Below are 242,280 nucleotides of genomic sequence, written 5' to 3' on the forward strand. Positions count from 1 at the left end.
GTCCCAACTGTTTTTTTTTCAATGTAAAGCCTTCTCTGGGGCCCCAAATGTATTTTGTAAAAATGTAAAACTTCTCGGGGGAGTCAAATGTATTTTTTTAAGAATGTGAAACCTTTTCGGGGGTCCCAACTGTCTTTTTTAAAAATGTAAAACCTTCTCTGGGACTCCAAATGTATTTTATAAGAATGTAAAACCTTGTCGGGGGCCCTAAATGTATTTTGTTAAGAATGTGAATCCTTTTCGGGGTCCCCATTGTCTTTTTTAAAAATGTAAAACCTTTTGGGGGGGGGGGGCAAATATGTTTTTTTGAGAATGTGAAACGTCCTCGGGGTCCCAACTCTTTTTTTTTTAATGTAAAACCTTCTCTGGGGCCCCAAATGTATTTTGTAAAAATGTAACACCTTGTCGGGGGCTTCAAATGTATTTTTTTAAGAATGTGAAACCTTCTCGGAGGCGTCAAATGTGTTGCTTTAGAATGTGAAAGCTTCTCGGGGGTCCCAACTGTCTTTTTTAAAAATGTAAAACCGTCTCTGGGACCCCAAATGTATTTTGTAAGAATGTAAAACCTTGTCGGGGGCCCCAAATGTATTTTGTTAAGAATGTGAATCCTTTTCGGGGTCCCCATTGCCTTTTTTAAAAATGTAAAACCTTTTGGGGGGGGGGCAAATATGTTTTTTTGAGAATGTGAAACGTCCTCGGGGTCCCAACTCTTTTTTTTTTAATGTAAAACCTTCTCTGGGGCCCCAAATGTATTTTGTAAAAATGTAAAACCTTGTCGGAGGCTTCAAATGTATTTTTTTAAGAATGTGAAACCTTCTCGGAGGCGTCAAATGTGTTGCTTTAGAATGTGAAAGCTTCTCGAGGGTCCCAGGTGTCTTTTTTAAAAATGTAAAACCTTCTCTGGGACCCCAAATGTATTTTGTAAGAATGTAAAACCTTGTCGGGGGCCCCAAATGTATTTTTTTAAGAATGTGAAGCCTTCTCGGGATCCCCATTGTTTTTTTTTTATGTATAACCTCCTCGGGGGCGTCAAGTGTGTTGTTTTAGAATGTGAAAGATTCTCGGGGGGGTCCCAAGTGCCTTTTTTAAAAATGTAAAACCTTCTCGGGGACCCCAAATATCCTTTTTTAAACAAGGCGAAACCTTCTCGGGGGCCCCAAGTGCCTTTTTTTAAGAATATTAAATCTTCTCGGGGCTCCAAACTGTCTATCTGTCTATTGAAAAACTGTTTAGTTTACTTTGGATGTGATTGTCATCTCATATTCTGCGGAAAATTATTTTCACCGCTAACCGTTTTCTGCCACGTGATTCATCTAACTGCACCTTTGGAGCTCTAGAGCATCCAGACAAGTTTATATTTAGATACTGCTGGGCCCAAACTACTGCTACTTTAGACAATTTCTCGTATTTATAGCTTTATCTTTAGCTTAATAATAATTTAAGTATTATTGTGGAATTTTAAACTTCAAATGTTACAATCCGACAAGTACCAACCACCATAAATTTCCCAAAATTTTTATAATTCCGATTTTTAGTTTAAAATTGAAAACAAGTGTGAGATAGAAAATAAAACATTCGTACTCTAAAATAACGTCTTATGAAACTTGTTTTTTAATAGCATTACAAGTTGTCGGCACACTCTGTACTTCGATTTATATTTATTCGACAAAAACAAAACTGGAATTACTATAAATATCAGGTTCAAAGACTAAGGACTTTTGATGTAACCATTTAATTACTTTCCGTATGCCGGTCATTAAAAATTAGCAAATATTGGTAGTGATATAACAACCAAATGATCTACGCTGTAGAAACTCATATGCACAGAAAATAAAAGAGTAATTACCTTTGCAACCAACCAATAAGTAATCACATCTCGATTGTTTCCAGATAAAATTAAAGGCCATAGCAGCGATTAATTCATTACAAATTATGGCAATAATGACGTGATTTTCGACTGCCATTACGATGATTACCACATTCCCGGATGCTGCAAATATTAGCAAATAATTATGAAAAGAAAAAGCGCAACAACAGGTAAAGCATTTATCTTAAATGAGAGAGAGTTTATTACGTACTTTTTTTCCAGAAATGAGCATAATTATCGCGCATACATTACCCGTCTGGTTTAACGACGTCATTATGCGACATTACCATAACGACTGTATCTGCCTTTAGTTTTTATTTCACCCAAAAACTTGCCCATATATCCTCACTCAACCTTGAATTCCACTCAACAAGACACACACGCTAAGTTTTCGTATACTTTTATTAAAAACAAATCACAATTCTTCATGTACAACAACAGGTGGGGCCACGTAGTTGTAGAGATCATTAGGAAGAGTAGCATTGTACAGTTGTGTCGCTAAAGACCAATATCGTTTGCGCAAGTGGTGGGCGCTAGCTTTAGGTTGGCGGCTTCTCGTGAAAATACCCTTTTTGTTTCCGCCAACTCTTGTGAAAGCTAAAAAAAATAAAAGTAATGAATGACGAATGATTGCATGGACTCACTTTGGGCCGTTTTAAAATCAGCAAAATTCCAGATAAATTCACCGATAAAGAACCCTCTTGTTCGCAGTTGATCGAAAGCTTGGAAGTGTTTTGACATTAAATTGACTTGGTACTCTTCGGACCAAATGAAATCGGGGGTCTGAAAAATACGGTTTGAAAAGTATTAGATATTCAGGTGGGTTCGTACGAAATGAAGGCCTTCGAGAGTATCTCCTCCGTACTCTTGCATGATCACCGGTTTGTTGAATTTTTCATGCCACGCAGTAGCTTCCGCGACCACACTCAATGGAATTACGTCTAAATTGCCCCCGTTGACGTACCATCCGTTGTATCTATTAAAACTGATAATGTCCACAAATTGTGACTAAAATTGTCGTTTTAGACTGGAAACTACGCAAAAGGGGGACTTACAGAGTACACGCTATTGACAGGTTGTGCTTCTACAATCGTCGTCGGTCGAGTAATGTCAAGACTTTTGATATGGTTAATCACTTCTTTAAAATATCCTAGTGCTTGTGGATACTGCGTTCTTGGTTCGTTAGCAGCCGACCAAATAATCACGCTTGGTCTATTCTTATCCCTCTTGATTAACTCAGTCAAGGAGTTCTTGTGTTTAATCAACAACGAGTCATAGAAGGCCTCCGTATCCACACTAGGACACTCATCGATAATCATAATCCCAAACTCGTCAGCCAAATCCATTATCTCTTCAGCGTATGGATAGTGTGAGGTACGATAAGCATTGGCCCCGACCCATCTGATCAAATTGTAGTCCCGTATTATCAAAGGTAAATCCAAACCTTTCCCTCTTATATCCGAGTCTTCGTGGCGACCAAAACCGTGAAGATACACAGGGCGGTTATTAATCAAAAGCGACGTGTTAGTCCAGGCTATAGATCGGATACCAATCGGTTGACTATACTTGTCGATCAAATCACGGTGTTCGCTTAACAATTCCACTTGTAAAGTGTACAAATAACCTGGATTGGGGTCCATCAAGTAAGGCCACCAAAAATTCGCCTTTGGGACTTCCAGAATTCCGTAAGGCTCGTCGCGTTCGTCACTTTTGGCCACTACGTTACCTTTTTTGTCGATAAGGCTGACCCGACAAGTGACATTAACGTCGCTTATGTAACTTATTCTATAATCTACGAAGCCTGAAATGAAATCGTGATCACACTAATTTATTTCCAGTGGAAATTCATACCTACGTCGCCATCTGTCTCAGTGGCAACTGTAATATCATCTATGTAGTTCTTTGGTGTGGTGTACAGCGTTACAGGTCTATCGATGCCTGCGTAATTAAAAAAATCAAAATTGTAAGTCTGCACCAGTCTTCCCGTTTCTAGTGTATCTACTTTGCCTTGAGGAACCGTGTCGGCTAAGAGAGTGTTGTCACAGGCTACCGTTACCAAATTTTCTTTGCCATAGATGAGAAAATCGGTGACTTCTGCCAAAAACGGTAGGTGCCCGATTTCGTGACCCATAACCAAGCGGCCGTTAATCCACTGGAAGACTTTAACACGAGAAAGACACTACAGGTGGTACTACTCACCACTTGAGACGCGTAAGACACCGACCCGAACCTCAACCAAACCCTACCGATTTGGTACCAGGATTTCGGCACGAAGAATTTCCGGTCGTACCACACCAACCCGACGTGGTCCCGTATTTTCCAGTTGGTAGTGATATCGTTGTAGCTGCTTGGCACTGGCATGATGTGCACTTCAACATCTGTTAACTAGGAAATTGTTACCAAGGAGCTTTGGTATGAGTGGAGGTTACCTCTTTCAGGTTCTTTTTGTACCAGTGTTCGTCAAAGCCTTGGAGAGGACGGTTGGGTTGAGGTACCACGAAATTCCAAAGACCATCCAAAGAGACCACCTGGCGAGTTTCGGACGGACGAGGGTACAAAATGCCGCCGTGATAAGTTTCAGATTTGACTTGCAGGAAGAGGGATAGAATCAGAAATCTTGTGTTCATGTTGTGGTCTCTGATAAAGATTGAAATTAGTTTCAAGTGGGAGATGACAATAAAATCACACGTGTGTGATTATCGTACGGAAATGAAGTCACACGTGTGTCACTATCGCAAATCCGTAGCTCAATTAAAAATTTTCTGATTAGAGTATGACAGGAAATTTCTCCCCTGTCTTTAATTAATCAGATTGTTATCTTATCTGTTCTTAAGTATTTCTTGACCACAGAACATCCTCGTTAGCGGCACGTGCTAGGTTTTATTGCTTATTTATGTGTTTACCTATCAATATAAATGATTATGCGAATCACACGTGTGGTTTTAGATAACTCCCGGAAAAAAAATGTTTCCTTAATTGTAGCCATTATCACGTTTGAAAGCACTCTTTCCATTGCTTAATACACGGCAACACTTCTTTTAGGCAATTTGTACATAGTCCTCGTTTCAAAACAACGATATTATGATAATAACCGCAAACCAAACAGACCCGAAGGGCGAAAAACTTAGGCCAAGGCGTATACGCTCAGTAATTCTTTTAACAATTAATCTTTGACCAATTAAATGTTTTGTGGTTTAACGGGTTTAACCGGTGCATTAAAATGATTACAAGGAGAATGGGTAGTTTTTGCTATATTGTGATAAAAATCAACACTAGACGCTTTTTCGAATTTTTAATAACGACACGTTTTCCTGGACAATTATATTTTACGGGGATTTGTAATGCATGTAAAATGTCAAACGGGTGCCCAACCTTGTGTACGTTGAAAAAAATCAAGTTCGAGGTCACTTTCGGAAGCAAATCTTATACAAAAACATCAGTTCATTGAATTGTTGATAATTGTATGACATCATGACTAGATCACTTCGAACAGTTTGTGCAGACAAATCCGTTTCAAGTAGGGCCGTCTTGATCTAAAATTCAGCTACCCGACTATTATGGATTCGATGAGATCATTTTATTCTCATGTAAAGGAAAATTATATACTGAGGAGGCAATCAATCGTACAGTGATCCGAATAAATCGTGTAGATGACCCTTTTGACAATACTAGCGGTAATTTTTGACATTAATTCCATTTTATAGCAAAGCTTAAAAAAGTACACCACCAGTTGCCCACTGTCTTATATTTATGATCTATATCGTGCAACAAGTGCCATTTGACATTTATTCCAACTCCGAAATTTATAGCAGGCGTAAATCAAGTCTTGGATTTCCGTATACAACTAAATATGAATAACTGAATAAAATATTTACCTAATTTTTGTTTTTTTTTCGAAAATTGCCAAGTTTGGACACCACCAAAACACACTCTTTACGCCAACATAAACAAGAATTTGTATGGTAATTATAAACAAAACACACTAAACACCTGATCTTGTACTATTCAGCACACATGTGCTTAACAAAATGCCTTTCTAATCGTAAGCACTGCTTATTTATATTCGCGCCAAAGTCACGGAACATAAAGTATAAACAAATATCCCGACCGATAACACCACAGTGCCGTTAAGAATAAATCACTATGATGTTAAAAATCAATCACAATTAAAAATTTTGTATTCCTGTGTGTGGGGAGCGCTGCATTCAGGATCCCCCCACGTTCATTACTCACCTACACACCTCTTATCTTGGTGGATGCGTGAGAAAAATCGGACAAAGATTAATTCATATCGGTGCAGAAACGCCAATTTTACGGTATTGCAACTACATTTACGAGTGCAATTTGAATGTGAATGTACAAAAAGGCCATTTAGGAGCGTCCGATAGCGCTGGAGGTTTGAGTGTTTCGCCCGGAAATGGAGGCAATTTTTGTTTGGTTAACGAAACTGTGAACAATCCAATTTTCCTTTTATTTGTTATAAAAAATGTTGTGTTCGTGTAAACGACGACATTTATGGTATGTTACATACAATTTTCGAGCAAATTTTAAAGTCAATTTTAACTACAGAATGCATTCGTTTTACAAGAATGAAACTCTTTGTATGGGTATTCTGTATGATCGAATTTCCGTGTAGTTGAGTGGAATTAAAAATTGTATCCTTCAGTCGAGATGAAACACCTGTAATATTAATAGAATCTACGGTATAGTCGCTGCAATAATTTTAGAATTTAATAATATATCAGCGCTGAAAGAAATAACTTTTAGTTTCCTGCTACTCGACCGTAAGTCTGTCTGTCATATCTCCGTTTGTTTATCTATTGACCATTTTATCTGACAGTTACTTCTAGATGTATTTTCTGCGTACTGTCTAAATTTCAAATTTGTTGTTCGTCCCCAACAAAAATTTAATGACGTCATCTTAAAATTTTGCAAGTAAAACCAATTTAAAATGTGCAGATTATACAAAACCAATTCGTTCGTCCCTTTCAAAAAATTGATGACGTCGTTGTAGAATACGATTTTTCTTAATTCGTTATTGTTTTTAAATTTACGCACCTATAGGTTTTTGAAAAAAGTAAAATTTTACAACACAACTTTTATCAATTCATCCCCTCCAAAAATTAATGACGTCATCGCAAAATGTTGCAAAGTAAATCTCATTTGAAATATGTAAATTTTCGGAAAAAATTCAAACTTTTTGTATGATTATATTGATTATCATAATGAAAAAATATCTAAATGATTAAGGTAAAAAATCAAATCATAAAATGCTATTCTATACAATTTAAATAGGATTAACCATGTAAAATTTTGAGGCGACGTCGTCAAATTATTGGTGGGGATGATTGGATAAATTTGGGTTGACAGGCAACAGGCAGGCGGAATCATGAAACCTGGAGAAAACATGAAAGTAACCGTTCACCGCATGGACCCCATTACAATACTTCCTTAGTTTACTTTCGAGAATTACAAGAAAAATCAAATTTATGTAAGAAACTGGGCTTCATTTAAATCTTTTAAAATTGATTTAATGATTACAAAGGATTAATAATTTAATTTAATAAATCTCGTTATCTGACAATTTTGTTGAGTTAATCCTACGTGAAATGCGTAGAATATTATGCTCCTTTATTTGTGGCTTAGTAATTCACCCTTACTCCTAATTTATTCAATAATACGATTTTGTTTTATTAATACTTTTCGATAGTACATCGGTAGAAGCTGTTTTTTACAATCTTGTCATCAACTTTTTGGTGGGGATAAATGTATATATTTTTACTTCCTGATGGAAAGCGATGTCATTTGCCAAAATCAGTCGTATCTTATGAAGTACTATCCCTCTAAGAAAATAGGGGGTGGGTGGGCGGGGCTAGTATTTGCTAAGATAAGACTGAACAATATCAAGAATAGTCACTCGAATGAAGAAGATGTGTAGAAAAAACTAAACCCAGACCCCCCCCCCCTCCCAACTCTTTTCTCCATTTCACTTATACATGTAAAGTGAGGAGAGGGAGACGTAGGTTCGAATCCCACTCAGACCGTGACATTTTTCCATACGTCCACAACTTCAACTGTTTATGTTCATTCATTGAAAGGATTCGACGATTAAGCACGTATAAAATTCGGTGTAAAATGTTTATTTTTTTGCGAAAATTTTGATGCCTCGGGGACAATATCAAGGCGGATTCATAAACAATAACTATAGGAGTATGTTATTTTATAGAAATTAAGTCCTACTTGCTTTAGAGAGTATGTTATCCCATTGTTGATGGGCATGATTAGGCAAATTTTGATTAGCGTTAAATATCTACAAAATATTCCTAAAATACACATAAAATTTGACCACAATTATTCTGGTAGTTTTGTGAATCGATACAAACAGTGGACAGACAGACACAGAGACGAAAACAGGAGACGTAATTTTTCGTACTCTAGGGATCATGAAAAGTCGAGAAAACATTAAAGTAGTCAGTTACCCGATGGACCCTATTACAATACTAGCCTTAGCTCGGAAAGTAAAAAGGGTTACTACACTAAAATTATTTTCAACTGTGTAGAGTGTTCTGTTTTTAAGACGTATCACACAAATGAGTTTTTTAAATGGAATACCCAATATATTTTTACATATTGTTACGAAATACACCCTTACGCCGCCTCGGTACGACACCTATGGCCGTCGAGAACTCTCTAGTCTTACGTCGGTGATGATTCATCCTCAATGCGACTGAGCGACGGAGTGCTAAAGAAACGCCTGGAACCGGAAGTCGCGAATGGGGATTCCGGAGAAGTCTAGAAGCGGTGACGTAGGGTTTCGAGAAGAACCGCGGACTGTTTAAATAAAAAAAGTCCACCTCTGGGGAACGGATTATTCAACTATTTGAGTTAAGAGCGTCCAGTGAAATTCGCCGTAATAAGTTTTGTACATAATTGCTGCAATAGTTAGTCGTGTAAATTCGAGTTATTAAGAAATCAATTGTTGAGTTTTAACCTACGCCGATTTTATTCGTCTGCTCATCGTAACAATATTCTTCCTGGCCTTGTAATAATAAAAAATGATTTTGAAATTACATTGCGACGTTGACAAGAATTGAATATTAACATTTATTTAATTAAAAATAAAAAAAAAATCTCGAACAAAATTTTTCATGGGTAAAGTTCTTTGCCATCTTTTTTTTTGAAAATTTTTAGCAATTGAAAGATTGAGAAAAAAATATTTTAGGGAAAGCTAAATAAAGGTACGCACTTTGTTGCGGTATAAATAAAATTTATACGGAATGTTTATAAATATTTTTACTTCCCGAGCGTAAGCAAAGGAAGTATTGTAATCGAGTCCGTCGGCCGACTCTCTACTTTTACGTTTTCTCGATCTTTCATGACCCCTAGAAGACGAAGAAATAGGTCTCCCATTTCCGTCTGTCTGTCCGTCTGTCCGTCTGTCCGTCTGTCCGTCCGTCTGTCCGTCTGTCCGTCTGTCCGTCTGTCCGTCTGTCCGTCCGTCTGTCCGTCTGTCCGTCTGTCCGTCCGTCTGTCCGTCTGTCCGTCCGTCTGTCCGTCTGTTGTCCCGGATTTTTATTAGACAGATAATCTCCGAAAGTACTCGACCGATTGTTGTGAAATTTTGTACTTATATTAAGAATATCATGTAGATGGTAAAACGCTAACCAAAATTTGTCTAATCATCCCCACCACTAATGCGATGACGTCACTTCAAAATTGTACATAGTAAATGGGTTTTCAATTGTATAAAATAACATAGTCCTACACATGTAGTTTACAACTCCGAATCGACTTTTCACCCGAAACGTCCAGATTTTTGGAAAAAAAATCAAAATTATAAAACAACATTTTGAAATTTAATTTTTAATCTGCTAACCAGAATGCTTTGAAATGTTGTAGATGTTTTAAGGCTATAAAGAGCATCATAAATCTTTAGTCAAAAAATATTTGCTTATCCCCTCCAAAAACTTGATGACGTCAGCTCAAAAGTTTGTGGAATAAATCATATCTAAAATGTACAAAATATGATGAGTCTGTACTTGTGATCTATCACTCCATTCATATTTTTTGGATTTGCATATACAGGGTGACTCAAAAAAATTAATGAATGCGTAAATTTATTTTACTGATTTACTCAGAAACTACAAAACCGAATGCTTTGAAATCTTGCAGATGTTTTAAGGTTCTAAAGAGCATAATAAATGTTTAGTCAAAATATATTTGCTTATCCCCTCCAAAAAATTGATGACGTCAGCTCGAAAGTTTGCCGAATAAATCCTATCTAAACTGTAAAAATATGATGAGTCTGTACTTGTAATTTATCACTCCATTCATATTTTTTGGATTTGCATATACAGGGTGACTCAAAAAAATTAATGAATGCGTAAATATATTTTATTGATTTAATCAGGAACTACAAAACCGAATGCTCTGAAATCTTGCAGATGTTTTAAGGTCATAAAGAGCATAATAAATGTCTAGTCAAAATATATTTGCTTATCCCCTCCAAAAACTTGATGACGTCAGCTCGAAAGTTTGCCGAATAAATCATATCTAAAATGTACAAAATATGATGAGTCTGTACTTGTCATTTATCACTCCATTTATATTTTTTGGATTTGCATATACAGAGTGACTCAAAAAAATTAATGAATGCGTAAATATATTTTATTGATTTAATCAGGAACTACAAAACCAAATTCTTTGAAATCCACTGCGAAAAAAAAACATAATAGGCATGCAGTCGTCACGTTTCCGACAGCGAGGGAAGTACTGTCTAAACTCTTTAGACCAATTTTTTTAATTGTTACGATTTTGAAATATCAAAATTTCAGTTTTTTCCAGTATTTTATTATTGCTTATTCTGTTTTTGATTTTTTATCCTTTTTGTTAAGTATTTCTGTATTTAAAGTTGACGTATTGAAAAAATAGAGTAAGATGCAATAATAAAATATGAGATGTTCTGTTTGAAACAACGGAAATATTGATATTTGAAAATTGTAACGTTATATTTTTTTTTATCAACACTCTGTATAATATAACTTAACATGATTGATACTGTAACAAAGTGCGTACGTACGTTTATCTTTACATAAAATGTTGCAACACAGATTTTAAAAATAACATTATTTGTTTTTTTTTATGAATCTATAGCTACAAAATCTAGAAAATTAACAACATGGCAACGTCACATCGGAATTTCAAAAATAAGCTATGAATGTCAAGTGTAAAAACAGGCTAATGGCACCACGTAAAAATTGGTCCAAGGTTTCTTCGACAGAACTTCCCTCGCCCTTGAAGTACATTCCAACAAATTCCGCTTCTTTGAAAAATTATATAAAATTTGTGTTTTCTGAGAACCTTTATATAGTAAAAACCAGTGGAGCAATTGACACCTCCAAGGTGCACCTTCCGCAGATATACAGACAATATGAAATGTATTCAAAGCAAATAACCAAGGGAAAAGAGTGTATTACTATCAGTGTACACGCTTAACTTCGAATGTTTATGTTTATACATCGAAAGAATGTCACGTAGAAATTTGTTTAATTTGAATGAGTTGTTCTCCTCAAAACAGAAGACTAAAATTATTAATTGTTAAGCCACAATGGAACGAAATGTTTTGAAATTGATTATTATTATTCCTATTTGATCATAATTAAATAAAAACGTGGGCATTTTACATTTTCTAGAAAATGAGGTTCGAAATTTGATGAATAAAAAATTGGTCGAAGGCTTAAGTATAATCCGACAAATCCAGTTGTTTCGACAGAACTTTCCTCGCTCCTGAAATACAATGATAATTTTTTTGGGTCACTCTGTATACGCAAATCCAAAAAATATTAATGGAATGATAAATCACTGAAACATCCAGAAACTGAAATATGAAGAGACCAAAAAATCGAAAAATCGAAAAGTCAAAAATTCTAGAAATCGAAAAATTGAAGAATCGAAAGATTGAATGAATTTCTCGCTTTTTCAACTTCTCGATTCTTCAGTTTTTGGATTTTTTGCCTTCAATTTACGACTTCTCGATTTTTGACTTTTTCCATTTTTTGATTTTTTGATATTTTCATTTTTCGATCTTTGGACTTTTTGACTTCTCAGTTTTAGATTTTTGGTTTTTCAATTCTCAATTTAAAAAATTTTTGAGTTTTGGTTTTTGAATTTTTTAATGTTTGATTTGATCTTCGACATTTTGGATTTTTTACTGTTTATGTTTTTGAATTTTTCTATTTCTCCAATTTTAGATTTTTTGATTTCTCTATCTTTGGATTTTTCGATTTTAGATTTTTTGATTTTTCAATTTATCCGTTTTTGAATGTTTTGTTTTTTTTTCTATTTCTCTGTTTATTGAGAATTCGATGTTTCGATTTTTTAATATTTTTCGAAATTTTCATTTTTCGGTCTTAGGATTTTCAGCTTGAGATTTTTCGGTTTCTCATCCTATTTTGTACATTTTAGATAGGATTTATTCAGCAAAATTTTGGGGTGACGTCATCAATTGTTTAGGGGGGATAAGCAAATACATTTTGACAAAAAAATACCATGTTTATGATAACTTTAAAACATCCCCAAGATTTCAAAGCATTCGGTTTTGTAGTTCCTGATTAAATCAATATAGTAAATTTACGCATCGATTAATTTTTTTGAGTCGCCCTGTATATGCAAATCCAAAAAATATGAATGGAATGATAAATTATAATTACAGACTCATTATATTTTGTACATTTTAGATGGGATTTATTCGGCAAACTTTTGAGCTGACGTCATCAATTTTTTGGAGGGGATAAGCAAATATATTTTGACTAAAAATTTATTATGCTTATCATAACTGTAAATCATATGCAAGATTTCAAAGCATTCGGTCTTGCCGATTCCGAAGTAAATTGCAAAATGTTGTTTCATAATTTTGATTTTTTTTTTTCAAAAAATCTGGACGTTTCGGGTAAAAACTCAATTCGGAGTCATCAACTACATGTGTAGGACTATGTTATTAAATACAAAATTTCAGTACTTTCGGAGATTATCTGTCTAATAAAAATCCGGGACGGCAGACAGACGGACAGACGGACAGACAGACGGAAACGGGAGGCCTATTTCTTTGCTTACGCTCGGGAAGTAATTAGGTAAATGAAATATAAATTCACACGGTTTTCAGCATCTCTTAGTCCTTTATGTGAAAACTTATTTAATATTTAAATGTTGTGTAACAACATACAGAAATTTACCCATTTATTTATAACAAATAACATTTTTATTATGTTCAAAATTTACTGCCACTTCACCATTGAGTTTATCCCCTTTGAGTTGGGGAGTTGGAATGTACTCGGTATGATTTATACACCTTCCAGATGTAACGCTTTGGAAAATCTAAAGCACATAGTTTTAACAGAAAAATTGCCGTATTTTAATGAACATACAGTGTGTTACCAGATTTTATTTCAAAGAGACTTTCATGTCGCTTTAACACAATTAATCATCACTGCGACTTTTCGCCCATAAACTTTCCTGACTCATGAATACTCCCTTTTCATTTTTCCTGACGCTCCTTAGATTCCCACACTATCAATTTGTCAACATACGCGAACCTCAATGTGTGCTCAATTCACCGTTAAATTATACCTAAACGCATTCATTCAAATCTAGGTGCTGAAACTATTATCACAATCGCAACAATTCCCGTGACATCGAATCATTTACTCAACAAATAAGTGTCACAAGCGTCGCCAAAAATTTACATAAAATAGGTAGGCAAATCGAGAAAAACTCCATTTGACCTGCCTGAAATATAAAAATTAATATTATTTCGCCACCCCTAACTCTGTTTGACACAAAACACGCGAAATTCGCGCACCATTAATTCATAAAGTGCGAAATTTTTCAAAAAATTAGCTATACAACAGGAGAACAAACTCAACTTCACGAAATCCCTAATTAAATAAATAATCCGCTTTATTAAACCACTTAAGCGACTGAAACTCACCTAACGCACTGTTTCACACCCAACTGAAAACTGAATATTTTCGCGTTTGTTTTTATTCAGATTAACTTGAAAAGTGTTACTAAACACGTTTGCTTTGTTGTCATTGATAATATCTTTAGCCGGCCGTTATCATTTAATTGGAGCCTTGTCGCCAGAGGAAGCCGGGGTCTGAACCAGGGGTTATAAATTGCTGTGGAGGCTTTGCCACCTCTGGAGAGATGGCGCGGGGATACAAAATACGTACAATATTAAGACTTACACTTCGCCTGCGACATATGCAACTAGACATTATCATTAATTTAAAAAAAAAAAGTTCAAGCGGCTCATTTTATAAACTAAAACTCGTTTATTTTGTTCAAAAATAGTTAAAAAGTGTCATAATTTTCATTAAATTTGGATTTCTGTGCAATAATATGTCTCCTCTAATATTCAATAGACCTGCTGGTTTACAAGCATATACAGTATATATTTCTGAATGTATGGTTGCATATCTCGCAGGCGTCAGCCCTCAACTTCAGGACCACATCTGTATAGCTCAGCCAAAAAACCAGACTGCTTTTGGCGAACACCACACGCGCTGTGGGCGTTTCGTCACTTCTCGTGAAAAACTATCATAATTTCGAAGATGAACGGAAGTTAGCGGATGTGGATAATGAATGAGGGAGTCATTTCCGGCGGGTCATTGTACCAGTCAGAAGACGGACGGCGCGCGACATTTTTTTTATTTTTTTGCAACACCTACGTGTTTTATCGCGCCAGCCTTCGGTCCTTTTTTTATGAAAACGGCAAAAGCAGCGAGTTGATAAAATTTATTTTTAGTCAAACTAATCGTATGGTGGAGTTTGTCGCCTTGCATGGTAATGTTCAAACAAAATGTAAATTCATGTCGGCGTGTTTAGGTTACCGCCTCTGGGCTGCGCGCTGGTCAGGCGCGGACTGGCTCAGACGACGAAAGTTCGTGGGGGACTTTCGACTGCATAATTTATTTAAATGCAAGGCAATGTTGACATGGGTGAAAGAAGGGAAATGGTGTAAAATCAAGCAAAGGGAATTGGAATTTTTGGAATTGTTATCCGATTTGGCTTTTCGTTTCTCGCTTATGGTTTGAACTGTGAACGGTTATTCTTTGTTTTTTGAAGATCTTTGTTGGGGCTATTAAAATTGCAACTTCATCGTCATAACATAATAGATCGCACGTCAAGTTGGCCTTGAAAATTCGTGAATTTTGCCGCCTCGTTGTGATGATTGATGACTAGTCGTCGCCTGTCACAAATGTCAATCATAACCCAGTTTTCTTAAGTGTGAGAATGTTCTTGCAGATAAATGGGGTCATTGAAACAAGGAAGCGGCAAATTCGTATTAAAAATGCAATTGAAACTTTTGGAATTATTAGCGTTCTTTAATTGAACTTAACCTGACTTGTAAGGAAAACTCCAAGGCTACTCAACTGTTTTACCCCACTATATAATATACGTATGGTAATTTTACCAAATCACTTGTGATACGAGATTTTTATTTTTTCGTCTGTATAATTTAGAATTTAAAATCAACGACTTTTTTTTAACAAAAATCACGCTGTTTCGCAATAACAAGAAAATAATTTAAAAAATGTGAAAGATTTAATATTCACAGGTGTTTTCTGCATGATCGAGAGATTGTTAGACTTTGAAAAGGTATGTGTTCTTGATGCACTCATTCACTGGAAGTAATCATGTGTTTATCACCCATTCTAAAATGAAATGCGGAAATACAGTTTTATTACTGTAACAGTATCGTGTAGATGATCACAATCAAACCAAAATTTGTAAGATTTTGCCGGAGTTCTCACTCTGCAAATTTTAGCATATGTGTCCTCTTACCTGTGCGTAAAGTTTGACAAAAAAATAGTCTAGTTTACTTAAACAATATTTTCCTTATTTAAAAAAAAATCCAAGGGAACGCACAAGTACGGACAATGTAAAATATATTTAAAAAGCAGATAGCCAACGGGAAAAAATGTCCTCTTAGTAACAATAACAAGCTTAACTTCAAGTGTTTATATTCATACTTACAAAGAGTGGCCGCATGCAATTGTGTTAAAGGAAAGGGGCATGCTATGCGATTTTTTCAAGTGAGTTTTCCCATAACAATATTTTGTCATCAACGTAGAGAATCCTAGTCACAGCGCATCACCAGTGCAATAGAAAAAAAAATTATCAAGTTTGGCGTGTCCGTAACTGAGTTAAAATGATATTATACCTTGTAAATTTTTTTGCGAAAATTTACATTTAGAATTGAATTTGTTTTATAAGCTCATTGTCACACTGGCTCTTTGTTAAAACTACAAGACATTCTGAACATCTACATATAATATTGCCAAAAGCGGTCTTATCTTAGCAAATACTAGCCCCGCCCACCCGCCCCATATTTTCTTAGAGAGTATGTCATTTGCCAAAGTAAGTCATATCTTAGCAAGTGCTTGCCCAGCCCTTGTTGTGAAAAAAAGTCTGCACATATTAAAATAAAAAGGCAAAATATATGCCCGCCCACCCGCCCTGTCGCCATTGTGATGATTTCTTTTATTCGCCGTGAACCAAAGTGGCGGAGCTTAACTGCAACACACTTGTTTCTTTATACGAAATTAAAAACATATTTCTGAGTATCGTGTTCAAAAAATACTATGTATATTAAGAAAAAAAGTCAAAATATAAACCCCGACCACCCACCCCATCTCAATCGTGATGATTTTTTATTCCTAGAAACTTGACTTTTCTTAATATACGTAATTGTAAAAATATATTAAAACATGCTCACAATTTTAAAGTTTTATAGAATAATATGGATCTTGCAATTAAGCCCCGTCCTTCGATCTGACAACGAATGAAAAATTCGTCACAATTGAGAATTAAGATCGGTGAGGTATGGGTGGGGCCTAATTTTTGGCTTTATTTTTTTCTTAATATAAATATGTAATTACATATTATTCTTTGAACTACACGATACTCAAAAACATGTTTTTAATTTCTCGTAGAAAAATACGGAATTTGCAGTAAAGCTCCACCCCCTTAACTCACGACGAATAAAGAAAAATCATCACAATTGAGAGAGGGTGGGTGGGCGGGGCTAATATTTTTCCTTTTTTTTTTTTCTTAATATACATATATTTCTTGCAGGGAAATAAGGTTTTTGTAATTAAGCTCCGCCCCTCGGCTCACGACGAATAAAAAAATGATCAGAATCGAGATAGGGTGGGTGGGCGGGGCTTATAGTCTGCTTTTTTTGTCTTAACATACATAGCCATCTTTTCACAACTTTCTTAGGGGATATATCATTTGCCAAAATCAGCCTTATTTTAGCAAATACCAGCCCCGCCCACCTGCCCTCTATTTTCTTAGAGGGTATATCATTGGCCAAAATCGGTATTATCTCAGGAAGTACTAGTCCCACCCACGCCCTCTAATTTTTTAGAGGGTATGTCACTTGCCAAAATCAGTCTTATCTTAGGAAGTATTGGCAATATAATTTAACAAAAGCTAGTCAGAAATTATTTGGCTAATAAAAATCGACACAGACTGATGATAGACAGACAGGCGACAGACAGACAGACAGACGAGAAACAGACAGACGACAGACACACACACAGAGAGAGAGAGGGACGACAGACAGACGACAAACAGATAGACAGACGACAAATAGACAGACGACAGACGAACAGACGACAGAGAGACGACAGGCAACAGACAGACAGACGACAGACAGATAGATTGACAGACAGACAGATAGACAGGTAGACGACAGACAGACAGACGACAGGCAGGCGGACGACAGGCACACAGACGACAGAGAGATAAACGACAGACAGACAGGCAGACAGACGACAGTCAGACGGCAGACAAACAGGCAGACGATAATACAGAGGACAAACCTACTTTGTCGTACTCTAGGGGTCATGAAACGTCGAGAAATCTTGAAGTAGTCGTTCGCTCACGCTCGGAAAGTAATAAAACGTGCAGAATTAAGCTACATAAAAGATTTCTTTAAATGTTTGGCAGTCAATACTTCACATAACAGTAACAATGATTTAGTGGTTAAAAGGTTTATTTATTCATTTCTTTCAAAAACTGATGATGTCATCTAAAAATGTTTAAATGACTTAGTAAAAAAATGCAGCAGCATGTGATCTTGCTTATTTATACATAACTTTTATAATTGTCTCTTATAAAAAGTGTAGAAAAAATAAATTTATTTATGTGTTCAGTTTTTTCAGAAACGTGATTTCAAATTTTTACAAAATTCTACAGAACAGTGGTATACACTAATCGGCAAAAAAAAACGGCCACTCTGAAAAATTTCGCAAAACCACTTTAAAAAGGATTAATTTAATTAGTGATCGTTATTTTGTTAAAATAAATTTATTTCTGCGTTTATTTGTCTTCTTTTTTTTACTAATTTATACATCATGCGTCAATAGTGAATGGCTCTTTAATAAAATAACTATCACTAGTTAAATTAATAATTTTTCAAGTTTGGTTTTGCGAAATTTTTCAAGGTGGCCGGTTTTTTTTGCCGGTCAGTGTATATTATATATTATATTGTGCATACATATAAAAATTTTTATATTAATTTATTAATGTCGCCTAATCATCTCCACCAACATTTAAATGACGTAAACTCATTTTTTTTCCTTTGTAACTCCGATTAAAATTTTAGAAAACAACATATTCGCGTACGTGTGGTTTATGAAGGCGCCTTAATTTTTACCACACTTACTTTACGAAAATATTTGTACAATATTTCGCCACAAATGTTACTTAGCTGATATTTGGGTAACGTGCAAAACGAATGGAGGATATGTAGATTTTTCCTATATCCATATTTTCTTTAGTACTTGCTTACATAAGACTGATTTTTGCAAATGATATACCCTTTAGGAAAGTAAAGACGGGTTGGCTGAGCTAGAACTTGCTAAGACACGACTGATTTTGACAAATGATATACTCTCTAATACAATAGAGGGCGGGTGGGCGGGGTTAGTACTTCCTAAAATATGACTGATTTTGGCAAATGACATACCTTTCAAGAAATTAGAGAGATAATACTGATTTTGGCCAATAATATATCCTCTAAGAAAATAGTGGGCGGATGGGCGCGGCTAGTGCTTCCTGAGATATGACTCATTTTGGAAAATGATATACCCTCTAAGAAAATACCCTCGTAACATTTTTTTTTCTAACACACTGAATTTAATTGAATGTTTGACTCAGCTGCGAAAAAAGTCCTGTAAGTAATAACTTTGAACCAATTCACTATTAACAATTCACTAAAATTTCATAACATGATTGTACGAGGAAAATCGTGTGTCGGTGACGGTCGTTTTACAGTCTCCCTGGCGGCGGCTCCTCACAGGAGGGGGCTACTTTGGATCTCGGGGAGGCGACGACGCTAAAACGGGGATCGGTTGGTGGTTGATGGCACTTGCAATTGCAGCTTCTCATTTCCTTCGGAAAAAGAAGCTCTCAACGCTCCTGAAATATGTATTGATACGACTATACACCGATACATATATACAGCGTGTTCATGAAAGGTACGTACAAAATAAAATCGGCAATTGGTCTCGAAGTATGGGTGCTAAAAGTTAAAAAAGTTCAGGTAAAAGTGTTCTCCTTTTAGAGATAAAAAATTATTAAAATTTAGGTCCAAATTCGTTGTAGGCCTATGATAAACTGATCATCTCTCGTTTCTATAGCAATATTTAGTCTTGACAAAAGTTTTATTGTTATAGTTGCTAGGATTTACTAAAATAAATTAATTTTACCTATTTATCCTTCAGTAGCGTCTGAAAAGGTTGGATAAGGGTTAATTTTCCACTTATAATTTTGATAACATATAATAAGTGTTTCAGACTTCGTAGACTTCGCGAAGAACTGTCAATTTTGTTGTACGTACCTTTCAATAACACCCTGTATTTATCAATAAAAATCGAATTTCAAAATTCGACGTCAAAATTTCAAATTGCTTAATTGTAGTTAGAATTTGAAATAATATAAAAAGCGGTGTTCATAATGGTTTTAAGTTCTTTTTTTATTTTAGGTGTTTATCACTTGCACTAAATCAAAATAGAGACAGAATCTTAGGTTATGACATTTTTACAGCTAGAACAGCTTTAGTTTCACTCCTTTCTGAATTATCTTAGCATTTCAATATTTGTAACAGTAACATTATGATTCAATTTAATTACAGAGTTGCAGAAAAATAAATATTGTATGATTTCTTACGTATGTGGTTTGACAACTCAGTGGCAGATATTAATATGGTAATTACACTGGAAGTAAGTATAATTAGATTCTTGTTTGCAAAAAATGCATCATATCAAGTTCTAAGAACTTTGCACATACATCATTATTCAAACTACATTTTTACATTTCAATGACGCCATATTACTGTTATGAACTAAAGATGACTAACACAATTCTGGCTTAGGTAGCAAACCTGACGATCTTCCTCTTGAGTTTCTGACTAGCATAATATATAACAATACTGCATAAATGTCCAAATGACTTGAAAAAAATAAACGTCATACAGTCATTTATTCACAACGTGTCTGAATATACAGTAAGACTACAATGATTGAAATGGGATTGCTTTAGCGCAGACAAAACATGTTTACTTGTAGCGAAAACAGCCAAGTTTGTATCAAAATGTTTCTCATTTATTACTCCGGCCAAAGCTCTCAAACAAAAACCGTATCACGGATCAACTCGTTAGTCTGAGCCCTTTTGCTTTGTTCGTCAGTCCGGCTCTGGCGTCTGTCTAGCGCATTGTCGGTCGTTCCCTGATGGTCGGCAGTCCGTTTCGGTTGTTTAGTAGCAGACGTCACAAAGATGTAAACAAATTAAATTGCACTTTCTGTTTCATTAGGCCAACGTCTGATTTGCATGTGCTTTGACCACATCTATGAGAGCTTCGCTTATTTGATAGTCGATGAACTTGTCGAGAGCGTAGATTGGCGTGAGCTTGTGGTCGGTAAAAAGTTTGAAGGGGCTTGAAAGACTCAGTCATTTACCCGCTTTTTGATCGTTAATCATTATTTCGTCAATAGTCGTGGCATGTTGACAGATGGGAGGAGGAACCCAGACGCCCGGGAACCGCATCGGGCTCACGAAACGTTTATTTTATTCTGTTTAATTTTATTTCAAATAAATGTTTCTTTTACGCTTTAAATAAGTCCTTTATTTTTATGTCGCATGCGTAATCGGATGAGTGATTTCTTTACATTAGTGTGAATCATGTGTGAATTACAGTGATGCGCTTTCGATTTTTTTTGTCGCAATGTGTTTTCGTACATTTTAAACTAAAATTGTTTATGTAGAAGTTTCCGCTTTTTTTTTTAGACTATGTTATCAGCACAAATTTATTACCTTTACATACGTTATACATATGCTATCAGAGTCATAATTTAATGTTAATACAAAACATAAAATATTACTCAAAAATATGTATTACATAACATATACCCTTTCTTAAATTAGAGTTCACCTTTTGCAAGTTTCTGAACTTGGTAAAACGCTCACCAAAATTTGTTGACGGCATTTCAAATTTTTACAAAGTAAATCCTACTTAAATTTTATAAAATAACATACTCCCCTACATACGAGTGGTTTATTAAGTCGCCCTAATTTTCTGTCTTTGATGTCCGGACTTTTGGGAAAAATCTATGCAACTTTGTCGTAAAAATGGTAAATTGCTGATCAAATTTTTTTTGATTGACTTGATAACGTGATCTCAAAATTTTGCTAAATGTAAGTACATATATTCTTGAAACAATTATATTCTTGTGAACGAAAAATTAATAATAATTTCCTTTATTATCTACAAAATTTTTATAGCCAGCTATTTTGACGAAACTTTAAAAATTGCTATATTTCATTAGCGATTTTGGAAAGATGGTAGGAATTTCTGAAGCCGCAGATGAATTTTGGTTATCGAAATCCACAAAAAAATGTCCTCAACTAATTTTTGGAAATAGATGAAAAATGGTCGAAAAAGTCAAAAGTGTCAAAAACAGTATTATCTTATCAAATACCAGCCCCGCCCACCCACCCTCTATTTTCTTGGAAGGTATGTCATTTGCCAAAATCAGTCTTTTTTAGCAAGTACTAGGCCCGCCCACCCACCCTCTATTTTCTTGGGATGTATGTCATTTGCCAAAATCACCATTATCGTAGTAAGTACTAACCCCACCCACCCCCCCTCTTCTCATTCTAACGACTAATTTTATTTTTGTTCAGTATAAGATTCATTTAATTCAGATCAGATAAAATCGATAATTGAAAAGGAGACAGGGTGGGTGGGCGGGGCTAATTATGTTCTTCTATCGAATAGGAGTGAAAGCTAATAATAGAATCAAAAGTGCCAAAATCAGTCTTATGGTATCAAGTACTAAAATTCCGACCTCATTTCTTCTACATAATAATACAATAAAGAATGGCTGGGCCAATATAAGACTTATTTTGCCAAATGATATAACCTCTACCTTTATTTTCTTAGAGAGTAGGTCATTTGCCAAAATCAGTCTTATCGTGGCAAATACTTTGGGTTTGCATTTCTTGTTTATCAGTATACTCATATATTTTATTGGCTCGTTTTTTGTTGAATTTTATACGTTTTTTGACACTTTTTTTCTCATGTTCTTTGTCTTTTTTGTCACTTTCTTTTTGTCGTGTTTTCGTTTCCTTTTTTTGTTACCTTTTTTTACTCGGTTTTCTTATCATTTTTTTTTATTGTTTATCTTGTCTTTGCTGAAAAGTGCATGATATCATAACATAGAAAAATTCAATTGAAACATACGCATTTTGTACTTGCAGTTTAAAAATCTACACGTCATACAAATTGTTCGGCTATTCGGCTATGACATGTACAAAACAAATCTTACTAAAGATACCAGATACTTTAATTTCCTCATTTTATAGTGAAGACAATACGAAAAAAATTTACTATAAATTATACATGTGTTGTGGTAAATATAGCCTCACCCACCCGCTCTTTATTTTCTTAGAGGGTATGTGATTTGCCAAAATAACTCGTAACTTAAGAAGTACTAGCCCCGCCCACCCGCCCTATATTTTTTTAGAAGTTATGTCATTTGCCAAAATTAATCTTATCTTAGCAGTACTAACACCGCCCACCTGTCCTTTATTTTCTTAGAGGGTATGTGATTTGCTGAAATCACTCCTATCTTAGGAAGTACTAGCCCCACTCATCCGCTCTTTATTTTCTTAGAGGATATATCATTTGCCAAAACCGGTTTTATCTTATCAAGTACTAGTCCCACCCACCCGCTCTTGATTCTTTTAGAGGGTATGTGATTTGCCAAATTCGCTCGTAACTTAGAAAGTACTAGCCCCGCCCACCCGCCCTCTATTTTATTAAAGTGTATATCATTTTATTAGCAAGTACTAATAATATCACAAATTTTCCACTAATTCTTTTGTTAAAATTATTCGACGTATTTTGAATTAATTTATGGTATATTTTTTTATATTAAAGATTATTATTATAAAATGTTTCTGAGAACAAACATTTAATATGGTGAAGGTCTTTAAAATACGTTACCTTTTCGGCGTGAAGATCTTCAAGCGATTCCGTGATGTTTCACACACAAAAAAGAGGCAAAACCAGAAGGAAATGGTGCTTTTTTACGATATTTCTCACTCACATTTTTTATTTGGTTGATTGAACTGTTTTCAGGGGTTTAGAACCAATTGTATAGTTTTGGAAATTTCATTCTACCCTATAAAATTTTATTGGCAATAACGCGACGGACAATAGCAAAAGATATTTACAACTTAAAGTTGTCGCGTGCCGGTACTCCCCAGATGTTAGAAAGCAGAATAATCCAGGTTCGGACAAGGACCATCGTTACCCACGAACGCAAATGACCATTATTTTATGAGTACAACTACCTACTAAATGTTCTCCGACAAATTCGGGTGAGTTGTCCGTCTCGTTATTGTCAATAAAATTTTATAGAGTAGAATGAAATTTCCAAAACTATACAAATCAACTGAAATTAGGTATAGGGGTACAAGAAGTTGTACTCTAATTATTCGCCAAAAAAATTTTTTTTTACTTGATTTACTACCATATAATTTTTGAATATAGCTTTTTTTTCTGAATCCATTGATATAACACAGTCATATTTTCTTTTTGATGGAAATGGCAAAATAACTTATTTTTTAATAAGAATAAATAAAAAAAGAAGATGATATAATTACCTTTGAAAATAATTTTAATTTGAGATGTAAGGTGTTTCTTACAAAAATTACTGTATTCTCCCATTTTCGAGAAAATGTGGTGGGTCGTTTTTCATTTTAATGAAAGTAAGCGAAGAAAAATGTTGCTGCCCCGGTGGGAATCGAACCACACGTTTCCAGCTTGCCGGGCGGGTGCCCTGACCACTAGACTACAGATCGGATTATCTTTCTTCGCTTATCAACCTATTATTGTGCCGCCACAGTATATTAAAATTTCTAGATTTCGAGTCTCTGAAATTTTCAAAATTTCTGAAATCTTTGAAAATGTTAATATCCCCACAATTTCAAAATCTATAAAATATATGTACCATAACCAGTTTTAAGAATCATGTACATGTATTAAAATATCTTAAATCCTTGAAATTGTTAACATCTTCACAATCTCAAGATCCATATAATGTATATATGTACAATATAATAACCAGAATCTCCTAATTTGTACAATTAAACTCAGAAATCTTGAAAATCTGTAGAAACTCTAGAAATTTCTGAAATTTCCAAAATTTTTCGTAGGGTATTTCTGACATCATAAAATCTCTTAAATTTCTAAATTTATGAAAATATCGAATTTTAAAAAATACAAACAATTTTGAAATTTGTAATTTACAAAAACCATGAGAACATTTTTAAAATACTACATGCTACAAACGATTTAAAACTCCCACAGTTTTTAGGACCATCAAAACGTCTAAACCTGTATAATATTTAAATTTCTACAAAATATGTATTAAATTTTTGAAATTTTCAAGATTTCAACACTAAGAAAACTTTAACATCTCTACAGTTTCATTAAAATAGATACTAGATATGGAAATTGAGACCAGTTATTTACGACCTGTCAGAAAAAAACAGTTCGAGGTTGCTTAAACAGAAGTTCCCACGCCCCTGAAGTGTAGTCGAACATTCAGCTACGAAAAATTGAATAAATCAATTTTGTGAATTTTATTTTTTAATAATAACCGCTATAAGTCAAAATAAAGCTGCGTGGACTGTTAAACTAGGTACAGGTAAAGAAGCATGTTATGAGTATGTTTCAAGTGAGTTTTACATAACAAAATTTTGTTAAGACGTAATCAACGTTTTAGCAAGGACTCTTACATCAAGTTGAATCTATGCAGTGTAATATTAATATTGTATTCTCAAATTTTCGGGAAAATAGAACGGACCGTTTGTGCTTTGATCAATAAAAAACTCTGATTCCCGGCATTGATGCGGGCGCACTACGATTAAATAATAAAAAAATATTACAATATGTAGCAATAAAGAAAATAAAGGTAGTTCCATAAACCACAAATACGGGAGTATATTAAATGATCTTATTCCAATATTTTCTTTATCTGTAGGTTGGACACAAAAATCTTAAATGTACCAACGTAAAATATACAGGTAGTCCATCAGAGGAAAATTAAACTCTAAAATACTCTTTAATGGTTCAATCATTTTTTTTTTGTGATAACTGTGAACATTCAGTTAAAATCTATTGTATGTCTATAAATTTCGTTTTCACGTGAAGGCATAGGTTAAATAGTGTGTTAAATTAACAATAAAATCAGGTTGAATTTGTTTATTCTAAACAGACTGCTTGCTTCTTTTGAAGTTTTAACATTAAAGTAATTCAGAAAAAAATATTGCAGATATAATGTTCTGTCGTGTTTATGGGATCTATTTGAACAAATAAACATTCACTTTTTCACGACTTTTTAAACGCAAAAGTTTTCAACTCTCAATATTTCGTTTACCCAGTGACCCAGTTATCAAGGACACCAATTTCTGCACCTTTATATACGTAAAACTTATTAATGTCTGGTGTGCTATAAAGACGATACTTTTTTAATTAGAAAAAGAAAGACAATTTTATGTTATGAGAGAGTAAGGAATCGAAGAACACCACACACGTTTGCGTATATTTTTAGAATGGTCAAATTTTCTCTGATAAATAATCAGACAAGCTTTAACAATACAGGGTGAGTAAATAAACTTGGAAATTTATTAATTATTAGAGACCAAAACTCTTTAGATGGCAAAATTTAAGGTACGTGACGCACTTTTAGGACAATCCCAAACTGCACACCGTGGAATTCCCTACTTAGACTATCATTTATGCTTATTTTTATAATACTTGTAAACCAATAATAAGCACTTAAAACTAAAAATAAAAAAGTTGCTGCAGCCAACGTCCGTCTTTATTTCAGAATTTTCGTCGTTATTAACAACTCTCCTTGGAATATTATCATGTTCTGTCTGGAATAACTTCTCTTATTCTCTAGTGGCGCCATTTATTATTTCATTATTGCTGGTCGCGTCTTCAATCGATAAAATAAGCTTTGTTTTGTTTGAACTCTCTTGATGCATTTCACTAAAGTTGTCGTTGCATATATTTTTGCAGTGTGTTGTAAAATTGGACAAAAAATGTCAAGGTTAAAGATAAAATTTGGAACCACTTTAGTCATAAATATTAGATAAAAGTTACATTAAGGTTATGAAAGAATGAAGTTAACATTTGAAGCTTCATTATCAATTAAAGACGTTAAAATTTATTTAAAAAATCGTTGTCATTCCACACAAGATAAAAGATTTCAAAATTAGTTTCAGGTATTGTCGGTTTACAATACCTCTAATTATCATAAAATTCTCATTATGGGTGATTCACTACATGTACGTATGTATTATTGTTCTAGATTTATAAATTTATGACAAAGAGACAGTTCTTCCTCCAAGAACCTTGGATGTCATAAATTAATAAATCCAGTTCTTTGAAATGTATGACCACCGGCATTGTGACCATACAAATAAAAGAGGACCTTCTGTGTCAAAAACCCCGCACTTTTAAATAAATAATAAAATCACAGTTCCCATCCTAATATTAGAAGCGTATGTAGCAATTAACTTCTGCTCACGACTGAACAAACCGATTCGACCCAAAACCAACAAACAAACACATCTCTAACTTTATATTTCATTTCCTCCGAATGAAAGACTTTGTCAAGAATTCGCATTTTCATTTCAACCAACCAGCTCATACCGTACTTATACTTGAAACAAGGAAGAATTTAATCAGAATTTGCAAATTCCAAGAGTTGCCAAACACCGCATAACACAGCTCAGGTATTTACACCTAAACCAAAACGAATGTTAGAACTCCCCATCAAGAATTTATCCATGGCAACTTTGACTGGGAAACTGCAGGGCAATATTTTAAAACGATAATAATACAAAACGATGTAAACTCGTGGAGCGTGTAATCGTGCGGGTATAAGTGAGTCAAATACGGCGTTAATTTCACCAAAATAAATCACCGGCGAACATTTGTCGTCTTTACCATCGCGGGGCATTAAATCTTCGGGCAGATGCCGTTAAAGGAAACGTCTTCTTCCATATCAAATGAAATCACTTGCACGAATCTTGGAAGAAGTCCTTTGCATCGTCTACCACCTCATTTGTGCGTTAGTACTTAACTAACGGCCGTTAATAGGTGACTTAAGTCGAGACGAAGACGTCGTCATTGCCGCTTTTCGGGTCTGAACATCCTCGAGGTGTCTCTGGAAGGTGGCTCAGATCTAGGGTGATGATGTGTGGAAAGAATTACAAGGGATCTCAACTCCTTATAGGACGCTGGTGGAACGCAGCTTCGCAAACAAGAAGAGGTATTATTGCTTTGTTTTAAATTAATCGGACGTTGGCTTCGCTTCTTGAGAAAATAAACTGGTAACACAGTGATCGAAAAATTTTATTGCTACTCTAGTGCAAGAGGATGTGCTTGGATAAATAAGATAACAGTTATTGCAATAATTAGTAACAATAAATTGTTGAATATCCTGCAAAATCTGGACAATGACAGGAGCGATATATGTCATTTGTTAAGGTCAATTGAGTCAGCGTTCGTATCGGACGTTGATAATTGCAGAATAAATAGTGACTATTAACGGTTAATAATTATGTTTAAACAATAAATAAAGACACCGGACTCGCGCCAATGGGTCGGGTAGGGTAATGCATGTGAAAAGGAAAGTCTGGCCTTTGGATTGCGCCTTTTACGGAATGATTGCATAAAATAATTACTAAGAGTGCTGCAGTTGCAGTTTTAGTAATTTATGTCAACAACAATGTGAATATCCATGCTGTGAGAACAGCGAATGCCGGATTTGACGAGGAAGGCGGCGTAAAAATGGTACTTGTCTTGTTTTATCTAATATTCATTATTCTTCCTAACATCTTCATGTTGTTGCGGTTAATGTAGAAACTAACAAGACACATTCTTGTAACTAACTTCATTACAATTCAATAGTTATGGCCCGACGTCAAATTTATCGCTGCGATAACTTAACAAGTTTTTAAAATTTTCTTTCAAAATTAAAAAAAAAACATTTAAATTGTTTATTAATCCTTTTATCCAAGTAGACATCTACATATTGCAAAAAATGTTATCGTTATAGATCATCAATAAATATAGTTACTTATATCTAACAAGCTGGTATATATCGGAAACACCATGGTGTAAAAAAATTGAAATGAACCTGACTTATTAGAGATCGAATCTCATTAATTCATTAAACTCCTTCATTCCAATCGTTTTTTGTACTAAACAGATCCGTTTGTTTGATTAATGGTGGGCTACTTTTTTTAGATAAAATGGCTCACAATAGCGTACAAATTAATCTTTTTTTTTTCAAGGAAAAAAAACAGTAGTAGCAAATTTGGCTTAAATGGAAACAAAGACGTCTAGGAAATTCAACGCTTTAATTGTAGCATGGTATCGAGAAAAAAAGTTGTTTAGCAACCTTTGATATTTAATGTAAAAAAAAATATGTTGCCAACACCAGTACGTTCCTTTTTTAAAAATAAATTTTATGAAGTTTTTTCAACAATATGAAATAGAGTAATAAGTATAATACGAGACCAAAAAGTTTTCAAATTAGGGTAGGCTATAGAAATATTTTTCATTTGTTTAATTAAACCGAGAAACGAAGATCAAAATGGAAAGCCACGAGTCCTTTTCGCCTCTTTACTCTAGGCAACCTATTCATCATTCGGAACACAAACATAATGTCGATATTTATTAGACAGATAATCTCCGAAACTACTCGTCTGATTGCTGTCAAATTTTACCTGTATTTTAGGAATATTGTGCCTAATTTTGTCTGATCATCCCCACCAACAATGGCATAACATTCTTTAAAAATTTTGTACTTTAAACATTTTTTTAATTGTGTAAAATAATATGCTCCTACCCTTCTAGGTTACGAATCCGCATTGAATTTTAATCTCAATTCGTTTCGAGTGAGTTCGAATTTCATCGTCGTTTACATTTCTTTTTTTCGAAACCATTTTTTTTGTTCATGCTGCATTTTGTATTCATCTAGATTTGACTGAATTTGAATCAAATTTGTTTAAGGTTATACATAATTAGAGCAAAAGCACAAACTCGTGAGCACACTTTGGCATCGTGGAAGTGATGCTGATTGCCTTCCGATCGCCAGCGCTATTGCAGTCGTGGCCTACAACTTCGGGAATTCTTAATAACAATGAGTACTTTTTCTAGGTTTTCCTCAGTTATACAAGTTCTCCTAGATGTTAGAATGCTTTAAAAATTAAAAATGACTGTTCAACATCACAATTTTCGTGATGATCTTGATCAGATAAACCATGAATTGCATCAAATGCCACTGAGGTTGAGACTGCACAGTCGGTCAGCCAAATTTATCGTCTGACGTTTTTAATGTTTGTCTTGTTGATTCCCCATCACTTCGGCTTTGCCGAACTCTGCTCATGAGTGTAATCATTAATTAATCATTGGTTTCTTGATATTCTTCTTTAAAAAAGACACTCGGGATTCCCGAGATTCTTTAATAATCTTTTCAAAGAATCAAACAAATATGAATTTTGCAATTAAGCTCCACCCTCGATATGAACAAATAGCAAATTCGGCACAACTGAGAAAGGGGCGGGTGGGTGGGGCTTAATTAATTATTGGCTTGTTTTTCTTAATATTATGTAGTTTTCTTTCACGATACTTAAAACATAATTTTAAGCTCAAAGTCACCATTTTATGTTTTAAATATTTTATTGGTGAACGAAAACTATGTATATTACGAAAACAAAATCTAAGGATACGCCCCACCCACCCGCCCCACTTCCATTGTGATCAATATTCTTATTGGCTATGAGACGGGAGGCGGAGTTTAAATGCAAAGTTCATAATTTTCTAAAGATTATACAATGTGAACTACACATATTAAGAAAAAAGGCAAGAAATAAGCCCCACCCACCCACCCCGATTTCAATTATGAATCCTTCATTCGTTATAAGGTCGTGGGGGTGGAGCTTAATTGCAAAGTCCATATGTTTGAGAAATAGTCTGTAATAATATTATATACAATAGACTATTTTGAGGATAAATAGGGCATGCAAATTTTTCAAGTCAAGGGGTTCTATTTGTCTCTTGAAGATTTTGTTAAATCGATAATATCCGAAATTTGAGTGACTATTGTGAAATTCTAAATGTTTTAAAATTATCCTGAAAGTGATAAAAGGCTAAATAAAATTTTATCCCCACCAAACATCTAACGACGTCACTTATTTTGTGGCAGAAAAAAATTGTAACGGTGTTAATTTCTGTTCTTAATACGCATTAATTTACCTCATCTTTATTTTAAGACTTAAGGATAAAAGAAATTGGTCCAGAATTGTTTGGACAGAACTTTCCTCACACAAGTTGAGTGTTTACTTTACATAATTTTGTGATGACGTCATCAACATTTTTGCAAGGACAGGTATATCAACTTGGACTGGAGCAGTGTAGTACTTGCTAAGATAAGACTGAGTTTCCATTGCCATTTTACAAAAGAATATATAATTCACCCCGCCCACCCACCCGGCTCCATTTCGGTGATTCATTTGATCTAGTCCGAATGAAAGGTTGAAAAGAGATAAAATCGTTAGAAAGAGAACAGCGTGTGTGTACATATCCTCTCAAAAAAATGGGTGGGTAGGCGGGGCTAAAACTTGCTTAGAAAGGACTGAAAAATATTTAGAGTAGTCACTGGAAAGAAGAAGGGGTGGATAGGCGTGGCTACTGCTTGCTCATAGAGATAGAAAAAAGGTAAATTTAGCCCGACTCACCTCCTTTCTCCATTTCACTGACTTATTACATTTAATGTAAAATGAAAATTGAAAAATAACAGTATGTATTTCCAAAATTTTCTGGAAAAATGGAGTGAGCCGTTCCTGATTAATGTAATAATATAATAAATAAACTGACTCATTCATTTTTTTTTTGAGCCACCTGTATAAGCAAATCAAAAAAATTTGATTGCAATGATAAATTACAAGTATAGACTGATCATATTTTGCACATTTTAGATAGGACTTATTCGGCAAAATTTTGAGATGACGTCATCAATTTTTTTGAGGGTGTAAGCAAATATATTTTGATTACAATTTTATCATGCTTATCATAATTTTAAAACATTTGCAAGATTTCAAAGCATTCAGTTGTGCAGATTCAAAATTAAATTGCAAAATATTGTTTTATAATTTTCATTTTTTTTCCAAAAATCTCAACACGGAGTCATAAACTACATGTGTGGGACTATGTTATGTTATTTTATACAATTTAAAACCGATTTACTATGTACAATTTTGAAGTGACGCCATCACATTATTGGTGGGGATAATTAGACAAATACTGAAATATATTTCTATATATACAGTCTGTTCCAAAGGTCTGTTCCCACGGTCTGGCAGCGGAAGATTACATAATCTTCACAAAATAAGTGTTAATTATTGACAAATTTTTTTGACGCCGTCTGAAAGAACACGTTAATTTAGGGTTACAATTGAATATAAATATAATAAAACGGACTCACGGACTCACCTACACGTCTGTTAAAAATATTGCGAAAGCTACAATTATTCCAAAAAGAAGAAATTACATGTGAGCTAGAATCTCCACTATACTGACTACGAACAAAATTTTTCATAGAGAGGAAGAGTAGATACAACGCCACCCACACAAACGCCGCTTTATTGTTCTAAGTACGAATAGAATTTTTCACACGAAAATTAAAGTGATGCCCCGCCCACCCACCCAAACTCCGTCTTAGTAACTGCGGAATTAGAATCCTTCAATAGCAGAACTCAGTGGTTTTTTACTTCCTGAGTTTAAGCTAAGAAAGTATAGTAATCGGGTCCATCGGATGAATGGCCACTTTTATGTGTTCTCGACCTTTCATGACCCCTAGAGCACGAAAAAAGTAACCTCCCATTTCCGCCTGTCTGTTTCTTTGTCTGTCTGTTTGCCTGTCTGTTTGTTTGTCTGTCTGTCTGTCTGTCTGTCTGTCTGTCTGTCTGTTTGTTTGTCTGTTTGTCTAACTGCCTGTTTGTCTGTCTGTTTGTTTGTCTGTTTGTCTGTCTGTCTGTTTGTCTGTCTGTCTGTTTGTCTGTCTGTTTGGCTGTCTGTTTGTCTGTCACTGCTTTTAGACTTGTCTGGAGCACCCATCGCGACTTCCGTTTCCAGGCTCTTCTTTAGAGAACGCCGTCACCGACAATGAGTCACTCATCGTCGTCGCACATACTATAAACCTCTCGATGACCCATAGGCGGTATATACCAGGGTGGCGTATGGGTTTTTTTTTTGTAACAGTATTGCTATGTAGATGGTAAAACTTTAACCAAAATTTGGTTAATCACATGTTTTAATGTTATACAGTATAAACTCCTATACTTGTGGTGTACGAATCCGCTTTGATTTTTTTTCCCAAACGGCCATATGTTCATAAAAGAATAGCCCAGTATAATAACATTTTACCATTAACTCAGGATGCCAAACTAGACCGTTTTTTTCCTCCTTTTCTCTCGCGCTGTGTTTATGACGTCATAACAAATTTTTATTGTCAAATTAAGAAAAAGTCACCCCATTTTCTCGAAAAGGTGTCCTTACTGAATAAGAATTATAATAATAGTATTCAGAACATTCTTTTCGACTGTGGCTTAATTAAAAATTTTAGTCCTCTGCTTTTAGGCGACAAACTCATTCAAATCAAACAAATTTCTACGTGACATTCTTCCGATGTATAAACAAACACTTGAAGTTAAAGCTTGTTATTATTGCTGAGAGGCCATTTCTCCCGTTGGTCATCTGCTTACATTGTCCGTACTTGTGCAATTTGCACAATCCCTTCCAATTTGCGTCCCCACCGCCGAGGGGCTACGGGGGTATTATTTATATTACTGGTTTTCACCTTCGTTGAAAAGATTTTAAAAGCTATAATTATTCCTAAAACAAGAAATTACATGCGAACCTTATACTATATCTACGAATACAATTCTTCACATAGAAAAAGATTAGAGAGATAAATACAAAAATAATTAAATATAGGAAAAGTTTCATTTGAAATTGTACACCACATTCAATTTTGAATTCTCAAGCGTAATCTAAGGAAGTATTATTATAATACGTTCCATGGACGAGTGGCTAGTTTAAAGTTTTCTCGACATTTCATGGTCCCTAGAATATGAAACAACAGGCGTCCCGTTTCCGTCTGTCTGTCGTTTGTGGCATGCTTGTGTGACAGATGATGTCCAAAACTACTGGACCGATTGTTGTCAAATTTTATATATATTTTAGGAATACCGTGTCGATGGCAAGACGCTAACTAAAATTTGTGCAGTCATCCCCACCAACAATTTGATAACGTCTCCTCAAAATTTTCTACATTAAACAATATTTCAATTTCATAAAATAATGTACCCCTACACTTGTGGTCTGTGAATCCGCCTTGAATTTTTCTCCTCGGCATTAAAACTTTCGCAGACTATTTTCAATTCCTTCAGAGGCTTTCTTTTTTTGCTTACACTGTTACTACTATTATCTATATTTTTTTACTTTTAGGGATTTTCATACAATAAATAAAATTTTTAAAAATCAATTTTTATCATGTTTCGAAAAAACTGAATTTGTTAGATTGTATTTAAGGGGCGAATGAAAGTCTGTCTAAAGTCTAAATAACTTTTAAAGAAAGAAAGTGATGCCACACACAATTTATATTTTGATGTAAAAAATAGGTGGTAGGTTATTTCGACAGAACTTCCCTCGTCACTGAAGTATAGTACTATAAATTCAGATTTTTCGAATTTTATTTTTTATGATAATGTATAACTTATAAGTTAACATAAAGACATGCATGTAACGTTGAAGTAAAAGTAAAGAAGCGTGTTATGCGTTTGTTTCAAATGAGTTTTTTCATTATAAAATTTTATGATGACGTCATTTTTTGATACGTATATTAATTTGGATAGATGCAGTGTAATACTAATAATAACAGTACTGTATTCCCAAATTTTCGGGAAAATGGAGTTCTTGATTTAATCAATACAATAAACTGCCTCATTCATTAATTGTACCTTGTATAAATAATTCTGAAAAATATGAGGGCATTAATAAACAACAAGTGAGAGTCATAATATTTTGCACATTTGAGAGAGGATTGTCGGCAAAATTTCACGATCGTGTCATCAATTTTTCAGGAAGGAATGAACAAATATTTTGTTTTACGATTTTCCCTGATTACGTTAACCTTAAACGGTTTGTAAGATTTCAGAGCATTCAGTTTTTCAGTTTCAAAATTAAATCGCAAACTTTGTTATGAAATTTTGATTTTTTTCCAAAAATCTGCATGTATAGGAGTATCTAAATAAAGAGTATAATATATAAATTTCACAATTCAGAAAACTTATGTTTATAACAACTAACTAACTATCCAATCTGTATGTACATTGTACATACCTATAAATAATAATCAATCTTTATAATAATTTTCTCTATCAAGTAATGTTCAATCGTTTCTCTTTATCTTTGACATTCTTTTACATTTCGGAGGTATGTGTATACTAGTAACTTAAAAGCTAGACGATCTATAGTTTCCTAGGCAATTTTCAGCAAATGGGCATACACAAACAAAAAATACTCAAGTGTGCCAAAGCAATTACATCCTTAATAAACTCAACATGTATCCTGCTTGACAATGAGCAAATTCAATATGACGTCCGAAAGCAACTTCAATGGCAGCTCCACTGAAAGCATTTTCGTATTGACGCCATCACAAGATTTCATAGAACAACCCGGTGGTCTAAGCATTTCGAGAAACAGACGTGTTGATCAATGCATTTCGTGAAAGGAATTCGTTATTAAACACATCCTATGTGATAAACCCTCTGGTTTAAGCTTTTCGTGAAAGTGGAACGTGAAACCACATCTTCATGATGTCTGCACCTTTTTTCCTATACTATTTCTGAAAATTTTTATACTTTTTCAGTCGCAGGTAACAAATCGAAAAGTAAAAGGTTTGCGGCTTCGGTTACCGCAAGGGGAATATTTTGTTCATCACTTTAACCACAACCTTCATTATTTTCCACATTTTATGAAAAAACGGAAATGATGTATTGTGGATATAGCTTATTTTTTGTACCGACGTCGAATGAGGTTTTATACAACGGTTAATATTTAAGTGTCAATGTGCCCGTTTATTTCACAAAACATCATTAATATAGCTCACCTAGACTTTTCCGTTTGTTGATTCGTATACAATTTCCTGCAGCTGTGCTTCCGTAAAATTTTTGCAAGTTATTTAAGTTAGCAAATGTGTAACGTCAAGCAGGATCAGTCTTCTCTCTATTTTCAGTTTATCGTAATATGAAATCCGTTTCATCATAAAGTGTTAACCTACGCTCCGTGTATTTTCAGGAATTTGTAAATTAAAAACCTGTAAAAGTGCCAGTTTTATAGTAGTCTGTATCTTTAAGAAAGTAGTTTTTCCCTAGTCTCTCTTACCACACACGACATCACGATAGCTCGATTAGAAACGAATTTATGAGACGAGTCAATTAAGTTCAATTTAAAAGCCGAAAGTGATCGAATTTATTAATAATTTCGCGATCAATGTTCTCATTTTTGATTAACTGAATGGCGGATAATCAAATATCAAGGTTAGATTTGGAAAGAGGCTACTTTGTTGTTGGTCCTTCGGTTTTCTTTGGTGTTTTCACATGTACCGATTTGCCAATTAAAATAAATGGTGTCAGACGATGTGAACGACACGTGAAAAGTGTCGTGCAACAATTTCGTTGATTGTCTATTGAGTGCGCTCTAAGGAATACTAATTTACGAACCGTCGGGAGATGCATATACAGGGTGTCGTCGGAAAGACACTCCCTGCGTTTCTTTGTAATGGAGATTAATGAATAGATAGAGGATGATAAACGATTTAATTTATCTTCATCACTTGTACCTTTCATTGCGAGTTTTTAAAGCCTTCGCCGCTGTTTACAATTACTTTCCATAGCGCATATTAAACGGAAACAACGTTTACTGGTTTACAAGGCTTATTTGCATCTTATTACGCTGGTTATAGACGCAGAATTATGAAGGAAAATATTGTGTAACGAAATTAGAATAATGGCAGTGTCGCTTTTGGGGGCTTTTCCTAACATTGTCCAACAACGCTCTCAAAGACACACACTCAGAGCATAAGAACGCTTTTGTTCACTTTGCACGTGTGCGCTTCCTTCATACTATAAAATGTTGTAAAGAATTTAATGCCACTTATTCACATTTTGGAATTTTATTACTTAGTTCCTTAAATGGAACAAGAGTGCATTTATTCGTCAACATTTTATTGCATACATCAAAAGACGAGTCGCGGCCAGCCCCTCTATTAAAATGTTAATTGATTCGTTTTCAGACACCGGCGAAAGCCGCTCCCACCCCTTTTGTGGAGGATAAAAACTGCTGCCACCCTTATAAATATTAATCGATTGATGCAGCTAATGCGCTAGATGACCACACTTTATTTCTCACAGGTAAGTGGGAAAGAACAAATTAAGTGGAGGCTTCTTAGCTTGAAGGAGTCGACGAGGTGTTTGTGTCTTAACTGTATCATTATCTTGTTATCTCCATAAATTTATGCTATAAAGATGAGATAACGAGACTTTTCGCGTGACTAAAACGCCATTATACGAAGGCTGAAACGAAAAATGGACGCACGAGCTTCAAGCAAACATTCAAAAGTGATTAGTTTGGAGGAGTTGAGCTCGTCGGGCTTGATTTATTTGGGAAAAAGTGATTTTTTGACCGAGGGAGCATCGGTCGGGAACTCCCCGGAATTGAAAGAAAATTGCCATGATACAGTTATAAATTGGCAAAATATTTCTAAACTGAATCGACGTTTTAAGTAATAGGGGATAATAGTTTAGAAAGTACGTTCACATTTGTTACAAGCTAAGAAATAATAGAGTGTGGGAAAATGGGCATAATAAACCCGTGACTGGAACGAGTACTTTTAAAAGTACGTTATTATAATTGCAAATTAGTGCTTTTGTTATTTTTCTAATAAAACTTAAACTTTCTTTATCAGGTGACGTTTAGCATTACACTCAAAATGATGGCCCACACTAATCGCAAACATCGTTCCAATCGAGAAATTACACTACATATTACAAATATGTTCTTAAAACACTAATTTAATTTAAAGTGAACTTTAACCAAAATTTGGCTAATCATCGCCACTGACAATTTATTATAAAATACCATACTCCCATACTTACGGTTTATGAATCCGCTTTGATTTTTTACCTTAGGCAAGGTTATTTTAGAGTGACTAGATTTGTGCAAACAGCGAGTTCATAGTTAGATTTTTACGGGGGTGACCTTCCTCCGAAAGCGCCTTCGACTCCAGTGTCAGTATTGTGTGCCTTCAATTAGCAAGCAAGTAATCAACAAGGGAAAATAAAACTAGATTCAAAATGTATCGCTTTATTACATGCTTTCTACGTCCGCAACATAGCTCTTCGAGCTCACTGTATACACAAACCTAAGCACTATAAAATAACTTTTTACTGACGTGTGGTGAACTAGCGTGAATGTCGATGGGTCACGATTTTTTTTATTGACCAAATGGAGAACGATTCACCTTATTTTGTCGAAAATTTGAGAATGCAATAATGCTGCAGCCGTATATATTTAATCTAATCAATGCATATCATTACTTGGTCTTAGTGCCCGTAATGATAGAAGTCTTGCCTGAATGCCGGTCATTTCCGGGTCAGTGGTGGGTCTTAATAGAATAAGAATTATCATGATAACAGCTACTTACCCAAAATAATATTCAGAACACTTTGCTCCATCGTAGCTTAATTAATAATTTTAGTCTTGGTAGGTGCTTAATCGTCGTTCTTTCTATGTATAAACATGAATAATCGAAGTTAAGCATGTACTGATAATACACTGCCAGACAAAAAATCCAGGACAATTTGATATGTGTAACTTTATGCTTTTAGTTTAGTGTTGTTAACTCTGTTTTACTTTTTTCTGTTTCCACATGTTTTAGAATAAAGTTATGTTTTCTGTTAATGGATACGTTAATGTTGTGCTTTTTGGGATATTTTTTACAAAAGTTCGACCAATTATAGGTAAATCACAAAAAACTCAAGTGTCTGGCAGTGTTATCAACGTTAAATATATTTGAGTCCTCCGTGTCTAAGGGTTGCGATTTTTTATTTATTCATTAATTTTTCTGTATCCTGTGTATAAGGTCCTAAAAAATAAAATATATGACTAAAGCTCTCGTAAACAAAAACGCCATCTCGAAGTCCGGATTTCCTCAAACATTTATTTTATAAATAAAACATCGTAAAGGAGCATGTCATACTGTAACTTTGAAGCAGGATTTACTAGGGTGACGTCACCAAATTTCCGGAGGGGATGAACATATAAATTCCAAGCGGCAAAGGGCTAATTTCATGTTTTTTGACGATTCTTAAAAATATGAGCCCTATAGTATGAAACACCAGGTCTCCAATTTTCACCTATCTGTCTCCTGTGGTCAGATTTATTAGACAAATAATCTCCAAACTGCTGGACTGGTTGTTGTTAAATTTATAATGTATTATAGGGAATATCATGTAAATTGTAACCAAAATTGATCTGATAGTCCCCGCCAACAAGGTCAAAACGAAGACGACAAATCAAAATTTTTTCGTAATATACGTAGTCTTCTTTTCACAACAAGTAACTTAAAACATGTTCAAAATAGTCAACTTCTGCAGAAAAATAAGGATTTGGCAATTACGCCCCGCTCCCTGGCTCCCGAGGAATTAAAAAATCATCACAATTGAGATAGGGTGGGTGGGCGGGGGTTAAATTTTTCCTTTTCGTTCTTAATATATGTAGTCTTCTTTTCACAACGAGAAACTTAATAAAGATGTTCAAAATGGTCAATTTTTACAAGGAAATGAGGATTTTGCTATTACTCTCCGCCTCCTGGCTCCCGGGGAATAAAAAAATCATCACAATTGAAATATTGCTTAAATTTTGCCTTTTTTTCCTTAAAATACGTAGTCTACTTTTCACATCGAGAAACTTAAAAGATGTTCAAAATGGTCAATATCTGTAGAAAAATGAGGATTTTGAATTACGCTCCGCCCCCTGACTACCGAGGAATAAGAAAATCATCACAATTGAGATAGGTTGGGTGGGCGGGGATTAAATTTTGATCTTTTTTTCTTTGTATACGTAGTTTTCTTTTCAAAACGAAAAACTTAATACATGTTCAAAACAGTCAATTTCTGTAGGAAACTAAAGATTTTGCAATTACCCTCCACCCCCTGGCTCCCGAGGAACAAAAAAAAAACATCATAATTGAGATAGGAGGGGTGGGCGGGGCTTATATTTTACCCTTTATTTCTTAATATACGTACTCTTCTTTTCACAACGAGAAACTTAAAACATGTTCAAAATGATCAATATCTCTAGAAAAATAAGGATTTTGCAATTACGCTCCACCCCCTGGCTCCTGAGGAATAAAAAAATCATTACAATTGAGATAAGGTGGGTGGGCGGGGCTTATCTTTTGCTCTTTTTTTCTTAATGTACGTACTCTCCTTTTCACAACGAAAAACTTGAAACATGTTCAAAATGGTCAATATCTGTAGAGAAATGAGAATTTGGCAATGAAGCTCCGCCCCCTGGCCCCCGAAGAATAAAAAAATCATCACAATTGAGATAAGGTGGATGGGTGGGGCTTAAATTTTGCTGTTTTTCTTAGCATACATAGTAATCTTTTCACAATAAGAAATTTAAAACATTCAAAATAGTCAATTTCTACAGGGAAATGAGGATTTTGCAATTACGCCCCGCCCCCTGGCTCCCGAGGAATAAAAAAAATCATCACAACTGAGATAGGGTGGGTGGGCGGGGCTTTAATTTTGCCCTTTTTTCTTAATATACGTAGTCTTCTTTTCACAACGAAAAACTTGAAACATGTTCAAAATGGTCAATATCTGTAGAGAAATGAGAATTTGGCAATGAAGCTCCGCCCCCTGGCCCCCGAAGAATAAAAAAATCATCACAATTGAGATAAGGTGGATGGGTGGGGCTTAAATTTTGCTGTTTTTCTTAGCATACATAGTAATCTTTTCACAATAAGAAATTTAAAACATTCAAAATAGTCAATTTCTACAGGGAAATGAGGATTTTGCAATTACACCCCGCCCCCGGCTCCCGAGGAATAAAAAAATCTTCACAACTGAGATAGGGTGGGTGGGCGGGGCTTATATTTTGCCCTTTTTTTCTCAATATACGTAGTCTTCTTTACACAACGCGAAACTTAAAACATGTTCAAAATGGTCAATTTCTACAGGGAAATGAGGATTTTGCAATTACTCCCCGCCCCCTGGCTCCCGAGGAATAAAAAAATCATCACAATTGAGATATTGCTTAAATGTTCCCCTTTTTTCCTTAAAATACATAGTCATCTTTTCTTAACGAGAAACTTAAAACATGTTCAAAATAGTCAATTTCTACAGGAAAATGAGGATTTTGCAATTACGCTCCGCCCCCTGGCTCCCGAGGAATAAAAAAATCATCACAACTGAGATAGGGTGTGTGGGCGGGGCTTATATTTTGCCCTTTTTTTCTTAATATACGTACTCTTCTTTTCACAACGAAAAACTTGAAACATATTCAAAATGGTCAATATCTGTAGAGAAATGAGGATTTTGCAATGAAGCTCCACCCCCTGGCTCCCCAGGAATATAAAAATCATCACAATTGATATGGGGTGGGTGGACGAGGCTTAAATTTTGCCCTGTTTTTCTTAGCATACATAGTTTTCTTTTCACAACGAGAAGCTTAAAACATTGAAAATAGTCAGTTTCTGCAGGGAAATGAGGATTTTGCAATTACGCCCCGCCTCCTGGCTCCCGAGAAATAAAAAAAAATCATCAGAACTGAGATAGGGTGGGTGGGCGTTGCTTAAATTTTACCCGTTTTTTTTAATATATGTATTCTTCTTTTTACAACGAGAAACTTAAACATGCTCAAAATGGTCAATATCTACAGAAAAATGTGGATTTGGCAATTACGCTCAGCCCCCTGGCTTCCAAGGAATAAAAAAATCATCACAATTGAGATAGGGTGTGTGCGCGGGGCTTATATTTTGCCCTTTTTTTCTTAGCATACGTAGTCTTCTTTTCACAACAAAAAACGTAAAACATGTTCAAAATGGTCAAATTCTATAGGGAAATGGGGATTTTGCAATTACACTCTGCCCCCTTTAAATACCGTACTTTACCATAATTCAATAACCCGACCTGACCAGACCCGACCTGACCTGACCTGACCTAACCTGCACTTTAACACACCAAACGTATTTTATTTTAACTTATAGTGGTTATCAAAAAAAAACAAAATTTTATAAATTTTGAAATGCGGACAGACCAAACGAAAACCTATTTTTCACATTCTAGAAACTATTAAATGTCGAGAAAACAATTAAAATACAATATTATCTCCAGCTTACGTTCTGAAAGTAAAAATGAACAATTAAACCCTCAATTCTTCAGATGTATTCTGGAAAAAAAGTACATATATACAAAATTGGATATTGTGCCGATTAGAGTCCTCGGCCTAAGAACTTTCTGAAAATCTTAATTTAATTTTTCTTTGTCTTAAAACTTTAAAAGGATTTTGACATTGAAAAAAAACTACCTACCTGAAAAAAATGACTTTTAGAAACTGAAACCAAACAGTTATTAATTTTATGTTTTGTTACCTTTTTTACGATTTCTGTTTCCAAATTCTTCTGCTGCGTTGTTCGAAAACTCGATATTTTCAATTTAACCCACTTTAGTTAAGGGTATTATTGCTTTCTGGGCTAAATTGGACAAACAAATTTTCAATAAGAATCAATAGTAAACCAAGAGTTCGTAGAACTACTAAAATATGTCATTGTTTTTAAGTTTGTGCTTACGCAATCCTATTATCTTCCCCGCAGCGGATTACACTTGCCAAAGCTTACGTCGTTCCCCTTCTACGACGAGCGAGTTGCTCAGAGAACCGCAATTCCCCTCAGACGGGACGCTACTTACATCTTTGTTATTACAAAAATAACACAAAACAGATAAAGTTTTTAAACGAAGTCAGGAATTTCTTTTTACCATTAACTCCTTCTAGAAGATCAGGAATAACTTTTTAAACGCTTTAACACCACTGGAACATGATAGTGACACTATTTAAGAGTCCTATTTTGAAGGTAATTACTTTTACGTAAAAAAATAGTGTACGTTAACGTTAACTGCCAACTACTAATAGAAATCAGTTTGACGCGACCCATTCGATTAGATGAAAGTGCAGTGTCTGCTCGGCAAGTCGCAATTTAATCTACTAGCCTAGGGGGGCACATATTAGCATTTCAAACATAAACTTAACACTACAGTTGCATAATTCAGTTTTCAATTAAGCAAAATAATTCAGAGACCCGACGCGACAAACAAAAATATTCATTCATAATTACAAAAAAAGTAAATTTAAATTTCATTTTATTTGTTGGTAGACAACAGAAAGATTCAAGAACAATGACGTAACAAAGTTACAAAAAATCATTTAAAGTTCTGAAAGTTAAAAACTAAAATTTGTGTCATGAATTTAGTAAACAACCTCGTAACCTTAAATTGCAAGAACGGAACTGAAAACAATAATAAGTGAGAATATTACAAATTGAACATTTTGGTGACGTCTGTTTATAGAGGCACCAAAATTACCACATTATTTGATCACACAAAATATCATGGAAATGGGTCTTCCTACCACGACAGAGGTCAAATTCTCCAAAGATAACGCATAATTTCAAGAAATTATGATAATAGTTCTCAAAATATCTCACCGGTTTGAACATGAATGTGTAATAAGTTTGAAAATGACTAAATCTCAGCAGGATTCTTTACAATCGCATTTAAATTCGAATTTTTGTTTTACGCTAAAAATTTGTGATATTACTCTTTCTTCTGCATAATTTAATCACAGAGGTTAACGTTATAAAAACGTTATTGTAACTAACAAAGATAATGGAAAGCTATCGACGACAACACATTTGTAATAAAATATATATTCATGCTTGAAAACCAGGCAATAAATTTTCTCTTTACCGCTGAAATAATATTTTAAAAAGCTAAAAATAATAATTGGAACATATCCTGGAATCATTATTTATGCAAATCAGAGATACAAATGCCACAACATACTCAACACAATCCTGCCTCTAGAATTCCCCCGTGTGTAAATTGCGCTACATTACCCTAATGAGTATTTTTTCCAACAAGAATAATAACAACTCCATAAGATATAATTAAAAACCACTTCGATTTAATTATGTAAAATTTAATCATGGACCGCATATGTCATTTAGTATGTCAGATTAAATGAATTTAGTTTAAGTGAGTGAATTATTTTATTAATACAACAAGGAGGTTAATGATCTGTTAAAGCTCGTCCGCACACAACACCGAATTTATTTTTCATTTGACAAAAGAAAGATGTTAGGGAAGATATTTTCGGCAAGCGGAGTTTTATTCACACGAATTTTCACAATGAACAATAGTTTCCATAACCTAATTTTGTAACTACTAGCGATTGGACTATATCAACAATGAAGCTTTCAGGTTGCTCCCTTGTTTATTTAGCGCACGAAAATAGACAAGAATGTACCAATTTCGGAAGGGACCTTCTCTGTTTTAGAACCGTAAATATTTTGAATCCGGACAACCAAATACTGTTGCTTGAGCAAAACTTTATCATGGTACGGCCAAATACCCAGAATTATGACAATATTTCATATCAAATAGTTTTAGTGATAGTCACTGATTGGGGGCGTTAGAGGAACAAGCAATTAAAAAACATTAAATGATAACAGATACCTAGAATTTCGGTCTGAGGCTGATCAGCTTATAAAGTTGTGATATAGATGATACACATGTAATTTTTTAGATTTTTGTCATGTAAGCATGTTATAAAAGCGAAAGAATATTGATTAAACCGAAAAAAGCGTAATTATTAAACCGAAAAAAGCGTAATTAATTGTACGAAAACATGTTGTAGTGTGGTCCCTTGACAATACAATATAAATCAACAACTTGTCACCGGCTAGGGAATGTGTAAAATATGAAAACGTTACATTTCATAAATATACAGTATTTCTACGTAATGGCGCCTTATTATTTATTAATTATACAGACACGTCTGTACATTTCCATTTAATCAGTTGACGTGAATCGTAAAAATATTATTCTGCGGTAAATTCCAAACCTCTAAAAATCAAGGTGTTCATTACTATAAATTTTACATGACCCTACAACAATTTACGATTTATCACGGTTCACTGATAATCGTTCAGAAATAAATAACCACATCATTTTAATAATAATTTACATATAAAAATACGTGGTTAAAACGTGTTAACAGCATTTTAAAATCTCGGCTGCATAAATTAATACAATAAACTGGACACCACTTCCATGTACGTCGTACGAAAAAAAAAATTACGATCAACTAATTTTCCAGCAAATTATGCTTAACTTCCGAGATGAATATCATTTTTGAACTTGTATTATTGTTGTGGTTATGACAACCTCGAATTAAGGTCAGACAACATTCTGGTAGGTCAGGAATGGAATATCAATATTTTGTTTACATTGTTTTAACACTGAAATTGGCCTCTGATTAGCTTTTTGGGTATTGTTGTGAGAGAAAATTCACAGACGACGATAAGGAGCTACAATAATAGTTGATAAGCGAATTGACATTAAAAATATCTTGCAACAACAAAGGAAATTGCCATGTATTGTGTCGGACTATTAAAGGTAATTATTGTCGGTGTGTAATGTGACTTATGTGGCAAGGTAGTAATTATCACAACTTCAAGAGATAATTGCTGGTGAAATTACAGCTATCAGAACTGACCCACTCAGGTCTAGTGTGAAGAAGAACCCGTTACCAGAGAATAATAATTACGAAATTTTGTTTGCAGAAAGAATTGCAGCGACTCTCGAGTACGTTTAACAAAGATAACAAGAAAATAAAAATAAACGCATCCTTTATGCATTTAAGTAGTTGCTTGTTCACAGAAGGAACATCATTATCCTTTTAACCCCTTTATTCCTATACTTAAAAGATGCAAAATTGCATTAACTTTATAATGGCCTAATTTAAACGCATGTACAGTGGGCATACAACAGCACTTAATAACCTTTTATTATCACCAGATTCTTTAAATTCCACAATTTATGGTTTACGGTTACCTCAAGCCCGTCTTCGTGTCACCACTTTTGTAAACCCCAGTACCATATTTTTTACTTTCAACGTCTTAACGATCTCGTGGTAGTTCCTCGTAATTATGCGAGTACTAAAGCGGAGCACTTAATTTAGTTTTATGGAACGAGAATTTAAAAGTAAGTGAAAACAAGCTCAAAGCGAGTGGTACCTGTTTTAAAGCGTCGAGCAGAAAAACAAAATGAATCATACCGTAGCAGAAACATATTTGTTTTCAAAATAAATAGCAAGTTTCTCAGAAATATTAGCTCTGCCCCGATTTTCATCCTCTCTTTGAATGTCAAGTTCAATGCATTCCGGATTTTAACGATATCCGGCGAAGTTGAAATTTTACAGGGGAAGTGTCAAAATAATATATGACTAAGTACGTGGAGTAGTAGACGTCGTATTTCATATTTTGCAAGTAATTATATTAAGCACGGTTTCCTAAACAAATAAATATATATATCGTCTATTGTGATGGCTTCAGGCCCAGAAAACGAATTGGTATGTAATACAGAGAATCGATGTCAAATAACATGTCTTTGTAGGTTCGTTTTTCTTCCTGCAACAGGTATTTTCCGTGTTGTGATTGTTACCCGCTTGTTCTACATATCCTGCTTTCTTTATGCTTCCAGGATTTGTTACCATTTTCTCGTACTGTTACATAAAGTGATAATAAAACATCCAAATGCAATAAAATTTTTACGGAGAAAGATAAAGATAAAATGCTAAAACTGTTCTTTAAAACAGATTGGGAGCATAAACCTCTCACACACTGATCGAACGACGTGCTGTGACGCTATCAAATTTTTTAACTGGAACCATTTCTTTTTATTTTCTTGATTTTGCAGTTTATAGTTTAAAATTGACAAAAGCATTTGTCGTATTACGACTTGGTCGTAAAATTTATTTACTTATACAGTCGAAGGACTACGTGTTTTCAAGTTCATTAAAAATTACTACGACAAGGCTCTATATGAAACCTCGTATGTTCATCATTTCTGTGACAGATGTGTTATAATCGAATCTCAAGAATATTAACATCTTAAGAGAAGAAATTATGTTGCTATTCAGTAAGTTATAAGGAAATCGTATCATTAAAATGTTACGTCGGATACTAACAGACGTGGAGTTAAATCTGGACAACAATGCACTGGTCAAATCTTCGGGGTGAATAAACATTGTCTTGGATAAGAGCCAGGAGTTTGAGAAATTTGCGCTGAATAATTCCCAGGGTCTTACAATGTACTTCATAAATCGGGTACCAAATTACAGTACTATTATCCAATTTGGAACCAACAACGGAACAAAATATTATCGGCATACGTTGATTAGACAAATTGTCTGCTCTATCGATGGAAGAGTTACTGCTACAAGATCATTGATAAAGTACAGAAACAGTAAGGAGCCAAAGTTGAACCCTGTGGAACCGCTGAGGATTGAATAAAGCACCTGGAGGTGAAATTTTGATCATAAACAGTTTATGTTCTAAATAAGAGAACAATATAATTAATGAGTCCGAAAAGCACAAGTTGTTTAATTTCTCAAGAAGTAAGCCATGGTCAGTCTGATCCAAGGCTTTGGTGAAATCTTTGTACACAATGGTTTCGGTAACATGGAATAATACATAATTAGAAAATCGGAAAAATCGAAAAATTCAAAGTGGAAAAGTTGAACCGAAGAAACAATGAGTTATAAAATCGATAAACTGAAAAATTCATTTTGAAAAATCAAAAAATTGAGGCGTTTTGAATTCAAAAGTGGAAAAATTGTAATGAAAAACTGAAGAAACGAAATATTGGAAAACCAAAAAATTAAAAATCAAGAAACTCAAAATTTGAAGCGCATCATCAAAAAATTCAAAATTCGAAAAATCGAAAAATGGAGGAAATGAAGAATTAAAAAATCAAAAAATTCAACAGCTGAAATACTGAAAAATGTTAACTTTAAGACTAGCAGAACTGCAGTTTGAAAAACTGAACAAAAAATTGGAGACTGAAAAGTTAATAAGCCGAAAAACTGAATAAATGAAAAATTAAAAAATCAAAAACCTTAAAAGTTGAAAATCGTAAAATATGAAATTAGAAAAAACGCAAATAAAAATATTGAAGAAAGCAGAAACTGAGATATGGATAAATTCAAAAATCTAAAATTTGAAGAAACTTGGAAAATTTAAACTTGAAAACCCAAAAAATTGAAGAAATAAAATCTGAAAGTTTAAAAAATTGAAAAATCCAAAGTTGAGAAACGAAAAATTAAAAAAATTTAAACTGAAAACTAGAAAAATCGCAAATCGAAACAAAAAATGAAAAATCGAAAATTTGAAGAATTTAAAAATTGAAGAAAGAAAAAGTAAATAAAAAATCAAAGGTCGAAAAATAAAAAAATCTGAAACTGAATTCTTGACAAACAGCAAATCGAAAAGAAAAAAATTGCAATTTGAAAAAATGAAGAAACAAGAAACCAGCAGAGTGAACAACTGTAAAAGCGAAAAATTTTAAAGTATAAAAATCGAAAACTGGAAAAATACAAAAAAGTTGAAAAATCTATAATTTATAAAAATAAAAAATTAAAAATCAAAATTGAAAATCTGAAAAATCCAAGAATTGAAGAAATGAAATATTAAAAAATTGAAAATTTTCGAGGTAATATATGTTATATGGTTAATAAAAACTTGCCTATTGTCAAAAATGATTCCTTTATCCTTAGCGCTATCTATTCTATGGATGAAGAGCATATAGTTTCAGATTATCAAAAACATTATTTTTCTATGCAGGAGCACTGCTGCAAGATAAAGTACAGAAACAATAACGGGCCCAAATTTGATCTCTGTGGAACCCCTGAGGATGGAATAAAGCAATTGGAGGGAAAGTTTTAATCATAAACACGTGATATTCTAAATAAGAGAAGAACAATTTAATTAATCAGTCCGAAAAGTTGTTTAATTTTTCAAGAAGTAAATAGAATAGAATAAAATCTTTGTACACTACATCACATTGCCGGTAATACTCAATGGTTTCGGTAACATGGAATAATACACAATTAGAAAATCGGAAAAATCGAAAAATTCAAAGTGGGAAAATTGAAAATCTAAAAATCTAGAAATTGAAAAATCGAGAACGAAGAGTTTTAAAATCGATAAACTGAAAAATTCAATTTGAAAAAGCGAAAAATTGAGGCGTTTTAAATTCAAAAGTGGAAAAATTGTAATGAAAAATTGAAGAAACGAAATATTGGAAAACTGAAAAATTCAAAATCAAGAAACTCAAAATTCGAAGCGCATCATCAAAAAATTCAAAATTCGAAAAATCAAAAAATTGAGGAAATTAAGAATTAAAAAATCAAAAAATTCAACAGCTGAAATACTGAAAAATGTTAGCTTTAAGATGAGCAAAATTGCAGTTTGAAAAACTGGACAAAAAATTAGAGATTGAAAAATCAAAAAATCGAAAAACTGAAGAAACGACAAATTGCAAAATCAACAACCTTAAAAGTTGATCGGAAAATTTAAAATTAAAAACTAAAAAACGCAAATAAGAAAATTGAAAGCAGAAACTGAGAGATCGAAAAATTGAAAATATGAAAAATCGAAGAATTGAAGAAATCAAAAATTAAAAATTTGAAGAATTCAAAAATTGAAAAATCTAAACATTTGAAATCGAAATTTAGAAAAATTGTAAATCCAAAAAGTTAAACAAAGCAGAGACTGAGAAATCGATGAATTGAAAAATCTAAAATTTGAAAAAACCCCAAATAAAACATCAGAAAACTGGAAAATTTAAACTTGAAAACTCGAAAAATTGAAGAAACAAAAACCTGAAAGTCTAAAAAATTGAAAAATCGAAAGTTGAGAAACGAAAAATTAAAACATTTTAAACTGAAAACTAGAAAAATTGGAAACCGAAACAAAAAATGAAAGATCAAAAGCTTAAAGAATTTGAAAATTGAAGAAAGGAAAAGTAAGTAAATAAAAAAAAAATCGAAGGTTAAAAAATAAAAAAACCTGAAACTGAATTCTTGAAAAACAGCAAATCGAAAAGAAAAAAAATGCAATTTGAAAAACTGAAGAAAAATCAAAGTTGAGAATCACAGAAATCCAAGAACTGAAGAAATGCAGAATTAAAAAATCGAAAATTTTCGAGGTAATATATGTTATATAGTTAATAAAAATTTGTCAAAAATTATTCCTTCAATTTCTAAACATCTTTAGAACATAATAACGTTGTCTCTTCTTTTTTATAAATATCCGGAGAGCTAAAAATTAAAAAAAATTCTTTGAAGTTGATATTATTGACAGCAAGAAACATCACACAAAGACACCTACGGTACTTACGGTAAGTAGGTATCACCATTCTAAAAGCCTCTGCGCAGCTGTTACTCAATGTGCGTTTACGAAAATAATTAAAACACCTCGTCGCCTGAGAACTTGTTTGATCTACAGACCAGAGCATGCTCAAGCCAATGTCGACTCTAATAAATTAACAATATTGTTGCAAACGTAATACATAATATAATGGATTTTTTTCCGGAAAATGTAGTTATTTTTGTTTTGGGAACAATTTTTGTGGTTATTTTCGATACATTGTATGATATTACCACTGAGAAAAAAATGAAAAATCAAAATAATCGAAAATTTGAAACATCGAGAAATCTAAAAATCGAAAAACCACGATGTTAAGAAAGCGAAACATAAAAAGATCGTAAAACCGAAAAATTGAAAAATCGAAAAATGTAAAATTTTAAAAAATCGAAAAACTGAAAAATAGAAATATCCAAGAACTGAAAATGGAAAAATCGAAAACATGAAAAATTCAAAAATCTAAAATTTAAAAACCGAAAAATTGAGAAATCAAAACTCCTAAATTTAAAAAATCGAAACACTGAAAAATCGGATAATTGAAAATCGAAACATCGAAAAACCGAGATATCGAAAAATCAAAAGATTGAGAAATCGAGAAAAGTTAAAAATTGAAAAATTGTTAAATCGTAAAATTAAACAATCGAAACATCCAAATCTCGATAAATCGAGAAATCAAAAAATTGAAAAATCCGAAAATTTAAAAAAAATTAATATTGAGAAAGCGAAATGTCATGAAGTCGAAAAATCGAAAAACTGAGAAACCGAAATAGCCCAAAATAAAAATCCGAAAAGTTATAAATTCTAAAACTCCTAAATCGAGAAACTGAACAATCAAAATATCGAAACATCCCATATCGATAAAACGGGAAATCAAAACATTGAAAAATCGAAAAATTTTAAAAATGAAAAATAAAGAAACCGAAGTTTTGAAGAAAGGAAAAATTGAAAAACAGACAATCTGAAACCGGGTAGTCGAAAGATCGAAAAATTAAGAAATCGAACCATTTGAAAAAAATTCGAAAACTTGAAAGATTGAAATATCGAAGAACTGAAATGAAAACTCGAGAAATCGAAAAATCTAAAATTTTAAAAATAGAAAAATTAAAATAAATGAAACATTAAAAAGTCTAAATTTTGAAGAAAGGAAAAATTGAAAAACAGAAAATCTGAAACCAAGGAGCCGAAAGATAGAAAGATTAAGAAATCCGAAAAGCACAAGTTGTTTAATTTTTCAAGAAGTAAGCCCTGATCAGTCTGATCAAAGGACTTGGTGAAATCTCTGTACACTACATCGCATTGCCTGTTATAGTAAATGCTTTCGGATATATATAGGGAGAATACCGCTACTTTTATGTTTTGTAGACGTTTCGTCTGTCTGTCTGCCGTCTGTGTCAATTTTTATTATTAGAGATACGATCTTCTAAACTACCGGACCAAGTGTCAAATTTGGTATGTGTATCAGGGATATCGTGTAGATGGTAAAAGGCTAACCAAAATTTGTGTGAAAATCCACACCAGCGATATGACGTCACATTCAATTTTTACAATAGTTATTTAAATTAAAAAATAGTATACTCCCCCACCTATAGTTTATGAATCCGTGTTGAGTTTTTACCCTTTGCATCCAGAAACAAAATTGTACAACAACATTATACTCATTTGCCAAAATCAGTCGTATCTCAGGAAGTACTAGCCCCACCCGTTCGTCCACTATTTTCTTTAAGGGTATATCATTTGCAAAATCAGTCTTATCTTAGTAAGCACTAACCCCCCCCACCCTTTTATTTTCTTAGAGGGTATCTCATTTACCAAAATCAGTCTAATCTTAGGAGGTACTAGCCCGGTCCACCCACCCTCTCTTTCCTTAGGGGCTGTCATTTGCCAAAATCAGCCTTATCTTAGCAGGTATTAGCCCCGCCCACCCACCCTCTCTTTTCTTAGAGGATATGTTATTTGCCAAAATCAGTCTTATCTTGGCAGCGACTAGCCCCACACACCCACCCTCTCCTTTCTTAGAGGGTATAACATTTGCCAAAATAGGTCATATCTTAACAAGTACCAGCCCCGTCCACCCGCCCACTATTTTCTTAGAGGGTACATCTTTGGCCAAAATCAGTCTTTTCTTAACAAATACTAGTCCCATCCCCGCCATTTATTTTCATAGATCATTTTCCAGATCAGTCAAATTTGACTTTGATATTACAAAACTGGATGCTCTGAAATCTTCCAAACGTTTTAAGGTTATAGGAAACATGGTAAATCGTTCATCAAAATTTATCTATTTACGACCCCCAAAAAAAAAAAATTCGCCAAATAAATTCTAATGTGCAACATATGATAATTCCATTAATATTTTTTTGAATTATTATACAGGGTGTCTCAAAAAAATGAATGAATGAGTCAATTTATTTTATTGATCAAATCAGAAGCTTCAAAAACGAATGCTTTGAAATCTTGTAGACGTTTTAATGTTATCGTAAGCATGGTAAATTTGCAGTCAAAATGTATCTGTTTTTTCCCTTCAAAAAATCGATGACGTAATCTCAAAACTTTGTCGAATAAACTCTACCGAAAATGTGAAAAATATGAGTCCGTACTTGTGATTTATCATTACATTCATATTTTTTAGAATTCCTTATATAGGAGGACGAAAATTAATGAATGGGTCAATTTATTTTATTCGTTAAATCAGGAATGGCTCACTCCATTTTCCTGAAAATTTGTTTGTAATTATGAAATTTTTTATTCAGTTTTTTTTTCAAGATACAAAGTAGCTCTTATTGGTGTTAATAGTTAATGTATTAATCAATTTCCATTCAGTAAAACGGTCTAAATCGGACTGTAATTTTTCGGTCTAGAACACCACTGACTTAAAAAAAATGTTTATACCATCAGCATACAAAAGTGGTTTAGAGTATTGAGATATATTAACGACATGATTTATAGGTAATATAAACAATACAAGACCTAATATTGGCCCCTGAGATACTCCTGAAGTTATGGAAGCAGGATTAGATTTAAAATCGCTTACCTTTACAAAAGCCGGCCTACTAGAAAATATGAAGAATAGCCTCAGATATAAACTGATTCATACACATTAGAAATATCATTGTTTGTCACTGTTGCAAACACGTAAAATACGGCTGGCCTGAATTTTATCTTTTTTCAACACATACCGGTTATGGGTGCATTACGGACAGCCTGCATATTAAACGACATCAGTTTTGCGTACACTACAGAGGCAAGATTCGAGTCTTCCTCTGCCTGGTATTAAAGGGCACTGTTTAATTATGGGAACTAGGGATGCCCACCTATCAAGATAAGAATAACAATAATTTTTCACATTTATTTTCTAGATATTAGAAAAACAATTGGCCAGAAATATATCGGTCACAAATAATAGAAATAATAACACAGCGCAAATTGTATTGCGTAGTTGGGAATAACGAACTTGGTGGACAAACTTTCGGTGTTGTGGGGGTAATAACGTAACGCAAATTTCCTTACAAATTTATTTTTCTGACCATTTGGCTTTCAACCTGAAAATGTCAACAGTGTCATTACCTGTACGAACACAATGCAAATTTCTTGAAGTCTCCACACCGCCCCTCTATGCAACTTGGGTTTGGACAAGTGGCCACTTTTACTTGGACGTGTTCGTTAGCGAACACGTGCCACAGCCACCACTCAGCTTTTCACTACCATGTATTATGTTACAGGTTTATTATTTTTACTACTCTTTACTCAATACAAGGCAAACAATACGCTTTGCATTCGCCTTTTTCATAAGGTATCAAAAACGGAAGTAATTCACTTGAGAAGTTTCAACACAATAAAAAAATTCTCATTTTCCTTGAGTCAATTTCAATGAAACTAATAATGTTACAGCGACTAGCAGTCTGACAATGAGAGGAATGTAAGTACAATGCTTCCAATACACACACTCAAGTTTGTTATAATAAAGATAATGAAGAACGGTCTGGAGTGTATAGATAATGTTATTAGTCCTGCCCTGTCCATTAGCAAATAAAGTTACTTTTAGAAGTGTCATTCCGTGTTGATGACATTGCAATATCGATTACTACGAGAATATGAGCTCTGGAAGTGTAAACAATCCTGTTATAAATGGCTTTAGCGAACTAGGAAAGACTGAATCCGTTTTCTTATTCTCTGAAATTAATTAAAAAAAAAAAAAACTGCAGCGAAGTTGACCCGTCATTTACAATTATGTACTGTATTGCCTGCCAAACTAACTTAAATCAAATCGATAAGGAAATGGCGCCAAAGAAAAAACAAAACAAGAGAAGAGATCTTGTAGAAGAACAAAGGAGCTGAAAATTTAAAAAATAGACTGTGTGATTAATTAATTTTTTTTGCGCATTGCAAGTGAAGATTGCTTTGTAAAACTTTGAAATGACGTCAGCAAGTTTTTGGAAGGGATGAACAAACCCTCCTATTTAGGGATTTAACATGCTCACGATAAAGCGTGTGCATAATTTTAGAGCAGTTGGTTTTGTTTTATTTTTCGAAATAAAATTTTCTATCTTTTTTGTGATTTGACAAAAAACTACAAAACAATCAAAGTGTAAGCAATCCTTTGTAACAGCCGAGACCGTCCTTTAAATATTTACAAAATAAATAATAAGGTTAAGTAGGAAACTTCGTGTTCGTTGATTAACACACTTATTCACGTCATCTAAAAATAATCACTGGTAAAAATACAGGATTAATGTGATTAACGCTTGCAGCTTAGAGGCCGGCGTGATAACGCAAATTATTTCTTCTCGCTTTTAATTAAGGACAGCTCGTTGCAACAACTGCAACAATCAGTTTCTCTGACATATTTTGCAAGTTGTAACGTTATCGTAATTAGATTAAGTATAAAGCTGCCACCCGCTTGGCCTGTTTATACAATAATGTCATTAACACCAGCTTATTAGCCACTGCTGACAATATAACAACTTTTTTCTTAGCAGCTGCCGGTACAGGAAAGTACCGACCTAATTTTTCACGTTCAAGAGGGTAGCCGATAATAGCCGTGTTGAATTCATCGAAGCTCTCGATTCGAGTGCAACACGTGTTTGGGTTTCGGTAATGGTTTTTTTCACACCTAATGTGATCACAAACACGAAGGAAAAACTTCCGTGACACATTTTGTTAATCCATTCGTTATAATGGATGGATTCAAGGCGCCAACACCCACAATAATCATCGCCAAATTAGAAATAGTTCCTAGGTCTGCATTGTACTTTTCAACACATTGTACGAAAATAGTCATGGTATGACTGCGGTTGAGACCTCCACTTACGATTACGTGTCTCACCTAGCCAATGGAGTGCAAGAGTGCTCAAATCCGGGTATGAACTTGACCATTTTTTTTTGAAATTATTAATTTTACCGGATTTATGAATATTAAATGATTTTTCCATATTTGTCTCGGTTTATTTATTGCTTTTTAGACTATAAGTATTTTTTTATTCATAATGTTTGTGTTTTCGATTAACATTCCACTTTCAGTTTTACGAAATCAGTGTTATATTTTTTTTAACTTTTACTTCTCGAGCACCAGGCCAAGATACGTTAAGCTAAATGCGTCAGGTATTATAATCGTCGTGACAAATATCTCATTACATATTTATATCTTTTTTAGCGTTTCATAGCTCACAATACATTAATGCACCGTTTTTTACCATTAGGAGTATGGATTACACTTCAAAAATAAGTCTGGATTACCAGGTTTTTTTTAAGATTACAATGGCTATACGTAACTTCTTGAAAGTTCTTATTAATGGCCGTGATCTCGTATAAGAAGTACATATAAAGTCAAATAAAAAAAAATGTATTAACAAAACGAAAACGATAATTTGGTCGTTCGTCCTCTCCAAAAGACTAATGACGTCATCTTCAAGTAATTTTAAATAAATGTGCAGCTTTGACATTCTGCTTTAGCCTAGGTACTGCAATTTCATTTGTAACCTGTCATTTAAAGTCATTGCTTGTATTGTTCCAACGTTTTCAAGTGTGAATTGCAGTAATTATTGTTGATCCAAACTCAAAACAACAGAGCAGTTGGTTTCAAAACTCTTCGTGCTTGCATACGAAAATTTGTTTTTGTACTAGGAAGCGAAGGCCGTGAAAATGGTTTTTTCTGTTGAACAAGATAATTGTTATGTAACAATGAAACATTCGTAAACGAAGAGAGGGTGTATTCTGTAACCGCTTGTAAGCAAGAATATCTGCCCATATACCGTGATTTCATAATTCAAGGAACATTTTTAGAGGCTCACATTAGACATGTAATTAACAGTTTTGTTCGAACTGACAGTGTCAACAAAAGGAAATCTCCTGCAAGACCTTCAGTATCTTAGGAAGTTATTGAAGATTCAAGACGACTTGAGCAGAATCTGCAAACATCTTTGACAATAAGCGATAAATTTGTTTCTTTTTATTGTAATGAATTAGTTTTATTTTTTATTGTCGAGCGTCTTTGGGCATTTAGCAAAGTCCAAAACTGAGAGGCGGCACGTTTTCATGACCTACTTCCACTTTATAATGATTTATAGAAATCCTGTAAAGCGTGCCTAGAGATGCATGCTGTGTTAGTTGTGCTTCACAGATGAGGTAGTATAAACTGATAGCTTTGTGCATCGAAAAATCTATAAATGTTAAAAATTATGAGTAAAAAACGACAAATTATTTTTAGATTATCAATTATCATATTGGTAAGACACTTCACTGTTTTATTACTGTGTAAATTTAAAGTCAGAATTCATTATGAGAAACAATAGGGTAAATGTGTACAAGAGTGCGCATATGTATAAGAGTACGCACTGATGATTTCTGCTTATTAGTGCCATCTGGGTAAGATGAAGTTATACCATTCAGAATTTAATGTTAAACCTGAGATAAAGGTGCAAAAGTGACCTGAATATAGTTTATAGTTTGGTCGTACTGACGATTTTATGTTCACACGTTGTGTGGATGTAATTTTTACCGCTCATAGTTTTAGTTTTTTGTAAGGTACGTACCAGTTCTTTTATTTTACAGTAATAATTTTCATTAGTTGTAACTTTTAAGGTGTCGTTATACACTAACAGTTTTACACTTTCTGTCCATCAAAAGCTTTTAACTTTGAAAACATTAGGTTATGTACAAATGTACAAGAGTGCGCAGCGAGGTATTGTATAAGCGTGCGCATTGCTTGCAATATGTAGTCTAATAGTCTTGGAGATACATATCATACGGTAATGAATTATTTAACTCTACTACTTTGTACTGCTTCTCGAGTTGTGGGGTGGTGGTTATGGTGATTTTTTTTTTATTTTTACTTCCTGAGCGTGTTGTAATCGAGTCCGTCGACCGACTTTCTATTTTTACGTTTTCTCGTCTTTTCAAGGCCCCTAGAGTACGAAGAAATAGGTCTCCCGTTTTATGTGTAGTCTGTAGTCACTTATTCCCATTTATTTTCACCTTAGAAACAAATATTTTTTCATAAAATGTAATGCGTACTCATAAGCGTTCAAATGCGCACTCTTGTGCAATGAACTGTCTAACAGTGCGCATTTACACATCTTGACAAAAATTGAAATTACTCTTAAAATATAGTGGTGTTGGGGCGTACAATTAAATATATCTGATCTCTAAACATGTATATAACGAACCCATATCATAAAATTTGTCTATCCAAAAAAATTAAAAAGTTGTTGACAGTTTTACACTAAGTGCGTACTCTTGTACACATTTACCCTAGTAGTAGTTTAGAATTCATTCTATAGATATTTCTATATGTATAGGGTGTCTCAACGTTCCGATGGCGGTAAATTCCCCGTGAATTATTGAAAACATCTTTGGACATAGTTTGATATAACCCAAGTGGAGTTAGAACTTAAGTTTTCAACGTATTTGTACTTTTAAGCCGAAATATGGGATATTTAAAAATTATTAACTTTACCATCTTTAAAAATGGAAGTCTGGAATTTCCGGCAAGGGAAGTTCTGTCGAAATAACCTTCGACCAATTTTTTAGAATTACTAATCAACAAATCGAGTGTCAAAAGAAAGTAAGTTCGAAAGTATTACAAAATATAGGGTGTTCAATTTCAAAAACATGAAAAGTCTGACAGTTTACAAAAAATTGGTCTTACGTTATTAGATAGAACGTCCCTTGCTTCTGAAGTACAATCAAACAAATCCGATTTTTCAGAAATATATAGATAATACAACTAAGTATATTTCACCAAATGTGAATTAGGTCTACGTCGCGTGTAACGTACGATATTCAAAATTTATAAATTACGTTGTTCGTTTAAAAAAAATGGATATTTAAGGCAAAAATAAAGGCAGATTGATAACCCGCAAGCATACTATGTTATTCTATGTAATGTAAAAAAAAATTGAGATGACGTCATTAAATTATTAGCGAAGATGTCTAAACAAATTCTGGCCAGCGTTCCATGTATAATGAATTCACGTTCGGTAGATGTAACTAGATTTGGTAACTTTTTTTTTTAAGCTGTGTAACTGCGGACATAATTGTTCTAGTGTATAATGTATTACTGGAATGTCAGAAAGTAGGTATCAAAAATGTGACATGTAAGTAAGTAAAGGTCAAATATCGAAAATGTGATGGTTTTGTGGTAATCTGGTGAATCTATTTTTGAACCAAGGAGAAAATCGCATCCCTCTAAAAGCCCAAAGAGCAACCCGCATGAAAAATTTTGAATCTTTTCCCTTCACTAGTTTTTTTAGGAGGACAAGCTTTGATGTCATCATCATGGATCCACAATTTCACTATGGATCCGTTCTGGTATATCCATGTCTTATCCAAGAAAATGAAAAGTAAATCTTCACCACAATCACGCAATTGGAGATAGGTACCGCCTTAGAAATTTGATTCTGGCAGCTATAACGTGTTTAAAATGTGAAAAACTTCGCCTTCGGAAACCTAAATTTATACGTGTATTACGTACAATTATTTTCAAAGCCGACAATACAAAACAATAACGATTATATAAAACTTAAAAACCAATTGTAGAACGGAACCAACAAAGCATGTAGGTATATAAATCTGCGCAGTCGTCTTTCTGATTCTGATTATAATATTAACGGCACAAGCGCCGCTGTATCTGTATTATTTTAAAATTCGAAAAACACTCGACAACACTAGCGAACTTTACGGAGAATATTTTTGCCACCAGTTTAACTGTTTCCGTTTTACCCAATTTTTTGAAAACAACGAAATATTTCTTGTTTCTTTTCCTTTAAAATGAGCTTTCTCGTGATTTCTTTTATGGAAATTGTTTCCATGCTGTATTTAAGGATTTTCTTGAAACGAAGCGTGTTGAAATTAGAAAAACTTCGTTTTTTTTTCACACAATTCAGATTTGACATTTGAATTAGAAAATTAGACAGTTGATGCCAATCTTAAATTTCTAGTGATCTTAAGATTGCAACTTAACCACAGAAAAGTTTCTGTCAGTTACTTCTACCGAACGTGAATGCTTATTACATGATATTCCTAAAATTCATGTAAAATGTTACAACAATCAGGGCAGCAGTTTTGGAGATTACATGTCTAATAAAATCACCAGCAGTCAGAAATGAAGGACTTACTTTTTCCATACTCTAGGAGTCATGAAACATCGAGAAAAGATTAAAACAAGCTTTCGCCGGATGGACCCTGTTACAATACTTCGTGTGTTTACACACAAATGTTTTTCGCAAAACTTGAGACTCCATCTTTAAAAATAATGGCGCTGTGAATTTTTACATTTGAACATATTTACTTTCCCAGGGTATGCTAAGGAAGTATTGTAAAGTTTGTCTAGAATTATAAGAATTTTATGGACTCCCAAATTTACAGCCCTGTTGTCAGTTTTATTGTTTAGCTGAAGAGCGGGGCGAACTCAGGTACAGAAAAGATCGGCTTTCCCCTGACAGGCTCTTTACCTGTACAATAGAATTGACGCCTGAGCTGTGAAACAAATTAACGTTGGGAGTCCATAAAATTCTTATAATTCTGGACAAACTTTAATAGAGTCAAGGCCCCGAATGACTACATTCTTGCATTCTCTACGATTCGTGACCCCTAGCTCTCGTTTCCGTTTGTCTGTCTATCATCTGGCCTCTTTCGTCAATCTGTGTCGTTTTTCATTAGACAGATTTATTCTCCGAAACTACTGGACCGGTTCTTTTCAAATTTTGTATCCCCACCAACAATTTGAAGACACCCCCTCAAAATTCCTTTTAGTAAACATCATTTAAGTTTTATAAAATAACATACTTGTAATTTATGAATCCGCCTTGATGTTTCACCCTCGGCATTCCGATTTTAATCAAAAATCCAAATTGTCTATATTTTTTGATTTATAGAGGTTATCACGAAAAGATTAAATTTATAATTTCTGAAGAGGCGGAATTTGGTGGACTGTACTTCAGGGAAAGAGGACAGTTTTGATCTTATCTTATATCTTGATCAAAAAACCCTTATGGATCAGTTTTGACCCGACCCACCGTGACCTGATTTGACTTGACTCTATTCGACTTAACCTGCTTTAACCAGACCTGGCCTGATCTGTTTTAAAAATCTCTGAAACTACCAACCGATTGTTTTTTATATTTATTTTATGAATATATATGGTGTATATGTGGTATGAAATATGGTAGATGATAAAACGCTAACCAACATATGTCTGATCATCCCTACCAACGGTGTAATGACGTCCCCTCAAAATTTGTCAAAATAAAAAGGGTCTAAATTTTCTAAAACAACGTACTCCTGTACTTGTGGTTAATGAATCCGCCTTGAGGTTTTTGGACTTGCAAGGCGAGTATTCCGCACGTTTCATTCTCTCATGGATTTTTTTTTGTTTCATACAGTCTTACTGTTATATATATCGGGGAAAAATAGTAAAAAATACGTTTTTGTAATAAAAAAAAATTATTGCTATTTGTTTCAAAAACAGATTAGGTATTATAACGACAAGGGTTTACGTTTTGCCCTTTTTTCTTAATATGTGTAGTCTTCTTTTTACAAAAAGAATGGTAAAACATGTTTAAAATGGTAAATTTTTGTCGGAAAGTATCGATTTTGCAGTTAGGCTCCCCCTCGGTCTGACAACGAATGAAAAATTCATCACAATTGAGCTTGGGATGGATATGGGTGGGGCTTAATTTCAGGCTTGTTTTTCTCTTAATATACATAATATTCTTTGAACAACACGATATTCAAAAACATGTTTTTTATTTCGCGTAGAAAAATAAGGATTTTGCGGTTAGGCTCCGCGAATAAAAAAATCATCACAATTGAGACATGGCGGGTGGGCGGGGCTTACATTTTGCTTCTTTTTCCTAACATGTGTAGTCATCTTTGCATAACAAGAAACTTAAAACATGTTTAAAATGGTAAATTTGTATAGCGAAATATCGATTTTGCAATTACGCTCCGCCCCCCGGTCTGACAACGAATGAAAAATTCATCACGATTGAGATCGAGACGGATGGGTGGGGCTTCTCTTTTGGTTTTCTTTTTTAATTAATATATTTAGTTTTCTTTGGATAACACAATTACTTAAGAATATATTTCACATGGTAATTCACGTAGAAAAATAAAGATTTTACAATGAAGCTCCGCCCCTGGCTTACAACGAACAAAAAAAAAATAATCAGAATTGAGATAAGGCGTGTGGGCGGGGCTTATATTTTGCTTTTTTTTTTCTTAATACACATAGTCATCTTTTTATAACAAGAAACTTAAAACATGGTTAAAATGGTACATTTTTGCAAATCTTTGTTATTCGCAATTATGGGGTGGAGCATAATTGCAAAATCGATAAAATTTTCCATTTTAAACATGTTTTAAGTTTCATGTTGCAAAGGAAGTTTACACATATTAAAACAAAATTAAAAAAAAATAAAAAAAATTTGTGTTTGTACTTCTTCAGTGCACAAGAAAATTTTTTTTTTTATAAAAATTACTGGTCCGATAACACTTAAATTCTAATCAATTCTTACCCTGTATATAAAATTTCATTAGAAAATCACGACTCCTTCTTGGTGTTCTTTTAATTTTGGCATTGAGTGTAATTTGATGAAATTCCATTTGACAACAATGTTTGATTGATATAAAGATACATATTAGCAAAAATTGGATAAGCAGTAAAAAATGTTTGACGTATCAAAAATTGTCAAAGTTTTCAAAACCTTATATTCAAAATGTTGCAATGGATTTTAGGTCCCCTGGTGTTTTATGTGGTATACAATCCTAAGGTTCTAGGTATTCCTGTTTGGAAAGAATTTGAAAATGCTTTGGAGTCTCTATTAGTATCTTTTCTTATAATAATTATGTCATTTGCCAAAATCAGTCTTAACAGGTACTAGCCCCACCCACCCACGCTTTTTTTTATTAGAGGGTATGTCATTTTATCTTAGCAGGTACTAGCCCCGCCCAGCCACTCCTATTTTCTCAGAGGATTATGTCATTTGCCAAAATCAGTTCTATCTTAGTAAGTACTGATGACTAAGTTTTAGAAAAAATGATTAAAATTTGGAAACATTACGACTTTACTTATATGCACAAGGCAGAAATTTAAAACATCTTCTCTAGTGTTTATTTAGTTTTGCTTTAATGGATTTTTCTTTTGTCGGTCTTGTTTTTGTTTATAATGTATAGGTAAATGTCTTATTCTTATTTTTTTTTGTTTATTTATTAATGAAAAATAACAGATTGTTTTATTAAGAATAATGCACAACGATTGATTGACTACTGGTTGCTATGGTTATTGTCCCAGAGAAAAAAAAGGTAGATTTCAGTCACCATCATTACTAAGAAATAGGAGTATTTTGTATGTATAGAGGTTTCCACAAATAAAATTTCGCAAAATCAAATTTTACAATTTTTCAAAGAAGCGAGATTTGTTGAATTGCACTTCAAGGGCGAGGGAAGTTCTATGAAAATAACCTTCAATCAATTTTTTTTACATAAAAATTTCAATATTTTTGAAAAGTCGACCAAAAAGCAACTGATATCGTTTTTTTTTTTTTATTTGCAAAGAAGCGAAATCTACACAAATTCTTAAATCATTAAAAAAATACAATTTTGATATGTACTTTTAAATGAAACACCATATACGTTTAAAAATAATTCGAAGTTGTAATTGTAATGTAGTTTATTTGAATATTCAAAGAATTTTCTCAATATTTCATTATAAATACCCCACCAAAGCTCTGGACACCCTGTATGTATGTACCAATGAACACATATTGCAGACTGGTTCGAGGAAAATTCTAAAACACCAATAGAAACTTGCACATGGAAGAAATGAAAGAAATTAATTCAAAGTTATCCATTTTTCCTCTGTAAATATTTCTTTGTTTATAACTTTAAACGTCCGCATTTTTTTATCATATTTCAATACATTTCATCGTGAGAAACAACACTTTTTGGTATTTATTTACTTGTCGCACAGACTTAAAATATGGGGATATTGTTACTATCGAACTGTTGTGTTATATTTATTCATTTATGTATTTACTTATTAAACTTTGGTTGTATTTGATATTGATGAGTAAGCAAACATAAACGGGCTGTGATTCAAAGGTTATTTCAAATAAAATTACTACTTACTCGTATATTGAAAACCTATTTTCTGCGGTCAGTTTAATCAAAGACTGGAGTGTGAGATGTGAAGTGAATTTATAGGGTTCTTACAAATTAGAAGACAATAAGAGCTGAAAGTAAGTTTAAAATGTTTTTAAAATTGCTATAGAAAAGTTAGGTGGCCTAGAATTTTCTCTGTGGCTTTGTTTTTAACATCTTGTTACATGTCACTAATTTGTAATACATACATTTTTGAAAAAAACTTCTTTTTAAGACAAGAGGTGGAACTAATATGATCAAACGCTTGAAACTACTAAGTATACAACGGGTCAGTTGTTTCAATTGTGTGGTAAATAAAAATAGTGCTGTGAGAATATACATATTTCACTTACAAAAAAGTATGTCTTCAATGTAGATAATTTTCGGAAATTAAAGAAAATCTGTAAAGCAGAAAACAAAATTGAATCGTTCAATATTTGACTCTACATAATGTACTAAAAAGAAAAACCATCCTCAAAAGAACGTAATTTTTGTATTCGCAAAAATTTTATTTTCGATATAAAGATAATTTTATTGTAATATTAATAATAATAACAGTGATAATAATAACTCAGTAATTTAATCCTAGTAATTATTGTTTCTGGTTTATGCATAAATCCTCTGTACATTTGATAAGTGATAAGCTTGATTATTAGAGCAATTTTGAACTCAAGTGTTCATAGAACAACATTGCATTGAATGATAGTAAACTTACAACGTCCTTGACTTCCTTTAATAAACTATCCAGCTAAAAATATACAGTGTGTGTCATCATCCTCATCACACTTGAATCATATTAAATCCATCTGGCCTAGCAACTTTCCCATCGCCGCGCCGTCCCGTCCGGGTCATCGATATTGCCACACCGAAGACAATTCGAGCCACCCTGTAAACGTCCTCGCCGTAATTTCGTCAGCACAAGTCCATAGCCGGTCAATAAAATCAAGTTAAATGTGCGGCAATAAATTCTGTCCCGGTCGAATTAAATTTTAATATACAGGCGCATCGATCAGTTTCTTGTCTCGTCCTGCGCAACAATTATTCACTGTCACGCCACTGGTTTATCACTTTGAAAAACAAATTGGCGGTTATAACAACGAAAACTTTAATTGGCCGTTCAATTGAATGCGAATTTTTCCCCGTCTCTGCTGTGTCTGCTCCTTCGCTTATTGCTCACTTCCTCATTCTCTTCTTTCGATATTTATTAGGCGGAGCGGCAAATTGGCAGGAAGTGCGGCAATCAGAGGCGAAAAGAATTATCAGCCGGTCTTTGTTTTATCGTTTTCTTTGTTGCAAGGATATTTGCCTTCGCACTCTTAATAAAATCAGCCGGCTCTATCGTCGTGCCGGCAATTAAGTTCAATTCGCGAATTCTTGATATTTGTTGTCAAGTGAGAAACAGCAGGTGATGGGAACTGAGAGGGTATTCGCAAAAGAGCGAGACGGATGCTATTGCGATCCTGTACAAGTTTCTATATTTGTGCTGAATTTATTCGCTAGGGTTAAATGGTTCGTTGCTTTGGACTTGCGTGTTTACATTATTGAATTTAAAAGGGCGGGAGATGTATTAGTATTACATTTTTATTCGTTTGGATAAATCGGTTCAGAAATTTTTGAAAATAGATCATCATCAAGGGAGAGAAATGCATGATTTTTCCTGAGGCGCCGTTTGTAGACAGAGGGCGAAGGCATTTCGCTCCTGAGGCGTATATACAATTTTTTGCACTCGCAAAACACTCCTACACACTTTAGTTTTATTTATAATACATATATTCCTAATTCTTTAGTGGAGTTTTCGTTTCTTCTGAATTGTTTTTTTTATTTGTCAGGTCATGTCAGGTCAGGTCAGGTCAGGTCAGGTCAGGTCAGGTCAGGTCAGGTCAGGTCAAATTAGGCCAGCCAGGTCCAGTTAAATCATGGTAGACCAAGTCAGGCGAGGTCAGGTCAAGTCAGGTCGGGTCTATGGTCAAATATTGAAATCGCCCCAACTGAAACAATGGCAGCAGCAGAACGTATCAAACTAAGAAAGACACTCGGACCGGATTATAGACTTAGGGCTGGAAGGTCCACAATAAATACGATTAGCAAAATTTTGGAAGTGCCAAGAAAATTAAGTACAAAAACATACAGAAATAGAGAATTATGTGTACTGATAAAATTAGATGTAAAAAATGCTTTCAACTCGGCACCTAGGATGAAGATAGTAGATACAACATTGTGGGATCAGCAGATATTTGATAAAAATAATACAATCCTTCAGACCCAGAAAAGAAGACCCAAATATTTTACAGAGTTCCACAGAGCTCGGTCCTCGTACCTACCCTGTGGAACCTATTCTATGACCAGATCATAAGAATACCTACAGAAAATGGAGTGAAGATCATAGCATATGCTGACGATTTAGTCTTGGTGGTAACAGCAGCCAACAAAGAGTCTCTAGAAGATAAAACAAGTTATGGCGTGGAAAAGATAGCCAAGAAACCAAAAGAAATGGGCAAATAGTATTAATGTCGTGATGAAGAAAAATTCGTCATATAGAAATTTCCATTTATGGCGATAGAATAGTTAATAGTAAGTCGCTAAAATATATGGGGGTGACAATTGACAAAGACTATCGGATGACCGACCATGTGAAAAAAACTTGTGAAAAGGCAAACAAAACAATTGCAGCTCTGTCAAGAATATTACCGAATGTAAGAGGTTGCAGTGACAAAAAAAGGACTGTGATCACAATGGTGGTATCGTCCATAATGCTATTCGGGGCTCCCATATGGTGTCATGTTTTGCGAAAACCAGTGGACACAATATAACGGATGGACCAAAGTATCCATTAAAGATGCAAGGAAGCCCGAAAATGGGGAAACGTAGACTGTTACGCAAGCAATACCGGCCACGGGATTTTTGGGACATATCTAAAGAGAAGAGACCAACAAAGAGAAAGCAAGAGAAGCAGAATAAGGAACATTGAAAAGTCAGGCTCGCTCCTGAAGTCTTTGAAGAAAAGAAATAAGAAGAAAAATCCGGCGACCAACCACTCCTCCTGAAATAATGCTAACGGGGTCCCGGCGGAGTTGAAGAACAGGTGGTCGAGGAAGGGGTTTCAGCCGGTAAAAGTCCTGGCACTACCAGGAATGATCGAACCTAAGTCCCTGGTGCCCATGCGGGTTTCCCCATATACATATAAAAAAAAGTTCAGGTCAGGTCAGGTCAGGTCAGATCAAGTCGGGTACACAGAGTGTTTACTAAACATGCGGCAAACATTCAGAGTTTCATACCTTCGCTTTACTTTTTCAAAACTACCAGAGTTGCTTCTTCTAGCATCTCACCTTCAGTCCGATTTCTGCAATCTTCTTCATTTTCCAATGGAACAACGAACAATGTACTCTAATGTTTTCAAATGGCTGCTAAATGAAAATTCAAGGGATTTAAATCTCGGAATCGAGTGGTTTTACTTTACGTTTATCGCCCCGTATCTTGGAAAAAAAGCATTTTTCCGAAAATTATTCAGTAACAGAAAATCTTAAAGTAAACCAAGGAATAACCCCGTGAATTTTTGCCTCATATTTTATAAACACTTTGTATATTTGTGTGTCTTCCATAATGTGTCTCTCTATCTATTCTGAGTGTGGATGTTGTTTTGGGTTCTAAAACACAAGGTGACAAACTCTTTAAACATTTACATTTGAATTTGGTATACCTACCCAAAATATTCCAACGGTCTAGCGATGGAGACAGAACTCAGAACATAATTTAAATTATTTTCAAACAAACAGGATGTTGCATTTAAAGGTTAGACACCAAAGTTTATAAATTTGGATACTGAAAAAATGCATGAAAAAAATTGTATCCAAGGATTTTTTCATCAAGATATTTATTTTTAGTAAACTGCGAAAGTATTGTAATAGGACCCATCCCTCGAACAGCTACTTTAATGTTTTTCCAATGTTTCATGACCCTCAGAATACGAAAAAGTAAGTCTGTTGTTTGTCGTCTGGTTGTGTCCATTTTTATTAGGCAGTTAATCTTCGAAAATACAGGACCGTTTTGTTGTCAAATAGGTCATTCGTTTTCGTCTGTATGTCTATCGTCAGTCGTTTGTCGTGCGTCGTCTGTGTCTATTTTGGTAAAATGCAGACCAAAATTTATTTGAACATAACCACCAACAATTTGATGCTTTCCTTTAAAATTTTTCTTAATAAATACTATTTCAATTTCATAAAAGAACGGTGACGAAGGGTGACAGTCCGGAATTTCGCCAATAACGCGTGAGGGTGGCGTGCCTCGGTGCCAAGCCTTAGGGCGACTAGTCCGCCGAACAGAAACACGAGGTGGCGCCTTCGGTCGGGAGCGGCGGTGCTCGGGCGCCACCTCCCTCTCCGGGGAAAAAGCACTGGGGTTGCCCTGAAGCCGGAGACACGGATCACTAAGTGGTCTGGTGAACGCCCGCGGAAACAAGAAATAAAATAACACAGAGGAAAATTCACAATAACCGGGTTCACAAAAAAATAACAAAAAGAATTAAATATCCCGCACGGTCGTTCTCTCCTGGACGGCGACTTCCTTCGGGACGGGATTCTCATGGTTCTGGAGGCGACGACCCTAGAACGAGAAATCGCGCGGGGACGATACGGCGACCCGGGAAGAAAAAAAAAAGGTGAAGGCGGTACGGTTTTTCGCTCGGCGGCGGAAATTTAAAAACGGTTCGAAAACGGTCAGACGATCCAAAGTGGTACTTACAGAGGTCGGAGGGTCGAATTGAATAGCAATAGTACAACGGGAACGGGAACGTCGTGGGTTTGATCCCTCATGGCATGGCTTTCTTACACGGTGACTTGTGTTATATGTTTTGTTTTTAATAATAGAGGTCATCATAAAAAAACTAAAAAGTGTTCATTTTTACAAATTCACAGCTCCGATACTTTTAAAAATCGTAGGTTTTCATTTGGCATCAAACTTTTTCGGTTACCTTCCCTTGAAATATCTATAAAACTCAACAGGGTTTGAACTTGTTTAAGCCGCTTCATCGAATGCATGTTTTTCCCGGTTTTTCTATACTTTTCAAATGGGACACCCCGTATTTTATGATTATAATATTTTCAACCCTGGTTTTATGGTAAATTTTCTTTTAGTACCAGATTTGTTAGGATTTATCGCAACAATATTACAAAATAACTTAAGTTTCTTTAAAGACAAGTTGGAACATGTTATCAAAATACAGGGTATCCCATCTGAGAACAGTAGAGAATTTGCTAATTTACTCAAGCTTTTATATACTTATGTCAAGGCAGGATTACTAAAATATTTTGTACAAAGTTTCTAGTTTCGAGCTGAGAAATTTTAAATGGAACAATTTTTCACACAAATAAATTCCAAATATCTTAAAAAACCTGTCTAATGTATTTTTTTTCCTCTTTTTGCATAAAGCATCCAAATTTTGTAAAATCATAGATGTGTTGCATTTAAATAATACACCTTCGGTATGTAGCCGTTCAACGGTACATCCTGTATATTTAATAATGAATGAGTTAGATAAGAGATTAAGAATTTTTATCAATGGTTCATGGTGATGCGTAATCTAAGGGATAAACCGCTGTACGTATAGTTATTTTTTCCAATAAATACAAACAAAAATTGGTCGAAAGCCACTTCCCTATGTGCGCTTCGAACGCCCGACCTTAGGGTTACATGGCGGAGACGCTGACTCATAAGTTATTCAGGTAATGAATCACGTGCCGCTTATTTATACCAGAAATGTCTAGGGTCAAAAATCAATGCGGATTCATAAACCACAACTATAGGAGCATGTTATTTTATAAAAATTAAATGATGTTTACTTAAAAAAACATTATCAAGTTGTTTATGGGGATAATTAGCCAAATTTTAGTAAGTGTTTTACCATCTACATGATATTAATATATACATGAATTTGACATAAAATTTGACAACAATCGGTCCAGTAGTTTCGGAGAGTATTTATACATTAATGACCTGAATAATTTAAAAAAGGCCATAGCAACGTCGCAAAAAATGTTTTCTGTACTTTTGTTTAATAATCGTCAGCGATTTTCTCCAAAACCGTGCAAAATATTAGCCAATTTTTAGCAATAGAAATTAGCTCTGTCCCTACTATTTAAACTGATAATACAAATAAGTTATAAATATTTTTATTTGTACACTCCACGTGTATTATTACGTGAAAAACTATGATGCATGGGATTTTTTTAAATTTTTGATTATAAATTGAAAGAAGCTTCATTGACTTAAGGGGCAGAAAAAAGAACTAAAAAAATACTATTTAAGTACATATATTTCTAGAAACGACAAACATCTAAAAAATGTAAAAAAAGCAACAAGTTCATTCACGACTGTAGAAAAACTTGTATGTGCATCGCGGGTTCAAAGTGCCTTCTGTAGCGTTCGACAAAACAACAATTTGCGCTCTAGGTATACAAATAAATAGCTCTTGCTGTGATTTTGAACTAGGTGGTGATTATATTCTCATATTTTTGCAATTCTTGCGACATAATTGTATGTACCTATGTAAACAATTTTTAAAATAACAATACCACTTACACAATCGCCAATCATAGGTTACCACAATTAAAGTACACAATGCATTGACAATAAAAAAGTAGAACTAATTACCGTTCGTGCAAAACTTTGGAACGGACAAATAGGTTAGTGTTTCTGAGCTATGAACTATATTTCTGTGTAAGTATTTCCATTTATCCCTAATGCTACAATTTGCAATTATGCGCACTAGGAGTACGTGTTGTGTATATTCAGTGTTTACCGAGATTAACAATAATTACTTGGGCACATTAATAATAGAATGTTTGAGTATGGGTTAAGCTTGTGTTTACCGAATTATGCAAATTGTGAGGCGGTGGTTCAAACACATAACAAAAACAAAGAAGTATATATGTTTTGTACATCTCGGGGAAGTTGTTGGGTCGAGAGCGCCCTCGGCCCAAAAATCCGGCTTTTACTATAATCCCGTTATTTACGAGGGGCGCCGTTCCGTTCAGCAAGCGGCGAACTGTCAGGAAGCGCGGTAATCAAAAGCCAAAGAATTATCAGCGGTTCTTTGTTTTATCGCTTTCTTTGTTGCAACGATTTGCCTTCGTTCCGTTAATAGAATAATCCGGTCGTCACGCCGACAATTACTCCAATTCGCAAATTCTTCATATTTGTTGACTCCGGGTCGTCGTCGTCGCCGAGAACAAAAAATAAAGACCGAAATGAGCGTTTTTCTGTACAGGCGGTGAGCAGTAGTTGTATACGCGTTTCAGCACTAACAACTCTCTCCCATTCTAGTGTAGTCCACTGTTCGTGTTGGTTGCTTGCACTCCGGGTCCCCTGCGGTCTATTTTCGCCGTTCTGACAGAAATAAAACATCTCGGAGACGCTACACGAAAAGTAGAAACAACACAAAACGAAAAGGAAAAGATTCTAGCGACGTTCGAAATTTTGAGAAAAGGCGGCAAAATGGATACCACCGGGGATTTCCGAATTTCGATTTATCTGAAGAACTTACGTTTTTGTGGTTGCCGTATTTCCTAACTTCATTCATCATATAAATCCGCGAAATGTTTACTTTCACATAATACCGGTCGGACTCTTACACGTAGTGTCTCTAATACATTTCCGAAATGTGTGGGTGCTGTGCCGTTCTACAAAGGGTCTTCTCCTGGAGGACCTTCAGTGTGTGCTTTCTCGTGCTGTGCATGTTCAGTTCCACGATCTCCAAAATCGAAAGGATTAGGAAACGCGAAATCTTGGACGACACCGTGGTAAGTCAAAAACCACCCTCACCTAAATATAACAACGAAATCATAGTCACTCTCATCGCTCAAAAAAAATTTTTTTTAGTCATTCTTATCGCTTCTGCCATCATTATCACGATTATTATTTCTCCATTATTAACCCTGAAGGATTGTAATCGTGACATCGTAGACAGTGTCGTGCGAGTCACCCTCACCTAGACAGTCTCCGTCTCCCCACTGATCGATACCCACACTTCTCGGAAAACCCGCGATTTCGCTTCAAAAACGTGCCCATTTTTCATTCGTTTTCATTATAGCGGAACGCATGCAGACGTGAGGGTGTGTTCCACCGATAAGGGTAATTAAATAAATGAACCTTCCCGAAACCCGGCCCCCACAGACCTCGCTCAAATCAGCTGCGACCGTTTCGAAAAGCAAATGGTTTTCGCCTTGGGCAGTGGGTTCAAATTATTGTTATCATGTTATGTAACTGCGGTGCGTGAAAACATGACCGCGAGCTGGCGAAAGTGGAAGAACCGCGGGAAGTTCGCACCTGTGCCATTAAAGGAGAAAATTTTGAGGGCTGTGGGATGACAGGATGGGCTGGGATTTCACGGGCGGCTATTGTTCGCTCGAATAGGCGCCCTACCCAAGTGCAGAGACGGATTCGCCGAAAACAAATGTAGTTTTAGTGCTTTGAGTCAGTCAGCTGGCGCCACGGGTAATTAGGGGTGACAAGTTGAAATGGTTGCGTTGAGACAGCATGGTATGATTAAGCAAAACGCGCGAAATGAAGTGTTGTCAAATGTATGCTAATTACGCCGACGTAGAGCTCCTTTATGTTCAATTTATGGAATAATAGCTTTCATTATTAATACAAAGTACGTCAAGCGATGTTTTTCGAACTTGTTTTTTCTACCCTGTCTATCAAAGTTGAACTGTGGCGAAAAGCGATCGATATGCACTCAGGTTGTGAGCAAAATGGGCTTTTAATCTTTATCAAACTTTATTGTTTGGTAAAGTACAGTGCAACCTGTAGCCGCGTCAATGAAAGTTCGACAAGACTTAACCTTACTTTTACTCACTGACAGGCCATCATTATTAATTTTTTTTGAACAAGCTTATTTAAAATTATGTAATTATGCATTATAATAATAAAAGATAATTACACGGAAATGAGGATTTCTAATTTGATTCATGATGACTATCCGTGCATTTACAAGGAGATAAATCAACTCGTACAATGAATTTATAATACCTGTGATTATTTTAGCAAACCTCCTTTGTTGAAATTTATCTTCCACATTTAAAAATATTTTATTAGCAGATTTATCTCTCTTATCGTTATTATTACTACTATTTTATTTTTATAGTAGTCGTGGTGCCGCGTTTATTTTTAGTATAGTTATTATCATATTACTTAATATTTTAATGAATTCATGTCCATCCATCAAAGTTTAACGTACGTTCATTTAAACAAATTTATCGAAAAGTAAAGAAAGTTTTCAATATTTATCTCGTAACTTTGTAAGAAACACTGCAGTCAATATTGAGTTTCGTTTCATCACAAGTACCAGTGTAATTGAAATAGATAAAGGAATTGTTGTCGACGAGTGTAAATAATAGCTAAACGGCATTGAGCAAATACTATTTTCAGAAACAATTTTGAGCTGTCAATGAACTTTATGTGACCCAAAATTGCGTCATTTAATCGATATCGTGAATGTACGGTACACATGCATATATGGAGGTCTCGTAAATGGAAAGTTTAACACTTTTTTATATAATAATTTATTCTGTGCGAACTTGGTGTTCGTCGGTTTTAATTTTATTTTTATATTGTTATTAATAATGTTTTCTTATTTTTTTATATACTGTAGTCAGACTAGACATGAAAAATATTTCCGTAGCCTACCCTAATCAAGAAACTTTTTGATCACCCCTGATATGTTTTGTGTGGTTCTTTTTTAAGTGGGTCCTGCATATTTGTATAAATTTTTTATTTATTCAACATAAATATTTTAGTTGTGATTATATTTAATTATTATTATCTCTTAACCTAACCTTTTATCTTTCGTTATCGGGAAAATTAATATTGTCGATGTCAAGTTTTAACCAATTTAATTTTCAAGTTGTGTTCTAATATGTTGTCTTTTTAAATATTTCTGATTTATTTCTTTCAAAAGTTTTTGATTTTCAAAAATGTTGCAAGGAAAATAGTTTTCCTTCAAATTGGGAATAAGATCCATCTGATGAACGGCTACTTTAAATTTTTCTACGTTTCATTACCTTGAGAGAGAGAAAAAATAAGTCCCTCCGTTTCCGTCTGTCTGTCTGCCGTCTGTCGGCTGTCTGTGTCAATTTTTATTAGACAAAGAATCTCAGAAACTCATAAAAAGATTGGTGTCAGATCTTTGACACCACAATTTGAAAAATTGAAAAATCCGAGAATTTGGAGAATCAAAAATTGCAAATTCGAAAGATAGAAAAAACGAAAGATTGTAGAATTCATTAAAAAAAACTGGGAAAGTGAGAAATCGAAAAATAGAAAAGTTCAAAGGATGAAAAATCGAAAAATCTAAAAATTTGAAAAATTCAGAAGTTGGAGAATCGCAAAATTTGAAATTGAAAAATCGAAAATACGAAAGATTAAAATACTCAAAACGGCAAAGCTGAACGATCGAAAAATTTCAAAATTCTAAAAGAACGAAAATCGAAAAATTGAGAAAAATCGATATACGAAAAAATCCAGAGATTGGAAAATTGCATGGTGGAAGAATCGAAGAAGTTACAAAATTATAAAACTAAAAAATCTAGAACTGAAAAAATCGAGACTCGGAAAAATTAAAAATTGCAAAATTGAGAAATGGAAAAGGCTAAAAGAATCGGAACATTGAAAAATTCCACAAAAAAAATTAAAACTGAAAATTTCTAAAGAAAGTTAAATGTTCAAAAAGTAAAAAGTTCAAATGTTGAAATCGAAAAATTTGAAATTGAAAAATCTAAACAACGAAATTTTATAATCGGAAAATTGCAAAATTCTAGAATTAAAACCTGAAAAATCTAAAAATGGAAAAAGGGGGAATTTGAAAAATCAAAAATTGCTAAATCGAACATTGGAAAGAACGAAAAATTGTACAAGAGTTGTAAAAAAGTTAGAACTCGAAAAGTTGAAGAAACGAAAAATAGATAAAACTAAAGATTGTAAAATCGGAGAGTTGTAAAGAAAGTTAGAAGTCAAAAAATTGAAAGAAGTTGGATAATCTTAAAAAAAAAAAAATTAAAATTGAAAAATTGCAGAAATTCAGAATTGAATCCAAAAATTTGTAATTTAAATTGAAGAAACTAAAGTCTAAAATCAAAAAATTGCCAAATTGTAAAATTAAATGATCTAAAATCTAAAAATCGAAAGATTGCAAAATAGAAAAATTTTTAAATTAGAAATTGTGAAAAAAGTAAAAAAACTGAAAATTGAAAAATCGTCAATCGAAAAAATCGATCTATTGAAAAATCGTATGGTCGAGGAATCGAACAAACAAAATTGTAAAACTGAAAAACCTAGAAATGGAAAAATCAAGAATTTGAAACATCAAAAATTGCAAAGTTGAAGAAATGGAAAAAACGAAAAATTGTAAAATCGAAACTTCGAAGTATCCCACAAATGAAAAATCGAATAACTTAAAAATTGAAAAAGAATTCAAAAGTTGAGGAATCGAAAAATTTGAAATTGAAAAATCGAAAAAACGAAAGAAAAAAGTCGAAAAATTGCAAAATTCTAAAATTAAAACCTAAAAAATCTAAAAATGGAAAAATGGAGAATTTGAAGAATCAAAAATTGCTAAATCGAAAATTGGGAAAAACGAAAAATTATAGAATATGTATATGGAAAATATGGATGATCGTAAAATCGGAGAGTTGTAAAGAAGTTAGAACCAGAAAAATTAAAAAATCAATAGTCAGAAATCATAAAATCAAAAAATTTTAAATTGGAACTGCAGAAATTTAAAAGTTACAGAATCGACAATTTGAAATTAAAAAATCCAAAAAACGAAATATTAAAATGCCTATAAGTCGCAAAGTTGAACGATCGAAAAATTACAAAATCCTAAAATTAAAAGATCGAAAATCTCAAATCGAAAAATTGAAAAATCAAAATTCTGAGGAACCAAAAGTTAGAAAATAGAAAAATTGTAAAACCCAAACATCGAAAAATCCCACAATGAAAAATTAAAAAATAGAAAAACCGGAAGATTGTAAAATCGGAGAGTTGTAAAGAAAGTTAGGAATCAACAAATTGAAAAAAAAAATAAAATAAAATTGATGAGATCAACAGTTGAAGAATAAAAAAATTTGGACATGAAAAATCAGAAAAACGATATATTCAATTAAATAACATAAACTGCCATAAACGATCCAAAAATTGCAAAATTCTGCAATTAAAAGATCGGAAATCTCAAATCGAAAAACAGAAAAACTGAAAAACTAAGAATTGTGAAACTGAAAAATCGAGCTTTGAAGAAACAAAAATTGCAAAATAGAAAAACTATAACCGAAACATCTAAAAATAGAAAAACCGGAAGAACGTAATATAAAACAAAAAATTGAAGATTTGAAAAGTTGAAGCATCGAAAAATTTTAAATTGAAGAATCGAAAAAATGATAAAAATAAAAAATTACAAAATTCTAACATTAAAATGTCGAAAGTCTACAAATGAATGAAAAAACTGAAACTTTAAAGTCGAAAAATAGAAGCTGAAAACTGAAAAACTAAGAATCAAAAAATCGAAATACGAAAAAATCGAGGGACTGGAAAATCGCATGGTCGATGAATCACTTACAAAGTTGTTAACCTGCAAAATCTAAAAATGGGAAAATGAAGAATTTGAAGGATAAAAAAAAGTAGAATCGAAACCTCGAAAAATCCCATAAATGAAAAGTCGAAAACATTAAAAATTGAAAAAATAGCAATCGAAGGATCCAAACAACTGAAGATTGTAAAATCGAAGAGTCGCAAAGAAATGTTCAGAGTCGAAAAAGTGAAAAATTCGCAATCCGAGAAATCGTAAAATCAAAAATTTCAAAATTGAAAAATTCCATAACTTCGGAAGTTGAAAAATAAAAATTTTTTAAAGGGTTAAAAAATTAAAAATCAAGAAATTGAAAATGAAAACATTAAAATGAAAGTATACAAAGGCTATGAAGGTATAAAAAAAGAAGAGATCGGAGAATTGAAAAATTAAAGATTGATGATTTGGGAAATCAGAAGGTCTCACATGGGAAAATTCACATAAATTCAAAAATGGAAAGATCGAAAAATTGGAAAAGCGAGAAACTACAAAATTCTAAATTTGAACCATCGAAGACCTACAAATCCAAAAATTGAAGAAAAGAACAAACGGAAAATTAAAAAGTCGAAAAAGTGAAAAAGGAAACATTAAAAAAAGGTCAAAAAATTAAAATCTTTCTAAAAATGGAAAAATCAAGGGAATTGGAGAATCGAAAAGTTGGTGGATTGAAGTACATACTTATTAGAAGATTTCCCAATGGAGAATTAAAAAAAAATTAAAAATTCAAATATCAAAAAATTGGAAGAGCGAAAAATCGAAGAATCTGTGGTTATCATGGAGAAAAAAATAGAATTAAATGTGCAAGATCAAATTTTATGAGTAACTTGGAATAATTTTTTTGAGACAGTTTAGGCACACTTGAGGATGTCTGAGAAAATCTTTAAAATATTTGAACAAACATTTTGGTTAGCGATCGGAGTACGAAGTGTTTATGGTCCACAGGAAATGTTCAACCGTCTTCATTTATTTAAAAAAATCTTCATTCTCTCCGCTACGATTTACATGAAGCGAAATATTGTAATAATTACTTATGCACATATTTAAAGAGAAATAACGGCGTCAGACATAAGTCGTTATAACGTTAATATACTTGTCACGGGACTAATAAAAAGAAGGTTTCATTGTGATAATAATGCAAGTGCGCATTTGAAATTTATTTTTATTGTGTTTTTTCTCCATTATGCAGACACATAAATACGAACACTTTCGACCATTCTTTATCAATTATCAAGTTTGTATTCAATAAAAAAATACGAGTGTTCTTCAAGTACCACATTGACCCTTAAACTGAATATTTCGAACCAATCACCAAAAAATGGCTGAGCTAGCGATAAAGGACCTGTTGTAAGAAAGACGAAGTGTTTTTTCTGCGCACGTCTTGTATTACTTAATCAAAATGACATTCCTCAGATGATTCAAATTTCTACAAGGTTTACGAAGAAAAATAGTGCTGCTTTAAATACAACTTTAGTTGCTGACGTCTAAGCAGTGCCTATAATTAGCACGAAATGAAGTGAAATGGGCTTTTCATGAATAAGTTATAAGCTTGTAATGACCGGTTGTTAAATTGTGAGTACTTAGTTTACTGTCAATCTAGATTGTATTATTTCGTTCATTCCCCAACGAACACTTGGTGAAATGGAACTTAGAAATGACTTTAAATAAAACACACGTAAAATTGAAGCTAATAGAAATTGGTAAACTTTTTTTTGAATTATCGTTTTACCATAGTTTACACAATGACGAACACATTTTTCAATTCAACGGAGAGTTTTTCCAACAGCGGGTCTTTTATAATTAACCGTTTCATGCAATTTTAAAAGAGTATCTATATAAATTTGACAAATAGATAATTTGTTATTAAACTTGGTCTTTATCGCCTACTCGCAACACATTTGTAATAATTAGAGCTTCTCAAGCCGCCTTTCTATCCAGAGCCGATTTTCCTCGGAACAAACCTGCCAGCACCAATTCAACAACAATAAATCATTCACTTTAATGTTCCAGAAAATCCGCAATTCCTGAAACTAAATTTTCAAAACCGAATGACTTCCAACTAACGTTCTCAGAAACGTGTCGAAAAACTCTGCCAAATCATTTACCCGTTCCCCTAAGAAAAACAACGCCGAATGACGCGTGAAAATCGCAACCGCAAATATCCCATGTGAATGCATCAGGTGTTTAGACATTTCCTCGGCGACTCAGTGATTCACTTCAGGTGTCGTAACACTGGGTCGTTCCCTTAGCGAAATTGCCAACACTATTTCGTGAAAAACACTCACCACCAGGGGAAATAATTACAGGAAATCAGTCATCCAACAAGATAACACTCCGAATGTAAACAAGCTGAAGGTGTAGTTTAATATCTTCGTCACGTTTGAGGTCTTGGTGCCTTATCCGACAAAGACGACAGATGTCTTCGGATATGGAAACACGGCGCTGAAGAACTGTGTGTGGCCTCCCATCCGCTCGAAAAAAGCACGTCGTTATTTTGCCACTCCAGAAACGGGAGAAACTCTTGAATTTTGTTTTCGTTGGGAGCCGGTTGGGTCGTTTAAGTGCAAAGCGGGCTTTGTTTCTTGTGGGCTAAAATGTTTGATCCGGTTTAACCCAACCGACGCGGTTTCTTGTTTCTGTGTGTGATGGGTGTTGTTCTTTATTTGAAGGAACTCAAATCGTGTGTTTATTATTAAATTTGGTATCATCTTTACGATGATTCCAACATCTTTGTGTAGGTCGTAGAAAAAATATTGTGTGTACAACGCACATGTACTAGTAACTTGGAACTCGAAAGAATTTCGGCATTCACAGCTGTTACTCGTAGGAAAATAATTTTTCAATTAAACCTTTTTGTGATTCTTCTCCCCCCCCTCTCTACCTCATCCACGGTAAGCTTACTTTATGAATCATTGTAATTAGTGTTATACAAGTAAACCAGAAATAGATGTGATTCCTCAAGAAATCAATATCTTCCACAAGAGATATATTAATGGAGGCTATCTCAAGGATCTCTGTTAGGTTTTGTGATGTTTGCCAATTTCATTAATGATGCTTCGACAAAACATAAACATATGCTACAAAATTAGTTAATTACACGAAATAATGGTAAATTATTATACTCTGTATCAAGCTTTGAAGTGATAATCGAATTAGTAGAAGGTCATTTGGACAGAACTTCGCTCGCCTTTGAAGTAAAGCCCAATAAATCTCGCTTCTTTGAAAAATCATACAATTAGATATTGCGATGTTTTTTTTTATCTATATAAAGTAAGAACCAGTGACGTAAATAACTCCAAAAAATCAAATATCGAAAAATGGGAATATCAAAAAATCGAAATGTAAAAAAAAATTGAAAAACAGAAATCTAAAAAATGGAATTGAAAATTTGAGAAATCGAAAAGTAAAAAAAAAAATTGAAATGTCTAGAAGCTGAAGAATGTAAAACTTGAAAAATCGAAAATTCGATGGACTAAATATTCGAAAAAACGAAAAATCAAAAATTCAAAATCGAGCTTTCGCAAAATCAAACAATTGAAGAAGCAAAATACAGAAAAAACGAAAAATCGAAACGTCGAAAAGCCAAGAAATCGAAAAATTGTGAAACATCGAAAAATCGAAACATCAAAAGATCCAGAAATCGAAAAGTTGAAAAATCTAAGAATTGTGACATCGAAATGCTCCAAACTCAAAAATACAAAAACTAAAATTTGAAAATTTTAAATTAAAAAAATCGAAACATCGAAATCTCGAGGAATCGTAAGATTGATAAAACTGAAAAATCGAAAAATTCAAAAATCAAAAAATTGAAGACTCGAAATATTGGAAAATTACAAAGTCCAAATATCGAAAAAGTGAATAATCGATAAATCGAAAAACTGAAAAATCGAGAATTCAAGAAGTCGAAAAATTGAAAAACTGGAAAATCAAAAACTTTAAAAACAGAAAAATTGAAGAATCGAAAAACTGAAGAATCCCAAAACTGAAACGTCGAAAAAACGATATATCGAAAAATTGAAAAATCAAGAAATCAAGAAATCGAAAAATTGAAGAATTAAAGATTTGGAAGTCGAGAAACTGAAACATCAAAAATCGAGAAATAAAATTTTTAATTTAAAAAAAAATGCAAAAATTGACAAATTGAATCATCGAAATCTCGAGCAATCGTAAAATGGATAAAACTGAAAAATTAAAAGAAAAAACTGAAAAAACGAAAAATTGAAAAAAAATTTAAGAATCAAAAATCTGAAAAATCCTAAAACTGAAACCTCGAAAAACTGAGATATGAAAAATTTAAAAAAAAATTAGAATCGAAAACCCGAGAAATCCCAAAACTGATACCTCGAAAAACCTAGATATTGAAAAATTGAGAAATCAAGAAGTCGAAAAATCGAAAAACTGAAAAATCAAAAATTTGGAAATCAATAAATCGAGAAGTTGGGAAACTGAAACATTAAAAATCAAGAAACAAAATTTTAATTAAAAAAAAAAAAATGGAAAAATTGAAATATTGAACCATCGAAGTTTCAAGGAATCGTAAAATTGATAAAACTGAAAAATCCAAAAATTTAAAAACCGAAAAATTGAAAAAGCGAAAAACTGAAAAATAAAAAAAACTATAAGTCGAGAAATTGAAAAATCGAAAATTTAAGAAATCAAAAAATTAATATATCAAGAAACTGAGGAATCGAAAAATTGTAAAGTCCCAAAATCCAAATATCGAAAAAGTGGTCAGTCGACAAATCGAAAAATTGAAAAATCAATAAATTGAAAAATCGAAAAACTGAAAAAAAAAGTAAATAATCGAAAACCTGCAAAATCAAAAACCTTAAAAACAGAAAAATCGAAGAATTAAAAATTTGGAAATAGATAAACGCAGAAATTGAGAAAGTGAAACATCAAAAATCGGGAAATATAATTTGAAATAAAAAAAAATATGGAAAAATTGACAAATTGGATCATCGAAATCTCGAGGAATCGTAAAATTGATAAAACTGAAAAATCCAAAAATTTAAAAACCGAAAAACTGAAAAAGCGAAATACTGAAAAATAAAAGAACTAGAAGTCGAGAGATTGAAAAATCTGAAATTTAAGAAATCAAAAAATTATAAATATCAAGAAGCTGAAAAATCGAAAAATTGTAAACTCCTAAAATCCAAATATCGAAAAAGCAATCAGTCGATAAATCGAAAAATTGGAAAAAAATTGAAGAATCGAAAACCTGAAAAATCCCAAAACTGAAACCTCGAAAAACCGAGATATCGAAAAATCGAAAAACCGAAAAATCAAAAACAAAAATTAAAAAATAGAAGTGAAAATTCGAAAATCGATAAATCAAGAAGTCGAGAAACTGAAACATTGAGAAATCAAAAAATGGAAAAATCAAAATATCGAAAACTCGAAAAGTCAGGAAGTCGAGAAACGGGAAATTAAAAAATCGAAAACTCGAAAATTTAGAAACTACTGAAAAATCGAGCAACTGAAATATTGGAAAAAAGAAGAAAAATCGAAAATTTGAAGAATAGAAAAATTGAGCAATCGAAAAATTGAAAATCGAGGAATTGAAAAATCGAAAAATTAAAAAATCAAAAAACTGGAAAACCCGAAAACTGAAATGTCGAAAAATTACGAAATCGAATTTTGATTAACGATTTACCATCATCTGAACCTAAAACGTTTGCAAGATTCCAGAGCATTCGCTTTTTCAGTTTTAAAGTTAAGTTGGAATACAATACAATTTTGATTTTTTTCCAAAATTCTCGATGTCTAGAAAAACTCAACACGGATTCATAAGCCGTAAGTGGAGGAGTATCTTATTTTATAAAATCTAAATAACATTTATTAATATTAATTTTGATGGAATGATTATCCAGATTTTGGTTAGCGTTTTACCATTTAATACGCATAAAATCTGATAACGATCGGCCCAGTTGTTTCGGAGATTATTTGTCTAATAAAAATATGGAGACACGGCAGACGGACAGACACATAGACGGACGGAAACGGGAGACCTATTTTTTCTTACTCTAGGGGACGCAAAACCTCGAGAAAAGATAAAGGTAGGCCGTTGCCCGATCGGCTCGATTACAATACTTCCTTAGCTTATGCTCGGGAAGTAAAAAAAATCGTGTAGTGACAAACTTGCTTCCTAGTTCTGAAAGTCTACCTGCCGTGAGCATTAGAATTAAATGGGTTTTACTGAGTTAGAAAATTCTCGGAACCATAATTATATGGCCTGTAAAAAATTAATAGTTTTGTAAACTTTGTTATTGACCGCCACCATATATACATAAAAGCAATGCACTTATTTGTAGTCGTGTAATTGTTTATACAATAGTTTAAAATAGTGAGTACGCGCGAAGAAAAACGATTACGGTTAAATAGGACTTGATCTATGTTACATTGTGCTTGCCTAGCAACTACGTAATTTGATGCTCCGATTTATATATTTTATTCCGTATAAATAATTTTGATGCACTTTTCGCCAAGCTTTCTGTTGTTATTGATTATTTGTGACGAAGTTTGGTTCTAGTTCTAAATTAATCATGCCAGGCGTGTTAGCGGAACGCGCCGGTATTTTGTGTGAGCTTGATGTTTATGGCATGTTTTCTTATTGTTGCAATAATGGATGCAGACCTTAAACAATAGCCATTTTGAAGTTCCTGTGCACGATATTTGTAAAAAGGTAGACACACTAACGGACTTTTGTCAAAGTCCCAACTTGTACATCATATGTGCCTTTTGTATAAATTACAAAAACAATATATTATAGACGGTAAGACTGCATTTGAAGGTTATCGAGAATAAAAAAATCCTTTCACTTTTTGTTTCGCGTTTAGCATTTTAATGATGGGACGGGTTGGGTTTACAATGGAAAATTATCAGGCAAAGGAATAGACGGATCAGGTTTTCGCTAGTACCTAATGCTTTTCAAACTTTTGCTGAACATTACATCAAGCGTGACTGGGAATAAAGGAAGGCTTGGATTCGTTTCTCTTTAATGATCGATTTTCCAGTATGAATATATCTAATTTGGCAGACGTATTCACACTTAAATACCAAAATTATCATATTGGTTTGGTGTTGATTTTGACTCGTAAATGTCCACCATACATTTCTCGATTTTATTGTTACATTTTCTGTCAGGTTCGTAATGTTTATTTTGCACATTTTTTTAAGCAGTTGTGGGTCACATTGTAATCTTTCCTTGAGTTTGTTGCCAACAAATTCTTTCGTCTGCGGGTTTTGCAGCTTCTGGCGGAGCCAAATTCAATTCAGTTTTGGAACCAAGATACATGACAATTATCAAGAAACACATTGTTCTGATTTTGATTTTTTTTTAACTTTTGGCGCAGCTGTAGAAAAAGTGTCGTACGTAGTACGTGACGCAAACCGTTTTCGTTCGCAGTTGTATAAAAAATACTTCTGGTGCGCCTGCTGCATAATAGGTTTTGAACGACACAATCCAAGAAAATTTGGTTACCAAAACAACTGTATAAATTAAATTTTAGTGAGTTCTAAAATTTTTATTACTTTTCGTCGTATATGTACGTCCTCACTACACCTTCCTCTTTGTTCGAAATTTCGTATATAAAAATAGCCGCTTAAATCAAGTATTTTCGTCACAAATTACGAGCTTTTTCCACGCCACGCCAGTGAACTTTGGGAAAGCGATAACTCGGATAACCTTAAGCACAACGAGCGATAGCTCTATTAATTACCGCTTTTCTTAATTTCAGCCAATTACGAGAGGCTGACCTCGGTCTATTAGATTTCCTCTCTCCGGCTCCTATTGCCGTAAACGCAGGGTGTGCCGCAAGGGTGCCTTCGACCTCCCGTTCTATTCTCATCGATTTCTCTGCATTAAAAGCTATTTCCTGTTAGAAATGCGTTTATTTCCAGTATGTTTAAGTAAATGCCGTGTTGTTTATGTCTATAAAACCCATATTAGCATGGTTTGTTAACCTTGGTCAGGTTTTACACTGGTTTGCTCCAAACAAAAAAGCAGAGACAACGAAAATGTGGACAATAATAGAATAATTTGCACTTCCCGTGTCAGTGGGTGTTTTAAATAAAGAGAAACTGTATATCCACATAACCTTGGAAGCTCCCGGTCGAATGTATGCTCTTGCCCCAATTAAGGGTGAATAACCGCTAGCCGCTGCTATCACGATGCAATTACGTTATCACTTCTTGTTTGAGCGTACTCGTGGAGGGAGGGGCAGGCAAACATAACCTCGATTTTTCTCATTGGCGCTGTGTGGCAGTGTTCCCAGGCGAAGAATTTTATAGACAGCGTGTTCAACATTTATCCTAGCTTTTTTTATCATTATTATTGTATCTGGACCCACCACTGACCCGGAAATGACCGGCATTCACGCAGATTCCTGTTCTGATTAACATGATCAGACTGTTCGAGAAACTCGGGATGTTTTCGATTAACATAAATTATCCATTGTGGGCAACAGTCGAGAACACTCGTTTCTTATACTTGGACTATTACTATGTTCATTATCATCATTATTATTATTATTATTATTATGATTAATGTTTCCGCAGTTTCAGTACTAGTTGAACCCAATGAAATATCAAGAGGTTCGTAAATATGAGCATAAGAAAGTTTGAGGAGCCCTGTAGACTTCACAGCAGTCGGTGCGAAATCCTCAAACCGGCCTGGAAGCTCGCCAATCGTCTCGGGGTGTTTATAAATAATGAAGGAGAACGTTCATGAGGTTACTCGCTTCTATTTTATAATTGTTGCACATTGATTTATTTGAAGAATGTGCGGCGTCAGCACAGCTTTCGTTTTTATGGTCCATCTGACGTCACGCGTGCAGTTTTTCCCGCCTAAGAATAGTCGGAGTCAGAGCCCACAATTCCATTTTTCTCGCCACGAAACAGATGCATCTAATAGTTTTGCGTAGGTGCTATCTGTGGGATAAGTCGAGTGGCGCCCGAGTCCGTCTCTGGAGGCATTTCCGGTGCAACGTTTCGTCGGGTCCGAACGCTGCATAGTCGCGTGCCCCTCGATTATCCTTCAAATAAACAAGAACGTGGAAACTCGAACAGAAATAGCTGGAGTGTTTGGTTTACGTGAACTGAATACCTTGCAATTAGTCACCTGTGTAAATTATCTCGCATTTTTCGGATATCGAACACCAGACGCCGAGCGCGCCTGATTTGTCTCCGATTGATTCGGTCGGGTTCGACTAGCAGGCGCCGAAAACCAGTACCGCACGCATTTGCTAGACGAAAGTAGTGCATTTATTTCAGGCGAATAGCGGTTTTAGCCGTGATCTAGACCTGCTACATTGTAGTAGTGAGGTGCGAGAGAGACATCGAATATCAAATCAACAACGTCCTACCGGAAGAAAAAAAATGTTATTATTGTTGTCATAAACTAGTGTAATAGTGAAAACTCACTAGTATTTTGTCTGTATGCGTTTTTATTTCCTGAGCTTAATTTGGTCAAGTGTTTAATTTCATGTTTCCTCTGTTTTCGCGACTTGCAGGATACTCAAATGTCGCCTTTCCGTTTCCGTCCGTCCGTCTGTCCGTCTGTCTGTCTGTCTGTCTTATCTTTTTTGGAGCAACTTGTATTGAAAGATAATTTAGCCTGGTTAGGTTAAGTTCGTGTTAATGACTTGTGTAACACGAGTATGTACATTGTGCAAAACCGAGCGATAAACAACAATTGGCTCTGACGTCCGATAACCGCAATTGCACATTTTCCTCCAAAGCAAACCGACGTGGGAGGGATATACAAAGGATTCCTTCGGAAAAACGCGCCGCAATAAATTTCCTTTTTTCCGCTGCCGAGATTAGCCTTGAATGAAGTACTAGAAAGTGATAAATATTAAAGAACAAGCTCTCGGCTTCTATGGATCTAACGGAAGGCAACAATGGCATACGTTTTGCTTTTAAAAGAGTAAAACTCATCCTACACACAAGTCTGTTCGTTGTCTGCTTTGTTAAACGCATGATATCGATAAATTATTAACCAGACTAGGTCACTGCACTGAATCCTTCAACAAGTGGGTGCCGATCCGCAAGGTTGTCCTTTATTATTTGTCCCGCGGACGATGTGACGGATTTTAATTATGGGATATTTTGACGAGACTGCTGTCAATATTTGCTAAAATAATTTTCTCACGTACATACTACGAGTAGTACGGTGCCCGTCAAGGTCGTTGTGTTTTCAGCTGGAGTTTTCGCGCCATGTTAGGTGCTATTTATCAGATTTGTATTTTATTGAAATTTAGTGCCTACGGGGAGCTGGTTTTGACTACCTGAAGGTGAAAATGCTTATCTGATGGTAGAAATTATGGTAATCTTCGTAGAAGTTAATAACTTGTTTCTAAATAAAGGCAGTTCTACTAGCTATAGCAACATTAAGTGCACTATATTTTCCAAGCTTGTGAAGGTCGGGAGGCTTGAATCCTGTATTTAATTTACGCTGGTTTGAAATGACCAAAAGTAAGCGCAGATGGGCAGTCAGATTCGCCTCAAATTGTGCACAAAGGTTAAAAGTTGGACTTAAATGTTTTTTGTTTTCTATTTTTGCTGAAAAAAAATTGTCACTTAAGAGTGGTCTAAAGTTGCTAAGATCCAATAAAATTTCGTGACTGGGTTGGACGGAAGGTAGAAGGGTTAACGATGTTGCGTTCTGTATGCAATTATCACCTCCTTTGTTTTTATTTTACTGCTTTCGCTGTCATCCATCAGCAGGATAATAAGGAAGAGTCTTAAAATGCTTCCCTGTCTTACTTTTCCATATTGTCTGTCTATTTATTGGGTCAAAAACTTTCTGTATGTCAAAGTCTTGTTTATCTTCGAAAATTTATCCTCTAAGTCTTCTACTATTCTGTAGGGTATTTTTCTGGGTACTAATAATCCCGCCATCGCGAGCCACAAAATTTCATTTCAGTTTTATAAAATCAATAATCATCTACTTGTGGTTTATGAATCCGCCTTATTTTTGTTTATTATTATTACATTTTTAATTGTTTAAACAATTTTTTCTTTAATCACGTAATACGTAGTTACGTAGGCTTGACTCATAGACCTATTGAGGAGCGCTCTGCTTTTAATAAAGTGTTGATCGGAACATTTTCTGGTAGGAAAACAGAACCATAGCTTTGTGCTTTAACAATGCATTTTAAATATCAATTTTCCACTTATTCTAAGTAAATATATAACACATACACAACGGCAGTTTTTTTAAGCAGTCTACCGTCATCATTCTTTGAAAGTTTTTTTGAAATTTTTCATCACGTATTTTTATAATTCAATGTACATCAGTTATTTATAGAAATTTCTGGACGCGGTCTTCACCACTGTTTTCAGCTTATAAAGCTCTATACGTTACGTGAAAAATATTGTCGATTTCTTTTGTTGAAAACACAATTTTCTATTTAGTATATCTCATTTCCGACAAAAAAAATGATGATGTTTCCCGGGTAACGTGTAGAGTGTAGATATTAAGCTAAAAACTGAGTTATGAAATTTCTTATTTTGGCAGGTACTAGCTCCGTCCACTCTTTCTCTCTTTTCTTAGAGGGTATCTCATTTTCCAAAATCACTCTTATCTTAGCAGGTAATAGCCCCGCCCACCCACCCTCTCTTTTGTTAGAGGCTATCTGATTTGCCAAAGTCAGTCTCATTTTGGCAGCTACTACCAAGTACTTTTTTTTTGTTTACAGCTTGTTTTATTAATAATAACGCACAACGATTAATGACTGCTGGTTGTTATGGTTACCTATTGTCCAAAAAAAAAAAAAATAAAAGGTGGATGTCAGTCACCATCGTTACTAAGAAATCAAAAAGTAAGCCTGAGGTATTCACACATTAAATGCGTGCAGTGTTGCCAATTTTACTTTTATAAAATTAGGTTTTCTTCAAACCTACATAATAAAGAATTTTTTTATTATTTTTCTGGGACTCCCGAAACCCCAGTACATAAGGTACCAAAGAGTTAATCCGTCATTTATAAGACACGCGGTATAACAAAACGATAGTTTCTTTAAACAGAGTCCCGCCATTAAGTTTCGGTGAAATTTTTCATCACGTTATTTTTAAAATTCAGTGTATCAGTTAGTTATGGAAATTTCGGGTTGCGGTTTTCACCACTGTTTTCATCTTATAAAATAAAGTTAGGTGAAAAACATTGCAGATTTCTTTTGTAGAAAACACAATTTTCTTTTTTGTGTAGGAAAACTACATTATGGACCTTTAATTAATAATAAATAGAGATATTGATTTTTAAAGATACGTGATGAAAAAGTCACCAAAATGCTAAAAAAAAGATGACGATAAAATGTTTTAAAAAAACTGCTCTTGCGTTAAATAGAGAAAGGCGTAGACAGCTTATGTTTAAAATTTTATAGCAGTGGGTATGTTATTAAGCGAGATATTACGTTTGAAAATATATTCTGAAAATCTCATGAGCCAAAGGTTGGGACCCCGTTTCTTATCATAGCGGAGAACTGTGAACTGACACTCCGTGCCAGACTAAATATAGACAATAGAGTGTGTTTTCGTAATATATTGCGTTCGAATCAAAGGCAGTGGCGAAGGGTAATTAAAATATGATATTATTAATGAATTCAGAAAAATAAGCTCTGCAAGTTTTTTCTTCATCCCAGATTAGTATCATCTATATTGTTTTTTCTGATCAACAGGGGCTATTAACAAAAGATCAATTTTCAACATTTGTAGTACCTGCTAAGATAAAGCTGATTTTGACAGATGAGATACCCTATAAGCAAAGAGAGGGCGGGTGGGTGGGGCTAGTACCTGCTAAGAAAAAACTGATTTTGGCAAATGCCATACCCTTTAAAAAAAGAGAGGGTGGGTGGGCGGGGCTAGTAGCTGCTAAGATAAGACTGATTTTGGGAAATGACGTATCCTCTAACAAATTTAATTAAAGTATTATTAGAAAAGACACTAGAGGCTGCAAAGCTCTTTTGAATTATTTCCAAGCAGGAATCCCTGCGGCACTCAATACTTTTTCAGATTCATAAAAAATAAAATACTAAAGGCCCAAAAGATTTTTTCAAGTTCATCCAGCAACGAAACACCAGATTCCTTTAAATTTATCCGAAAATAAAACGTAGGGGACCTAAAATTAACTGCGAAGATTTTAAACCTAGGGTTCTGAAAACTTGAATTCTTCTGAAATTTTCTCCATTCCATTCCGGACTTTCCTCTATTTCTTTTTAACGTCGTAAACAATTATTTCCATTTCCTTCCGGTCCCTTTTCTAGTTCCTTTTCCAATCGTTCTCATGACTCCCTCTTTAACTTCTTTACAATATTCTGCAATTTCGTCCAGTGGGTTTGGTACCACCTTTAGTTTTCATTACTAGATATTTTTGCCACTTTAATTTTTTACATTTGATATCTTTTTTAATTTCGTATTCCCCTTTTATGTTTGTTTTCCTTATTCTCACTTTGCCGCATACCAAAGAGTTAATCCGTCATTTATAAGACACGCGGTATAATAAAACGATAGTTTCTTTAAACAGAGTCCCGCCATTAAGTTTCGGTGAAATTTTTCATCACGTTATTTTTAAAATTCAGTGTATCAGTTAGTTATGGAAATTTCGGGTTGCGGTTTTCACCACTGTTTTCATCTTATAAAGTTAGGTGAAAAACATTGCGGATTTCTTTTGTAGAAAACACAATTTTCTTTTTTGTGTAGGAAAACTACATTATGGACCTTTAATTAATAATAGAGATATTGATTTTTATTGAATTTTATTTTTATTTTATTTGAAATTTTTAAAACTAAATACTTCTTCAAAATTTCTCCAGATTAGCTTAAGATCATCTAAGATAAATTCTTGTTTTTTTCTACCAAATTTAATTAATTTTTACTTTCCGAGCGTATACTAAGGAAATATAGTAATCGAGTCCATCGGACGAATTACCACTTTTATATTTTCTGGACATTTCATGACCTCTACAGTACGAAAAAAGTAGTCCCCCGTTTCCTTCCGTCTGTCTGTCTGTCGATCTGGTGTTCCCACAAACAAATTGATGCCCTCATTTCAATGAATGGTATTTTAAAATGAATTGAATGTTTCACAAAGTCAAATTAATTTTATTTAATTTTTAAAGAAGCAGTATTTGTTGGACGGTACTTCAAAACGAAGGAAGTTCTGTCGAAAAAACTTTCGACCAAGAAAAACAAATTTTCCTAAAATTTACGAACCACCTTTGAATCCCCTTTTTTACGCGTTTGATTTTGTCGGAGAAAAAAATTCCGGACCTATTGTTGTCAATTTGATAACGTCACAATGACATTTTAAAAGTATGTCCCTAGCACGCGATTTTACCTGTTACTAGTACAATGTCATCTAGGGTCCATTACACATTTATCGCCGTCTTTAGCTTCAAAGTCAATAAAATTTCGCTGAATACAAAAAAAAAAATTATGGTCTGAGTATGTCTACTAATTTTATTTTTTAATGTTATATGGCCAAATGATGAAGAGACAGAAACAGAAGACCTACTTTTTCATATCCTAGGAGGTATGAAACCGTGAGAACTATAACTCATGCTCTGGAAGGAGTAAGCATGTCGGAATCATCTAAACAAATGAACGTTAATTTGTTACAATACACTGCAAACAAAAAAAAGTTACAAAATTGCGGCAAGTGCTTTTATTAAAAGCTATCTACTACAACACAAAAAACAGTTAACGGTTTAAGTGATTGTAACCATTGAAAAGGAACCCATAAATGTGAGCTAATGACATTTCTCATATTAAGATGTCAAAAATAGATCCAACATCAACAATAAGCATCAAAGCCGTGACGTAGGAGCGGCGCTCTTGTAAAAAGTTGCCAATTTTACAAGTCATTTTGATAGTCAGTAAACATGTCTACAAAGACAAAGAAATCAGTACTAAGTGCGGCAGATGTTTGCACAAAATACGCACTAAATAACGAGAATTCCTTTTATCTGTTATCATCATTATTACACCATCAAGCATCCCGCAGTTGTTGATGCAACACAAAACAAGAAGAAACAAAGAAAAATGCAATTCTGCGCTGCAAGTGTTATCTGTCACTAGCAAAAATGCAGCTAAATAAATTTTACACTCAGCAATTAGTGTGTTTACATGATTAATGTCCACTATTAATTTCTTTTTTATCGCCGATACTACTCATTGCAACAAGTATAAATAGGCTAATAACAAGGTTAGTTATTAATAAAACAAAGAGCAATGTTTCGCCGCATTGTCTTTGTTAGACGTAGACCTTCCTTAGTGTTCGCGGGCCTAGAATTGGGATTTATTTTTGTGGAAGGTAAAGGATTTCTCCGTAAGGAAATGACATCAATCAAAACCGCAGGCAGACAAGAAAGAAAGGAAACAATTCTCTATTTACACGTTTCAGCCCGGATATTCATGTGATGAAAAAAACGGGAACTACAGTATGCGTTTTGCATAATGAGCAGTTCGAAAAGAAACACACGCACAATTAGAATGAATCACGTTTTTCGTATGTCGATGGTAACGGAACATCTTCGGGGTCTGTGGCATCGGCTGCGTGACTCATTCAGTTAAAAAATAATTATTTAATTTATTTAAGATGGGCTCTAAGTACCAAGAACCAAATTTAATGATAGGTTGACGGGCTTAAACAAAAAATGACCCTGACGGATTTAAAATACGAGGCGGTTTTTTGTTTGGGCGCTTTAACACAATCATAACAAGTCCAAAAATGGGATTAAAAAGATGATTGTGGGGTCTAAATTGACGCTAAACGGTTCTGTGATCTTGGGCGGATGTTATGCTCAACATCTTTTTCGACTTTGTTTGGCTGCGGTCTATTTTGTAGACGACGAACCCCTGTGCGGCAGGACGCTGGAAGAGGTTCTAATTTCATCAAATATCTACACATAAAATCGTTTATGGCCCAGATAAAATTATATGGTGATGAGTTCTAAAAACAGATGAAAGCTTATGATGAATATGTTTACACGATTTACAATTGGGGCATTTATTCCGCCGTTTCTCTATATCGTTAAATTTTAATTTTACACAAGGTGTTTTCCAGACGAAGATTAACTATCACTGGCAGACGCTACAAGACTGGTCTTGAAAACTTGCATAACATAAATTTGAGAAAAAGCTCAAAAGAACAAAACGAACAAGACTGCATTCAGTTTTCAATAAATCGTATTTAATATTATAAACTTATTTTCATGACTCAAATCAATCACTCCACTACAGGGCATCTGATAACATATAACCCTGTATAAATGACAAATAAACCTTTGAACAAACACAAGAAAGACATTATACTTGCATTAGATAATAAAGTTATAAATTATTTATTAATGTTCTGGTCAGTATTTCATTTATAATTTTAGATTTATTTAGTAAGTGAAGAAATGAAATCACTGATACTGTTAACTAGAAAACTTAATGTAGTTCCTTTGCGTCGAGTACCTTGAGCAACATTTTCCAGAACTGACATTGACATCATATAACTATTACTAGTTTACGTAAATTTTAGATTTGATGGCGAATCGCAGACCACCTGTTGAACTACGTCACCATATGTTAAAATAACAGTTTTTATTAAATGCAAAATTTATTTTTATTATTTCTTTGTTCATATCGTTCAAACGTCGTATATTTTTTGATATTTTTCGTTCTATTTTGTGAATCATTTTATTGAGTTTTTTGAAAACCATTTCTTTTACTTCAGACTAGTGCTACTGTACTGTCTAACTGACAATAAACAACTATTGGCCGTATTTCAAATATGTTTCCAATTATTCCTTTTCTGGAGCAATATATTCCAAAATGATCTCGACTAGCCTTTTTCGTTATACTACTGTCGCTTGATGTCTTAATTCTTACAAAGGAGGGCGTTGTGAGCGACAAACATTGGTAAAAATTGGTCGAAAATTACTTCGACAGAACTGCCCTCTCCTCTGGAGTACAGTACAACAAATCCCGCTTCTTTGAAAAATTATAACATCAAAAGTAAAAATAATATAGGTAGTATTAGTCACTGCTCGGTGTTGTTTGAAAAATATTACGATTCACTGTGAATTTTATTGCGAAAATTTGGATGCTTTATGGAAAAACTCAAGGCGGATTCATAAAACACAAGTAGTGTAGAAATATATTATTGTATAATATTTAAATAATAATGATAATGTACAAACTTTTGAGACGACGTTATTAAATTGTTGGTGGGGATGATTGAACAATTTTCGTTAGCGTTTCACCATCTACATGGTATTCATAACATACGTCTAAAATTTAACAACAATCGGTTTAGTAGTTTCGGAACTTATCTGTCTAAAAAAATCAACGCAGACGACAGACAGACAGGCAGACAGAATATAGAAATGATAGGTTTATTAACATGTCTTTGTTGTACTAGTACCGTCCACCCTCCCTTTCTTTTCTTAGAGGATATGTCATCTGCCAAAATCAGTTTTATCTTAGCAGGTAGTAACCCCGCCCACCCGCCCTCTTTTTTCTTAGAGGGTATGTCATTTGCCAAAATCTGTTTTATCTTAGCAGGTAGTAGTGCTCTAAGAAAATAAAGGGCGGATGGGCGGAGCTAATGCTTTCCAATATAAGCCTGATATTGTCAAATAACATACCCTCTTAAGAAAATAAAAGGAAGGCGGGCGGGTGGGGCTAGTACTTGACAAAATAAGAATGATTTTGGCAAATGACCTACTCTCTAAGAAAATAAAGAGCGAGCGGGCGGGGCTAGTACTTGATATTGCCAATGGCATATCTTCGAAGAAAATAAAGGGTGAGTGGGCGGGGCCAATACTTGCCAAGATATGCTAGACAGTAAACCAGAGATGCTACCAATTTTACTTTTATAAAATTATGTCTTTTTCGTTATCTACTTCATAAAGAATTTTTTATTATATTTTTGGGACTCTCGAAATCTCCGTACGTAACGTAGTGAAGAGTTAATCCGCCATTTTTCAGACACCCGGTATAGTTCGGCAAAATATATAGTGCGGTTATGGTTTGATGTAATTTTTACGAGGTCCTCACAGTGGCCTTTTCCTATTGTAAGAGTAATAAATAAAAATTATTTTAATACGATACATTCCTAATTAATTAACTATCGCTGTCATATGTCATTGCTTGTATTTATCGAATTTTATTCAGGATCCGCTGTTTAGATGCTCATGAAGTCAAACTCGTAAACCCACAATATCTTTAGGTTAACTATACGAAAAAAATATTTTTAAAACGAACAAAAGGCTGGGATAATTTCGTCAGTCTTACTACCTAAATCAGTGTTAGTAGTAGTTTAACCAGTCTTTTTTTTTTTTAAATAAATAAATTTTTATTGACTAACAGAACAAAGTTCAAAAATAGACAATAGTTTTAAAAAACAAAATATGAAATAAGATGTCCTAATAACTACAAACGTCTTAAATAATTATTAAACATATGTTGCGAGCAACTGAAGATATCTATATCTACTAAGTTATTAACCGCCAATCCTATTCTATTTACTACAGAAGTAGTGTCCTGGTTCCTAGTATGTACCAAAGGTACTCTAAAATTAAATAAGGATAAGAATTCGGCACTATCAATTTGATTATTGAACAGTTTATATGCAAACTTAAGTCTTGGTCGATACGTGAGTATTTGTACATACAACGGCCTTGAAAGTGGTTCAATTTTTACTTCGTTGTCTAACATTTTTTCCGCATCTTCGTTCATTCTTATTAGTACTCTCATCATTTTTATTAAAATCTTCTTTCTCAAAGTCATTGTTTCTAAACCCAAGAGTATGAAAAAAGTTGGTCTCCCATTTACGTAAAACGCTAACCACAATTTGTGTGACCATCTCCACAAACAATTTGATGACGTTACCTCATATTTTGCTATTTAAATTTTATAAAATAACATATTCCCTATACTTGTGATTTATGAATCCGTCTTGATTTTTTTTGTACTTATTTATTTGTATAACACAATTTTATACCAATATAAAAGGTCGTGGGTTTGCTCATCTCATGGGTCCCTTTTTTTACACTGTGGTACTATTTATGATTTTTTTTTGTAAAAAGCTGTATTTGATTGATTGTAGATCAGGATATCTTTAAGACAGTTTTAAACTAATTATTGCTCTACTATAAACACGATTTCTGAAACAACTTTAATCTTTTTAGAAAATTCGGAATTTGTCAAAATTGATCTGGGAAAATCTTCATTTAATTTGATCATTTTATTGTTTCACATAAGCTTAGTTATTTTCAAAACACTTTTAAATATTTTAGTTTATATACAGGGTGTTTATTACACATGCGGTTATTCTCTGATTGATTTTCGGAAAGACGCTTCGCTTCAAAGACACGACCTGCTCGATCTCCAGACTTAAATCCTTTGAATCTACTTATATTTAAGGAGGAAACCCTATTGCACACTACTCTAGTGGAAAATGAAGAAGATTCGAGAAGTCTAATGTAACACAATAAGAAACAACCCTGGTATTTTTGAAAAAATTCGAAAGTCAATAAATCGGTAGCACTCATTTTTAAGAATTTCGTTGATTAAAAATCTTCATAAGTAAAATGGATGAATAAAGTACCTAGGTACTGTTGTTTTTTCGAAAAACTTTTATTGTCCTGTATCTTCGAAACAATGAGAATTTCCAACACTCGTCCACGGACAAAAAAATCTTAAAATAAACCAAGGAATAACTCCATGAATTTTTTCCGCTTGTGTGGTAAACACCCTGTATACATGCTTATATTTTGTCCATTTTTTCTTAATATACGAAGTTTTCTTTTCCCAGCAAGAAATTGAAAACATGTTTAACTTTCTTGCAACAAAAATTAAGCCCCACCCACCCGCCCAGATCTTAATCGTGATGAGTTTTTCATTCCTAATCAGACGGAAGGGCGTACTTTAAGGCAAAATCCTCATTGTTCTACAAGAAATTATGATATGAAATATGTTTTTACATCAATATTTCTTTAAAAAATTCTACCCTTTTAAAAACATGTTTCATATGGCAATTTTTTGTAGAGAAATAAGAATTTTGCAAACTAAACTCCGCCCCTCAGCTCATGATGAATAAAAGATTCATCACAATTGAGAAGGGGCGGGGGGCGGGGCTTATATTTTGTCCATTTTTTCTTAATATATGGAGTCTTCTTTTCCCGACAAGAAACTAAAAACATGTTTTTCTACCGCCCACGTTTTTTGGTTTTCTAATAGAGCTATTAACGCACGCAAATGACGTCACAGCAGTTCGTTAATAGCGGAAAGGCGTGCTTTAATAGATCTGGTGTAATTTAGATCGGTAAGATTGGTAGCGATGACGAGAAATGTCAGGTGAATGTCAGTGGCAAATCTAAACTTAAAATTTCCCACGTTTCCGGACGCGTAATTTCTTCGCAAGACATTTTAACCAATTTTAAATTACGAAAACTCGAATTGATTCGAATTACAATTGTTGTTGTGAAAATTCGAACCTCAAATATTTCGTGGTTAGTGTCAGACCAACCCATCACCAACCACGACAAAAGTCCCCAGATTAAAAAAAATGCAAATTTTAATTAAATTTTGGGAAAAAAACGTGTGCGGTAGAAAAAATAGTATAAATAACTCGTTCATAAGGCCATTGAGGCACTCATCCTTTATATAACTCGCGGCTTCGCCGCTCGTTCTATAAACTTGGATTCGTGTCTCAATATTTGCCTTATGAAACTCGTTCTTTAATATACTATTAACTTTCCTGTTGTTGAAAAAAACTCTATACATTAAAAAAAAACAAAAATTACAAGTGCTCATTTTTAAGTCGTAGAATAAGAATTCCCGAACCTTGGCCACAATTTCTGATTATTTCAAAACTAAAATCTTAAACATCCTAAATTTAGGACATTCCAGTTTCTGGTCTAAATTGTAAAACTCAAGCTAATCAAACCCGAATACAAAATTTCTCGAATCTGAAATTCACGACCCTCATTTTCAATCTAAAATTAATAAATTCTCACATATTCTATGTAAAAAATATATCGACGAATTCCAAAATTCTAGAAACTATTCTGCAACTCGGGCATGGATTTTAAAATGTTCTGATTGTTTCGAATTCATAGTTGACAGTTACCGCAACCAGAATTTTGGAATTTCGATATATGAAAAAAATGTGAATTTTCAGATTTCAAGGTTTAAAATATCAAGTATTATTAAATAAAAATAAAAACATATTTCATATAAAATACGAACTAATATGATTTCGTGGTTACAAGGTACTAACGAAACTTTATCTATTCCTCCATTCGAAAAAATTGATGACGTCATCTCAAAATTTTGTTCAGTAAATTTTATTTCAAATGTGTAGAACGAAAAAAGCTACAAAAGTATAATACAATTTTTCAGTTTTGCCTGAGAATACAGAGAACGAGTGTAAGCTAAGGAAGTATTGTAATAAGGTCCATCCGCTAAACGACTACTTGCCTGTTTTCTCAACCTTTCATGACTCCTATAGTATAAAAAAATAGGTCTTTTGTTTTCGGCTGTCTACCGGGCCAATTGTTATCAAATTTTAGATGTACATATGTTAAAAATATCGTGTAGATATTAAAGCGCTAATCAAAATTTGTCTAATCATCCCCACCAACAACTTCATCACGTTACCTCTAAGTTTTTCATAGGAATCGCTATTTAAATTTTATAAAATAATGTACTCCTGTACAGTCGGAGGACATAAAACTGGTACCCGTAAAATTGTATCACTGCGTAGCAAGCTGCTTAATTCTCAATCAATTGTCAATCAAAAATTTAATTTGTCATCTTGCCTAAAAGACTTAACAAGCAAGTTCCTATAAAAGCAATTACTCATTAACTGCATGTCATAAAAAATACGGTTTTATTAGCGAAGACAAAATTTTGGGTTCATAATACAGAAACCAGGCACAGGACTTCCGAAAATTACCGTAAAAAAGACGGGATAAATTTTTAGTTTATCTGTATTTTCTCTTACTGGTACAAAACGTATTAGTTTAAAATGTCTACCGACTGTACTTGTAGTTTATGAATCCGCCTAGACATCCAAATTTCTACTGCAAAGTATAAAGAAATCCTTCTGAGAAAAATTAGGCTTGACGTGCATGAATAACTAGATACTGTTTAACTTGTTTAGACATTTTTCTTTATTATTTAGGTACAGTTAAAGTAAGAAAATTTCCAAACAGTGTGTGTAAATCTTTAAATTTTATTGTAAATCTTTACAGTTTTTACAACTAAGTGTTCCCAATACAGTTAGCTCTCTGAACTCCAATACACTTGTTTTTATTCTCCTGTTTATGGAGATGCTTGACAACATGCCAACAAACTTTTCACGAATTACATAATAGCAAATCCTCTTGTAGCTACCACGAACATCACTTCCAGCCTTTTAACATCTTGGTCGAGGTCAGATAAAGCCAGTGGTCACTCTGGCGAACACAAGAGATCGCTTTATTGGAGGTAATGGCACAATCGCCATCTCTCAAGTAGTCTCATTTGTAACAGTCGACCCGGTCTCGTTTAATGAATGAACCGAATGTTGATTACGATTGGATGCATATGCACCATAATTGAAGCAGCTGATAAAGAAGCGACACCATCATCATCGTCAACCAAACAACGTCTAATTTATGACATTTACAAGTTCAACCGAACGCACATAAACAAATCGTTGTGATTGAAGATGCGTTCGCATGATCCAGGAGAGCCCCGTCTGCATGGCACCGAAATAAATGTGCCCAGACAAAAATAATATTTCACGATGCTAATTTGAACCGGGAAAGGGTGATTCACCCCGACTAATTGCATCATTATATCGTGTCAATAAGCAAACACTCGAATTAAAGGTTGCGAGATCCTGTTCGCAAATGGTGGGTGACTAAGAGATGTGTAACCCTCTAAAAATGATGGAGGAAGGTGCCAGCTGTCGCGATTCTTTTTAATATGAATTTATATTTCGCCGGAATCGCTGTGCACTTTTAAATTTGACTGTCTGGCTGTCGCTTTAATTGGGCGCATTGTCGACCCGACCTGACGCTGCTCGAAATTGGATAGCGCTCAAAGCTCATCGGTTTGGCGGGATTAATTGGACTCGGGGGGTGTGTGAACACATAATATTAACAAATCAAACACGGTTTCCTGTGTGACAAAATTATGCTTTTAGAAAAAACGAATGCAAAAAAAAACCGGAACGAACGTTGTGTTGCTCTAGTAATATTTCCATTTTAATATAACTATTAAAGGAGGATTTGCTAAATTGGCCAGAAGCGTAGTTACACTTTACGCTGTTGTTTTGCTTTTGCAAGTTCCTTAATTCCTATAATCGGGGATATTAGAGCTAATCCTGTCGCCACACATTAGAGTAGGTTGGTAATTAATTAAGCTTCTGTCACATGTTTTCTTGGGTATGACCCTGTCGTGAATATAGTCATATACTTATAAAACGCTTAAACACTAAGAAAATGTTTAAAATAACATAGTCCTACACATGTAGGTTATGACCCCGTGTTGAGTTTTTACCCGGAACGTTCAGATTTTTTTTGAAGTTGGTGAATAATCTAATTGTTCGAACAATTAGTGTTTTTGTAGTCAACTACGAGTAAGTTCTTCATTAATAAAACGTCACTCATAACAACTAAGTGCTTCTATAGTACTGCTTTTATGGCACTAGGAATCAGTATTGGACAATAAAATACATAATGAGGACCAATAAAGATATGTGACTGATATAGAACTAATTACATTTGTAGACTGCAGTTATTGTACTTTTATATCTGAATGTTTCAATTTCAAATAAACACACATTAAGAATATTATTTATCAGTGAAGTCAGAAAAAAAATTGATGGTGTTAAATCGAGCTTTTATTACTATGGAAAATGTCAAAATGCGTAGTTTTCGGAAAATGCAACAAATTCTTGTCTTCGTACACACTACGTAATTTAAAACTAACAATATTGTAGAGTAATTCTGGGAATAGTAGACTAATTTGCTTAGTTTCAACATTTTTCCAGTGAAACCACATATAATCCCCTCATCACGAGTGGTTTTATAGCTTTTATCTAAGATCACCATAAACGTTACCTGTACTTTTTGCCATTTTGTAATATATTTAGAAGACTAATATGTACTTTAATTTTGAAATGTTAGCCATAATAACAATGTGCTTCCAGAAATACAGTCTTCGATTATAAAAGAACAACTTAAGGGTGTAAACTTTGTTTAATCCTTCCTATTACCATAGCATCAACGTAGTAACACCCTTAAGTGTCCGGGTACATGTACCATTTGTACGTCTACGTGTCAGGTACCTGCAGGCAACGTAAATAGCATATGTAATGCAACCAATACAGTTATTTAGTTAACGAGAATCAACGAACGACAAGAATTGTGATATTACGTAAAACGACCACTGCAAGGTGTGGTGAAAATAACAGCTTTGAATATTTTACAATGGTCAGTGAAAACACGTATTGAAAACTCTGACTGAAAGTTTACGATTTTCCATGATACGGGTGTATTGAAGAAATTTGCGATACCTGGATATAAATACGCAAGGCTTTAAACTTGTAGATTCAAAAATAAGTAAAAGCCAGTTTTTGATTTCGTTGCAGTGCTAGTTCTTTTACGATATTAATAAATTTAGTCATATTGTACAGATCTAAATAAAGACATTTAATAATGTCGTCACTTTTTAGTACAATCGAACAAATTCCGCTTCTTTGAAAAATTATAGAAAATTTCTGTCTTCTGATAACCTTTATCTAGTAAAAACCAGATATACAGACAATATGAAATGTATTCAAAACAAATAATCAACGGAAAAGAGAGTACTATTGTCAGTGTACATGCTTAACTTCGATTGGTTTGTTTATACATCGAAAGAATGTCACGTATAATTTCCATGAGTTGTCTCCTCAAAACGGACGACTAAAATTATTAATTAAGCCACAGTGGAACAAAATGTTTTGAATATGATTATTATTCTTATTTGATCATAATTAAATAAAAACGTGAGTATTCTCCCATTTTCTAGATAATGAGGTTCTAAATTTGATCAATAAAAAATTGGTCGAAGGCTATAAAAGTATAATCCGAAAAATCCAGCTCTTTAAAAAAATATATAAAATTAGATTTTACGATTTTCGTTGTGTGATAATTGCTGTACAGTAAAAATTAGAGGCATAAATAACACTCCTTGTCCTTCAGTACTACGTAATATCAATCTAAAGCTCAAATGTTTATACATCGAAAGAATGTCACGTAGAAATTAGTTTGATTTGAATGAGTTTGTCTTCTCAAAACAGGCCTAACATTATTAATTAAACCACAATCGAACAAAATGTTCTGAATATTATAATTATTTTATCATTATTTTACTTATAAAGACGTCCGTATTTTACATATTTTCGAGAAAATGGGGTAATTTGTTCTTAATTTGACCAATAAAACATTGTTTCGGAGATCACGTGTCTAATAAAAACGGATACAGACAGCAGAGAGACAGACGGACGGACGGAAAGGTGAGACTGCTTTTTTCGTACTGTAGGGGTCATGAAACGTCGAGAAAACATAAAAGTCGCTATTCGTCCGATGGACTCGATTACAATACTTCCTTCACTTACGCTGAGGAAGTAAAAATTCATGAAAAAAAATTTTTGAGCAATGTTTAAAAAAAATTTTTCTCATATGTAACTTATTTTCTTGTGTTAAACCACAAAATTTATTTTCCAAAATATTACAGTTAAAAGTACCGACCAAACTTCAGTCTCAAAAAATTAACCTAGTGCACCAATTATATTACATATTTGTCTTTAGTTGTTCCTTGTATTTCTTATACACATGCTCCAAAAGTGACGCATAAGCTCGATGGTGGAATTTTTGAAAATATTAAACTTCAAAGCCAAAGAATTATTAATTAGTATTTACTTGAATACGATCCACGTCATTTTTTGCTGTTGACAAATGTCATTTTTGTCTATTTTGGTCAGAATTTTGGCTATCAATTAAATTTACATTGGAACATACCAGAATTATGAAGTTAATTCTTGAAATTTGAACTTTAATATTTTTTTCGAGTTCTTCAGAGCCTCAATTAATCAAATCAAGAACGGTTTTTCATAAAATTTTGGAAATACAGTACTGTTAATGTTAGCGCTACGTTGCGCCTATAAACTCACTTGAAATATTCGCCAAGCATGCATCTTCACATGTACTTGAACACTAAATACATCTTTTAATTTTTGATTTATAGGGGTTGTTAAAAAAAATTAAATTCCAAATCAAATTTTATTTTTTTTTCCAAAAACTATAAGTAAAATTGCATTTAGCGGTTAAAATAAATTTATCACTGGGAGCCATGTGCTGTAGAAGAGAAGAACAAGAGTTTTAGACATTTTAGTATTTTTTAACTCCTATTTTAATGCTTAAATGTTATTTTTTATTAATGTCCGTTATTATACAATTTTAATTTCTTGTTTACGAAAATATGGGTGCCTAGAGTAAAAGCTCAAAGCGGAGCCATAAACCACAAATACAGGAGAATGTTGATTTATAAAATTTAAGTACCATTGACCATGCAAAATTTTGAGTTGACGTCATAAAATTATTGGCGGGGAAGATTAAATAAGTTTTGGTTAGCGTTTTACCATCTACACGATCTTTCTAAATTACAAATAAAATTTGACAACAATCGGCCCGGTAGTTTCGGTGATTATCCCTCTAATAAAAATCGATATAGATTTTCGTATTTTAGGGGTCATGAAAAGTCGAGAAAACATGAAAATCGCCGAATAGAACGTATTACAATATCCGCTCAAGAAGTAAACCAGATCAAGTAAATTAAAGAACTGCAGAATTTTCTCGAAATAGTTTTCATTTCAAAATATTTATAAAAGCGGTAAAATTTAGAAAACGCTTGCACCATTCGATAATAATAATTCCACAGCACACTGCATCAACAAAGAGCGTCATTCTCGCAAATTACGACATTAAACTGTAATGCAAGTGTACACAAAAAAACCAAAAAAAACCTCAACAAACTGATTTTTTCTGGAAGAACTTTACAAAAAACTAGCCTCTAGAATAAAAAATAAATAAGCTTACAAAAAATTTGATTATGTTCTTTTAAAAACATAAACAAGCAAGTGATGTGCAAGTTATGCACACTGCAGTTAAATCATTGCAGACGTTATCAGACGATACCGAAAATTTTACACAAATGTCAACGCATTTCGCCAACTGTGTGGACATCTGCTCGAACGGATAGATCCACCTCCGTGTGAAAAGGCGGCCGTGAACATCAACACTTGTGTCGAATTTTTTTAGTGTCGCGGGTGTGTTTGACATGTTTGTGTTCATGTTGTGCAGTGGCTGATCAGTGATCAAGCAAAAGAACATGCAACAGTTGATAAACATAACGATATACAATTTTTGTAACGAAATATACAAAAAATGTTTTATATTTTTTTCTGAAGTCGACCTCTTCTATGTTCCTCAGTTTAGATCGCTGGGTCTTTCCTTACAAAGCTGTCTTTTTGTCGAACACGTTTTCATTTCCTTTATAAACTTCGCCTTGTAGTTAGTTGAGGCACGGAGTTTTTGTTCGCCACACTTCGTTCGCCTTCACATTGTTTATATTTTTCAGCTTATAGACCGTGTGTAACGATCGAAGTACATCAACCTCGACGAACGATTTATTTGAGTAAGAGAACATGTGTGTATCTGTTGACGGAAACAATTACAATAATGTTGAATAAACTGGAAAAATCGGACAAGGGAAAACATTCCACGTGCCGAATGGGTCGCTTGTCCCCTCGAGAAATCAATAGAACGGCGCCAAGACGTATAAAATTATCATAAATAAGCGTTATAAATGCGATGCATTAACAATAACCAGGCGTAACTTGGGCATTTCTGCAATTATCAGAGGACGCATATCGCGATAAGTAAATGAGTGAGACATCACACTCGAGCTGATTAGGAACGTGTTCATTAGGCGATCGAGTTTGTTTTTTCAACATGTGCTTTGTTTAATGGGTTTAAGGAAGCCGGGATGGTGGGGTTGTGTTCAAAAGCCGGAAGCTCTTGAAAGCATGTCATTATTCGTGAGGATTCGGTCGCCATACAGGCATTAAATTTTACCCCAATCGATCAAGTAAACGAGCGTAAATTCTAAATATATTACGGCAGTTCTTCACTTTTAGATTGAAGTGGAGGAATGTGGTGGCTTCGAAATGTATTGCACCATGTCGTAAAAGTGGGAAATTAGGTATTATCTATGTTTTACTGCAGTTTTGCATTTATGTGTCACTGATAAAATACACATTACTTAGTCAAATGCTCGACAGTTGAACAAAGAGTTGTTTTTATTTTACTAAAACGGTTGCGTCATATTTTATTCTTTGTTTGTAGTTTTCAGGTGATGCTTCGATCGTCCCGTTAAATTTATTGAGTATCATTTACAAAACGTTCTAATACGCGAAATGTTTTCTGTTGTGTGTTCCTACCATATCTAAAATTTGACAATTAATCATTCGGATAGGCGACTTTTTCGAGACTCCAGTAGTGAGAAATAAAAAACTCTACCCTGTATGTAATTATAGTTATTAAAGCTTCCTGGTACGGTAAGCTACCCGATACATGCATATGTCACAAAATTATAGACTGTAATGGATTAATGGATTCGTGATAGTTGAATCTAAATTGCCTCCAACCCCCAAAAAACGGTGCCCGCAACCAGATGTTCATGTCGTTTTAGTCCCTCATGGTCGATCATATTTCAAGTTCGTAGGTATCGAAACTAATGTAACTACCAAGGTGATAAATTGTTCAAAAACTTTTGTTTATTATTAAAAAATATATAATTGAATTCAGAATGGATTCGTTTTTTCCCATCGCATGTCTTCCCTCAAATTAGTTTGGCGTTGTTTAAAATTAAAAACGAATTAACCCACAATTATCAAAATCCTATTGTAATTCGTTTGGTAGGGCAACATGGTAATTAAATTAATTAAATGCATTGTAATTATTATGCGATCGCATTTAAAGTCAATTTTTGGTGTGTTGTTGCTTTGAGTGAATGTTTAAAAGACGAACAAAGAAAAACTAAAGCAAAGATTGATTGTTATGGGAAGATAATTAAAATCATGTGTGGTAAAAACAAGCAGTAATTCTCTACGTGTAAATGAATATGATAATTATAGTAATTATCATTATCAATTAACACAACAACAATAATAATAGTGGGAATGACATATTTAACTGAGAATTTTGTGGTAAATTTTTTAGTGTCTTGTTCTGTTTTTTGATCAGATTGTATTCCATATTAGTATTACAGTCATGATTTATCTGCCTCTAATACTAATTGATGTACACTGTCAAGAAAATGAGAGGAGACATCAATCAACCCATTGGGTAGAGTATTCTGAACAAGAAAAATTAAGAAGCAAAACCAAACTGATATAAGTGAACTTTAGGAATATTTAAGGAAATAAAAGAAATTTATGAAATTATTTAAATACAATTTGATGTATTAATTTTTTGAGATGACGTCATCAATTTCTTGGTGTGGATAAATACACTAATTTTGACATGTACTAATAACATTATTAATTATTTAACATTACTGTGTCACTAGAGTTTTGGGGAAATCACAGATAGATCATTTTTGGGATAGTAGAATACAAGCAACAACAAAACCGGTTTTTTCAATAAAGATGCGATAACGTCAGCAATTTTCTGGAGAATCTTCATAACAATATTAAGCTAGGGAAGTATTGTAATAGGGTCCATTCCGCCAACGGCTAATTTCATATTTTCTCAACGCTTCATAATCTCTACAATCTGAAAATCCGTCTGTCTGTCGTCTGTTGGTCGTCTGCCTGTCCGTAGTACGTGTCAACATCTGGTAGACAGATAATAATCTTCCAAACTAGGGAACCAATTGTCAAATTTTATATGTATTTTAAGTTTAGGAATGCCACTAATCAAAATTTTTCTGATTGCACATAGTAAATTATACTTAAATTTTATAAGATAAGACACTTTTAATTAATTTGTGCATTGTGCTTGATCAATCCGTCTTTATTGCCTCCCGAACGTAAGCTAAGGAAGTATTGTGATGGAGCCCATCGGACTACTTTCATGTTTTCTCGTCGAGTGATGACCCCTATACGAAAAAGTAGGTCTCCTGCTTCCATCCGTCTGTCTGCCGTCTGTGTCGATTTTCGTTAGATAATTTCCTGAACAACCGGACCGATTTTTGGCAGATTCTATATGTGTATTATGAATATCATGTATATGGCAAAACTTTGTCTAATCACCCCCACTAACAGTGTGATGACCTCTCTTCAAAACCCTACATAGTAAATGAATTTTAAATTGTAGAAAATAACATAATCCCACACGTGTAGTTTATGAATCCGTGTTCAGTTTTTACCCAAGACATCCAGATTTTTGAAAAAAGAAAATTATGACGTAATTTCAATTTTGCCAATGTACAAAATATGATGAGTCTAATTGCATTATATTTTTTACAATTACGTATACAGGGTTGCTCAAAAAATTAATGAATTAGTAGATTTATTTTATTACTTACATTTTTTTATTCAAAATTTGAGAATACAATACAGTATAACCTCTATAATCCGAACCCACGATTATCCGAACATCCAGTAATCCGAACAGAGCCTAGTTGAAGTCGATGTCTCTTTAATCCGAACAAAAACTCTGCAATCCGAACTGAACTTGAAAACATGCACCAACTTGCAAAATTTTTAAAAGTTGCGATATTTTAATGCGCTGAATTAATTAACTAATTCTGGAAAAAAGGTTGAAGTTATCGAAGAAACGAGAATTCTGCGGCCCGAAATCTACAAGAAAAAGTATTTAGTTAAATTTCGAAAATCGTCAAAAATGGGTCGAAATTTGCATGAAGGATACATAGCGGAAAATTTCATTTTTGAAAAATTCAGGGATATATATCCCGACGTGCTGATTCCAAAAATATAGCGAGTTTATGGTCACGGGGCAACATTTTTGATCGGTACGAAATACGAATTTTTGAAAATTTCTAAAAATTTCGATATTTCAACGGTCGATTCCGGAAAAACGGTTGCTGTTATCAAAGAAACGAGGCCCGAAATGAGTTCTCGAGCTCGAAATCTACAAGAAAACGTATTCAGTTAAGTTTCGAAAATGTCAAAAATTGGCCGAAATCTGAAGAAGGGGGGACCATTGAATAAATTTCACTTTTAAAAATATATGTAAATATAGCGTATTTTTTTAGAAGAATGAGTCATCTGCCAAAATGAGTCTTATCTTTTCAAGTACTAGCCCCGCCCACCCACCCTTATTTTCTTAGAAGATATGTCATTTACAAAAATCAGTCTCATACTTGCCAAGATAAGATTGATTTTGGCAGATGACCTACTCTTCTAAGAAAATAAAGGATGGGTGGGCGGGGCTAGTACCGTATCTTAGAAGAGTCATTTGTCAAAATGAGTCTTATTTTGGCAAATACTAGCCTGGCCAATCCGCCTTTTATTTTCTTAGAGGGTAGGTTATTTGGCAAGTACTGCCATAGTGTAAAATTTCATTTCTGAAAAAGTTGTCTAAAAATTCTGAAAGAATTCAGAGATATATACCTAAATCCCGACGTGCTGATTCCAAAAATATAGCATGTTTATGGCAATGGGGCAATATTTTCGGAAAATTCGGTGTGAAATTCGAATTTTTTGAAATTTTTAAAAATTGCGATATTTCAGTGGACGATAATGGAAAAACGGTTTAAGTTATAGAAGAATTGAAGCCAGAAGTGACTTCTGCGGCCCAAAACCTACATGGAAGAATGTAGTTAAATTTTGAAAATCGTCGACAATGGGTTGAAATTTGGATAAGGGAGATACATAATGGGAAATTTCATTTTTGAAAAAGTCATCTAAAAATTCTGAAAAAATTCAGGGATATAGACATGTTGATTCCAAAAATATAGCGTGTTTATGGTCACGGAGTAATATTTTTTCCTAATAAAAAATTAAGGTTTATTTCTTGAAGCAGTGTATGACGTTGTTATTCAATTCCCCTTCAGATTTTTGGGAAATTCGCTGATCCGAACAAATCGCTAATCCGAACACACCTTTTCCCGGATTAATTGGGATTATCGAGGTTCTACTGTACTGTTATTACTAATTATTACACTGCACCTATCCAAATTGATATACTTGCAAAAATGATCGATGACGTCATCAAAAAATTTTGTAATGGAAACACTCACTTGAAACAGACTTCTAGGGGTTATTATAAAAAATTCCCATAATTAAATCTCATAATTTTTTTAAAAGGCTGGAAAGTACTGTTACTCAACGAATTTACACGACTGACTATTACAGTGATTATGTACACATAATTCCGGCGCAACTTCATTGGGTTTTCCGTTACTCGTTGGACTCCACTCCACTGAATAATCCTCCTCGGTCCCGACGGTGGCCTCTATTTAAATCTATATGTTTTCTTTCGATGGATCGAGAACGCCGCTTCGAGGGTTTTCTCGGCCCGTCGCGATATCCGCTTCCAGGGTTTTCTTTAGTGAACGCCGTGATGACTCATACTACATACTAGAAGAAACACATAGGCGTCGTACCGGGCGGCGTGTGGGTTTATTTCGTAACAGTATTATTTCAGGGACCAAAAAAATTCTGTCGAAATAACCTTAGACATTTTTTTTCATTCCTAAACGTCGTTCCTAAAGGTTACTTCGACAGAACTTCCTTCGCCTCTGAAATACACTGCCCCACAAAATTTTAAAATTTTATTTTTTTTAGGTAATCTTGTTATTTTTAAAATCGACAAAAACAAAAAACTAATTATGATTTGGAACCAATTGCAAGAAACCAGAAGAAACCAAAAAATAACATCTTATTTGATAATAATGCTTTAAACGTCACTCAGTTAGAATTAGTTAATAACGTGTATTGCCTCCTCGACCATTGATAACAGCTCGTACTCTTCGTGGCATACTGTTAATCAAATTCCCAAGTTCTCCTTGATCATGTTTATTAAAATGATACTTTACTTTTTTAACAAAAGAAAAACATTTTTTCACACAAACAGGGACACATGTTTTGCCTTTCTTTTTACGTATTCTTAGTTTTTGTGATAAATAGTTCTTTGAAATGTTTTTAAATTTTTGAAACGCCATGTGCAAAATAAAATTTTAAAATTTTGCGTTAATTTCGCGGGGCAGTGTAGTACTATTCCAAATTTTTCAAAAAATTATGGGATTTAATTACTACTAATATTATTAGTGTGTGCGAACGCCATACTTTATAAACGATGTACTTGTTTTTTCTGAAAGCCGTAGTTAAAACGAATTTCTCAAAAATGTTAAAAACGCACATTAATTTTCAAGATCTGGATTAACAATAAACCATTTTTCGAAATATTTAGAAAAAGTCGAAAGTTTACCAATTTTGAAAATTGTATAACTTCCGAAGTTTTAATTTGATGATTTTGAAATTTTGAGTATTCATTACATACAAATTTCCAACGTGTTAGATTTCAAGTTGAGAAGAACGATAAAATAGAGAGTAGAACAAGTACACACGGAAAACCAGGATGAACATTAATCAACACTTAATATAGAAAATAGGAAACATTATAAAGAAACTACATTACGGTCGAGGTCAGTGAAAGAAAATTGAACACGCGTCGACAAATAAGGGATTAAAACAAGGTTTCCTTTGAATCCAGCATTGTTTTCTTGTATATCACAAATTTATGAGACGGTAGAAAAAGTAGTCAGAAGGACTAACTGGAAAGTCAACAAACATAGAAAAAAGGCGATTTCGTGTGTTCCAAATTTTTTCCGAAGTCAAAATAAACAATAATAATAACCTGAGTAAGTCTGACAGAACACCTACATATAATTTTCTTTAAAATGAATGCTACTGATCATAAAATCATTATTACAACATAAACTGTATACACATAACGGCATAAATAGCGACATAAATGCCCAAAAAAATAATAATACAAATTAGTAGTTACACTAAATTTTCAAAAGAAAAACCCAAACCAAAGTCGTAATGTTTGTTGTTGTTACGTTATAAATATTCAGTGCACCATTTATAAAATTTATCATTTATTTTTAGAAGTATGACGTCCTTATTATGACATATTAGGGTCCGCGTTGACATGGTACGAATAACAATTAGTTTTACGTATACATAGTATGTATATATTTACATGTTTGAGTGAACATTCACTTAAGTTTTATTAAAGCACAATTACTCAATGCTTTCGACGGTTCCGTTCAATGACTTAGAAATTACTTAACCATTTATTTATCCAACGAAGTATTGCCATTTTTACCGCGAAAACCGGTGCATTGGGATTTATATGACGTCTGTGGAAATGACTTATTGTGGTTCCACGGTAAATGACAATGTAGTATCTTCGTCGAGAAACGCTTTAAACAAACATTTGTTCCTGAAACATGAGTAACGTAACCTTTTATAATAATGAATGGAGTGATAAAAGGCGACATTTAACTCATTCATTTTCCTTTAGTTACATTTAACGAACGTCTTAAATCATACTCCGGATGATAACGCTTCACATGCTGTTGTAACCAAAAAAGAGAGAAAACTCGCTAATAAAATAATAAAATTGAATAAAGTAATAAAGTTCCACTTCCATTTGTATTTGCGCTCTTTCATCAAATTACTACACCTTTGATCTGAGTACTTACATGTCATGAAAGGCTGTCGCTTCTGTATTCCTCAATGGAACGCTTATCAAATTTGAATAATTTCAAAGCGTGAACGGAAAGCATAATGTTCCAACGCTTCCATTTATTGCTCCAGTTATCACTAAGTAGCAGTAGTAAAATGATTCAGTTATGATAGAGATGAACTGATTAGTTTTTTGGTTGCGTTTTTTGCCGCTTCCGAACATGTGTTTAGTCTGGCTTGAGCTTCTCAAATCCGAAATAATACATCGAAAATTCGTTCACTGGTGTCTTCACCGTTCCATAAATAAATATAGAGGGGTTGGCTGTTTGGTTAAAACCAAAAGTCAAACTCGTATCATGCGCCACTTAAATTTGGGGTACTTTATCTGTGAAGCTGCGTATACAGGAAACGGCGCGATTTATGGATTTACCTTGACCTTCTAGCTCAATTAGCACCGAATTTTGTAAAAACCAAAAATATCTGTACACCTGCTTTGATGAGAATACTTCCCGCTGCATTGGACATTTAATCTTGTTAATTGTGCACAATTGGATGATTCACATTGTACCATTAATGATCACGTATTGTTTCTTCCATTCGTCTTTAATCAGTGATTTGATGGTCCAAAGGCTTTGCGCTACACAAGTCAAGGCTTTATTCCTCAGTTATGTCATAATCTTGCGGCTTTCATTTAATTCGTCGATGATGATGCGCTTCCTGTTGATGATTAGGAACCCGTAACGTAGAAACTAGAAAGAACAAGGCAGATAAAGTGCATTTTTATGGGTTAGTGGAAACATGTCAAGACTACCTTGCGATAGCAAGTTGAACAAACACGCGTCGCTTATCGTCCAGCTGTCTCACTTCAGAGATTTATCACGGCCTCTTCGAAATTGATTGGTTTTGGAGATAAGCCCGAAGAAAGTTAATGTTTTTAAGAAGTCTTTTCTTCATCTGAATAATTTGTTTATGAATGTTTTATGGTAATGTGGACCTCCTGGCACTGCATTGTTAGAAATAATAAGCCGTTTCGATGCAACATTAACATAATGCGTACTGAAATAGAAACGGACGAGTCATGTGTCATGGTGAAGTTTTTTCTTTCAATGGGATTAGGAAGGGAAAATAAACAGAAATAGAGACCGTGACGAGGGGTTTTGCGGAGGCGGCGTCGAAAGTGGGACGAAATACACGCAAACGCCGCCAACTTATAATTATTCAAGCTCAAATTATCAATAAATTAACTATACATCCCTAAGGGATAGAACAGTGACCGGTGTATGTCACTTCTTAAAATAACATCGAGTTTAATTGTAACTCAAGATAATTCACCAGATTTCGTTCCAAAATTCCGTGACGACGTCGGGTCCCACTGTGGCGCTTCGCCGGAAAAACCGCAGTGTGAAGTCTGCAAGTTTGAGTGCATTCCGGTGCACATGGTAGAAGCTTTTTATCTGTAACCACAGGAGATACTTTCGGTAGTACGAATTTTGCGAGGAAATGGTTAGATAATTGTTGATAAGACAAAAAAAAACCGAGCGCAGATTGGAGGAAGTGTCGTTGGGTCTATCTTTTGCGGTGACTAAAGAATTCGTGAGAGTGGCCCAGGGATTAATTGTCGTCGCAAATTGGAGCGGATGTTGCTGTGAATAGGTTTTTTAGAGTAACAGAGTTACAATACTGACGAATATGAATGACCGTAAGTGGTGACACAGCGAATGAACTTTTATTTCCGTTACCGTATGTTTCTTGAGATTTTCATTTAGCCTTTGATCTCAACCGCTGCGTGTAGTAATAGATAACGTTAGTAATGTAAACATGAGCTGAGCTAGGGATAGTTTGAATGAGCATTGTACTCGGTAAAGAAAATCTAAACAACATAAAGCAACTATTAGTTTAATGTAAATTTATTTCAACACATTTAAATCGACACGCTGTTATTATTATTATTATATTATTATATGGTAACCGTCAGTAGAACGGTATCTAAATCGAATCTATTGTCATTTCGAGTATTTTTATCACTTAGTAATGAGTTTTTAGGAAAAAGAATTGTAATAATTATATAATTTTTATGTGACATTATTCCGATGTATAAACAAACACTTGAAATTGAAGCTTGTTATTAATGCTGAGAGGCCAATTTTCCCGTTAGTTAACACGGCGCAGGGGCTGTGTGGGGGTGTTATTTATGCCGCTTTAGCGACGTTAAGTACTGAAAAATCTCTTTGAAAAACTTTGTGGGTTTTAATAACGCAGCTGAGATTTTTTGGTGGTACTTTCTACAAAACAAAATTAATGTTTATCCCCGCCAAAAATCCGATGACGTCATCTCAAAAATTATTAAATTCGGTGTGAATTGGTGGCTGTTGCTTTTTACAATAGAAGGTGAAATATCACAAAAGAAGGCTTGTGTTTTGTACTCTTTGTCTTGTTCTAAAAGAAATAATGTACAACGATATATTGGGTGTTCTGTTTAAGGAAATATAAGGGCGCAGTGAATATATTTCAGCAAAACTCCATCATTTTTGTACTCAGACAGTTTTTTTGCGCCACCCAGTTGTTTCGAAAGTTGATTTACTCAGTATTCCCTCTGGTGGAATAAAGGCGACGTTGCGTTGGTGGAGTTCGCGTGCCACTTAACGATATATTTGGTCAACGTCTTAATTTATTTGGATCGTGAAGATGCAATTTTAATAATGAAATGTTTCAATTAGTGTAACAGAATGACCATAAGGTATTATAGTAACGACTACTTTGTGTCGGATCCATTGAACTAGCAACAATAAATTTGTTAAAATCTTTTACACTGAATCAGTGATTTGTCATTCTTAATTTTGGCACTGACAGGTGACAGACAGTAGCACCACCCATACAACTTGTCGCAGCCAACTGCAATTCGTTTTATTTTCAATCGCACGTCTCGTTTATAAATATCGCACACGAACTATTTTATTACTATTTTTATTGAAATTTATTTCGATAAAATAACGTGTCTGCTCCACAGAACATAAAATTTGTGAGAAAATATCGTCTGCATGCAGACATGTTTCAGTGAACATAAAACATTTTAAAAGATAAAACGATTGTCATACTCATTTTAATGACAACGCGTACGTCTTGCACCAACTTCAGTTCAATGTCTCTTTTAATCAGAAATGTGATACCAAGAAGAGTGGTTTTATGTTTTCTTTGCTTTTACATGAATACGAATTACGGCGAGATTAGAAATTTTCCATAAAGTACAGTTAGGAACGTGAAGCTATGTCATTGTTTTAATTTGAATTTTCCAAAGAACAAAACACATTTTTTTTATGCGTGTTGTTGTTTTCGTAAAAGTAATCCCTTTGTCGCACAAAGAGCTGTATTTCAGGCAACAATAAATCGAGCGTGTTATACGTATAATTACATCAGTTTTGGTGTCAAGTGTGGGGTTCGCACCCACGCTCTTTAGTTTATTACAGGTAAAGTATACTTTCCTCTTGATTTCATTTTATTCAGCAATAAACACTCATGAGATACACATTTCACGCAGTATTTTTATCTTCATTCACGTCTTACAACACTGCGTAAACTATTAAACCTTAATAATATAAATGACACATTTATTGTGAGCATCTGTGTGTGTTTACTCTTACTAACATGCAGCTTTTTCAGAATCCTGTAAAGATTTTTTCTTGCTCAGATTATTCACATCCAGATTTAAAATAGTGTGACCACACAGAGCGCCATTGAAAATCGCATTTTTAGCATTCTGGAGATCGGAAAAAATAACTAGTGGTGGCCATTCATAGTTTAGACGTGTGTAAATTGCTCCACCGATTACTACAAGCTTTTAACAAGAAATCTCTATTTTGCAATTGTTTTTACTAATGCTGATTTCACTGTTTATTTACTACAAAATTACCAAACAATAACAATATTCATCAAACAGATAAACGGAACTTGTGTATTAAGCGAATAATAGTTAAGTACACTTAAAATATGTACACTTGGCAGCAATAAATTTTGGCCGTCAATGTCACAATATAACACTTGCCATTGTGATGGTAAAGCATGGCATTGACCAAAATTTATTGCTGGCGACTGTTTACAATATTTTTTTAATGTATCGCGAACCATAATGTTCAGCCAACTTTACACCTGAACATTTTTATTACTAACTATATAAAGGCAACACAATAAAATCTAAAAAGACGGATTTAGATCATTAACGAATAGTGAAAATAACAAGGGTCCGACAAACGATTCTTGGTGAACCCCAGATAAGTTTGTCAGGTAATTCAATGGTTAGTTTAATAGGTTATGATCATATTTATTGCATGAAAACAGAGTAGCATTGGTAACTTCATCGCGTTTCTTCGTAGCATATGGTTATGACTTGATTGCATGAAACAAGACGATAAAATCGATCACTGTGAATGGGAACTTTTTAAGTTTTAAATTATTTTGTTCACGTAGAAGGTGTCCTCCATATTGTGCTTTATCTTTCAGTGAAGCATTTCACATATAAGTTAGTTATCATAATGATTAGTAAATAACATTACATAACGAAGTAGTAAGTGTTCGGTAATGAAAGTCGGACTAAGTAAATATTATTTCAAGAAGTTTTCGTTTCGAATTAAAAATTGTCTGTAATCAAACCAGGAAATTTTGATTCATATCTAAAAATGCCTTCTTTACCTTGTATAAAACACTAAAGTGGCTGTCATTCGTTGAGTTGGCATTCTGAATGAATTAATAAATATCGACATCGTTAAGCAACAGGCAAATTCATTGACATTTAACTGACTACAGCCACCCATGTGAAATAACCAGGGAGACACATTTGGGCTTAATTTGACATTTTCAATTCAGTGATACCAACCGCAGTCGAAAAGTCAACTCGAATCAAACCGTTTTCCATTTCCCGCTTTATAGTAATTTAATCCATCACTAATCTGAGGCTTCCTTTCAGCACCACTACCTGCAAAACTTCGGTTACATGGAAAAGGCAGCAGATGGCGCTTTCGCCCTTCGGACAGAGGACTCTGTACGGAACGCCATCAGAGAGATGCAAGAGTTTGCCGGAATCCCCGTGACGGGGCGCCTCGATGAACAGACAATAAAATTACTTAATACGCCTCGTTGCGGCTTGCCAGACAAAAATATTCAGACGTCCGGAAGGAGGAAAAGATTCACTTTACACGGACAGAAATGGCCGTACACGAATCTGACGTGGAGGTAAGTCTTTCGCTCTAATCTAAATTGAACTCGTCTGCCGCCTAATGAAAATTATCACGGAATAAAATTAAAGATTGAAGCGTTAAGTAAATTATAAGGGGTGCGCTAATATCTCATGATGGAAAGGCGGCCGAAGGAAAGTCGGGAAACGTTTCGTGACGGTAATTTATATTTATGAAGATGGTAAGTCAAACATATGCCGAAGGCGACATTAAGTAATAGGTAATTAAGCAGAGGGTTGACGGGCTGCTAGGGGAGGGAAGCTGAGTCGCGTTTGATGTATGTGGGGTGCAGATTTTGCAACTACCGCCTGAACAGGCGAAAAGTGGAACAGACTGTATATAAGCACAATCGGGTAACAAGGTGTAATTACGACGATGTGCATACAATTATTGCAACTACAATGAAAACAGACTCTTAATAAAAAACTAATGATCAAGTTTTATGTAATATTTGTGAACTTTGTCTCGTTCGCTTTATGCAACCCATTTTACAGCTGTGCACTCGATTCATAAAAGTTCGGAAACTAAAACTTCTTCGGAACTTTAGTTATATAAGATTGATATTTAGCCCCTGATCGGTTTGGACATGGGACAAATGATGCAATCTTGTTGAGGGTTATTGGCATTGTATTCATAAAACTAATGGGATAATTTTTGATGTATGTGGGTGTCCGCATATCGGGATGTCCGGCACATTCGTAATTTATTCATGGTAGGATGACTTCAACTAGTTTTTAACATAATAGACCATAATTTCGAATCTATATTCACTTTTGTAATTGAACCGGAGTTTAAGTTCTTGATTAGGATGTAATTACGTAAGTTGGACTAGAGTGTAGTTGGTAATTCGCGTGACTGCTCGTGCATATGTACTTGTCTTTAGTGTAGCAAAGTTTATGTGGTGAGGGGACAGCCTTAACCGGTGTCGATTATTTAATTTTTGTCATTTTATTTATAACTAAGTAAGTAATTAGGTGTTAAGTATTATTAACAATAAAATAAATGGAAAGACAGGAAGTTCACTACTTGATGTTAAATTTTAATATTCTTAAATCAGTCTAAACTGGAATTGAAAGAAATAATTAATTAAAAGAAATTTAACAGTTCTAAAAAAAGCGTGACACGATGTTGTTCGCATAAATTTCAATTATTTCAAATACCCCGTTTTGTTTGTTTATTTTAGTTCTTTACACTTATGAGTGCTTTATTGAAAACATCTGTAAAAGGAGCCAAATAGTTTGATCTCAGGAAACAAAACAACTGTCCACTAAGAGTTTCAGTCAGATTGAATGCCTGAGTCAGTTTATTTTATTTCAACTATTAGGATTTATTTTTACGTGTTGTTCAGGATTAATATGGGAGATCGATAACTTTTTCAATTGGAGTGGGCTATGAGCATTACGTCACTTTTGTTGGTACTTTCCGACAAAACTTCAAAAGTCAGGTTATTATTTGAATTTAAGAATGTTGGGGCACTGCCACCATTTTTCGCACATTTTACATTTACCTACGTACAACAGAATAACAATAATAGGTTCATGGTTACTAACGGCGCCAAGTCAATTTATTGTTAATTCTTCTGCTATCTATTGCCATCCAGTCACGTAGTAAAATATTTAAATTATTGTTTAAAGCTTTTTAACACGTTTTATTGTAAATTTACATATATTCCACCTACATTTATTTCCTGAATGGTTTATACTAGGAGTCACGTGACAAATAATAATATTTCCGGGACGCGCAGAGGATTAAACTAGCAATGACAAGCGGCATTGATTGTTCCATTAAAGTAGGCTTTAATGCACGTATGATATAATAATAATACCATACCATAAAATGTGGAATAAAATTTAACTAAAACGGTCAAACGAGTCAAATATTCAACTCAACTTGTTGTTAGATCCATTGTATTACAAATTTGCCAGTAGTCCTAGATTGACACTTTTCTTTATTTTATTACATTACTACAGTACAAAAACATAGGTCTCCCGTTTCCGTCTGTCCGTCTGATTTTTATTAAACAGGGCTGTAAATAAATTTGCATATGTCCGTACTTGTACAGCGACGGTTTATACGGATCTGCTTGTGATGCTGGACCAACAGACCCCCGAAGTTCTGGCATTAATGTAAGGGAAAATAAAATTTATTTGTTTTTAATTTGGTTAATACAAAAATACGATTTCGTTTTCGACTGGCCGTTTGTTGACACATATGATGTCGAGATTGTGCAAAATGCAAAATTGGCTACTTCGCGGCGTTCCACTAATTTATCACTTGCAGCCAAGCAGGCGTCTGCACAAAGAGCTGTCATCTGAGTTTTGTTTGCACTATCGTTTCTCATTTTTATTTTGTTTTTTTTTTATCGTTCAATAAAGTATACCGCAGACTTCTGAAATTATTGCATTTGCATTCATGTTTTTTCGATTTGCTTATACAGGGTGATGCAAAAAAATTGAAGACTGTTATTTTTGATTAAATCAAGAACCGCAAAACCGAATGCCTTAAAATCTTGCAGATGTTTTGAAGTTATTGCATGCATTGTAAATTTTTCATCAAAATATATCTCTTTCCCCCCCCCCCAAATTGATGACGTCATAAAAATACTATTTAAATTGTGTAAAATATGGTGAGTATATTGTTATTATTTGCATTCATAGATTAATTTATTTTATTGATTAAATGAAGAACGACACATTCCATTTTTCTCAAAATTTGGGGGGGGGCGGGGATATAATACGTTATTATTGGTATTACTGCACCAACCTAAGTTGAAATACGTTTACTTGCATCTGACGTCATCACAAAATTTTGTAAAGTAAAAACTTATTTGAAACACACGCGTAGCATGCTTCTTTACATTTACTTTAGCATTACTATTTACATATGTTTATTTCAACTTCTCAAAAAATATAAAATCTGCAAAATCAAATTTTATCATTTTTCGAAAATGCTAGATATCTTTCATTATACTTCAGGAGCGAGAGTTCTGTCGAAACAACTTTTGACCAATTTTTTAAAAATGTAAAACCTTCTCGAGGGCACAAAATGTCTTTTTTTAAAAATGCGAAATATTCTCAGGGGTCTCAACAGTCTTTTTTACAAATCTAAAACCTTTGGAGGGCACCAAATGTCCTTTTTTAAGAATGCAAACCTTCTCGGGGGTCCCAGTTGCCTTTTTTACAAATGTAAAACCTTCTCTGATGCGCTAAAAATCTTTTTTAACAATGTGAAACCAAGGACCACTTGCTACCTAGACAACATAATACGACATATTTCCAGAAAGGTCTTCAATATAATTCTTGTAGAATGTTTAATAAATTACCGACTGATATAAAAGAGGTAAATAATCTTTTAAAGTTTAAAGCTAAAGTTAAATCGTACCTGCTGGGATTAAATTGTTATTGTATAAGCGATTTTATTACTGCTTAGTAAAGCTTTCTTGTTCATTTGTGTTTGTTGTTACTTTTTCTGTTTGATACAATAGTATTGATACTGTTAATGTCTAAATTTCTTGTTTATTGACGTAACTGTAAGTCATTTCCATAACAATGTACATGATTTATTAAGTTGTAAATAAATATTATTATTATTATTATATTATTATATTGGAGGTCCTAACTGTCTTTTTTTTTAAATGTAAAACCTTCTCGGGGGCACCAAATGTCTTTTTTTAAGATTGCAAAACTTTCTCAGGGGTGCCAACTGTCTTTTTTACAAATGTAAAACCTTCTCGGGGGCGCCAAATGTGTTTTTTAAGAATGTGAAACCTTTTCGGCAGTCCCAACTGTCTTTTTTACAAATATAAAACCTTCTCGGGGGCTACCAAATGTTTTTTTTAACAATGCGAAACCTTCTCGGGGGTCCCAACTGTCTTTTTTTTACAAATGTAAAGCCTTCTCGGGGGCGCCAAATATCTTTTTTAAGAATGTGAAATCTTCTCGGAGGTCCCAACTGTCTTTTTTAAGAATGTGAAACCTTCTCGGGGGTCCCAACTGTCTTTTTTAAAATGTAAAACATTCTCGGGGGCACTAAACATCTTTTTTTTAAGAATGCGAAACCTTCTCGGAGGTCCCAACTGTCTTTTTTACAAATGTGAAACCTTCTCGGTGGTCCCAATTGTCTTTTTTAACAATGTAAAACCGTCTCGGAGGCGCCAAATGTTTGTTTATGTAAAACCTTCTCGGGGCTACCAAATGTTTTTTTTAACAATGCGAAATCTTTTCAGCAGTCCCAACTGTCTTTTTTACAAATGTAAAACCTTCTCGGGGATCCCAACTGTCTTTTTTAAAAATGTAAAGCCTTCTCGGGGGCGCCAAATATCTTTTTTAAGAATGTGAAATCTTCTCGGGGTCCCAAATATCTTTTTTTAATAATATGAAAGCTTCTCGGGGTACCAACTGTCCTTTTTTAAAGAAGGCGAAACCTTCTCGGGGGTCCCAATTGTCTTTTTTAACAATGGAAAACCTTCTAGGAGGCGCCAAATGTTTTTTTATGTAAAACCATCTCGGGGGTCCCAACTATCTTTTTCAAAAATGTAAAACCTTTTCGGGAGCTCCAAATGCCTTTTTTTTAATGTGAAACCTTCTCGGGCCTCCCAACTGTCTTTTTTAAAAATGTAAAGCCTTCTCGGGGGCGCCAAATATCTTTTTTAATAATGTGAAATCTTCTCGGGGTCCCAAATATCTTTTTTTAAGAATATGAAAGCTTCTCGGGGTACCAACTGTCCTTTTTTAAAGAAGGCGAAACCTTCTCGGGGGTCCTAATTGTCTTTTTTAACAATGTAAAACCTTCTCGGAGGCGCCAAATGTTTGTTTATGTAAAACCTTCTCGGGGCTACCAAATGTTTTTTTTAACAATGCGAAACCTTCTCGGGGGTCCCAACTGTCTTTTTTTTTACAAATGTAAAACCGTCTCGGGGATCCCAACTGTCTTTTTTAAAAATGTAAAGCCTTCTCGGGGGCGTCAAATATCTTTTTTAAGAATGTGAAACCTTCTCGGGGTCCCAAATGCCTTTATTTAAGAATATGAAAGCTTCTCGGGGGTACCAACTGTCCTTTTTTAAAGAAAGCATAACCTTCTCGGGGGTCCCAATTTTCTTTTTTCACAATGTAAAACCTTCTAGGAGGCGCCAAATGTTTTTTTATGTAAAACCTTCTCGGGGGTCCCAACTATCTTTTTCAAAAATGTAAAACCTTCTCGGGAGCTCCAAATGCCTTTTTTTTAATGTGAAACCTTCTCGGGCGTCCCAACTGTCTTTTTTAAAAATGTAAAACCTTCTCGGAGGCGTCAAATATCTTTTTTAAGAATGTGAAACCTTCTCGGGGTCCCAAATGTCTTTATTTAAGAATATGAAAGCTTCTCGGGGTTACCAACTGTCCTTTTTTAAAGAAGGCGAAACGTTCTCGGGGCCCCTAAGTGTTTTTTTTTAAGAATATTAAATCTTCCCGGGGATCCCAACTGTCTTTCTTAAAAAGGTGAAACCATCTTTTTTTCTATTACACTGTGACTAGTACTTTCTATATTATTTTACTCCATAGAGGTTATTACGAAAAAGTAAAATTCCGCAAAATCCAATGTTATAAGTTTTCAAAGAAGCAGTATTTACTGGATTTTTTTTTATAAGTAGTAATAAAGTTGGTTAAAGAATCAATTAATTGCAAGCATTACCCAAATAATTTCAACCCAATCAGAACGAGTTCATCGGGCGACTGACTACTTTTATGTTTTCTCGATGTTTCATGATCTCCAGAGAACGAAAAAATAGGTTTACCGTTTTCATGGGTCTATCGTCTGCCTATGTCGATTTTTATTTAGACTAATAATTTCCAAACTACGTACCGATTATTGTCAAATTTTACATGTATTATTGTATGTTAAGAATATCATGTAGATGGTAAAACACTAACCAAAATGTCCCTAATCAATTTCACCATTTCTAGATTTGCTTATACAAGGTGACTCAAAAAAATTAATGAATGAGGGGACATGTTTTTCAACTTAACCCATTTTCCCGAAAATTATGACCGTTTACAACGTATCTGGAAGGTTCTCTCCATATATTACCAACTAAAATCATAAAATATCTGCATTAGCTCCATCAACAGACCTATCTTTTATGGGACTAAATGTTTACAAGAACTTCGTTCATTCTTTACCACGAATAAACAGTCACGCCATATTCAAAACATCTTTGAGAAAAAAATCATGGTATTATTTACCATAATACTAAGGCACTTGATGTTTCATCCGTTCCTTCATGGACGAACAATGTCTAACTAGTCTGTCAGACAAAATAAAAATTGTTATTAGTAAAAACTAACCTATATAAACATAGTTTGATCCTTCCTCTTTCAAAATCATAAAAAAACTCGTAAGAAACGATGTGTAATAAAATAGTAGTTAGGTTTTTTCAATAGCGCCGCAAGTCGTTGTTTTACCATTAATTCTTATGGATCAGTCGGCGTTATTTTTTGCCGATTTTAGCGTAGCAACAGCCTTAACTGGACCCCGCTCAAGTTGTTTGTTTAATAGCCATGGCCTCACAACACAACCAGTTGCCGAGCATACTTACACATTTTGTATATTTTTTATTTCTATAAAATTCTCCACATAACTACCTAGGTACATTGTGTAACCCTCACACTAGGAGATTTTATTACAACAATAATGATATAGTAATTATCTTTGCAGCATTATTTGCTGAAATGTGTGCAGCGAATTTCAATTTTTGTATACATACAATACGTTTAAAACATTTTACAGCACTAGTGGTTTTTGATTATTTTTAACATTAATATAAAAAAAAATCGTTTCGTCATTTGAGACGAATATTTTACCCACGAACTCGGGTTGTATTTTTCCCCATATAAATCATAAGTATTAGATTTGGTGTTGTTGGTGTATTTGTCGTTATAGCTACGCTCCATTAGCCCGATTTTTCTTTGTTCCTGCACACGCCTCAAGCATGTGTGTAATGTTGGTTGCCTCACTCGCTAATTACGCTGGCTTTTTTCATTCAATTACGACCGTCTCGAATCAATACACCAATTACGTTTAATAACCGACTATTGTGGGATAATCGTATGCAAAAAGTGTTTGCTCGGTCGGGGCAAAAATTCCCCCATGCGTTTAGTTGTAGAAAGTTCTGGCTAAATTTCAACAGTCACTGGTTCGCGTTTCGACGCTTCCCAGTATCAAGTCAACACAAGACACAGATAAGATGTTTACTATAAACTTGTTATAATGCGAAGTTAGTTGTTTGCTGACGATTTTAAAACTTTTCCAAGATTCAGAGACATGCGACAGCTTGGTACGGTTTTGATATACGCCATTCTATTAACAAGACTGGCGAACTAATTTTCTTTATTAAATGTTCGTGGGTGAAAAGTCGTGCGTTTTTTGCATTATTTTTGTAGCGCAACTGCTCGATGTCGTCATCCACGGAGACTTGTTAATTGTGCCAATAACGCTACATGCAGATGAAATATTTGTAGACGTACAAATCGTACATGAAACGCTTGGGTTACAGTAGACTGTAAAGAATGCGGTAGTCGTAGTGCGGATGGTTCAGGAATTCGGCGGGAAAAATTGGTGAACTAGCCAAAAAGTGCGTCAACAAAATACCAATAACCAAGAATAATGATAATCATTTGTTTCGTTGACACGCAAATATTACAATAGCATGTTCCTAATTGTCTGCTAAAAGTGTAGATGATTTTTAAATGTTCGTAAAATTTCAAAAAGATATACAAAAATTTTGTATTGTTTTTAAATTAAATGGTTGTATATCTGTATTACGGTTTCAATCAGCTAAAATAACACTGAGTGTAAGCAAAATCTCAAAAAAATGAATCATAGTTTTATTAAATTTTATAACAATAGAGTCTCATATTTCAATTAACATGTAATAACTCTCCCATCTCCAATCTGCAATCAAAACGATGTTTTTTACCGTCCCTCTAGCACTAAACCTTTCAAAAATTTGATCCCTAAATGAATGACATTTTATTTATAAATTACCGTAATAACCGACAAAAAGTCACTAAAGTTTCAAAATCTGAAAAATAAAATTTATTGTTTGCAGGGCAATAAATTTTTAAAATTTTGAAAAATTATAAATATTAAGTTTTTCCAATACAATATTTTGTAAAAATTACATTAATTTCTGATTTATAGACCTGTTAGCTATTGAACAACAACAAAACCTACGTGATGTGGTTTCATTTCAGGTTTTAATTCATTAGTTTTCATTAATTACAAAATGTTTCCCCAAGCAATGTATTTTTTTTGCTGTAAAACTAACTAATTCAAAGTTTTTTCTTTTCAAAATCTCTGTGTGTTCGCTTTTAATCACATTAATGCACACTGCATGTAAAATTCGGGTAATTGTAAAGATATTTGATGCTTTTTCTATGTTTTTGACTTCATCCATATGTTTTGTGAAAATTTATGTTGATTTTTATAAATTATTTTTCCTAAAAATTGCGACAAGTTGAAAAGTTAAGGGTGCTGTATAACAAAAAATAACGAACATTTCTGGAAGAATAAATATATTTATGGCTTGGTAATGGTCACGAAAAAACTATGGTTTTATTTTACACCATTTTTTCAATAAGTTGAATGATTTTTAAAGAAGAAGTATAAAACCCAGTTTATGGGACGCTGTTTTGGTAATAAAAGTATATAATTGATCGAAATATACGAGTACATATTTTACTTCCGAACGTAAGCTACAGAACTGGGTAGTTTCATGTTTTCTTGACGTTTCCTAATCCCTAGGTCTCCCATTTACGTCTCTATCTGTCGAATTGTTGTCTGTCCCAATTTTTATGTGACAGATAATCTCTGAAACTAGTGGACCCATTTGTCAATTTTTATTTGTATATTAGGAATATCGTCTAGGTGGTAAAACGCTAACCAAAACTGTCTAATCATCCCCACCAACAATAGGATGACGTGAGTTCCAAAATGTATACTGGTAAATGTTAGTTAGATGTTAGAATATAAAATAAGATACTCCTGCACTTGTGCTTTATGAATCCATGTTGAATTTTTATCTTAGATATCCAGATTTTTGGAAAAAAAAAATTGTATAACAACATTTTACAATTTATCTTTGAAACTGCAAACACGAATGTTTTTTTTTTGCAAATGTTTTAAGGTAAACCTAAATATGGTAAATCCTTAATAAAATTTTTTTCGTTTATTTTTAATTTAAAGTGTTTAAAGCTAGAGATTCATTTTTTCAAAAAAAAAAAATAATAATAATAAGTGTTTAATTAATCAGTTCTTTCCTCTGCGTCGAGAGAATAAAATCAATCAAAAAATAAAATTTCATTTTCTTTTAACCGTTGTAAGGTGAACATGATTTATATACGATTCTTTCGAAACATAAACAGTCGAAGTTAAGCTTGTACTAAGAAATGGAAAATATCTGCCGTTTTTCTGTTTACTTATTATACTGTACTTTAATATATGTATTTCATATTGTTCGCACTTGTGGGTACCGTGCACCCTTGTAATTTGTGCCACTAGTTTTTACTTTATACCATGTGTTTTTTTTACTTGATGCAACCCCTGTAATTTTTTTATTTTTAAAGATAAACATATAGGTCTTTGAGCAACTTTGTATCATTTTATTAAAAGATCACAAGAGTGTCAATTTTTCAAGCTACTAGATTTCCATCATCAAGTATGAATTTTTTGTTTTTTGATTTTAGTATATTGGTTGCTTTGTTTTTACAAAAAATCAATATTTCCATTTATGAGAAAATATACCTAATGTTCCATAAAAAAAGTGATAATAAAAATGTGAGGTTGCCATTATTGGGGTTTTAAATAAGAGACGCCCTATAGAGATTATCACAAAAAACATTTTTTTCGAAGAATCGGGATTTGTTCACTTGTATAGGTAGTATATATCTCTTACTACTGTACTACTGTCCGTCTCGTTATTGCCAATAAACTTTTATAGGGTAGAATGAAATTTCCAAAACTATACTTCAAGAGCGAGGGAAGTCCTGTCGAAATAACCTTCGACCAAGTTTTTTGTATGACAGTAAATTCTACAATTGTTTTATTCACCACAGGGATTTATTTGTTGTAAAAACTTTACTTGAATCAGCAAACAATTTTTCCCTTAGTCAAATTGTCAAATATCATTTGTTATGGAGCCTCAGTCGGAGGTTTATTCATTTCAGTGTAGTAACAGCCTTAACACTGTGGCATTTCTAATTTTAGTCGTTAAACGCCAGTATTTTTTGGGGGTCGATCGGGCGACTGGGTACTTTCATGTTTTCTCTCTGTGTCTGTCTGTCTGTCTATTGTCTGTCGTCTGTGGTCGATTTTTATTAGACAAATAATCTCCGAAACTACTAACCCGAATGTTGCCAAATTTTGTATAGACATACATATATTAGCAATATCATACAGATGAAAAAACTGTAACCAAAATTTGTATAATCATCCTCACCAACAATTTTATGTCGTCAGCTCAAGATTTTGTGCAATAAAGATGTTTAAATTTTATAGAACGTTTATTCTGCAAAATTGCAAGATGGCGTCATCTTTTTTTTGCTCGAAAGGTGTCATAAACGAAAAAATTTTGATTAACCATTCACTATGCTTCGATTCACCTTAAATTAGAAGTGCATTACTCTTGTACTTGTGGTTTTTGAATCCACCTTGATTTTGTTTATTGTTATTATAATTTTTATTGTTCCATTCTTCGTCTGCTTTATATATATAATACGAATTTCAAGACGGTCTCCTGGACCAGGTGATCGAGCGCTTGTTTTGCAAAAGAAAAGCCCGGGTTCGAACTTGATCCCCGTGCACTTCCAATTCTTTTTTGTACTATTCCACCCCATTTTCTTGAAAATGTAAGATTAGAATAATGTCGTATCCGCTTATATTTCGTAATAATAAAATATTAAGTATAATATTCAAACCGTTTTGCTCCATTGTAGCTTATTATCTACTTTGAGGAGACAAAATCAATCCGATTTCATTTTCTTTTAACACAAAATGCATAATGCGGGTTATCTGTACGTGTTTAATAGTCGAATTCATTGAAGTATATATATGTACAAAAAAGTTAAGCATGTATTAAGAATATTTTTTCTTTTGATTAGTGAATACATTGAATATATTTAGATTTTTTAATTTTTTAACGAACAGTCGGAATACATAAAACACTCATGAACTACGAAAAGATGAAACGCCGTTCGCAGTCTTACCAAAATAGTTTCCTCCCCCTAAATTCACAAGTGGACCGTCTGGAGGCTTTTACGTCCTCTGCGATGGTAAGTATTCTCAAAGAAAGCTACAATTCTTTGGAATTGTATTCTATTCTACAGTAAAATGTTTCCTTAACAGTGTAGATTTGATAAAAATTAGTATTATAATGGCGTAATGCCATGTTTTTTTGATAAACAGATGAGACTACTAACAACACACTTAAGCCAAGTGTAAATATTTATCGTTAACATATTTTTAAAAACAATTGACTTTTATTGTTGACCGGTCTTCACACTCGCCGAGCTTTTTACAGTCGAATAAGTTGACCTGAACGTCGCTGAATTTCCATTTACAGAAACTTGTAAGTTTTATCCAATTACCGAACCGTTCTCAGACGAAAATTTTACATTTCATTACAATTGATTATTCGCTGGGGTTACATTCGGTGGATTTTATGGTAAGAATATCTGTCAAAATTATTACTTAAAATTTATATCTAGAATGGTTAAAAAAAGGAGCATGTACAACAACAATGAAATAATATTTTTATTGGGCGAATTAGAAGCTTAATCTTCGATTAGTTTACTTCGTTCATTGTTGGACTCGTTAGCACAAACCACAGTCGTAAATAACTATTGTCGCAATTTATGTGTAAGTACGTACAAACAATAAATGAGTCGTTTAACTTTTTGTTAGTTTTTCAGCAACCGCTCTATATAAAACAGATACGATATACGCATTAAAACTGTCTGCGCCTTTTCTCTAGCACAACCAGCAATTTCCACAGCTGTATTATAAATGCCCACTTTATTTATTTATGTAAATATCTGCATGAAAGTTCAGCGCACGCTACTCCGTTTTTTTTCTTTCTTTTAAGATATATCACCGTCTATTAAACGACTGAAGGCAGTTCATTTAAAAATTGGCCAAGTTTACGACCGACAACGCTGAAAATTTGTCGGTTCGAATTTCTGTTCCCCCGAGGCTTATTGCCCTTTAGGCGTCTCGGCAACTCGCTGATATTTCCGCAAAATGTCAATTGCTTCCGCTAAGGTTAAAGTCCTTCGATCGACCGTGGCTCTGTTCTACAACTACCTACATCCAATAAAAATTAAATCGAAATCCGTCCAATTAAATCACCGAAACCAATTTACAATCTGCATATTGTTGGAAAATCTCTAGTATTATTGGATAAGGGAACCCTTAAACAATGGCGCGTATACGTGTCATCGACAATTGCCGGAGGGGACCGGAAAGAGGCACCACTCGACTCGAGGGTCCGAACGAGGGCCCTAGATGGCTGTGACGTCACACACAGCGAAAACTAACAAGGGCACTCCATTTTGCGAGTCTCTAACCCTATTTCACCAAAAATTCGCAAAACGTTGAACTAGTCGGGGTTCGTTAGGGCGTTATTAGTTAACTCTATAGCTAGAGTTACGTCGTTGTAGCGGTCTCCATCTACTTTCTTTTACTACTTTAATTCACCGGACTAGTTCATAACCAAAGTAAACATATTTATCTTTACCAAATATTTTTGCAAACTTGTAAGTAGGAAGGAAAATGCGGATTTGATTTTGTTTGTAAAGTGTTAAAGAACCATGGGCTATGAATTATGCAAGGAAATTGTTTAAGTTGAATATAATCCCACAAAATCAACACAGCCTCTTGTTCGTCTTCAAGAGGTTAAAAACAAAATTATATTCCCACTTTTTTACTTTTATACTAATCGTCTGCAATAAAAATTAACCTAGCTTTAAATTTTTTAATTTGCGCCAGCTTACGAAAACAAACGAAATGTAGATACTAAATTGTAAGTTTGTAATATCAACAACATGTAATGAAATATATAAAATTTATCACAATTTCTATAGATTTTATCGTTTCATTAACCCCCACCCAGAATTCGCTTTTTCCCCAAACTGTGATTAGTAACGCACAAAATAAAATATGAACCTTGTTTTCGTTATCACCTAATCTCGAATTACAATACTACGCTCTTATGCAAAAATAATGCCGACGTCCTTTGACCCTGCCGATTGTCACATGTTGGCGCCATCTGGTGAACGCAGCGCTCCCGTGCCAATTTTTTCTCTCTATTATCAGGGTTTTTGAAATGTGGAGAGATAGTGCCGAGTCGAAAGTACGGCGTCGACATATTGGCAAGTCGATTGACGTTAGAGATACTTGATATGGCGAAGCACTTTGCATTAAACCGCAAGGCACTTAGGTATGGTTTTTGAAGGTATTACTTATGGCGCCTTTCAATCATCCTTCCATCACACCCATTTCGTACGGGTTTTATTAGATTATGAGGGAATCTCGACGAAAATTATCACGACAAAAATCAATCATTCAATTAACCCGGCGGTGCTAACTTTTCCGCTCGAGGCGAAAGGGGTGTGTGGTGTTGACTGAAACTAAAAAAGAAACAAGTTGCGTGTAAAATGCAAGTTTTTAGTGTTTATGTTTTTGCGAGGAGAGGGTGGGTTGGTTGGTGTGTACGGGATGGAATAGTTTCGCTGTGGAGGGTGCTTAGTTAATTATCTGCATGGGGGCGTGTTGGGTGTATGTAATAAAGTTATTATAGTGCTTTGAGAGCAGCAGTTAAGTGTGCAGCAATCATTAAAAGACTTTCAAAGACGAACGAAGTTTTCACGGTTTCCTGTGGGTTGTTTGATGTAGACGGGAGATTGTTTTGTTTTTGTTTTCTGAGTTTTTTTTGTGATTTCATAATATATTTATGCAGTGATTGTTTTGTTATCTATGGACATGCATGAATTTTTTAAATATGGTGTAATTTTTAATGTCTTATGTGTTTTGTTTTTTTGTTTATATTTTACCGAAACATGTATTTTTTAAATTTTCTTTTCAAATTCCCAAGTGCCATTAAATAAAAAAATAAATAAGTAGGTATGGGAGCTTTTATAACATTTTATATTAAAAATGTTTAAACTAAACGGTGATGCATTTAGCAGATCTTAAAAAGAGTGTATACCAAAAATCGTCCTATTTAAAAATGTATACGACATCGATAAGACAATGGAGTCTTCAATTTTTATATCTTTAACGATATTTAAATGCCAACTTTGCAAACAATTGAGAGAATCCTAGAATCTAAAAATTACAACGATGAAAGTGAGTTTCTTTTAGCAAATAGATGGATCAAATAAGTAAACAGAAAGTAAAACACTGTAGAAATTCAAACTTTACACAAGGAACATTTTTAAAAAGAATGCAAACAAAAAGAATCGAATAACAATAAAATATATATACAGTGTTTCATTTGAAAAAAAAACAATTTTTTATTGATTATCATATGCAAACAATTTTGAAAATTAATTTCATAGAAAAAATGCTCAAAAGCAAAATATTATAAATATCATCACATAGCATCGGAAAATAATTTCATATACAGGGTGTCGCTAAGCACATGCTCTTTGATATCTCATTAATTATTAGAAATAGAAAAAAAAATCGAATACTGAAGTTGTACAGTCCTTTAAGGACTATGTGCCAAAATAAACTACAGGGTATCCTATTTGAAAAAAATGAAATATAAATATTTGAAAATTGTAACGTTTTTTTTAATTTTATTAAATTAATGCCCTAACAATGCGCGTACCACTGTTTATCTCTCCATAAAATATTTTAACAAAATCTTAAAAAATAACGTTAGTGCGATTTTTTGTGAACCCTTGTATTGCTAAAAAAATCCAAAAAAATGGAATTATGTGACAAGGTTGCATCGGAATTTCAAAAATAAACTATGGTTATAAAGTGTATGAAGAGGCTAATGAGAATGTCTAAAAATGTGTAGTGTATTCTATAAAAGAAACTAAATGTCTCGAAAAAATGCTGTGTATAGTCGAAAATAATTTTAGTGTACGCTACTCAAAAAGCCACACAACTTTCGTCTGACTTTTCTTCCATCTCTAATATTTAATGTATATTGGAAATTATAATTGGAAAAGAAATCTTTGCCAAATCAACTATAATTTGACTGAAAAATAAGTGTTACGTGGCCCAAATAACAAAAAATTGGTCCAAGGTTACTTCGAAAAGAGTATATTATTATTAGCGTACATACTTAACATCGAAAGAATGTCACGTAGAATTTTGTTTAATTTGAATGAATTGTCTCCTCAAAATAGAGGACTAAAATTATTAATTAAGCCACAATGGAATAAAATGTTTTGAATGTAATTCGACAAATTCAGCTCTTTAAAAAAAAATTATAAAATCTGATTTTACGATTTTCGTTTTCTAATAACCGCTGTAAATTAAAAACCAATGGCATAACCGCAGCCCCTGCACATATATTGAGGTATTGAGGGCATAATTAGGGAGATTATGGCACGAGGGAATGTTTAAAGCCCGACGAAGAGAGCTTTTAATTTCCCGAGGGCCACAATCGACAATTATGCCCGTGGCGCATACGTTTTCTTCTATTTTAGTTTTTGAGATATTTTTAACGAAATATTGAGTATTTCCGGCAAGATTATATGAATTGTGCCACGTTGTTTATTTGTTAAATGATTCGATTTTCAAAATTTTCAAAAAAGTTGAATATCGAAGCTTGTTTGAATAACTAATTAATATAAATGAATAATCAATCGTTGCTTAGCAATTTTTGACTGATTTGTGCCATAAAGGCCAATTTATGCCCGCATTGGGGTGCTTATAAACAAGATTATGATTCTAAAAGAGAATAAAATATATCTAAAGCACAGAACTAACGGCATAAAAAGTCCTTTAACACTAGGTAATAGCTACCTGAGGTTCAAGTGTTTATTTATGTTTATACATCGAAAGAATGTCACGTAGAAATAAGTTCGATTTGAGTGAGTTTGTCTTCTCAAAACAAAGGAATAAAATTATTAGTTAAACCACAACCGAACAAAATGTTCTGTATATTATAATTCTTATGTTATCATTATTAGATAAAGATTTATTCTCACATTTTCGTGGTCACAGCCTATTACCAGTGCAAAAAAAAAAAGGAAAGGGTTAAGCCGCTGACCTACTGAGGCACGAGGAGTTCTATTGCGTGGGGGTCATATAACGTTATTATACCGTGCAATGGTTTTTGCGAAAATTTGAACGTTTAGCGAAAAAAACTGAAAGCGGATTCATATACTACAAGTATAGGAGTATATTTTTGAATAACATTAAAATCATTTTAAAATACGGTTCATTGAGATGACGTCACCAAATTGTTGGTGGGGATGATTAGCCAAATTTTGGTCAGTATTTAACCATCTACATGATATTTCTAATATGCAGCCAAAATTTGACAACAATCGGTCCAGCAGTTTCGGAGATTACGTGTCTAATAAAAATGAATACAGACAGACGGACGGAAACGGGAGACTACTTTTTTCGTACTGTAGGGGTCATAAAACGTCGAGTAAACATAAAAGTGGTCATTCGTCCGATCGGGAAGTAAAAATCACAGTTCCACAATTAAAAAAAATCACTTTGCTTAAAAAAAATTAATCTTCAAAATTTTTTAAGTGAAATAAATTCGAAAATGTAATGAATACAGGATGCGACAATTTGTAAATATTATATAAATCAGCTAAAATTTAATAAATAATAAAATTTTAGGTAAATTGCCATTTTTAGATACGGCGTAATAAAAAATTTTTAATATCGCCATTTTTTTTTATAAAATACAAATTTTGTCGAAAACCTTGTGGCTGGCATTATCTCTCTTCTTTTTAATAAGGAAAATAAATCTGTAAAAATATATAGGGTGTTATGTCCAAAAAATATAACCATGGTGTATAGGTATCTTTCGTACAAAATACACTGAGTATATTTTAAAATCATTTTAAATTGTACTGTACCTAAATCAGAGAGCTTCATAGGATTTTTTGAGTAATTAACGGGGACATCATAAACTTCCGCTGCTATACACGGGAGACATTTTTTTTTATTTTAATAATTCTGACAAATGTTATAATACAATAATTTTGCTTACAATTTGTACAACGACAGTTTAGTTAAACTAACTTTGTATTTTAAATTTTGCGTTAAATTTTAGGATCGAGGACCTGCCAGAAATTAGAACTCTAATATAATGTTACGATGATCAGTGATTCAAAATTCCTCCTTCCTCTGGAAGGTTCGAGGTTTTCCTGGAGCCCGCCATCGAGATTTCCGGCAACCCGCTCCAGGATTTTCTGTATGCGAACGCCGTCACCGATGGTGAATCACCCATCATCGCCATACACACTAGAAAGCCCTCGAGGAAACCCATAGGCGTCGTACCGGGGCGGCGTATTTGTTTATTTCGTAGCTATAATTTTTCGTACACCTCATTCGTTATACGAAAAAGAAAAAAAATTAGCGCTGTACAAAATTTGATCTTGTTTTTGATGCATTCACACTAGCTAAAGACAATTAAGGAACTAATTACATTCTTCTTACTTAAATAAAAGTTATTAGATAATAAAGCTAGGTCCAAAAACATCCTGAAACTGTTGTTTATTGACTCTTCACGGAAAAAATCACTTTTTACTTCCCGAACCTAAACTAAGGAAATGTTGTAATAGGGCCCATCCGACAAATTGCTACTTTCGTGTTTTCTCGACGTCTGTCGTCTGTCTGTGTCGATTTTTATTACACGGATAATCTCCGAAACTAGTGGACGGAGTAGTGTTAAATTTTATATATGTATATAAATGTGTGTTAGGATGATTGTGTAGATAGTAAAACGCTAATCAAAACTTGTCTAATCATTTTCACCAATAATTTAATGACGTCTTCTCAATTTTTTTTACTAGACGCAGTTAAGTTTTATAAAATTACATACTCCTGTAGTTGTGGTTTATGAATCTGCCACGATTTGTTACCCTAGTTTCACGATTTTCGCAGAAATACCAATTGCTTCATCACATTTTGTACCAATAAAACCGCCGATATGTGGAGTCGTTGCTTCGGTTCACCCACACAGAGACTGTTATCGTCTTTATTTTTCATTATTAGTACTGCACGTATTGGGATTGACATACGTACTCTTACTGAAATGTTGATCGGAACATTTTCTAATGAGAAAATTCACTAGAAAATGACATAGCGTTGCGCATTATTAATCAATACATCTATGGTTTTGGAGCAACTGTTTGACCGTTCACCCGATTTCCCTCTGCGTTCCGCACCAGACCAGAAAATATAATTAAATTTAGCCTTATATATACCTATCAGGATTTTTGTCGAATCTTCCATTGCTTCTTTTTTAGAATAAAATAGTTAAAAAAAAAAGAAGGAAAAGTTTATTTTTGATTTTTCGTACATTATTTTTTGATTAAAGTTAATTTTAACAGCAGGAATTTAAAAAAAAAATCTTGCTCTATTCTACGAATTTCGGGGAAATTCTTTGCGAAATAATGAAAAAAATTAGATATACTTTTTGAGAAAACGGCAATTACTATTCTTGACTTACTGTGCAAGCAGTTGTGATTGTACAAAATTAAACCATATCACCAGAAGATAAAAGATTTAATTTAAAAACTATTATTTTAATAAACATTTAATTCATAATTTTCTGAAATGATGTCATCAATTTTTCGGAGGGGATGAAGAAATCGTTAATGTTTCGTTATAAGACTTTTAAGAGATCTTTAGCTACTTATTCAATGTTTACAAGTAAAGAGGATCAACATTTCACTCTTCACTAACGATTATAAACATGCAGTCAGGATTGCAACAGTAGTCATGAAAAATGTAGTATCAGTAAATCATCACAGCAAACTCATAGTATTGTGTTGCTTTTATTAGATTAGACTTGTAATTTATGTTAGCTTATGGTTGTTTTTTCTTTTTTAATAAATATGCAACATTATACTAATTATTTAGTTGACCGATCCTCCAACAACCGATAGATGAAATTACGACTTAATGGTCTGTTTCAATGTGACGATTATTTAAGATTAACCCACAGTTAAATAGTTCATCGTAGCTACGTTTAAAGCTGAACTGTGGATGCTTTAAACGCCTCAGAATCTTAGTTTTTTCCCTTATGCTCCGCTTATCAAGTTATTGCCATATTTCCCCGACAAAAATAAGCTTCGCCCGAACATTACACGAACATATATTTTCATAGACGAAAAAAATGTAGTTGGTGAAATTCACTTACGGAAGGGATGCTCGCGGAATATTCTCTATCGTAAATCTTTCCAAGAAAATGGAATAGCTTCTGAAAGGCCAACACGAGGAAAAAAAATACCTTCGGATATCTAATAATGTTAATAAAGGCGGTTCTGCTTTGTCTTATAGTTAATTAGATTAAAACGCACTTAGCACATTAGATTTTCAATTAAGTGTATTAATTTGATCCGGAGAAGAAGCGTCAGCAGGTCCTTTGTATGAATTAAAACGTCACAATTTTTTCCGATGTGAAGAGAGTTACAGAGTTAATAAACAAATCGAATTAATTCTGTGTTAAGTTGATATAATAACGGTGACATGTGAAGGGTCCACGTTGATTAGGTGTAGGTGCATATGACAGACGTACAAGTTAAGCACTTCGATTGCTGAAACCCAGAACAATTAATTTTAATTAAAATTTTTCAGTTATTACAAATTGCTGTGTTACTTGTCACTAGCAGATCGCAAAAATAAATTAGCCCCCACTATGTCGATATTATATCGATTCTCCCGTTTTTCTATTCGAAAATCCGCTAGGAGGCGTAGAAGAGAATCGGTGGAAAAGTGAGATTAAGACGTCTCAAATTTCTATAATTGATCTAATTTTTCAGGCGACTTGTTTTCAATTCGAGCACGCGTCTGCGATCCCATTGTCGGGCTCAAATTATAGAAATTCAGGTTTCCTTTGTTTAAGGAAAGCTTTTTATTCTCATCTTGTGCAACCCGAAAGACAAACCAGCGTTTCGTGTTTTCAGAATAACAAAAAATACGGCTGGACATTCTCAACAATTAAAAATGCCGTAGAAAATAATTCCATCTTCAGTTTCGTCCTCCTTAACTGCTCATATTAAAACACCGACTCAATCCCCTTTAAAGTTTTGGTCTGTTTTTGGAAGAAAACAAAACCTAGCACTCGGCAGCTGATGGACGATAAGTTTGCTTAAATATTCAGTGGCGCGTTCGTTCATACACCCCCTTGAGGCTGCAATCCCCAAATGAGGAGGCGTGAAACGTATTAAATATCATTTCCTCTTAAATAATGCTAAACGAGGCTCGAGGCCAACGATTTCTGATAAAATTTTTATCGGGACGCGTGTTTTTTGCTGTTCTGCGGCGGAAAACAGGCAATAAAATAGATTCCTACTAGTTTGAGGGGAAATGATTTGATTTGGGAGAAGTTGACAGTGCTGCGGAAAATCGAGTTATAAACTGTACATAAAAAGGGGTAAGAATTACCGGGAGGTGATTGAATGTGTCGGTTGTGGTGTTTGGGGTCGTGAAAGCGGTGATTTGAAATTGCAGTTTGGCAGGGTGTGGGAAAGGGGATGGTTTATGGAGAAGAAGGCATTTTTTTATGATGTAGAATAAAGATATTAATTGCGGCTTTGAAAATAACTTGGGAAGGTTACGGTTGAAAAAATGACAGATTATCAATAGAAGCTTTCTGGGGAGAAGAGCTTATTACGATGTTTTTATAAAGTACAAAAAATTACTTGTCGTCGTTGGAATCGAAAGTGCAACATTTATTCGAGGACACTCGAATTACATTAAAAATCGTTAGAGAGAAAATGTTCATTTAGTTAGAATCTTAGAATCTTACTTTATTGACGGAAAAACATCCTTAAACAATACAAAGAAAAAATAATAAAATCACATGAGAATGTTACAATATTTTTAAAATAAGATTTGCCTTAACTTAGTTTGAAATTTAGGAAAAGTATCTGAATAAAAATCAATTCTGCTATAAATAGAATTACAAGTAAATAATATATTATTAAGTGGTGAAAACAACAAATAATTCGTATAATTGAATTTAATGTAGAACAAAGGAGCTTGTCTAACATTGAACTGAGGAACATAGAAGTTAATAGAATTCAGAATGTCAGAATCGCACATATTGTTTAGAAGTTTATACATAAAACAAATTTTGTGAAAATCACGACGTACACTTAATAAAGACAAACCCAAATAAGATTTACTAAGACTAGTAGAATGAGAGACCTTAAGTGGTAATTTGAACAAAATAGATTTGACAAACTTATTTTGAATGCGTTCAATTCTATTCTTATGTATCTGATATATAGGATCCCACAGTATGCACCCATATTCCAAGACTGAACGGACCAATGATGAATATAATACTAGAGAAGTACGAATATCATTAAAATCATGACAGTATCTCTTTATACACCCTAATACTTTATTAGCTTTTGAAACAATATATTCACAATGCAGGACAAAGGATAATTTGCTGTCTAAAATGATACCAAGGTCTTTTACGGAAGAAACAACTTTTAAGGAATTATTGTCAATAGCATAACACGGAATTGATGCCAGAATTTTACGACTAAAACATATTACTTGACATTTGCTATAATTTAATTTAATTTCTAATTTAATTTTTTTGTTTATTTTTGTCCATATTAATTGTTTTTCGAGAGTATTAGCCCACACAATGATTGTTCTATAAACAGAAAATTCCGAAAATTGTGAGGTTTTTATTGTAATAATGTATTATTTACACTCCAACTTTTAATGGTATATTGTATACGATTCTTTTAATTTTATTGCCATGCAACGTATTCAGAACATAGTGCTTCTGTCGATAATTATTATTAATAGGTAACCGACCACCCAAAGCGTATTTTTTCTAATTTGTACATATTTTTCTTAATTCATAAAAATTAAATGTGTCTCTGACCTGACCTGATAGTGAATAATTTTGAAATTTCTCTAAACTCGTCTGACAAAATATTTCAGTTTATTATAAATCAATCTGTCACATTCAGATGAGACAAAGTCCTAATTTATTTTTGAAAAAAATCCTTTATCTAATTTAGATTAATTATTTAAACATTTTTTGTTTAGCTGTTCACGTTTTAAATAAATGAAATAAAAGAAAATCACTAAAGTTGTACGATCACAAAAAGACAAACAAAAAATTAAGCACACATTATATATTTTTTAGAAATCTTGTTGAGTATCATATCACCCAAACTCGTCCACTGCCTATGATTCGAACACGACTATTGGTCTGGAGAAAACGGGACAAACGGATTAACAATTGCTTTAAAAATATGAATGCATTGATAAAGGGCAAGGTTATGCCTGTATTTCTAAGGAGTGTTTTCCCTTGAAAATATTTCAATCAACATTATTTCAGCAAGGTTACGTATGGCAATTCAGACACGTGCAGTGTAATACTTATAGTACAACACTGAGGTGAGACTTGTTAAAAAAATAGGGTAAACCATTCTTGATTTAGTCAATAAATAAAAACAATAGATAGTAAGAGTTGACGCTTCGAACTCGAGATTTTCGAGTTAGACGTAAATAGACCTATACTAGTATAAAAGGTGATCATACAAATTGTATTTTTTGCGAAAATTTGCATGTCTAGCGGAAAATTCAAAGCGGATTCGTAGACCACAAGTGTAGGAGTGTATTTTATAACATTTAAATCATTTTAATTTAGAATCTTTTGAGCTGACGTCATCAAATTCTTGGTGAGGATGATTAGCCAAATTTTGGTTAGCTGTTTACTATCTACACGATATTCCTAATATACATACAAAATTTGGCAACAATCGGTCTAGTAGTTTCGGAGATTATCTTATCTAATAAAAAATTGACACAGATAGAAACATGAGATCACTTTCTTCGTACTCTAGGGGTCCTGAAACGTCGAGAAAACATATAGCGAATATATTTTAGATGCGTTCATTAACTAACTGCATGACGAAGGATTTAGTAGCAGGATGGAGCCACAGCTCTTGCTGCATTTAAACAATAGGATAGTTTCAAAAATATTTAACCAGTCTAGACTATTCCATTTTTGAAAGCTATACCAAAGACACCGTTTGAAGACACAGAATAGAAAATTTAGGGCAATGAATGTTACAAATTAGAAATTGTAGCGCTAAAGTGGACTAAGAAAATTCGGCTGTCTCAAGCAAAAACACAGAATGTGCTTTTTAAGCAATTTTTCACCGAATCCAACTGGAATTATTTAAAAAGCCTTCACCAATGATTTGCTCTCTACACAAACGCTTTTGAGTTTTTCCCTAACCGTCCAAATTTTTGCAAAAGCATAATGCACAGTATAATAACAGTTTACCATTAGCGTAAGGCATCCAGATCGTGGTCTAGTGGTTACGAGTCAGGAATGCCGACCGGAAATCGCGCGTTCGATTCCAAACTTGGCCTTTCTTTTTTTTTTCTTTTTTTTTCTGTTTTTCTCTCGCATTGTGGATTACCTATATTTATGACGTCGCAACAAATTTTTTACCCCATGTTGTCGAAAAGGTGACAATGCGCCCATCTTTATTTAAAAATATAAAACTTTGGGGGCGCCAAATGTCTTTTCTAAGAATATGAAACCTTCTCGGGGGTCCCAACTATGTTTTTTAAAAATGTAAAACCTCGGGACCCCCAAATGTCTTTTTTTTTAATGTGAAACCTTCTAGGAGGTCTCATGTCTTTTTTAAAATGTAAAACCTTCTCGGGGGTCCCAACTATTTTTTTTTTTAATGTAAAACTCTCTCGCGGGCCCCAAATGCAGTTTTTAAGAATGTGAAACCTTCTCAGGGGTCCCAATTGTCTTTTTTAAAAATGTAAAACCTTCTCGGGGGCGCCAAACGTCTTTTTTTTTGTGAAACCTTTTCGAGGGTCCCAACTGTCTTTTAAACATGTACGACCTTCTCGGGAGCCTCAAATGTATTTTTTTAGAATGTAAAACATTCTCGGGGCTCCCAATTGTCTTTTTTTTAATGTGAAACCGCCTAGGTCTCAAATGTCTTTTTTAAAAATGTAAAACCGTCTCGGGTGTCCCAACTGGTTTTTTTTTTAATGTAAAACCTTTTCAGCGCTTCAAATGCAGTTTTTAAGAATGTAAATCCTTGTCGGGCGTCCTAATTCTCTTTGTTAAAAATGTAAAACCTTCTCGGGGCCCCAACTGCCTTTTTTAAAAATCTACGACCTTCGCGGGGGCCCCAAATGTATTTTTTGAAAATGTAAAACCTTCTCGGGGGCGCCAAATGTTTTTTTTAGAATGTGAAACCTTCTCGGGGATCCCAACTATTTTTTTTTTAATGTAAAACCTTCTTGGGAGCCCCAGATGTCTTTTTTTAATGTGAAACCTTCTCGGGGGTCCCAATTGTCTTTTTTAAAAATGTAAAACCTTCTCGGTGGCGCCAAATGTCTTTTTTTATGTGAAACGTTCTCGGGGTCCCAAACTGTCTTTTTTAGTAATGTAAAAGCTTCTCGAGGGTCCTAAATGTATTTTTTAAGAATGTGAAACCTTCTCGGGGGTCCCAATTGTCTTTTTTTAATATGTATAAGCTTCTCAGGGGCGTCAAATGTTTTTTTAACGTGAAACTTTCTCGGGGGCTCCAAGTGTCTTTTTTTAAGAATATTAAATCTTCTGGGGGCTCCCACCTGTCTTTTTTTAAGAAGATGAAACTTTCATTTTATCTATTACATTGTGACTAGTATAGTCTCCGAAATACTACAAGGTGATATATCTGTTGTAAAATTAGGGTATTGTGAAGACGACAATGGAGCAGTTAACAAGGCAAACCCACAATTGTAAATCATTGCGATTGTTTAAGCGGATTACCCAGCAATAGATATTGAGGTGGCAACAAATCCTTGATTTATGAGTTGATAACCAGCCGCACAAAAGGAATTATAACATCCCATTATTAAGTTTAGTGGGACCATATAACCTTATAGTATTTCGGAGACTACACCTTCTACATATATGGTTTTTACTCCATAGAGGTTATCGCGAAAAAGTAAAATTCCGCAACATCAAATTTGATAATTTTTCAGAGAAGCAGTATTTGTTGGGCTGTACTTCAGAAGCGCGGGAAGTTCTGTCACCAATTTTTATTTGGATGTTCACGGTTTAAACGAATGAAATAAAAAAAAGTCCAAAAGCAGAAGAAAATGTATTTAGCATCTCAAAAAGAAGTTAAGAGAAAACAGAAAAATTGAAAGGAAACAGAAAGACATAAAAATAATAAGATCGATGAACTGCAAAGGAGAAGAGCGTATGAACTTTCGCAATTTTTTATGTCGAGAAAATATTTTTTATTGGATTGTTTAAAAATGTGTTTTTGTATTAGGGTTTATTTGTATTTTCACACCGATATTTGCTTATTTAGTTTGGTTTGTTTTATTAGTTTTATTACTTAAAACGCAGTTATCAGCCAGACTTGACACCTGAGTAAATTTTCTATCAAAATACAACTTATCCTGTCTCAAAATAAAAAGTGCAAAATACTATAATACAAAAAAGGAAAAACCATAAAAGAATTTTCATTAGTAGGTAAGCGTTCTACTGTTGTCCAATTTTTTTTTCTGAAATCGTTTAAATATATTTTGTAGAAAGTATCAATAGGCTGTACTTCACTGTATCCGAGAATCTTTTTGTTTGTTATTAACTAATTTTTTCATGATTTTTACACATTATCCATTTTTAGTTTTTACTTTTTCGTCAGCTCTATGAAATTTTTGGAAAAATTTGACTTGTTGCATATATTTTTGCAACAGTTTCTGGAAAAGGAAATAAGATCAAATTAGAAAAGAAGAAAACATGTTGTGCAAACGATATTTGATTTTAAGACTTTTGGGGCTAATACCAATTCAAAAATCAAACTTTTTTTAAAGTCAGAGGTTTTTAATGGTACTTCTCTGGTACTTGTGCTCAACTATTAATAAGCAAATTTTACCATCTGGATCTGCTTCTAATAGTTACATTTTCCGCATATTTTGAACCGTGAATTATCTCGTTAAATTTATTAACACACATTCTGAATTACGCACAATTAGATCCTAGATCCAGCCTATCACTGGAACAAAGAAAACAAACTGCAAATTAACACAATAATTCCCTATTTAAGCACCGTGCTGCGAACTCGCAACACAAGACTCCACACCACCGCGATTTAATCTATTTTCTCAAGAGAACGGTTTTTTCTTTCCAAATTAATTAACACACTTGACAATATCAAGCGACCCGACTTTCTAAAGAAGTGATTTACGTACTCGGAGACAAAAATATTGTCAGGTTGCGTCATCTTACGGTTTCAACTTACGCGAACTTTCCACCTGAATCCCCGGTAATTTTCTGGATCTCCCTCCCCCACATGTCTTCACGTTCTGAATTGACCTTATCGGAGGCAAGAAGTAACATTTAAACAAGCCTTCTCCCTCATGTTTACTAGTTGAAATTGCATCGAAGCTCTATAATAAAAAGGATCATCTTTCGATCTGCATTCGCCAAGGAGGTGGGTGAAGTCGCCCACAGTTGGAAAATAATACTATATCGCACGCTAGCGTGTTTTTGAAGTGTTAATTGTTAATTAGATATATGGGAAAGAATTATCATCGAGCCCAAGCGATTATCGTAGTAACACAATAATGATACAAGGGGCGTCAATATCACATTTCCGACTTGCATTATACATGTCATTATACACTCCAGCACTATTCGATTATGATCTATTTTTTTTTATTCACTCAATAGATGGGTGTTTTGCGCGCGCACGCCCCATTCCTGAGCTTATAAAAGTACGTTATCCAAAAAGCACCGTCAGTCTAAAGCTCTCCGTGCCAGGAAGAGCAGTGCGAGTCGAGTCTAGTCCGTGCTTCGTGCTGGAATTCGTGGCAATGGTATGTGACCTTTATTTTTTATTTACTACTTCTAGACAAAAAAGTCTAGTTAGAGGCTTCACGATTTCTCATCGATCACGATTTCCTTCGTCCTTCTAATTGAAAATAACGATTCTTGTTTTTCACTTGCGCGACTTTTCAGGAAACGACCATTATTTATCGCCCTGTATTTTTCATGGGCATCTTTCTCACATATGTTCCGCATCAACAGGAAATGATAACTGCGTGCGCTGTAAGATAGACGATACAAACATCATTACCAAGTCACTGGAACCAATTTTTGAAAATCGCCTGAAAAAGTTTTCAGAATATACATGTACATTTTAATGAGTGAACGTTTACATCTTAAAATTATCGTTTAAAAAATGAAGAAAGTATAGGTTCGCACACGAAAACAAGCCAGTGTTTTAAGAGCACTAAAATTTCTGCAACGCTCGGGAGTTTTATAATGTTACCAGAAGCGATATAAAAGTTGCTAAAAGGCCCACAAGGCGACGTCTATCCTTCTATCTTCTGCGGCTAAAGTTACTCCGGCTGTTAATTTTGCACATACGACTAAATATAGACCTCTTCGATTGGACTCCTATTTAAGGAAAATTTTTCCAAAGTAATTAATTTTTTATTCGCCAGTAAAATCGACTTTTAAGTGGTGGTGGAAATTGTGGGTAAAATTTAATTTCACTTTTGCGACCCCCCTTCTCTTAACTCGCAATCTTAAGCCCGCTCGATCAATTTTACCTGATAAAACTAACTCAGGCGAATAATATTTATATTGCGTCCTGTTTTTTCTGCGAGTGTTCGAAAATTCGGCTGAAATGTTTGAGGCGGAAAAGCGAATGTTTTTAAGTACGAGTAATTGATTTTGTTCGTTTGGTTTTATTGGCAATTAAATCGCAACTCAGTCGTGTGCTTAACAGCTGCGATAATGATGTGTCGGTAACAAAAGGGAAATCCGAGCTAAGTGTTAAATAATATCTTAACGGGATTGTGTCGTCTTTGCTTAATAGCTAAATAAGTCCGTTAATTAAGTTGATCGAGATGTCATTAACGTCTTTTATTAAAGAATCAGGATACACGCAATATTAAACCCGTCGTTGTTGGTCGGATGTTGGGCGTTAACGTCTTGTTTGTTGTTTTGAAACCATAGTCGGATTTCTTGACGATTACTTGATCAGTCAAAAAATTTCGCAATTTGTTGACATACTGTATATTTTGAGAAAATATGAGATACGGGCTAGCATGATGAGATATTTACAATTTAAAATATAAAAGAATTTAAATTATTTTGATAGGAAACACAAAAGCAGTGCCCTGTAAATTTAGATTCTTAATTTACATTCGTTTATATTCGTTTATTTTGACGCATAATAGTATACCATTTGGACTTTCGAATTTAAATCAAATCACAAAAATCGAAGTAAATCCAGACTACATGTTTATCAAGACACGTTTTTCCATACACGCAGACTACACTTCTAAGTGTGTTTGCTGTTATTGTTGCATGATAAGATTTAGATATCTTTTTCAAATATACAGAGTCTGACAATAAACCAATAAACCTATTTATATTTGCATTTCCAATGTAAATTTAGTATATGCCTTGAAAACTATGGACTGTAAAATTTTCAAAAATAATAGAGATATGAAGCTTTCGTAGCTTTCTCAATTTACGTTAAAAAGCTCCGTTTACTTACGTATTCTAGTAGTACTTTTTAAAATAATGACATTTATTATTATTATTTTGTTTATCTCTTCCAATTAATTGACAACATTATGTTATTAATTTACCAGGTACCTCAGATATTACATAATGGACTTTATAGAAGTTCTACAAACGTTGATAACTTCACCTAAAACAAAAAAAAAACTAAATTTGTTACGTTACAAAGCAGCAGAGAAAACATCGACACACTTTTGTAGTTAGCACTTGTGTCAAAATTATTATAGAGCGATTTTTTAAATTTCTGCTTTAGTTGGCCGTGACACTTACGTCTGCCGATGTATGCGTCATGGCCAACTAGAACAGCAATTTAAAAAATCGCACGGTACTAATATACAGGGTGAGTCACTAGAAATAGAAAAAAGTCAAAGGCTGAACTGGTACGGTTCTTTGAGGACTACATTACAATTTTAAGGCGTAACCTACAACTTTTTTATGAAAAATCCTATATATTTTTAGATATTTTGATTGACACCATTTTAGGCTTTACATTCACAGTTTATTTTTGAAATTTTGATGCCACGATGCCAATTTTCTTGGATTTTTTAGCAATGAAAGGGTCGACAAAAAATTACAGTAGGGTTACTTTTAAAATTTGTCTTACAATTCTTTGTACCTTTATTTACCCTTGCACAAAATATTGTAAAAGAGATTTTAAAAATACTCCTGTTGCGATTTTTTTTGTGAATCGTTCCATTGTCAAACAATTTCAAGAAAATTGGAATAACTTGGCAACGTCGTATTGGAATTTCAAAAGTAAATTGTGATAGTAAAGCCTAAGAGGAGCTCAATCAAATATGTAAAAATATATAGGGTGGTTCATTAAAAAAAAGTGTTCTTAAAGAACCCTAGTGTTCGACTTTTTTCTGTCTCTAATAATTAATAAAATATCGAGGACCACGGCTTAGTGTATATTTATTCTCTTCAAATAAATATATGGGTGGTCAAAAATTATGAAAAAAAAATCATATTTACAGAGGGCTGCTACATTTATTAAGGAAAATAATTCAAAGTCTATAGGGCTACTGGTTTTTGAAATATTCGAGCTCGAACTCAAATTTTTAAAATATAAAATCTGTCAGATAAGATTTTGACTATTTTGGAAAAATGGTGTCAATTTTCGAAATAATGAAACCGTAAAAACCTGATGGAGGCTGAAATTAACAAAAAACATCTGTTTAAGTCGAAAATTTCGTAAGGAGTACTAAAAACTTGATTTCTCTTGGAACTTACAAAAAAAATCTGGAAAACACATATACATATCTCCACGTGCTGATTCCAAAAATATACTGTATTTTTGGTCCCAGAACAATTAAAAATTGCCATATTTTACCTTATATCGGCGATTCTAGAAAAATGGTAGGAATTTTCGAAGAAATGAAGCCAAAAATAACTTCTGAAGGTTAGAATCTACACAAAAATCTCTTTCGGTAATTTTTGAAGGTGAAAAAAAGCCTTAAATTTCATATTGGAAAGTTGAGCTTTTGGAAAATTGTCTAAAAATCGACCTGGACTAAAATTGCAGACAAACCTTGAAAATCCTGGATCATTTTTGTTAACGATTTATTTATGCAACTAAAGGAAAACTGGAGACCCGAAAATTTGAAAAAAAAATCGTATTTACGCAAAAAATGATGATAACATTGGATTTTCTTCAAACAGTTAGTTCAAAATGGAGAAAGCACCTGAACATGACGTCATCAAACTTTTGGCGGGGATCATTAGACCAATTTTGATTAAGGTTTTATTATGTACACGAAAATTTGCAGTGCTTTCGGAGTTTATCGGTCTAATAAAATCGCCAATGGACGACAGCAGATGGAAACGGAAGGCTTACTTTTTCATACTGTAGAACCTATGAAACGTGGAAAAAACATGTACACTACAGTATCCACGATTATCCGAATATCCAGAATTCAATTGAGATTATGTTCTGCTTAGTAAAATCCTTCAAATTAATAATAATAAAAACGCAAGTTTAAATGAGTCGTATTCGAGTATACAAATCCATCCAACTCAAGAAAATATTTCCACGACTGTTTTCTTCTTCCACTCCAGTCTCAAAGAAAACGAACAACCCGTGCGTGCGTCCTCACAATCCCGATACGTTTAGTGGGATCATTTAAGCTCGCCTCACAATGCGCTGTTGATTGTGAGGGTTAACCTCAATAATTCCTAATTGACCAAATGGCCCAGTGTCGGCGTCAGTCAGCTATGCCCGCATAATCCACCATTCAGGCATGCACACATTCCTTCTTTATCGACCACAATAAAGCACATAACGGCATGTCACAATCGATGACGTCGGTTTACCCATCGAACATCCATCCATCGAAATGTTTCAATAAAAAAAAGAACTCAACTTGAATGTTTTTAAGTTGACGTCAATTCACTTAAAACAGATTGACGGCGCCAATACAAGCTCTCTGCTCTGCTCTGCATTTTATTGGATTACTCGCGCGAAACTCACCATGTCTAATACACGATTTACGACATCGTCACCTGGGAAGGAGCAGCGAATGGGGAAGAAAAATCGGGGAAAAAGGAGAAACTATCTATCTCGGTGACTCACTCAACCTGGGTGTGATGTGTTTGCTCTACCATCACAACCTCCTTGAGTGAGCGACCGGGTGGATATCATCATCAGGAAGAGGGTCAACGATCATTGGAAAATGGAAACGAGGAGAGCGTATGTGCTTGTTCGGTGTTTCCTTTTTTACGGAAATGTGTTGCTTGATAGCGGCGAGGGTTGGTTATTTTTCAAGGCAGAGTTCGTCTTTTTTTAGAAAAAAATCACCTAGGACGTGTTTCAACAGCTACGCTGTCGTTCATGTTTGTACTAGTGTCGTGGACCGAGTGATTTTGTTGTTTTAATTAATTAGTTGTGAAAATATCATCAAAGAGACTTAAAGTGATACTGTAACGTGTAACCATGACTAACAGACGTTGAAACAAGTTATGTTTTTATTATTTATCTGTTATTGGAAGTCGTTGGCATATCATGTACACTACCCCGTATTGGATGAAGGCTGAAACACTACTAGTGCGCTATAAAGTTAATTAGTATTGTAACAGAGTTTACTGCAATTACATTGTAGCTGAAGGGAAACGGGTTTTTCATAAAATATTAATGGACACGTGGCGCCTCTATCGTCTACTTTTTACAGCGCCTTAAATTTCAGCTCAATTCTTCTTTGTTTTGTGTTTGAAAAATGTTCTAGCGGTGCACGATTAAAATCCGCAAATTTTTTCACAAGAGATGTAAATTCCGCTATGATATTCCGTAAATTATAATCGTTTCTCAATTTATGAAAATTAAGTGAAATTTGAAGCTTCGAACTTGGTACTCCGTCGTAAAAATTATGGTAGTTTTCGCAGTTCGTTGATCTTCACTGCGAATGGTCATTGACCACGTTGTTTGTTATGGAGCTATGTTTGACGCTGTCTGCTTTAAGCGAATTTTGCCATAAGTTTATTTCACTCCCACCCAAGGGAAATATCTACGTATAATATTCTGTGCGAGGTCAGTATTTATAACTGACCCGATTTTGTTAATAAAATCTCTCAACTAGTAATAGAGTAGATATTTAAACACTGTAATTGAAGATATGTTGATAATATTTTGTACAATACAAATATTCCCTCTTAAAGGTACGTAAAATCAAATGTAAAGCGTGTCTGAGTTTTTGTTGCTTTTATTTAAGAGTTAAATCTGCATCGGTAAATATGTTAAGACACGGGCTTGTGAACATTTCCTTTACAACTGAATTGCATCTGTTCGAATTCATATTTGCGTCTATTGTTTTACTAGTTGGAAGTAGGACGTGAGCTAACATTGAGAACATAATTTTCTTCTTCAGTATAAATAAAACACCAGTACAACATATAAAAATTGCAGCCACATAACGTGCTGAAGCTTCAAACGAATTTTGTTTCCTTCCACAGTAACAATGATTGTGTTTTTCATGATAATGAAACTGAGAATTTTTATAATGAAGCTCTGAAGTCCTCAAATGTAATGCAGTGTATGTCATGTGGTCTGTTTGTATTATCAACTTTTTATTAAAGAAGAGCGCTACAAAATAATATACTCTTGTACTTGTGGTTTATGAATCCGTCTTGATTTTAATCACAATTATTTTACAGTTTTTTTTTGTGCAGTATTTTCCGTTTGTTTTGAGTTTTTACCCTAGAAATCCCGATTTTTGGGAAAAAATTCGAAATTGCATTATACAATATAACTTCGAAATTACAAAACTGAATGCTCTGAAATATTGCAAATGTTTTAAGGTGATAAATCGTTAATCAAAATTTGTCCCTAATATTTAGGTTTGCCGAATAAATGTTATTCAAATTGATGAATGTTTTTTGGAAAAAAAAAACTGAGTGCGGTTAATTAATTAACTGGTCCTCTTCTCTGTGTTGGCGAGACAAACTTAATCAAATTTCATTTTCTTTTAACCGCTGCTGCTTGTAATCTGAACGTGCTAATAGTCGAATTCTTTCGATGTATAAACATAAGCAGTCGAAATGTCAAATTTAAGCATGTACTGAGAAATTGAAAACGTCTACATTTTTTCCGGCTGGTTATTTTACATTTATTGTAGATTATATTTTCGTTGTGCTGAATTATTGAGGAAAATCTATCTTAAGAAATACTCAGATCCAAAGCCAAAATTTAAAATTATGGGAGCATAATAGATATGTATATATCTCGGCTCTAAAAACACCAATAATAATAATAATAATAATAATAATAAACTTTTGTATCTAGATTCTGTTGTACCAATTTTACGTTTCATGCACCTATTGATAAATCTAGCTAGATCTAGAAGCATTATTTCATGGATGAATACTTTTAGTTTTTATATATTTCCTTGTTGTAATTACTTTTGTATCATATTTTTAATTTTTATTTCTTATATGTCGTCTCATGGATCCTGTATCTTTTTTTCGACATTAAATACATATATTTCATATTGTATACACTTGGAATTTGGGGCTAAGGGGGTGTTAATTGCGCCACTTTATAAAGGTTATTCCAAATCGAAGCTCACAAAATCAAATTTTTAATTTTTGATGGAAGCGGGATTTGTCGGACTTATATTTCAAGGGCGAGGGAAGTTCTGTCGAAATAACCTTCGACCAGTTTTTTTTTACATTGTAACTGGTATTATCTATATTTTTTAATTGATCAAATCGAGAACGATTCACCCATTTACTCGAAAATTTGAGAATAAAATAATGTAGTGCCCACCTATATTAAATAATGTTAAAATAATAATAAATTATCCATAATAACAGCTAGGTACTTCGCCAAAATAATATTCAGAGCATTTTGCTCCATCCTAACTTAATTAATAATTTCAGTCGCCTCCGCTGTTTTTAGAAGGCAGCTTGCTACGTGCTTAATAGTCGCATTCTTTCAATATACCGGGTGTCTGGAAAAGGGCGGATTAACACTCCGCTACGCTGGGAAAAATAGTAAAAAAATTCCTTCTCACATTTTGGTGGAGTCATAAAGATTTTAAAATTAGTTCTTTTGCTACGTTTAACAACTAAAGAACACATGCATTATCTTATCACAATAACTAGTAATAAAACTTTTAGTTAAAATTTCTCTCACCCATGACCACCCTCTATTTTCTTGGGGGGTATGTCATTTGCCAAAATCGATTTTAGATTAGCAGGTGCTAACTCCGCCCACCCACCCTCTGTTTTCTTAGAGGGATCTCATTTGCCAATATCACTCTTATTTTAGCAGGTACTAGCCCTGCCCACCCACCCTCCTTTTTCTTAGAGATTATGTCATTTGACAAAATCAGTGTTATCCTAGCAGCTACTAAACTGAGTTTGGCAAAGGACATATCTTTTAAGAAAAGAGAGGGTGGGTGGGTGGGGCTAGTAGCTGCTAAGATAAAACTGATTTTCGCAGGCCCCGCTCACCCGCCCTCTATTTTCATAGAGGGTACGTCATTTGCCAAAATCGATCTTAGATTAGCAGATAATAACCCCGTCCACCCGCCCTCTATTTTCAAGGAGAGATCTCATTTGCCGAAATCAGTCTTATCCTACTACTAGCAGCTACTCGATTTTGGCAAATGACATATTTTCTAAAAAAAGAGGGGGTGGGTGGGCGGGGCTAGTGGCTGCTAAGATAAAACTGATTTTGGAAAATGACATATCCTCTAAGAAAAGAGAGGGTGGGTGGGTGGGGCTAGCAGCTGCTAAGATAAAACTGATTTTCGCAGGCCCCGCCCACCCGCCCTCTATTTTCTTAGAGGGATCTCATTTACCAAAGTCAGTTTTATCCTACTACTAGTAGCTATTGTCCCCGCCCACCCACCCTCTCTTTTCTTAGAGAGTATGACATTTGCCAAAATCAGTGTTATCCTAGCTAGTAGCTGCTAAGATAAACCTGATTTTGCCAAATTTGATAAATTTTAATAATTTGACGGAGAAATTCTTATAGACCGCATATATAACTTTTTTCTAAAAACATCGGAATTTTGGTTGTATCCCCTTAACAGAAAAAAAATACTGTTTGTTGTAAGTTATTAATCACGAATAGAAATTTTAAGTTGTGTAGATAAAATACAGCGTAACTTTTACGACTGACGAGTACATATGTATTTTTTTTGAGCAATCTTTTAATAATCTTTTGAAAACGTAAAAATAGAGCCAGTTAAAAAATAATCCCGTGCTCGAAAAAATACAGTTTTCTGCGTTAATTTTATTGCGGATTTTTGAAATCCAGGTGATGGACTTTTTGAAATGAATTTGCAACTACTACGTTTCGAGAATTTGTTATTGCCTTCGTCAGATTTCGCCTAGTGTTATTTTTTCCTAATTCCTGCTTTTAAAGTGTAATTTTGTCCATGTCGATTTTAATGACGAAGATGATCAACAACTTCCGTTAATTACGTTAAAGGAAACGTGACTGAAGTAGCAAATGACCTGATTTCGAACAATAACTTTAAAACGTCCGCCGCAGCTTCATGGAAGATATATTGAGATTCAATAACGTTATCGCAAGAATCAGTTTCATCACCCAATTGGAGCACTTCCAAACGAACTGATTCTTTTAAACAATCCTCAGGAAAAATTGACGATATACGGTCTACGTAATGCTAATAAACCATTATAAACGTGCCCGGTGTACTAAATTTTTGTTGTATAGCATTGGGTGTGAAAATACAATTTTGCTTGCTTGCCTAGCAACCGACAGCAATGAAGTCAGACTAGCTTAATAAAATTTGTGTAAATCTTGCAGCCGCACAAACAACATTGTTCATCATATTTTTAATGATTTTAGGGCTTTAATTTTATAACTTTGTAACTTTGTAATCCACTTTCCCCTTTTTCATATCGACGCCGTTTAATGAAAATAACTTCTCCCCTCGTGCTATATGCACGTCTGGTTGTCAATTTAAGATGTGGTTAAAAGTTAACATCTCCAATCTCGGCGTCAGTCGCAAGACATTCTCTATTTATCCGTCAAGTCGAGTTTCCCGAACACATCAGAATAGGGTGGTTTCTGTTAAATGTCACTTAATTACCGAATATAGGGGTGGCGCAACTAAATAACAATCTCCAGAGAGTCTCAAACGACATTATACATGAATTGATCGAAATGGTAGTTTTAATAGGCGCTATCATCTACTCCTGCGATTACGTGCGGTTTACACTCCCCTAATTAATTTCATTTACTCAGCGAAGTGATCATTTTTCATAAATCTACACCATTTTTACCAAAACGACAACGATCGAAGCCAGTTTTGTTACGAGCAAGGATCGTTGCTTTATGGCCTTCTCGCCTTACAAACGACGAGGTGTCGTGAAATAGGATGAATCCTTGTTATTCGTGGTGATATATTGTTCCTTTTTTGCGCCTTTTTCATGAGTCGCGTATAAAGTGTTTAACTTAAGATCTCTTTCTTTCAGCTTGAGGAGCAGAAATTTGAAGGATTTGGACTCGTACCAAGTCAGATTTGTCATATCGAAAGCCTTGGAGGTTTGGTCGAGACATTCCAAACTGACCTTCACGGAAGTTGACAGCGACAGGGCGGATATTCTCATTTATTTTGTTAGGTAAGTGTTGACAAGATGGATTTTCTGATACAGCGTTCGATAAAGACTTAACTAATGGAAGAATTTGTGCATGTTTGCCGGTATTATCGACAATGAGGCTCGTCGCACGAATAATTATTATTTATTTCTCGTGTCAAAACCAATTTGTTTCGATCAAAGCTATTGTTTATAAAATTTTTAAACATGGAGCACTAATACAACTTTGTCAGATTTACTGATCAATATTTGTGTTTAATACAGCGTTCCGTTTATTTGCTCTGTTGATAACAATTAAAACAATGACTGGTGTAGTATGAAGTAAGCACAACGTATTGATTTGTAGGAATTGAAAACTTCCGTTTTATTGTTTTATTAAATTGACTTGGAATGTAGACAATAGTAATCTCTGCGTTTGCCAGATTTTTGTGTAGCAGTAATTTTATTGGAGACCGTATACGTCAAAGGGATGCGGCTCACAAACTTCATAATTCGTTGCTATCAAGATTCCTTTCGTAAAGGTTGACCTATAAACCGTCATGTCACATTTTCGTCAACATTCCTCTGCGTATGTTTTATTTCGTTCGTAATATACATAGGTACCTAGTTTCATTTAAAATGGATGTAGACGTATATTTGCTTTTTTCGTGTACTGTAGATCAAATAAACTTGTCACTTGTCGGGAAACATATTCCTTTGTTATGCAATAAATTTACTTTTGATTAAATAAACAGTCTTTAGGATGGATATTATTTCTCGATATGTCTACAACAATTGATGATATCAGCTTAATACAATAATAATAACGTTTGACTCTAAGAAAAACAGCTAAAATCAGTTCCAGTTCATTGTCAATGTTACACCTGCTGGGTGTTAAATGAAATGTTGAATATGGATATGAAAATAAGTACATATTTCGTCGTGAAAATGAAAGAGGTGACAACCCTCTTTCACGACAAGTTTCAAAAATATTTTATCGAATCTAATCAAAGACACATGTTGCTGTTATGAAATATCTTAAGTTATTGTTATGCCACACAATGAACCGTGATTTGACAGGACACAATGAACTGCCTTCTGTGCCATTTTTATCTCGAGTTCTTCATATACGGTTTTCTACTATCTGTAATTGTGTTTTTTAATATCTATAACGTTTTCAAAATATGGAAAAGTATAAAATAAACAAAATTTCCTAACTATTTAAGACTGTTTTTTAAATAAATGATATTCCAATGATTCTAACATCCAAGGGGAAACTGATTTGTTCCGCCTTTTCGTGAGTGTGTAATCATAATAGCAACGAGAGTTCGAATGTGATCATTATTCTAACAAATGATATTAACCATGCTAATTAAAACTTTAAAAATTTCTACCATTACTAAGATGCGGCAATTAGGCAACATTTTTAAATTTCACAGGACACTGGATTTAAAAAAACAACATATGTATAATTTGTTGTCAACGGGTTTTTTTCTTGAAATTTCGTTGAATCAGATAAAAAAATGCGTTTTCTTTGAAATTAAATCTGGGATTAAATATTTTACTTTATTGATTTTCGTATTTTCAACGTGTGCGATAGTTCAGGGGTATTTAAGACGAAAAAAGGCGAATGTGTATAAATACAAAAATAGTGGGTTCTCATTTATATCTATTTATTGGAAATGATTTACACAATTAAATTCCGAGCTGCTCAACCGATGACTTTAAGATTTTAAGGTAGTGAAAACTTCGCACGAAAAAATAAGAATGTTTTCAAAATTTTCTTAAATAATAATTTTACATTTAATCTGAGTTTTTTTTCAAAAATATTAATTAAGACACTAACATTTAGGGCTTACCGAACATTAACTAAAATTTATTTGTTAATTCCATCTGAAATGATGACGTCATTTAAAAAATTAGTACTTATTGATAGGACTTCAGTGACATGTAGTGTATTTATCAATTATTATGGTACCACAACTAAATCCGCGAAAATATTCAAGAATTCGAGTCATTAAAAGCAGGTGATTTTGATTAATTTTTGCATTGTATTTTATATGGGGTGTTCCGAAAATGACGGAAAAGCTGGATGGTACGGTATTAAGAAGGGTAAAGAACTAGAAAAAAAAAAGTTTAAAAAAGTCACCAACCAAACTTTTGAAAATATGTATTAAACATTAAAGTTGAAGAATTAATTTCGTAATTCCGATTTCTTTTAATGAATTTTTTACTGTTGACAGATGTCATTTTTAACATTTTTTTCGGAATTTAGACTGTCATAAAACATGTCAGAATTACGTACGTCGATGTTTAATATTTACAAAAATTTGGTTCAGGGATTTTTTAACCATTTTTTGAGTTTTTCAGAGCTTCTTAATAATGTGCCATGGACTTTATCCCTCAATTTTTAAACACCCCATATATTGTAGTTTTTTGCGCATTTTCACTATGGAAATTTTTACATATTTTTGGATACGTTTCGATTTTTGACGAATTTTGGCGAAATGTATTTTTTGTTACTTTTATAAAAATTTTGAAAATAATGCTTTCCAATAAGCATTGAAAAGAAATTGTACATTATAATAAATAAAAAAATAAGAACTTTGTCAAAATTTTGTTTCCTCGCTTGTGGTTTTAGGTCTGTGAGTTGTAAAAATGATTTATCAAATTTTACAGGTTATTTAGGATATTTTGTATTGCGAAAATATCCAGGAATTGAAATCATCAAAAGCAAGTGATGCTGATTAATTATTGGCTATTTTATACAGGGTGAGCTCGATGATACGTTGTTAAGAAGGTTCTGGAAAACTCGAAAAAAATAGTTAAAAAAATCCTTCAAGCAAATTTTTGAAAAATACGAAACTTCGAAGTTGAAGAATTAATTTCGTAATTCTGCAATGCTCAAATGTGAATTTAATTGACAATCTCAAATTCCGACAAAAATTGTCAAAAATGACGTTGTGGATCGTATTCTAGCAAATTATAATTAAATTATTAATAACTAATTATTATTTAACTATCTATTACACGTGCAGTTTATTAAAACAAATCAGCATTACGAAGTTAATTCTTTAACTTTGAAGTTTAAGGAGTGTTTTCAAAAGTTTGGTGCAGGATTTTTAAAACACCCTGTATATTGTAGTTTTTTGGCTACGTTTCGATTTTTGACGAATTTTGCCGAAATGTGTTTTTTATTGTTTTTATAAAAAAAATAAAAATTATGCTTTCCAATAAGCATTTTAGAAAAATGTGTGCATTATAAACAAAAAAAAAAAACTTTGTGAAAAAGCCTCCTTTGAAATCTGTTTTCTCGTTTGTGGTTTTAGGTATGTGAGTTATCCTACAAATGATTTATCAAATTTTACAGTTTATCTGGGATATTTCTAAAACTTCAGGGCCTACCGAACATTAATTAAATTTTTTTTTGTTCATTGCTTCCACAGAATTGATGACGTCATTTCAAAAATTAGTAGTTATTGATAGGGCTTCGGTGACACGTAATTTATATATCGATTATTAATGGTATCGCAACCAAACTTGCGAAAATTGAAATCATCAAAAGCATTTTTAGCCATTTTATACAGGGTGATAAAATTTCGAAAAAAAAATGGCTAAAAAAATCCTTCAAGCAAATTTTTTAAAATATTAACTTCAAACTTGAAGTTGAAGAATTTACAATTGAAAAATTGTCAAAATTGGCATCTTTTCACAGTAAAAAATAACGTATTATTATTTAATTATTAATAACAAATTGTTTAACTGTCTATTAGATATGCAGTTCAAACAAATAAGAATTACGAAATTAATTTTTCAACTTTGAAAGTTTAATACATATTTTCCCAGGATTGATGCAGAGATTTTTTTAACCATTTCTTTCGATTTCTTCAGAGCCTTCTCAACAACGTACCATCGAGCTTGTCCGTTATTGTTTTTATCACCCTGTATATTGTATTTTTGCACAATTTCGTTTCGATTTTTGACGAATTTTTATAAAAATTTCGAAAATTTTACATTCTAAGAAGCATTTTACAAAAAGTAGTGCATTATAAACAAAAAAAAAAAGAGAACGTTGTCAAAACTTTGTTAAATAGGCTCTTTTCAAATTTATTTCCTCACTTGAGGTTTTAGGTATGTGAGTTGTTCTGAAAATGATTATCAAATTTTACAGTTTATCGGAAACGTTTCTCAAAAATATTAGTTAAAACACTAACATTTAACTCTTAGGGAGCATTAACTAAAATTTCTTTGTTCATTCCCTTCACAGAATTGATGACGTCATTTTAAAAATTAGTATTTATTAACTGGACTTTGATGACACACGTAATTTATATATCGATTATTATTATTAGTTACAATCAAATTCGCGAAAATATCCAAGAATTGAAATCATCAAAAGCAAGTGATGTTGATTATATGTACAGGGTGATCAAAAATGACGAATAAGCTCGATGAAACGTTATTAAGAAGGATCTGAAGAGCTCGAAAAAATGGTTAAAAAAAATCCTTCAAGCAAATTTTTGAAAATATTAAACTTAAAAATCTATTTTCGATAAAAATTGTCAAAAATGACATCTGTCAATAGTAAAAAATGACGTGGATCGCATTCTAGCAAATTATTATTAAATTACCAATGACGAATTAATCAACTGTCTATTAAACATGCAAAGAAATCAGAATTACGAAGTTAATACTTCAGGTTTCAAGTTGATGTTTTCAAAAGTGGTGCAGGGATTTTTTAACCATTTTTTTTCGTCATTTTATCGTTTTATCCGTCAATTTTTGATCACCCTGTGTATTAAATTTTTTTGCAGCTTGGATATTTTTACATATTTTAACATACGTTTCGATTTTTGACGAATAAGAAGCATTTTAAAAATGTTATACTTTTTGCTTTATTAAATCTGAAACTGAGTTAGTATTAATGTGTAGATAATTTCATATTTTGGAAATTCCCGGAAATGTTCGTTTCAAATAGTAAGAATGCCTATATTGTTGTTGTCTGCTGGAAATAAATTATTATTATATTGTAAATATCTTTAAACATTTTTATCGTCTTTTATTGATTATTATGTCATCTATCATCTGTCATCCATCATCTACCATCTATCAAACTGCAAAAGACGGTTACGATCTCGATTAGCAGCTGCTTGACGTGATCGTGTTAGTTTTGATATAATGATCTCAAACTAAAACCAGGACGCTATGCGTTACAGTGTATTTCGTGAGATTTAGAATTAATTTGTTGTTAAATTTTATTTGAAGTGCGGTATTTTAAGAACTACTTAAAAAACAAATGCGAATTACTGATCTTAACTCGGTAAAACGCCATGTACAAATTAACCCGGCAAGATAAAAATTCGATCACGCAAACATTCGTCAACGTAAAATTACACGACGTGGTTTTCGGAAGCCCGTCACCATTCCAAGAAAAAATCCTCCTTAATTACCGCATTGATTTTCCTCATTTTTAAAATAACTCTCTGAAGTCTCTGAAAATCCCAAACAAGTACGTGATCAAACGTACGCGTCGGATCTCCGAAGGTGTAAAGCAGATCTCTAACTGCATTTTGATTCGCCGGCTCCGGCTAATGCGAAAGCTCTGTTTCCGCATTACAGCTGATCGAACGACCTTTTCAAATAACGAGATGTCACATTTTATTCAAACGAGAGTATAAAACACTCGGTAGAGCTCTATCCTTAAAAGAAAATCTCATTTTGGTCGAAGATTGTCGCGAGTCGTATATTGAATATTAAAATCCGGACTCCACTTGCCATAAAGTAATTGGTGACTCAATAGCAGGCCGATTTTATGAAGTCGTTATTGTAGTCAATATGGAATCGATTAGTTCGTTATCTGCGTCGAGCAAAACGAAATTATCGCTGGTGGTCGCTCATCAAAATTTAATCGTGCATATTTCTACCGTCACGTTAACTCCTTGATATTGGGGTTTTACGTTGAGCCGGATTCGTTATTTCATTTGAGGTAGTTATGAGAGACAATGTATCTTAGGCGAGAGATAAAGCAGTTAAAACTGTGGTTCAGAGAGATTCTCGACCTAGCAACTTCTCCAAGAACTGGTGTAAATATTTGTACTAAGCAGTCCTCATTGGCTAGAATTTGAAAACTGGAAGTTGTTCCAAAAACTAATATTCCTCCCATTGTCCGTCGTCTAATTTGCATAGTTTCCGTGGGCGGGTGACGAGACGTAGTGATTTTTCCGCTCCTCTTCACCTGGATTAATAAAACCCGAATAAAATCCGACGCGAAATTGAAGGTAAACATTTTAAATTGACGACAAAACGTTTCGGATACAGGCCGATAATGGGGCTCGGAAAGAATCCAGGTCGACATCTGTCAGGTCTGGAAATGAAAGCCACTCTGTACTACTCCAGAGAATTACTCTCTCCAACTAAACAAATCAAAATCTCGTTGATAATTCATACCGCAGACTAGAACAGAGGAGACTTAACAAAAACGCCGTGGGAAAGGACGTCTGAAGGCTAAGAATTCGAATAATGCAGATTATGTACCTAAATGGAACCAGGAATAGAAGAAATACAAGCGCGCTGCGTCGCGGATTCGTAATTTAGAGGCTCTGGGAATTCGGAATTTCGCTCAAAAGGGGTTTTAACCGCTTCGGTCAGATTTTTATTTCTTGAGCGTAAGCTAAGAAAGTATTGTAATCGAGTCCAGTGGACACCAATAAGAGTAAATATTTAAATTTTATAAAATAAGGTACTCTTGCACTTGTGGTTTATGAACGTGTCGAGTTTTTACCCCAGACATCCAGATTTTTGAAAAAAAATTCAAAATTGTATAAGAATATTTTATAATTTAATTTTAAAATTGCGAAACCGAGTGCTCTGAAAACTTGCAAGCGTTTTAAGGTTATCGTAAACGTGTAAGTCGTTAATCAAAATTTATTAAATTAAAGGATGCCATCTCAAAATTTTGCCGAATAAAGTTTATCTGAAATATGAAAAATGTTATAACTCATCAATGCACTCAAAATTTTAGAATTATTTATACAGGGTGACTCAAAAAAATGGAAACTCTTCTGAAACATTACGTACATATCATTATTTTTACTTATAAGAGTTACCATAAAAAATAAAATTCGCAAAATTAAATTTTATGCTTTTTCAAAAAATCTGTGTTTATTTACCTTCGACCAATTTTTTGATATCACAATTTTTTCTTTTTTCACTGTTTCGGTTTCATAGTTTTCCGTTTCTTTAATTTTTCATTTTTTGGTTTTCGGTTTCTTAGTTTTTAATTTTTCGATTTTTCATTTGCTCAATTTTTCTGGATTTTTATTTTTCATTTTCCGAATTTTTGGATTTCCAGTCATTCCATTTTCCGATTAATTTAATTTTCAATGTTTTCGCTTTTGAATTTTTTGTTTCTTCAATTCAATTCTTGATTTTCAATTTTTAAATGTTTTAAAGTTTTCATTTTATACTTTTTCGTTTTTTCATTTAAAATTTTTCAATTTTGCAATTTCTCCATTTTTTTCATTCTAAAAGTCGAAAAATGGAAAAATTGAAAGGTATAAAAATTAAGTCGGAAAACTAAAAAATTGGAAAACATTAAAAAATCGAAAACCTAAAAAAAACCGAAAAATTGTAATTCGAAAAAATTCAAAATTGAAAAATTGCAAATCGAAGAATTGAAGAAATTAAATGTTGAAACATTAAAACATTAAAAATCTACAAACTTAAAAATCGAAAAAAATTAATGAAGAAAAAACAAATAGAATCGAAAAATTTTGAATTGAAAAATTAAGAATCGTCAAAATTGTAAATCGATTGAAAAGATCGAAAAATTGAAAAATCGAATAAAGAAAAAGTTTTACATTCCAAAAATCGAAAAATGGAAAAGTTCTAAAATCGTTAAATTGAAAAAGTCCATCCCGTTTTACCCATTTCTTTAATTTTCAATTTTTCGGTTTTTGAATATTTTGTTTTTTAAATTCAATTCTTGATTTTCGATTTTTAAATTTTTTAAAGTTTTCGTTTTAGACTTCGTTTTTTTATTTTTGATTTTTCAATTTTGCAATTTTTCCCCTTTTTTGATTCGAAAAGTTGAAAAATCAAAAAATTGAAAGATATAAAAATTAAAAATAGGAAAACTAAAAAATCGGAATTACCTAATTAAAAAATTGAAAACCCTAAAAAAATTGGAAACAATTAAAAAATCGAAAAACCTAAAAAAAAAAACGAAAAATTGTATTTAATTCAAAAAAATGCAAAATTGAAAAATTGCAAATCGAAGAACTGAAGAAATTAAATGTTGAAACTTTAAAAAACTAAAAATCTAGAAATTTGAAAATCGAAAAAAATTAATGCATAAAAAACCTGGAAAAAAGAAAAAACGAATAGAATCGAAATATTTTGAAATGAAAAATTAAGAATCGTCAAAATTGTAAATCGATCGAAAAAATCGAAAAATTGAGAAATCGAATAAAGAAAAAGTTTTACATTCCAATAATTGAAAAATGGAAAAGTTCTAAAATCATAAAATTGAAAAAGTCCAACCTGTTTTCCGATTTTTTTAAATTTTCCATATTTTCCATATTTCGGTTTTTAAATCTTTTGTTTTTTCAATTCAATTCTTGATTTCCAATTTTTAGATTTTTTTAAGTTTTCATTTTATACTTTTTCGTTTTTTCATTTTTGATTTTCAATTTTGCAATTTTTCCCCTTTTTTGATCCGAAAAGTTGAAAAATAAAAAAATTGAATACAAAAAGGACATAAAAATTAAAAATCGGAGAACTAAAAAATCGGAAAGAATTAAAAAACGAAAAATTGTAATTCGAAAAAATTCAAAACCGAAAAATGCGAATCGAAGAACTGAAGAAACTAAATGTTGAAACATCAAAGGACTAAAAATCGAGAGAAACTTAAAAATCGAAAAAAATTAATTAATCGAAAAACTGGAAAAAAGAAAAAACAATTCGAATCGAAAAATTTTGAAATTGAAAAATTAAGAATCGTGAAAATTGTAAATAGATCGAAAAATTGAATAATGAAAAAGTTTTATATTCCAATAATTGAAAAATGGAAAAGTTCTAAAATCGTAAAATTGAAAAAGTCCATCCCGTTTTCCGATATCTTTAATTTTCAATATTTCGGTTTTTGATTTTTTTATTTTTTTCAATTCAATTCTTGATTTCCAATTTTTAGATTTTTTAAAGTTTTCATTTTATACGTTTTCGTTTTTTTATTTTTGATTTTTCAATTTTGCAAATTTGTCAATTTTTTTTTATTCTAAAAGTTGAAAAATGGAACATTGAAAGATATAAAAATTTAAAATCGGAAAACTAAAAAATTGGAAAAAATTAAAAAATCCAAAAACCGAAAAAAAACAAGGAAAAATTGTAATTGGAAAAAATGCAAAATCGAAAAATTGCAAATCGAAGAACTGAAGAAACTAGTTGTTGAAACATTAAAAGACTTAAAAATCTAAAAATTTAAAAATCGAAAAAAATTAATGAATCGAAAATCTGGTCAGAAGAAACAACGACTCGAACCGAAAAACCAAAAATTCTGAAATTGAAAAATTATTGAATCCTCAAAATTGTAAGGTCAAAAATTGAATAAAGAAAAAGTTTTACATTCCAATAATTGAAAAATGTAAAAATTCTGAAAATCGTATAATTGAAAAAGTGAAAAACATTTTAAATTATAATAATTATTACATAGTTAGAATGAAAACTAGAAAAACTGAAAAATATTACATTGAAAAAAGACAAATTTTAAAATCAGAACAATGAAAAATTAAAAAACTGAAAAATAAACAAAATAAAAAAACACGAAACGAAAAAATGCACCTCGAAATATCGAAAAAAATTTAAAATGAAATAAACAAAAAATTATATACTGACAGACAAAAAAGAACGGATATTTGAATATTTGAAACTTTACGTTAATGTTTAGTGTTCAAATTTTTGTTTCTTTTTCTGTTTCCACACGTTTTAGAATAAAGTTATGTTTTCTGTTAATAAATACATGAATGTTTTGGTTTTTGGAATATTTTTTACACAAGTTCGACCAGTTGCAGGTAATTACAAAAAATTCCAGTGTCCGTGTTTTTTTTGTCTGGCGCTGTATAATCCGAATATTGAAAAACCGAAAAATTGTAAATAAAAAAACCGAAACGAGAAATTGCAAACTGAAAATTTGTAAAAATGAAAATTTAAAGAATCGAAAAATTGAAAAATTAAAAAAAGAAGTTTTAAATTGAAAATTTGCAAAATTTAAAAACTGAAGAAACGAGGAAAATGAAAATTGAAAAATCACAAAACGAAAAATAAAGAAAATAAAAAATGGAAACGAAAAATTGCAAATCGAAAAACTAAAAAATTAAAAATTGGAAAATTGAAAAACTGAAAAATTTAAACTTGAAAACTAGAAAAATTTAAGTCAAAAAAGCTGCCGGAGTGATAATTTATGTCTCTGGTTTTTCCTTTATAGAGGTTATCAGGATTTTTTTTAATTAAGGCAATGAGTAAATTCGTTTTATTGCTTTTGTTGTGACCCTTGCATGGTGGTACTTTTGTATTTTAATTATATCTGGTACAATGTACTCTTGTTATATTTGTGATTAATGACACTCTTTTTTGTTCAGACGTCTTTTGTGTCAAAAGAAAAGCGTCCTGCTGTACTACAATCACCGAACACATGCAGTAATAAAACGCATGACTAACGAATCTACGCTTGTTGTTGGTTAGACAACATGCACCCTTCACAGGATTATATTAATTTATAGACACAAAATTTAGTAAAATTTTTCGGGACAAATTTCCAAGAACAGGCAATGTTAACACAAGCTATTTGATGTAGTGTATTTATGGTATATGCGTCGTGAACCTAAAAGGTTTGATGGCATATCAAGATTTTCCAAAAATAAATTAGCAAGTGGCACAGGGGAAAATTCCTCGTATTGCCATAGGTTGGAGCCCTCTGCACAATGAGCCAGTCGGAAGTCGTGCGTTACCCGACTCCAACGAATTTATTGTCAAGTGTTTTATGCCTGGCAATAAACCGGAGACATTCTGGTTTCATTTCAGTTTATCGCGAGAAATTCGTATAAAACCAAGTTAAATATGTCGTTCGACATTGATAGACGATCAAATTTTGATGGAGTCGTTTGGGGGTGGTTAAGGGGTACAATCGATTCGTGGAAGCCATTAAAGTCAAACGGTCACACCTGACCCAATTAAATTTAATTAATTTGGGAAGACGAAGGATAAGTATGAAGAATATTTTTTCCACAGAGCGATAAACAGCGCCGTATTGGAAGCGTCATTTTCCGCTGATTAAACCGCCGATATACGTTGCCATGGTGACAGTATCACGTCATTACACACTTTTTTGAGTGGAATGGTATCAGCTGATTTTTTAATTTTGGAACATGTAGGTCACCATCGATAGGATAGCAATAACAGCTTTAGAATCGTTTATCGGAGACTACTTGAATGGTGTTTAAAGTCGCTGCAGTCATTTCCAGCGATTTTATGAAGTTTGTGACCTCGCAGTTCGCATAGCTCAGTAATCAATCCTATTATTCCGCTTTCGTGGATCAGGGTGTTTTAATTACCATTTTTTAGGTCAAAATGGTCACTTTTAAAAGAGATTTACTTGTTTTATGTGACGTCAGAATTTTTTGGATGGGGTAAATAAATAAATTTGAAGACTTCGACATAGACATGGAAACAGAAAAGTTTAAGAAATTGTAATGGAGTTATTCGTGACTAGTGGCCATGATAGTCTCATTTTGATTGTTTACCATGTTAACAAAAAGTGACAAATACTGTTATCAGTAGACCGTGTACGAAATGTTGACTAGAGCTGAAAACTTAGGGATTGTTCGTAGAACTTTTACTTTTGATTGGGCCTTGTTCAGAATTGATAGATAATTTTCTAATTTAGTAAAGTTTCGTTTTCACATCAATAGGTACGTGTCTATCGTGTCTGAAAATAAACCTGCTTATTTTTAAAATTTATTTTCTGATTAAATATGAAATTTGTTCAACGTGGTCTTCGTATGATCGTAGGTAAGCTTTTGGTGGTTGAAAGCGTTTTTGGGGCAAGCTCAAAGTACATCTCTTTACCATGCTAATTGTGCGCTTACAAATGCAAGTTGTAAACATGTGAATATAAATATTTGTGTGTTGACGCATGTAAGTCGTTAACATCATCTACTAAGGAAGAGAGAATAACATCTGCGATGTTCAAGTACACCATGTTATTTGGTAAATTAAGTTACCCTTACAGCCAATTAAGAGTTAAAAACTACGTTTCACAGTTTTCTGTTGAGTTATTTAAAAATGGTGTGACTGTGACTGGCTTTAACTTCTAGAGAAAAAATTGGTTTCATATTATTGGAGAAAACTCCCTCACACCTGAAGTACAATCAAACAAATCGAGTTTTTTAGAAAAAAAAATCTACCTTTGCATTATTAGAGCTGCTGCTGAATGTTCCTCTTATATTACTATAAAAATTTGTAATACAATTTTGATTTAATTTTTTGTGAAAGTCTGAGTGTCTAGGGCAAACACTCGGATTCATAAACCACAAGTACAGGAGTATGTATAAAATTTACCTAGTGTTTACCATTCAATTTTTTTTATTTCTAATAGTTATGTAATGAAATCGAGGAGCACGCTTTTACTGCCTCGCCTTGTATAATACGAATTCTATTACCAATAAACGAATAGTCTGCAGTAAAGTAAAGCTAATTAGTAATACACGAACTGCTTTGAAAAAACTAAACATAGATTAATGTCATCGTTCTATTATTTAACACTGAATCTGATTATGCTGTACTCATACCGACATGTGCTCCTAGTTCTCCACACCATAAGTGCATATTTCAATTTAATCACGTAGCGTTATTTTGCTTTTGCTTAATCATCGTGCAAACCCACTTTTATTTCACTTTGTGACATCGTGTACAATTATTTTTCAAACGACTCTTCCAGTTTTAACAAGCTTAATTGGAGTCAGTTCTTTACTTTTGTATTTTCGCCAAAAAAACCAAACCTTTCCTTTTATCACAGTATGTCAGATGCAAATATCGCCTTTTTGATCCGACTTCAATTAACTAACTTTCCAGCCATTTCAATTACCATTACTCGTTTTTCCAGGGGCGACCACGGAGACAACTTCCCCTTTGACGGCAAAGGAGTGATTTTGGCACACGCCTTCTTCCCGAACGGTGGTCGCAGCATAGACGTCCACTTTGACGCAGACGAGACATGGACGACCATCCCCAACAGCGACCAAGGTACTTTTTTTTTAACCGGTAATAGTACGTTTATCGCACGAGCGTGGAAAGTGGCGCATTTCGCACGAGTGTGATTCTGTAACTTTACACAGTGTGAAAGTTTTCGTCAGTCTCTTAACCATCTAAACTACTAGACCAAAAAACCAACAATGTACATGGGACGGAAAAAGTCGTTTTTTCTTTTCTGTAAACGCTTTGGAAGCCTATTAAGCGCTTTGAAAGTAGCCGAGTGCACGTGATAACGTACAATAGTATCGGTTGACATTGACATGAGGTGTATGGGATATATTATGGTGTTTTAAAGCCGGATGTTGGTATCGTTTGTTTCGAACACATACGCGGCATCTGTTGGGTAGATGTATGGAGTATAAACAGGGCGTTTCTTTCCACCCCCACGCCTTATCTCGCAACGGCAGATACGGCGTGGAGCGTCTTATCTAGTGGGACCACGCATTTTACACGCAACTTGTTGGAATGTTTGAAATTGTTTTAATCAGAGACGGGAACGGAGTGAGTGACCTCGGAATCGGCGGTTATTGAGGATAAAGCAGGGATCGGCGCTTTTCAAACTCCTTGGTAAATGCGAAAGCGCGATTTTTGTGTCTGAGCCGGTGCCGAGGTTTGCAAAATCCGAGACCGCAAAATACTGTATCGGTATACTTGAAATTAAATTTAACATTTTTCTGGGTATAATTTAATCTGAATTACGTGGGCTTGTACCCTGATACAGAGGTGGCCCTGACGCGCCTCTTGATAGCAACGGAAAAAATAAATTTACGCGTTGTCGAACGCACGTTTCATCTCTCCGCGTTTAGATACATAATTTAGTCCATAATGCTAACGGTGATAAAATTTGCAACAGTTTTGAAAACTTTAGTCGATACTCAAAAATACGACGTCCTTATGTGCATATTATATAACTTATTCAGTATGCTTCGTTTTTGCTGTATTTTATTTATTCTACTTCGTTCCTTATTTTTTGCGCCATTTAAAAATATTAAAGACGTCGCATTACATGCTTACGATTCAAAGAATAATAGAAGTATTGAAAACTATATTTTACCGGCAGTACAAAAATGTACTTGTGTTTTGAAGAAATCGATTTCTTGCGCTTACGCATAAGAATTTCATCGATTTAATTAAAAATAACATTATTGTCACCAAAAGTTGCTCTGGTTACTGCTTTAGACACTTCAAGTTCTGTCTTTAGTAAATGTTTCGTTCGCGTACAAAATGCAGGAAATTTTCGATTTTCGCTTAGTAAATTTTAAATTTTGCTGTAAATGAAAGTGGGTCGTTAATTTAAACTCTACGAGATTAATTTTCACCATAATTTCTTTAATGCACATAATAGGATGAAGCGAGCTCAAATGTTCGCATCTAATGAACTAACGCTTAATGAGGGAATATCTTCATTAAGCTAAAAATATGTAATTGTTTAAATTTTTTAATTCATCGTACGTTTCGAGACTGCGTTTCCAAATTTCAGAAAAATTTGCCAAAATAACTCTATTACAATGAGTAATAATTAAAAGTTTAAACAAATCTACGTGAATTGTAAAATTTGCTTTATATTTTAAAGATAACTCCAATGTTAAAATAAAAAATTGGTCGAAGGTTATTTCGACGGTGATTATGTTTGGTCCGGCGCGGAGTGCGTGTAAATCGGGTGAACGATCACCTTAACTGAATAAATATAACAAATAATATGATGAAAATTACTTACGAATAAATACAGAAAATGAAGCACAAACGAAAATTTTTCTTTTTTAGGTAAAAAAAAACTCGCTAACTTTAACAAAAACTTTTACCAAATTTAATACTATCCTTAAACGAATACATTTTTATAATAAGAATTTTTGTGGCAAATTTTTTGCTGCTCAGTGTTACTGAAAAAGGTTGTTGACGCTATCTGATAGAATTCTTGTATACATTGTAAATGATTTTTAAATATACGGGATATTTTTTTCAAAAGTTAAACACCATAGTTACATTTTTTAAATAAAACACATGTTTACAGATTTAGATTTCGTACTAAAGAGAAGAGAAAAAAATGCCAGACACAAAGTTTTTGCATAAACAATTTTTTTTATGAACAAATTATGATATAAAAAGATTCTTAACAATGCCATATTTAAAAAGGAGACCTGGAATTTTGTTAAAAATTTTTAGTTACCTTGCCTGGACAAGCGTATAAGAAACTGAAAACTTATTTATACAGGGTGATTAAATTTGCGAATTGTCAGTGTTATCATGTATGTACGCAATTCAAATTCTATTAACTTGTTTATATTTGGTATGGCGCGGAATGCAGGGAAATCTCAATAAAATTAATTCTTTCATTCATTAATTTTTTTTAACCACCTGTTTAAGCAAATCTAAAAAATATGAAAGCATTGATAAATCATAAGTAAGTAAAAACTCATCATATTTTGCACATTTTGGGTAGAGTTTATTCGCCAAAATTTTGACATGACGTCATCAGTTTTGTGGAGGGAATAAACATATATATTTTGATTAACAATTTACCATGTTTACAATAACTTTAAAAAGGCTGCAAGACTTCAAACTATTCATTTTTGCAATTCTTGATTTATTCAATAAAATAAATTGACTGATTCATGAATTTTTTTCTCTTTATTTTTAAATTTTACCTTCGTTTCTGAATATACATAATCTTCTTTCCACGACAAGATATTTAAAACGTGTTTAAATTTTCGTCGGGAAACATCGATTTTACAATTAAGCTCTGCCGCTCGGTCTGACAACGAATGAAAAATTCATCAGAATTAAGATTGGGGCGGGTGGGTGGGGCATATTTTTTGCCTTTTTTTCTTAACATATATAGTTTCCTTTCAACAACATGTTACTCAAAAACAGCTCGTAGTTTTTTGTAGAGAAATAAGCATTTTGCAGTTAAGCCCCGCCCTTCGGCTCACAACGAATAAAAAATTTACCACAATTGAGATGAGGGCGGGTGGGCGGGGTTTCAATTTTACATTGTTTTTCTTAATGTATGTACGTAGTTGTCTTTTTACAAGAAACTGAAAACATTGTTAAAAGGGTAAATTTGTAGAGAAGTGTGGGGGATAAAGTTTAGTTTCTTGTTATAGGAAGACTACGTATATTAAGAAAAAAAAAGTAAAACATAAGCCCCTCCCCCTACCCTAGCGCAGTTGTGATATTTTTTTTTTAATTCATCGTAAACCAAGGGGGTGGAGCTTAAAAGACTTATTTCTCTAAAACATGTTTTTGAATATCGTGTTCTTCAAAAAATACTATGTATATTAAGTAAAAAATAAAGCCGAAGATTAAGCCTCACTCTTCGGTGACGATCTCAATCGTGAGGAATTTTTCATTTGACAGACCGAGATAACTGCAAAATCAATATTTCCCTACAAAAATTTACCATTTTAAACATGTTTTAAGTTATTTTTGTGAAAAGATCACTACGTGTATAAAGAAACAAAAGAAAATATAAGCCCCGCCCACCAACCCCAGCTCAAGTATGATGATTTTTTTTATTCGTTGTGAGCCAAGTGGGCGGAGCTTAATTGCAAAATCTTTCTTTCTCAAGAAATTACCATGTGAAACATGATTTGTTGACATAGTAGGGTAGAGAGGGTTACATAGTCAAAATGGTCTATTTTTAACAATATAATAATACTTAAAACATGTTTTAGTGAAAAATGCATCATTACTGAGGCCAGGGCGAGAGGGTGGGGTTTTATTTTTGTTTTTTTTTTCGTAATATATACAAGTTCTTTGAACACCATACTTGAAAAGTTGGTCGAAGATTACTTCGACAGAAGTTCCCTCGCTCATAAAGTACAGCTTATCAAATTCAGCTCTTTAAAAAAAATGATAAAATTTGATTTTACGATTTTCGTTTTGTGATAACCGCTGTAAAGTAAAAACCAGAGGCATAAATAACACTCCTGGTCCTTTAGCAATAGGTAATAGCAATCTGAAGCTGAAGTGTTTATTTATGTTTATACATCTAAAGAATGTCACGTAGAAATTAGTTTGATTTGAATGAGATTGTCTTCTCAAAACAGGACTAAAATTATGAATTAAAAATATTTTTGCGAAAATTTGAACGTTTAGAGCGAAAAAACTGGAAGTGGATTCGTACACTACAAGTATATAAGTATATTTGTTGAATATTTTTTGACACGACCACAGAGTTTATTACACGTGATTGCTCTTATATTATAAATATAGTGATGCAATTCGGATTTTTTTGCGAGAATTTGGATGGATAGGGAAAAAAACTCAAGGCGCAGTCATAAACCACAAGTACAAGAGTATGTTATTTTATCAAACTTAAATGGCGCGTAGTAAAAAATTTTGGTTGGCGTTTTAGCATGTACACTTCTACACGAGATTCCAAACAGACACATAAGGAGACACGAGACCAACTTTTTCGTGCTCTAGGAATCACGAAATGTCGAATAAATATGAAAAATAGCTATTCAGCCTATTACAATAGAAAAGAAAAATTACACTCAATAGAATAAACAGTTATAAACAGTAGCACTGAATATTTGCCACCCCATTTGATTTTATGACTTCCTGTTTGTTATTTTACAAGTAACAATAATGGCAATTGTTGCGGTTTATGTGGTGGTTTTAAACAATCACTGAGACTACTGTACTCAAATTACATTGTTTTATTTTCTTACTTCAGTCGTTAAACACTGTAAAACCGTTAAAACTTTGAAAAATTAAAGACGAAACGACCCACTTGCTAGTGCGTGTGGTATAGGCGCAGAGAGCTTGAAATTTTAAACGAGGTCTGGGACACCTGCAACAAAATACGTAAATTTTCTAAAATACGAGGATTGTCCAGGAAATACTGCTACCAACTGTTCTGTCACATCTTTAAATGTCAGTATAGTCTGATTTGTGTATTTCCTTCTACTGTCTGTCAAATAACGTTAGAGCATTACTTACGTAAAATCTGCACTTCCTGTATTTTTTCCTGTGGTCTCAGTCTTTCCTGAACACCCCTCGTATTTCGCCGCACTTTTAAATACCGTAATAAACGAACTGTTAAAATGACAATATTTAATCACGATGTTTGTCACGAATTCAGTATTTGTTGTTTATTTACTCGCCAAAAAAAAATTAACGGGCTGTTGCCAGTGTGCGTAATGACATTTTGTACCCCTACTAATACTAATTAAAAAATTAATCGCTGATGTACGACAGAATTGACGCAGCGCCCAATTCTATCGTTTTATTGTGGTTTTAAATTTAGAATGTGTTCTAACCTGCGTATAGGACAAACGCGCGTTTCATGGAGGACTATGGAAATTTGACGTAACAGTGTAAATATTTCATAATTAAATTTACCTTTTACATCGAGCGAATCGGGCGAAGATCTATTGTAAAGTGAGCGTACGAACGTGACAGTTTAATATTTCGCGGATTTAGTTCCATCGCCAGAGATTAAAAAGTGTGAGATTTTCTAAAATTATGGACGTCCTCGTGATTTTTAGTTTGTGCTGTTGGAGCGTGATTTGTAAGTTACTAACTAGTGTGTAGCGAACGTCGTAAACTAAAATGTCGCCATTCTTAGACACACAAATATGTTTAATTTCGGCGATTGCCTAACGACCCCGAAAATGTCGCAAATGGAAGGTAAATCTGAACTTAATAGTTTGTAACCGACCGTCAAAGTTGAAGTAATTCGACGAGAGAGCATGTCCTGGAAACGCAATTAGGATAGTCCTGAAAGCTTAACGTTTTTAAAAAACGCGGTCGGACGACGACAAGAATTGAATTTACTAGCAGCGACTTGAAAATTCACGTTCAATAACACATTGCCCGAATCACGCCGAAAACACTTTTGATATAAACGTTGTTGAAGTCCTGATTTTAATTAATTATTCTAACAGAAAGAGATTTTGATTCATTGAACTTTTAATAAATCGAATTGTAAAGATCCGAAAATCAAATCTGGGAAGTTCGTAATTGAGTTTCATTTAATTATTGTCGTGAGGATTAAATTTCGTTTAAGAGCGAATGCGGGGCTAAAATTGCAAAAATTTTCTCCAATCGCAAAATGTTAGATGGCGGTGTCTTGGTGGATCGTCTCGTTTGGGGTCCACCAATCAGACGCTCCCTTTTCATTTTCTCAGTGCTGTTTTCGGTTTTGGGAGCATTTGATGTAATAATTACTATTTAAAGCTACACCCACGAAGTAATCTCGTTACAAAGATTACGTGTTTGTTTTCCTCTGTCTTTCTTGCTAGTTACGTGTACTATTTCATGTAATGCATTTCCAGGTTCCATAAATTACGTTGAAACAGGTGTTGCTCAATTCACATAAAAGGTTTCAAAAATAAGTTGACATAAGTATCCATGTAATTATTATTTTAATTTTAAATAGCGATAGGATAACGAATGATAACAAATTCTGTGTGATCACGAAGAAATTATTATACAGGTTAAGTCACAATATTTTAGTATCTTGTCGATCTTTAAGAACTTCGGAGTATTCGTTTTTTTTATAAAGGTAAATCTAGCAAAAATGACATCAGATACGTAACCTACGACTAATTCTTGGTATTTTGGTATAACTATTTTTTATTTGAAAAAGGTGAATTTTAATATAAGTATTTTTGGAAAAATTGATTTTCTTCGGTTAGGAGAAAAATTAGAGCAAAAACAACATTAGATTCTTAATTGACGAAGAATTCTCTTTAAGTTAATGCGTTTTTCCATTCCTGTTTTAATACTTTTTTTGGAAAAGTTTTTGTTTTTTTTACATTTTCCTTGCCTATTTGAAAAACTGTAGCAAAAATAGCATCCAATTCCTAATCTATACCTAGAGAATTTTCCTAACCTAACGTTTCCCCCATTGGAATAAACTCACTTTTTAACATTTTTTTTTTGAAAAATATTTTCTAATTTGTCTTACTTATGAAGGAAAGTCTAGATACAGTTTTTATTCGAATAAGATCCAGTTCTTAGTTATGAAGAAAAGTCTAACAAAAATGACATCAGATACGCAACCTACGAAAAATTTTTGGTAATTTGGCACATTTTTTATTCGGATAAGATCCATTTTAATATATTTTTGGAAAAAATTTGGAACATACTTATTTGTTTTTCTTGGTCATTGGAAAAATTGTACCAAAAATTACATTAGATTCTTAATCGACGAAGAATTCTCTTAAACCAAATATCTTTTCCATTGCATTACTGTTTTTTGAAGATTTTTGATTTTTTTTTACATTTTCCATACTTATTTGAAAAATTGTAGCAAAATTAGTTTCAGATTGTTAATCTACGGAGAATTTTGTTTAACAAGCATTTTCCACCATTGGAATTGGAATAGAGCCACTTTTATAATTTTTTTTTAATTTGAAAAAATACTTCTCAAATTTTCTTAATTATAAGGGAAAATCTAGCAAAAATATCATCAGATACGTAACCTAGGACGAATTCTTTGTAACTTGGTACTTAGTAGAAAAATTATAAGAAAAATAACATTAGAGATTCTTAATCGACAAAGTATTCTCTTAAACCGAACGTCTCTTTCCATTTCAGTTTTAATACCTTTTTGGAAAAAACTTGCTTTTTTACATTTTCCTTGCTAATTTGAAAAATTGTAGCAAAAGCAGCAGCTTCAGATTCTTAATCTACGGAAAATTTTGTTGAACCTATAACTTTCCACTATTGAAAAAAGCCATTTTTAACATTTTTTTTGAAAAATTTTGCAAACACAATTTCCAAATTTCTTAGTTATGAGGCGAAATCTAGCAAAATTGTCATCAAGTACGCAACCTACTCGTACGTAGAATTCTTTATAGCTTGCTACATTTTTTGTTCCAATAAAGTCCATTTCAATGTCCATATTTTCGAAAAGATTTTGAAAATATTTATTCGTTTTCCTCGGATAGTGGAAAAATTATAGCAAAAAGAAGATTAGATTCTTGATCGATGAAGAATTCTCTTAAACTTAATATTTTTTTCCATTTCAGTTTTAACATTTTTTTGGATTTTCTTTATTTTTTTTACATTTTCCTTCTGTATTTGAAAAATTGTAACAAAAGTAGCAGCTTCAGATTTTTAATCTACGGAAAATTTTGTTGAACCTATAATTTTCCACTATTGCAAAAAAGCCATTTGTAACATTTTTTTGAAAAATTTTGGAAACAAATTTTCCAAATTTCTTAGTTATGAGCGGAAATCTAGCAAAATTGTCATCAAGTACGCAGCCTGCTTGTATGTAGAATTCTTTATAGCTTGGTACATTTTTTGTTCTAATAAAGTTCATTTCAGTGTCCATATTTTTGGAAAAGATTTTGAAAATATTTATTCGTTTTCCTAGGATAGTGGAAAAATTATAGCAAAAATAAGATTAGATTCTTGATCGGCGAAGAATTCTCTTAAACTTAATATTTTTTTCCATTTCAGTTTTAACATTTTATTGGATTTTCTTAATTTTTTTACATTTTCCTTGTGTATTTGAAAAATTGTAACAAAAGTAGCAGCTTCAGATTTTTAATCTACGGAAAATTTTGTTGAACCTATAACTTTCCACTATTAAAAAAAGCCATTTGTAACATTTTTTTGAAAAATTCTGGAAACAAATTTTCCAAATTTCTTAGTTATGAGCGGAAATCTAGCAAAATTGTCATCAAGTACGCAACCGGCTCGTACGTAGATTTCTTTATAGCTTGGTACATGTTTTGTTCTAATAAAGTTCATTTCAGTGTCCATATTTTTGGAAAACATTTTGAAAATATTTATTCGTTTTCCTCGGATAGTGGAAAAATTATAGCAAAAAGAAGATTAGATTCTTGATCGACGAAGAATTCTCTTAAACTTAATATTTTTTTCCATTTCAGTTTTAACACTTTTTGGATTTTCTTTATTTTTTTTACATTTTCCCTGTGTATTTGAAAAATTGTAACAAAAGTAGCAGCTTCAGATTTTTAATCTACGGAAAATTTTGCGGAACCTATAATTTTCCACTATTGAAAAAAGCCATTTTTAACATTTTTTTGAAAAATTTTGGATACAAATTTTCCAAATTTCTTAGTTATGAGCGGAAATCTAGCAAAATTGTCATTAAATACGCAACCTGCTCGTACGTAGAATTCTTTATAGCTTGCTACATTTTTTGTTGTAATAAAGTTCATTTCAGTGTCCATATTTTTGGAAAAGATTTTGAAAATATTTATTCGTTTTCCTCGGATAGTGGAAAAATTATAGCAAAAAGACGATTAGATTCTTGATCGACGAAGAATTCTCTTAAACTTCATATTTTTTCCATTTCAGTTTTGACATTTTTTTGGATTTTCTTTATTTTTTTACATTTTCCTTGTGTATTTGAAAAATTGTAACAAAAGTAGCAGCTTCAGATTTATAATCTACGGAAAATTTTGTTGAACCTATAACTTTCCACTATTGAAAAAAGCCATTTTTAACATTTTTTTTGAAAAATTTTGGAAACAAATTTTCCAAATTTCTTAGTTATGAGCGGAAATCTAGCAAAATTGTCATCAAGTACGCAACCTGCTCGTACGTAGAATTCTTTATAGCTTGGTACATTTTTTCTTCTAACAAAGTCCATTTCAATGTCCATATTTTTGGAAAAGATTTTGAAAATATTTACTAGTTTTCCTCGGATAGTGGAAAAATTATAGCAAAAAGATTAGATTCTTGATCGACGAAGAATTCTCTTAAACTTAACATTTTTTTCCATTTCAGTTTTAACACTTTTTTGGAATTTCTTTATTTTTTTTATATTTTCCTTGCTTATTTGAAAAATTGTAGCAAAAGTAGCTTAAGAGTCTTAATTTACGAAGAATTCTGTTTAGACGGGTGGGTGGGCGGGGCTAAGTTTAACTTTTACCTAGGACTGTTTTATAGACACCCATATACCCTCACCCATTTCATTCCAGTTACTACTCTTAATATTGTTCAGTCTTATCGTTGCAAGTTTTAGCCCCACCCACCCACCCTCTATTTTCTTAGAGGTATATCAATTGCCAAATCAGTCTTATCTTAACAAGTACTAACCCCGCCCACCCTCCCTCTCCTAATTTTAGCGACTAACTATATTTCTGTATGAGATCTACCTTTCATTCAAAGCAGACAAAAATAATCACCGAAACGGAGGCGGGTGGGTGGGCGGGGTTAGTTATATGTTCTTCTGTAGAATGGGAGTGGTAAGTAACTGGCAGAAACTAGGCTGTAAAAAAAGCGCTAATCATAACTATTTTGTTGTACAATTTGTTATAAGATTTATTTCTTATTTCAGAAGAAAAAAAATGAGAGAACGGGTGGGTGGGCGGGGCTAAGTTTAGCTTTTTCCTAGAGTCTCACTTCTAACTTTTTTTTGAAAAATTTCGGGAAAATACCTTCCGAATTTTCTTAGTTATAAGGAAATTTAGCAGAAGCAATTCTTTGTAGTTTGGTACATTTTTTATTCGAGTAAGGTTCATTTTTAGAATTTATTCATTCCGCCATATTTAAAGATGGAGATTTAAAATGTCGAGGAAAACTTTGTCTTGACAATCGTAAAATATTGAAGAGTGTAGAAGTATTAATTTTTTTTTTAAGTTGGAAAATTATATAATTGTTCCAATTGAAAAACACGTGGAAGGAGGAATATTTCTCTCTCCGCGGAAAAACAAGAAAACAGACGATCTCCAAATTAATCACTCTGTATAAATAAGTTTCAACCTAAATAAATAAGAAACCTAAATTAGTGTACAACGAAGCTTTTAATTCGTGCAAACATTTTAGAGCGGAAGCTTTAAAAGCGAAGGGTTTTCGGCAATGCCGCGGTCGTCAAAATATATACTGTTCTCTTCTTCAAAGAGAATTTTAAATCTGACATCTCGCTTAATGTCCGTTTTTGAGTACGGACGATTTTATATATGTGTTAAAATACAGTATCACAACAAATGACCTAGAACGGTTTTTATGTATCATTACAGCAATAAACCGAGTTTAAGCATTTTAAAGCAATCTACATTTCGAAACCAAAATTGAGCGTAATGATATTCATTATGTAGACTGTGTTCTTGAAAATTCGTTTAATATTTCAAGTTTGAAACTCAATAATAACGAAAAAAAGGTCAAACAACCTTGATCCGATCTCTCTATGAACTTATTGATAACACCGGTCTACAATAAAATATCATCACGCAAACGAATAGATGAATTACATTAATTTTAATGTATGGACTCCAAATTTGTGATTAGTTTTTCCCTAGCACGTAATAGTTTCAGTTCATATCCGATTTGCGTAATGTTGTACGGGAACTGAATATAATGGCTTCATTACGTTATATTGTCTGTATTTTGTAATAATAACTATGTTTCTCAAAACACATTTTACGTAACATTCGTCCTGTTTGAATGAATTTAGACTATGAGAGCACGTTAGAAAAGCAGGATTGCCTTTTTTTGGTAAACTTTAATGACTTAAATTCCCAGAAGTATTTTTTTAGTAAATCACTGAAGAATAGCTCTGGTTCATATTTATAACCAAATCAATAAAATTACTCAAGAGCTTTCCTGTTGATGTATGTCTAAATAATTCATGACCACTTTTAGGTGGTCGAATCCTGGAATAATTCAGTTTATCGGTGCATTAGATGAATCACTTTGAGAAATAGCCTCCGTGATCTAAAAATATGGAACAGCATTTTAAAGAGGTGAATTAGGGTTAGAAGGAACACTGTGTTTACAATACCGAAAAAATCAATTCCCGTAATCGCCTTTCTGTTCATTGTAACATTCCAACTTTTGATGCGTCTGTTGCTGAATAAAAAATCCACAATTCATTTTCAATCAAAGCACAACAATGATAAAAGCTTTATACACAAGCTTACATTCTGTCAGGTAATTAATGAAAAATCTTCAAAACCAGTACGCTTTGTCAGAGATACAAAGAATTTTGCCGCGTTCGTGTGAAAACACGAAAGCTTTCACGAAAGAAATGCGTTCCTTCTGAAAAATAAAACCCGCAATAATAATAAAACAATAATTGCTCGTCGCTTAAACAAAATGGCGGCGCTTAAATGTCCCATTATGGGAGAAAATTTTACTTTTACGGTGATTTTTATAATAGTGGATTAAAGGGGATGACGCCGCCGCCGAAGTTCGAGGAAAGTTTCGGATGTATTTGTACAATTGATTTAAAACTTTGATGGACCTAAGAGATTGCTCGGAATTTTTAAATAAATAAAGCTCCAATAGCAGATCTGCCGTTGTTACGAGTAATTAGTCCAACGTCAAAGCGAGCAACGATTGGGAATTTTCCAGTCCCGTCAGCTTGCAACATGATTGCGTCCGACATTTGTATAATTCACAACGAAACTTTTCTTTGGTAATTCGCAGGAGGAGTTACATTGAAATTGACACTTGACGTTCGTAATCAGTTATATAACACGGCGAAAACGTTGTTATGTGGTCACATTGACGCGTGCCAGGATATAGATATGGTTAATTAATTAATTTTCAAAATCGGTACGAAAAATTTGTTAATTATTTGAGGTGTGCCACAGGGGTCAAATCCTGGACTTCTGTTATTTACATCACTCATAAATGATATTCTTGTTGCAACTTTTCTTTTTCCTTCCAGGGACCAACCTGTTCAACGTGGCAGCCCACGAGTTCGGTCACTCCTTGGGTCTGTCCCACTCGTCCATCGAGGGCGCCCTAATGTACCCATGGTACAAAGAAATGGAAAACGGTTTCGACTACGAGCTCCCGGACGATGACAAGCTCGGCATCCAGACCCTCTACGGGGCCAGAACTACCAGACTATGGGACAGAATCAAGCCCTACCGTCCACCGCACACCACCACTACCACTACCACCACAACCACGACCACCACAACCACGAGGAGACCGTTTATAACTAGGCCGCGTTATCAGCCCTACGACCCTAGATATCCCAACGGAAGGCATCCTCAGCACAATCCCTATCACCCTCACAACAATAACCCCCATTATAACCCGAGGAAACCCATGCATCCAGACGTGAAAAAGAATCATTATCCGAAGAGTGAGCCGCCGCGTTATCCCGATAGGAGGTATCCGTATAAACATCCTGCGAAGTATCCTGAAAGGACGACGCCGATGCCGGCGCCACCGACTACACGTTATCCTGTTTATAATCCGGATAAATACCCCGACAGGAGGCATCATAACAGCGATAAGGAAACGCCAGCGAGGAGGCCTCCAGATACCTGTGATACTAGTTATGATTCGGTGGCCGTCATCAGAAGGGAGGTGTTCTTCTTCAAGGACGCTGTAAGTGTTTGATTTTTGTCGAAGTGCGAAATTCGTTGATGGTTTGCTAATTGTGAGGTTAAACAGTCGTGGGACGGTTCAATGGTCAGGTTTAAAGTGGGATATTTATTAAGGTCGTGTTGTCGAGTCTCGTATGTAAAAAAAGGTTGAAGGAGGGAAAAAACGAAAGTGGTGTCATGGGACTATTCAAAACGACATCATGTGACTTGTTTCTCTTTTCATTTGAGTATATGCAGAAATCATTTTGTTCTGTTAAAAAAACAGTCTAGTCTGGCTTTATTCAATATTTTAATGAGTAATTATTAGGCCACGAAGAAAATAGTTCGCCACTTAAATTTCCAGTTGTTTTGTTGATGGTATTTAAAAATTAAGAACTAAAAAAAGGTCCATGGATCATAACAAACTTAAGACATCCATTTCAAATCATTTATGCAATCAGTACACTCTCCCAAAAATAGTTAATGGTGTTTCAGTGAGCATTTGTTGTAACTACAAAAGCGCTGAATGTACATTTAAAAAAAATTGAGCATATAAACATTGTCAATACTAAGTAATAAAACAAACGCTTCAAAAAAAAAGAATTAAAATCATAAGAAAAAAATTAAACACTACCTATATTTTCTCAAGATGATTTAAGCATTATTGAAACAAATTTTCCTACAGACAAAAGAATTTCATCCAATAAATCAGCTACCAGTACAAAACTTTCCTAGTCTCTGACGAACAATCTCGGGATATATTTTCTAGGAAAGATTTATTTTATAAATTTATGAGATGAGTACAAGGGTATCAAGTACATACAGTGGTTGGAAGGTATTCCGACACAGAACTTGCCTTCTTTGCCTTCTGTGAAAAAATATAAAATTTAATTTTGCGAAATTTTACATTTCTATGGTATATACAATAAAAACAATATAGGTAGGTATACTAGTCATAATGTAAGACAAGAAAGGAAAAAAAAACTATGTTGGAAGAGTATATTATTGTATAACATTTAAATAATTTTAATGCAGATACTTTTGAGATTATGTTATCAAATTGTTGGTGGGGATGACTCGTCAAATTTTGCTTAGCGTTTTACCATTTACAGACAGACAGACCTATTTTTTCGTATTTTATGGGTCATTAAAAACATTCAAGTCAATGAGTCACAATTACGAGATAATGAGGGAATGTTTCAAATTAATATGTTGAAAATTACGCAGAATTTTTGAGATTATGTAGTCAAAATTTATGAAATTTAGGAATAATAAACCAAAATTTTGAGTTACTTGGATCCAAATTTTTATACACGAGTCGAAATTTAAATCGCATAAATTTTTTAAGCAGACACAAATAACTAAATAAATTTTACAAAAAAAAAAAAACTTTATCAAAATAAGTCGTAGTTTAGCGATAAGTGAAAATTTCGGGGAAGGTTTGAGTTGTTTAGAATTCGTGACAAATGGAAATTTCGAATCAGTCAGTCTGAAATTTGAAACTTTGAATTAATTATGACAAAATTTAGACTCTAGATAAAAACTTCAAATCAATAAGTCGAAATTAAGTCGATATTCAAAAATTCAATATTCTAAAACCATTTGAAGTTGATTATGTCGAAATTTTGAAATATCCACTAGAATTTTGAAGTCACTAAGTGAAAATTGTGTTTAATTAAATAAAAAATTCAAGTCAATGGGTCATAATTACAAGATAATGAAGGGATGTTTCGAATTAAGAAGTTGACAATTACGCTAAATTTTTGGGATAATGAAGTCAAAATTTATGAAATTTAGGAACAATAAACGAAAATTTTCACTTAATTGGATCCAAATTTTTATAAACAACTCGAAATTTAAAATCCATTAAGTCACAACTTTGACTAAATTAAAGATATTTTACAAAAAAAAAAAAAAAACTTTATGAAAATGAGTCGTAGTTTAGCGATGAGACGTCGAGACTTCGTGATAAATGGAAATTGCGAGTTAGTCAGTTTGAAATTTGAAACTTTGAACTAGTTATGTCAAAATTTAGTCACTAAATCAAAATTTCAAATAAATTAATTTCAAATTTAAAATTTTTAGGTTAAATAAACCCAAGATTCCGATATAATGAAAAATTTCAAATCAGTAAGTCGAAATTATGCCTTCAAATGATTGAGAATATTGAATGTTTGAATATGATTCAAACGTTCAATATTCTATGGTCGTTTGAAGTAGATTATGTTAAAATTTTGAAATACCCATTAGAGTTTTGAAGTCACTAAGTGAAAATTGTGTTTAATTAAATAAACAATTCAAGTCAATAAGTCACAATTACGAGATAATGAGGGGATGTTTCAAATTAATAAGTTGAAAATTACGCTGAATTTTTGGAGATAATGAAGTCAAAATTTATGAAATGTAGGAACATTAAACCAAAATTTCCAGTTAATTGGATCCAAATTTTTATACACAAGACGAAATCCAAAATCCATTAAATCACAACTGGGATATAACTAAAGATATTTTACAAAAAAAAACCTTTATGAAAATAAGTCGTAGTTTGGCGATAAGTGAAAATTTCGGGGAAATTTTGAGTTGTCGAAAATTCGTAATAAATGGAAATTTCGAATTAATCAGTCTGAAATTTGAAACTTTGAATTAATTATGTCAAAATTGAGACACTAAATCAACATTTCAAATCAATAAGTAAAAATTACGATGATATTCAAAACACCAATATTCTAAGCTCATTTGAAGTTGATTATGTCAAAATTTTGAAATATCCACTAGAATTTTGAAGTCACCAAGTCAAAATTGTGTTTAATTAAAAAAAAAAAAGAATTCAAGCCAATGGGTCAAAACTACTAGATAAGGAAGGGATGTTTCAAATTATTAAGTTCAAAAATTACACAGAATTTTTGAGATAATGTAGTGAAAGTATGAAATTTAGGAACAATAAACCAAAATTTTCAGATAATTGGATCCAAATTTTTATACACAAGTCACAACTTAGACGTAATTAAAGATATTTTACAAAAAAAAAAATGAAAATAAGTCATAGTGTTTAGCGATAAGTGAAAATTTTGGGAAAATTTTGAGTTGTCGATAAATCGTGATAAATGGGAATTTCGAATTAATCAGTCTGAAATTTGAAACTTTGAATTAATTATGTCAAAATTTAGACACTAAATCAAAATTTCAAATAAAGTAATTCCAAATTTAAAAATTTTGTGTTAAATAAATCCAGGCTTCCGATATAATGAAAAATTTTAAATCAAAAAGTCGAAATTATGACAATATTCTAATATCATTTGAAGTTGATTTTATCAAAATTTTGAAATATCCAGTAGAATTTTAAAGTTACTAAGTGAAAATTGTGTTTAACTAAATAAAAAATTCAAGTCAATGGGTCATTATTAGAAGATAATGAAGGGATGTTTCGAATTAATAAGTTGAAAATTATGCTGAATTTTTGAGATAATGTAGTCAAAATTTATGAAATTTAGGAATAATACACCAAAATTTTGAGTTAATTGGATCCAAATTTTTATAAATAAGTCGAGATTTAAAATCCAATAAGTCACAACTTAGACATAACTCAAGATATTTTACAAAAAAAAAAAAATAAAAAATTAAGTCGTAGTTTAGTAATAAGTGAGAATTTCTGGGAAATTTTGAGTTCTCGGGAATTCGTGATGGACGGAAATTTCGAATTAATCAGTCTAAAATTTGAAATAATTTAATGTGCATCTTGTCACTGAAATTTCGTTGTACCTCATGTAGTTTTTTGTATTAAAAAAAATGGAATCATTAAAGTTTTCTCTTGCGTTGGTAAAACGCTAACCAAAATTTTGCTTTTCATCCTCACCAACAATTTGATGACGTCCCGCCCCCTTTTTTTTCAATAAACGCCATTTAAATTTTATAAATTAACATATTCCTATACTTGTGACTCATAAATCCGCCTTGATTTTTACCCTACGCATACAGATTTAAAAAATCCAAATACCATCATCACATTTTATGCCAATGTGTGGTCGTAAAAATGTTGATTTACTACCCGAAGACCATGTAACTTATGGGTTACATTTTCTTTTGTCAATTAATATTTTTGTCGCCTCCTCATTCAAATCAGGCAACTTATTAGGTGCTTAATCGTCGCATTCTTTCGATGTATAATCATAACCAATCGAAGTTAAGCATGTACTGATAATAATTATTTTTTCAATTGCTTTAAATATACTTGACATTTATTTTACTTCTCTTTCCATCCTACAACTTATAGAGATTGTTATAAAAAAATAAAATTCGCAAAATTAATTTTTTCTTTGTCGAAGAAGCTGTATTTGTTCGAATGTAATATTTCAACAAACTTCAGTAAAAATTTGGTCCGAGTATGTACTTATTCTTAATTTAACCACATAATACAGTTCTTTTCGTGTACTGCTTGATATGTTTGGTTTAATGTGTTACAAAATTTTAGGTAGCGGTGTCTGAGTTTAACTATTTGACACTAATATCTTACTTATTTGAAAAGGCAGAAATCTGTAATTCGGAAGGTTAAATTTTTTCGAGTAAACTGTGAAGTGAATTAAATAGAATACGTTTTTATTTTTTGTTGCTAGATTACTTGTTACTAATCATTACAGAATTGAACTGTCGCAATGTGTAGCAATTACACAATTTTTTATTAATTACGTTCGTATTGAGCCAAATTATGTGCTGCTGTTTTCTACAAGCTTAAACTCTCAAACTGCAGCAACAAAGCTAACAATGAATAATTGACACTAACTACCCATCAGACAAAACTCTCTATACTAATTTCTCTTTTCCCTTATAAAATACTTGATCTTGTCTGCAGTAATAAACGTGAATAATAAAAAAATCATGATGGTAGTGGGTCATTAATAATTCATTTTCTACTGATTTTATTACTAAGTAGCTGCCACCACAATTGGATTTTGATTTATGGAAGTACCGACCACTATCGTGATCACGTAGAATGCGATAATTGCTTTGTTTACGTACAAGGAATAAGAAAAATATGCAAAAAGGAGAAACAGCTCAGCCGCTTAATTGAAGGATAAACCCTTGTTTGGAGATATACGAACTGGCGTCGTTAACAATTTTTTTTTACTTTCAGTACTTTTGGAGAATCGACGAAACCGGCGCTTTGATGCCCGGCCATCCGGCGGAAATCACGAGGTTATGGCAAGGCCTCCCTCGCAATCTCACCCACGTGGATGCAGTATACGAACGTCCGGATAACAAAATCGTCTTTTTTATCGACGATAAGTACTACGTCTTTACCGGAGTTAAATTAGATTGGGGTTTCCCGAGACCCTTGACCGATCTGGGACTTCCGCGGTCGCTGAAAAAAATCGACGGGGCCATGGTGTGGGGTCACAATGGCAAAACCTACTTCTACAGCGGTTCTTTATACTGGAGGTTCGACGAGGAGGAGAGGAAGGTCGAGTTGGACTATCCCAGAGATATGTCGATGTGGAAAGGAGTGGGGACGGACATAGACGCAGTCTTCCAGTGGAAAGACGGTACTGTTGAGACCCCTGTAGGGTGTTCCTATTTGACTTTTTTTTTGTAAACAGGAAGGACGTATTTCTTCAAGGGGAAGGGTTTCTGGAAGTTCAACGACATCCGCATGAGGGTGGAGCACGAGCAGCAGAAACCGTCGGGACCATTTTGGATGGGTTGTACGAACAATCTTGAGGGTAACGACGTCGGGGAGAAGTTGCCATACAAGCACTACACGCAGCCGACGTCGGGAACTTCGTCATTACATATTAACTATGTAGCTTTAGCAATATCAATATTTTTTTACTATTTAAATTTAACATAAATTAAACGCACTGCCTTTTTTCTTGTTTGATGGGAGAAAAATACTCAAAGAGAAATTGAACTTAAGACTGTTTTGAGAGAAAATGTGCTCATTTGTGCTTGTACTGCCAGGATTTTTCCTGATTTTGTGATAGGTTCATGTTTTTCGGCATTTTAATATAGGTTCTAGACTTTTTTAATTTGTAATATTTACATACTTTTTTTTATTTAAGTATACTGTGATATTAGTCATTTCAAAATTGCGTTATCATGCATTCGCCGTTGAATTGTTGAATATTTTTGAACGCATTTCAGTTAGCGCAATTGAACGGCACCATTGTGACCATCTCGGAAATGTTGAGCCGTTTCTGCGATGGCCGGGAAATTATTTATAATTTAATTATGGTTAATTTTGTAAATTATTTAAAAAGCGTAGTATATGGGATCCGATAAAGTTTCAAGAAACGAAAACCGTCGAAATTTCTATTTTCTCAAAACGTACACACATCACCTATTTTTGTATAACATGCATCAGTGCCGCTTTATCTGGCCCATATATTCATTTGTTAAACTATAAAAGCATATTTCTTTAAAAAAACAACAGCCTCAGTGTGAGTAGACACAAAAATATATTGTAATTTTTTATCTGCTATCATTATGATGTAATAAAGAGCTAAAATTTAGAACGTGTTTGAGTTTCCCGTGTAAAATCCCTGTATTTTCCGTTTGCGGGATTATGTGTATTCATTTGTAAATCAACTATTATGTTCTATTTTGAGGAGATTTCGACCCTTTGAAAGCCCCTTCAATGAGTTTTTCAAGTTGTATATTTTATTTTTCGCTCCCCTTCGAAATTTCCGGTTTCGCGTAAACCGTTTGCGTTCTCATAAACTTGTAATAACCGTTTCCTGCTTTCGCACCCGTTCTATTCACCACTAAAACGCGCACTGGTATGATTTTTTCGTCGGAAGGAAAATATGCTTTGGTTTTATAGAGTTAACTCACTGCCAGGTGTTTTAATATTCACATTTATTTGCTACTTATTAATAATAATTATAAATAATAAGGCATTAAGAAAATATATTCTAAATGAATACCTATAAATAATATGGATGCCCGAATGCGATCAGAGATGTTTAAGGTAAGTATCTATATAGAGTTGAAGATCCTTAAGTAAGTAATTTTATGTTGCAAAATATGCCCAGATAAGTAATCAAAAAATTAGAAAACGGTAGTAGATAACAAATTCTCTTTAACGTACGTGCCGTAAATAGATTTAATATGAATAGGTTTATGAGAACGTGATTTTCAAATTCTTGGTGTTACTTTAGCACATCTATTGCTATCAATATTTAATATTTTTAAACTGGTAACATTTAATGGTACATTGAACCTCCATTTTATCTTACAAATTTGATAGCAGTTTTGGGAAACACTGTTAAAGAATATTTTTCGATGATGGTTTCTTAGTTCGTTCCTAAATGGATGATTTCTCTTCAGAAATAGTATATTGAAGTGCTCAAGTATAGATATACACTTCACAGACGACACTTAATCCCATCATTCATTCATCGAATTAAGGATGAATCCCCCCCGTTTTTTTTTGAAAATAGAGAATGCGCCCCGCGATATTTAATAAAGATAAAATAATAACTGAAATTTGCGTTCCCATGGCGCGAGGACTGGGGGGTGCTATTGACGCCGGCTCATCCGTTCACCGAAAAGAATCGAGGAATTTGCACGATTTTGTCTAGTTGGGTCCTCAAAAAACCCCAGATGTGCTGTTTATAATTTGTCACGTACTTAGCAATAACACTTCGTGATTTCGAGAAACTGCACAACGAAAATGTATCAGTCGTACTTGCAGAATCGTGCTGCCTGCAGAGCTGTTACCATTTAGTTGATGTGTTTGTGTGACGAATAATTAGAGGACAACTTCTTGTACCCCTAGACCTAATTTCAATAGATTTGTAAAACTGGTTCTCAAGATATTCAACCGTTTTCATACATTCTAGAGACCCTGTAAAAAAGTTATGAGAAAACAAACATTTTTTATATTTTTTTCAAAGAAGTGGAATTCGTTGGACTGTAAATAGACCGTACTTCAAGGGCGAGGGAAGTTCTGTCGAAATAACCTTGGACCGATTTTTTTTGTTACTATACTAAATTCGGGCGACACATAACTTCGTTTATATATTCTTGTTTCTTCGGTTGTCCCCGTTTTTTTGTATATCTATTACATCTACTGTTGTTCGTTCTACTGCGATTAAAAAAAATTTGGCCTTAATTGTGCTAACCCTAATATTCCGCCAACACGGAGACATGTGAACAAAATCAAATCCTGCAAAAAATTCAAAATTTGCTTTGTGTCGGGAGTTCAAATCATAAATCATTGTTACGGGATCGATGGCTCTGATCAAGACGATCGAGCTCTCCTCAGTTTTCAGCGGTACGTTGTGTTGCGGGATTCACGAGCTACAACACATACTCATCCAAGTGCAAATGCCTATTATATAATTTGCCGCATCATCCACTTGCCTCGCGGACTGCCAGATCAAAAGACCTGCATATAAATTATGCCACACTCTATCAACAATTTCGAACAACAAGAATTGACAGAATGTTGAATTATGCATTAATTCAAATGAACAATTAAATCACAACAATTACATCAAGGACCCAGAGAATTCCCACATCAAAAACACAACAAGGCACGTACTAAATACGATCAAAATCAAAATAACAATTCGAGAATAAATGTTCAAATTCAAACTGTGCGAAAATAATTTGGATGTAAAAGAAACATAACACACACACAATTTAATTGATGATAATTTCCAAAGTCCTTTCTCTCAAAATGGATCAACGTTTAAGATTACATAGTTTAAATGTCGTAGATGCACTGTTACGAAATTCGAGTGAGAAGTTACGAAGTGTGGATAATGTAATAACTTAAGTAAAAACATCCACAACTTTTAGATATCATTGTTATAAAAAAAGCCACGTGTTTTTATATGAACATTTACATGATTATGGTAGTTAAAATGTACAGTACAAAATCTGAACTGTGAATTTATACTGATGGAATAGTAAAAGTTTTACACATATCATATTAGAAAATCCTTAATAAACTGATGTTATACTAATTATACTCGTTGAGGCGGAGTATGGCGTCTAATGCGATTCATTAAATCTGTAACTACCAATTATTTTCCTGTAACAGTTTATAATATAAAATAGCTAAACGAAGTACTGCAGTAGAAGTATTTTGACGAATGTCTTTCTTTGTAGAGTTATCATCAGCCAATAAAGATCTGATCATATTAAAAAAATTGCTGAAATTATTTTCTTATGTAAGTCTCACTACTTTTTGTGTACTAGTCCACGTATGTTGTTAACTAATGTAGGCGTGTTATCTTGCAAAAAAAATTGACAACATCGGCCCAGTATTTTCTGAGATTATCTGGCTAATAAAAATCCGGGACGGCAGACAGACGGACAGACAGCCAGATAGACAGACGGAAACGGGAGACCTATTTCTTCGTACTGTAGGTCCAGAAAACGTAAAAGTAGGGAGTCGGTCGACAGACTCGATTACAATACTTCCTTCGCTTACGCTCGGAAAATAAAAAGTACTATTTATTATTACAATCTATGTAAAAAATTACACAACTGACTTATTTAAAATTTAAATGAGACATCAGATAAACAGTTGGTAAATCATCCGACTGTCTATATTAAAACAAAATTAACTTGTACGGAAAAAACAGTAATGTGGAAAATTTTTTGTCATGAAAATACAGCGTGATCAATAAATAGTGTTTGAGTTGGCAGTGAAAGTAACCAATTCTGGGAAATGTTTGTTGCGCTGCTATTGGCTAACCCACTCATTGGCGCGATGTCATTTTTAAACCCTCAAGAAAATTAGATTATGGCAGCGTCAAATTTTAACAATAATCCATAACAAATTTTCATTCAAATTAATTAAGTGTACTGTCAACCATGTCACTTGTGTCATTCCATTTCAATACTTAAATGTAGATAAAATTTTGGCCGATCAAGTGTGAGCTATTGTTGTAGTTTGTCGCTGATTTTACAGTGGTGTCCCATTTTAAAAGATCTTTATACTTTAAGCCTTTATTCTAGCTATTGTTTGGTACCTGTTATAGGATTTTGCAATTAAGCTCCGCCCCTCGGCTTACGATGAATAAAAAAAATCATCAGAATTGAGATAGGGTGGGTGGCCGGGGGTTATATTTTGCCTTTTTTTTTCTTAATATACACAGCCATCTTTTTAAACAAGAAACTTAACACATGGTTCAAATGGTTTTTGCAAGGAAACATGGCTTTCGCAATTATGGGGCGGAGTCTACTGCAAAATCGATATGTCCTTATACAAATTTTCCATTATAAATATGTTTTAAGTTTCATGTTGTGAAAAGAAGTCTACACTTCTTAAAATAAAAAGCCAAAATGTAAGCCCGCCCACCCTTCCTATCTCAATTGTGATGATTTTTTTTATTCGCAAGTACTGGCCCCGCCCACCCACCCTTTTTTTTCGAGGATATGCCATTTGGCAATATCAGTTTTATCTTGGCAAGTACACTTCCGTCAAAATAGCTCCATATGTAGCTGTTTATATGTTCACAGAAATGTTTAACGTGTTTCTTTGAGACAATAGTGAGTTCAGGACAGTTCAGATCACGTTAGGTTAAGTCAGGTCAAGTGCACGATATAAGAAATTAATTTTATAGCAAATAGTATAACAAAACACATAATTAGCCCCGCCCACCCACCCTGCCTCTATTCTAGTGATTGATTTTATTCGGTCCGGATAAAATGAATCACCTTATGCTGAAGAGAATTAAAATTAGTGGGCAGGATGAGAAGAACGGGATGGGCGGGGCTAGTACTAGCTAAGATAAGACTGTTTGTGGCAAATGACATATCTTCCAAAAAAGTAGAGGGCGGGTGGGCGGGTCTAGTACTTGCTAAAATAAACTGATTTTGGCAAATGCCTTACCCTTTATGAAAACAGAGGGTGGGTGGGCGGGGTTAGTATTTCATTGGATATGACTAATTTTAGCACTTTTGGCATTTTCAATCATTTTTCAACCATTTTCGAAACTTAGCCAAGGTCATTTTCTCGTAGATTTCGACATCCAAGTCATTTTCGGCTCCGTTTTTTTAATTTTCGCCAATTGAAATATGGCAATTTTTACGATTTAAAAAAAAAATCACTTTCGATCCGACACAGAAATTATGAATTTCGCCAAGAATGCATTTACGAGAAAAAAAAAAATTGGAGCTGGAAATGAGCACCATACTTTTTCCACCAATCAGAAACATTTTTTGGAGAACCGCTTGTAGTTGATATTTTGATTTTTTCTAATTACTCGACGTCAAATTTTTACCAATTAAATGAAGAACCATTTTTTTCAAAATTACATAACAATATAATTTTTTCTTGCCAAAAGATTCCTAAGCAAGAAAAAATCTCATTGTGATCATCTTTCACGTTTTTTTAGTATTTCAGATCTCATAGAATACGAAAATATAGGTTTACCATTTTCATTTGGCTCTTGACGAATCTTGAAAAAGATGTCCAAACTACTGACTGCAAAATTTTAAATGCGGATTCTAACATTTATCTAGATCTTGGCAAATACTAGCCCCGCCCACCCTTTATTTTCTTACAGGGTATGTTATTTGGCAACATCAGCCTTATCTTGGCAAGCATTAGCCCCGCCCACCCACCCTTTTTTTTAGAGGGCTAGTATCTGCTAGATATAGTTCCCCCGTTCTAATTCGGTTTTATTTTAGTACCCCATTGTGTTATATTTTGCTTTTTTTTCGTAATATACGCAGTCTTCTCTTCATTAATAACAAGAAACTTAAAACATATTTAAAATTCTCAAATCACTTATAAAGTTTGAGAGTAATCAGTCCAGTAATTTCGAAAATTATGGCCCTAATAGAAGTCAATATAGACACACCACCTTAACTGCAAAATACTTATTTTTTCACAAGAAATTAAAAATAAGTATCGTGTTGTTCAAAGAATACTATGTAGGTATATTGTCATGAAAACAAATATTTTATAATTCCTTATTGCGAAATCATGACGCCTCGCTTTCTCTGGAATCATGCGATGGTGGTTTGTGGGTAAGTACCATTTTATATATCTAATAAATCTACTTTAAAATTTTATTTGGGAGTTTGGAATTTGGAGTTCCTGGGAAATTGAGTTTGGGACGTGACAATATTAAGAAAAAAATGCAAAATATAAACCCCGCCCACCCATCCCATTTGAATTGTGATGTTTTTTTAATTTTAGAAACTTAAAACACGTTTAAAATGGTAAATTTTTGTAAAGAAATATGGATTTTGCAATTAGGCTCCGCCCCTAGGTCTCCCAACGAATGAAAACTTTATTACTACATATTTAGATCAGGGCAGGTATGGGTGGGGCTTAATCTTCGGCTCTATGTTTTTAATTTCCCGTAGAGAAATAAGGATTTTGCAGTTAAGCTCCGTCCCCTTGGCTCACGATGAATAAAAAAAAATTATCACAATTGAGATAGGGCGGGTGGGCGGGCCTAAACTTTGCCTTTTTTTTCTTAACATGTGTAGACTTATTTCGACAACAAAAAACTTATAACCAGTAGGCGGGAATTTATCTTACGGATACAATTCCCCAGTTGAAGCAAGGTGTGTTTTACGGCGAGTAGCGGGGACGCTTTGATCTGGTCCACAAGGTCGTAGCCAGTGCGTCGCTTAGGAGTGTTTACAGCTTGTTAAAAAACTACTTCTATATTACTATATTACTTCAAAAAATAATACTCGATGTCCTTTTTAATTTTTCAAACACAGGACCACAGATTTGTGAACTTGAAATGTTATATTATGTTGATATAATCCAAAAGAAAAATATATTTGTAATCAAACTATCGCCGTGACAGCACTGGATCTAGCGTATGAAACACAATTCCGCCCGTTGCTTATAACATAAACTGCATAAATGAGACTCTGAATTTTATAATTTTATAAAGAATCAAATACCGCGATGGATGTTGATTGTTCAAAATACTTAATATTGTCAATCGTCAAAAAACCAAAGAATTGTGACAATTAAGTAATTAATGTAGATGTATATAGGTATATATTTATATCGTATTAATTGGCATTTTTTATGCAAAGTTGGCAAAACTGTTTGGATTAGCCCCCTCAAAACTTAAACTCTCACTACGCCTCTGAGACACACCGACACCACTCATAAACCCTTAAAAATCATATTTACTGAAATTTGGGGAACGTTTATCACCTAAAAAGAAAATTCTAGTCATCCGAACGGAAGTTTTATTAGTGAAAACACGAACTTCCTATGATAAATGGTTTCCAAGTAATTAACGTTGAAAGATTTTCCAGTGACGTCATAGCGCCAATTTTGCAGCACCGAGTAATCACAGTTATCTGTGCAAAAAAATTTACAAACGTCAAGCGCGATTTTTCACTGCGTAATAATTACAAATTCATTTATTTATTGTTGATTATAACTAGTTGTGACACAAAAATAAAATAAACAACGTCAATTTAATAATTTTAATACCTGAGAACCCCATTTTCGCAAACTTGTCATCCGCAGGCGAAGATATGTCTTTCAAGTGCGGCAGACTTCTTGCAAAGTTTTACAGTCTCCCGTTCATCCCGAGGCATTTTTCGCAACCCTTCTTTGTTTGTAGACCAGCTATTACTAAACTAACTTGTAAAAATAACACAAATTATTAAGTAATAATAAGTAATAACACACAGTACTTGAATGATAAATGTCAACGTTTGACATTACACATTAACGCCTACTAAGTTGATCGTGCAAATTTTATTAGTTGACACTGTGACGTCACTTTTAGAAAATCGAAAAATCAAAATGAAAATGCAAAAAGAAAAATAAATTAATACGCACAATACTGGAAAAATCGTAACTTCGTACTCCTCGGGACCACCCGGAGTGTCATCCCGACTCGTGAAACTTTAGAAAATTTAAATAGTGTATTACTGGCTGCATACGTACATTTTGGCGCGCAAGAACGTATTTCAATCAATAATACAAGAAAGTGAAATAAAGACTAAATCTTTGACGAAAAGTGTAGAAAGGCCACAGAAAAGAACAACAGAACAAAATTAAAATACCTACACAAAAATATAACCTTAAGGAAAAATTATGCATTCACGTACTCACGGTATCTGTATGTTTTGACTTGAACGTGAATGTAACGAAAAATTCAATTAACTGTAAACTGTAAACTTTAATCATAAAACTTTTCTGAATAAATTTACAACGACAAAATTCGATCTTCGACCCCCAAGCCGCACAAGTAAATGGATTTTCCTTCATCCAGAGTGCACCCAATTTCTAGAAGTGTACACGGTGTTACAATGAACTGGTAAACACTGAAAATAATACATTACTTTAAAATAACAACTTTCCACACGCGATACTTACGATATATTTAAATTTTCGTGTAAAAACAATTCTTCGTTACTTCTGACCACATGGTTTATTAACGATGGGTTTATCGATGGATTAACCTCAAGAAGGGTTGAATTATTAATCAAGTATTCCTTAACGGAACTATTGCATTTAATTTTCTTAATAGTACCATTTTTATCTGAAGTTAATAAGTTCAAACTTAACGAAGCGGGTTGATTACGTACTAATTTTGTTAAAGTATACACAGTGATTGTCCCTGACAACAAAATATCACAGGTGAATAGTCTATGAAGGTAACAAAGCGAACTATTTAAAAACTCCTTTGTAACCAAACATCTGACCCCCTTGTCTGTAAAGGCACATTGCAAACAATTACACTTATTATGAAGGGTTGGAATTTTATCATAGTCGGGTACCCATTCTAGAGTCCTCGGATGCTTTATTTTTGACAACTGTTGATGCTGAGAGAACATATTATACACATCCTAGAGCAAAAATTACGTATTTATTAAAATCATACACCTACTAATCTAATTACCTGTGTTACCCCCATGAAAAAGCTCGTTTTAAAAAAATGCGTGATCGGATGTGTGTATAAATACGGCCACAAGCTATTCCAAAACGCACAATCCCTATTAACAAAATCCTCAAAAAATTTCTGTCGATTTTCGTTTATGGGTAACGTTTCGTGGGTCCACCCAGGGGCAAAAATCGCCATGGATAAGTGGTGCCTACGGATTACCTGGGCTGCTTTAAACGTATTGAATTTACCACCACCGAACGTATTGCGACCGAACACATCCACACCCACATACACATCCAGGGTCCGATGTTTCGCAAACTCAATCGTATTTTGGATATTTTCTTCATTCCAGACGTAATTCAAGAAAATCCCGTCACAATTATCAAAGAAGAATTTGTTCAGAGGGTTTAGTTCGTTCTGCCATTTAAGTTCTCCGGTTTCAATAATGCTGTCATACCAAATTATTAGATTGTCGGGGTTTTCGCTACGCGTGCTCAGACTCAAATAACTCACGAACTTTTTCAACATTTCTGTGTCCGGAAGAGGGTTCTCAATGTTAAGCAACCACCCATCGAACTTAAATATTTCCAAAATTTTCGTGAGAGAGGTGGCGAAGATCCTCATCGTATCCTCATCCTTAAAGATTTTTTCGCAGATTTTTGTACCAGGTTGGAACTCAGTGATCAAAGTGCCTAAAATTTTCACCCCGTTGCGATGGGCTGCGTTTATCCAACACAGCGGCGGTATGGTGATCAAATGGTGACTAAAATACACAAAAACGTCAATATGCGCCCAGTTGTAAAACGAGTACAGGTTTCCTATATTCGTGCTCGAGAGATATTTGTCTTCCAAGTAGCCCCCTTTATAGTCATGACACACCAGAGTTTTAGGCACGAACCGCTTGTCTAGTCGTGTTTTGGGTGTAAATTTCTTCAGGTCGCAGTGACAATCGGAGATAATGTTTTGCACGACTGTGCTGCTGCGTTCCTGGAGCGGGATCACCCTCTGGACCCACCGCGGCGGGTTTTCAATCACCTCCGAGATGTTATCTAGAGACGTAATAGGAAAACACTCGCTCAGATAATTGGGTTTTAAGCGCTTCATTTCAGGACACTCTTCTTTGGTTTCGGTGTCCACACTGTTGGAGGTTTCTTCTGTTTTATCACTTTCTGTAAACAAACTCGTCACGAGTGAAGATTATTGCAAATGAATTTACCAGCGACAGTACTCATTATCGGTAATTGTGGGGCACCGGAAAACGGATGTGAATTGAGCTACTTGTGGCTTCTGATAACTTAATAGAAAAAATAGTTTCCTCTTCCGCTATCTTATATCTATTATTTGCTGCGCCGTTGCGTTATGCACGTATACAGTGATTGTTGTAAACAAGGGGGGCCCCCTGGAATGACATAACCTCAAATCTCGTCGTGTACGAAAAACACATACATACAGATTAATGATAAGTTTTCGTTGAAACGAACGATTTCTTTATTTATTTTGTTTACAGTGCTCGTTTTGAGCCACTGGTTGTTTATCAATTATCATAACATGAGGCGAGATAACCCCACTTTTTTAGAGACATTATTGATTTAATTTTTATTAACAATCAAGGGAAGCCAAACTTTACAGATTCGTTTTTACTGGTATTTATTTACAGAAACTAAAAACTAGTCTTATTTATTAGTTGTATTAAAATTGCAGTCAAGAAAAAATAACCTTACTTTTACATTACTACAAAACATTCAACCTGTGCAGCAAACATAATAATTATTAATTATTGATTGTTGACTGGTTGTTTTCCGACACCACTACATTGTTCCAGTAGCAATTACACCAATGTTTACAAAGCCCAAGCACTGATCGTAATCAAAGCCAGACTTGTTCCTCATGTTTTATTAAATATTCAAAGAAAAACAATGTAACATAAATAAAGCACTTTGTTGAGTCACAGAAACGAAGTTCTCGTCTTCTCTTCACCTCATCGTGAAAGAACTACGATTACTTGGATTTGAAAATGAAAGAAGAGTTAACAAATTTCGCCAAACTGTTTAAATAGCGGGAACTTCTTTGGGTGACGAAAGCGTGTCGTTATTCATTTGTGGTCCATCGACGCACTTCCACAGACCGTACGTTTTACCGATCGTGGTTTGCCACAGTCTCAAAGTCCCGTCTTCTGATCCAGAAGCGTATAATTCGCCGTCCGGCGAAAATTTCACGCAGTGGACCGGCCCGAAGTGGCCCTTGAAGGATTCTGGAACACCGGATTTAAATATATATATCCTGGCAATAATTATAATGCGTTTATTACCGATTTCGTTCCCAGTGGTGTAGTCAAACTTGTACACTTTCAGGTCGTCTCCTCCTGCTACGAAGATGGTTTTGTCCGGGTGGAGTGAGGCCGAGTTTACTGTGGTAGGAACGGAGAATTCTCTAATTTTTGTTAGAGACTCGGAGTCGAGGAATGTGACGTGGTTGGAGTGCGTTACGGTTAAAACGCTGCCGTCTCTGGATACCTCTAGGCTGTTTGGGATCGACGGAAATTCGATTTTTTGAATCTCCTACAAGTAAAAGGTAGCGAAGGTTAATATTTGTGTATTGTTTGATTTTATGCACGTGTAATTCGTCATTGATGCTCAGATAAGATTAAAAAGTGGATCAAGATCAACGCACAATGAAACTGTCTCTTTTTGGTCTCATTGTATTGACTACAAGTTCCCTATTTGTACTATTTATAATATTTAAAAGGACCTTGTAGTCAACATTTATTTAAATAATAATAATATAAAATTTATTGTTACGTTTTCATTGAAACAACTTATTAATTGCTTCACCGATCTTGAAATAATTATATATAGGGTGAGTCACTCAACAATGGTCCTCGATCTCATTAACTAATTGATTCAGACGTGATACACTTTTTCTCAATACAGACGCAGATTCAGGATTACAATTTCTTTCCAAAAACTATAGTGATTCACCCTGTATATTGTGGTGCTATCATGTTCCATTGACCATAAAGTCAAGACAAAATGACTCTTTTTACTTTTTTACTGGACCGATCGTTGTCACATTTTGTATGTATATTAAGAATATCATGTAGAGGGTTAAACGCTAACTAAATTTGGATAATCATCCCCACCACCAATGGGATGACGCCATCTCCAAAATTTATAACAAAAAGTATTTTTAAATTTTAAAAAATAAAATATTCCTGCACTTGTGATGTGTGAATCCATGTCGAATTTTCACCCTGGACATTCAGAATTTTTGCAAAAAATTCAAAACTGAATAACAATATTTTGCACTATAACTTTGAAACTACAAAACCAATTGCTCTGAAATCTTGCAAATATTTTACGGTTATCGTAATCATGGTAAATCGTTAAGCAAAATTGATTCGTTTACCTCTTCCCAAAAAACTGATGCTCAAAATTTTGCCGGGTAAATCCTATCCAAAATGTGCAAAATATGATGAAATGAATTCAATTTTATCTTAGCAAGTAGTAGCTTCGCCCACCCTCCCTCTATTTAATTAAATGGTATGTCATTGGCCAAAATCAATGTTTCCTTAGTAGGTACTAGCCCCTCTAACCACCCTCTATTTTCTTAGAGAGTACGTCATCTGCAAAATTAGTCTTATTTAAGCAAGTAATAGAACGGGCGGCTAGTGAATATTCTTAATATTGTTCAGTTTTATCTTAGGAAGTACTAGCCGCGCCCACCCACCCCCTCTCCAAGCTAGTGACTACTCTTGATATTGTTCAATCTTATCTTGGCAAGTACTAGCCCCGTCCACTCGCCCTGTATTTAATTAGAGGGTATATCACTTGGCAAAAGCGGGTGGCTGGGCGGGGTCGAGTTTAACTTTTTACTGCAGAGACATTTATAAACAAGCAAAAGCCCCGCCTATTCGCCTCCTCGTCATTCTAGTGTCTACTCTTAATATTGTCCAGTCTTATCTGAGAAAGCACTAGCCCCGCCCACCCACCGTATGTCCAACCTAGTGACTATTCTTAATATTGTTCAGTCTTATCTTAGCAAGTACTAGCCCCGTCCACTCGCCGTCTAAATAATTAGAGGGTATATCATTTGCCAAAACCGGGTGGGTGGGCGGGGCCAAGTTTAACTTTTTCCTGCAGAGACTTTTATAAGCAACGAATAGCCTCGCCCATCAGCCTCCTTTTCATTCTAGTGCCTACTCTTAATATTGTTCAGTCTTATCTGAGAAAGTACTAGCTCCGCCCACCCACCCTGTCTCCAACCTAGTGACTATTCTTAATATTGTTCAGTCCTATCTTAGCAAGTACTAGCTCCGTCCACTCGCTCTGTATTTAGTTATTTGCCAAAACCGGGTGGGTGGGCGGAGCCAAGTTTAACTTTTTCCTGTAGAAACTTTTATAAGCAACCAATAGCCCCCCCCCCCCACCTGCCCCTATTTAATTAAAAATTAAAATTTAATTTGACAAAATTAGTCTTAACTTACAGTTTCATTTTTATTTTTGTGGTTTGTCATTGCATTAAAAGTTTTTAAATTTCTTATACAGGGTGACTCATAAAAATTAATGAATGAGTCAATTTATTTTAATTTGGAAAGAAAAAATGAAGATTATAAAACATTTTGCAATTTAATTTTTAATCTGCAAAACCGAATGCTTTGCAATCCTGCTGTTGATGTTTTAAGCTTATGATAAGCATGATAAATGTTTAATCAAAATATATTTACTTATCCCCTCCAAAAAATTGATTACGTCATCTCAAAATTCTGATGAATAAATCCTCCCTAAAATGTGCAAAATATGACCAATCTATACTTATAATTTATCACTGCATATTATTGTTTAGATTTGCATATACAGGGTGACTCAAAAAATTAATAAATCAGTCAATTTATTTTACTGAATAAATCAATTGCAAAACTGAATGCTTTGAAATCTTGCAGACGTTTTAAAGTCATTGTAAGCATGGTAAAAATTGTTAATAAAAACAAATGTGTTATCCCCTTAAAAAATTGATGACGTTATCTCAAAATTTTGCCGACCAAGTTCTACCCAAAATGTGAAAAATACGATGAGTTTTTACTGGTGATTTATCATTACATTCATATTTTGTATTGATCAAATTAAAAACGAGTCACCCCATTTTTCCGAAAATGTGAAAATACAATTTTAATTATAATTATAATAATGATATTCAGAACATTTTGTCGATTGTAGCTTACTATTAATTTTTTTGATCCCTTGTTTTGAGGGGACGAACTCATTCAAATTCTTCCGATGTATAAACATAAACACTTTCAAGTTGTTTTTCTTACCGAAGTTAACCTACCGACGTACAGTAATGGAGTCCATCTGGCAATTTGGTACTTTCATATTTTCTCGATATTTCATAGACAAGGCCGCAGCTAGGGGGAGACCAGGGGATGCTAAGGCTCCCCTAGATCTAGACAAGTTATAATTAACCAAATGTGAATTAAAACATCAAAAATCAAAATCAAATTTGTGTTTTATTCAATAAGCGGAAGTCAGAGCAATAAAAAAAAAGTCTGGACCGTCGGCATTGTGATCTGGTTATTGCAATTCGTAGAAAACATCTTTTAGTTTAGTTTCTGTTTCATTCTCACGTCTACAGGTTGATAAGTGTTATTGCTATTCGTCTTAAATTACAAGTACCATAAATGATTTTCAGTTCAGTTTTCATTATTAGAACTACAGTGCATGTATCCAAACTGATATATGCGTCCTTGCAAAAATGTGGATCAACACAAAATTTTGTAATCAAACGGTTAGCACGTTTCTTTACCTTCAGCCAAATATTAGATACATGTTTTTATTTTAGCTTATAATGGTTGCCATAAAAAACAATAAAATTCGCAAAGTCAAATCTTTTAATTTTTCAAAAGAGCTGGACTTGACAAGCCGTACCTACTTTATAGGCGAGGGAAGTTCTGTCGAAGTAATCTGAATACAGATTCAGGATCACAATTACTTTCCAAAAAGTATAGGTGATTCACCCTGTATATTGTTGTATTATCATGTTCCATAGACTATAAAGTTAAGACGAAATGACTTCATTTTTTTTTTGTAACAGTTGACAAATAGTGTATTAAACTTTGTTCTGTTGGTGTAAGTAAATTCCCCTAAATGCAAATGTCACATTTAGTCAGAATTTTATTTCACCGACGAATTAGCATACAAGAACCATTTATATTTATGTTTTCTTGTTACACGAACTAGTCTCTAGTTTTCATTTTATTTAAGACCACTATTTCGCTCCTAGAATGTACTACGTCCCACTTCGATACCTTACCTTTCCGGAGGATCGTTCCCACACCCTCACAGTCTTATCGTCGGCGCACGAGACCAAATGAGTATCGTTTCTGAAAAACAACACGTGCCTTATTCCGGAAGTGTGTCCGTTGAATTCCTCGGGTTCTGAAATTTAGGTGTGGTCGTTAAATTGAGTCAAGACCGAACACGTCCGCCGAAGGTTGCTTCGATGGTCAACTTACTGGCATCAGGTTTATTCAAGTCGAATATCCTAACGAGTTTCTCGTTGCTTCCGGTCGCCAGAAGGCTGCTATCTTTGGAAAAGTTGACGCTTTTGACTATGTGTTTATGCTGGAAGGAGTGGAGCTCCTCGCCGGAATTCGCATCCCAGACTTTTCCGGTGAAGTCGGCGGCCCCGCTGGCGGCTTTGGTGGCGTCCTTGTTTAGTGCTACGCCCCAGACCGCCCCCTTGTGGCCCTCGAAAGTGCCGATCCAGTCGCCGGTGTCGCCTTGCCGCAGCATGGGTTTTCCGTCTGGAAATTGCAACGAAATTGGAGTCAATATGTATTTGTAGAGGAACTTAAGGTTAAAATGTGGGATTATTAACACTTTAATGTACATATAGAAACTCTCTTCAAAGAACAAAACAAAATACCTGTTGTAATACCAGCATTATACTAATAATCAATTGTTCTGCCGTGTAGTAAACTCTGAATAGGTGAAATAACAACTTGAAAGCGTTAACTAGTTTAATGGTGATGTTCTTTGAAAGCATTCTACCACTCTGCAGGCATAAATGAGACTTTGAATATTAATTATGCGGGAAAACACCTCTGATTTCTCTCCATACTAGTATTTCACTTCTTTTTTTCTAATAAATTATTTTTACTTCCCGAGCGTGAATAAGTTTTCGTTCGTCTGTCTGTCTGTCTGCCGTCTGTGCAGAATTTTATTAGACCGATAATATTCGAAACTACTGAATCGATTGTTGTCAAATTTGGTGTGTATATTAGGATTGTCATGTAGATGCTAAAACGCCAACCGAAAATTGGCTAATCATCCCCACCACCAATTTAATGACGTCATCCTCAAAATTTACAATGGTAATTTTGTTTTTATTTTAATAAAATAAGATGTTCCTGCACTTGTGGTGTATGAATTCGTGTTGAGTTTTCACCCTACAACTTTAGATTTTTGGAAAAAAAAACAAAATTTAACTTTGAAACTGCAAAACCGAATGCTCTGGAATCCTGCAAACGTTTTAAGGTTATCGTGAGCATGGTAAATCGTTAATCCCTTCCCAAAAATTTAATGAGGTAACATCAAAATTTTGTCGAAATGATCGTCTTTGAAATATGCAAAATATTAAAATTTGGCAATACAGTGCTGTTATTATTAGTATCATAAATAAATAAATAAAATAACAAAAATCAAATCTTATAATTTTTCGAAAAATCTGGATTCAATTACTTGCGAGAAATTTTTTAATATCACAATTTTTCGTTTTTTCTTTTTCTGCGATTTTACAATTTTTTGATGTCACAATTATTTCTTTTTTCATTTTCTTTAATTTTCAATTTTTCAATGTTTCTGTTTCATAATTTTTCGTTTTTGAAACTGTAATTTTTAAAATTTTTCGACTTCCAAATTTTTCAGTTTTTCAATATTATAATTTTTCAGTTTCTCAATTTTTATTTTTCGTTTTTCCGATTTCGTATCAAATTTTTCGTTTATTGAATTTTTAAAATTTTCAATCTTTGAGTTTTTCAATTCCTCGATTTTCCAATTTTGCAATTTTTGGATTTCCAGTTATAAGATTTTCCGATTTCTTTAATTTTCAATATTCCAATTTTACAATCTATATTAGCTTGTTCGATTTTTAAGTTTCTCATTTTTAACCTTTCGATTCATTAATTTTTGGTTTCTTCAAATTTTCAAGTTCTTGATTTCCAATTTTTAGATTTTTCAAAGTTGTTATTTTACACTATTTCGTTTATTCATTGGTGATTTTTCAATCTTGCAATTTTTCCATTTTTTTTCATTAGTTTAAAAATCAAAAAACTGAAAAAGCGAAAAACGGCAAGGCAAAATCGAAGAACTAAAAAAACGAAACATTGAAACATTAAAAATCGAGACACTTCAAAATCGAAAAAATCAATGAATCGAAAAATTGGAAAGAAAAAAAACTAATTGAATCGAAAAATTGGAAAAAAAATACTAATCGAATTAAAAAATTGGAGAACTCAAAAATTGTAAAATTGAAAAATTATAGAATCGTCAAAATTGCAAAGTCTGAAAAGTGTAAATAGAAAGATCGAAAAGTTGAAGAATCGAATAAATGAAAAAGTTTTGAAAATATAATGTAATTGAAAAATAGAAAAATTTCAAAATCGAAAAAGTGAAAAAATTTTAAAATTTTAGAAATTATTGGAAACATATGTAAAATAACTAGAAAATCGAAATTGAAGAAACGAAAAATTGAAAAATCGAGAAACTAAAAAATCTAAATTTGAGAAAACGAAAAATTAAAAAAATTAAAATTTTCACTTGGAAAAAAGGAAAAATTTTAAAAATAATTAAAATAAAAAACCGAAATAAAAAATTGAAAAAATGAAAAATTGAAAGCCTAAAAATGGAAACATCCAAAAGTTGGAAAATCGGAGAATTGAAAATTTTAAAAATAAAAACTCGAAGAGTTTAAATTGAAGAAACAAGTGAAAAATTGAAATTAAAGAAACAAAAAATTAAAACCGGAACATTGAAATATTGATAAATTGTAAAAATAAAGAAATAAAAACCAAAACCAAAAGTTCACATCGCACATTTGAAGAAATGCGGAATAAAACAACTGAAAAAGCAAAAAGTTATAAAATCGAATCATAGAAAAATTGAATAACTGAAAAGATAAACTCGAGATAAAAAACCGAAACGAAAAATTGCAAATCGAAAATTTCAAGAAATCCAGAATTAAATACATAATTGAAAAGTTGAGAAAATAAAAATTGAAAACTCGAGAAATTTTAAATTGAAAAATGCAAATAATTACAAAATCGAAAAACTGAAAAATTCAAAATTGAAAACTTGTGAAATTGCAAGTCGAAAAATTGAAACATCCAAAAGTTGTAAAATGGGAGAATTGAAAAATTAAAAAATGAAAACTGGAAGAGAGTAAAATTGAAGAAACAAAAATGAAAAATTGAAATTGAAGAAACAAAAAATTAAAACCGGAACATTGAAACATCGAAAAATTGTAAAAATAAAGAAATAAAAACCAAAAACAAAAATTTACATCGCACATTTGAAGAAATGCAGAATAAAACAATTGAAAAGTTGAAAAATTAAAAATTGAAAACTCGAGGAATTTTAAATCGAAAATGCGAAATCTAAAAAAAATTGAAAAATCGAAAAACTGAAGAAACAAAAAGTTATAAAATTGGAACACTGAAAAATCGATCAATTGCAAAATAAAGAATAAATGAAGAATTAAAAGTTGAAAAATCAAAAATTGAAGAACCAAAAAAAAAATTTAAAAATTGCAAATCGAAAAACTCAAGAAACGAAACATTGAAAAAACAAAATGATAAAATCGAAGCACTGAAAAATCGAATAATTAAAAGAACAAAAAAAAAATAAATAAAAACCTGAAACGAAAAAAGCAAATCCAAAAATTGCAAAATTCACAAGTTGGAAAATTGAAAAACTAAGCAATTTAAACTGGAAAACTAGAAGAACTGCAAATCAAAATTGAAGAAACGAAAAATCGAAAAACAAGAAACTGACAATTTTCACATTAAAAAAAGAAAAAATTGAAAAAGCGTAATGAAAAATTGAAAATTCGTGAAACTGCAAATCGAAAAATTGAAATTGAAAAAACAAAAAAATTATAAAAATTGTAAAAATAAAGAAATCAAAACCAAAACCAAAGGTTTACATTGAAAATTTGAAGAAATGCAGGATTAAATAACTGAAAAGATGAAAAAATAAAAACTCAAGAAATTTTAAATCAAAAAATGCAAAATCTAAAAATTGAAGAAACAAAAAAAAATTAAGAATCTGAACTGAAGACACGAAAAACTGAAAAAGCAAAAAGTTATAAAATCGAAACATAGAAAAATCGAATAATTGAAAATATAAACTCTAGATAAAAAACCGAAATGAAAAATTGAAACATCCAAAAGTTGGAAAATCGAAGAACTGAAAAATTGTGAAAATAAAGAAATAAAAACCAAAACCAAAAGTTCACATTGAAAATTTGAAGAAATCCAGAATTAAATACATGAGTAATTGAAAAGTTGGAAAAATAAAAATTGAAAATTCGAGAAATTTTAAATTGAAAAATGCAAAAAATTATAAAATCGAAGCATTGAAAAATCGAAAAATTGAAAAATTCAAAATTGAAAACTTGTGAAAATGCAAATCGAAAAATTGAAACATCCAAAAGTTGTAAAATGGGAGAACTGAAAAATTAAAAAATGAAAACTCGAAGAGGTGCCATTGAAAAACTGAAACTGAAAAAACAAGAAATAAAAACCAAAACTTCAAATCGAAAATTTGAAGAAATGAAGAATTAAATACATAATCGAAAAATTAAATACTGAAAACTGGAGGAATTTTAAATGGAAAAATTGCAAAATCTAAAAATTGAAGATACAAACAAAAAAAAAAATGAAAAATCACAGAAACGAAAAATTGAAAAAACAGAAAATTATAAAATCGAAGCATTTAAAAATCGAATAACTGAAAAAAGAAAAAACCCAATCGAAAAAGTGCAAAAATTCAAGTCAAAAAAGCTGCGGAAGTGTTATTTAGTGGTTTTTGCTTTATAGGGTTTAGGAGAGAACAAAAATTGCATTTTTTTAAATATTTTTTCAAAGAGGCGAGATTTTTTTTCATATGTAAACAATTTCCATTTCTTTTTGTTTTAGCTGTAATTACAATTAGAAGATATCAATTAAACAGAATATTTTGGGAATTTTTGAGAAAATACGAGCTCCTATATTGTTCTGCTTGTTAGGAAAAAAATTTTATTAGAAAAATTTAAACGGATCATACATTTGCTGGTACTGTTTATAACATGAATCCTCAATTTTTAAATCTGTACGATAAAAAAGTAGTCATTTTAACGCTAACATATAATTTGAATACCCAAAAGTCTGCTTTATCACGCACTAGCAACTTTTATAATTTCATTGGTAATGACGTCATTCGTGTTTCAAGACTAATCCGTAATTAGCAAAGTCATGGAGCACAAAATTTGTTTAACAAGTATCCTAGAACAACTTTCTCATATAGGTGTAGTTATCACTTATATAATACAATAAATGGTCCATTTAATAAAGTATTTCGCTGACTGATATGACTGACACAGTATGAAAAGAACTTCTCAGGTGTGGCAGAAATAATAAAGCGATAAATTAACTAGTAATTAATTCGTACAGCGGATTTCTATTAACTGCAGTCACATTGTAACGATTACACAAAAAATTCAGCTGCTTTAACAAAAAATCGATATAGCAATACAGTCTAATTAGTACAAAATGAAGCTTTTAATTTGTCGTGATTTAGTAATGCTGTTTTCTCATTGGCCACCGCAAAGCCTGTTTTACAAGGGGCGATTTCAAAAGTTCGGAATCTTGCGATTAATTTAAGGTAACTCCGCCCACTGTTTTTAAATTCCAACAACAGCCTAAAAAAAGCATTCCTTCTTCGCGGTCAAATAATATCGTTAGAATTTTAACAAGAAGCTACAAAAAAGAAGAGAAATCAAGTTAACCACAAACACCAGTAGCAAAAATAATGAGACGATGAATACATTAATTAGGAATCGGCAGAAATTAAATTTTAGTGTTGTAAAACCGGCGTGATTATGGGCATGCGGGCCAAACTAACTTGATGGAAATTAAGTGCATTGTTACGCACGGGTGTGCGTAATAATGGGAAATTACACAGTTAGGAAACAAGTGCAAACTTGTTTACAATAATAAATAGAATAAAAAGAAAAATTTCCGTAAACAAAGTTAAATAGTTCTGAGTTCTTGGGGCCATAAAGTCCCTCAGTCCGGCACTGTATAACCTCAACCGCTATCAACAAGCAAGCGCTAAAATAAACACCGACTTTATCACCGCACATGAGTTTATTCTCCGTTCAATTTTGCCGCCTCCGAACGTGTAGTTTTTTAGAAAATTCCCCACGATGGCGGTTGAGGGTAGCGAAAACAGGAAGAGTGGGCTGGATTTTGGCCTTGAATGTTTAAGGTTGCGTCTGGTCGAGGGTTTCAATTATGTCCAGAAAGAGAGAAAAAAACCAGGCCAAGGTAAATGTCTTGTTGATTGAAGGTAAAGTTTACTTCGCCGCTAGATCGGACAGAGTTTTACCTACCTTTGCATGCCGAAATTAGGAAATAGCCGTATTTTGTCACCGCACTGAAGTCTAAATGGACTACGGGTCTTGTGTGGCCGCTACATGTTAATGGTGTTTGACGAAGATTTGCCATAGTTTCTATTTTATTAGGTCAAACGGTACAAAAAATACTAAAAACCTACACACCACACTACAACACGAGTTCAGAAAGCGAACTGAACTGGATTTGACAGCGTCAACAACAGCTGGAGAAAGTGACAGGTGGGAGTTGCGCATGCTTGGAAGTATGACTGGTTGCCTATCGAGAAAAAGTAATAAAGATCAAATTAGTGATAAAGGAATTGTGATTTACACTGAGTTGGTTCCTTATGCCAGAGCCAGATTTAAATGTAATAAAGGTAAGTTTACACTAGGATGTCGGGTAATGGGAAGCAATCATCAACCTGCTTTACAAGTAAAAATGTTGTTTAAGATTGCTAGTAAACAACCGTTTTGTGATCGTTTTTTTTTAATTCCAAGTTTTTGGAAACTGTATTGACAATAACAACTAATAACATGTCTTGAGTTTTCGAAGCCAAATTTACATTGAACTAAACGACGAAATGGACGTTCTCCAAACCAATGTTACCGAACACACTGTGAATAGGTACTTCTAAACACGTTCATGAACTGATTAATCCGGAAGAGATTGTAGATAAAAGGCAAACGATTGAAGAACAGCCGTTTACTATCTTTGATTTGTCATTCTCTGTTAATAGTAGTCCTACTAGACACTACGAAAAAAAAAAAAAGCGTCATTCAGACTCTATTCAGAGTTTGACACCTACGTCTGTGTGTATGTATGGCTTGCTGTATGACATGTACCCCCATATGGAACATACAAGTATCAAAAGCAGGTGTAGAAAAGTTCAACATAAGCCCGTGACATCTTCGTAAAGCAAAAAATACTAACAGACATTGACATTTTTAAAGTGTCCCAAAGATCTATGGATCATTTTTAGACTATTATTTTTCTTCTCTTCCGTATTTATTTTCGCTATGTCTAATCTTTCTAATAAATGTCTCCCGAAATATATGGATAGTTCTGTAGTTTATTTCAATTTTATTTCCCTAGTGGCTAAATATGATGATCTTACTTCTTTTGTCTATAATAACAATTTTTCCTTTCTCTTGTTAACAGAAATCAAGTTAAATTTGGAATACTAGATATTCTGATTTCTTTGGATGGGTTCAAAATTCTAAGAGGTGATCGGAATATACCGTAAATGTAATTGATCATATTGATATTAGTGGCATTGATTCCCATTGTTTAAGGATCATTAACAACTGTGTCACATTTATCTTAGGTTGTAGAACCTCTTTCTCTACCTTTAATGACGACAAAATTGCGTTTCAATATTATTGCTGAATTAGCTGACATCAATGATAATGCTGTTCAAATTTGGAAACAAATTAACGGATCTGTGAGATTCTTTCATACTACTTCAAAAATATAACAAAAAGGGTCCTCGAGATTCTTTCAAACTGTTTCAAAAACAAAATTCAAGGGGTCTTTGAGATTCTTTCAAATTACTTCAAAAACAATCTAAGGGGTTTCCTAAATTCTTTCAAGCTACTTCAAAAAGAAAACACAAGGGATCCCCGAGATTATTTCAAACCAATGGAACCACCTGGAAATCAAGAATTTTCCAGAGGCGACAGTGGCCGAATCCGAATTTTATATACTTTTAAACGAAGTAAAATTTCGCCGTTTCAGGCCCCGATCTAAATTTTTCTCGCGCTAGTTCTTAGGTCCCATTTGCCCCTGCTCAAAAGACTGCAAAATCCTTTTAAATTACTTCAAAAACAAGACACATCGAAGCCCCGAGATTGTTTCAAACTATTTCAAAAACAAAACCTGAGGGGTTTCCGAGATTCATTCATACCAGTTCAAAACCAGACACAAGAGGACCCCGAGATTCTTTCAAACTACTTCAAAAACCAGACACAAGGGATCCTCTAAATTCTTTCAAATTACTTCAAAAACAAGAAATGAATCTCCGAAATTCTTTCAGACTAGTTGAAAAACAAAATACAAGGGATCCCCGAGATTCTTTCAAACTACTTCGAAAACAAGATAACGAATTTCTGAGCTTCTTTCAAACTAATTCAAAAATAAAAAAATCCGGTCCCCGAGATTCTTTCAAATTATGTACTTCAAAAACAACACAAGATATCACCGGGATACTTCCAAACTACTTAAAAACAAAACAAAAAGGGTCCTCGAGATTCTTTCAAACTACTTCAAAAACAAAACCTGAGGAGTTTCCGAGATTCATTCATTCCAGTTCAAAACCAGACACAAGAGGTCCCCGAGATTCTTTCAAACAACCTCAAAAACCAGGCACAAGGGATCCTCTAAATTCTTTCAAATTAAGTACTTCAAAAACAAGAAATGAATCTCCGAAATTCTTTCAAACTAGTTGAAAAACAAAATACAAGGGATCCCCGAGATTCTTTCAAACTGCTTCGAAAACAAGATAACGGATTTCTGAGCTTCTTTCAAACTAATTCAAAAATAAAAAAATCCGGTCCCCGAGATTCTTTCAAATTACTTCAAAAACAACACAAGATGTCACCGGGATACTTTCAAACTACTTAAAAACAAAACATAAAGGGTCCTCGAGATTCTGTCAAACTGCTTCAACAACAAAATGCAAGGGGTCTCTAAGATTGTTTCAAATTACTTCAAAAACAAGCCAAGGGGTTTCCTAAATTTTTTCAAGCTACTTCAAAAAGAAAACACAAGGGATCCCCGAGATTATTTCAATCCAATGAAACCATCTGAAAATCAGGAATTTTCCAGAGGCGACAGTGGCCGAATCCGAATTTTATATACTTTTAAACGAAGTAAAATTTCGCCTTTTCAGGCCCCGATATAAATTTTTCCCGCGGTAGTTCAGGAGGTCCCATTTTCCCCTGGTCAAGGGACTTCGAAATCCTTTTAAATTACTTCAAAAACAAGACACATCGAAGGCACGAGATTCTTTCAAACTACTTCAAAAGAAAACCTGAGGGGTTTCCGAGATTCATTCATACCAGTTCAAAACCAGACACAAGAGGTCCCCGAGATTCTTTGAAACTACTTGAAAAACCACACACAAGGGGTCCTCGAAATTCTTTCAAACTAGTTGACAAACAAAATGCAAAGGATCCCCGAGATTCTTTCAAACTATCTCGAAAACAAGATAAGGGATCCCCGAGATTCTTTCAAACTACTTCAAAAATAAAAAGAGGGGTCCCCGAGATTCTTTCAAATACTTCAAATATAAGACAAGAGATCCCCGGAATACTTTCAGACTACTATTTCAAAAAATAAAACACGAGATTCTTTCAAACTACTTCAAAACCTAAACAGAAGGTGTTCCCGAGATTCTTTCAAATAACTTCAATAACAAGACGAGGGATTCCCGGAGATACTTTCAAACTACTTCAAAAACAAAACAAAAAGTGTCCCTGAGATTCTTTAATATCAATTTTGGAATCTGGATTTTAATTATATGGGGGCCGAGCGTAGCCAGGAACATATCCGGGTATCTTCCCTCTTCTCTACTCGTCAAGCCACCCAACTTTTTGAATGTAATGAGTAGAGCTGTGCGGTTGAAATTTAAACGCTGCGAATTGACCCCCACTCCGGCAGGCCAGAGGCTTGCAACCGACGTTATGTATCGCGAAGAAAATTACGCGAAAAATAATGTTAACGGCATGTCAGTTGATGATTTTAAAATCCATATTCACGAAATAAGAGTAATCATAATTTTAATAATGTGCAGGTGTCCGTCTCGCTGACAATAAAACTATTTGTGTGAATTATCAAAAATAATCCACAACTGAAAAGCGAGAAGCGAGCAAGGCAAGGCTGTGTAGCGATCGGCACTGTGGGCCGATAGTGGGGGTAATAGTACATTATGGAACTAGTGGATGAAGTTGAATTTCAACGGCGAGAGTGATTTTTTCACACGAGCGAGTGCAACGAGCGAGTGCGAAAAAGAAACTCGAGCCGTTGAAATTTCTTCATCCGCGAGTTGCATATACTATTTTTTCTAAGAAATTAGGAAATAAATGTTTGTTTATGGTAGGTATTTTATTTTTGAAATACATTAACTGTAATAGAACAATTTGTGCAATTATCACCAATAATATTTACACTTTTATCGTAAGTATTATTTGAACTTGTATCTTTGTTTAAACTTAGTTGGCTGCTTCCTGTATCAATAACTGCACTTGTATCAGATTCGAAAATGCCGCATTGGCAGCATTCAAAATTTCTTCAGAAACTTCGTCAGTCTCACTCATGTTCATTGTTTTCACTTGTGTAAACTAGCAGTATTAAACGTCAAACACTAACGGGTCGTCCAGCCTAGGCGTCATGATTTTCGAAGCGCGCGAAGCGGACGGTGCGGTCGGTGCAGGCGATACGCGACACGTTTCGCTAGCTGCGAAACGCTCAGGCTGGACGACCCGTTAAAATCGTAGACGGCCGAGTATTTTTCCACTAGAGGGTGAAATGAAATTTCATCCACTGCCAGCGATGGGAAAATGACAAACTTCAACCTTAATGAGTAGAAAAATAAATTTCAACCGCACAGCTCTAGTAATGAGTTATGCAGAGTGAAGGAACTCCCTGATTTTTGTCAAATTTTAAATTAAGTACTTCAAAAACAAGACCATTAATCCCCGAGATTCATTCAAACCACTTCAAAAACAAAATCCAATGAAGTCCCCGAGATTTTTTCATATTACTTCTAACACAAGACAAGAGATGCCCGAGATACTTTCAAACTCCTTTAAAAACAAAACAAAAGAAGTCCTTGAGATTTTTTCAAATTACTTCAAAAACAAGCCAAGGAATCCCTGGTATTCATCCATACTACTTCAACAAACAAAACAAAAGGATGTCCGACATTCTTTCAAACTATTTCAAAAACAAATCACAAGGGGTCTTTGACATTCCTTTAAACTAATTCAAAAACAAAACCCAAGAGGTCCCCCAGATTCTTTCAAATTACTTCAAAAACAAGACAAGGGATCCCCGAGATACTTTCAAACTATTTCAAAAACAAAACAAAAGGAGTCCCCGAGATTCTTTCAACCTACTTCAAAAACACAACAAAACGGATCCCTGAGGTTCTTTTAAATTACTTCAAAAACAAGGAAAGGAATCCTTGAGATATCTTCAAACTACTTCAAAATCAAAACAAAAAAGTTCCCCGAGATTGTTTTAAACTACTGTTAAAAACAAAACACGAGAGGCCTCCGAGATTCTTCAAAACTACTTTAAAAACAAAACACAAGGAGTCACCGAGATTCTTTCAAACTATGTACTTCAAAACCCAAACACAAGGTGAACCCGAGATTCTATCAAATTGTTTCAATAATAACGCAAGGGATTCTCGAGATTTTTTCAAAATACTTCTAAAACAAGACAAGAGATGTCCGAGATAGTTTCAAATTCAAATTACTTCAAAAACAAAAGGAGTTCCTGCGATTCTTTCAAATTACTTCAAAAACAAGCCCGGTCTTCATTCAAATTATTTAGTTGAAAAAATAAAACAAAAGAGTCTCCGAGATTCTTTCAAACTACTTCAAAAACAAAACACAAGGTGCCCCCGACATTCTTCCAAATTACTTCAATAAGTAGATAAGGGATTCCCGAGATACTTTCAAACTACTTCAAACACAAAACAAGAGGGATCCTCGAGATTCTTCAACCTACTTTGAAAACAAATTAAAACGGGTCCCTGAGATCCTTTTGAATTACTTGAAAAACAAAACACAGGGTGTCTCCGAGATTCCTTCAAACAATTTTAAAACAGAAACACAAGATGAATCCGAGATTTTTCAAATTATTTCAACAATACCACAAGGGATTCCAGAGATATTTTCAAACTGCTTAAAAAACAAACCAAAAAGGGTTGCCGAAATTCTCCAAATTACTTCTGAATTTTGGATTTTAATTATATGGGGGATTACCGTAGCTAGTCGACACTTAGGCTTCACCTTCGGGTCCATCGTGCTTTTCCCAGGTTCATGTCCAGGTGTCTTACCGCTCCTCTACTCGTCAAACCATCCAACTTCTTGAATGTACTTGAATAATGCAGAGGGTGGGAACTCCCTGATTGTTGCCAAATTTCAAATTACTTCAAAAACAAAACAAGGAATCCTCGACATTCATTCAAACAATTTAAAAAACAAAACCTAATGGGGTCCCTAAGGTTCTTTCAAATTATTTCAAAAACAATACACAGAAAGATCCCCGGGATCCATTCAAATTACTCAAAAGACGACACATCAAGGAGCAGGGGCGCTTGAGATCATAAGGAAATCAGGAATTTTCCAGAGACGTGGTACACCAGAGCACCGGGGTTGGTAAAATTTTGATGATATCAATCTTAAAAACTCTTGATGCCCTATTTTAGCCTCATAGGGGTGATTTTGCCGAAAATCTTTTCTTAGTGGGTGCTTACAGTTTAAAAGAAATCTACTATCTTGATGAATCAGTCAGTCTGTCAGTCAAGACAAGCACTTTTATATGTATAGATTATAGCATTAGACGATCATTCATTAACAGATGAATGTTTGGGCCTGATGGGTTCAGACCAGTTGGTGCTCAAGGGTCATATACTCATATATATGCTTTCTTCCCAAAGAAAAAACGATTTCGATTACTTCTGATAACAAAAATCTTCTAAGCTATGCTTAGATGCCAAGATATTAAAACCTGTTAGAATTAAACGATCCTTACGGCGATCGTTTAAGAGAACTGGCAGTGACAACGACTCCACAGAAACTTCTCCAATAGACTCTCCACTATAATTAATGAGGCTTGCATTGTATAGGAGAAGCATATTGCTCAATAATGGAATTAATAATTTATGATCGGTTAATACAATTCCTTGCAGATCAAAAGTTTTTCCGACAGAGTAGTACGGCTTTCTTTCGGGTAATCTTATGTGCCGTCTCTCTGACTATCTGCCTGGATTTTTCTAAGGAGTATGGTCGGGTGTCAAAACGTCATCTTGGGTTTAAACATCAACATATGGAACTTTGCGGACATCTTCTCCAAAGAGTGGGGTGCGGCAAAGATCCGTCCTTGGACTACTGCTATTTAATTTTATACCGCGATTTAAAGAAAATTATAAAGTCCCCGTTTGCCATATCCTCGGATTTACGTGTTTCATGAGGTGGAAGAGCTACGACCCTAGCCGAAAGGCCTATTTTTTCTTCTCTCATTCTACTTTCATGAGAATAATTGAATATTTTAAGAGGGAATTAACGAAGTCCACAGTAGATACTTTATTTAATACAATCGTACTATTGATAAAATAATTCAAATATATACAAATGTTACAAAACTTCGCAGGGATAGTCTATAAAAAGCTACAAACATATGCTTCAGTTGCAGGTTATATTTATTATTTAAAAATGAAAATGTGTGACTTGCTTTAGTAGAGTTAGAGTACAGTTGCTTTAACTTTGTCTTTTCTCTGATGGTTTTTATTTTTCCAACTCATTTTTTGGTCTTGCACGTACTTGAAGACAAGTTCGAGAAGAAAAGCACAAATGCTGATACTCAACCCCGCCACCAGTACATACAAAGCGACCGAAACCTCCTCAAAGGACAAAGTTTGAGAGTGTACTATTTCTTTGGACTTCAGTTCTTTGTCATCGGGAGAATAGTGTTTATTTTCTAAACTTTGCGCAATTCCTGAAGCAAACAATCGTCTAGTTGCTTCCAAAAAACTGTGGTACAAAGGAAAACCTTTAGTCAACAGTACATAAGCATATTCGTACTTGACTTGATTAGGCAAGATATCAACTAAAGGATTTTGAAACCCCATTTTGTGCATTTTATTCTTCAAACCATTGTAGGCATTTTTTGACAAAATGGTCGAAATCCTTTCGCCGGAAGCTATTTTAGTAAATATTTCTTCGATATCAGTGTTCGGGGCAAGGGTTGTACATTTTGCAACGTAGGTCCGGTAGATAATGTCTGAAAATCGATAAAGTTCTTCTGATTCTTGGTATAAAGCACATGGTAAGTTCTCCTTAACTAGATCATCTACAGATTTCACTGATTCATCATAAGAGTAACTTGTGAATATTCTCAACATTTCCTTTTTGAAAATCGTCGAAATAACAAAAAAGCCGAAAATAGAGACACACGCTAAGATTCTGGACGATGTTCGTTTGACTTTGATTACTTTCGAGTTGCCTGACTCTAAAAGTACTTGGTAATGGAGTTCGAAAGATGCAATTAAATCGTCGTTTCCGAAGTAGTACCACAACAAAGCTATCAAAATGAGTACCGTTGAAACGAAAATCCTGCTGGTGAGATTTAAAGTGAACATAAAAGCTCTCCAGTAGGGTAAAATGCGTGCTTTTGGTACCACCCAGTGTTGATAAACTGCTACATACAATGGTGATAAATCAAACTCTCTGGACAGTTGGTTATTTAAAAGTAAGAAGCTATTGAGCATTAGATGTTCTTCTCTTGTCTGAAGAAATCCTGTTAATATATTATAGCAAAGTGCACTGAACTGTGGTACTCACGTAACATGCTGTTATAGGTACCATTAGTTTTTGTCGAACCGAAGGGACCAATTTTGCTTTGTTTGATTTTTAGTTGGAACTTTAACGTCTTTTGAATTATCTTGAGTTTTTCGTAAGCTGCCCCATATAATCGTCCATTGATACTATATAAAATGGGAAACAAGTTAAAATATACTGATCTGATGGTAGTGTTTCTCCATAATGTCGGTAATTTGGTTTCAAATAAGTTGGTAATATTAATGGAAAGACAATTTCCTAAAATTAACGGTTCCACTTTTTGTGGTACTGCCTCTTCGTGTATGAATGGGTCGTAAGTTATCACATTTCCATTGCGTTGTAACACAACAGCATTATAAATAAAATATTTGGACAGCTCTAGAAATATTTCTTCCACAGTTGCACTATCTGACAAGATAATGTATTTAGCTCTAGAATTGAAATTTGTTAATTTTGACAAAAACATCAAAATTTCATTTATGTTTCGATTTTCGCATCCAATCACATACACATCTGGAATTTGGTGTCTAAATAACTTAAACTGGTGGAATATAGTGTTTTGGTATATAACTGGGTAAGGGATTTCTAAAAACGTATCAACCACATATATAATAATTCCGGGGTGTATAAATCTGGCAATAATTTTGTTGACACACTTTGTAATATCATCGTCCTGGTATTTCATAATTTGACATCTACACAGACAAAGTACTGACAACAACGTACAAAGAAACAGTGATTTCATTGCGGTGCACCTTGTTTGGAACTAACCTGAAATCTGTTCAGTCTAGTTTTTTTTTTTTGTAATATTTTTATTTGTGTAGTAAGTCTGTAATTATGCTATCTCAATTTACCAAAGGAAATCTCATAAATAATGAATAACCAGGTATTGATCTGATCAGATTTCCACTAAAAATACAACCGGGTTTTGTGATTTTTAAATTTTGTATGTTATTAACATCAGTGGGTTATTAAAGTGACACCAAAACACACTTTAATTTAAAAGCATATTTTTTTATTTTAGATTGTAATTTGCCGCTTCTATTAAATGCATGCTTAGCCGCGCATTAGGCGATCTCGGTTTTGTGATACGATACTAGTGCTAAGTGTCAAAAGAGTGTCTGTGATATTTGCCTATTTTACAGGTGGCAGAGTGGAGATTTAATAAATATAAAAATAAATAGAGGTCAAAAGTACAGACTTTATTTAATACAGTCGCTCTATTGATAAAATAATTCAACTAAAAATGTTGCTAAGCTTAGTACGGATCCCGCAAATAATATGTAAAAAGCTGCAGAAACATGCTCCAGCCCCAAGGTTTTCGACTGAATTGTTTGACGTCGATTAAAATCTTTGGTTAGTTTATAGTTAATAATATTTCTGAAGTATGTGGTGAAACCACCCGAATGCATTCTTCTCATAGTTTCAGCAACCGGTTCAGCTAAAGGATACCCTTTAGTAAAATAGAAGTACAAAAAGTCAAATTTCACTTGAAAAGGAAAACGACGAATCGGACTGTCTGTGTACCCCAAGTCAAAAAATATATTCATAGCAAACCTGAATTTCAAAAACCGCGTTATTGTTGTGACTGTTTTCTCTGTAGCGATTTTAAAAAATATATCTCTTTGGTCATCATTGTCATCCAGCACGTAACATGTTTTAACGTAGTTACCTATTTTAGGATTTCCAACAGCTACATGAACATCTATCATATCCTGAGTAAGATAACACGAAAAATTATTCTTAATTGCATCTCGAAAGGTGTTTACAGAATACGTGTACTCGTTAATAGCAAAAGAACGCAACATTTCGCTTTTAAAGATAGTAGAAATGACCAAAAAGGCGAATATTGCAGATCCTGTTAAAAGTCTAGTAGAAATTCGCTGCATTTTCACAATTTTCAAATTTGCAGATTCGAAAAGTAGTTGAACGTTTATCAACAATGAATACATGAAGCTCTTTTTTTCAATAAATTTCCACAAGAATGTTAATACTAGCAGAAGGGAGAAAACAGAAGTCCAGACATTTAGCTTAAATTGGAAGAAGAAGATTTTCCAGTGTGGTGTTAGTGTGCGCTGACTTGATGGAAGTACCCAGAAATAATTGGCCGCCGTGTTCATTGGAGCGAGATCAAATTTTAAATGATTTTTTATCTGTGCTGGTTGAAGATTCAGTAACACATGTCCGTGTCGCTCCTGAAACACATCTAGAAGAATTTTTAGAACACACTGTAGGTGGAAGACGAACCTAGCACGTCTATGTAGGTAGTACCATTTAATACTGCTTGCTGTTCTTCAATATCTGTATGGAACTGCAGCTTCTCTTGTATCAGTCTGAACAGTTGATAAGTCTCACCAACTAGTTCACCGCCTTCGTGGTACAAGTAGGGGTAGTGATTCGAATATAGGGTTTTGACTGTGGTGTTATATACTCCACAAAAGTGGCGAACTATAACTAAATAAAGTATTTTGGGGGATGTTAGTACAACTGCCTAGAATTTTTGGTTCTATGAAACTGGGTTCTGCCTCTTCATGGTTGAAAGGATCATAAGAAACTAAATTGTCGTTTACATCTATCAAGACAACTTTGTAGATAAAGCGTTTCCCAAGGTTAGCGAAAACTCGTTCATAGTTAACACTCGCTCTTAACCGTAGTAATACTTTTGCTTTGGGGTGAAACATGTCGATTTTTTGTACGAATTTAAAAATTTTTGTAACACTTTTCTCCGTTGCCGTTATAACATAAATGTCAGGTGGATCTAAACTGGTTTTCTTGAAGTTCCGTTTAGAAGTGTTGTAGTATACTACTGGAAGAGAAATTCTTGTAAAGGTGTCAATCATTAGAATTATAGTTTCTGGTTCGTAGATCTTCTTTAAAATATTGTTGATGCAAGAAGTCGCTAATGTGTCGTTAGTAATATCTATTTTGAAATGTTGGCTGTTGATGTGATAAATTATGAGAGATTGCATTATCAATGTAAGGTAGAAATTATTGTACATTTCAAAAATAACCAAAGTTAATGTTTTGTAATAGTATAATCATACAGTACTATTGTTTGTTCATAAAATGTTGTTTTGTAAGTGTTGTTTATCTCGATATGTTGTTTATTTCTATACAGTAACTATAAATGTGTTTTGTATTCATTAGAACACAGTTTAGCTGGTGTGATGAAAATAACGCAAATCAAAAAACAGTTTTTTAGGGAAGTAATTATTTGGCTTTTATTAATAAAAAAACTGTTGCTATTCATTCAAGTACCTGGAAAAAGCTTTTAATAAAACAAACACGGTGTGAATAATGTGACCTGCACAAAACATTCATGGTAACCATTGTAAGTGACAGATTTGATTTTGTAATACCGAGTTCAAATTACATGTTGCAAGTTACTGTAAAGGTTAAAAATCGAAAATAAACTTTATTCCTCGTGTGGATACCTATGTTATTTTAATATTTATTATATCTAAAAGTTTAGCATTAATAGTGACGATGGTATCTTGTCTCCTTCTCTAAGTGTTGGTTCAAATTTTGTCTTAATCTCTGAACCTTGGAAGAGATTACGGTGTTATTTGTTCCTTCCTTTCGTCGTTTCTTTTAACCTCTGTTTCCTTTCCGCACTAATCTGCATTTATTCTTAATCGATTCCGTTGTAACATAACAGCGTTATAAATAAAATATCTGGATAGCTCTAGAAATATTTCCTTCACTGTTAGAATATCTGACAAGATAATCTATTTAGCTTTAGAACTGAAGTTTGTTAATTTTGACAAAAACATTAATATTTCCTTTATGTTTCGATTTTCGCATCCAATCACATAAACATCGGGAATTTGGTATCTCTACATATAACTTAAACTGATGGTTAAATATAGTGTTTTGGTATACAACTTGATAAGGGATTTCTAAATACTGTTACGAAATAAACCCATACGCCGCCTCGGTACGACGCCTATGGACCGTCGAGAGCCTTCTGATCTGTACGCCAATGATGACTCATCGTCAATGACAGCGACCGAGCGGCAGATCGCTAAAGAAAAGCCTGAAAGCGGAAATCGCGAACGGTAATCCAGAAAGATCTAGAAGGAAGTATGGGTTTAAAATAGAGGCCACTTTCTGGAATTATTTTGTACATGACCGCTGTGTAATTAGTCGTATAAATTTGAGTTATTAAAGGGACTCGCTAGATGAGGTATAACATTTTTTTGGTTTTTTGTATGAAAAAATGATATTAATATAGATGTATCATACATCAAACTGCAGCTTTTTTCATATTCTAGACCACAGAGACCAGTTCAATATATTAAAAAAATATGGCTGAGAAATATCGTAAAAAAAGCACCATTGTATGTTTTATTTTCAAGTTTTTTGAGCCATAACCATCATAGAATCGCTTGAAAATTCTCACATTGACAAATCATCACTTTTTACAGGCCGCAGACTCGTTAAATGTTTGTTAGTGGTACAATTTGTTTAAATAATAATGCGTTTATTAAAATCAAAATATACCACAAATTAATGCAAAATACGTCGAATAATTTTAACAGGAATATCAGAGGAAAATGAATGATATATTGCTTGGCAGAGTTTTTAACAAAAACTAACAATTATTGAAAAAACTGGGTATCAATTCGACAGAATTTGAGCAGTTAGTTCAGTACTTTGCCGATAGGAGCGCCACTAAAATTTACGGAAGCGACTTTCCAGGTAAAACCCTTATCGCCTGCTCTACCATAAGCTGATTGTTAGAGTTCTAGGCTGATTTTTCTAATTTATGGCAAGGAACTCAGTTTTATAACAAGCCGCCAGGACCGGCCGTAGTAATCTATTGTTAAAGAAATTAACTTTTACGCAATGAGGTACTATCATAAAACCGAATTAAAACTGGGGAACTATAATATTTTTACTCCACTCAGAATCCTGAATTCAATACACATGATTACTAAAAATTCATTGTAATATTATTGTTAATACTTATATATTTTGCTTTGTTAATTAATAACACTAATAAACATATTTATAATAATAATAAAAAATATATAAAATACAGCTTTTGTTTAACACGTATAAGTAGCTAAGTGTATCTACTACTTATCCCAGAAAGGAGGTGTTTTAAAAAAGCCCTACGCCTAGTAACTTCTCCCTTCATTGTTTACTCGAAAAAAGTGCTCGTATATGTTTTCATTTGCCGAGAGATCATTTTCAAAATATATTTATAATACAAATATGCAAGTCTTGGTGATGAAAAATGTACTCCTAATAAATTATCAAAGTACATTAAAAAATAGAAACAAATTTTATTTATTTAAAAAAAGTCTCTCGCAAAGCCAGGTTCCTCTTTCTTCTTGAATCAATTATTTCGGGCAATAAAGCGCCAAAGCAAAATCTGTCAAGTTTATCTGCCATCTTTTTACAAATATTTCTTCGTCTTTATAAATTTTTTCTATATTTATTCCTTTGGGTGTCCATACAACAAAATAAACTTGTGAAATACCCGTAACAAGCATTTGTCCCTGGACTTGAAAATTTGTTTACGACATATTTTTTTACGAATACTTTGTCTAAGACGAGCTTGTTTTATAGACGAACAATATTTTTTTGTTATTAAACCAAGACCGTTTTAATCACAATATATTTACTTATCCCTTCTAAAAATTCATGACGTCACCTCAAAATTTTGCTGAATAAATCCTATCTAAATTGTATAAAATATGATGAGTCTCTTCTTGTGATTTATCATTCCATTCATGTTTTTTGGATTTGCATATACAGGATGACCCCAAAAATTAATGAATGCGTAAATTTATTTTATTGATTTAATCAGGAACTACAGAACCCAATGCTTTGAAATCTTGCAAATGTTTTAAGGTTATAAAGAGCATAATAAATTTTTAATCAAAATATATTACCATCTTCTCCAAAAAATTGATGACGTCAGCTCAAAAGTTTGCCGTATAACCCTATTTAAAATGTACAAAATATGATGAGTCTCTTCTTCTAATTTATCATTCCATTTATATTTTTTGGATTCGGATATACAGGGTGACTCAAAAAATTTAATGAATGCGCAAATTTATTTTATTGATTTAATCAGGAACTACAAAACCGAATGCTTTGAAATCTAATGTGAAAAAAAAACATAATAGGCATGCAGTCGTCACGTTTCCGATAGCGAGGGAAGTACTGTCTAAACTCTTTAGACCAATTTTTTTGGTTTTCCCATTTCTCCATTTCTCAATTTTTCCATGTTGCAGTTTGGGATTTTTTCACTGTTTCGATTCTTTAATTTTCATTCCATTTTTAGGTTTTTCAATATTTCAGCTTTGGAATTTTGCAATATTTCGTTTCTTCAATTTTTCAAATTTTTGATATTGTGTTTTCGGTTTTTAGATTTCTCACTATCTCGACTTTTCGATTTTTTAGTTCCTTGATTTTTCAATTTGTCGAATTTTTAAATTTTAGATTTTTTGTTCTCGATCAGTCAATTTTCTGAGTTTTCAGGCTTAGATTTTTTTTGTTGTTCAATTCTTGGATTTTTAAAATTTTTGTTTTTTAAATTTTCCTATTTATCAACTTACTGAGATTTCAATGTTTTGCTTTTTTGATTGTTCAATTTCTCGATTTTTTGTATTTTTAGTTTTTGATACGATTCTTTTTTTCATAAATTTTCAGTTTTTCAATTTATTAACTTTACGATATTTCAGTTTTACGATTTTTAATTTTTTTTATTTTTCAGTTTTCAATTTTTGACGCTTCTAAATTTTTCGATTTTTCAATTTTTCGATTAACTGATTTTTTGATTTTCCCATTTCTCTATTTTTCAATTCTTTCTTCAATTGCGATTTTTCAATTTTTCGATTTCTGGATTTTTCAATGTTTCAGTTTTGGATTTTTTCACTTTTCCGATTCTTCAATTTTCTTTCCATTTTTCAGTTTTTCAAGATTTCAGTTTTGAATGTTTTCACTTTTTCGATTTTTCAGTTTTCCTTCCATTTTTCAGTTTTTCAGTATTTCAGTTCTGAGATTTTGCAATGTTTCGGTTCTTCAATTTTTCCATTTTTTGATGTTTCGATTTCTCGGTTTTTCAATTTTTCGATAGGTATTTTAATTTTTCAATTTTTAAGTTCTAGATTTTCCGTTGATTTTTTTGTTTTCCTGGATGTTTTGATTTCTCGATTATTCGATTTTTCAAGTTCTCGATTTATAGATTTTTCAATTTTTCGGTTTACCGATTTTTTTTCATTTAAAATGTTTCAATTTTTCAATTATTAAGTTTTCTATTTTTCAATTTTGGTGTAATTTGAAAAGGTATTAATAATACATTTAGGCGAATAAACTAATCGACGGGCTTGATAAACCTTGTTTGCTCTACAGTGTCTAAATGGTGTTTGAATAATATAAAATTATCTCGAATATTAAAATTAATGTCAAAAGAATACGAGAACTGATTATTCTGTGCTGAAGGTATATTGTGGGCCGCCTGTCATAAATTATCATTAGTCGTCTATCCCAGCGCGTCAGGTAGATTTAAAGAAGAATTGCTGGTTGCGTTTAAGGCAACAAATGGCGCCCAATTCAAACTTGTCTCTCGTCTAGCGTTCCGCCGCTTTTAAATACTCGTAACAATACGTAGGTATATACCACATTATAACAGTTCCATGGTGTATAAAGCTGGCAACAATTTTGTTGACACACTTTGTAATATCATCGTTCTGATATTTCAGAATTTGATATTTGCGGAGACAAAGTATTGATAACAAAGTACAAAAAAACAGTGATTTCATTTTGATGCACCTTGCTTTGAACTAACATGGAATCTTTTCAGTGTAGTTTGTTTTTTGTTTTGTAAGTCTGTAATTATGCTAAGATCTCAATTTACCAAAGGAAATCTCATAAATAATGAATAACCAGCTATTGATCTGATCAGATTTCCACTAAAAATACAACCGGGTTTTGTGGATTTTTAAATTTTGTATGTTATGAACGTCAATGGGTTATTAAAGTTATGAAAGTGACACCAAAACACACTTTAATCTGAAAGCATATTTTTTTATTTCAGACTCTAATGTGCCGCTTCCATTAAATGAACGCTTTGCCGCGCATTAAGCGATCTCGATTTTGTGATACGATACTAGTGCTAAGTGTCAAAAGAGTGTCTGTGATGTTTGTCTATTTTACTGGTGGCAGAGTGGAGATTTAATAAATATAAAAATAAATAGAGGTCCAAAGTACATACTTTATTTAATACAGTCGCTCTATTGATAAAATAATTCTACTAAAAATGTTGCTAAGCTTAGTAGAGACCCCCCAAACAATATGTAAAAGGCTGCAGAAACATGCTCCAGCTCCAAGGTTTTCGACTGAATTATTTGACGTCGATTAAAATCTTTTGCTAGTTTATAGTTAATAATATTTCTGAAATACTCGGTGAAACCCCCCGAATGCATTCTTCTGATAATTTCAGCAAACGGTTCAGCCAAAGGATATCCTTTAGTAAAATAGAAGTACAGAAAGTCAAATTTCACTAGGGTAGGAAAACTACGAATCGGACTGTCTGTATACCCCAAGTCAAAAAATCTATTCATAGCAAACCTAAATTTCAAAAATCGCGTTATTGTTGTGACTGTTTTCTCCGTAGCGATTTTAAAAAATATCTCTCTTTGGTCATCATTGTCGTCCAGTACGAAACACGTTTTAACATAGTTACCTATTACAGGAGTATTGATATTTAGGTGAACATCTATCATATCTTGAGTAAGATAACATGAAAAATTATCCTTAATTGCATCGCGGAAGGTGTTCACAGAATACGTATACTTGTTAATAGCAAAAGAACGCAACATTTCGCTTTTAAAGATAGTAGAAACGACCAAAAAGGAATATATTGTAGATCCTGCTAAAAGTCTAGTAGAAATTCGCTGCATTTTCACAATTTTCATATTTGCACATTCAAAAAGTAGTTGAACGTTTATCAACAGTGAATACATGAAGCTCTTGCTTTCGATAAATTTCCATAAGAATGTTAATACTAGCAAAGAGAAGAAAACAGAAGCCCAGACGCTTAGCTTAAATTGGAAGTAGAAGATTTTCCAGTGTGGTATTAGTGTGCGCTGACTTGAAGGAAGTACCCAGAAAGAATGGGCCGCTGTGTTCATAGGAGCTAGATCAAATTTTAAATGCTTTTTTGACTGTGCTGATTGAAGATTCAATAGTACATGTCCGTGTCGTCTCTGTAACACATCTAGAACAATTTTTAGAACACTCTGTAGGTGAAAGACGAACCTAGCACGTCTATGTAGGTAGTACCATTTAATACTGCTTGTTGTTCTTCAAAATCTGTATGAAACTGTAGCTTCTCTTGTATCAATTTGAATAGTTGATAAGTCTCACCAACTAGTTCATCGCCGTCGTGGTACAAGTAGGGGTAATGATTCGAATATACGGTTTTGACTGTGGTGTTACGCCACAAAAGTGGCGAACTATAACTAAATAAAGTATTTTGGGGGATGTTAGCACAACTGCCTAGAATTTTTGGTTCTATGAAACTGGGTTCTGCCTCTTCATGGTTGAAAGGATCATAAGAAACTAAATTGTCGTTTACATCTATTAAGACAACTTTGTAGATAAAGCGTTTCGCAAGGGCAGCGAAAACTCGTTCATAGTTAACACTCGTTAATAACCTTAGTAATACTTTTGCTTTGGGGTTAAACATGTGGATTTTTTCTGCAAATTTAAAAATTTTTGTAACACTTTCCTCCTTCGCCGTTATAACATAAATCTCAGGTGGATCTAAACTGATTTTCTTGAAGTTCCGTTTAGAAGTGTTGTAGTATATTACTGGAAGAGAAGTCCTTGTAGAGGTGTCAATCATTAAAATTACATTTTCTGGTTCGTAGACTTTTTTTAAAATATAGCTAATGCAAGAAGTCACTAATGTGTCGTTAGTAATGGTTATTTTGAAATGTTGGCTATTGATGTGATAAATTATGATAGATTGTATGATCAATGTAAGGTAGAAATTATTGTACATTTTAAAAATAACCAAAGTTAATGTTTTATAATAGTATAATCATACAGCACTATTGTTTGTTCATAAAATGTTGTTTTGTAAATGTTGTTTATCTCGATATGTTGTTTATTTCTATACAGTAACGGTAAATGTGTTTTGTTTTCATTAGAACACAGTTTGCCTGATGTGATTAAATAACGCAAATCCAAAACAGTTTTTAGAGGAGTAATTATTTGGCTTTTATTAATAAAAAAAACTGTTGCTATTCATTCAATTACCTGGAAAAAGCTTTTAATAAAACAAACACGGCTGAATAATGTAACCTGCACAAAATATTTATGGTAACATGTTGCAAGGTATTGTAAAGCTTAAAAATCGAAAATAAACTTTTTTGCTCATGTGGATATGTTAATTTAATATTTATTTCTAAAAGTTTACCATTATATGGCAGTGTTTCTTCCTTGACAATGGCATATCATCTTCTTTTGTAACCGTTGCTTCAAATTTTGTCTTAATCCCAGGTCGTAAACCTTGATCAAAAACATAAGGGTGTTATCTGTTCCTTTCTTCCGTCGTTCTTATTTATCTCTTCTTTTTTTCTACAGTAAAAATTCATTTTCAGTTCAGAATTTTTATGTTTTGATTTCCATTTGGAATACCTTGTCTAATTTTTGCTAACCATCTTTTCTCTCCATTTGTTCCTTGACTGCTTCAGTTTAGACTGTAGTCTTCATTCTATCTTCCTCTAATGCTTTTGTTCTTGTCTTCTTCGAGAAATTCTTCTTAGAGTCCCTCAGATTTTCTTTCGTTTATGAACGTATGTTTCTGTCCGTTACGATGTTCTAGAACTTTCTCATTTTTCGTCAACTAGATTTTTTCTGCAGCAAAATTTGAATGTTTTTTGTAAGTTTTTCCAATTTTCTAACATTCTAGATAATTTCCTCTAAAACTTCTTCTTGTCGAGGCGAAACTTCTACAATTTTCTCCAATTTTCTCCAAGCAGTTCCTATATTTGGATTTGGAGGTTTTCACGGCCAGAGTCTTTGTAATAGTTCCTATATTCTGACTGTTCTAGAATTTCATGACAGCTTCGTGTTCAGAACCATTTCCTAATAACCGATCTGTTTTGTAATGTCCCAGTTTCCAAGATAACGTTTCTTCTTCAGGAAAAATTCTAGGTCCTTGTAATCAAGTTGAAATTCTTCTAACTCATCTCACTTTCGAATAGAATTCTGCTAAAATCAATCTTGAACTAAAGTCGTTCTTCTACTTCTTCTGTACTAAAGTTGAAAATCTTCAGACCCGTTTCGCTTTCGAACATAGTTCTTCTAGAACCTTCTTGAATTTTTGTATAATTATTGTGTTGACGTGGAAATTCTCAACTTCTTCTAGTTTTAAAGGAAGTGTTCTAAAAACGTATTCCAACACATATTGGCTAACTTTTCCTCCAACTTCAGTCTTGAAGTCAAAATTCTTCTACTTTTTCTATTTTCTTGTTAGAATTTTTCTTGAACTCTTTGTACCGAAGGCGAAATTCTTCCTTTCCTCTTGTTTTCGAACAAAATCTTCTTGAATTTGTGTGTAATTTGGCGTTAGGGTGGAAATCTCTCAATTTTCCCTAGTTTTTAAAAATAGGCGTTTTAGAATCTCTTTAAACTTACGTTCTTTTGTTTCGCTGATAATTCTTCTAGAAACCGTTATACCAAAGAAAAAATTCTTCTCACTCATCTCGGTTTCAAATAGAGTTTTCCTAAAACGTATTTGAGTTTGTGTGTAAACTTGCAGTGAGGTAGAAAGTTCTCAATATCTTTTAGTTTATAATTAGAAACCTTCTGTCTTCCTGACAGAATTCTTATACTGAACTTGAAATTCTTCCAGTCCACCTCACTTTCGAATAGAATTTTCCCAAAAACCTCCCTGAATTTATGCACGATCTTACGCCAAGGTAGAACTTCTCAATTTCCCCGAGTTTCTAAATAGAAACCGTCTATGTAGAATCTCTTTAAACTCACATTAGCTAATTTTTCCGAACTTCAATCTTGAATTGAAGGCAAAGATTCTTCTAGTTCCTTTGTTTTTCTAACAAAAATTTTCATTTCTTTATACCAAAAATGAAACGCTTCTAAATCATCTCGCTTTCAGATAGAATTCTCGTGAAACGAACTTGAATTTGTGTGTAATCTTGCACTGAGGTCAAATTTCTCACTTTCTTTCAGTTTTTAAATACGAGGATATCTTCTCAAACTCACCTTCACCAACTTTTTTCCCGACTTCAATGTCGAACTGAAGGCGAAGATTTTTCTACTTTCTTTGTTGCTCTAACAAATTTTTTTTAGAACCCCTTTCAGATCTAAAGATGAAATTCTTCTAACTCGTCTCACGTTCAGATAGAATTTTCCTAAAACGTACTTGAATTTGTGTGAAATCTTGCTCTGAGGTCGAAATTTTTCACTTTCTTCTAGTTTCTAAATAGAAGCTTTCTAGAATCTTCTGAAACCAACGACAGCTAACTTCTTCCAACTTCAGTCTTGAACTGAAGTTAAAGTTTATTATTTCTTCTGTTTCCCTGGTAGAATCCTTATATTGAAATTGAAATTCTTCTGATCCATTTCGCTTTTGAATAGTTAGAATTGTCCTGGGACCTCTTTGAATTAATGTACAATTTTATACTAACGTGAAACTTTTTAACCTTTCTATGTTTCTAATTTCTTCAAACTTACGTTAGCTAACTTCTTACAACTTCAGTCTTGAATTGAAGGCAAAGATTCTTCTAGTTTCTTTGTTTCTCTAACAAAAATTTTCTAGATCCCTTTATACCAACCAAAAATGAAACGCTTCTAACTCATCTCGCTTTCAGATAGAATTCTCATGAAACGAACTTGAGTTTGTCTGTAATCTTCCGCTTAGGTCAAATTTCTCACTTTCTTCTAGTTTCTAAATAAATGTCTTTTATTATTATTATTATTATTATTAATATTATTATTATGTCAGTGATGGTCAACAGGCAATAGCCCAATTACTGACCACCTTAGCAAAATATATGACCAACAGCTGAACCCACGAAGGCAAAGTTAAACAGACTGAATGTAGCTACATATACAAAGATAAAAACCTATCTATTTAAATATATCAAATGCATTCTGTTCCGAATTGTATAAAGTACACATCTCGTATATAGGTGAGTGTTTTACAACGTTTAAGCGAGGAGTAGGCAAATAGAAGCAATCATGAGAACGAGATGACAATCTGGGGACAAGCAAATATAATCGACTCAAAAGATCCGGACAATCAATATGAAAATGAACCAACTTTTTTAAAAAATTCAACGATGCAATAGTCCGTCTGCAATGTAAATCTCTAAACCCAAATTTATTTAAAAGAGTAATATGGGACGAACCCCTTGGTGGATAAACACCATCCGCCCTAAAAGCTAAGTACTTCAAAAAACGTCGTTGAATCTTCTCCAATGTGTCTATATGAATCCGAGAAAATGGAGACCAAACAACACTTGCATATTCAAGCTTGGATCGCACATAAGCAAAATATAAAATTTTCAAACAATCAAAGTCACTAAAACTACTGCCACATCTTAGTATAAAACCGAGTGATTTGAGAGCATTGGCACATATATTATTTATGTGATTTACAAAAGAGAGTTTGGAATCAAAAGTGACTCCCAAATCACAGAAAGAATCAACTCTAGTCAAAATGGTGTTATTGAGATCATAGGGATACAAGGTTTGGATATTTTTGTTAGTAAATGACACAATAAAGCATTTGTCAAAATTTACCGGGAGAAAGTTACAATTGCTCCAACATAGAAATTTCTGCAGATCATCTTGTAACATCCGGCAGTCATTAATACTCGAAACAGTTCTAAAAATTTTTAAATCATCCGCGTACATAAGAATGTTTGAACTAATACTCTTTGCGATGTCATTTATGTAAATCACGAACAAAAGAGGTCCAAGAACCGAACCCTGAGGCACTCCAGACAAGACAGAAATACTATCTGACACATGACCATTATATTTAACGCACTGAGTCCTATTGGATAAATACGATTTAAACAATGAAAGTAATGAAGCAGAAAACCCAAAATTACTTAATTTAACCAGCAAAATATCATGATTAAGTTTGTCGAAGGCCTTGGAAAAATCAGTATAGGCCACGTCAACCTGAAGCATAGCATCAAAGCTTTCTGAAACAAACTGTGTGAATACACAGAGGTTAGATATGGTGGAACGGTTACTTACAAATCCATGTTGACAATCAGATATTTTACTACGAACATTAAATAACAAAAATTTATGTAAAACAAATTCAAAAACTTTGGCAAAGTTACAAATTAGCGAAATGGGCCTGTAATTCTCAATTGTATTTCTACTCCCTTTCTTAAAAATTGGAGAAATAATAGAATGTTTCCAGATATCGGGAAAGATGGCAGAATTTATTATTAAATTAAAGATGACTGATAAGGGATGAGAAAGCACCGAAGCACAATCAGATAATAAAAAACCCGGAATATTATCGTGACCACTCGTTAAGTTACACTTAATTTTTTTTAGCGCTTTAAACACATCTGCTTCACTTATCGTGTTGAATTGTATAAGATCATTGTAAGACTCACATACGAATTCATTCAAATTTGTGGCTTTACAGTCAGTGTAACCTGAACTAAAATGGGTTGCGAATGCATTTACTATATCTGCAGGATTACAGAGTACCTTGTTATTATAACTCATTTGGGACGGTATACCCCCTTGTTTTTTAAGTCTGCTTATATGTGTCCAGAATTTATTAGGATTGGCTTTTATGTTATTTTCCAAATCGCAGATGTAATCACGATAGGCAATTTTGACATCACGTTTTATTTCGGAACGTACAGATTTGAAATTCAAAAGATCCTCTAAACTTTTACTTCGTTTATACCTAGACCAAAGTTTCCATTTAAATTTGATTTTATTAATAATGTCAAATGTGAACCAAGGCGGGAAGGGGCTATGACGAATGTTACGAGTCTTGGGCACATAAATATCAAGGATGTTAATAAGTTTATTGTAGAATAAAGTACATGCAGTATTCGGATCATTAACTCCATTTAAAAACGACCAATTAATTTGCCCAAGATGGTGATAAAGGTTGGGATAATCAGCTTTCCGAAAGTTCCACCGTTTAACTAATATTTCAGAATTACCTAAAATCTTACTTTTTCCTTGATGAGTATCTATGGTAATTACCAGAGAAGGATGATGACTGTCTTCTGGCAAAAGATAATCATGACAACCATTAACAGAGCACTCATAGTTAGAAAGAATCAAATCTAAAAGTCTGCCATTAGTGTTCATAATAGTATTAAACTGACAATAGTTATTAAGATTTAAAAAAGTGCTTAGGGCAGACAACTTGTTATTACCAACAATATTGTTCTCTAAACCAATATGATATTCAGCAATGTTAAAGTCACCTATGATAACCACACGATCATTCCATAAATCAGCAAGATTACCGAGCAAATTAAATAATGAGATATAATCATCAACAGATGACTTGGGCGGAACATAAATTACCAAAATGTAGAAAGAGACATATCTATATGTAAGTTTTACCCCCACAATGTCAATTAAATGCAACTCATCAAAACCATGCGGGGACAGATCAATCTGCAAAACAGAGAAATATTTGCGCATTGCTATCAAAACCCCACCACCTCTGGTAAGAGTAGTTTTATTAAATTTACGATCAGATCTGTATATCTCAAAATTGTCAGGACAAAATTCTGATTTAGCCACAGAATCAGTAAGCCACGTTTCAGTGAGAATTATGAGCTCAAAATTACAAGTTAGTAAAGAATTGAAAAGTTCGACTAGTTTTGAGTTTATACCTCGGGCATTTTGGTAATAGATTGATAACGAAGATAGTAAAGTGATTGAAGCAGTAGAATTATTATTAGTTGAAACGGTACCTAATAAAGTGGGATCCTCCAATGATTGCTATATGGCGGAGCCGAAAAACTCTTTTAGAGTCTTCTCAAACTCACGTTCGCCAACTTCTTTTCCCAACTTCAATCTTGAACTGAAGTCAAAGATACTTCTACTTTCTTTATTTCCCTAATAAAATTTTTCTAGATCACATTTTCTATACTAAAGATGAATTTTTTCTAACTCATCTCACTTTCAGATAGAATCCTCTTAAACGTACTTGAATTTGTGTGAAATCTTGCGCTGAGGTCGAAATTTGTCACTGTAGAAGTCTTCTAGAATCTTCTGAAATGTACGATAGCTAACTTTTTCCAACTTCAGTCTTGAACTGATCTCAAAGTGTTTGTATTTCTTCTGTTGCCTTGATAGAATGCTTGCACTGAACCTGAAATTCTTCTTATCATCTCGCTTTCGAATAGATTTCTCCTTGAATTGCCGAACAATCTTATGCTATCGTGGAACTTCTCAACTTCTTCGAGCTTCTAAATAGAATCCTTCTAGAATTTTGTCAAATTCACGCTACGTTCTTCTTCCAACTTCAGTCTTGAACTGACGTCAAAGTTCTTCTGTTTCTTCTGTTACCCTAATAGAATCCTTATAATGAGTTTGAAAATTTTCTGGTTCAGCTCACTTTCGAATAGAATTTTCTTCAACCTTCTGAATCTCTCCGAGTTTCTAAACAGAAGCTTTCTAGAGTCTCTTCGAACTCACGTTTCTAAATAGAAGTTTTCTAGAATTGTTCCTTGATTGCTTCAGTTTCGACTCTAGTCTTCACTATCACAACGTTGTAGCTATTCTCTGCTAATTCTGACTATAAACAGACTAAAATTCTTTCACAGGTTCTGCTTTCTTTCTTCAAGCGAATGTTGAAGTACGTAGCTGAAGATTTTTCTCCTGGTCTTTTGCACTAATCCTTGATTTGAAGATGGAAATCTTCTATACTATCGTAGTTGGAATTAATAACAATTCTAGAATGTTGTTTTACTCCTCAAATATGTTCAATAAAGGAAAAAATAAATTAAATTAATAAGTATTAGAATGTATTTAATATGACTCGACTCAAGGTTGGTACGACAATTCTAACAAAAAAATAACCGAGCTGATAAGCGATCCCACGAACAATATATAAAAAGCTATAGAAATATGCTCCAGCTTCAAGGTTTTGGACTGAATTTTTTGGCGTCGACTAAATTCCTTCGCTAGTTTATAGTTGACAATGTTTCTAAAATATGTGGTAAAACCCCCCGAATGCATCCTTCTAATAATTTCAGCAACAGGCTCAGCCAAAGGATACCCTTTAGTAAAATAAATGTAAAGAAAATCAAATTTCACTTGAATATTGAAACGACGAATCGGACTTTCCGTGTAACCCATTTCGAAAAAATTGTTAGTGGCAAATCGAATTTTCAAAAATCGCGCCACTGTAGCAACTCTTTTCTCAGTAGCTATTTCCACAAAAATATCTCTTTGGTCGTTGTTTTCATCCAACAAGCGACACGATTTAACATAATTGGTCAAAACCGTTACGTTAATAGCGTAGTGAAGATTCTTCACATCCTGCGTGAGGTAGCACGAAAAATTATTTTCTATAGCGTCTTCAACACCATTGATGGAGTACTTGTACGAATTAACAGCAAAAGAGTGCAACATTTCGCTTTTAAAGATATTGGAAATAACCACAAACGCAAAAATCGTAGATCCTGTTAAAAATCTAGTAGAACTTCGCTGGATCTTCACGATTGTCAAATTCGCACTTTCGAAGAACAACTGAACGTGGATCAAGAGGGAATAGATGAAGCTTTTGTTTTCGCTCAACTTCCACACGAGTGTTATTATTATCAGAAGGAGGAGGATAGAAATCCACACACTTAGATCAAAATTGAAGAAAAATATTTTCCAATATGGCGTCCGCGTGCGTTCTCCTGAAGGAAGGACCCAGAAAAGGTGAGCCGCTGTGTTCATGGGGGCCAGATCAAACTGCAAATATTTTTCTGGATACGCGGGCTGAAGATTCATTATTGCGTGGCCGTGACGTTTCTGCAAGGCATCTAAGACAACTTTTAGCACACACTGTAGATGTAATACTAACCTAAAACGTCTGGATATATAGCACCACGTAACACTGATTTTCTTTCTTCAGGAATTGCCTGGAATTCCAACTTGTCTTGTATCATTGTGAAGAGTTGGTAGTTTTCACCGACTAGTTCACCATTTTCGTGGTACAAATAAGGGTAGTGTTCTGAGTATATGGTTTTAATTGTGGTGTTACGCCACAGTTGTGGTGTAGCATAAACAAATAGGTTATGTTCTGGGGTGTTATTATTACAACTTCCTATGAGTTTTGGTTCCATGAAAGTAGGTTCTGCTTCTTCGTGGATAAACGGATCATAGGAAACTAAGTTCATGTTCGTGTCTACTACTATAACTTTATATACAAAGTGTCTGGCAAGGTCGCTAAAAATTTCTTCGTATTTAATATCCGATGTTAACACTACTATTACTTTTGCTTTCGGGTTAAACATATTTATCTTTTGCGCATATTTAAAGATATTATTTGCAGTCTTCTTCACAGTTATGACGTAAATCTCAGGAAGGTAAACAGTGATTTTTTTAAAATGTTTTATAGAACTGTTGTAATATACTACAGGAAGAGATGTTCTAACAAGGGTGTCGATCATTAAAATTAGAATTTCTGGTTCATAAACTTTCTTTAAAATATTATCCACGCAAGTACTCAGAAGATTGTCGTTATTATCATGTACTTTTAGGTGTTCACTGTTACTGTGATAAATAATAATAATTAGAAATTGTATTATCAGTGTAAAGAAGAAATTGCTGCACATCTCATTTAACTAACGTTTACGTTCTAAATAGAAAGCAGTGATGTTTGTTCATGAAATTGTCGTTTTGTAAATGTTGTTTACCTCTATATAGTGTAATTGTGGTTTATTTGTCGATTTAAAAATAATTTTTCTTATTTGACAAAAACAACTATAATTAGAAAATGGATTGGTTCACAGCATTCAATTGTTTGGTGTTTTTTAATGAAACTGTTGCTGTTAGCTTAGTTATTTTGAAAAAGCTCTTAGTAAATCAAACAACAGTACCAATAATTGATAAATTTATGCACACGTGGAGTCAGTAAGAAATTAATCGATTTTGTGTCATGGAGTTATAATCAATCAAATAAAAATTAGTTTGTTTACATGATCTTTAGCGATGTAAATTTTGAAATTGCTAATAAAAATTTCTGTCTTTCTGCATGTGCAATTTATCTTAGAAACATAAATTCACTCTTTATCTCTTGTCTACGCTTTATTCCAAGAATCCATTGGAAACGCATTCTTTACCAAATATGGCTTTACTCTGTTCAGTTACTACTGGCCAATTAATTATGCGTGTGTGCAATATTCTGCCCTCGTACGGTCGCGCCGATCATATGTACTTAAGTTGTAAATAGGGAACTGGTTTCACGTTTTTCACAAATTGAAGAATAAAAGGAAATATACAGAGTGTTAAAAAAATGACGCATCAACTCAACCATACATGATTAAATTCACATGTCTATGTTCGAAAAAAAATCATTAAATAATATTTTTTACGTCAATATGACGTTCACTTACAAAAGCAAAATATCGATTTAGATAGATAAATGAAAAAAAAAAAAACGTGAAAATTTAGCCACTGTCGTCAGATTCGTCCTAAAGAATTTTTAAGTTTTTTTGTAACGAAAGTCCAATCGATTTCAGATATCTAGCACAAAGTTGTGAATCAAATTATATTAAAATTTCGAAAAAAAAAAAAATTTAAAGGGCGATATCTTCTACACTTGGACAAAAGGATTTTTAGGTTATTTTTTTCTGCTCCATAAGTGGCCCTGAATAACGTATCATAGAGTTGTTGCACCATTTTTTGAACATTCTGTATATTAGAAATTTGACGCGAAATTTGATTCTTCAAAACTGAATTGGACAGAACGATGAAATAGAAAATAATAGAAAAATATTTCAATTCTTTGAAAATCAATTTTTTTAAATTTTTTTAAACTCTTCAAAATTGGTATCTTTTATATTGGCGATTTTGGGAGAATTGTATGAGTTTTCGAAGAACTGAAGACGAAATTAACTTTTGGAAGTTGAAATCTACAAAAAACTCTTCCTGTAATTTTCAAAGACGCTCATGAAAAAGTCAAAAATTTGATATCCACAAAATGAGTTTTTGGAAAAGGTGCCTAAAAATCTTCGAATGTCCGGAATATAGATATTTACGAACTAATTAAAAAAACTATTCTGTTTAAGGTCGGTTTAAAAGTCCAATTTTTGAAAATCATCGAAATTATGATATGTATTTCATATTGGCGGTTCTGGCAAAATGGTACAATATTCACAATTTTCGAAGAAATTACGACGACGAAAATAAATTCTGAAAATCAAAATCAACAAAAAATCTCATTCGGTAATTGTCGAAAATACTTAAGAAAATGCCAAAACTCTCATATTCAAAAATTGAGCTGCAGGAAAAATTGTTTAAAAATCCACAAAAATCCTGGGATATAGATCTTGACGAACTGATTCGAAATAAATTTACTGTTTATTTCTCTAGACCAAGATTTTGGAACATTCACTTTGAAACTAAAGTTTTTTAAAAATCAAAAATTTTCATATTTTATATTGACAATTCTAAAAAATGATGGTAGTTTTCGAAGAAATGAAGACAAAATTAATTTCTACAAGACGAAATCTACAAAAAGCTCTTCTGTAATTTTCAATGACGCTTAAGAAAAAGTCAAAAATTTTCGAACCAAAAACTGAGTTTATGGAAAAGTTGCCTAAAAATCTTCGAACTTTCTGGAACTTTACGAACTTATTCAAAAAAATATCCTGTTTATGGTTCCGGACCAAAATTTTGGAAATATTCGCTTTAAAAGTCCAATTTTTGACAATCATCGAAATTATGATGTGTATTTCATATTGGCTATTCTGGAAAAATGGTACAATTTTCGAAGAAATTACGACGACCAAAATAACTTCTGAAAATCGAAATCAACAAAAAATCCCATTCGGTAATTTTAGAAAATGCTCAAGAAAACGCCAAAGCTTACATATTCAAAAATTGAGCTTCAGGAAAAATTATTTAAAAATCCCCAAAGTCCTGGGATATAGATCTCGACGAACTGATTCGAAATAAATATACTGTTTATTTCCCTAAACCAAGATTTTGGAACATTCGCTTTGAAACTAAAGTTTTTAAAAAATCAAGAATTTTCATATTTTATGTTGGCAATTCTAAAAAATGGTGGTAGTTTTCGAAGAAATGAGGACGAAATTAATTTCTGCAAAACGAAATCTAGAAAAAAGTCTTCTGTAATTTTCAATGACGCTCCAGAAAGTCAAAAATGTTATATCCAAAAATTGAGTTTTTGGAAAAGTTGCCTAAAAATCTTCGAACGTTCTGAATATAGATCTTCACGAACTGATTAAAAAATATATCCTGTTTAAGGTTGCGGACCAAGATTTTGAAAATATTCGGTTTAAGAGTCAATTTTTGAAAATCTTCGAAATTATGATATGTATTTCATATTGGCGATTCTGGAAAAATGGTACAATTTTCGAAGATATTACGACGACGAAAATAACTTCTGGAAATCGAAATCAACAAAAAATCCCATTCAGTTGTTTTCGAAAATGATCAAGAAAACGCCAAAACTTTCATATTCAAAAATTGAGCTTCAGGAAAAATTGTTTAAAAATCCACAAAGTCCTGGGATATAGATCTCGACGAACTGATTCGAAATAAATATACTGTTTATTTCCCTCGACCAAGATTTTGGAACATTCACTTTGAAACTAAAGTTTTTTAAAAATCAAAAATTTTCATATTTTATGTTGTCAATTCTAAAAAATGGTGGTAGTTTTCGAAGAAATGAAGACGAAATTAATTTCTGCAAGACGAAATCTACGAAAAAACTCTTCAGTAATTTTCAAAGACGCTCAAGGAAAAGTAAAAAATTTTAGAACCAAAAACTGGGTTTTTGGAAAAGTGGCCGAAAAATCTACAAACGTTCTGAATATAGATCTTTACGAAATTATTAAAAAAAGGTCCTGTTTATGGTTCCGGACCAAGATTTTGGAAATATTCGGTTTAAAAGTCAAATTTTTGAAAATCTTCGAAATTATGATATGTATTTCACATTGGCGGTTATGGAAAAATGGTACAATTTTCGAAGAAATTACGACGACGAAAATAACTTCTGAAAATCGATATCAACAAAAAATCCCATTCGGTAATTTTAGAAAATGCTTAAGAAAACGCCAAAACTTTCATATTCACACATTAAGCTTCAGGAAAAATTGTTTAAAAATCCACAAAAATCCTGGGATATAGATCTCGACGAACTGATTTGAAATAAGTATCCTGTTTATTTCCCTAGACCAAGATTTTGGAACATTCACTTTGAAACTAAAATTTTTTAAAAATCAAAAACTTTCATATTTTATGTTGGCAATTCTAAAAAATTGGTCTAAAGAGTTTAGACAGTACTTCCCTCGCTGTCGGAAACTTGACGACTGCATGCCTATTGTGTTTTTTTTCTCATTACATTTTTGTAGTCGGAATTTAAAAAAAAATTGCGATGACGTCATCAACATTTTTGCAAGGACACATATATCAGTTGGGATAGATGTAGTGTAATACTAAGAATAAAATTATTATATTCTCAAATTTTCGGGAAAATGAATTGGGTCGTTTTGAATATTGATTTGTAATAATCAATAAAATAACGAAACAATACGTATCAGAGGCAACTGAAAATCGTGTATGTATAAACATTCTTAATTTAAGATGACAGGCGTAACAGCATACGTGAGAGTCAAACAGAGAAACTGTAAACAAAACGACCATCGGTTTTATTGCTTCGACTTCCGCTTATTATATAAAACATTGGGTTTTATTTTAATTCTTGACGGTGAAATTCACAATTGGTTGATTATAAACATGTCTATTTCACATTTGCGGAACCAAGTGAACGCATAAAATAAATGCAGGTCTGTAATGTTAAAGTCGATGTAAATAAGCGTGCTACCCTTATGTTTCAACCGAGTTTTTCCTTTAACAAATTTTGTGTCTACCAAATTGGGTTGGTTGGGGTGTAATACTAATAATAAGTGTTGCCTTTAATTTAATCAATAAAATAAATTGACTTCATTAATTTTTTTGAACCACCTCTTAAGAAAATCTAAAAAATTAGAATGGAATGATAAATCACAAGCACAAACTCATCATATTTTTTGCATTTTAGATAGGATTTATTCAGCAAAATTTAACGGTGACGTCATCAATTTTTTTAGGAGGGATGAACAAATACATTTTGAACAAAAGTTTACCATGCTTATAATAACTTTAAAATATTCCCAAGATTTCAAAGCATTCGGTTTTGTAATTCCTGATTAAATCGATAAAATAAATTCACGCCTTCATTAATTTTTTTGAGTCACCCTGCATATGCAAATCCAAAAATATGAATGGAATGATAAATCACAAGTACAGACTCTTCATATTTTGTACATTTTAGATACGATTTATTCGGCAAACTTTTGAGCTGACGTCATCAGTTTTTTGTAGAAGATAACCAAATATATTTTGACTAAAAATTTATTATGCTCTTTATAACCTTAAAACATCTGCAAGATTTCAAAGCATTCGGTTTAGTAGTTCCTGATTAAATCAATAAAATAAATTTACGCATTCATAAATTTTTTTGAGTCACCCTGTATATGCAAATCGAAAAAATTTGAATGGAATGATAAATCACAAGAAGAGACTCACCATATTTTGTACATTTTAGATAGGATTTATTCAGCAAAATTTTGTGGGGACGTCATAAATTTTTTAGGGGGGACGACCAAATACGTTTTGATCAAAAATTTACCATGCTTATGATAATTTTAAAATATCTTCAAGATTTCGAAGCATTCGGTTTTGTAGTTCCTGAGTAAATCAGTAAAATAAATTTACGCATTCATTTATTTTCTTGAATCACCCTGTATATGCAAATCCAAAAAATATGAATGGAGTGATAGATCACAAGTACAGGCTGATCATATTTTGTACATTTTAGATATGATTTATTCGGCAAATTTTCGAGCTGACGTCATCAAGTTTTTGGAGGGGATAAGCAAATATATTTTGACTAAACATTTATTATGCTCTTTATAACCTTAAAACATGTGCAAGATGTCAGAGCATTCCGTTTTGTAGTTCCTGATTAAATCAATAAAATATATTTACGCATTCATTAATTTTTTTGAGTCACTCTGTATATGCAAATCCAAAAAATATGAATGGAGTGATAAATGACAAGTACAGGCTCATCATATTTTGTACATTTTAGATATGATTTATTCGGCAAACTTTCGAGCTGACGTCATCAAGTTTTTGGAGGGGATAAGCAAATATATTTTGACTAAACATTTATTATGCTCTTTATGACCTTAAAACATCTGCAAGATTTCAGAGCATTCGGTTTTGTAGTTCCTGATTAAGTCAATAAAATATATTTACGCATTCATTAATTTTTTTGAGTCACCCTGTATATGCAAATCAAAAAATATGAATGGAGTGATAGATCACAAGTACAGACTCATCATATTTTGTACATTTTAGATATGATTTATTCCACAAACTTTTGAGCTGACGTCATCAAGTTTTTGGAGGGGATAAGCAAATATTTTTTGACTAAAGATTTATGATGCTCTTTATAGCCTTAAAACATCTGCAACATTTCAAAGCATTCTGGTTAGCAGATTAAAAATTAAATTTCAAAATGTTGTTTTATAATTTTGATTTTTTTTCCAAAAATCTAGACGTTTCGGGCAGACGGACAGACAGACGGACGGACAGACGGACGGACAGACGGACAGACAGACGGAAATGGGAGACCTATTTCTTCGTCTTCTAGGGGTCATGAAAGATCGAGAAAACGTAAAAGTAGAGAGTCGGCCGACGGACTCGATTACAATACTTCCTTTGCTTACGCTCGGGAAGTAAAAATAGTGGTAATTTACGAAGAAATGAAGACGAAATTAATTTCTGCAAGACGAAATCTACAAAAAACTCTTCTGTAATTTTCAAAGACGCTCAAGAAATAGTCAAAAATTTTAGAACCAAAAACTGAGTTTTTGGAAAAGTTGCCTAAAAATCTTCGAACGTTCTGAATATAGATCTTTACAAACTTATTCAAAAAAATATCCTGTTTATGGTTCCGGACCAAGATTTTGGAAATATTCGCTTTAAAAGTCCAATTTTTGAGAATCATCGAAATTATGATATGTGTTTCATATTGGCAATTCTGGAAAAATGGTGCAATTTTCGAAGAAATTACGACGACGAAAATAACTTCTGGAAATCGAAATCTGTAAAAAATCTGATTCGGTTATTTTCGAAAATGCTCAAGAAAACGTTAAAGCTTTCATATTGAAAAATTGAACTTTATGAAAAGTTGTTTAAAAATCCACAAAATTCTGGGGTATAGATCTCGACGATCTGATTCGAAATAAATTGACTGTTTATTTCCCTGGACCAAGATGTTGTAACATTCAGTTTGAAACTAAAGTTTCTTAAAAATCAAAAATTTTCAAATTTTATATTGGCAATTCTGAAAAATGGTAGTTTTCGAAGAAATGAAGACGAAATTAATTTTTGCAAGACGAAATCTACAAAAAACTGTTCTGTAATTTTCAAAGACGCTCAAGAAAAAGTCAAAAATTTTAGAACCAAAAACTGAGTTTTTGAAAAAGTGGCCGAAAAATCTTCGAACGTTCTGGAATATAGATCTTTAGGAACTGATTTAAAAAAATATTCTGTATATGGTTCCGGACCAAGATTTTGGAAATATTCGGTTTAAAAGTCAAATTTTTGAAAATATTCGAAATTATTATATGTATTTCATATTGGCGATTCTGGAAAAATGCTTCAATTTTCGAAGAAATTACGACGACGAAAATAACTTCTGAAAATCGAAATAAAAAAAAAAATCCCATTCGGTAATTTTAGAAAATGCTCAAGAAAACGCCAAAACTTTCATATTCAAAAATTGAGCTTCAGGAAAAATTGTTAAAAAATCCACAAAAATCCTGGAATATACATAGATCTCGACGAACTGATTCGAAATAAATATACTGTTTATTTCCCTAGACCAAAATTTTGTAACATCCAGTTTGAAACTAAAATTTTTAAAATTTTTTTTCTGAATCAGTTCGCCAAGATCTCTATCCCAGAATTTTTGTGGATTTTCAGATAATTTTTTCAAAAGCTTCATTTTTGACTATATAATTTTTACATTTACTTGAGCATCATTGAAAATTATCGAAATATTTTTTTTGTAGATTTCGACTGTCAGAAGTTAATTAACTCCTAATGTTCTCCCAGAATCGCCAATCTAAAATACCGCAATATTGGGGACTTAAAAAAAATTATTGAGGG

At 33.3% G+C, this 242,280-nt stretch overlaps 4 protein-coding genes across 7 annotated transcripts; 1 reads left to right on the forward strand and 3 right to left on the reverse strand.

Moving 5' to 3' along the window:
• Positions 1–2,251: 2,251 nt before the first annotated feature.
• Positions 2,252–70,414, reverse strand: LOC135132918 (beta-glucuronidase-like). 4 transcript variants are annotated; one of them, XM_064061143.1, is made up of 8 exons: positions 70,351–70,414; positions 4,297–4,504; positions 4,067–4,252; positions 3,719–4,019; positions 2,923–3,668; positions 2,699–2,875; positions 2,512–2,650; positions 2,252–2,464 (listed from the first exon to the last, which is right to left on the reverse strand). In XM_064061143.1, exons 2-8 carry the CDS (start codon positions 4,492–4,494, stop codon positions 2,283–2,285), a joined length of 1,929 nt encoding a protein of 642 aa, XP_063917213.1. In that variant the 5' UTR covers positions 4,495–4,504; positions 70,351–70,414; the 3' UTR covers positions 2,252–2,282. The 4 variants fall into 4 exon arrangements, with proteins under 4 accessions (XP_063917213.1, XP_063917211.1, XP_063917212.1 ...); XM_064061141.1 differs by lacking the exon at positions 70,351–70,414 and adding an exon at positions 13,854–13,973; XM_064061142.1 differs by lacking the exon at positions 70,351–70,414 and adding an exon at positions 5,743–5,987.
• A 635-nt stretch (positions 70,415–71,049) lies between these two features.
• Positions 71,050–186,273, forward strand: LOC135132917 (matrix metalloproteinase-25-like). The gene is made up of 7 exons (XM_064061140.1): positions 71,050–71,570; positions 116,101–116,366; positions 153,102–153,248; positions 166,360–166,499; positions 179,116–179,789; positions 184,896–185,304; positions 185,359–186,273. The coding sequence occupies exons 1-7, from the start codon at positions 71,430–71,432 to the stop codon at positions 185,607–185,609; spliced, it is 2,028 nt and encodes a 675-aa protein (XP_063917210.1). The 5' UTR covers positions 71,050–71,429; the 3' UTR covers positions 185,610–186,273.
• A 7,600-nt stretch (positions 186,274–193,873) lies between these two features.
• On the reverse strand, positions 193,874–196,388 carry LOC135132078 (cytosolic endo-beta-N-acetylglucosaminidase-like). The gene is made up of 5 exons (XM_064060007.1): positions 196,052–196,388; positions 195,818–196,000; positions 194,617–195,770; positions 194,091–194,563; positions 193,874–194,038 (listed from the first exon to the last, which is right to left on the reverse strand). The coding sequence occupies exons 2-5, from the start codon at positions 195,831–195,833 to the stop codon at positions 193,921–193,923; spliced, it is 1,761 nt and encodes a 586-aa protein (XP_063916077.1). The 5' UTR covers positions 195,834–196,000; positions 196,052–196,388; the 3' UTR covers positions 193,874–193,920.
• A 91-nt stretch (positions 196,389–196,479) lies between these two features.
• Positions 196,480–207,467, reverse strand: LOC135132080 (serine-threonine kinase receptor-associated protein). Its single transcript, XM_064060008.1, has 5 exons — positions 207,247–207,467; positions 201,110–201,400; positions 200,908–201,032; positions 196,910–197,159; positions 196,480–196,852 (listed from the first exon to the last, which is right to left on the reverse strand). The coding sequence occupies exons 1-5, from the start codon at positions 207,359–207,361 to the stop codon at positions 196,650–196,652; spliced, it is 984 nt and encodes a 327-aa protein (XP_063916078.1). The 5' UTR covers positions 207,362–207,467; the 3' UTR covers positions 196,480–196,649.
• Between the last annotated feature and the right edge of the window lie 34,813 nt (positions 207,468–242,280).

The sequence above is a fragment of the Zophobas morio genome, unplaced genomic scaffold, assembly GCF_036711695.1.
Source record: "Zophobas morio isolate AGI-343-1 ecotype UQ-CSIRO unplaced genomic scaffold, CSIRO_AGI_Zmor_V1 ptg000021l, whole genome shotgun sequence".
Taxonomy (NCBI): Eukaryota; Metazoa; Arthropoda; class Insecta; order Coleoptera; family Tenebrionidae; genus Zophobas; species Zophobas morio.

What these genes read in the sequence shown, in the direction of transcription:
- LOC135132918 (XM_064061143.1), bottom strand. Translation starts at nt 4,494, where the DNA reads ATGAACACAAGATTTCTGATTCTATCCCTCTTCCTGCAAGTCAAATCT. An exon ending in CTGTCAATAGCGTGTACTCT is followed by an intron (nt 2,876 to 2,922) that starts GTAAGTCCCCCT and finishes CGACAATTTTAG; the next exon opens with TCACAATTTGTGGACATTAT. An exon ending in TGATTTTAAAACGGCCCAAA is followed by an intron (nt 2,465 to 2,511) that starts GTGAGTCCATGC and finishes TATTTTTTTTAG; the next exon opens with CTTTCACAAGAGTTGGCGGA.
- LOC135132917 (XM_064061140.1), top strand. Translation starts at nt 71,430, where the DNA reads ATGTGTGGGTGCTGTGCCGTTCTACAAAGGGTCTTCTCCTGGAGGACC. An exon ending in AAATCTTGGACGACACCGTG is followed by an intron (nt 71,571 to 116,100) that starts GTAAGTCAAAAA and finishes GCTTCCTTTCAG; the next exon opens with CACCACTACCTGCAAAACTT. An exon ending in TACACGAATCTGACGTGGAG is followed by an intron (nt 116,367 to 153,101) that starts GTAAGTCTTTCG and finishes TCTTTCTTTCAG; the next exon opens with CTTGAGGAGCAGAAATTTGA.
- LOC135132078 (XM_064060007.1), bottom strand. An exon ending in TTTTCATGGGGGTAACACAG is followed by an intron (nt 194,564 to 194,616) that starts GTAATTAGATTA and finishes TTTTTGCTCTAG; the next exon opens with GATGTGTATAATATGTTCTC. An exon ending in CACGAAAATTTAAATATATC is followed by an intron (nt 194,039 to 194,090) that starts GTAAGTATCGCG and finishes TATTATTTTCAG; the next exon opens with TGTTTACCAGTTCATTGTAA.
- LOC135132080 (XM_064060008.1), bottom strand. Translation starts at nt 207,361, where the DNA reads ATGGCAAATCTTCGTCAAACACCATTAACATGTAGCGGCCACACAAGA. An exon ending in CTTGAATAAACCTGATGCCA is followed by an intron (nt 201,033 to 201,109) that starts GTAAGTTGACCA and finishes CCTAAATTTCAG; the next exon opens with AACCCGAGGAATTCAACGGA. An exon ending in GGGAACGATCCTCCGGAAAG is followed by an intron (nt 197,160 to 200,907) that starts GTAAGGTATCGA and finishes TTTTACTTGTAG; the next exon opens with GAGATTCAAAAAATCGAATT.